Source organism: Canis aureus, chromosome 21, assembly GCF_053574225.1.
Source record: "Canis aureus isolate CA01 chromosome 21, VMU_Caureus_v.1.0, whole genome shotgun sequence".
NCBI lineage: Eukaryota > Metazoa > Chordata > Mammalia > Carnivora > Canidae > Canis > Canis aureus.
In genome coordinates this window covers 10,105,666-10,387,667 of record NC_135631.1, presented here as the reverse complement: position 1 = coordinate 10,387,667, position 282,002 = coordinate 10,105,666, and the positions used below count along the sequence as shown (strand labels likewise).

The 282,002-nt window shown below is 55.6% G+C and overlaps 3 protein-coding genes and 3 long non-coding RNA genes across 33 annotated transcripts; 2 read left to right on the top strand and 4 right to left on the bottom strand.

Moving 5' to 3' along the window:
* Nucleotides 1-31,390: 31,390 nt before the first annotated feature.
* LOC144293216 (uncharacterized) lies at nt 31,391-31,929 on the bottom strand. The gene is made up of 2 exons (XR_013360637.1): nt 31,761-31,929; nt 31,391-31,536 (listed from the first exon to the last, which is right to left on the bottom strand). It is a non-coding gene; the product is annotated as an uncharacterized LOC144293216 (long non-coding RNA).
* Nucleotides 31,930-42,676: 10,747 nt separating this feature from the next.
* Nucleotides 42,677-103,954, top strand: BRSK2 (BR serine/threonine kinase 2). Of its 19 annotated transcripts, none has more exons than XR_013359890.1 (22): nt 42,681-42,858; nt 78,983-79,077; nt 80,155-80,240; nt 82,767-82,907; nt 83,978-84,094; nt 84,706-84,740; nt 84,892-84,959; nt 85,038-85,184; nt 87,018-87,049; nt 87,378-87,542; nt 87,656-87,753; nt 87,839-87,989; nt 90,152-90,217; nt 92,089-92,149; nt 92,922-93,129; nt 93,761-93,809; nt 97,131-97,254; nt 97,889-98,069; nt 98,140-98,229; nt 98,418-98,512; nt 100,684-100,731; nt 102,248-103,954. XR_013359890.1 is itself a non-coding variant. In XM_077862907.1 (21 exons), exons 1-21 carry the CDS (start codon nt 42,765-42,767, stop codon nt 102,039-102,041), a joined length of 2,232 nt encoding a protein of 743 aa, XP_077719033.1. In that variant the 5' UTR covers nt 42,678-42,764; the 3' UTR covers nt 102,042-102,056. The 19 variants fall into 19 exon arrangements, 15 of the variants coding, with proteins under 15 accessions (XP_077719034.1, XP_077719033.1, XP_077719032.1 ...); XR_013359889.1 differs by lacking the exon at nt 102,248-103,954 and adding an exon at nt 101,866-101,956; XR_013359891.1 differs by lacking the exon at nt 102,248-103,954 and adding an exon at nt 101,818-101,907.
* On the bottom strand, nt 95,423-102,412 carry LOC144292516 (uncharacterized). 2 transcript variants are annotated; one of them, XR_013359893.1, is made up of 4 exons: nt 102,276-102,412; nt 97,870-98,001; nt 97,168-97,297; nt 95,423-95,823 (listed from the first exon to the last, which is right to left on the bottom strand). It is a non-coding gene; the product is annotated as an uncharacterized LOC144292516 (long non-coding RNA). The 2 variants fall into 2 exon arrangements; XR_013359894.1 differs by lacking the exon at nt 102,276-102,412 and adding an exon at nt 101,751-102,018.
* Nucleotides 103,955-111,033: 7,079 nt separating the features above from the next.
* Nucleotides 111,034-189,270, bottom strand: MOB2 (MOB kinase activator 2). Of its 4 annotated transcripts, XM_077862925.1 has the most exons (6): nt 189,140-189,213; nt 165,467-165,548; nt 121,043-121,203; nt 120,365-120,458; nt 112,853-112,977; nt 111,034-112,086 (listed from the first exon to the last, which is right to left on the bottom strand). In XM_077862925.1, exons 2-6 carry the CDS (start codon nt 165,541-165,543, stop codon nt 111,776-111,778), a joined length of 768 nt encoding a protein of 255 aa, XP_077719051.1. In that variant the 5' UTR covers nt 165,544-165,548; nt 189,140-189,213; the 3' UTR covers nt 111,034-111,775. The 4 variants fall into 4 exon arrangements, with proteins under 4 accessions (XP_077719051.1, XP_077719052.1, XP_077719050.1 ...); XM_077862926.1 differs by lacking the exon at nt 165,467-165,548 and having other exon boundaries at nt 189,140-189,270; XM_077862924.1 differs by lacking the exons at nt 165,467-165,548; nt 189,140-189,213 and adding an exon at nt 171,886-171,911.
* A 16,004-nt stretch (nt 189,271-205,274) lies between these two features.
* On the bottom strand, nt 205,275-223,376 carry DUSP8 (dual specificity phosphatase 8). 5 transcript variants are annotated; one of them, XM_077862903.1, is made up of 7 exons: nt 223,250-223,376; nt 216,682-216,979; nt 214,856-214,994; nt 210,043-210,209; nt 209,361-209,520; nt 209,014-209,137; nt 205,275-208,783 (listed from the first exon to the last, which is right to left on the bottom strand). In XM_077862903.1, the coding sequence occupies exons 2-7, from the start codon at nt 216,868-216,870 to the stop codon at nt 207,727-207,729; spliced, it is 1,836 nt and encodes a 611-aa protein (XP_077719029.1). In that variant the 5' UTR covers nt 216,871-216,979; nt 223,250-223,376; the 3' UTR covers nt 205,275-207,726. The 5 variants fall into 5 exon arrangements, with proteins under 5 accessions (XP_077719029.1, XP_077719026.1, XP_077719028.1 ...); XM_077862900.1 differs by having other exon boundaries at nt 216,640-216,979; nt 223,250-223,375; XM_077862902.1 differs by lacking the exon at nt 223,250-223,376 and adding an exon at nt 222,815-222,966 and having other exon boundaries at nt 216,640-216,979.
* Nucleotides 223,377-224,153: 777 nt separating this feature from the next.
* Nucleotides 224,154-268,315, top strand: LOC144292512 (uncharacterized). Of its 2 annotated transcripts, XR_013359888.1 has the most exons (4): nt 224,154-224,825; nt 225,493-225,581; nt 267,783-267,908; nt 268,071-268,315. It is a non-coding gene; the product is annotated as an uncharacterized LOC144292512 (long non-coding RNA). The 2 variants fall into 2 exon arrangements; XR_013359887.1 differs by lacking the exon at nt 224,154-224,825 and having other exon boundaries at nt 224,838-225,581; nt 268,071-268,313.
* The last annotated feature ends 13,687 nt before the right edge of the window (nt 268,316-282,002 follow it).

Below are 282,002 nucleotides of genomic sequence, written 5' to 3'. Positions count from 1 at the left end.
ATCGTTTGTGACCAAGATGCAAAATTCTTAACACAATCTTAACAAACCAAGCTCATCCGCATGTAGAAGGGATGATACATCATGACAACATGGCCTCCATCTCAGGAATGCAAGGGTAGTTTGACACCTGGACGTTGTCCTATAAGGTAAGGTACCGTAGTAATAGACTAGAGAAGAAAAGCCAGATGGTCACCTGAGGAGTCAGGAAAAGCATTTGACAAAACCCCAAATCCATCCTAAATGTTAACTTTCTGCAAGACAGGAGTAGAAAGGCACCCCCAATGGTGAAGGGCATCTGTAAGGTGCTCACAGCAGGCATCACACCAGACCGGGAGCCAGGCAAGAGCACCCACTCTCACTTCTATCCAACTTTGTGTGGAGGCTGAAGCCAGACCAGTCAAGGAAAAGAAACAAGGGGCATCCTAAATGAAAGAACCAGTGTTGACTCAGACAAAATGGGTGTCCCCTTGACGCATGAGTCGGTTGTCCCATGGTCCTTGGCCATTCTGTTGGGTTTGTTCGGTCTCTGAGAATGCAGACTGTCTGATTTGCCATTTGGTAGGTTTTTCTTCAGCTTCCCTTGGGCTCTGACATTCTTCCATCAACTGCGTCTACTCTACGGATGACCTCATCAAAGACATTCTTCATTTCCATCCCAGTGTCGTTGATCTTGGAGTCTCTTTGTTTTCTCAGGACTTCCTTCTCTCTGCTCACCTTGCCCCTCTGTTCTTGCTCTCGGTCGGCCTTATCCTTAGAGCCCCGAGCATGTTCATCCTGGTGGTTTTAAACCCCTGGGCTGGGAGCTGCAGGATCCTTCCCATACCTGTTTCTGCTGCTGCTCTGTGTCTTCCAGGAGGAGCTGTGACTGGGCCAGGGGGGAGACGGTGGCCCAGGGTGGTCACATTCTAAGTATAGCAAGTGGGGTCGGCTTCAAATGAAACATTACTGTCTGAATCCACCTGGGCCCCTGGGCCATAACCTTCACTGCTGCCTCTCAGTCTACCTCCACATCTGCTGGGCCGAGTTGGATGTGCACCTTCCTGCTGGTGGGTTAGGCTCTGGTTAACCAATTTCCCTGAGAGTGGCCTTGTGATCAGGCCCAGCAGGCCCTGGAGGATTCCCCACCCCTCATCCTCCACTTGCCCACCTGGAACAGGGCACTCTCCCCAGCATTCACTGTGAGAGCCTGGGAGTGGGGATCCCACAGCAGGGTGGCCTCCTCTGTGACCCTGGGACCTAGAGCCTCATTGGTCACCTGGCTGGCTGGCCTATCCTTTGACTGCACTGTGCCCTGTGACCTCACTCCAATTATGGACCAAAGGAGAGCTGCTGGTGTTTGTTGGTTCATCTTTTCCACGTTGTTGGATGCTTTGGGGACCCTAAGCTCCTTACATGCTCAACTAGAAATCAGAAGTTGGTTGAGGAGCCTGGGTGGCTCAGCGGTTGAGTGTTTGCCTTTGGCTCAGGTTGTGATCCCAGGGTCCTGGGATTGAGTCGTGCATCATATTCCCTGCAAGGACCCTGCTTCTCCCTCTGCCTATGTCTCTGCCTCTGTGTCTCTCATGAGTAAATAAATAAATAATTTTTTTAAAAAAAGAAGTTGGTTAATGAATTTTTAACAAAAATGCCAAGGCAATTCATTATAAAAAGGATAGTCTTTTCACAAATGTTGCTGGATATCCTCTACAGATATCCCTATGCAAAAAAAAAAAAAAAAAGAATAAATAAAAAATAAAATAAAAAAAAAACCTTGATCCATATCTGGCATCATTTAGAAAAGTTAACTCAAAATGAATCATAGATCAATGTGTAAATATAAATCCTCAAGGAAACAGAAGAAAATCTTTGTGATCTGAGCTAGGTAAAGATTTCCTACCTATAACAGCAAATCCCAATGCATCAGAGAAAAAAGTGATGAATTGTATGTCATCAAATTTAATGACTGTGCTCTCCAAAAGACACTGTCAAGAAAGTAAAAAGGCAAGTGATGGAGCAAGAGAGGATATTTACAAATTATATATGTGATCACAGATTTGTATGTGGCATATATCAAGAAATTTTTAACACAATAACAAGAAAATAGGCAGCCCAATTAAAAATGGGCAAAACATTTGAACAGACACTTCACACAAGAAGGTATATGGGTGGAAATAAGCATGTGAAAAGTTGTTCAGCATGTAAGAAACTGAAGAGATGCAAATTAAAACCACAGGTGATGTTGCCACACACCCATTGGGAAAAGACTGACCCTGCCGGTACCAGTGAGTGTGTGGAGGGGGTGCCGGGACTCCTGAGGTTGCCTGGTGGGGGCGCAAACAGTATGGTTTCAGGAAGGCGGTTTAGCAGCTTCTGGAAAAGCTAAGCAAACACTACTGTCTGATTCCACCTCTAGGTCTTTCCCTAAGAGGAACGAAAGCTTGTATCCATACAAAGAAAGCTTACACGGCATCTACAATGGGACTCAATCCAAATGTCCATCCACCAGTGAATAAACAGTGGTGCATCTGGCCCCCAAATTCTATGCTGGAGTTCTGACCCCTAGCACCTCCAATGTGACCATATCTGGAGTGGGGTCTTTACAGAGGTTATCAGAGCAACATGGGGTCACCGGGGTGGCCCTGATCCAGTGTGACCGGGATCCTTACAGGAAGAGGATATCAGGACACAGACATGCAAGAGAGTCGACCCTGTGAGGACTCAGGGAGATTACAGCCATCCACACACACACACAGAGGCCTCAGGAGGACCCCACCTGCCTGTGCCTGGACATTCACTCAGAACATGTTGGTGGGGCCTCCAGGACTGGCAGACAATGAATGTTGTGTAAGCCTCCCTGTCTTGGGGACTTTGTCACAGCCACCCCAGGCGGACACTTGCCCACCTGGTATCACTCCTGATCATTTCTATGCCCTGGTTGTTCTGGCCCTGATCCAGCCCAATGAAATAATGTGCCTCTGCCTTCTGCCCAGACTCTAGAGGATGTGGTCCTGTAAATCGGCAACACCATTGTTTGGGGTGCCTCTTCCCTACGTATCAGTGGGAAAGCCTGCGTGGAGCTCCTGCTTCTCTTCCCCACCAGGGAAGCAGCACTGTGGTGCCTTCTGCTCAGGATTTTTTTTTTCAGCTGTCGCTGCATGGACACTGCCCTCCAGGGTCTGTGCTCAGGTTGACAGATGGGTCTCCTTCCAGGGCTCCCAGAGCCAGGGCCTCCCCCAGAATCACAAGTCACAGATAGGGCCCCGCGCCAGAACCTGGATCTCCTTTATGGAAAGAATTGACCCACGTCATCCCAGGAAAAGGACCAAGGTCCGGCCATGCTCAAGTGAACACCCCCAGCTGGCTCGCAGGAGGCGGAGGCCCCACCAGCGTGTCCTGAGTGAATGATGCGGACACGGGTGAGTGGGGCCATGAGCAGCTATGTTACAGTGTGTGGAGCACAGCGTTGACAAAAGAAGCCAATTTGCTTGCCCTCAAACCGACGAGCTGCTGGAAGCACTGCTTTCAGGCATTAGTCTGGGGAGGTAGATGCATGCCTGGCCAAATTACAGGTGAGAAGTTACTGATACAAACTTTAAAACAAGCACAGGAAAGGTTTTCTGTGGCGAAAGCTGCCAGGCCCAGAGGAAGCACATCTTTGTGAGTGGCCCTGGTGGTCCCAGAATGTGGTAGGAGGTGGGCCGCCACCTCTGGGTCCAGGGCGACAGGTGTGAGAGGCAGAAGGTGGTGGCCACACACACCTTATTGTCCCCGTGGCCAGAACCTGCTCGTTGGTCTCCTGTCCTCTATGTGTGCACAGACCAGGGTCCAGGCTCCGCAGCAGGGGCCCCGGCAGCATCACACTTGACTGAGGCTTGGTGCTCCAAAGCCAACATGCACTGGTGGCCTGCGTCCCTGCAGCCTTTTCCTGCTTCTGCCTCCCTTCTGAGGACACGGGACGTGACCTACACATGGCGCAGGACCCATGGCGGGGAAGTGGGGTCCTAGCCAGGGAGCCTGTGGCCCAGGTGTCAGAAGGAGCCAAGGACAGATTCCAGGGTCTGTCAGCTGTCCCTCTGTTCAGCGCCTTCCACGTCCACCGCCCTCACTGCCCCGTCCTGCTCTGGGTCACCCCATCCCACTTGCTCCCAGGGGCCCTGCAGCTGTGCTGCTCCCCTGCCCCTACCCCAGTTCACACACCATACAATCCACCCTTTCAACCTGGTGACTCAATGGCGGTCAGGGTGTCCAGAGTTGTGCACCCATCAATGCACTAGGTTTCAAGCACTCCCATCCCCCCAAAAAGCCCTGCACCCTCTTCGACGTCACCGCTTCTCACCACCCCAGCCCTTTCTGTCTCTAGATTTGCTTCATCCGGACATTTTCTTCTTTCCCATGACACCATGTCCCCCAGGTCCACCCACGCAGTGGCAGGTGTCAGCGCGTCCCTCCTCGCTCAGGCTGAGTGACTGTCCAGTCTTGTTTATCCGTTTGCCCGCTGACAACTCTGGGCTGCTCCTCCCTCTCCCCCATGGTCAGTAATGCCGCCGCGAGCAGGGGAGTGTGTGGCCTCCGAGCTCCCGCTTTAGTTCCCGCCTCGTTTCTTGTGCGCCAAGCAGCATTCCACCGTGTGGAGACAGCATTTCGCTTACCCACTATGTCCACGCATTGCCTTTACAGATACCCCCACTACGGACGTTGCAAGTTTTTATGTGGACGTGTTTTCATTTTTCTTGGTTGTTACACTTGGTATTCCCCACAGCCCCAAGCAGGTCTCTGGCATTAGCTGGGGGTTCTACAGATTTAATCCACTTCTGACCCTGTGTATATGGAGACAGCGTCAGGCCCCACAGGTGAGGCTCAGGCTCACAACACGGCCCCCACTGCAGACACCAGTCCAGGCCATCTTGGTGCTTCTGACCCCCCAGGTACACATCAGAGGTTCCCACGACTGTCCTGGGACTCGATTAATTAACCCTGGAGGGGCTCACAGGACTCAGGAAACCAGCTTATGTACTAGGTTGCTGGTTGATAACAAAGGACATTAGAGGATAGAGATGACAGCCCGATGAGGAGATCCATGGGTGAGGTCTCTCAGGCTGAGTGTGCCACGTGGGTGAATCTCCCCGTGGTCATGCATCCAATGCCTCCGCCTATGTGTGCATCTCCACCACCTGCTGCACAGAAGACTCCCCTTCAGCCCTCAAGACCCATTCTGTGTCACCTCTCGTGTCAAAGATCCGCTCACACTCCTGGGCAGCTTTAACTGTTCCCTGGGACCTGTGCTCAGGCACACAGGTAGACCGAGATCAGGGAGGCTGAGCACCACGCCCAAGATCACACAAAGAGCAAGGGGTGAGCAGGTGAGTCTGTGCAGTTTCATGTCCTGCGTGATGAGACCATCGGGCCCCAGCTCTCTGTTCTCCGACAGCGGAGGGCAGGTGTGCCCAGGAGACACACGAAGTCAGCCATCCAGGAGGGAGAGTCAGGGGTGAAGAAGCTTCGTGAGAACCGCCTTTCCAGAGAATCTGCTAAATCCCAAATTCCTATAAGTGGCAGCTCTTGTGAAGCACCGGGTGTTAATTTTCTAGGTGTTAACTAATTCAGAGATGTTTGGAGGGGCAAGTTTCAGATAACACAATCTGGGAACAAAAAACTCTGTTGTAACAAAGCCCGGCTCTTCACTGTTTTGTGTTTTTATTTATTTATCTAAAGTAATCTCTGTGCCCAGCATCAATATGGGGCTCAAATGGAGGACCTGAGATCAGGAGTCACGTGCTCTGGGTCCACACTGAGCCAGCCGGGTGCCCCCATCATTTTCAATTCACTTTCTCACACATCGTCCAGCTGGAGCAGAACCTCTGGCCAGCTTTGTCCTGCAGGTCCCCGGTGTGTCCTCGCCTGGCTGGTGGAGCTCCCACAGGCGTGCAGAGCTGACCTCTAGCTGCCCAGGGACCAGCAAGCCCCCCAACTCAGCCACTGCTAAAAAGTAATGTATATAAACTTCTAATTGAATAAATTATAGCAAAGACAGGGCAGCAGATACTCCAAACTCACCACCTCCTAATCACTGGGCAGCATCTTTATGGGGACAAGGACGGCCTGGGTCCCAGGTGCACGTGGGGGGCCCGCACCAGATGCAGGAGTGAGCGTATCCTCCAGGTGCCTGCGTAGCACAGCCCAAGGGCCGGGCACGGTTCACACCCGCACAGGCTGCAGCTCTGCTGATTGGAGGGGCTGCAGAAAGACCTAGAGAAAGTGTTGATAACACGGATTAAAGGTGACATGGTGCCCTGTCTGCTGTGGTCACAGGAGGAGACTTCCTTCCACAACGTCCCTTCCCTCAGCCGGGGAGCGCCCAGGGAAGCAGGCAAGGCTTGGAGGAAGGGGTCTGCAGCAGGCGCAGGTCCAGCTGCACTGGGACCTCTGGCTCCCTTTCGAGGTCCCTGTGGACACCCTGCCTGCAGCTCCCCCGGCAGGGTCAGCAGGTTTGGGCACCTGTGCCCCGGAGCTCATCCTGCTCCCAAGCCCCCGCCTGCCCTGCTGCTCCCGCCTCTAGTGCAGCTTCTCTCCACCCCACCCTCAGGAGAGGTGCAGTTGAGAAGATAGTGGGTGGGGGTGTCTCCATACCGGCCTGCCCCTGGCCTATCCCTGGAGCTCAGCAGCACCCTCTGGTGGTGACCTGCAGGGACACGCGGCACCCATGCCAGGAGGTGCCATGTGCAGGACTCTCCAGGCTGCTCCAGAGGTGCCCCATCAGGGTCCACACCACTGCTGGCCCGGTCCACTGGGCAAACAAGGTGTCCCTGGGTTCCACGACCCAGCTCCGGGGGGGCCCCCTAGGGTGGCCTATCGCTGTCCGTGTGTCTCTCTCTCTGTCTCTGTATCTCACTCCCCCCAGGGTTCTCCTTGGTGTCCAAGTGCCCGTCCCCCTCTTGCTGTGGTCGATCATCCTCTGGGTCCTTCTGAGCCGGGCCCCCCCTCTGCCCTCCTTGCACCCGTTCCCTGTCCCTATCCTCCTACAGCTCCCCTTCCCCATGTTCAGAGTGTGCCCCGGGCTGGCCGCGGGGGCCGTCCCTGCCCTAAGGCCCCTCAGTGACCACAGGCCGTTGGCCACCACAGGAAGTTGGGTCCTGCCTGCACAGCCAAGCGACTCACCGTTCCTGCGAGGGCCACACCAAACCCACCTGCCCTCCACACTCACCAGCACAGCTTTGTGCCTCTCTGCCCGCCATGCCTGGGTGAGTCAACAGCCCCTGCCCTGGAGCCCCAGCCCTGCACCCATGGGGCCCACGTGACAGGGCATGCCTGTGAGTGTGCAAGTGACCATGGGCGTGTGGTGTATCTGCTCGTGTGCATGTATGTACGTGTAGGGGGTTTTATATGAGCCTCTCAAATCCATCGTAAGAGGGCTCCTCCTCTTCCAGGATGAGCAGAGAGCCCACAACGCCCACCAGGGGGAAGGCCACGCCAGCCCAGGGCCCCAGGGCTCAAATGCTGTGATGACCCGTAGGGCAAATGTCCATGCGTCCCCCAGAGTGCTCCGACCCTGTTCATCGGCGCCCGTGGCACGGCGGTGCTCCCCTGCACGAGGCTCCTCGGGACCTGCAACAGGAGGTGGAGTCCCGCCAAGCGCAGTCATGGGTCAGGGAAGGCAATGAAAGACCAGAGGGGCCTCCGCAAGGCCCTCCGTGAATGAGACACAAGAGAAAACATAGAGCACTCGTGGGCTTCAGCCCCAGCTCTGGGGCCGCAGCAGCAGCATGGGCGACAACACCCCCAGGACTGCGGGGAGAGGGCGCTCTCGGAGACAGGAGCGCACCATCGCGGCCCCAGGTGCACCATGGAGACAGTGCCGCACACATGTCCACCTCGGGGGCCTGAGATCGAAAGGAGGGATTTCTATACTGACCGAAGGGGTAATTGTCGGAAGAGATGCCACCCGGGGCCTCGAGACTCCGTGCTCGCCCCCCAGCACAGAAAGCAGACCTGGCGTGTGGAACGGTCTCACTGCCCCCCCACCTGCCCTGTTTACCTGGGACCCATTAGTAGCATTGCACTGAGATCTGGGATAAGACACGGGTGCAAAACTTGGTGGGGGGGGATGTGGGTACCTTATAAGACTGGCTCTTCCCATCCATTAGATATGGCATTTCCTTGCTTGCGGCGACAGTGAATCCCCCGCAGGTGCCATTATAGTGTGCTCTTACACGTTTTCTGTTAGATCCCTGGTTGTTTGATATTTTTGCTGCTTTTATAAATCTGATTTCCAAATCCTATTTCCAATGGTTTGCCACCAGCGTGAACAACTGATGTCTGTATACCGATTTTTCACTGTGGTAGAATAGAAATAACAAAAAGTGGCCATTTTAATCATTTTTAGTGAGCAGCGCAGTGGCGTTAAGCACATTCTCGTTTTGTGCGGCCATCCCCACCATCCACCTCCAGAACTGTTTCATCACCCAGAATAGGAACCCTCTCCCCACTGGGGCACCTGGGAGGCAAAGCCGATGAGCCTCAGACTCTCAATTTTGGCTCCGGTTGTGATCCCCAGGGTTGTGGGATCAAGTCCTGTGTGGGACTCTCTGCCCCACGGGGCATCTGCTTTTCTCTCTGTCTCTCCCTGCTCCCCAACCTATGTGCTGTCCCAAATAAACAAATAAAATATTTTTAAAAGAAACACTCTCTCCTGTATATTGATTTTGTATCAGTCAGTGAAGGTTGGCTCAGCCAGCGCCGTCCGCCACAGCACAGACCCACAGACGGGGCTCCCACAGCAGAGGCTGACGCCTGAGGTCCAGGCGCAGGCAGGAGGGGTCCTCCTGAGGCCTCTGTGTGTGTGTGTGTGTGTGTGTGTGTGGACGGCCGTGCTCTCCCTGGCTCCTCACTGGGTCAGCCCTCCGTGTGTGTTGGTGTCCTGACATCTTTAAAAAAAAAAGATTTTATTTATTTGTATGAGAGAGAAAAAAGGAGAGAGCACAAGCAGGGGGAGCAGCGGAGGGAGATGCAGACTCCCCACTGAACAGGGAGCCCGACGTGGGACTCAATCCCAGGAGCCCGGGATCACGACCTGAGCCGAAAGTAGACACTCACCCCTTAACCCCCCCAGGTGTTCCTTCTTACAAGGAAACAGGTCCTATTGGGTTAGGGCCCCAGCCCTGTGACCTTGTTGAACTTGTTTACCCCTAAAGGTACCTTGTCTCTAAACACAGCCACATTCTGAGATCCTGGGGGTCAGGACCCCAACACACGACTTTGCGGGGGACACAGCTCGTCCCACAACACAGCACATGTATGACACCACTTTGTTTCCTTGGATTTCTCTTGCTTACAACACCGTTAGGACGCCGGTGCCTAACACAGAGGGATCTCTCAGAGCTTCTGATCGCTCGCCGGGACTCAGCTGGTGGGAGTTCCATTCAGTTTGCTAGTTTTTTTCCTAAATCACCAGTGAGCACCAGGCTTTAGCAAAAACTTCCTCAGCATATGTTGGGACGACCATGGATTTTTCTCTGGTGATTTGTGGACAGAGTGAGCTGCACAGGTGGGGTTTCCAGCGAGCACAGGCTAGTTTGCTGGCCCCCAGGCTGCTGTGTGCCTTCGGCATCAGTCAAGTCAGCCTGAGCACCACAGAGCATGTGGTGGCCCAGGGAAGACCGTGGCACGGAGACATGTGGTCACCACCTGCACGTGGGAAACCCTAGGGACCCAGTGGGACAACTGCATCTGCTCTATGCGTGTCACACGAAAGCCACCGAAGGGCCACCTGGAAGGAGTAGGACCCGGACTGCTGTCTGAACACCCACTTTGCCCTTTACAGAAAGATTTTAAGCACCAGCATCCAGAGTTGCAAAATTGGTGGCAGCCACTTAGAAGGGTCCCGGGAGACGACAGGGGACCAGAGTTTCAAGGAGCGCCCAGCAAAGCCTAGGCGGGAGAGTCCGCACCTCCAGGGGGCCCATGGCTGCTCACACACAAGGGAGGTGCCCACCCTGTGCCCAGGACAGAGCTTGGACAGCTTTGGGCAGAGCTCCCAGTTTCCTGAACTAGCCCGCGGACATGAGGGGACGCCCGCAGAGACACGAAGGCATGGTTCTGCAAAGGCAGACAAGCTGGTGACTGAGTTCTCCCAGAAGAGGAAGCCCGGGAATGGGGATGGGACACAAGGGCATCCTGACAGCCCCCCAACACCCTCTGGACCCCGGTGCTGACTCTGCAGCAGGGGCAGACCCAGAAGGGCCGGGCACCACAGGAGGCGGCGTTGGGGGCCGTGGGGTTCTCAGTAAACGTCGCTAGAGGAAACCAGTGGCCCTGGGGACAGAGATGATCTTGGATCCGCTCCACACGAATCAGGCAGGAATGGTCAGAAGTGAAGCCCAGATGAAGCCTCTTCACCCTCCTTGTGGGGAAACCCTCCAGCCTGACACAAAATCCAGAGGCTGGAGGAAAAGACAGGTACATCTGACTATATTACAAAATGCTTTACCTGCTGGGAAAGACCCATAAAGAGAGCCAGCAGCCGGGGCTGAGGTCAGGGGGACAGAGGCTAACGTCCGCGGGCAGAAAAGACCCTTCCCAGTTGGGGAATGAGGTCAAACTGAGAAAACGGGGTGAGGGGGGAACGACCAATACACAAACAAGGTGTAAAAATGGCCCAAACCCATAAAAAGTATGTAAAGTCACTTATACTCAGAGAAATGCAAATTGAAGCAAGGCAACACCCCACTCCTCACCCATCGGGCTGGCAATAAAGGGAGTGGTTCGCGGGGTGAGTCCTCTGGCAGGGGACGGCGGGCAGCACAGTGTCCACCCCAGGCCATAGGGCAGCCCGCAGCAGCCTCCTCGGGCACCATGGGAGGGAAGCCCCAGGGCTTTCAGGCCAGACCCCAAGGGAGGAGCATTTCCCCAACTTCAGGGAAGGGGTTTTCTGCTAGGTCCGGGGCGGGCTGGCAGCCCAGGCTGCAGAGTGAGGCGATCAAGGAGCGTCTCCGCCCAGGCAGCCCTCTGGGCACCCCTGCGCTCCCTCAATGGGACCAGGAGCCCCCATGCAGGCAGGGACGGTGCATCAGGGGTGGCTCCCTGGGGCGGGTAATCTAGGGGGTGGTGGCCGGCAGCAGGTGGCTGTGGGGTGCACTACCCAGGGAGGCTCCCTTCTTGAGAGGGCACTGCACACACCCCTTGGGAGCCGCCCTGCAGACCACAAGGCCAGCAAGAGCCAGAGCCCCGCTGTCTCCTTTCACCCTCATCAGAGAAGCAAGCATCCTGGCTGAGGAGGGAAAGATGGGGACAGCCAAAGAGACTCCCTTCTCTCCCTCCCTGAGGCTCCAGCCCTGGTCCTGGTGGGGAAGAGAGGAACCCCTCTGACCTGGGGGGCTGAAGGTGTCCCTGGGACTGTTGTTCACCTGTTGTACCCACGCGGCCAAAAAGGACCAGCTGTATCTTCTCAGAAACAGGCCTTCACCACTTTCACAGGGAGCTCCGTGGCAAGTACCTGTGCCAAATCCTGGGAAAAACATTTTTTAAGAATTTATTTATTTATTTGAGAAATAGAGAGAGCACAAGCAGCAGGCGGGGTGGGGTGGGGGACAAAGAGAGAAGAAGGCTCCCTGCTGACCAGGGAGCCCAACTTGAGGCTCGATCCTAGGACCCTGATACCATGACCTGAGCTGAAGGCAGATGCTTCACCAATGGAGCCACTCAGGTGCCCCTGGAAAACAAACAAACAAACAAACAAAAAAACAACAAAAAAAAAACCTTTTTAACAAGCAACTCTCCTTCGAAGTGGATTGAAGGGGCCACAGAACACCAAGCCTTCCCCAAACACAGAATGTCCCACTGGGGTCTCACCTGGTTCCCCACCCCACCTGGGGAGGCCACTCTAGGACAGAGCACTTGCTGGTTGGAGGCTGACTGGATGCACCCCATCGGGAGCCACTGGGCAGGGGGCCCTTGGGGCAGGGTTCCAGGTGAGTGTGGAGTGATGAGGGGCACCAGGATCATCGTGGGGGGCTGATGCCCCACCTGTGTACAGTGGGCAGGGCCCTCGGAGCCTCTGATGCAGGTGAGCTGTGAGAGAGCCTACCTGTTTCCCGCCAGCACCACAGGTGCCTATGCCCCATGCAACTGCACCCCATGCACCCCACACACACACACCTGTCCCAGGGCTTCCACTGCCCTTCTTCCTCCCTCCATTTGTCTGTCCTCGTCAGTTATTCCCAGGACACCCAGTGCTGCCAGGACGCCGGGGACGCCAGCACGTCCATCTAGGAGACAGGACTTGGTGCTCACTGCCCAGTGGCCGCTGGTGGCTGACGGACAGCAGGATGTGAAAGGCAAGACGCCATGTGGGGTCTGTCCGGCCTGAGCATCTACACATTTCCTCACACATCTGTTCATAAGGCGCATTTCCCCAACTTCAGGGAAGGGGTTTTCTGCTAGGTCTGAACACAGGCTGTCATTGAATGGGTTGCTTTCAATTACTCTGATTTGGACAAGTGACATCCCTGCTGCGTGGGACCCAAATGAGCCCCAGATGCTGGCTGAGGACAGGGGGGTGGCAGGTGAGGCAACTCCCTGGAGGTGGGCCTCCGCCAGGGTCCTCATGGATGCATGAGCTGGAGTCCGGGAGGTCTAGCCCTTGCCGACCACACGGCACCCGCTGTTGGGGGGAGGGATGCTGCCCCCTAGGGTCGCCACAGCCTGGCCTGCCATGCTGAGCAAGACCCCGGGCAGCTCCCCCATGGCTTAACAAGGTGCTGCCTCTGGGACCCATGGGTGGCACATGCAGGCACCCTGAAACCATGCAACCTTGCCAACAGGCTCTGGGGCGACCAAAACACATGTGCGATCTGGGCCAGACTCTCCTGGGAGAAAGGTGAACATGTTGCACAAAGAGGCGTGTAAGCAAACGATCCACGGTCGTACTCGGACGTTTGTCCACTCTATCCCGTCTCTGAAGGAACCTCCAAGTCGACCAAACTGAAGCCTTGGTGTCGAGATGATGGGGGTCACCTTACTTGCTCTACGTGACCCTTAATCTCTGAGTTTCTATTCCTTTATCTCTAGAATGTGGACGGGAATAGTTCCTCCATCGCAACGTCACTATCAGGATTCATCAGAATCACATTTAAAGGCAGAGAGGAATACCCGGTGCGCTCCGACACCCGGCCGGGGCCTTAATGGTTCTGTTACAGCTGCTCATCTATGTCAGTAACTCCCGAGCTGGCGTCTGCAGCCCTGCCCTCTCCCAGGCCCTGGACTCAGCATCCCTGTAATGGAAGCAAGCCGTCCAGCCGTGTCGGCAGAAAGAAAGCTAATAGTCGCCTCCCACGTTCCCATCACTCTCACGCCCATTTCCAGTTCATGGCGAGGGTTCGGCAGGAAGGTGACGTGATCTCAATTACAGATTTATGGCTACCAATTAGCTGGGTATTCCTTTGGAATAAAATTCCGAGCCTTTGCCCTGCCCGCCGGAACCCGCTCTGCACACCCCTCCTCCTCTGTCCACGCCACCTTCCCCAGCGCGTGAGGCAGCCTTGGGGCCCCTCCTCGCTCATCGGACAGGCTGGAGGGGAGGGGGTTGCTGGCACCCCCTCCACTGCCCACATTCTGGACCAAATGGAAACAAAGATGTGAGGCTAAGCTGGAGGTCCAGAGTGGCTGCCCTGGTTGCCAGTGCACACAGTCGCACCCCAGCGTGGCATGCTAAAGGGTGACCTGCGTCCCACCACCAGGGGAATGGGCATTTGTAACTCATGCAAACAAGATGCCAGCTGGATTGACAGTGTCTCCAGAAATCCAGCCACTCATGGGACACCCGTCTGCCCATGACAGAGCGCTCAGCCTCAGAGTCCCACCCCGTGTCAAGGGAGGAGCAGTTCTGCAAGCAGACTGGGTCAGTTTCTGGCTCTTCTATGGCAGGTGACATGATCCAAGTGGGACCTGGGAAAGCCACCAAAAGCACATGTCCAGAGTTTCCCAGAGGAGAGCCCCTCTTTCTGTGTGTGGGGGGCCTTGCAACCCTGATGTGGGCAGCTCTGAGCTTGCTTGGGCGGTCAGCGGGGGAAGGCAGTCCGGGGGAAGCCCCCTGCCTCCTGGCCCCTTTCCTATTAGAATTTAAATGAGGGTCCTTCAGTTTGATGGATGGTTTGTGGCTGTCAGCTGACCGAGAGTACAAAGGCCCTGAGTCCCCAAGGCCCCAGCTGCTCCATCTGGCCTGACTCTGGGGGAGGTGAGGCTGGCTGTGTAGGGACAGGCCGGTGCTCCAGCTGCTGTCTTTGTTGCCTTGGACCCTCCTCCAAGACCCAGGCTCTGGGCCCCAACCCCACAGGCCTGACAGTGACTGTGGGGACCGGCCAGGTGCTGGGCTGGATGGCCTTTCAGGAAGAGAAGCCCCTGCCCAGAGTGCCCATGGCCTGCTGTTGAGGAACCTCAGAGTCTCTCAGGCATGAGCCTAAAGGGCTGCAGGCCACCCAGGCTCAGACCCACACACAAGCTGCTGTCCCTGAGGCAAGTCTCCACGTGTCCTGCTGGCCTTCCAGAATCTTCTGGTGGACTCTGTTCCTACCATATTGGTGCTTTACCCTGGGTTGTTTTGGCTGACTCCCCTGCCCCTCACGACATCCAGCCTCCTCCTACCCACAAGCCATCTGTAGTACCCATCCCATCAGATTTGCTTCCTGCCCTGGAGCTGAGCCTGACTCTGTTAGTGCAGGTGTCGCTCCATCACTGTTCCTAGGTGGCCCCTCAGCCACACCTCACTGTACTTGCTGTCCCTCTGTCCAGCCAGCCCTTGCTTATATTCTCTCGCTTTCTAGATTCCCCCTCTTCCCTCCCTAGGAATGCATAGCCCCCTGTTTCCATGTTCAGCTGGAAGCTGGGCTTCTCCAGAGCACCTCTGGCTGCTGGTCTCATGCACACAAACATTAGTCTCGGAGCAGTTACTTGTCTCAGGGCCTGTTGTCTGCTGGAGCAGAATGGTGAGGAAGCCAGATGGTCCTGCACTCTAGGGAGGGAGTGGACCAGAGAGATACATCTCTGGTGCAGCAGGTTCTGGTCATGTGCATTTGTCCTTAGTGTCATATAACTGCCGGGGGCCACCTGCTGCTGTCACACCCCCTCCCAGGTGGACAGAAGCCCCCTAATACTCTTCTTCATGGACACTCAGTCCCCGGCCTGGCCTGTGGTCATGGGAGGGCTTCTACAACCTGTTTCAACTGGACACACAGAGATGCTACTAGCACTTCCATTGGTCCTCGTGTCGCTCAAGTTGTTCACCACTTAATTTGTGACAATTTAGTATAGCCACAATAGGAAAGTATTATGATACGGTAGAATGATTGAAAATAATTAAAGACAAAAGGATAACAATCAATGCAAGTAGAATATGCAGCAATGATAAACTCCAGGAAAAACAGAAAGTTGTACACGGAAGGAAATATACACTATCTGTTCACTAGGACGGATGATATTTGGCCATGATGGCATAAATATTAACTATTGATTCAAATAAGAGTCTTATTTATATTGAGTGTGTGGGAAAGGATAGGTGAGGGGTTATAGCAGAGATAATCTGCATCTGGCATAATGGAAATTAGTAAATAACATCTTAGTGACATTAAATTAAGCAGTAGTAAAGGATAGCAGATAGTTTCACAGCATATGTAAATGTACTTAATGCCACTGAATTGCCCACTTAAAAGTGATTAAAATGGTACATTATATGTTATGTATATTTTACCACAAGTTAAAATTTTCGGAGAAATAAATAGCAAACAAAATTATGTGCATCGAAAAAGTATTAGTGAAACCTCTGTGCACAAGGCAGATGAGACCCCAGCCTTGAGGAGACTGCTTGGAGATGCAGAAATAAATGTCAAGTTGCATGCGATCCTGCCGGGGATGGATGGTGAGGAGGGAGGGGCTGGTAGTACTGGTGCGTGTAGGGAGAGTGATGGTGTGAACAGGGAGGAGAGTGAGGTCTTCCTGCCAGGGTGCCCTGAGACAGGGACAGACATGTGCATATTCAAGAGAGGAGGATTGTAGGGAGTGAGAACACATGCAGTGGTCCTAGGGCACAGCCGGCTCAGAGTGTGCAGCCTGCAAGTAGGCCAACAAGGCCAGACTTAGGGGGTGGGCAGGAGAGTAGACAGAGGTAAGGTCGGTTTGGTGGCGGTGGGGGGGAGCTCAAGTGATGGGGGGTCATTTACTCACTGGAAGGATTGAACAGAAGGTGATGGTATTGGGGTGCAGCCACTCTGGCTGCTGGAACATCTACCCAGGGTTGGGGCAAAGGAGACAAATGAGTGAGAGGGAAGCTCCTTGAATAGCCAAGGGAGAAACACTTGGGGTCAGGATGTGTGTTGAGGGTGGGGCTGGCACTGTGGGGTCAAGGGTGCCTCCAGCTTGGCTCTGGGGTGGCCTTGCCACTCTGTGGTGGAGATTCTGCAGGAAGTCACTTTGGGGAGGGACCAGGAGTGCAGTTCTGGACATGGTGGCTTTGATGTGCCTGCTGGAGGCCGAAGCAGACATGTCAGGGTGCCAGTGGTGGACGGCCTGGACTTCGGGGGACAGTCTGGGAGGCAGAGATGACTACGAGTAAGAGACGTGGATGAGGCAGGAAGGCCAGAGAGGGAGAGGGATGGAGTAGGGCCCCAGGCGAGGGGCGTGAGGAGGAAACCAGGGGAGCATCAGGCAGGGGACATGTGCTGCCCACAGAGAAGAAAGACAGCTGGACGTGTAACCTTCAGTTTGGCAACAGAGGCCACAGCCAGCATGGAGGGGGTCCTTGGGGAGAGGAGGGTGGCTCTAGGAGGATTGGGCTGTGCAAAGGAGCAGAGAGCTGGGGGTGGTGTCCTTCCCAAGGCATGTGGATGGAGTGTTGCAGCCGCGCACCAGGACCCAGGTGGAGGGTTGGGTGGGGGGGTCCTGAGCTTGTGCTGCCTGGATAGCTGTGACATGATTTTAGAAGAGTGTGGATCCTTCCCAGACACAGAGACACAGAGAACAGAGGAGGCCCTGTGAACCCCATGCCAGCTCCTCTTCCAAGTTCTGGGTAGGAGGAGGGACTTTGCACCTGGACAATCCTGACGGCTCCAGGCCCATCCAAGGAGGGGTCCAGTGAAGCCAACCTGTCCCCACTGGGGACTGGCCTGTCCCTCTGGAGAAGGGTCTACTCTGGGAACTTGGCTTTGGCCCCTGGTGTTGGTGAGCTGGGCCATCAGCAGTGGTGGGGACCTCACAGCCTTGGTGAGGGAGGTCCACATGTGAGGCCGTGCTAGCCTCCTGGCCGCTGCTGTGACCACTCTGCTCCCAAGTCCAGCGAGCCAGCCCCAGCTGGTGATTCACGACATCCTCAGGCAGGTCCTGTCAACCACCCAAGTGAAGAGCCTCCCTCTCACACTGTGCCCACTTGGGGAGGTCCACTCACACATTCCGTCCCTGACCTCTCTGCCAGCAGCGCTCCAGACCAACCGCCTCCAAGCCCTGGGTGCTCACGACAAACTGCCAGCTACTCCCCGTGAACAGGTGTAGGCTCAGCCACTTCCTCTCCGGGCTCTACCCACTGGAAGGAGGTCCTTCTCTGCTATCCTTTGGGGCCACTGCAGTGGCCACAAGTCCTCTCCTGTCCCTGCTGGCACAGTATGTGGAACCATCTGAACACCTGGCTGAGGGTTTACTCCTGGGTCATCTCCTGGACGTGAGGGTGCCCTGGTAGGCCTTAGGTGCACATTGATGGGGAGACGGGGTCTGAGCTGGGGTGGCTCTTACAGGTACGTCACGGGGTGGGGGCTTAAACAACACACATTTATTTCCAGCGGTTCTGGAGGCTGGAAGTCTGAGACGGATGTGCCAGCAGATATGATGTCCGGTGAGGACCTGCATCCTGGTTTGCAGATGGCCGTCTTCTCTTGCATCTTCACGTGGCTGAGAGCAGGGAGAGAGGGAAGCAAACTGTGTCCACTCCCTTCCGACAGGGGCACTGACTGCACTCGTGAGGGAAGCACTCTCCTACCTGGTCACCCCCAAAGGCCCCACCTCCTCAAGCCATCACACTGGGGGTTATGGCTTCGACACCCCCATGGAGGGGGGCACAGACATTCTGTCCTTGTGGGTGGCAGTGCGGCTGGAGTGTGGCATGTGTTCCCAGGACATTGGGGAAGGTCATTTAAAAGACATGATCACCAGTTGACCTGTGACCCGGACCCCAGCACTGGGAGGCTCCTCACCTTGGAATGTGGGCCTCCTTGTCTTTCCCGTTGCAGAAGCTGTTCCAAGGACGCGGCCGTGAGACGGTGGTGCGGTGTGGTGTTAAGGATGCTGCTCTGTGGATGGGTCTGAGCCTGGTTACCGCCTCTTTATAAATTTTTAGGATTTGGAGGTGAGTGTGGGGCCCAGTCATCCTGCTGCCATCCTGACCAGCCTCGGATGCCAGTTCCCTTCCTGATGAAAACTGACACTTGTGAACCTGGAGTGGCCACCTCTTCGGTCACTCCCTGCCCTCCATGCACGGGAGCACCCGTGAGCTCCCAAGAGCACTGCGAGCCACTAGGAGATCTTCTAGCACCCAAGGTCACGTGTTCCCCTTCTGTGGAATAGCAGTAGGCTGTGAGGACCCCAGACTCCAGGGTTGCATCCGTCTGATGGGTCACACGGTCATGGAGCATCCAGCCTTCACCATCTCCCAAGGCCCTGTGGAGAGGCAGGGGCTGAATCTCCAGGACGGTGGGCATCTTCCCCAAATGTGGGGTACTCACCGTGGCCCTTCTGCTCAGCTTGCCAGAAGCTCCGTATGGCATCCCTGGCTGACATGGACCCGTTAGACACCTTCTGTCTGCCAGGTCGCCATTCAGAGGCCTGGAAGGCAGCCCAGACCTGCCACAGACCCGTTTCTGGGAGCACATTTGAAACGGGAACCCTAAACACTGTGCATTATCCCTCTGGAGCCTACAGGCCTAACGAACGTCGTGGTGCCTTCCTCGTGGTGAGCCAGCTGCCCTAAGGAACCCCAGACCACGGGGTGTCTGTACACCGCACTGAGAGGGCAGTGTTCTTGATTTTGTGGGTTTGTCTCCCACCATCCGACACACATGTATCCTCTCAAGAGGGTTGGGGCATTTATTACTGCCTGTCCCCAGATCCATCACCTTTGCACCATCAGCAGGATTAACTGGACTTTTGTTCAATGGGAGGACCGGGGTCCTGAGATCTGTATTTTGACCAACACAGGCCATAGCATCCTGCTGTCCCTGCACCCCCCGCCCCGCAGTCGGCTCCCGTGCACCGAGGAGAACAGCGTTTGTCAGACAAGAGGTTCCTGTCTTGCAAGACATAGACCACGTCTGGCAGACTGGTCTGATTGTGTTGACAATAATCCACTGTCATTCCCCAAAATCCGTCTGTTTCCTACACAGGCCAAGTAGACGGGGAAGAAGGAAACATGACAGAAATCTGAGGTATTGGTGCACATGCGCACTGAAATGCTCCTCTTGGACGCCGGGGCGGCCACTTGTGTGTTCAGCCCTAGGGACACCTTGAGCTAGTAGCCGCTGCCCACGGTCCTGCAGGGGAACTGCTGGCCCTCCTCCGGCCATTGCTCGCTGAGGCATGATGGCCACCTTGCGTGCCACCTGGCTTCTGACACTTAGGGTCACATCACGGCATGGAGGCAGGGAGCCGGCCACGGTGGGAGCATCTCCCACCATCATCCTCCTTCCTCGTCCTCCTCCGTCAATGTCTTTCCTGATGCCAGCTTCCTGCAGAGCCACCGCCACGGCAGATGAGCAGGTCCCTGTAACAACCCTCCCCAGGAGCACTGTGTCTGTGCTTTCCCTCCCCTTCCCGTCACACTGAGGCCACCCTGATGTCTCCCTTTGTCTATGTCTGAGCTTCAGTCAGCCAACAAGACTAAAGCCACCACCAGCTATTCTGGAACAAATCACTGAATCCAGGGTGTCTGGCAAGGGAGCCCATAACAATCTGTCTAACCTGACCCAGGGCTACGCTGCCCCCTCAGCGGTCACCCCCGCAGAGCCCATCACTGCACGTGTCCCCAGGTTCCCACTGTCATATGTTGGCAAAAACTTGCATTCAGTGATGGTCTCCTCCTTGTCCACATGACTGTGAGCTCATTGTCTGCACCTGCCTCTAGTCGTGGATCTGGAGATAATGAGAGTTGGTGGAGGGGAGGCTTGAGATTGGTCACCTCCTCCCTTGGTTGTCCCCCCTGGGCGAGGTCCTCACGGGGTCCTGGGGCACAGGCACACCTTCTCAGGTGGTGGTAAAGGGCTGCTGCTGCTGGCGAGGGAGGTTCAGGGGATTTGGTGCTTACGTTCGATAAAATCCACTCTAATTCTCATGGTCTCACTCTTTCCAAACAAACGCCCTTCTACCAAAGGGACTAGGAAAACATGGACTTCTGCTTTGGTTGTAGCTCTTTGGCCTGCCTGCAAGATCAAATTTGAGGTCCTTTATCAATTAATTAATTAATTTGTAAATTAATTTTTATCATACTTGCTAACGTTTAAGAAGTATTTATTTATTTTTGAATTTTTCTTATACCTGCTAATTTTATTTATTAATTTTTCTTTTGGCAAAGTTTGAGAAGTGCTGTTGTTGTTTTTTTTTTTTATTTAAATTCTAGTTACTTAGCATACGGTGCAATACTAGTTTCTGGAGCAGAATTCAGTGATCCGTCACCTGCACACCACACCCAGTGCTCAGCACTACACATGCCCTCCCTAACTGCCATCTCCCATCCCATCCCTCCCCCAGCTCCCTCCACCCACCCTGTCTGTTCTCTATCCTTCGGAGCCTTTCATGGTTTTCATGGTTTCCTTCTCTTTTTTGCCTTCCCCTATGTTTCACCTGTTTTATTTCTTACATTCCGTATATGAGTGAGATTACCTAGTATTTGTCTTTCTCTGACTGACGTATTTCACTTACCAAAATACCCTCTAGTTCTATCTATGTCATTGCAAATGGCAAGATTTCATTTTTTCTGATGGCTGCATAATATTCCATTCTATATACATATACCACATCTTCTTTATCCATTTGAAGGTCTCTTTGAAAAAAAATATTGCCCTGAGAGCTACAAGAGATAATTTTTTTTCCCAAAAGAGGCATAGAAACCCTCTTGTTCTCTGGCCATTCCCTGAGCTGAGAACTTAAGGCCACCTCTCATCATTTCCTTGCTGTCAACACCCTAGTGTGCTCAGCAGTATCTCCTCGCTTCCCTCATAGCGTGGTGTCTGGAGGGTCCCTTTGTCCCTGAAAGACGTGCTTTGAACATGCCCTTCATCATAAACGGTTAGAAGTGATTATTTTATTAGTGCCTATATTCGTGGACTACCTATATCCTGCTTTTTAAAAAAGATTATTCATTTGAGGTGGGGAGGGGCAGAGGCAGAGGGAGACGGAGAATCTCTAGCAGGATCCCTGCTGAGCAGAGCCTGACATGGAGTTTGATCCCATGACCCCGAGATCATGACCTGAGCCGAAACCAAGAGTTGATGCCCAACCAACTGTATCCTGCTTTATAATGGCCACAGGTTATCACTGACATCAAACCTAACCTGACCTGGTAACTAATCCCAGATTCTTATTTTTAAGGTTCTGCATTTCTGGAAATACTGCTGGTACCTGGGAAAGTCAGAAGAGGGTCATTGGTCAGAAAAACTGAAGTCATTTTAGATATTTTGGGTAGAAAGAGATTTATTGTGGGGAATTCTACAGTTACACAAACACTGAAAAATTTGGAAATTCCGGGGAGGAAGGTGACTTTCGGAGATCTAGGAGTTTAGGAAGAGCAGGGGGCTGTATCAGGGACCGCAGGTGACTGCGGCCCTGAAGTAGCTAGCGGCTTCCCAGTGCCCTCAGCCACCTGCAGCTCCTACGGAGAATCTCGGGCTGACTCTGGACACAAATGGGAAACTACTACCACCGCCAACCACGATGGCCCCCTGCAGCTGCCATGGGAGGGAACGGCTGTTCCTTCCTTCTGCCTTCTGAATCTTGCTCAAGTGTCTCTCACTGTCAGAGTGTACACTTAAGGGACCCTGGAAGCCTTGCTACTAGCTTTCTCTCCCAGAACACAGAAGAGAATGCAGAGGGAAGAGGGATTACGCTGAATTAATGACAATCTGGCACTAAGTGCTTGTCTTCATTTTTAAATATTTTCTGCTTATCTGTATTTCCTGCTTATCTTTTCTCTATTAGATTTCAGTGTAATTCCACTGTGGTCAGAGACCAGACCCTATACACTTGCAATCCTTAACAATTTTTTAAAGACTTGCTTTGTGGGCCAGGATAGGATTAGTTTTTGTAAATGATCCATGTGCTTTAAAAAAAAAAAAATGCTGTACTGTTATTAGGTGTAGTGTTCTCTCCACACACATTAGTCAAGATTATCATTTGCTTTGTTCGTATAATCTATGTGCTTACTGACATCTTCTCTACTTGTATCAATTACTGAGTTTTACGTAAAAAAAATATAATTTTACACTATAACTGGAGATTATCCACCTCTCTTTGAAGTATTGTGAATTTCTGTTTTACCTATTTTGAGGTCATGTTATTAGATGCATAAAAATTTAGAATTTAGGGACGCCTGGGTGGCTCAGCGGTTGAGCGTCTGCCTTTAGTTCAGGGCCTGATCCCAAGATCCGGGATCGAGTCTCACATTGGGCTCCTGTGGGGAGCCTACTTCTCCCTCTGCCTGTGTCTCTGCTTCCCTCTCTCTGTGTTTCTCATGAATAAATGAATAAATCTTTTTAAAAAATTTATAATTTATACCTTCCTCGTGAAATAAGCCTGTTTTTATTATGAAGGGACTTCCTTCTCTCTGGTAATGCTTTTTCTTTAAAGTTTACTTCCTTCTGATATCACTGTAGCTATTCCTTCTTTCTTTCGCTTGATGTTTACATGGTATTTGCTTTCTCATCATTTATTTTCAGTCTTCTACATCTTTATGATTTATATATGTTTCCTGTATATATCACGGAGTTGAGTTTCATTGATTTTATCAGTCTGACCATCCTTGCCTTTCAGGTGGAACTTTTAGCCAACTTCTATCTAATACAGATACTGGGGACTAAATCACCACCTTATTACGAGTTCTAGTTATCCTGACTGTTCCATGTTTCTTTTTCTATCCAATATTGCTTTCTATTGAATTGTTTGAATCTTTCCTGTTATTCTATGGTTTCCCTTCTGTTAGTCTGTAACATATGTAGAATGTCGGATAGCTTATCAAAGATTCAGTCATGGTACTAGATTGGAAGGAAAGACTTTGCAAGGCTGGGCACTGTCCCAGAATGCCACCTGCCCAGCATTGAGATAGGATGCTGTTCCTAGTGGTGGCAGCTTCCTAGTCGGAGCAGAGGCAGAAGTCCCTTTGACGGCCAGGACTCTACCAGCATTGGGGACTTTTTTCTAAAACAGTGATTCCCGAGGAATTTTTGTGAGATTTTTAACAAGTCCTCTCTGCTTACATTACCCAGAGTGGATTCTGTTGTCTGTGATTAAGAACTCTGATCAACATAGGCATCAATCCTTCATTTATGCTTTTGACCATCCTAAGTACTCTTTGTCAGAGTACTCTACAAAGTAATTTTATATGATCATATAACTGATAAGTAATTAATATCCAGAATATATAAATAACTCTTACCATTCAACAAAAAACAAACAATACTATTTTTAATTGGGTATAGAACTTCAATAGATGTTTCTCCAAAGATATATGAATGACTCATAAGCACATGGAAAAATGCCAACATCACTGTACACCAATTATGACACCTATCAGATGACTGTTACTAAAAAACAAATACAAAAAAAAAAAAACATAAAAACTAACAAGTGATGGTGAGAATGTGGAAAAATTGGAATGCCCATGCACTGTCAGTGGGAATGGAAGTTGGTGCAGCTGCTACAGATAACACTATAGGGGTTTCAGAACTACCATATGATCTGAGTCCCACCACTGGGTATTTATGCCAAATAATCGAAAGCAGGGACTGGAGTGGAAGCTCCACACCCACGTTCACAGCAACCGACACCTGGGAACCGCCCAGGCATCCATCGATAGATGAGGGGATAAACATGGGCCATCCACACACCAGACCGGTCACTCAGCCTGAACAAGGAGGGACGCGCTGACACCTGCCACAACGTGGGTGGGCCTGGGGGACGCGTGATGCTGAGTGACACAGACCAGATACCAAAGGACACATCCTGTATGATTCCACCCACACGAGGTTCCTAGAGTCTCCGGATTCACAGGGACAGAGAGTGGTTGGTGGTCACAGGGCTGGGGGAGGGATGGGCTCAGTGTCTCCTGGGGACAGAGAGTAGACAGTGGTCACAGGACCAACTTAGAGACAGTGAAGATGTTAAATGTTATACTATATATATTTTGCCACATTTTTAAAGAATTAATTTACCTGGAGTGAATTAAGACTGTGACCACTGGCTCTGTTTCCATCACTTGTATTTTGGTTATACCTCCATCAAGCTGTGAAATCCTTTTAAAAATAAAGAATTTTCAAGCATTATTATGTGAAAAAGAGGCCAGACAAAAAGATCGCATCCAGTTGGATTTCATCTATGTGCCACTCAAGAGCAGATAAGCTCATGCGGGGTGCCGGAAGCAGAGCGGGGCTGGCCAGCAGTGTGCTGTGTGCGGGTCTTCAGGAGGGGCTCGCGGGAGCGTGCCTGATTGCCACCAGGGTGGAGTGTTGGTCCTACATGTGTACGCTCATCAACACTCACGAAATTATGCTTGCTGAAAATCTTGGAATTTCAGAAATATGTTTTTTCTCTCTATTTAAGAAATATAGGTAATCTAAATGGAGAAGTAGACAAATCCATACCTGTTATTGGAAATCGTAGCCCACTCCCCTTGGGAAACAATAATACAAGGGAAAAGATCAGTCATTCTACAGGAGATTTGAATCCCATGATAAAACACACTAGTTCGCAGAAACAACTCCGTTGGGACACCCCCTTTCCAGGGGTAGATAGAACATCCAGGAGAATACACGGCGTGCCGGTCCACAAAGCCAATGTCAACAAGCTGGGAACCGTCGGCACCGTGCACAGTGTGTTCTCCAGAAGGTAACTAGGAAACACCACGTCTTTGGAAATCAAGAAATGGGCTCAGCCCCGGTTGCCTGGGGGTGGGGGCAGCTCCTCCCACCCCTCTGCCTTGCCTTGGGGCCCCATCAGTCTGTGGTCACCTGCCCGCTAGACTTGGACTCTGCCCTGGTCCCATCTTCCTGTGATCCCTGTGCCCTCATCCTTCCATGGCATGCCTTCCAGTCTAACTGCACAGGACTGCCTACAGTGACCTCCCTCCCTCCCTGTAGGGGGGTCTTGGCATCCCCCAGGTCCTTTTGCAGCCACTCACCTCCTCAGGTCTCTCCTTGAGCTGCGATGGGCTCCCTCTTGCTGGGGACAACCCTGCCCACCTCACAGGGCTACTGGAAGAGTGAAATGATGTGGGCAAGTATGTTTTATGAAATTCAGAGATCAGCTCACATATGAGTCATTGTTCTTAGACCCTGGAAAGGGCACGATAAGGAGGTGATGTGACCTCAGTGTCTCAAGGTTTGCACCCAAGTTGGAAAAGCAGCCGGGACCGACCTAAAGTCAATTCAATGGAAGGACAGACAGAGTCACCAGCAAATGACAGCTTCACACATCCCCCTCACCTTCCTGCATCCACGTCCTCTGGTCCCATTGGCTGGGACCCCAGCACCCACTTGGGCCCAGCTGTGCCCAGGTGGCAGGGCTGGTCCTCCTGGTGGGAGGTGGGGGCTGGCAGCTAGGGGCCCCTGGCCACAGTGCAATGACCTGGCCTCGCATCAACCTGGCTGCTGACCCCAGCACCGCACTGCATACACACTGCAGACCAGGAAGCACGTGGCAGACACATGGCACGGCAGGAGTGTCTGGGAGGGCTTCCAGGAAGACAGGAGCTGACACTTCCTTACCAGCCCAGTGACAGTCTTGGAGTGAGGCCCAGGGTAGAGGGTCAGCAGCAGGCACAGCAAAGGGGCTGCTGCATCAGGAAGCTTGGAGGCTGGACCCCCTCTGGGCCTAGAGGGAAGCAGGCAGGGTGAAGTGGGGCCACGGCTTTGGGGTGCTGTGTGCCTGGGGCCTGCAAGCTCTCCAGCTGGGACTGAGTCCAGCTCCCACATGACCACGGTGATGGGAGACAAGGCAGCGCTGCCACTTATATCTGCCCCGAGGGCGAGGGCACTGTGACCCCACAGGGAAAGGCATTTCTAGGGACAGAGAGGCCCGTCGTCCCCCAGAATCCCCAAGACTCGAGCAGAAGTCAGGGTCCCAAAAGCAGACAAGAGGGGCTCCTGATGGTCTCCTGCTGTAGATTGAATTCCCTCCCAAAATTCATGGGACAAGGCTCCCAGGCCTGCGTGACCGTATTTGGAAGGGGGGCTTCAGAGGTGATTCCAGTTAAATGACGTCACGAGGGTGGGGGCCCAGTCCCAGGGGACCCCGGTCCTACAGTGGGAAGGCCCAGATCCCCTGCACCTTGTGCCTCAGCCTGCAGGACTGGCTACTGTGTGTACCCCATCTATGGGGCTGTGTCACCTGCTGCCTCCCATGGGGCCCACGTCCTGGGCACACGTCCCTGCTTCTGCCCCACTCCTGCCCCTCGCAGGAGCCCAGGAAACACTGCTGCACGGAGCAAAATGCCTGTGGCCCACTTCCAGAGATGCTGTGGTGACCCAGGGGAGAGACGTGAGGCACAGATGGGGCCGGCATCCACGCTGCGCTGCTCGGACCCCAGGCCCCACCGGCACCTCACAGCCTGCACACACCTCAGCCCCCGACTCTGTTCTTGCTCCACCCCCACCTTCTGGGGGCAGCAGTGAGCACAGATGCCCCAGCAGCCCACAGATCCCTCCCTGACACGGGGAAAGGCAGAGATGCCAGCCCAGCAAAGCCCGGGGCCTGTGAGGGACCCAGAGTCTGCCCAGGAGGCTGCTGCACAGGGTCCAGCCAAGGGTCCTGGACTAGCTCTGCTGACTTCCTCCTGTGTGTCCAGGTAGCCCCCCTGTCCCCTCAGGGGTGCCAGACCGCTGGGCACTGTCCATGGAACAGGCCCAAGAAGGGGGCACCGCCAGGACCCCAATGCCATCCTGCCTGGGTACCTTCCCCAACTGTCCCTGTGACCCTGTAGGCCAGGGCCACCACCACCACCATCTCTCACGAACAGGCAAGGCCATGAGAGGGAGGGGCCTGCCGCCCCTGTGTGCAGAGGCAGGACTGGAACCGAGTGGGGAATCCCTGACCCCAACCGTCCTGCCTACACCATCACACGGAGCTTCGGTGAAGCTGGGAGCCAGTGGTGTGCCCCGCGGTGTCAGGAGCCCCCGGGAGCTCAGAGCCTCCCCCACGGAGGGATTGCATGCCACGGGCAGCCTGGTCTCTCCTCGCTTCTAATCCGCTCAGAGGGACTTGGAAGCTCAGCTCAGCTCACCCCCAGCCGCTTCCCGTCCTTATCAGTGGCTGGTTTTCTCCTCATTTACAACCAAGTGGGGCTCAGGCGGCCTCATCTCAGCCTGTGGCCCAGTTGCCGGGCACCTTGGGCGGTGGGGGTTCAGCCGCCTGTCTTGCTCCTGCAGCGGTGCTGCTCTGTCCTGAGTCCCTGGACCAGGCTCCTGATGGGGTGCCTCTTGCCCTGGAGGCCAAGGAGGCTGAGCCACTGGAGGCAGTTTCTGCATGTGAACTCTGGCCCATGCTGCCTCCAATCTTGGGGGGACCGCGGCTGCAGGGAGCCATGGGCGTCTGGGGGACCCCAGCAGAAGTGGGGGGATGGCTCTTCTGGCTGGGCCTTGCCTGTCCACTGGACCTGAGGAGGGGGAGCAGGGGCATCTCTGGAGCTCTGCCCCTCCCTCTGCCTGCCTCAGTGTCCCTCCAGGCACCAGGGCCTGGGGACCCACTCTGAAGGACCACAAGGCTCCTGCCCTCATCCTGTGTGCTCCCCCCACTCAGTCCGCCTACCTGGCCCCACCTGCACACACTTCTTGCTGGTGGGAGCTCGCCCACCTGCTCACGGAGCTGCTGGGCAGATTGCAGGACACATTTGAATTTCAGATAAACAATGAATATTTTTTTCCACATACGTATGCCCTAAATATTACATAGGACACGCTTATACTAAAAAAAAATTATTCATTCCTTATCTGAAATTCAAATTTAACTGTGCAGTCCGTGTTTCTAGTCCCTAAATCCAGCTACCTTGCTTACGACACCAATGCTGGTAAAGGGCAAACTTGCCCCACATGCCACCCTCTCTGCCCACAGCCTCCTCGGGGACATGGTGAGGCCAGCACTGAGTGTTGAGCCCCTGTCCTAGGGTGGCCACCCCTGCCAGCCTCCACCCCTGCTTCGAGGCCCTGGGTGCCATCCTGACACGCATCTGGACAGATCCCAGGGCTCATCCTGGCCCTGCAGAGGCCAAGGCCAGTGTACTAGCCCAGGATGCATCTACACAATGTAACTGTCCCACCTGACCACCCCGTGGTCAGCCTTCAGACTGTGGCCTCAGTCTCTTCCCTTCCAGCTGGGCAGGTCCATCCCTGTATCCTCCTGGGGCCCAGGTAGAGAGAATAGAAGACCTTCTAGAAACAAGCAGAAAGCTCCAACCCAACTTAAAAAGAAGGGACAAGCTCCTCTGAGGACAGAAGGCTTCCGCACCACTGCAGAGGGACGTGGTGGTGGCAAGAGTGGGGGTGACATGGGTCCCAGGGCTGGCCCAGCAAGAGGCACATACGGGTGGGTGTGGCCCCCCGGCACTCTTCTGGGGCATCTGGAAGAGCAGGAAAGGCCGCAGGAGCTTACACCCCTGTATTAGTTGTTGCTGCAAAGCACTGCATAACAAAGAAGCCCAAACTCCAGTCTGCAGAGTGCACATGCAGGACCACACCAGGCTCTCTGGGGTCAGTGGCCATGGCTACAGGCTGTGGCTTGGGGTCGGCATGCTCCCCACGTCCCCTCTGGTGAAGCCCCTCAGAGACAGGCAGGGACCCATATGCCACCACTTGTGCCCACACCTCACTGGCAAAAGCCAGTTACATGGCCATGTGGCATGGGCACCAGCACCAGCAGAAGGCACTTGCCTAAGGAGAGGGTGTCCTGCTCTGTGACAGAGCGGAGGGAAGGCCTGAGGTCAGGAACCCATCCCCCACACACTGGGCCCAGGCCTCATACGGTGGACCGGCCACAGCCTGTCCGAGAGGTTGGGTGCTCTCTGACCCATCTAACCTCAGTTCAGATCAGGGGTCGTGTGAGAAAGGGCAGTGTGGGGAGTGTGAGTGGAGGCAGGCATAATAAGTCACCAGGGTCCAGGGGCTTGTACAACAGATGCTCACTGTCCCCCCATCCTGGAGGCCAATGCCTGAGGTCCAGGCCTGGGCAGGCGGGATCCTCCGGAGGCCTCTCTGCGTGTGTGTGAACGGTCATGCTCTCCCTTGTCCTCATGGGGTCAGCCCTCCATGTGTATCTCTGTCCTGATCCTTCCTCCTGTAGGGACCGCAGTCACACTGGATTAGGCCCGACCCAGTGACCCCATGTGACCTCAATCACCTCTGTAAAGGCCCAGCTTCAGATACAGTCACATCTGAGGTGCTGGGGTTTGCCTTCAACATATAAATTTGGGGCACACAATCCAGGCCACAGCAGGGAGGTGGTCAGCGACACAACGGGGCTCTGTTTCCATCCCCCAGGTGTGATCAGCTTGTGATCTGGGTATGACTAGACCAAGAGGACCACCCTGAGTGCCCTCGAAGCCAGGTGCTTTGGCAGAGGCTGCAACCCTGTCCAGGGTGGGCACTGGCCCCACTCTGGCCAGCCCCCCTCCTGGAGACATGGGGGTCAGCAGGCACCCCAGGCCAGCCTCCAGACCACCCTTGTCACCTGGACTCTTCGTTCATTCAGAGAGAGCCAAGCAGGGAGAAGAGAAAGGCCAGGTTCGCCCCAGGAGCCAGTGGCTGGAGAAGGAGATGAATCAGTAGGGCAGACACAGAGACCACGTGCTGATGGTCCAGTTGGCAGAGGGAGCAGGGAGCCTGAATAGGGTCTGGCTCAGCTCTTCCCCAAGAGGTGCTGCAGACTGAGGACCAGTACAGGAAAGGCCAGGAGACTGGGAGACAGAGACCCCACAACACCCATGTGAGTGGGCAAGTGGCAAAAGGGGAGCCCCAGAGCTGGGGGGCCCAGAGCCACAGAAGCCACAAAGCCACAGGAGCAGGGAAGCTCCAAGCATGGAGAGCCTTGATGGGATCAAGCCTGCTCAGAGGGGCAGCAGGTACGGGGAGAGCTCAGTTGGCAATAAGCAGCTCCCTGGGGTCTGCTTTCGAGGTCAGGCAGGAGGGATGATCCAGGAGGTAGGTCTTCAGCTGCCCTGCTGAGGCTGCCACACCTGGCCCACCCAGAGCTGAGGAACAGGGAATTCTTGGGGAGAAAGCAGGCCCTGCAGAGGTATCTTTCCTGCACCAGGGTGCCTGCACCACACTCTTCCCCTTTGGGATGGGTCCCTCCCAGGAGCAGCCGCTGGCAGCCCTCTGCCTTGACCAGCTGTGCCCAAGGCACAGAACTCCTGACACTTGGTGTGGCGGCATGGCACAGCGGCACATACCCAAGAAAGTGGTCTCTGGGACTTTACACAGGTCTCCTACTATAAGGGTCACCCAACCATAAAGTGACCAAAAGAATTTTCAAATTTTAACCCACAGTCCTAGCTACCCCATGGGGCTCCTACTACAGGGGTCTGCTCCCCGATAGCACCTGGCCCTCCAGCTGCTCCAGCTTGGAGCTCAAGCCCTCTTCCTGGGCCTTGGGGAAGGCACAGGAGGACTAGGCCATCAGGAGGGGGTGTCTGGCGAACCACAGGTCACGGATCTCCAGGATGGTGGGATGTGATTGATGGTGAGCACATGTGAATGTGTGTGAGTGTGTGTGATCACAAGTGTGCATATGTGAGCACGTGGGCATGCATGTGAGTGTGAGCTTGCGGGCATGCATGAGCACCTGTGAATGTGTGTGGATAGGTGTGTGGGCATGTGTGAGTGCATGTGAGCATGAGCTTGTGGGCACCTGTGAAAGTGTGCAGATAGGTGTGCGCACATGTGAGCACATGGTGGAGCGAACAACAGCATCAGCTAACCCAGACGGCCAGCACAGACAGCCAGGAACCGGGTGGGGGTCCAGCCACCCAGGCTGGTGTGGAAGGGGTCCTGAGAGACACAGGGACAGAAACCCCTTATTACACACCATTTCCCAGGAAGCACGGACAGAGGTGCTCCCGTGAGCGGGGTGGGGGGGGGTGCCAGGCTTGCCCTGCGAGGGAGCGGGCACATTTCAGGAAATACGGACTATCCGCTGAGTTATAGGAAGTTTAATTATTAACATCCACCATAATTACGAGATATTTTTCTTCTGCTCATATCTGAGGAGGGCTCTCTGCCCGCCCTTTGGAGGCCTAGTACCGCTTCTGGGGACGAGAGAATGTCAGATGGACTTCTAATTCTGAAAAACAAATAATAGTAATGATGATCATAATAAAAACAAATTGAAGCCATAAATAACCGGCCGGGTCACCGGGCGCCCGAGGCGGGGCGGGCGCGGCGTGTCCTCTCCAGGACGCGGCCCGGTCCCCTTGGGGCCTGGAGCGCCGTTTGCATCCGGCAGTAAATGTCCAGGCAGCCGTCCCGAGACGCCCGAGATGCCCGGAGTACGAGGCCACAATTCACCTGCGTGCTCAGCTCCTGACCCGGCTGCTGTCATCAGATGCGCAGACCCCGCGGCGCGCTCGGTGCTCCGCGCTCGGTGCTCGGTGCTCGGTGCTCGGTGCTCCGTGCCCCGGGCGCGGTTCCTCTCCGCGCGGGCTCGCGGGGCAGGTGCGGCAGGAAACACGCAGCCCGTCCCCCTCCCCTTCCCCTCCCCGCGCAGGTGCAGCCCTCCCCCCCCCACCGCCCCCCGCAAGTGAAATTGCCCGCGGGGCCTGGCTTCCTCCTTGCTCCTCCTCCTCCGCGGCGGGAGGAGGGGGCGCGGGGCTGGGCTGTCCCCGGAGGAACCGGATTAATGCTCCAAAAATATCCGGCCAGAGCCAAGAGCCGGCTGGGAAACAATGAGCTCCTTCCACCCCTGCCCCCAGCGCCACAGGCTGCCTGCCCGCGCGGTCCCCGCCCCCAGCCCTGGGAAGTCCGCGGAAAGGGGAGGAACCAAACCCCCGCTTTTAAAGAATGTGGCCTCCATCTTCTTTCCAGCCAATTAAAAAAATTTTTAATTACGGCTAAAAATATGAGTAAGATTTACCGCCTTAAGCTTTCGGTGCTGCTCTGCTGCTCGGTAGCATTGGGTGCCTTCACATTGTCCTGCAGCCCCGCAGCTTTCAACTCCCTGGTTCTCGTTCAGATGCGGTGGGAACACCCGTCCCTTCCCACTCAGGACCCCTCGTCCGGGCCTGGCCCTCCATCTCCACCTGGAGGGTAAGAGGTCCCTACACCTGCAAGGCTCCCCCACCCCACTTGCTGATGTGCAGACTCCCCACCTGCTGGGCAAATGCTGTGAGACCTTCTGTACCCGGAGACAGGATCCCGGGCTCCAGAACTGAACCCGTCTGTGCCTCTTGGTTCTGGGCTCACCACCTTTCCCCAGGACGGCCCTTGCTGATCAGAGGCGGGCACAGACTCCTGAACTCCTCTCGCTTCACTGTTTCCCTCTCCAGCTCTTTCTCTGGTACCCAAAGAGGGGGAAGGAGCCACAGCCTCAGCGTCTGTGTGTGTGTGGGGGGGAGGGTGCTGGAAAGGGGGCCCCCATCCAGGAGCTGCCATCCTTGGCTGCAGGGGCTTGGTCTCTCCCCCAGCAGGTAGAAGTAACAGGTCATTGCCATTGGGACCCTTGGGCCAACCAGTTTGAGAGCCAGTCACACTTTCTGCATAGCCACAGGCAACCGGCAAATCTCAGCAGGGCACACAGTCTGGGAGGGCACCTGGGGCTGGCTCTGAGGGACCGTGGGGTGACCTCTGTCCCTGCACCTACTCCAAGCCCCTTTGACACCATTCCTTCCACTATCCTGAGCTAAATGGGTGGAGTGGTGCACCCCAAGCAGTGGTGACCAGCCCAGAAGGAAAAAAGTAGAGCTCTCTTGGGTTTGCCCCCAGGATGAGGTGGGGGTGCAGTGACCCAGCTGGGCAGGACTTGGCAGCTCTCAAAGGGTTTTATTTCCGTGATGACAATAAGGTAGTCAGGCTGCCAGACCCGCCCACCCCAACCCTTGTGTATGTGTGGATGGGCTTGGTCAAGGATCTCTTGTGGCAAATGACCTGCCTAACTAAAAATCAGCTAATGTTGGGGCACCTGAGTGGCTTGGTTAAGCATCTGACTCTTGATTTCAGCTCAAGTCATGATCTTGGGATCCTGGGATGGAGCCTGCATCAGGCTCCCTGCTCAGTGAGGAATCTGCTTCTCACTCTCCCTCTGTCCCCACCCACTCATACACACCCGTATGCTCTCTCTCTTTCTCAAATAAATAAATCTTAAAAAATAAAAAAAAAAGAAAAGCAAAATTGACTAATGTAAGATGCCATATCAAAGCTCAAAAAAAAGTATCTCAATAGATGTGGAAAAATCATGTGACAAAATCCAACATCCTTTTATGACTAAAAAAAAAAACCATTTAACAAACTTGGAATATAAGTGAAGTTCTTCCATCTGATAAAGGGCATTTACAAAAATCCTACAGGTAACATCATCTTTAATAATGGAATACTGGATGCATTCTTTGTAAACAAGAACATTCTTTGGGAAAAGGAAAGGATGTGTGGCCTTGCTGGCTTTATCCAACATTATACTGGAGGTTCTGGGCAGGATAATAAGGCAAGAAAACGAAATAAAGAATCCAGACTGGGGAAAAAAAAAAGAAGTGACACTATATTTGCAGATGGCATGAGCTTGAATACAGAGAACCTGTGGACTGTACTAAAATCTGTCAGAACAAATAAGTCTGGCAAACGTGCAGGATGCAATGCAAACATTATTTTGGTTTCTCTATACCAACAAGAATAACCTAAAAATGAAATTAAGGAAGTAATTACATCTATAACAGCATCAAGAAGAATAAAAACTTAGGAATAAATTAACAAAAGAAGTGTCCAGTCCATCTTCTGGAAGCTGCAAAACATTGCAGACCGTGTGACATGGAGACGGACCATGTTCATGAACAGGAGGCTTGACATCACCACCATGCAGAAAAACTCCTCTTCTGTTCTCTTGTCCTGACGACTCTCAGCCAGGAGATCATGAATCATCGCACTTAGTGGAAGCTGGGAGAAAAGTCCTGGCAGGACACATATGCCCAGTTAATCACATACCACAGCGGTCTTCTCTGGGTCATGGGAACAAAGGTGATTTTTTTTTTTTTTTTTTTTTTGCTTCTTGTTTATATTTTTCAAATGTCTTAAATGAACATGCATTCCTCTGGTAATTGAGAGACACACAAGTATCCTTTTCTCAACAGAGACTTTTCAGACCCATCTGTCCACCCTCCCACTAAACCTTGGCAGGTTGGCTCCTACTGCTAACTGCTATCCTGGGTCCTCTGTCTTCTTCACAGTCCATCACAGGCCATGCCATCCCTCCTGGTCTCCCGGCCTGGCCCTATGGCCTGTCTTGTTCTTAGGGCACCTGCCTCCTTGGGGGCTTGCTTGTCCCCAGGCCCCACTCCCACTTACCTCTGTGTGTGTGGCCCGATGACACAAAGCCCCAGAGAGCAGGCCACCTGACACCGAGGCTGGGGGACATGCTGCTCTGTGACACGGGGGGGCCAGGGCTTAGCATCCCCAGCCCCCACTCCCTTATACACCATGGGCATGATTGCAGGTCTGGGAGGCGTCAGTGGGGCCATGCGTGAGGAGCACGTGGCCCTGGCATGTGGCAGGCAGTTCATCTGTGGTGGCTGTTCTGAGCATCTGATGCCTGAAAGGTCCTCCCAGGGCTTCTCGGCCATCCCTGCCCAGGGCGCAGTCGCCACCAACACCAGTGCCCAGTGGGGATTCACAGCTCCCTTCCCACCCTGGCCCCCTGCTCCCTCGGTGGCATATCAAAGAGCCACCAGGAAAGGATCCTCCAGTCTCTGACCTGACCCTTTCCCGGCTCCCCTCTGGCTTGGGCCTTGCTGACATCCCAGACCAGCCCTCGGTCACCGGCTCCCAGCTCTGCCCCTCCAGTCTTCACCTGCAGCCCCAGCGCAGTCCCCTTGTAGGCCTGTCCTGTGCCCCTCCACAGCTCCCACTGCCCCAAGAAGCAGGACCAAGGCTATCCTAGAACCAGCCTCCTGACCACCAGGCTCCCCATTTGCTCCCTGTCTGCAAGGTGAGCTCCAGAGGCCTCTCTCTGCCCCGTCCCCCACCCCCTCAGTAACTAATATCGCTCATTCTGCAGACAGGAACCCAGCCTCCTCCAGCAGGTGCCTCCCTGGGCCTCTCTCCCAGTGCTTACCTCTGGGGCGCTGACTCACCACCTACCACATGGGGCTTTCCTTTCTCCTCTTGTCGTTATTATAAACCATTTGCCACAGATAAACAGTTTCAAGCCGCTCAGCGTGTGCTGTAACACACCGGCAGATATGGCTATGGCTCCACCTCCTCCCCCAGAGGCCCATCCTCCCCAGCTTCCCAGCAGCGTGCCACCTGAGGACCTGCAGGGGACGGGGGCAGACAGCACTGGACAGCAGTGCCTCTGCGTGGGGGAGGGGACACACTGTGGTGTTAGCGGCACAGCCGGCAGGCCAGGACTGGTGGGTCCTGGGGTCAGGGATGTGGGCACCGAGGGTTACTGGCAGGATGAGGGTCTTGGTGGGCCCAGTAGGAAGCCATCAGGCAGGGTGCAAGCGAGGTGCTGGGCACAGGAGGTCCTGGCCATTGTCCCTTTCTTGGTAGAGCTCGGGGATGGATGGCCCTGCCTAGCTCCAGATGGCGGGGGAGAGAGGAGGACCCGGAGTGGCCCTCAGGGCTGAGGTACAAGAGATCCTTCACTCACACAGTGATCGGCCCTGGGTGGACAAGAGAGGGAGTACATAGGACCCCTGTAGGTGGGCAGAGCCCGTCATGTCTAGGACAGCACCACTCCATTTGAGTGGCATTTGTGGGCCAGAGTGGCTATCATCCAAGATAAGTCACTGTGGGATGGGGTGGGGGGGCAGGAAGGGGAAGGCAGTGGAGGGACCAGGGGGCTGGCAGGAGGACCCTGGGCCACCCTCCTCTGAGATGTGAAGAAGGAGGAGGGGGCAGAGGAGGGGCAGAGGCCAAAGCTCCCCCTTCCACCCCCGGGTCAGGGCAGGGGGTGACATCAGAGACTCTGACCAGAGCCACCCTGGTCCAGCTATCAGGCCACAGCCGACCCCAAGGTGAGGTCGAGGGACAGGTAGACCCGGCCGGATAAGGGCCAAGTGGCCTAGTGCACCCCTGAGGGAACCAGGGGTCTGTGCACAGGAAGGAGGGATGCAGGGAAGGGCAGGCTGACTGGGGTGGCTGTGAGCAAGGAAGGAAGCCCAGGAGGCAGCCGGGGTCAGAAGGGTCCAGTCCTTAAATGATGCTGGAAGCAGGAAGAAGGTGGCCGTCCTTCCCTTCTGGGCACATAGCCCTGCAACAGGGCCTGGGAAGCCCATTCCCCTGGGAGTGATGGGGTAGGGAGAGGGCCAGGAGGCCCCTTTGCTTTCTCCTGGCCCTGGGAATGCAAACAATAGCCAGGTATGGTCTACCTGTACTTTGTCCCCGGAGGACGCTCCTGTGCTGGCCTCAGGGCCCCGTCCCAGCCTCCTGGGCTATGAGCCCCCAGGACTCGTCCTATTTGTATGGTGGAGAGTCAGCAGCTGGGGTGGGAGCACCTCACATCTTTAATGCCCAGTGTCCATGAGCCTCAGGCAGTGAGTCCATCAGCCTTAGGCCTCAGGAAACCCATGTGGAACCAGGCAGGAGCTGTCGTCCCTGGGCCAGGGCTGGGACTGTGGGGTAGGACTAGGACAGACAGGCAGCTGCCCACTGACCGCAAACCTGGAGCAGCCACACAGGGGGACACTGGCCCATCTTGACAGGGATGTAGGCTGCATCTGGAGCCCACCTGGGCTGAGCCCGTGCCCCCACGCCAGCCTCTGGCCATGACTGCGCTGCTGCCAGCGTCTCCCACGGAGGCCGAGTACAAACCTTCTTGGGCTAGCACATCCTCCCGAGGGCTGGTGCTTGGGGTGGCCAGCACTGGGATAGACAGCATCGGCCCTGGCTGAACGAACTGTCAGGCTGCAGAGGGGACATCCCCCTGACATCCAGTGCACCCCCAACCCCAAGGAGGAGCACTGTCCAACTGCTCTGCGCTCACGTCCTCCTGCAGCCCCAGCCCGCTTCCCCCAGGAAGCCTCCTCTCACTCACCTGCCTGCAGCCATTGGCTGTAGGACATGCACAGGGATATGGGCTTTCTCTCCCCACCTGGGCCCTCGGCTCCTCCATGTGGAACTCTGTCCCGTCGGCTTTGTTGAGGTAAAACCGACCCATCTCGCACGCACAATTCAGTGAGCATGACAAATGCACAGCTGTACAGCTGCTGCAATCATGCTTCGGAGCATTTGCAGCACCCAAATGCCCCTCTGCCAGCCACTTCCTCCCTGGCCCCACAGCTGGCCACCACCATCTGCTTGCTATCATGACGGTCTTGCCTTTGCTGTGATGTCATGTACACGACATCCTAGGGTACGTTTCCAGGGTCTTTCCTCTGCGAGATGTCTCTGAGATCCATCCACACAGCGCCCCCCGTGTGACCAGAGCATAGCCCATCCGTCGGTTCCCCACTGAAGGACATTTGGGTCTCCTCCAATTCTGACAGTTACAAATAAAGCTGCTATACACACTGGGGTCCAACTCTCAGGTGGACAGAAGTTTTCATTTTTTTTCTTGGGAAAACATCTGTGAGTGGGATTGTCAGATTGAGTGCTAAGCGTGTGTGCAATGATATGAGAAATTGCCAGGCTCGTTTCCAAAGTGGCCAGACCATTTTGCCTTCCCCTCGGCACAGCCAAGGGTTCCAGGTTCTGAGTTCTCACAAGTGTTCGAAGTCTAGGTGCTCTGAATGTCAGCCAGCCTCATGGTCGTACAGGGGACCTCGTTGTGGGTTCACCTTTCCTGCATCAGGTGATGAGTCGCATTTTCACGTGCTTATTTGCCATCCGTACCTCTTCTTGGATGAAGTGTTTTGTCCAATCTTCCGATCCAGTTTTCTTTTCATTGAGTTGTTTATGTATTCTAGATACAAATCTTTTACCAGAGGGACGTTTTGAAAATATTTCCTCCCGATCTGTGGCTTTTCATTTTCTTTACGGTGCCTTCTGAAGCACAAACGTTTTAATTTTGTTGAGGTCCAGCTATTATTTTTAAATTTTTCTGCAATGTGCTTTTTGCATCTTATGTAAGAAATCCATGGTTAACCCAAAGACGCAGAGATTTTCTCCTGTGTTCTCTTCTATAATTTTTATAGTTTTAGCTCTTACATTTAGATCTGTTGACAGTTAATATTTGTTAATATTCGCTAGTTAGGGATGTCTGGGTGCCTCAGTGGTTGAGCGTCTGCCTTTGGCTCAGGGCGTGATCCTGGGGTCCTGGGGTCAAGTCCTCCATCGGGCTCCCTGCAGGGAGCCTGCTTGTCCCTCTGCCTATGTCTCTGCTTCTCTTTGTGTGTCTTTCATGAATAAATAAATAAAATCTTTAAAAACATATATCCACTAATCTAGTCGATATGAGTACATAGTGTGAAGAAAGGTTTGAGGCTCTTTATTTGCAAACAGATGTCTGTTTCAACACCTTTTGTTGAAATGACTCATTTCTCTAGTGGGTTACCTGGCTTCTTTGTTGAAAACCCACTGCCATAAACACAATTATTGATTTCTGGACTCTAGTGTCATACCGTGATTTATATGTCTATCTTTAAGCCAACAACATTCCGTCCTGACTGATGCAGCTTTATAGTGAGACTTGAAATCGAGGAGGAAGAATGCCCGATGTCATTGGTCTTCAACAGTGGGCTTTCCTTGTCCTTTGTGATTCTTTTTATTTTTTAAAAAGATTTTATTTATTTATTAATTCATGAGAGACGGAGAGAGAGAGAGAGAGAGAGAGAGAGGCAGAATCACAGGCAGAGGGAGAAGCAGGCTCCACGCAGGGAGCTCAACATGAGACTCAATCCCGGGTCTCTAGGATCAGGCCCTAGGCTAAAGGCAGCGCTAAACCGCTGAGCCACCTGGGCTGCCCTGTGATTCTTTTTAAATATTAGGATCAGCTTGCTGATTCTAAAAACAAAAGTGAACTATCTGTGGTTTTGTGTGCAATTGCATTGAAAAGATAGATCAATCTGAGGAGAATCGATAACAACATTGAGTCTTGGAATCCACAAACAAGGCACAACTCCATTTATTTAGGTCTTTTTAAGCATCTCACTGGCATCTTCTAGTTTTCTGTGAACAGATTTCATACAGATTTTGTTAAATTTACCTCTAAATATCTCAGGATTTCTGATTCTATTTGTGAGTGCTCTTGTCTTCATAACTTCAGTTTCCGATCATCCATTGTCAGGATACAGAAGCAGGATTTTTATACACTGGTCTTGTATCCTGTGACTTTGCCAAACTCACTTGTTAGTTCTGGTAGCATTTTGCAGCTCAGCATTTTCTACAGACAGTCGCGTCACCTGCAAATTGAGATGGCTTTAATTTTTCCTTTCCAATCATGTAAAAGTATAAACAGAAGGGGTTTGGGGTTTGTTTTCCTGGCCGTTACATTGGTGAGGCCCTGTTGGCTGGAATGAAGTGGTGCTGGGGTGCGTTCTCGCCTCACTCCGACCAGATCCTTCATCACCCTGGTGTCAGGTGCTGGATGATGGGGTGGACTTCTGCTAGTTCCCTTTCTTTGTCCAACTGAAGGAGCCTGGTTTTCCCAGATTTGTTTGCTTGTTTAATCACTAATGGGTGTTAATAACATGATGAGCTGTGTGGATCCATCCTGAAATGTCAAACTAAACTTACATTCCTGGAATAAGCCCCGCCTGGTCCTGCACTTTACTCTTTCCTAGTTATTGAAATCGGTTTGCTAATATTCCGTTAAGGAGTTCTGTGTCTGGGCTCTCGCGGGGGCTCTTGGACTTCTCTTGCCTTATCTTTGTCTGGCTCTGGTGCCAGGGTTATGATGGTCTCATTCAAGGGGTTGGAAGCATCCCCCTGCTCTGTGCACTGCGAGCATGATGCGGCATCCATGTTATTTCTTCAAGGCCCCACCAGGCCTCCCACCTGTAGAGTCCAGCACTGGACAGGGCACACAGAAGCCTGACCATGAGGGGCCATGCTCTTGACTCCCACAAAGATGGGGAGATGGGGTGTTCTGCTGTGAACACGTTGAGTTGGAGAATGTGTGCAACAGCCCAAGGAGGTGTGGCAGGGAGACAGCGCCCTGGCCCTGGAGCTGGAGCTGGGCTGGTGATGGGCTGAGGCAGGGGCCTGGAGGACATGAGGGGGGAAGGTGGAGGGGACCCACACAGAGCCCTGGGAGATGGAGACAGGTGGGGTGAGGCTCCACAGAGAAGACTGGCCCCCGAGGGAAGAGCCCAGGAGCCCAAGGGTGGGGAGGGGATGGGAAATGGGAGTCTTGAAAGCTGGGAGTGTCCAGATGAGAGTGGTCAGCAAGGCCAGAATGCTGTGAGGCTACTAGGAATCCTGACAAATCCTGCAGGCAGGGCGCCCACGTGACCCTGGCAGCACTGCTCCAGCACAGGGAGGTGTGCCCCACCCCATCCATACCACACCTGGGCTGGCCCCTACCTCTGCCTACAGAGGGCCCTCCGCATCCTGCATCCTTGACTGGTCTGCCTCCAGGGAGACGTGGCCACTGGATAATTTTAGTCCAAGGTCCCAAACGCTCCTTAAATCCAGCTCAGCCCGCAGCATCCAGGCCTGGAGCTGAGCCTCTGGTGCGGGTTTTTAATGCCGCGAGGCCTCCCACCCCCACCATCCAGGGCAGGGCACTGACTAGGGCTGCACACCTTTGGAGGCTCCAGCACTTAGCACAGAGCCTGGCCAGCGAGGGGCCCAGCGGGCCAGAGAGACGTTCTGAGGTTTGTCTCCCGTCGCAGGGCTGAGTCAGGGGAGAGAGCCAGGCGAATACACCCCCCCGCCCCCCCGCCCCTCCGGGCGCGGCGCGGGGGAGAGCTGGGAGTCTGCAGAGTTCACGCCGCCCGCCCCCAGGGTGGGCAGGGGTGGGGGCTGGTCCCGATGGAAGGGAGGGCAGCTGGCGGCAGACCGCGGGGCGCGCAGCCCAAAACCTGCAGGTGCGCCCTGGGCAGACTCGCGCCGCGGCCGAATCCCGCGCCCCCGCCCCCGCCCCCGCCCCCGCGCCCGCTGGGCTCTGGGCGCCCTGCCCCCGGCCCTCGCCTCCCCCGCCCCCGCCCCCGCCCCCACCCGCTGCTGCGCCAGCGTCTTTCCGCGAGAAACCGGGGCCCTGCCCGTCTGGCGGCCTCTGCAGACGCCTCTCCGGAGCCGTCGGGGCCGGTGCGCCCCTCAGCCGCCGAGCCCACGGAGCACGGTTCGCGCAGAGGCCCGGGAGCCGCCTGCTCTGGGAGGCCGCTGCTGTGTGACCTCGGGTGAGTGCCTTGACCCCGCTGTGCCGGTCACCGTGGACACCCCGGCCGCCGGAGCGGAGGCCAGCGCCCCGGGCACGGCCTCGCGAGGTGCAAGGTCACGGCTCGTCCACCCGCCCCCAGCGGCGCCGCCCCCGGAGCGGGGGAGGGGGCGACGGACTCGTTCAGACCGCGGTAGTCGCGGCCAGCAGGGAGGGCGCGGGAGCGGGGGAACCGGGGGAACCACGCCGCAGCATCCGCCCGGGAGGCGACTCCGCGGCGGCTCGCTCGGCTGCGGGAGCTCGGCGGCCGGGGTCCGGGCGGGGCGAGGGCCGGGGGTGGAGGGGCTGGAGACGCCCAGGCCCCGCCCCGGCCCCGCCCGGCCCCGCCCTCGCCCCGCCCCGCCCGACCCCGCCCGGCCCCGCCCGGCCCCGCCCGGCCCCGCCCGGCCTCGCCTTGCAGAGTCCCGCTCCTACGAGAGCTCCCCTCGGCGGGGCGGGCCGGAAGGCGGGGCTACGAGCCGGGGCACCGCTGATTGGCTGGTGCCGCTGATCGGCGGGCGCGGGAGCCACTCGCCGCCCCCGCTGCAGGCGGCTGCGCTCGTTCGGGCTCGGCTCGGCTCGGCCGCTAAGCTCGGCTCGGCTCGGCTCGGCCCGGCCGTTCGGCTCGGCTCGGCTCGGCTCGGCCGCTCGGCTCGGCTCGGCTCCGCTCGGCGGCTCGACTCGGCCCGGCGGCTCGGCTCGGCTGGGCTGCGCGGCCGCGGACTGACGGACGGGCGTGCGCCGGGGGCGCGGGGCGCGGGGCGCGGGCCTCGGCGGCGGCGGCGGCGGCGGCGGCGGAAGCCTGGTGCCCCCGCCCGCCCGGTCCTCTCCGAGAGCCGAGGCAGAGCCGCGGGCCGGGCCGCAGCGGAGCCGGGCGCGGGGGGCGGCGGCGCGGGGAGGCGCGGGGGGCGCGGAGCGAGCGCGGCCCGCCCGGGCGCCGCCGACCCGGCCCAGCGCACGGACGCGCGGACGGACGGACGGACGGACGCGGACGGACGCGGCCCCTCCCTGCCGCCGCCGCCCGCCCGCCCGGGGCTCCCACCTCGCCGGCGCCGGGCCCGGGAGCGATGACATCGACGGGGAAGGACGGCGGCGGGGCGCAGCACGCGCAGTATGTGGGGCCGTACCGGCTGGAGAAGACGCTGGGCAAGGGGCAGACAGGTGCGTGCGCGCCGGGGGGCGCGGGGGGCTGGGGGCCGGGGGAGCGGGGGCTCGGGGGGCGCCGAGGCGACACGGGGCACGGGGGGGCACCGAGGGGGCCGGGGACGCCGAGGAGAACGGGGGCCGGAGAGACCAGGGCTCCGGGGGGACGGGGGGTTTCTGGGAGACCCGGGGTCCATGGGGCCCGGGGACACGAGGGCGGGGGCGACCGGGGCCCGGGGACACCGAGGGGACTGGGGACAGGGATGGGGACCGGGCGCCGCGGAGGCGCAGGGGCGCAGGGGCGCAGGGGCGCGCAGGCCCGCCGCCGGGGAGGCCGTGCTGACTGCGCGCCGGGGGCGGGGGCGGGGGCGGGGGGAGGCCCGGAAGGAGGTCGTCCCGAGCGGGGAGCTGTAGGCCCGGCCCGCGGCTCCGGCCGGCGGTCGCGAACAATGGGCGGCTGGGCGCCGGGTCCCGCGGAGGAGCCCGCAGGCCGCGCGGCTGCGGTCGGCCGGGCGCGGCCCAAGGACACGCGGCGCGGACGGGGGCGCACGGGCCGGGCCGGGCCGGGCCAGCGCCCCTCGGCTCCGGTTGCAGGTGCGCGGCCGCGGCCGCATTGTGCGCCCGAGCGACCGGGCCCATTGTGCCGCGGGAGGAGGGGGCCGGGCGGGCGCCCATCTGCCGTCTGCCGCGGCCGCGCTAATAGGCGTGCTGCCCGAGCAGCTGCGCCCCGGGCCGCGCGCCCCCGGCCGCGACCCCCAACTCCCGGCGGCGGCCGGCCAGCGGGCAGGCGGGCAGGGAGGCGGCCCGCGCGTCTAGCGGACGATCAGGCCCCTTGGCCCGACTGGGACCTTCCCGCACGGTGGGAGTGGAGAGTCCCCAGGCGGCTCGCTGGGCTGGACAGCGCCTGGCACTCCTCTTAGCCTCTGTGCGCGCTGCCTGCGACACTGCACTGCCCCAGGGGAGGGACCGGGAGGCTGGTCCTGGCCGATCCCGGATCTCCGGCCCTGGATCCCCAAACCCCAGCCTGTGGGAGGAGGGGGCTCCCCGGCTGGTCCCGGCTGTCTTTCTGGTAATCAGGCTAGGTCCCCGCATCCAGCTGGCCAGGCGTTCACAGAGTGGCTTTGTGGGAGGCTGGGCTCAGCCATTTTCTTTCTTCTCCCAGGATGGGCCTCTCCTAGCAGCCCAGAGGTCCGCTGGGCCTGACTGCTTCCCCCTGTCTCTTTGGGAAGTTCCTCAGACCCCAGGCCAGCAGGGGAGGGACGAGGGGAGGAGGAGGGTGCAGCCCTGCTGATCCCACCCCACCGGTGCAGGGTGGGGGCCCAGGGGGGAGCTGCTCTGGCTGGGAGGCTGCAGGCCCTGCCCAAGCCCCCTGGGCGGCACAGAGGTGGAGCTAGAGGTGGTGTGAGGGAGGCAGGTGGTCCAGACCCTGAGGCAGTGGCTGTGACGGGACTTGGGGGGGTGGGGAGCTGTCCCTCTTGCACTCTGAGTGGACAGCCTCTGTGCCTACTGCTCAGGCCCCGAGGGGCCTCTGCTGGTAGGGCAGCGCCGTTGGGAGTGGGGTGCAGTGGCCCGGGTTCAAGGAGGAGGTGGCAGACAGCCGGTGTTCATCTGAGTTCAAAATATGCATGTTTCCTGCGAGGAATGACTGTAGTTGGTGAAATCCTCAGTGGGGGAGGGACCTGGGGCAGCAGAATGTGGGAAGCAGTGAAATAATCTAATTATCGTACCAATAAAATGTGATTATAAGGAAACGTCGTCGTGTGAGTGGTGACAGCAATGAATTATACGTGCGCCGTGCTCGCCGGCCTCCGTGCGCAGGGGCTGGTCTCCGTACTCTTCATCGAGTTATACTGTTGTACAGTTAATTACAGGAGGTTTCCACTGTAATTAACAGTAATGAATACAAAAGGATATGCCGCGCGTGTGTGTCAACAACACGTTGCCATGTGATGTTTAGGAGTAGCTCCAAGTGGCACATGGAACCAGCAGCCTTCCTCCTCGGGTCCCTCTGCCCTTTGAGGGGAGTCTGCTTTGGTCTAGCTGAGGCCCCCTCCCCGGGGGGGGGCGGTTCTGTCCATCCCACATTCCTTCTGGCTTCATCGGGTGCTGGCTTCCCAGGAGGACTGGGGGGGGGGTGCTGTGCCCCTGTCTCTGTCCCCTCGGTTGGAGGGCCAGCTGGAGTCTGGTGGATGTGGGGCCTTGAGGCGTGGGGGTACCTGGCCTGGCCACCCGGCTTGCTGACTGGTCTTTGGCATCAGATGCCAAGAGAGTTGCAGTTTCCCAGGCCTGTCCTTTTGCTCCGGAGATAAACGTCTGACCTTATCTGGGGCTAGGCTCTCTGCCAGGAGACCTCAGCGGAAGAATGCACTTCCCAGTGCTGCCTCCCTCTCTGGATGACAGCGTGCCTGGGCCCTCCCTGTTCTTCACTTGCGCTCTGCCCAGGTCCTGGAACAGGGAAGCTGCGGCGGGCAGGGAGTCCTGGGCGGCCATTGGGTCTCTCAACCCATGTGCTCCGGGCACCCCGGCTGGCGTGTCCTGAGCCACAGCCTGCTGGGAGGTGGGCTCTGCCCCCAAGATGCCAGATGCGGGGATGGGGGGCTGCTGCCCAGTGTGGAGTGCAGGTGTGGCCGGAGCATCCCCCTCCACCCAGCCCGATGCCCCTCTGGTGGCCGTAGGGTCCTGCTTGCCTTTTTTATTGAGTTTTTTCAGTGGCGGGTGCTTCTTTCTTGCATGTGTGGTGTTGGGCTCAGCAAGCGGGTTGTCACTCGGTGTTAGGCTGCTTCTTCCGGGACTGCTGTGGCTGTGGCTTCAAGGTCATCTTCCTTCTGGCTGGGCATTTCTGCACGGCAGCCCTCAGCGTCCTAGGGTCACCTGTGTAGGCAGCCCTGGGGAGGCCTGGGTCCCAGCCACTGTCATGTTTTCAGGTAGGGGGAGAGGTCTTCAGGACCTGCAGGGGGCCAGGCGACCCTGCATGGGGTAGAGTCCACTGCCAAGGCTCTGTCCTATCCCTGATGCGGGAAAGGCCTCTTCAGCTGGGGGGCAGCAGGCAGCTCCAGTGGGTATGGGGGAGGCCTGAGCAGTTCTAGGAGGACGTGTGGCGTACCCTGGGTGGCCTTCCAGCCTGTGTCCCTCTAGCCCTGTCAGGACATGGAGCCGGGAGGACCTGCCCCTACCAGAACTCAGCACGTGTGGATGAGGCTCAGCTCCTATGAGCCCAGAGGACCCCATGGGAGGAGGAGGTGGAGGGCAGCAGGCCCTGTGTGCTGTTTTCGGGGGGGGGGGGGGGCGGTGCGCAGCAAGGTGTGCAGCAAGGTGTGGAGCTCAGAAGCCCTTTGTCTATGGGTGGGATTGAGGAGGAGGGAGCTGGGGCAGGGCATTCAGATGAAGAGTCAGGCCAGCCCATGAGAGAAGGTGGGGCTGAGGGGCTCCTGGGCAGCTCACCTGGGGTGGAGCCTGGCTGTGTACCTGTGAGTCCTCCAGGGATCTTAGGAGAGTCCGTGTGGGGTGCTGGTGTCAGGCAGGCTGGAGGGGAGTCCTGAGGTAGGGGAAGCCAGCAAAGATGGGACAGGTGAGGGAGGGGGAGACAGGCCAACCCATAGTGATCCACGGTCCAGAGCTGGAGCAGATGGGGGCCCAGAGCCAGACGCAGGAGTAGGAGGGGAGGCTCCTGGGGCATCGAGCGCGTATTTGGTTTTAGAAAGTTGGGCAGAAGGCAGCTTGAGAGCCAGCGAGAGGCTGCAGGGCATGGGCCCTGGAGGAGGGGGTGGGAGGGCTGTTTGGGGTCTGACCTGGGGGGCTACTGGGGGCCTGAGGCCCAGAGAAGGGGTGTGGCCACAGCAGAGGGAAGGGAAGCCAAGTGGGGAGTGGGGTGGGCCTCCTCCGGCCACATGTGCTGACTACTGTGTCTGAGGGCCGTCCGCTCCCACCCCCGGGAGCCTCCGCCCTCAGTGCAGCAGGCTTGCCTCTGCTGTCTAGCCCGACTTCGAGCCAGGAAGCAGGCTCAGAGCCCAGTGCTCTGGTCAAGGGCAGCAGCTCCTTGGGGGTGGGAAGTAAAGCCCATCTGCTCACGACACAGACCCTGTTTAAAAGTTCAGAGTAACAGGACCCTATTCTCAAGTAGTTGTGGGCAGAGCTCTAGGGGCCTGTGGGGAGCCCCCACCTGGCCTCCCCCAGCTCCCCCTGGAGCTGTCAGAAGGGCTTATGTGTCATCAGCTGGTGTCCCAGCAGCGACCCACTGGGACAGACACCCCCCACCCCTACCCCAGTCAGGCTCTGCTCTGGGAAGCCCCCTGCTTGGGCCAAGAACTGTCCCTGGGGGCCTGTCCCCGCTGATGGAGCTCAGTGTGGAGGTTTCTGGGGTCATGGGCTGTTTCCCATAGGTAAAGATGGCAGGGTGCTGGGGGCGGCCAGAGGCCTAGGACCCTGGTCTCAGAGCGTCCCCTGCCCACTATGGTCAGCCGACGCTCTGAGCACCTCTGAGTTTTCACGGGTCCCGCCTGTCTCCCCACGGCAGCAGTGACGGCTCTGCAGGGACTGGGGAGCCCAGTGTAGCAGGAAGGACATGCCAGGCAGAGGGCACAGATGGGCAGGAGCGCGAAGGGGAAAGCAGGCATTGCCAGGCCAGCTCCTGCTGTTTCCCGCAAGAAGCGTTGAGGCCAGCACCCGCCCCTCCCAGGCCCCAGTGTGCCCAGGTGCCAGGTTGTCTCTAGAGCCACCTGGGTGTGGGGTGCTCCCAGCTGCAAGTGCAGAGGCAAGGCCAGAGCAGATCCTTGCGGAAGGCTGTGGGGTGACAGCCACCCAGGATGGTGTTTGGGGTAGAGGAGCAGCGAGGTGAGGGGCTCGGGTCCTGCCCCATTCCCAGCCTGCCTGACAGTGGCCAGGAGCATCCTGATCCCCTCTGGTGAAGCGTGTGGGCCCAGGGCCGGCTCCCTATGCTCCCCTGTCCGCCCCGCCCGGAGCAGCCCCCTTAAGGACTTTGTAGGGCTGCAAGCGGGTTGTGCCAGAAAGCCAGCCTGGCCTGGGCCCTGCCAGGAGGCCTGCTTCTCTGGTTTTCACAGGTGTTTGTGGAGTGACCCCAGGGCCTGAATACGCACTGTCTGTGCCCTCTGTGCCTGAGCATCGGCCCTGCCCCGTGCCTGGCACCTTCAGTATGCCCGAAGCCCTCCCAGGTCAGAGGCCAGATGCTGAGCTGTGCTGCCTGCAGATGCGGCTCTGTGACTGGTGCTGCCCGGGAGCAGTCAGGGCACCTTTCTGGTTACCTGGTGCTTCGGTTTGGAGAACACCTGTGCCTTCAAGGCCATGGGACTCAGAGCTGGCTTTTTTGGGGATCTTGGGAGGAGGTGGCTGCTCAGAAATCAAGTGGCTGTGCTGGGGGAGGAGGCAGTGACCGCTGTGGCCACCCTGGTGTGTGGCTGTGCCTGGAGCTCCCCAGGCCCCAGAACCCCCACCCGCCCATGCCCGCCTCCGGTGGACAGCATCCTTGTGCCCGGGGGGTGCTGGCACTTTCTGGTGGCCTGTTGCTGTGCAGTGAGTGTCTCAGGGCACTTGTGCCATCAGAGGAGGCTTGCTGCCTGCCTGTGGCTCCATGGGCTCCCATCTTGGCTGATCTCTCCAGGTATGCAGGGGGTGCCCAGAGGGTTTTGTGGCCACCTTGGAACTGCATGGGGTGGCTCTGGGCCTGGACCCCAGGCCAGGGACAGTCTGGAGTCTAGAGCTCAGTGGCTGATGGACTTGGAGCCTCAGCCCCCAGCCTCCAGGGCAGGGTTTCCTACAGCTTCTGAGGTCACTGGGAGGGGCTCATCTCTTGTGGCCACTCTCTGGCAGGAGGACAGCAGGTCCACATCCGTTAGGTCCCATCTGGGGTCTCTGGACAGCAGGGACCCCCAGGGCTCATCAGGACTCTACAGAAAGTCCTCTCAGATATGGGAAGGGCTGGTGTCTCCTGACAGCTGCTCTGATGGGCCCTTCCCTGGTGCCAGGTCGGCTCAGCCCCAGGCCCAGTGGGGGGAGGGCCCGTGAGCCAGGCCAGGGATGGCCAAGCTGTCCGCGCCCTCCCCGAGGCCTTGCCCTGGGGGTGCCGGCCAGCTAGTCAGGGCTGCCCCGGGCCAGCTGCCTCGGATGCTGGACAAGATGGAGGCTGGGCTGGGACAGAGGCCGCAGGGACAAAGCAGGGATTGTGCTGGGCCCCAGCCGAGAGGTGGCCCAGGCCTTGTTCTGCAGCCTCTGAGGGACCAGTGTTCTGGAGCCAGCAGTGCTCCCCACGGCCCCACGGCTGTCCTTCCGGCGGTTTCCTCATTGTGCCCCGGGACAGCAGTGCCTCCGGGTGGATCTCAAGGGTCCTGAAGCTGTGGAGCAGCACGTGACATCCCGGGGGTGCCAGCCTGGTGAGAACAGAGCTACTTCCCCAGGTGGTCACCACATCCCTGTCCACACAGGGGCCTGAGGCCGACCCCCACCCTGGCCTCCTGCAGGCCCTCCCAGTGAGCCTGACCATGGGGGACAGGAGATGCCCGGGGCCTGCTGGTCCTGGGCTGGGGGCTGGTGGACTGAGGGTCCCTGGGATTCGGGCTACCCCACCGTTGCCGCCCACGCTGGCCTCCTTGGTCCCAGGGTGGAGGTGGGAGGGCAGCCCACACAGCGCCTGTGTGGCCTGAGTGACGCAGCAGGAGCCGGGACACGTCAGGCTGCGGCTCCGTGTCACCGCCGCGGGCGGTCTGCGGGGGTGGCAGGAGGCTGCCTGGCCAGGAATGTGGCATCTGTGAGGGGTGGTTTGGCTCAGGGACCTACTGGGTAGCTACGGGCTTGGGCCAAGGGTCAGGACGGAAGGGGGTTGGGGAGGCCACACGTGGTGGCCCTGGGTGCTGGGGGTGGCCGCCTGGGAACCTCATGGGTCCCTCCCCGTGGCCAGTGTCAGCCTGGACTGCAGGCCCGGAGACCAGAGCGGAGGGGCCGGCCTGGGCCAGCCTGGCGTGGTTGAGAGCTCACCTGAGCCCTGGTAGCTGTCTCCCTGGGTAGGAGGCCTCCCACGGGGGCCGAGCCAGGTGGGACAGTGATAGAGGTGGCCGCTGGGTGAGGCAGGGTTGGGGTGAGGAGGCAGCCCTGAGGTGGGACCCTCGCTGTCTGGGAGCTGGGGGCCAGCAGCAGACAGGGCTGTCCTTTCCAGCTTCCGTGGGTGGTGACAGTGACCTCAAGCTAGAGCCCAGGGCACAGGTGGTGGGGGGCGGTCGGGAGCCAGGTCTGCAGAGGCCGGACAAAGCCCCCCCCCCCCCACTGTCTGGCCAGGGGCCTGGGTGTAGCCTGGGGGCCTCACTGAGCAGCACCATGGGCAGTACCCCAGAACTTTCTAGCCTCTTTGCCCTTCAGGGTGTGAGGAGCCCCGGGTGCCTTGGGACTGCTGAGATGTGTGCTGTTGGTGTGACCCCGAGGCCCTCCCTTGTCCCTCCCTCCTGCATCCACTCCTGGCATGGTGTGTGAGAGCCTGGAAGGGTCAGGGCCTGCCTGCCTGCAGGAGCCAGAAGGTGTGGGGTGTTGTGACTGTCCGGGGTCCCCGGGGTCAGCAGGGTTCCCACCGGGTGTTCAGTGAAGAGCTCACATTGTGGGGCCAGTGTGACTGCATGGGTTGTCTGTCGTCTGTGTCCTTAGGTCCTCGGTGCTCCTCGTGTGTGACACTGGGTGGGGGTTGCAGCCAGCTTGGGGTTCGGCAGGGGGCCTGGTTTGGCCACTGTGCCCAGTGTCCCCCTCCAGCCACGTGCTGGCCATGGTGCCAGAGGGGGCCCCTGGCCCGGGCAGGGGACTGTGGGGAGAAATGAGGACAGAGGCGTTGCTGCGTTTACTCATCCCCTTGGCAGGTGCGATGTTCGCGGAGCTCTTCTAGGGGAGAGAGGATGGGGACTGTGGCAAGCCTGGGCTGGGCAGCTGTGCCACGCTGTGGGGTGCAGGGAGCAAGGGCACTGTCTTGGGGCCTCGGAGTGCTGGCTGCCCCAGCCTGGAAGCTCTGGACTGCGGGGGGCTGATCCGTCCCTTCCCAGGGCCCTGCAGGACCAGCATGCCCTGTCCTGCTGCCTCTGCCCTGGGGCCTGCCTGCAATGGGGCCCCGCGCCGGCTCCCAGGACTGCAGCTGGGGCTTCCACACACGGACATTCTTAGATGCAGAAGTCAGGGCAAGGGCCCCCGACCCCGAGAGCCCACCCCAGCCTCAGCGACACGAGGCCCATTTCACCCCACACCCACCCCTTATCCCACATTATTTGGAGGCAAGCCCCAGACACAGTTTAAATATTTTGTGTGTGTGTCTGACAGAGACTCTAAAAGCGCAGCACCAAATCAGCCTCTGAAGTTAGCACCGATTCCCCAAACCGGCAGAGATCCAGCCAGATGCGAGATTTTTAACTTGAAGTGGCTGTTTCTCGGAGGCTGAGCCTCCACTGCCAGCCAGGTCTCTGCAGTGGGCGTGTGGAGGCCAACGGGGCCCTGGGCCCAGAGCCGTGAGGGTCTGCACTCCTGAGCCCCCATAGTGCTGCTGATGCTGGAGGGGACCAGAGGTGAGGAGAGCCGCATGCAGCTGTCCTGTCCGTGCGTGGCAGCAGCTTGGGCTGCATTCTCCGGCCCCCGAACCCTCCAGGGTTGGTGCTGGTGGTGGGGCAGCGAAACACGGCTCAGCCCTGCCTGGGGCCATGGATCTGCCCCGGCCGGAAGCCTCCCCGCATGCCGTGGGCACAGAGGGACAGGCCCAGTGGGGCTAAGGCATCTGGAGGAGCGCAGGTCATGCGGGGTCATGCAGTGTCCTCCCTGGTCCTGCCTCCCAGGCCCCTGGCAGCCACAGGAGTGTGGGCGAGAGAGATGCCCTCCCTGTGTGGGCTGCGCCTTCTGCCCCCCCTTGTGTCTCGCTGGGCCCCAGCTCCACACCAGCACCCCACCCCGGCCGTGTGGCCCTCTCCTTGCATGCCGGCTTGAGCACTCCCTGCTGGCCTTGGGCACGCTGGAAGGGCGGATGGACAGCAGTGTGTGCAGTGGTCAGAGCTCGGGCGGGGTGGCCACGGCCTTGCCCACCGCAGGCCCACGTGCCAGCTCTGTCCTCACTGAGCTGCTCTGCTAGCATGCCTGGCCTGTGCCTTCCACATGTGACCCACTAGGAGCTGCTGACGCCTGCCACCCCCGCCTGGTGCTAGGGCTGCTCGGGGCAGTCGTGCCCCTCCTGCCCCGTAGTCAGGGCTCACGTTGTATGCACTGCTGTATTCCCCAAATGTGCGTGCCCGTGCTGCTGGGCCATCGGACCCGGGTCGAGGTAACCCACCACCTCCGTGCACAGCATGGGCCGCCTGGAGTCCCTGTGAGCCCCGTCCCCGGAGCATGGCCTGACCCCCGCAGGACCACTGGGACCCAAAGGGGGGTGGGGTGCATGTGGGCAGACTGGTCCACGCCTGCAGCCTGCAGTTCCCCCACCACGCCCCCCCTTCCTGAATCTCCAGGGGGAGCAGCCACAAGCCCTCAGTCGTGCCCCCGGCCTGGGTGGGGGGCTTGCTGGCCGCACCCTGACCCTGGGGTCTTGGGACTGGGAGAAGGCGCCCTGGGCCCGTCCTGCAGGGCCGGCGGCGGGCGGGGAGCTGTCCAGCGGGGCTGTGCTGAAGTCTGCAGCTTCCGCCCGCCGAGGGAGGCTGCGGGGCCGCTTGTCCTCAGACCTCTGCGGCGGTGGGAAGGGTCCAGGTGTCTGGCAGGCTCCTGCACCTGCCTCCCAGCCTCAGCACCGCTCTGTGCTGACAAGCGCTGGGGGGTGGAAGCCTCCTGGGTGCTAGACCTGCTCAGTGGAGGCTCCCAGGGGAGACCCCAGCCCCCGGTCCCACCAACCCCTGTCCCTGCAGAAGGAGCTGGTGGCCAGGTCTCCCGGAGCTGCCACTGACTCTCTAGGGGCAAGGGGAGGGCCGAGGCCTCACAGGGTCACGACCGTCATTGCCACCGGTCCTCCCAGGCTGTGGGCACGATGGAGCCTTCCCTGGCTCTGGAGCTGATTCCTGGTGACTTCCCGGAGCAGCCCCTGGCCCCCCTCTGATATTTGCCTTGTATCTCCAGTGGCAGATTCCCTTGGAGGTGTGTGGGGGTGGCAGTGCTGCGAGGATACAGAGCAACCCAGCGGACCTTGACCAGTCCCCTGGCCCGGTGCTCTGGAGTGTGTGGACGCCCCACACCGTCGAGGCTCCTCGGGAAGGAAGGCTGGTCTCCATCGGCCAGTTATTACCCCTGCCACCCTCCGGAGTCCCCTTGTTACAGGGGGTCTTGTGGCCTGACAGTGGGTGAAGTGCTGGAGTTTCTGCGAGACGCTGAACCATTGGTGGACGGCCTTGGGTTGGCCAGAGGCGCTGGGCTGGGGTCAGGGCTGTGCCTGCTTGAGCCCTTCACCTGGGGTCACAGATGTGGGGGTGTGAAGGCGTCAGGTTATCAGCCTCCCATGTCCCGGTCTTCCTGGCCCATGGTGCACCCTGCCCAGCTCCCCACCCAGTCAGCTCCTGCAGCCCCCTCCTCGGGGCTGGCCCCTGGAAGGAAGCCAGGGTCTCAGTCCCAAGATCACCACCCTGGGCTAGCCGGGGTGGGGGGTAAGGCGTGGGCATCTCCCAGCAGAGGCTGAGAATGAGGCAGAGGAGGGAGTGTTTCCGGTTGTTGGAGGGATGCTGGGCTTGGCGGATGGCGAGGGGTTGATGCTGGCTTATCTCTAAAGAGGCGGAGGGCTTGTCTCAGATTGGAGGTTTGCTGACTCTAAACCCCAAATCCCAAGGGATTTATAACTAATCATAAAGTGGCACAGATAGAACATCCTCCAGCAGATGCCACGGAGTGACCGAGGGCACCTGCACACGTGGGCTGTGCTGTCCTGGCTGGCGGAACACATGTATCGGGGGTGTGGTGGGGGCTGGAGGGGACCCCAGGTGGCACCAGTGGCCCAGGGTCTTCAGGGGAGTATCCCATCAGATTCATTTCCAGCTTTGCTTTTGGCCCGGGAGGGGTGGGGCATGCATCGTCCTCAGTGTCCACAGAGAGCTGCTGTCCTGGATGCTGCCCTGTGGAGGTGGGGACAGGCCACATCCAGGCGTCCCCCTCCTGGGTCCCTCTGCCCGTGGGGTGCTCAGCTGTTCCACAGCTTGCCTTTGGGGTCAGCTAGCCATGGGCCCTCTGACCTTGGGGCTCTGCATCACCATGTACTGCCCTGGTGTCTGCAGGGGTGGTATGTGGAGCCCAGAGGGGTCGTTTGGGGGTCAGTCACTGTTGTCCCTGTTCAGAGGCCCAGAAGGGTGGCCAGTCCCCACCCCAGGCCACGCCAGCCTCAGTCTACAGATCACTACCGGGATCACCTCCTTGTCAGGCTGATGGTGCTGACGCCCCCTGTTGGGAGCCAGGCTTGGGGCAGGGGTGGGGGTGGCAATGCCCAGCAGGGGGATTGGACGCAGGGGCACATCCAGCTGAGAGCTGGGAGAACAAGCCAGAGCCAGCTGGCCATGCGGGTCTCACTCACTGCTCCTTGTGTCCAGGCATGTGCAGTATCCTGAGTCAGCCCAGCTGGTGGCCTCCAGGTGACAGTCCTGGGTGACAGCCCTGCCACAGCCCCAGGGGCTCAAGCAGGGTCCTGCCCATCTGGCTCTGCAGCGGGACCTCAGTGGGGTGGCGGTGGGTCTCTCTACATGTCCTTGTCCTTGGCCTCTGTGTGGCTGGCCCTTCAGCAGCCTCATAAGAGCCCCCGGGGGAAGCCAGGGCCCCTGCCCTCGAAGGCTGGCAGCTGTGGGTAGGCCCTCCCCAGGCCCCGACTGGCCAGCTCCACAGTTCCATGCTGGGCCTCAGGGGCTTGCTGCTGTGGAAAGTCCTGGCACACTAGAGGGCTGCAGGCCAGCCGACCCCTCCCGTGGAGGCACTTCTCTTGGTGCCCCCAGAGTAGAGGCCAGCAGCCCCCCGAAACAGCATGGGTGTGCAGGGGAGGTCGTCAGCTCCAAGCAGGCACAGGGCGGGTGTGGACCAGGTGTTTGGGGAGCAAGATGCCCTGTGCCTCTCCTCCTCTGTCTGCTCAGGAGCCCAGGGCAGCGGGGGCAGGCCTGGCTGTGGGTCGGGAGAGACAGAGCCTGGAAGCCCCGTGCCGCAGGGTGAGGTCGGGTTCTCTGCCGTGTGTGGCCTCAGGACAGGTGGCCTGCGTGTGGGGACGGCCCTTCACAAACCAGGCCGGTGCCCAGGGGTCCTGCATGGAGACTGACTGGCAGGTTTCCAAGTGCACAGAATACATGGGTATGTGTACGTGTGTGTGTGTGTGTGTGTGTTTACGTGTGTTGAGTGCCTTGCCTGCCCCCGGGCCCTGGGCAGTGGGTGCTGGTGGGGGTGGGTGAGGCGCGTAGGACAGGGCCTGGCTCGGGCGGGGCTCAGGAGGTCAGGGTGCTGGCCCGGGGGTGCCGAGCAGGGGTCCTGGGGCCAGGGGGCCACAGGTTGTGTCGGCGGCACGTCAGGGGAGGGGCTGCTCTTTTCCTGGGACCCCGTGCCCCTTCTTGCCATCTGGGCGGCAGATCCCATCACCCCAGGGCCAGCCCCGAGAGGAGAGGTGGCAGGGTGGCCTCCCCGCCACCCCCGCTCTGTGACCGGGGAGAACTCTGGGCAGGTGGGCCTGTTGGGCGTGTTCCGGGGCCTCGGGGAGGGTGACGCGTGGGCAGGCGGGTCTTTGCCTCTCCTTTCTCTCTCCTAAGGAGCAAGCTGCCCACTGCCTGCTAAGCAGATTCTATTATTACCCCACGCCGGAGATTACATCCTTGCGGAGCCCGTCCGGGGATGGGCAGGCTCTCCGGGTTCCCTACCCCGGCTGGCCGGGGGGCAGGGCAGAGGGCCGCGGGTCTGCTCCCCGACCTCTGCAGGAACTGAAGGCAGGGTGCGCGGCTGGCTGTCCGTCTGTCTGGGGAGCACATCCCCCAGGGCACCCGAGCACGTCTGGGTTTGCCCCCATGGAGGTCGCCTCCTGGCAGAGGGGCCTGGGGGGAATCCCGGTCCTCTGTGCTCACCCAAGCCCAGCCCCAGGTTCCCTGGCCAGCCTTGGCCACGTGGGGGTGGCCCGTTTGTCCCCATCCCGGCCCTAGTGCCCTGGCATCTGTGTCACGTGGGGGCACAGGCCACCAGCACCTGCATCCGCCCCCAGCTCCTCTGGGGTATCTGTGCCTTGGTCCAGTGGAGTGAGGCCAGCACCCAGTGGGTTCTGGGTGGTAGGCTTCCGTCCTGGCCTCCTTTTCTAGGTAGAGCTGCCGGGTCCGGCCCAGGACCCCTGAGCCAGGACTGGTCTCCCAGGGAGAGTCTGGAAGAGAATGTGACCCACCCCATGAGCAGGGAGGGGGCACAAGCTTGTTGGCCCTGGAGAGTGGGACACGACACCATCCTAGTTTGGGGAAACCATGTCAGGTACCTTTTAAAGTGCAGATCAGGTTTTTTTTTTTCTTTTTAATGCTAAACCCCAAATTGACCACGTGCAGAACGGCTCCGTGGACTCTGCTCCCTTGCACATACTGACTCAATTTCTTGTGACGTCCCCACAGACTGGTCCCACTTGGGGGACAGGAGGCCCCACTGCCCCTTGGGGGTCCATCTGCCCTCTCGTTCCTTCTGCTCCAGCCTGCTGGGCTGCGGGACCCCTGTGTCTCCAAGGCCACGCTGGGCAGCCCTCCCGGGCCAGGCGGGTGGGCCGTGCCTTCACCTGCCTGACCACAGGCACGCGGCTTCTCTGTGTTCTGTGTCATGGAGGCTGGGGACACAGCCAGGGTGCTCATGGGAGCCGGGACACAGGCAGGTGGAGGGTGCCCGGCCTCTGGTGCCGGCTCCCCTGCAGCTCCTGCTTTATCGGGGAGGTCCTGTGGCTTCTAGGAAGTATTTGCAGCCCCGGCGCAGCCTGTGGGCGCCCCTGGGCCTGGCCCTGTGCCCGAGGGTCCCCCAGCCCTAGCAGGTGTGTGTGGAGTTGGACGGAGCTGTGGCTGGCCACCAGAGGCAGTGGGGGTGTGTGTGCACAGTGACAGGTGGTGGCTGCCTTGGGCTCCCCAGGGTGGGCGGGCCCCTGGGCCTGGCGGGAGGGCGGCTGGCCCCTGTGGAGAAGGCACGGAGGGAGGGCCTCTGAGCCTCAGTGGCGGGTCGGCTGAGGTCTGTGCGTGCTGCTGGGCCCCCTCCCCAGAGCCTGGGCTGCCGGCTGCCCACCTCTCCTGGCGCCCCCTCCTCCTGGCACTCAAGGACTGACTCAGGTGCTCTGCCCACCGCACCCCTGTCCCTCTGCTGCCTGCCCCACCCCACTTCCGCAGTTCCTGGAGTGGACTAGGTGCTGCTGGCTGCCAACAGGGCTTCCTCCTGCCATGCCCTGGTGTCCACATGGCGGGTGTGACCCTGGCACGCAGGGTCTCTTGTGCGCCAGCCCCAGGCCCCAGCCCTTGCCCTCTGCCGCCTGGTCCCCGCCAGCCTACCCTCTTTCCGAGGCCCTCCGCACCCCACCTGCCTCTAGCCTGAGGCACTGGCAGGTGACCCCCATCATTAGTCCCTAGTCCTGAGGCTTCCAAAACTAGGACAGTAGCTTAAAAAAAAAAACACGATTTGCCAGATTGAATTTCTGAATAGTTACTGGGCTTAATCAAAATATTTCACTGGGCTAATTTTACAGTATTGAGTTGAAAAACCAGTTAGTAAAAATCTCCTGTGGTCGGTCGTCTGCCACCGTTGGAACGGGAGACGCAGATCCTGCTCACTTGCCCCTTCGAAGGCTTGTTCTGCCCGGATTTCCCAGGATGGAGAGGGCGCAGGTTCTGGGCAGGGGGGCAAAGGAGGGGCAGCAGGGGAGGGGCCAGCTATCTGCTTTCGCTTCACCCAGTGTAGCCCCGGGACTGATGGTTTCACAGCCTTCTGCCCCCCAGATAAGGCTGGGGGTCCCCTGGGGCATCCTGCCCCCACCTGTCCACAGGGCTGTGGGCAGAGGGGCATCAGGGCCCAGCTGGGTCGCAGGTGGTGGGCACCCCCTCACTTCCCCTGGACTTCCCACCAGGCAGGGGGCCCCGTGGTTCTCAGTTGGGTCTTCAGGTCTCTGAGTGCCTGGGGCTCATGCCCATGGGGTCCAGAGCTGAGTGCGTAGTAGGTGGACACCCTTTGGGGATGCTGGTGGCGGGTGGGCACTCTGGGGGAGCCCCGGCCTGGAGGTAGGGACAGTGATGCTCCACTCCAGATGTCAGCCTGGGGCATGTGGCTAAGGAAGGAGAGGCCCTCGTGTCTGGCTCCCGGGTGAGTGGCCATCTGGGGGTGGCTCGTCGTGGGGGGGTTGTCTTGGGGGGGCATGGGGAGGCAGGGGTGTCTCATCGCATCACATACCCTGTTAATCTAGCTGCCTCTGTGGTCGCCGTGGCAACCGCCCAGCACCAAGCCAGTGACTCTGAAGAGGGGATCCCCACTCTCTTCCCACCAGCCATGTGCCTGGGTCCTTCAGCTCAGGGGGGAGGCTGCAGGCTCCCTGCCCTTCCCAGCACCCTGGGCATCTGGGGCAACCCCGAGCCCCCTCTGGCCTTACGCTCCGGGGAACTCACAGTGCCCTGCCCAGGCATCCCTCGGTTTCCCCCGTGGCCCGGGCGGGGGTGGGTCCCCTGGTCCACTATGACCCGGCTCCTTCTGTGGCCCCACGCAGGTCCCTGCTTGTGTGGGATGGAGTCAAGTGTCCCTGACACATCCTGGTGGACCGGTCCCAGGCCAGCAGCCCTTGGAGGTGGATGCGGTATCATGGGGGCCACACCCCAGAGCCCCGGGCCAGAGGGGCTCTAGAGCCTGCCCCCATCTAGGAGGTGGCCGGCAAATTGTGGGGGGCGCTGGGCAGAAGGGGCAGGACAGAGCTGGGGGTGCTGGCATCTTGCTCCTCTGGCCCTGTGACTCTGCCTTGAGCCTGGCGGGCTCCCCCACTCCCAGGCCCCGTGCCCCAGCCAGGCTGGGGATGGTCCTCCAGGAGGTCCTCTGGAGCTCTCAGGAGGGTCCTCATGTCCTCCTGCTCAGGCCGGCCGGCAGCCCCCACGTGGGGGTGTCATGTGGAGATCACTCATCTCACCTCTGGGTCTTTTGAACAATGTGGCATAGGTGTGTTTCTCAAGGAGCCAGTCAGAGGACCGACTCCGACTCCCCCCAGCTCGCCTGGCCTTTCCTTGGGGTCTGGGGAGCCTGCGCACTCTGAGTCACTCGGGAGGCCAACCCATGGTTTTCCGCGTGGTGCTCTCCTGCACACCTGCTGATCCCGCAGACCCGGAGGCCCAACAAGGCAGGCGGGGCAGGCCCCTGGCTGCTGCAGAGGCGGAGCACGCAGGCGCCTGAGGACCATTGGGGGAGGCGTCCCGGCTGTCTGTTGGTGTCGGCGGCTCTCAGGTGTGCACCTGCTAGAAACGAACTATAGCATTTTTGAGTCTGTGTTGGATACACCTTCACGATGCCTCGAGAGCCGCTGCCAAGGGCACACGGCCGGAGAAGCAGATTTTAAGATGTAAACCAAGGTTCAAAAAAGAAAGAGCGTGGGCTTAGTCTCTGTCCCAGGCTGTGCGTGGTCACGGAGTCTGCTGCTCGCCTGCTGGGCGCCTCCAGGCAAGTCACCTAGCCTGTCTGAGCCTGGGCCTCGTGGAGAAAGGGGCCCTTGTGGTGTCTGCCTCCCAGAGGCTTAGGAACTCACCGTGGTCGCGGCGCTGTGCTTGGACCCACCTGGTAGCCTGCTGCTGCTCTGTGCCTTTTTGTCACTGTACCCGCCCCGTGACCTCTGGGTGCCCATAAGCAGCCCCAGACAGTAGAGCATGATGCTTATGTTATTCTGGGTGGTCTCCTTGGCCATCTGGAGTGTATTTGAGGCAGCACGTGTAGGCGGAGCTGGGCCGTGTCTCTGTGGCTTGGTCGCCTGCGGGGAACCCCCGTGCAGCCACCAGGACTGCCCTGACCCTCTCCACCAAGCCTACATTGCGCCTCAGGCTGGGCCTGGGTGGGTGGCTGGCCTCCTGTGGATGCTCCTGGGGTTGGGCTTTCCTAGGTAGGGGCCCTGAGGGGCAGGTGGTTCAGGGACCAGACCGGCCACCAGCCATTCCCTGGTGCGGGACAGGTCCTGCCCTGGGCCGGCTGGCTCTGTGGTGGGGGTTGTGGGGTGGGGGGCTGGAGTGGTTGGGGGGCCTTCACCTGCCCTTTTGTGCAGGAGGAGGCAGGTGTTAGCAGGCTGAGGCCAGGTCTGCCTGCTGGGGGCAGAGAGGCCCAGAGACCAGTGGGGGGCCGCAACCCCAGGAGCCTGCCCAGCAGACTGAGCCAGGAAGCAGGGGTGGGGGGAGAGCGCTTAGTCCCGCCTGCCTTTTCTGCTCTCGTTGCCATGGCAACAGATGGCGGTTTGGCAGGAGAGCGGAGGGGGAGGGCTTTGTATGAGGCTGAAGCTGCACGTAGTTTGTAGACCAGCTGGGGGTCCTTTGGGGTGGGGTAGGAGCTCTGGCCCCCTGGCTGAGCAGCCTCCTCCACCCTGGCCCCCTGGGTGCCCGGCTGCACCCAGAGCATAGGGCAAACCCACTGGAGGCTTACTTTCACTGGAGCTCCAGCCTCACCCCTGCTCCCAGCGGGCCCTCTCTCCCCCACCTCTCCCTCTTTCCTCCTTGCTCCTGGGCCACAGCCCCTGCCTGGACACCTGAGAGCCTGGGTCAGTGGGTAGAGTCCGGGAGTGCTGCAGCTGAGCAGTAGGCATGGCTCAGCGGCCCTGGGCTGGCTTCTGACCACTGGGGCACCTGCCACCCCAGGATGGCCGAGTCCCAGCCAGCCTGGGGGACACACCCTTCCCTCCCCCCCCTCCCCCCCCCCCCCCCCCCCCCCGTGCTCCTCTGCCGCTGGGGGGTCGGCGGGGAAGCCCTCTGGGGTGGTCACCTGGGCCCGTGGAGCCAAGCCGGCTCCTACTGCAGAGGCAACTTCCTGCCCGGTGGGCTCAGCCCAGACCACCTGGTTATTTCCCGGCATGACTGTGAGTCTGTGTGCACACAAGAGTGCAGGAGAGAGCCTCCCCTGGGAAGGACTCTGTGCACTTCTACCAGCACCAGGTGAGGCCCAGCTGCCAGGTTCCCAGGTGGGAACATACGCACCTGAGCTGAGTCCTTGGGTCTGCCACCACCCACCCTGTGGCTGGGGAGGCTTGGGGACCCTCAGCCAGGTCACTTCAGGGGCAGGCTCTCCAACCCAGTGAGGCCCTGTCATCGCCCCCGCGTGCTACTCCCCCAAACAAGCAATACTCATAGGGCAGGGATATGGGTAGGGCCTGGGCAGGAGGGCCGAGGGACACCCAGGGGGCTGGGGCTGTCCTCCTGCCCCACCCAGAGGCCCCCACCACTCTCCAGCTGGTGGTAGGAGCCCATGTGCTGTCTGTTCAGCTGGCCTTGTTGAGAAGGACCAGGGGCCTGGGGCCGGCTTCTCTGGCATCTCACAGCTCTCAGGGCTGGGGCATGAGCCAGGGTCAGATGGAGCAGGCTGACCTCCCAGGGCCTGTCCTGGAGTTGCTGTGCTGCTGGCCCCAGTGCCCTGTGAGCACCCTCGGGGGCACCTGACCCGTCACCGGGGCCCTGGCAGTGCCTCTCCCGGCAGCCCACAGCCTGCCACCTCCCAGGGGCTTCCTTGGGACCCCCGAGAGCTGACCCACTCATCTGGGCCTATGCCTCAGCCCCACCACCCTCTGTCAGCAGCCTGGGGGGTGGGGTGCTCCTCAGCCCACCTTCTACCTCCCCGGCAGCCCCTGGCAGGGCTCAGGAAAGACCTGGGATCAGCCAAGGGAGCAGCTTCCTGTCCCTTTCCTGAGGAGTCATTTCAGGAGTTCGGGGTGTACCTGCCGTGCTCCCTTGGAGATGGTGATTAGCAGCAAAGGGGTGGCTGCCGCTCCTGGTGGTGGAGGAGCCAACAGATTTCATAGCTGGTAAAATGCTCATTTTTTTTTTTTTTTGCTTGGACTTAATTTGACTGTTTTCAGGCTAAGAAAAGTATTCCTAGAGGGCGGGGGAGGGGCAGCCAGAGCCAGCAGGACTGGGGGGTGCAGCCACTGAGCCAGGCAACCTGTGGGGCAGCCAGGCTGGGCTGGGGCCTGGCAGGTGCCTGGGACCACAGGATGCTGAGGCTGTGCTCCTCCCACCAGCCAACCCTGCCCTCCAGGCACCCCGGGCCCCAGCTCCCCAGGAGCCCCCCTACCCAGTGTAGGGGAGGGGCAGGTCAGGAGGGGCATGGACATGGAGCATGGCCTGTGGAGTGGGGGCTGAGCCCTGTCTGGGGGACTTCCCACACTGTCCCATCACTGCTGTCCCCTGACCCCACAAATCCAAGAGCTGATGGGGGTCAAGAGGAGGGGTCCTGACCTCAGCCCCGCAGGTGGCAGCACCTACTACCCACCCTCACTGCACCAGCTCCTCATGCTGTCTTTAGCACCCTTGGAGGCCGAGGGGCAGGTGAGCTTGGCAGCAGCTGTGACCCTCCTGGGAAAGTGCAGGGATGCTCTGCCCCATGTGCTGACTCCTGGGCCTCGGCTGTGTGCAGAGAAGGACGTGGCCTGAGGGGCGGGCTCAAGGCCAACAGCAGCCCCAACCAGGGAGCCAGCAGCCAGGCATGGGACCGGGGCCACCCCCGGGGTCAAGGCTCATCCACAGAGCCTGGCATGGGAGCGGGGCTGCCCGCGATCGTGTGCCTGGATGCCTGTGGGGACACATGGTGACCCTGCCTCCACCCCGCTGCACCCCTTGGAGAAGCCTCCCCCCCCCCCCCCCGGACTGGTACCGGTGTCACACCCTGGTGCCCAGAGCGGTCTTTCTTTCTATAACAAATTGTTTGGTATTTGTCATGTGCTAATCAGCAATAACTGCTTTCTCTTGATCTGTGTTTTAGCTCGAAAACAATTATCATCAATTAATTTAAAAAGAAGAGTTTACTTTCATTTTCAAAGTGAAATATTTCACATAGGAACTAAGATTGGCACTTACCCAAAAAGTCACACCTGAAGTTCCCCCTGGGTTAGTCAGTGTTTTAGCCTTCAAACGGGAACAGGGCTCCTGGGGGCAGGGGTGTGGCCGCGCCCCCCCCCCCACATCCTGCCATTCGCCAGCCCCTCCTACAGCCGCTCAGAGGGCGCCCTGTGCCCTGCAGTTGGCCTGCTCTGAGGAAAGGGGGACTCGCTGGCTTCCATGAGTAGCTCGCAGGTACTCCCACTGGGGCTCTGTGGGCCCCCTTCCCTGTTGGCCTGAGGCCACTGCCCTGGGAGGGCAGCTGTGGGAAGCCCCGGAACACCTGGCTTGGAGCCACCTGTGCTCAGTACTTAGATCTTACAGATTTGTGCAGCTCAAGAGTTTCCAAGTCCACGGCCAGCCGCACCCAGAGCAGGATGGACGGAGTTCATTACTGGCTCCTGTGGCAACCCCAGGCCTCCTCTGGCATACGGGCTGCCTCCCCCTGCCCAGGGCAGTGTGGGCGGGGGGAGGGGGGCGGCCTGGGGCGAGGGAGCAGCTGGGAGGCTAGGCTGCAGGTGGGGGAGTGGCCGTACCCCGTTGGAGGCCAGGGTGGCCCCGAGTTGTGTCTCGGCGTGTCTGGGGCAGCCACCTGCGCAGAGGTGCTGGCCAGGCTTTCTGCAAGGTCCAGGAGGCCGGCCAGCTGCCCCGAGGGGTTGCCCGCTGGTCCCTGCAGCAGTGTAGGCCCTGCCTGTCGGGTTGTCTTTATGTTGAATCGAGGTGGTGCATGTGTAGCAAATCACACGTGGTCCCGAACGGGGCTCCGCGGGCCCCCCGGGGGGCCGACTTGGTGTAATTCTCAGCCCAGTACATTAGCGTGACGCGACAGAGTGAAGTGGCAGGAAAGATGCCCAGAGTCTGTGCATACAAGCCGCGTCTTACCTGCTTCTCTCCTGCGGCAGCCGCGTGGCCACGAGCACTCACCGGGGCAAGTCCTGGGCTCCAGGCTGTGCTCTGAGCGGTCTGGGTGTGGGAGATTCCCTGAGTGCAGCCCCCAAGGCCACTTCTTTGAACCCTTCTCAGTTCTAGTGCTCCTGGCGGGGAGCCCACCCCCGAGTCTGGAGTGGCACTCCAGGTGGTGCCTAGTGGCCCCTGCACCTCCCTCTCCCCAGTGCCAGACAGTGCAGCTCTTCCTAGCGCTCCTGTGTTTGATTTTTTTTTTAAACAATTTTATTTATTTATTCATGAGAGACACAGAGAGAGAGAGGCAGAGACACAGGCAGAGGGAGAAGCAGGCTCCATGCAGGGAGTCCGACGTGGGACTCAATCCCTGGTCTCCAGGATCACGCCCTGGGCTGAAGGCGGCGCTAAACCGCTGGGCCACCGGGGCTACCCTCCTATGTTCGATTTGTTTTTTATTTTTTATTTAAAAAAAATTTTTTTTTTTTAATTTATGATAGTCACAGAGAGAGAGAGAGAAAGGCAGAGACACAGGGAGAAGCAGGCTCCATGCACCGGGAGCCTGATGTGGGACTCGATCCCGGGTCTACAGGATCGCGCCCTGGGCCAAAGGCAGGCGCTAAACCACTGCGCCACCCAGGGATCCCCCTATGTTCGATTTGTAACACATTAATCTGGCTCCGTTGACTTGTGGCAGCGTCTCCTCTCCTCCCTCCCATCCTCCTAAAAGCTACGTCTACTCTCCCCCCAACCAAAATAACATGTGTCTGTGCTTTAGCCACACCATGCCTTCTGGGGACTGTTGGTTGACTCTCAAAAGTGAAATCACAAAGAGGGTTTGTGTAATTGTCAATGTGGAAATGTCATTCAGTGCTGGGCTAGATCGTGTGTACCAGGATGACCTGCCCTTGTCCATGAGGCTGGAGTGATGTGACCCACTAGAAGGAAGATGTGTCTGTGTGCCTGCTTGGTGGTTCTGCTCTGAGACCTGGTTGTTATGGATTTGGGAAAATCAGAGATTTCAAAGTCCGTTGAGTGGAGTCTCTTTTCTAACATCCCATGGATGTTTACATTTGTGACACATTCCTTTTGCATTACATGACTTTCTTGGAGTCCTTTGATTTTTCTGGAGTTCCCAGTTGCCTTTTTTTCCCCCATTGCACTATTTATCATAAGCTCATTCAAATGTGTGTGTATGTATTTGTATAGAGGGAGAGAGAAAGAGAAATGGGGGAAGTAGAAGAGGGGGGACAGGGGTTGGTAAGGAGAGAGAGAGAGAGAGAGAGCATCTGTTTTATCCAGTTCTCATTTGTTCATGGTAGCCTGCTTCTGAGAGCCCTTTGTCCTTATCAAACTGCTGTGTTTCTCTAAAAAAGCTACCTTCAGGGGTGCCTGGGTGGCTCAGTCAGTTAAGCCTCCAAGACTTGGATTTCAGCTCAGGTCGTGATCTCAGGGTTGTGAGATTGGGCCCCGTGTCGGGCTCAGCGCTGGGCATGGAGTCTGCTTAAGATTCTCTCTCTCCCTCTGTCCCTTTGTCCTTCTCCCCCTTCTCTCTCTCACTCTCTCTCTCTCTCTCTCTCTCAAAAAAATAAAAGGTCACCTTCAGGGGGTTTCCCAGGACCCCCTTCTGGATGGGATCCATTGTTTCCTTCTGGTCTACCACTTCATTTTGTCGGGTGACTTCTAGGAACAGTTACTTGGAAAAGAAGCAGTCTAAGTCTCAGAACTGAAGTTCCCTCCTCTGTGCACTCAGCCCCCGTGGGGAGTCCTTTGTCCTCAGCACTTCGAGGGACTTTTGCTCCATTAGCTCCTGACCTCAGGCAGATGGAGGGAAGATGCCAGTCTGATTTACCTTCCTTTTCCTTGCCTCCATTTACATTAAAGCTCCTGAAAAGTGTTATTCTTGTTGAACCCACATCTTTTCTCTTTATCTCTTGACTCTGCCACCCTAACAAAGTGACCTACATGGTGCCAAACCCATGGTCCCTTCTCAGTCCTCACTCAACGAGCGTTTGATACAGTTGAACATTCTCCTCTATTCCTCTCTTCACTTAGCTTAGGAAATTCCATGTTTGTCCTTTTTTTCCCCTTCTGATTCTACTACCCATTTTCTCCCAGTTTTCTTCGCTGCCTCCTCTTTACCTGGGAGCACCCCAAGGTCAGCTTGGGTGTTGTCTGTTGATAGTCAGCCTGGGTGATCCCATCCATTCCCATGTGCAAAGGGTTTGCATGGCCTGTTTTTATGATCCTTTACTTACAACCTATGTACATCCTTGGATTTAAAGTGTGTCTCTTGTAAACAGCATACAGTAGGGTCTTGGGCTCCCCCACCCAACAGTCTTTCTTTGTTGGAGTGTTTATTTGTCCCATCTGTTCTTTGTACACTTGTTCCTCTTTTTGTGTCTTATTTTATGTCAACCAGGTGTCTTTTTTAAAGTTATTTTGCTTTCCATTCTCATTAATATTTTTCCTATACCTCTTTCCCCTTAGTTTCTCATTAGGGGTTACTCTAGAGCAGTTGTCCTCAGAGTCTCAGGCCAGGGACCTCTTGGGGAGAACCTTACAAAGGTTTTTTATGTCGCCTTATTTTTGACGGCTATTTTTGCTGGATATAGAATTCCGGGTTTTCTTTTAGCACTGGGGAGGTGTTAAGCCACTGCCTCCTGGCCATACTCTTTGTGGTGAGAAGTCACGCACTTCTGACACTCCCCCTGATGTGATAAGCATCCTTTTCTCTGGCTAGTTTTAAGATTTTCTCTTTTTCTTCCAGTTCTGTTGGGTTAGCAGTAATGTGCCTTGGTGTGGGTATTCATGTTCTCTCCTGATTTTGCCTCTGTGAGCTTCATAGATTTGTGGGCTGACGTGTGTAATAGCTTTCGGGGAAAATCATGGCTGTTATCTCTTAAAATATATCTTATGCTCTGTTCTCTCTTTTTCTAGAAAGAGACTCCTATTATAATTATGTCAGACTTTCTGGAGTTGTTCTACAGGTCTCTGATGTGCTGTTTGTTTTTTTATTCTTTTGCTTTCTGTATTTCAGTTTGGACAATTTCTATTGACTTGTCTTAGAGTTCACTAATCCTTTCTTTTGTGTCCAGTCTGCTGTTAAGCCCATCCAATTAATTCTTTTGGGCCTTTATTGTAATTAAAAAATATATTTGTGAGGAAAGAAGAGGGAGAGAAAAGATAAAAATATATATGAATATATTTTTATAATATTATCTTAAAGTTCTTTTCTGAAAATTCTAATAAATATTTCTGTTAGCTCTGGCCTGCTTCTATTGGTGATTTTTTCTCTTGAGTATAAGTCACATTTCTCTACTTCTTTGTATATGGCATCATTTTTATTGTATGCTGGACATTGTTTATTTAGGAAGATAGTTCAGCTGCAGTAGGGAAAGTTTTTGGCTTTTCCAGAATGGGCTTACCCTTCCATCTCAGGCATTTAGGGTGGGTCTGGTCAGTTTGATCTGTGCAGGACTTTAGCTGGATCAGGACTGAGTAGCCACTTCAGTGAGTTTCTGTTTAGGTCTAAGTATAGCAAAAGTGTAAGACCCACAATGTGGACATTTCTTCCTTTATCCCCCCTTGTTTTGAATGCCTATCACTAGGAAAAGCCCCATAAATCCTAAGTGAAGGAGACCCTAAGCTCCCGGGATCTCAGTGTCCAGAAGCTGTGCCTGGATGTAGGTCTGCATGCATTCCATGGCCGGGCAGGCTCTGGGGCCTTTTACTGTGACATGTCCATGCCCACTGGGCCTTGGGTCTCAGGAACATCTTCTGTACACTCCCAGCTCCTTCCTCTCATCAGATACCAGCTTCCTGGGTTGTCGTCACTTCTTGGTTCCCCTTTTCTCTTCATCTCTGTGCTCAGCCTCATGGGCATTTCTCTGTGTTTTGGTCCTTTCAGCTGCTGCTTTTTCTAGCAGTTAGTCTTTACTTTCCTAGAGCTCTTTTTTGTTTTCTCATCCTTTTTATAGATTTCTTGTTTTATAGATGTAGCAACTTATTAAATCTGAGTGAGTCAATGCAATAATCAGATCTTTCTAGATGTTTCTACCAGGTCAGTTCTGATTCTCTGTCCTGGACTCCCTCTGGTAGCATGTAGTTGGCTGTTGACCTACATGAGGGGACCTAGGTGGGTGGCGTGGCTCCTTCTGTGTAAGAAGTAGGAATGTTTTCTTGCCTGGGTCTCTCTGGAAGGGGACTCCTGCTCACAGCTCAGAGCGTGGTAGGTCTGGTGGGGGTGTGTTCACGGGCAGGGACTGGGCATTAGACCTGTCAGAACAAGGAAGACTTGCTTAGGGCAGCCTCCTGGGCCCTAAAATACTGCATTTTGTCTCAGGTTGTGTCCCATTCTTGGCATGGACAGGGGGATATCAACCTGGGTTGTCCTCACGTTGACACCTTCGTAAGTGTCACATCTGTCTTGCAGCCCTACTCTCCGGCCTACCCTGTACTCCCTGCTGACATTGGCATCTGGAGCTTCTCTTGGGTCCCCCAGAGACTGGTGTACCCAGTCCTTGTCCTGTCCCTCATCACCTGCCCCCTGCTTTCTGTTTCCAGAATGTTTTGAGATCTCCTCTCCACCATTAGGCTCCTTCATTTTTTAATCCAGAGGGTGGCATTGACAGGAGACAAACACAAGGGCACCTGCCCACAGCCTGGATCTCTTCCCAAAGTCCCCCCACCCCAAGCATCTGTCCCTGCCCTCCCTTTTTCTCCCCGAACTCCACCCAACTATGCCTCCTCTTCCACCACCTGGCCAGCAAAGTCCCCTTGGGGCCCATCTTCCTCCTCCCAGCTTCCTTCTTGGATTTGTCATATGTCCACAGTGGAGACACCTTCTGAAGGATACCTCATAGCCTACTTAGGAGACGCCTCTGGTAACTCCTGAATATGCCAGCCTCTGGTGGGGGTAGAGACTGCCTCGTCACTGAGCCTGGAGACCTTGGTGCTCAACACCCCCTTGGGGGCCAGCAGGCACCCAGCATCTCCACCTTTCTCAGCTTTGACTTCAAGAGGCTGTTCTGAGTGTCTCACAGGGAAGGAGGGTCTGTGTCCCCAGGAGGGCCATGACCCCTCAACCCTCTACCTGGCTCCTGGCAAGAAAGTTCTTAGCCCTGAGGCTCTGGTGGGCGGTTCTTACCAGCATCTTCCAGTTGGGTGCAGAACCAAGATGGGGCTTTTTTGGAGGAGGGGGCATGTGCGACTGTCTTCTCATTTTCAGCTGGCTCTGGGTCTGAATCCATGCCAAGACTCTGAAGGCTGACTCTGGGCTGTGGAGAGAGGGTGGACTGGACCGACCCCACGGTGGAGACCCTGTGGCTCTGCTTGAACCCCTGGCTACACAGCTGGGCCTCTTGATGAGTGCAATTCCAGACTGCCTCTGGGAGGGGGAGGGATCAAATATAGGATGCTTAGGACTGCACTGGGTGTGGGGGTCCTCATGCCATCTTTACCATAGGCAGGAGAAGGTTTTGGATACCCCCCAAGGCTGAAGGAGCCACTGAAGCCCCCACCCTGGGAGGGGACTAGGCTTTGATGACTGCAGCCCTCCTTGCCTACTGCAGGGCTGCAGAGATGGCCAGCTCCCCCTGGGAAGGGCTTTTGGGCACCAGAAGAGCTGCACTGTTACGCAAGGAGCTCTGGAATAGCCAGGGAGGCGGGAAGCCACAGATGGGGGTGGGTAGGGAGCTGGCCTCTCCGCCTACCGCCCTCCCCCCCCCCCACCTCTCTTCCCATGGGTCGAGGGCAGCAGGAGGAGGGGCTCCAGCCCATCTTGCAGAGGGGTGGCCGGCCCCCACGTGGTGTTTGGGTGCTGTGGGTGGGGAGGGCGGGGAGCTTGGCAGAGGCAGCCCAGCGGCTGCAGCGGGTGTGAAATATTTCAGGCCTTAATTAATTTAATTTGAGAGGTTCCTTTTCAGAGCGTGAACAGTTGTCTCCCAAGAGACGCGCGCCACCGCCTCCCCCCTGGCGCCTGGTGGGCGAAGGAAACAGCGGCATCTATATTGAGATTGAGCTGCTGGGGGCCAGTGTTCCATCCCTCCCTGTCCCCTTCCCGGGTACCCCCCCCACCCGGTCGGGGCCTCCTTCCCAGCCCAGGAGGAGCGTGCGTGGGTGCGAACCTGGAGCTGGCCGCGTGATGGTGGGGTGTGGGGGTGTTGGTGGACCCGGCCGGCGAGGCTTCCACGGAGCTCGGAAACGTGGGCCTCATGGCGGATGGATAGGGCCCCTGCAGGTTGGGGGTGGGGCACGGAATCCGGGCACCCCCCCCCAAATAGAGGAGGAGGAGGAAGGGTTTGGGGGAAGAAGCAGGGCTGAAGCCCAACACTGCCCACTTCCCAGAGCTGGGGCAAGGGGCCCAGGGGCACCACCGGAGGAGGTCAGTGGGGGCAGGAAGAAGGGGGAGGATGGGGAGAAGGCAGGCCCACGCTCGGTGCTGTGAGAACAGGGGCGCTTTGATGTCTGGGCAACTTCAAAGGGGCGGCGGGCGGCGGGGATGCAGCCGGGAGGCTGCGGAGGTGCATTTGAAGCCAGTCCGCTGGGTCCCCGCACCCCTGGGCTGGGACCTGGGGCATCCAGGGCAGCAGGGCAGGGGTGCTCCTGGAACCTGGGAACAAAACAGGGGGCTGGAGCACCCCCACCCCACACCCCCACCCCTGTAGGTGCCCCCGCCATCCCCACAGGTGCCCCCACCCCCGCAGTCACAGGAGCTGCCCTCTGCCTGCAGAGGAGTGGCCTTGGAAGCCAGACGGAGCTCGGGGCCCTGCACCAGGGCCTGGGAGAGAAGAGAGAGCGATGGCGGGCCCTGTGGGTATGTGGGGGGTGAGGAGCCCCCAAACCCTCTTCCTGGGCACAGGTCTTGCATCTGGGTGCCCTCTCAGAGTGCGGGGGAACTGCTGGGAGGACACTGGGGCCTGTAGCCATTTATTCAGTGGAGCTGACACCCCGCGTATAGCCTACAGCTGGGCCTCCATTCCCGAATGTCCCCAGCCCGGCCACTACCAGGAGGGTAAGGCTGGTGGGGGTGGGAGTCAAGCAGCTGGAGAGGGCACAGACAGCGGGGTGCCTGGTCTACTGTCTGTTCATGGGAGGCAGCCGGGGTGGGGGAGGCAAGGCCTCAGCACGGCCCACACCCCCATCTTTCACACGCCTGCAGTGGAATAACCAGGACTGGCTCCCAGCACAGCCTTCTGCTGTTAAGAGGTGCTGCCTAGGACCACCCAGGACTGGGATGGGGGGGCTTCCTGCCCGGGGACCCCCAGGGGGACCTGGGCAGTGATGTCATCCCACTGGAGGTCTGAGGGACCTTGCAGTCTCCCCGAGCCGGGGTCTCAGACCCTCTGGAGACCAGAGCAGGCAGCCATCCCTCTGCGAGGCTCCACCCGTCACACCTCACCCCGGGGGCACCCCTGTCACACCTCACCCCAGGGGCGTTTGGCGCTGTGAGTGCAGTGAGCCCCCCCCCCCCGCAGGTCCTGGCCTCCTGGACACTCCCCACTACAGGCTGCCACAAGTAGGATGCCCTTCCAGGAGGAATGGGGGCTCCTGCAGCACCTCCCCCCACCCAGAGGGAGGTGTTCCAGCCTCCCAGGGCTGGTCCCTTGGCCTTACCTGCACCCAGTGCCCGGGTGCCAGAGCTCTGGGGCCAGAAGGGCCGTCAGGGAGGTGTGCGCTCCACTGATATCCTGGGTTTACTGGTTGCCAGCATGCCACGCCCCCCAGAATGTGGTGCCGGCAGGCCTTGGTGCCAGGCTCAGGAAAGAGCAGGGGTGTGGCTCCAGGAGGTGCCCTGGGTGCACTGACAGATGCTTCCCAGGGTGCCATGTAGCCCCTAGCACGTCGCCTGCTGTCCCGGGACCCCCAAGGCAGAGGCTACGCCAGTCTCTGTCCGTGGTGCTGAAAGGACACCTTTCCCCCCACCCCCCACCAGGTCAGGAGCAGGGGCTGGGGACCTGAACTCATTCCCTTCTGTACCTTTAGGCTTCCTGCCCCGCCCCGCCCCCCCACCCCTGAAATCTTTGCTCAGCACCCCGCTGACACCCTAAGCCTGTGCTGGGGGTGCTGGGGGGTGGGACTTGTGCCTGCACCAGCAGGGGAAGCACTGCCCCCAGGCCCAGGCATGGGCAGGTTTATCCTAATGCCTTGGGCAGTGGTAGAAGAATGGGCTCTAGGGTCAGGCAGGCCCAGCCTCAGTTTCCTCTTCTGAGAAAGGAAGTGGGTGGTTGTAAGGATCAAGGTTCAAGTGGAAGATCCTGAGGAACGTCCTTTTAGGCCAGTGGCATGGATGGAACAGGCGGCCACATCCAGGCCTGACCACAACCCCCCTCCCAGAGCCCACCCTGCCCCAGGGCCTTAGCATGGCCCCAGATGACTGAGTGCAGCTCACCCCCCTGGAGGGGAGGATTGTGCCTGGTGCAGGCAGGGCAGTAGTGAGAGCCTCTTACCAATGAAGCAGAACCCGAACCTCCTGCAAACCCTGTCCTCAAAGTCCCCAGACTCCTGCTGGGTCAACAGCCCGTGCGTGTGTGTGTGTGTGTGTGTGTGTGTGTGTGTATGCGTGTGCTTGAATGCTGTTGGGAGCTGCTCACTGTGGCTGGGCATAGCAGTTTGCCAAGTGTGTGTCGGGGGGAGAGAAGGTCCCGCTATGGAGAGGGGTCTGGAGACATGTGCTTAGCTGGGGTTGTCGAAGGAGAAACAGAGACCCTTAGATGCATCAGGTTCCAGACAAAAGAAAACTCAAGATAAATATCACGGGCGTGGAACTGCCCATGTGACAAACTGCCACAGCCCCGGCTGCCAGAACACGAGCGTCTCGTTTGCTCACCTGTAGGGACTGGTCCAGGCCTCCCCCCCACACCCCCCATGCCCGGGCGTGTTGTCCATCTGGCCCATAGAGCCGTGTCCCGCGTTTGCCTTCATGTGTGTGTGGCACGCTCTCTGTGCCTCTCATAGAATCCCTGTCCTGAGTTTAGGGCCACCCTAAGTGCTGAGACACTCACACTGACATCTACAAATCTACCTCTGCAAAGTCTTTTTTTTCCCCCTAATAAGACCACATTCATGGGGTCCAGGCATTAGGACGTCTTGAGGCCACCGTCCACTCCACCTCCTACCTGATCTATCTGTGGTCTGGGGCCCCAGGCAGATCCCACGGTGTCCCCAGTTCTGCACCACAGCTTCCTGCCCGTGGGCTCAGGAGTGGCTCAGCTGGCTGCCAGGAGCCCTTGGTGGTCACCTGGAGCGTGGGCATCACCAGGGCCTCCTGCAGCCTCCATGGGTGCCCCAGCCCTAGACGAGGCAGAGTGTGGGGGTGAGGAAGGGGTAGGGGAGAGCCAGGAGGCGCAAAGAACACCCTAACCTTGTCCTGGTGGGGTGGCCTCCAGTCCAGCCCCACAGTGGAGGGGGCTCTGTGTCAGGTGAAGGGGTGGGGTCGGTGCAGGAAATGGGGCAGGGTGAGGTTCGCTTTTCTCAGCAGACTCCCAGTGGCAGGAACTGCCCTGGTGTTGAAGGGAGAAGGATACAGACACCCCGGGACCGGGCTGCACTGTGCCCCAGCAGGAACCAGATGGCCGGCACCATCAGCTCCTCCGCACCACCAGCATCCATGCAACTGACTGTCCCCTCCCAGCCACACACCAACCCCTGCCCTGGCCCGGGGGGTGTTAGTCCTCAGACCCAGGCTGGAGGGCTGCCCAGCAAGCTGGGGGTTGAGACATGATGGCAGAGAGGCTCTCGCCCTGGGACACAGCCAGGTGGGTGCCTGGGGCTGTCTGTGGCGGACAGGAGGTCCCAGAGTGTCAGGAACAGAGCCCGTGCTGTGCACAAGGGCCTGTGTGGGGCGGGCTGTTTTCCCTACTTGCACAGATGAGGTGAGGACACTCAGGCTGGGGCACTAGTCTCGGGGCACCTGCCTGGGCCACCAGGCCATCCACTGCCGGGCGGTGCAGCTGGCCTGGGCATTCAGCTGGAGCCCGGTGCTTGGAGGGCAGAGCATCTTCACTACCTGTTACCCAACAAGGTCCCCCCAGAACGTGAACCTTGTCTCATGGTTCCTGAGGGTCAGGGGAATCCAGGGATAGCTGAGCTGGGCTGAGGCTGTACTGGCTGGAAGCCTGTTATTGGCCACAGGGCGTCACCTCAGGACGAGGCCACGGGCTCCTCAGAGCAGGGATCCCAGGGAACAGACCCTGAAAGGAAGCTGGTTCCCCGAAAGCAGCCACCTGCCCTGAAGGATGAGGGCTTCTTTCTGCCACATCTCATTGTCCACACAGGCCAGGGTGGTGCAGTGCAGGAGCGGCCACGTGGCCAGAAGGTGGGCTTCCAGGATGTGGGGTCCCTAGGGGTCCTCTGGGAGGCTGCTGCTGCCGTCTGGGGAGGCAGGGTGACAAGGTGGCAGGAAGAGCCACAACCAGGCCAGAGGTTGCAGGGCAGGTGCAGCTGGGAGCATTGCACACATCCGCACCCCTATGGGCACGGTCTGTGCTCATGGCCTGTGCCCATGAGCTGCTCCTGGGAGTTGGGAGTGGGGCCTCTGCAGCCCCCCAAATCCACTTTCCTCCGGGCTCAGCTCTATGCTCAGCTTCTCTGGGAAGCTCCCCTGGGCCAGATGGTTCTGTGGCCCACGGCCTCTGGCTGCCCCCCCTCCCACCCACAGGCATCCACTTCCCATCAGAGGCATTTGGCCCGTGGGGAACACCATGCCTGGTCCCTCCCTTTTGATTCTGCGTCCAGATCCAGGCCTGTGGATCCTGGCCTCGGCATGGGGCAGTTGTGCATGTGGGGACAGTGGCCAGGGCAGGACCACAAGGTTGCTAAGGACCAGCTGAGACCACCTGCTGTGTCTGGAGCTTCCCCTGTGGGGCTGCCTGGCACCTGGGAGCAGAGCCTGGGCAGCTCAGGTCCCATGATGGTCAAGGGCAGCCTGTGGGCTCTGAGCATGGCCCCAGGCTGCTCCCGTGAGGATACTGTGCCCTGATGCTGGGTGGGGGGAGTATTGCTCAGTCCCTCCCCTACTCACAGTCCCACCCTGCCCCTGCCTGCCCTCTCGGCTTCTCCCGCTGCCCTGCCTGCTGTGGGCAGCCCAGCCTGGGGGACATGGGGCTGGCTCTGGGCCGCCAGCCCTGCTGACTTATTTTTCCAACAGCTGGTGTGGAGAGCCCAGGCAGGAGGGGTCACTGGGCCCGTCCACCCCAGCCAGACAGGCATGTGTGCTGCGCAGGCCACAGGGACTGTGCCCTCACATGCCCATGAGGGGAGCCCCACAGTGCGGCAGAGAATGGGTCACTCTCAGCTGTGCTTGTGGTCCTGGGAGCCGGCTGCAGGCTCCCAGAGGTGACGGAGGCCACTCGTGCTGGAGGAGGGATGGCCTCCTGTCCCAGGTGGTAGTGACCCTCGGAGTGGCCCTGTGAGCGCTGGTGGCTGGATGCTGGTTTCTCCCAACTCATGGACGGAGCCCCATGAGGTTGGGTCCGTGCTGCCCTGCTCCTTTGTCCCCCCCATCATGAGTCTCCCTCCCCAGAACCCGCAGTGGGAGCTGCTGTCGCCTGTCCCCCACACCCAAGGACCAGCTGACACCGCGGGGGTGGTCCCCCGTGTGATTTCCGGGGCTGTGGGCTCCGTCAGCACCTCGGACAGTGGCCTCAGTTCTCAGGCGGGTTCCAGTTTCCAGGGAGCCTCCCTCCTCCCTGGAAACTCCTGTGTCTGGACGGCTCGCCGCATGGGAGCCTGCAACCCACTCCTGCCCTGGGTCCCATGTCCACTGCTCTCAGCCTCCTCTGGAGGGGCAGGGGGATCGCCAGCCGCCGCAGGTGGGGAGCCACGGGAGGACCTTCTGGCAGACACTCCTCCCCTGAGGGCCAGATGATGCGGCCCCTGTGGACATTGGGGGGGGCGGGGTAGCCCCTGCGGACAGTGCAGGGGTGGGGGGCAGGGTAGCCCTGCAGACGGTGCAGGGGGTCGAGGGCCAGTCGAATCTTGAGGGTACCTGAGTCAGCAATGGGAGGGGCTTCCCCAGGTCTCCATCGATCTAGATATTTGGTGATTTGATTGAGAAGAGCCATCATTTCTCCCTTGCGCTCCATTCCCCCGGTGCAGGAGCCCTGTGTGCATCGTTTCCTGGGACTCTGCAGGCAGGGCCGGTGGTGTTCCCAGGTCCCCACAGAGGCTGTGGGGTTCACGTGCCCTGGTCCGTGGCAGTTGGCAGGGCAGCGGGCACAGGCGTGGCTGACCACATCACGGGGCCCGTGTGCGGCATATGTTCGTTCATCCCTCCAGGTCCCAGGTTCCTCTCTCTGGAGGACCCTAACACCGGGCACATAGTAGACACTCAGAGAAGGTGGCCAGGGCATGCGTGCTCATGGTGTGGGCGGGTAATGACCTAAAGTGGCCCTGTGGGGAAGGTTCATGGTCACTCCGCTGTGTGGTCACCTTGCTTTCAGCTTCCCCCACAGTAGACCAGACACGGTTCAGCCGAGGCGGGCGGGGGCGGAGAGTGATGGGGGGCTTCCCCCCAGAAGCTGTCTTCCCACCATCTCGAGCCTGCGTAGGGGGCTCCTGAGGGCACACAGTCACTTCCTGCCTCCAGGGAAGTGGCAGCACTGCCAGGAACCCAAACACCCCACCCCAGGGGACACAGCCCAGGCTGGCAGGACACCTCACTAAGGAGGAGCACCTCTACGCTGGGTTTTGAGGGGTGTGTAGGAGTCTGTGGGGACTGAACACATCCTTGGCAGAGGCAGCAAGGGGAATAAGATGAAGTCAGGGAAGGGGCTGCCCCAGTTCCAGGACCGTGCCCAGGGCAGCCCCCCCGCACCTGGCCATGGCTCCCGGTGGTCAGGCCGACAGCCCCGTGAGCAGCTCTGGGGGGCAGGCCAGTGGGGCTTGTTTGGCACAACTCGTCTGCTGGGCCGTTTGGCCTCTGGCCTCTGGGCAGCCGTGTACCAGCTGCACAGCTCTGCTTCCAGAGAGCTGGCCAGCGCAGCGTCAGCGCCCTGTCCCTTTGACACCCATTTATTTTCCTGGAAGCAGGACATTTCTCCCCACACGTCTGGGATTCCTGCCTTGTGAGGACGAGTGTGCGCTGCTGTGTGAGGTGTGCGTGTAGGTGTGTCCTCGGCCACCTGCACCCGGCGAGCCCCTGCCCGCCCGTGTGCCCGAGCGCACCGTCCCATCTGCGTGATACCCTCTGCCTGGGCCCTGATTACGGGGCTCCTTCTTGTCTGGGGACATCACGACCCCCCGCCCGTTTTCGCCCCAGGAGCTGGCCTGCAGAGCCGGCCCAAGGCCGTGCCCACCTGTCTCCGCGCATGCCCAGGGATGGAGCTCTGCCCTGTGGGGTCCTCGGGCTCACGCTCCAGGCGTTTCTGGGCCATTGCTGTCTCCTTCCAGGTGTCTGGCCACCCATCTGGCATCTGTCCTGGGCCTTCGGGCCTTGGACGAGCTTGTCCCCCTTGGGATAGCAGCTTCTGTTGCCTGTTGCTCCGGCTCCTCCTGGCCTGTCAGCCTTGTTCTGGGGACTGGCCACGCAGAGGTTCTGCTGCTGACTCTGGCTCTGGAGGCAGGGCTGGTGCCGGCCTGTGGGCAGTGAGTCCCTGGGCCTCCAGCCTGAATCACAGACGGAGGCCAACAGCACACCTGCTGGCACCCCCCACCCCCCTCCTGCTCTGTCCTCTGTGCTCTTCCTGCTGACCGGGAATCACAGGGCTCGGGGCCGGATCAAAGGCGGCCACCAGAGGCCCAGGAGTCTGCAGGCCTCCCTGGGGTGGGAGCTGGGGCGGCGTGGGGGGCTCAGCGGGCACACCCTGCCGGGGTGCAGGAGCCCATCTGTCCTTCCCTGAGCACGCTCATAAGCTTCCGGCCCGTGGGCACTGCCCACGAAGGCCTGTGTGGCCCACCAGCTCCTTGCACCTGCCTGGCACTGCTCTGGGCTCTGGGCAGCCCCACGCTCTCTGGGCCGCGCTCACACGCACAGGGAGAGGCTGGCCTGTAGGCCCGTCCGTCCCAACAGCAGGGGAGGGCCTGAGCTGAGCTGGGAAGGACGGCCGTGACCGTGCTCCGTGGAAGGACGCAGAGGCCACATAAAGTTATGGACGTGTGGTCCGTTAAGGGATCGTGTTTTCTACACACATGACAAGGGATTCATTTCCCATAAACATCAAAGGGCTTTTGCAAACTCGTAAGAACCCTCCCCTGGCCCCACGTAAAAGTGGGTAGAGTGATCCCAGGGAGGTAGTGAGCCTGACAGGGAGCTCAAGGTCATGGTTAAAGCAGCAAGAGCTGGACGGGGCAGTGGGGGGTGGGGCGCAGGTCACCCCAGAACCACGGGGTGGCGTGCCGTCAGTCCCGGCTTTGGTCAAGTCTGGATAATGCTGTGTGGGCGTCCCTCAGTGTTCACAGAAAAGGCATCCCCAAGCCAGGCTGCAATGCCAGGTGCACGGGTCCCCTGTCCCCCGTGGCCCCACACGCTGGAGGTGGGGCCGACCATTGTGATAACCTTCACATGCCTGCCTGGGAGTGGGAGTCACCTTGGAGAATGTTGGGGTTGGGGCCCGGGCTCAGCACCAGAGGGGGTGTCCTGGGCCCAAGGCCACAGTGCAGTCCAGCCAGAGGTTCTCAGGATGCTGGCGGGGGCCAGGCTGCCGTGGGGAGGTGGGAAGGAGGGAGAGAGGGATGTGGGTGCCTGGCTGTGGTCACGGGACAAGGGGGTGGCAACCAGGACTCAGGTCCTTGAAGTGTGAGCATGAGGACAAGTGAGGGGGTCCAGGGGTGGGGGTACGGGGCATGGCAGGCCAGGTGGTGCCATCCAGGGAGTGGCCTTAGGCCCATCCTGCTGTCCTGGGCACACCAGTGAGCTGGATGCCAGTGTCTGGGCACCTCTGTCCGGAGGTCTGCGGACCCAAGGGAGGTTGACAGGTCTGGGCTGCAGGGTGGCAGAGGCCAAGCATCCAGCAGGAGGGGACCCTAAGGGACCAGGCAGGGGGAGACCCTGAACCTGAGAGCACCCTGGCTTCCCTGCTGGGGGAGATGGGCGGTGCTGAAGGCCTGGGGTGGGGGCTCCAGGAGGCCAGAGGGCTGGTGCCATGGGAGGCGATGTGGTGTGTTCTGGGCAGTGACCGAGGAGTGTGAGAGGCCCACGGCAGCTGTGGGGGTCCCGCTGGGGTGCACTGGGCAGGGCCTGGGCCCTAGGGGGTGCGGGGGGCAGGTGGGACCCTGCTGGCCTGGGTCTGAGGGGGCTTCTCTACCCGCAGGCCTTGTGAAGCTGGGGATTCACTGTGTCACGTGCCAGAAGGTGGCTATTAAAATTGTCAACCGGGAGAAGCTCAGCGAGTCCGTCCTGATGAAGGTGAGCTCAGGTGGGCGGCCCTGTGGTGAGGAGCCCGCAGGACGGTCCCACTCGCTCCGTCCGTCTGTTGCCCGTGCCCGCCACCCTGCGACTGGCTGTCCCCCATTCCTGCCTGCTCTCTCCTGGCCTCAGCCGGGGGCCTGGGAGGGACAGGGACAGGCCGCATCCTGGGCACAGTCCTGGTGCTGTGCCAACCCGCTGAGATAGCCAACTGGGCCTCAGTTTCCCTAGTCAGATTAGGGAGGAGGCCCCTGCCTCTGAGGAGGGAAAGAGGAAGTGACAGTTCCTGGGAGACTGCACAGCCCCTCCTGCTTGCCGCCCCTTCCCTCCCCGGTCCTGGGAGCCCCTTGTCACCTTTGGGACAGGATGCCGGGCGGAAGGGGTTGCTCCAGCCTCGGTCCCCCATCTTCCTGCTTAGCCATGGGTGTAGAGTGCTCAGACCTTTGGGGTGGGGGGGCACGCTGGGGTTCCTATCAGCATGGCTGCCCTCCCCCCGGGGACGGCGCCTCCCTTGCTCCCCAAGACGGCTCCCAAGGGGCACATGAGGGGCCAGCACACCAGGAGGGCAGTGACAGGCTGCCTGGGGGTGGAGGCTTGTGGGGGGACCCCAGGGACCGAAGCTGGGGGAGTTTTAAGGAGATGCTTGCTTGGAGGGGTGAGGGGGGAGCTGCTGGGGGGCGGGCAGACCCTGACCTTGCCTTGGACTCACCGGGACTCACGTGTTCACTTGGGGGCAGTGAGTGCAAGACGTGCAAGACGCCCATAAACTCTGCGAGCAGAGAGACAGGAGCTCAGCGGCAGGGCCAGGGTGGAAGGGCCGGAGGCAGCCCCCTTCTTTACAGGGGTACAGACCCCATCGTGAGGCTGGACCTGCTCCAAGCCTCCTGCTGCCCCCGCGAACCTAGCGAGGGTGTCCAAGGGGGCATGGCCCCCGCAATCCCCCCATATCCCCACCAGCCAGGGACCGAGGGCAGGCACGGCCTGGCCTGGGGCTGCGAGTAGGAGGGGACGGGGTGGGTGGAAGCAGGGGGCAGGGGAATGAGCCTGCCCCCAGCTGGACCTCTCCCCCCAATGCAGGTGGAGCGGGAGATCGCCATCCTGAAGCTCATCGAGCACCCTCACGTTCTAAAGCTGCACGATGTTTATGAAAACAAAAAATATTTGTAGGTATTGCCGGGTCTGGAGAGCCGGGGTGGGGGCAGAGGTGAGGCCGTGGGGCCTCGGGGAGGGCACAGGCAGCCCCTTGGGCAGGGGGCCCCGGCGGCAGAGCTCGCAGGAGGGCTCTGAAGGGCGAGCCAGGCTGGCAGCCGGGGTCAAGCAGCAGGTGCCCTGGATCCCAGTGAGCACCCCCAGCCCTGCCACTGCCAGGGCTCCCAGGGACCCTCCGTATTCCCACTGAGCCCCACCAGCTCTCTCACGGGACTGGACCCCAGGGCCGGTTGGCGCCCCTCACCGGTCTGCTGTCCCACCCTCCCTGGGACGTCCGGTTCCCATGGTGCTGAGAGGCTGACCTCCGAGGCCAGCGGGAATCCCACATCTCGGGCACCCCTGGGTTGGAAAGTGGGCCCCGTCACCCCCCAGCCAAGTCAGCAGCTGTGTGGCCTCCATGAGCTCACCTGGGGTGTGGGTGACGGTCACTCCCAGGGTCACGGCAAGGGGGCGTCCAGCCGTGTCACTGCTGCCTGTGTGACTGCAGGAGGGCCTCGGCCTGTGATGCATGCACAGGCCCTCGGGGAGGGGCTCCAGTGGCACTTCCTTGGGGACGTTGGGATTGAGGGAATGTGAGCAGGGGGCTGGCCCAGGGGACCCTAGAGGGTGTCTGATGGATGGGACCAGCTGGCCCCAGGTGGCCATCCCCAGCCTGCCCAGTTTTCCGGGCAGCGGGAGTTGGGGCACGAAGCTGGCTGCCAGGGGCTGCCCCGGGGGGAGCAGGAAGGCTCGGGCCTACAGATGGAGGACGGGCCCCCAGTCCAAAGCCCAGACCCTCCCACAAGTTACTCCCTCTTTGAGCCTGTTCCTCATCGCTGTGGTGTCCCCGCTGTGTGCCAGCCAGAGGCCCAGTGGCATGAGCGGCCAACTCCAAGTGTTTGAGGGTCAGGGTACAGGAGCTGCCCGGTCAGTACAGGTGTGGGGGTGCCGGGTGGCAGGTCGTGGTCCTGGGGCCCCTGACCGTGGTGAGCAGGACCTCTGCCCCGAGACACACACCTGCATGACCCTCACCATCAGCCTGATGGGGGCCCCCTTGCAGCATCCAGCAATGTCCCGTGAGCTTGGGGCAGGTGTTGGCTGCCTCCACATACAACAAGCAGGAAACCCATCAGCCCTCATTTTTGCTGAGATCCTGGGGAGGACAGACTCAGGGGTGGGGACGAAGGGCAGAGCCTTCGGCCCAAGGAGGCCACCTCAGCGGGAGTCAGGAAGCAAGGGGGGGGCGCCTGGGACAGCAGGAGGGGCGGGGGGGGGGCACAGCCCAGGTGAAGGCCCAATGACAGGGACGCCGTGCCCAGCACGAGGATGATCAGGGCTCCCCAGGACTCAGCCCCAAAGCAGCCCAGGGAGCCTGCAGGGACCTCTGCCAGCGAGGGCAGGCTGTGGCCTGTGCTGTGCTTGGATCCTCCTGTTCAGGAGCAGGGCAGGACCCCCAGGATGGCGCCCCTGCCTGAACCCCACTAGGGCTCCCTCCCCATCTCCAGCTCCACCCCCTCACCCCACTCCCACCTAAGGCTCCCTGTGCTTCCACCCCCACTGACCCTTCCATTTCTGCAAGACCAGCAGCTCCTGGGAGGTCCTGCAGGCATCATTGTCCACACGTCCTGGGGGCCATCCTGCACCTCCCCACCTGCCTTGGGGAGGCTCCCCCCGCAGCCACCATCACTAGGCCAGAGACATCAGCAGCCAGAGACAGCCTGCCCTGCCCCTCCCGCTCTCCCCATCCTGCCCTGCCCCGCCCCACCGTGGCCCTGCACAGTAGCCCAGAGGGTCTCAGTCCCTGGGCCTGGCCAGTGACATGATGCAGCAGAGGGGAGTGCCACCCTTGAGGCCACTGCCCCAGGGCAAGTGCCCTGCCCCAGTGTGTGGGCATTGAGGCACTGGCCCACAGAGCCAGGAAACCCAAGGCCCTGTCAGAATCTTCCTGGTGGCCAGTCCTCACCCCCTGCACCTGTCCAGGCCACCAGGCCATGCTGAGCCAAGGCGGGGGACAGTTACCACCTGCCAGCTGCCCCCCCCCACTCAGGCCCTCCTTCCACACTTTTTCTTCCATCTTCCAAGAACCAGTTTGAGGGCCACCCCTGGGGGCCCCCAGCCATGCCTTGCTCCAGCCCCTTGCCCACCCTTGGGTCTGCCTTGGTGGCCAGGGCTCCCCGAGGGCCTGAGTGTCTGCTCTGGGAGCCCAAGTGGGGCTAGCCAGGGGAGCCTAGAATAGTCATGACCCCAGCTTGCATGGGGGTCAGTGGCCACAGTGTCCCTCAGCCAGGGGGACAGGTGTGGCCCTCCTCCCAGACTCCCCGCATCAGGCCACCCCCCGCCCCGCCCATGGCTGCACTGGAGGGCCCCTCATGCTGAGGGTGCTGGACGCTGGGACGGGCTGGTGGCCTGCAGCCTGCGGCCGGTGCTGCTGTGGCCGGGTGGCCCCGAGGCGGGCTGGTCATACCGCGTGCAGCCACCCGACGCCCACCTGTCCCTGGCAGATACCTGGTGCTAGAACACGTGTCTGGTGGGGAGCTCTTCGACTACCTGGTCAAGAAGGGGAGGCTGACCCCCAAAGAGGCCCGGAAGTTCTTCCGGCAGATCATCTCTGCGCTAGACTTCTGCCACAGTCACTCCATATGGTGTGTGCCCCAATACCACTAGGTGCCCCCAGCCCCACCAGCTGACCCCTCCCGTGCTAGGGCGCCTCCATCCCCCCAGGCAGGCCCTCACCCCTGCCAGGGGCCCATTCCCCACCAGGTGGCCCCTACCATCCCCATCAGGTGCTCCCATCCCCCGTCAGATGCCCCCACCCTCTACCAGGTGCCTCCCATCCTACCAGGTGCCCCTTCCACTGTCTCCCATCAGGTAACCCCCCATTTCCCATCACATACCCCCTACCCCACATCAGGTACCCTGCCACCTCCCATCAGGTACCCCTCTACCTCCCATCAGGTGCTCCCATCCCCCATCAGGTACCCCTCCACCTCCCATCAGGTGCTCCCATCCCCCTTCAAGTACCTCCCATTCCCCAAGGTACCCTCCACCCCATCCTCCATAAGGTACTCCCCATCCCCCATGAGGTATCACCCATCCCCTATCCAGTGCTCTCCGTCCTCCATCAGGTGCTTCCCACCTCCCATCAGGTACCCCCGCCCCCCATCAGGTACCCCCATACCCTATTAGGTAACCTCCCACACCCCATCAGGTGCTCCCTATCCCCCATCAGGGACTCCCCATACCCCATCAGGTACCCCCCAACCTCCCTATCAGGCACCACCCACGCCACTGGGGCAGACAGTACTCTTTCTATTGACCCCTTCAGGAGCATCAGGAAGCTTATGTCAGGTGTGCACCCCCAGGCTCCAGGAGCCCCTCCTCAGGTTTCTTAAGAGGTCCTGGGGCCAGGCCACCAGGCCATTGGGGCCATTGGGGATCCCAGGTTGGCCTCAGCTCAGAGCACTTATGGTGGGTGGGGGGCCCAGAGAGTAAAGCAAAGCTTGCCCCAGGGTGGGTGGGAGCATGTGGTATGACCCCAGAGGGTCCCTGTTTCTCTGTCCCCAAGACCACAGCTGCCAGGCAGGCGACTTCCCATTGGCTGCCTGTGACATCACCAGGCTGGGTTGCCATTGGCCCATGCAGCGTGGATGGGCTTTTGGGGAGGGGGAGGCAGCTAGGGGCTGGTCAGCCTCAACCCCGCCTTCCTTCCCAGCCACAGGGATCTGAAGCCGGAAAACCTCCTACTGGATGAGAAAAACAACATCCGGATCGCCGACTTCGGCATGGCGTCGCTGCAGGTTGGCGACAGTCTGCTGGAGACCAGCTGCGGGTGAGCGGGGCTGCCGGGCCAGGAGAGGGCCAGGCTGCTGCCCCCGAAGGCCCTGCCCTGCCCCCAGATGCCACCAGTGGTCTCGGCTGCGCAGCCCGGGGGACCTGGAGCCCCAGGACCTCTGGCTCTGCTCCCAGCCTGTGCTGCAAAGTGCGCTGCAGTGAAGGGGCCCTGCCTGGTGACCAGTGAGGCCCAGGCCTTCCCTCGGCTCTCCGGCAGACCCTGGAAGGGCTAGTCTGGTCCCGGTGGCTGCCTGCTTCCCAGAGCTCACCGTGGCCATCTTCCTGCTGTGTGCACTCAGCCCCATGGCCCTTCCCGGGACCAGGATGGCAGCAGACACCCTGAATGTGGCTGGGTCCGCAGGCTCCCGTGCCTCCGTGTCCCCCAGAAGCACGCAGTAGGGATTAGGTTGTGGGGAGGGTTGGCATCAAAGCCCCTTGAGCCTCCTCGTGGGTCTGGGGGCCCCCCAGAGGGGCAGTACTGCAGGCGGAACGTGCCTCCAGGTGTCTCCATTGCTGTGGTCCGGGGGCAGCCCGGAGTCCAGGCGGGGTGGGACAGCAGGGTAGACAGCAGGTCCCGAACCTCTGCCTGACTGCCACTTTTGCCTCCAGATCTCCCCACTACGCCTGCCCCGAGGTGATCCGGGTAAGTGGCCTCAGCCCCCCACGCCCTGCCCTTGTCGCCACCCGAGCCTTGCAGATCCCCAGGCCCTGGCCAGCTCCCACACCCTGAGCCTGGGCGCCCCCATTCCTGCGGAGACCAGCCATTCACCCTGGCAACCCCACTGCTGCCCACAGGGGAGAAGTACGATGGCCGCAAGGCAGACGTGTGGAGCTGCGGTGTGATCCTGTTCGCCCTGCTGGTGGTAAGGCCCCCCGCCCCTCCCCCGCGGTGCTGCCTCTGGGCGCCCCTCCCGAGGTGACCCGAGTGCCCCTGCCGGCAGGGGGCTCTGCCCTTCGATGATGACAACCTGAGGCAGCTGCTGGAGAAGGTGAAGCGGGGCGTGTTCCACATGCCGCACTTCATCCCGCCCGACTGCCAGAGCCTGCTGCGCGGCATGATCGAGGTGGATGCGGCCCGGCGCCTCACGGTGGGTCCCAGCGCGCAGAGGGGCCAGAGGGCCTCCCCTCTCCCCCTTATGCAGCCCACCCACTCCTGGACCCGCAAGGTCCCTGCCTGGGGCCACCATGTTAGGGCCTGGGTTCTGTCTCCAGCGTCGCCTGTGCAAGGGATCCCCACCTGTGCTAGTGAGTGTGGTACAGGGGGGCCCTGGGTGTGCACGGGTGTGTGTACATGTATACAGGCGTGTACTTGCATGTGCGTGGGTATGCACATGGCTCTGTGGGCACACACTTGGGTGTGTGTGTGTGTGTGTGCCTGGGTGTGTGGCCATGCACAGCTACATGGGCGTGTGTGCACATACACAGTGTGTACTTGGATGTGCGTGGCTGTGGGTATGCGCATGGCTGTGTGGGCACACACAGCTGTGTGCACATGCTTGGGTGTGTGGCCATGTATGACTGTGTGTGCCCAGGTGCACGTGTGTGTGTGTGTGCACATAGGCGTGTAGTTGTGGGTATGTGCATGGCTATGTGGGCACACATGAGTGTGTGCACGTGTGCTTGGGTGTGTGGCCACGCAGAACTCCGTATGCACAAGTGCATGGGTGTGTGTGCACATACACAAGCGTGTACATGTGTGTGTATGGGTGTGGGTATATGCAGGGCTGTGTGGGCACATACATGGTATACACACGTGTGCCTAGATGTGTGGCCATGCACAGCTGAGTGTGCATAGGTGCATGGGCATGTGTGCACATACACAGGCGTGTACTTGTGTAGGTGTGGGTATACACAGGGCTCTGTGGGCATATACATAGTGTGTGCACGTGTGCCGCCTTGCTTAGCTGTGTGTGCACAGGTGCATGGACATGTGTGCACATACGCAGGTGTGTACTGTATGTGTGGCTATGTACGTGGCTGTGTGGGCACATACAGGGTATGTGCATGTGTGCATGGGTGTGTGGCCATGCACAGCTGAGTGTGCACAGGTGCATGGATATGTGTGCACATACACAGGCGTGTGTGTGTGTGTGTGTGGCTATGCACATGGCTGTGTGGGCACATACAGGGTATGTGCATATGTGCCTGGGTGTGTGACCATGCACAGCTGTGTGTGCACAGTTACACTGGTGTGTGTGCACATACACAGGCGTGTACTTGCGTGTGCGTGGGTGTATGTGCACAGGTGTGGTTTGGGAGTGCTGGTGTACTTGGAAGGCAGGCGCCCACTGATGCTGGCCCTCGTGTCCCGGGCTTCCCAGGGCCTGGTCAGCGTGCATAGTTGCTCACGAGCACTCCTCATGGCAGCTGGGGGCCGGGGAAGGTCTGAGGGAAGCTCCTACTTCTGAGAGAAGCCCCCCTTGGCCACCTCCGGCCTCCCTAGGGCTCAGCTAGTGCCAGGAGGACTGGTCCCAGAGCAAGGGCAGCAGGACTCCCCTGGCCAGACAGAGGTGGCCCAGTGGCCAAGAGGCCACCCTCGCTCACCCTCCCAACCAGGCTGTCCCGAGTGCAGTTGAGGGGAGAGCAGGGCTGGCCCCCAAGCCTCCTGCTCATACCTGCACCCAGCCCCTCCCTGTGCACAGGAGGCCGCTCTGCTTCCGTGCTCACGCCCTCTGCTACCCGGCCCCCAGCCCTGCCCCACTTCCTTCTCTTCCACTGGGGGTGAGCAGGGTCAGGGCTGCCTGCCTGGAGCCTCCAGGAACGCAGCCCCTCCCCACGCTCTCCCCCCTCCAGCCCCTTCCTCCCCCCTCCTGTCCTGCTCTCTGCACACTCCCGCGCTCCCCCTCCCGCCCCCTCTGGCCTCCTAACGTGGGCTCCTCCGTCCCTCCTCGTACTAACTCCCTGTTTCTCTTTCCTTGTAGCTAGAGCACATTCAGAAACACATATGGTATATGTAAGTAGCTTCTCCTCCCACATCGCCTGCTTTGCCTGTCACCTGTCACCGTGGCCTGGAGGGCCTGCTAGGGAAGGCGGGGGGTGACCCGGCCCAGCGCAGGCCTGCCCCCAGCCTCAGCCGCTCCTGGCTCAAGGCCCCCGGGCCGGCCTGCGCTGGGCACAGGCAGGACGCAGGAGGTGTGCAAGGGCTGGGCGCAGGCAGAGTAGCAAGACTCGGGGCCCCAGGAAGGGGTGGGCCCCGCCCTCCCGGCACCTCAGGGTGGGGGCGGAGGAGCCCCAGGCCTCGGAGGGGCGGCGCGTGACCCTGCCGTGCCTGTCGTCCACAGAGGAGGCAAGAACGAGCCGGAGCCAGAGCAGCCCATCCCCCGCAAGGTGCAGATCCGCTCGCTGCCCAGCCTGGAGGACATCGACCCCGACGTGCTGGACAGCATGCACTCGCTGGGCTGCTTCCGAGATCGCAACAAGCTGCTGCAGGACCTGCTGTCCGAGGAGTACGTGGCCAGCCTGGGGCCCCTGCGGCCCCTCCCAGGCAGGCGGCCGTGGGGTGGGACCCCCTCCGGGAATGGACCTGCCCACCTTTCTTGGTGCCTCTCACCCACTGCAGGGAAAACCAGGAGAAGATGATTTATTTCCTTCTCCTGGACCGGAAAGAAAGGTACCCGAGTCACGAGGACGAAGACCTGCCCCCCAGAAATGAAATAGGTATAAGGTGGCAGGGTGGCCTGGCCCCATGCTGCCCCTCCCACGCCCGGCGGGCTGCCTGGCCCTGACCCCTGTCTGCACACAGACCCTCCCCGGAAGCGTGTGGACTCCCCGATGCTGAACCGGCACGGCAAGCGGCGGCCCGAACGCAAGTCCATGGAGGTGCTCAGCGTGACAGATGGCGGCTCCCCGGTGCCCGCGCGGAGGGCCATCGAGATGGCCCAGCATGGCCAGAGGTGCGTGCCTTCTGGGAGGACACGGCACTCCGCCTCCTGGTGGCCTGGCCTGGTCGGCACTGGCACTCCTCACTGGCTGCGTGGGGCCTGGCATGGCTCATCTCTGCCCACCCCCTCCCCGGCCCTGGGGCTGGGCCAAGGCCACTGGGCTGTGCTGGACCACGCTGTGCTGGACCACGCTGTGCTAGGGGCTGGGCCGGGCTGCTCGGGCTGCTTGGGCTAGACTGGGCTGGGCTGAACTTGGCTGGACTGGGCTGAGCTGGGCTGCGCTGAGCTGGACCAGGGTGGACTGGGCTGGGCTGGACTGGACTAATAGCTGGACTAGGCTGGACTGGACTGTTGGTTGGGCTGGACTAGGCTGGGCTGGGCTGGGCTAGGCTGGTCTGGACTGGACTGGACTGCTAGCTGGACTGGGCTGGACTGAACTGGGCTTCTAGCTGGGTGGACTGGGCTGGGCTGCTAGCTGGGCTGGATGGAACTGGGCTGGACTGCTACTTGGGTGGTCTGGGCTCGGTTGGACTAGGCTTTGCTTTGTTGTCCTGGCTTGGAGTAGGCTGGTCAGGCCATCCAGAACAGGGTTGGGCTAGACTGGAGTGAACTGGAGTGCTAGCTGGACTGGGCTAGACTGGACTGCTAGCTGGGCTGGACTGGGCTAGGGTGAGCCGGCTGGACTGGACTGCTAGCTGGGCTGGGCTGGGCTGGACTGGGCTGGCGTGGACCAGGCTGTACTGGACTGCTAGCTGGGCCGGGCTGGGGTGGACCAGGCTGGACTGGACTGTTAGCTGAGCTGAGCTGGGCTGGGCTGGACTGGGCTGGACTGGGCTTTGCTCTGTTGTCCTGGCTTGAAGTGGGCCGGTCAGACCATCCAGAACAGGATTGGGCTAAACTGGAGTGGACCAGACTTAGCTACACTAGGGTCAAGCCTTGTTCAGAGCCGCCCAGCAGGCCTGTCCCCACTTGATGCTGGCCCCAGGTTTGGGTCACCTGTGGTAGTGTGGGGGTCAAGGACGTGGATGGAATTCTAGGTAGCGTCCAGGAGCTGGTCAGGGCTGTACCAGCAGCGCCTCCTGGAGGAAGGAAGGGTGTCCTGGTCCTGTAGGGCCTGGCAGGGCCCTTGGCCAATCCTCACCCCAGCTCTGGGCAGGGCCCGCTTGGGGAGACGCCCCATGTTCCTGCCAAGGCAGGGGCCTTTGCCATAGCTCTGGGGCCTGGAGACCACCAGGGCTTGGGGTCCCAGCCCTGGCGCTTCCCCTGGTCAGCTGGGGGTTGAGTGCTGGGGACAGCCTGGCCTTTCCTGGTTTTTGCCAGGAAGCAGCCACGGTTAGCATTAAAATAGGCTGGTGGTCCACAGCTCCCCTGGTGGTCCCAGGCCTTCCTCGGGGAAGTGGGCTGGCTGCACACAGCCCTGGCCCACTGCCCCCGGGCTCCGGCACTGGGGGGCTGCTGAGGGTGGTGGGAAGAAAGTTCTCTGCTGGCTGAGCTCCTGCCCTGACTGTGCCTCGCGTCCTGCTTGTTGGGGGCTCCCCATCTCCCCAGCAGGCCTCCAGGGTGAGAGGCCACCTCTCCCCAGCCCACCCTTCCTGAGCTTCACCCCTGCCTCCCGTTGGACCTGCCCAGAGCAGGCGAGTGCAGATGGGGGGCACACGTCATCCCAGCCACCTTGCGTCCCTCCCTCCTCACCCGCCTGGAGTAGGGGCTGGGCACGGGAGGCCACCCTGAGTCAAGTGACCTGCTCTACCTTCCAGGTCGGGCTGCCTCGGGGCGGGAGGAGCTGGGACGGGAGCTGGGACGGGGTCAGCTATGGACCACCCGGGCAGTCCCTGGAGAGCCCCTTCCTCCTGGCACCTCGCATCCTGCCACCGCTGCTGCAGGCTGCGCTTCTCCTTCTGGCTTGGCCACCCGGCGCTGGGCCACAGTGGGCGCCGGCTGGGGTTGGAAGGGTCCTAGGGCTGGCCAGGCCCCCCTGCTCAGCAGGCCACCAGGGTGGGGTGCGCTGTGGCCCTGGCGCTCTCCTGCCTGACCTCCCCTCCTGCCCGTGTGCCCGGCCTGGCTCCAGGTGGGCCCTGCCCAGCTTGCGTGGAGCTGTGTGGAGGTCCGGCCTCCCGGGCCGCCTGGTGGGGCTGCGTCAGTAACTCTGTTTTCTCGCTTTGTTCCTGCTGTAGTAAAGCAATGTTCAGTAAAAGCCTGGATATCGCTGAAGCCCACCCCCAATTCAGCAAAGAAGACAGGTATACACCCTGCCCACCCATCCCCCGCCCCCCAGCCCCAAGGACAACGCTGGGCCTGGTGGCAGGGCTGGGCCTGAGGTGCATCTGGCCCTCGCAGCTGTGGCGAGGGAGCCCTCCAGCGAGCTGGGGAAGGGCCTGGGCCAGGCGGGCCCGTGGCCCTGAGGAGGCGTGGGCTGCGGGGGCGAGGCCGGTGGCCAGCCTGACCAGGGTGGGGAGACCCACTGTGCTCTCCCTGCCTGGGGACCCCTGAGGGTCTACAGGCTGTGAGGCCCCTTCTGCGTGGCCCCAGTGAGCCTCCCCTCCCCTGTTCTGTGCTGCCCCAGGGCCCTGGGGTCATGCCCTGCTGTCCACAGGGGCCAGAGTGGAAGTGGCACCCCAGGGCAGTGGTAGGAGGCATGACAGTCGCAGGGGTCTCTGCATGGGGCCCGGCGGTCCTGAACCCCCAGCCCTGCCCCTGCAGGGCCCGCTGCCCATGGGCAACAGTGGTCGGGCCTCACCCCTGTTACCCTCCCCACTGCTCCCGTACCTTCCTGTGCTCCTGCCTGCTCACCGCTGGCCTCTTGCTGCCCACCTGTCACCCCGCCCTGGCTGCTCTGCGTGCCGGCCCCATCCTTTCTGTCTCGGGCGGGTGCCGCCTGGTTAGACCGGCCGGCATGGAGGCAGCCCCCACCCCTCTTCCTTCCGCTGCTTCTTTTCTGGTTTCCTTGTGCCAAGGGACGAGTGCATGGCTGGCTCAGTGGCAGGCAGGCCCCGGGCGCTGGGCCTCACTCTCAGCTGCTGCCCTGCTGGCCTGTGGCCGCTGGGGGTGGGCACCAGCCAGAACCAACGGCCCCCACTCGCTTCCCAACTTCCGAAAGCTTTGGACCAAGGCCTGGCACTGGCACCGTCCTGGCCGTGGGCCAGCTGGGCTGTAGGGGGCTGGGGGAAGGTCAGCGTCGCCCCCTGGCTCTGTGGCTGTGAGGTGGAAGAGTCGTAGGGTCATTGCCATGGGGCCCCCGCCCACAAATGCCGGGGTCCTGGGCAGAGTGGGCTCAGCTCCTCCCTGAGGCCCAGGGGCTGGGCTGAGGTGCGGGCGGGTGGGCTGACTGGTGGGGGCGGGCCTTCACTCTTCTCCTCTTCTCTCCTGTGGCTACCTCACCCGACCTCCACCCCCGTTTCCTTCCTCGAAGGGCAGCAGGTGCCAATGCCCAGGGCTGAGCAAGCACGGCGGGCCTTCCCTGAGGCTGTGTGGTGTGGTGGAGTGAGGCCCCTGCCCGCAGGGTGCCAGGTCTGCGGGCCAAGTGAGGCCACTGGTGGACAAGGCTCGTGGTCCCAGCCAGGGCTCACCCCAGCCTTGCGTTGCCCAGGCCCTCGTGGTGCCAGCGAGGAGGGCTCTGGGCTGGCGTGCTGTGGGCTGGTCTGGGCCGGGCAGGTGGGCCGTGGGCAGGGCAGGGCTGGGCTAGTGCCCACTCAGTAGCCCACATGCTAGGATCAAGCACAGGGGCCTGTGACACTTCAGCCTTGGGGTTCCTGGCTGGGCTCAGGGCACCGGGGCCTGGGGAGAGGACCTGGCACGGGGCTGGATTCAGCTCCCAGGAAGTGCCTGTCTCCTCATCCCTCTGTCCATCCAAGCCCCTGACAGATCCTTGCTGAGGGCTCCCGGGTGCCAGCCTGGGCCTTGGATTCGGGGCAGCTCCCGCTTACAGGAGAGGAGCCCCGAGGCAGGCAGCCAGCCACCCCACAGGGGCCTTGGGGCATGGCCAGGCTTGCAGAGGCCGGGGCTGCCTCAGGCTTGAGGCCAGGGCTCCCGGCCTTTTGGAGGGCCCGCCTGGGGGAGAGAAGCCGAGAGCCGCGGCCCCCCCAGCTGACCCGCTCCACACCTGTGTCTGCAGGTCCAGGTCCATCAGTGGCGCCTCCTCCGGCCTGTCCACCAGCCCGCTGAGCAGCCCCCGGGTGAGCCCCCGCCCCGCCCCCAGCTCCGAGAGGCCTGCGTGTACGGGGGGGTAGGGGAGGCTCCCAGAGCCCGGGAAGCAGGCCCCCCCGGCCCCGGGGCTGGGCCCGTGCCCCCACCCCCGCTGCTGGGGCCGCCCGCGTGGGTGCTGCTGCTCTGGCTAACTGCACGTTCTTTTTGTTTTGTTTTTTGTTTCGTTTCGTTTGTTTTCTCCTGTGTTATTTGTTTTCTTTTCTGGCGAACGCTCCCACCCCCACGCCTGCCTGTCCCCGCTGGTCCTGCCTTGGGGTCCTGCTTGAACGTGTCTTTCTGGTCCTGGTGGCGCTGTGTGTGCATGCGGGGGGGGGGGGGGGCGCTCGCATGGCTGCTCTCGGGACCCCTCGCACTCTGCTGCCTGCCCTGTAGCCTGTTAGAAAGTTTGCCCTGCCCCCCCCGCCCTCTGAGACCCCCTTCGTGGCCTGCCCCCTGGCCACCTCCGTGGAGCTGGAACCTTGTCGGAGCGCTCCTCGGCCCGGACACATCCTCCCTCCACAGGCCGCCTCGCGGCCCAACCCCAAGACCCAGACCTTGCCGAGCAAGGCCAAGCTGACCGACAAGCCGCTGCAGGGCACCAAGTCTAACCCACTCCCGGCCGGCACCCAGGCCCGACCCCCTGTCCCGGGGGGCCTAGGCCCCCAGCTGGCCCTGCCCCCAGGCCCGCCGACCATGCCGGCCCCCACCCGGCTCCCGGCCGCCGGGACTGAACCCAACACCAAATCTGTCCCCACCATACAGGTGACCCCTCACCCCTCTCCAAGGGGTAGTCCCCTCCCCACCCCTAAGGGGACGCCCGTGCACACGCCCAAGGAGAGCCCGGCAGGCACGCCCAACCCCACGCCACCATCCAGCCCCAGCGTCGGAGGGGTGCCCTGGAGGACGCGGCTGAACTCCATCAAGAACAGTTTCCTGGGGTCACCCCGCTTCCACCGCCGGAAACTACAGGGTAAGTGGAAGCAGAGGGGCTGTAGTTTAAGACTGCCAGCCTGGGCGCAGGGGTGGCGGGTGACAGGGGCCACCCCCTCTCCACTGGGCTGGTTCACCTCCCACCAGCACCTCTAGGCCAGCACAGGCTCAGGGAGTACCTCCAGATGTCCGCTCACCCCCAGGTATGCCCACTTGGGCAGGTGTGGCCTCGGGACCCCTCCCAGCTCCTGTGCTTCTCTTTAGCCCAGAGGCCACTTGAGACCTGCGCCCCAGGAGGACAGCCAGCTGATGGGCGGGTGCGAGTCATCAGGAAGCCCACGGGACAGGGGAGCGGTGGGCAGCCCGCTGCTGTGGGCTGGGTGCCTAGGGCCCGTGGGCACAGCCAGGCTGTCCAAGCCTACAGCCCAGCCGATGGGTGGGCAGAAGGGGCCAGTGCCATCTGTCAGGGGCCAGCAGGGCCAGCTGGAGGCCAGAAGGCATCGCCTGACTACAGCACTGGAGGCTGGGATGGCCTCGGGGCCCTACGCTCCAGCGGGGGCCAGGAGCACGTGGGGCAGCTCCGTAGGCCCCAGGCCACGGCGTAGGGGGACTCTGGTGAGCGCAGGGCAGAGGGGTCACACCTTCTCTCCCTGTCCTTCCTGTGTGCACAGTTCCAACACCCGAGGAGATGTCCAACTTGACTCCGGAGTCGTCTCCAGAGTAAGTGACTGCTGCCCACGGTTGAGTGTGAGCCCAGCTCTGCCCCGCTGCCCAGGTCCAAATGTATAGGGGAAGCTCGTGCTGGACCCTCCCCATGGCTGGCCAGGGTGCCAAGGGCTTCTGGGTGAAGCACCCGCATGCCTCCAGGTCCTCCTCCTCTTCTCCCTGGGACTCTGTGCTTGCCCCAGGCCCCCCTCCACCTGCTGCCTAGGACACCTCCTCTTTAGCACCAGGCTGGGGAGCAGGGCCTGCGGTGCCAAGAGACCTGACCTGTCCCGGCTTCCCTCAGAAGCCACAGCCTGGGGCCAGCTGGAGGCAAGGGACGACCCCCCTGCGCCTTGAAGGGACTGATATAGCTGCTGAAAGCCCCGGCCCCCAGGCTGGGGAAGCTGGCGGACCCGAGCCCAAGCACTTGTGGTCAGATGGGCTCACGCTTCTCTGGACATGGGCTCAGCCCAGGCCGTGTTGGCACAGGGAGTCTGCAAAGGACTAGCCTACAGGTGGCATCCACCAAGGAGGGGCGCACTGGGTGGAGCTGACCGGGGCTGCCCAAGGGCAGAACAGAGCCTGCATGCAGCCAGAAATGTGGGGGCTCATAGGGATGGAGGGTCTCAAGGCGAAACATGTCCCCGCTGGCCGAGGAGGATGGAAAGCCATAGAATAGCCTGCTGGGAACTGTGTCCAGGGGAGGGTGGCATCATTCAAGGCCAGGAGCAGACTGAGTTCTCAGCTGACCGCCGCCAAGAGGAAGGAGCAGAACCCATGGGAGGTGATGGGCAAGCAGAGCTACACCCCAGCCCACAGCGGGTCTGGACTAGGGTGGAGACCCTGGAGCCATCCCACCCCCACTCTCCTGGCAGAGGATGATGCAGGAACAAGAAATGCACTGCAGCCACGGGGCGGGGCCGGCGAGGGGCACAGGAAGTCTACTCAAAGGCCTCTGTCTCCGCAACTGAGCAGGAGCTACCACGTGGTGTGCTTTGTGCGAGGCCTGGGGACGTGCACGTGCGGGTTAGGGACTCCCATCCCAGGGTTAGTGCCCCTCAGCCGAAACGTCCTGCTGCTGTCACAGCACTCACAGCCCTGCAGGTGGTCTGCAGCCTCCCCTCCTCTGGAGGCTTAGCCCCCAACTGGGGGTCCAGCCACATCCATCACCTGGCAGGTGTGACCAGTGGGGACGGAGCAGGTGCGCAGTAGCCCAGGAGGCCCGGTGTGGTTAGTGCCCCAGTACCACCTGCTGCAGAGGACATGCTTATCCACAGTGTGACCATCAGGGTTCTCAGGGAAGCACTCGGTGGGGTGCATGTGTACGAGTGTGCCCGCATGGGGCTGGTATTTATAGGAACTGGCTCATGTGATTGTGGGGGCTGGCAGGTCTGGGACCATAGGTTCGGCAGGTGGAGATCTGGTTTGGGTGAAATCACAGCCCTGAGTGTGAAGCTTGGGGAAGCGGCAGCCTTTGCCCCTGAGGCTTTCACCTGCTTGGACAAGGCCGACCACAGCAGGGAGCATGGTCTGCTTTCCTCGGAGACACCTGGCTACCACATTTAAGAAGTGGCAGCCAGCCACTGACTGGATGGCCCAGATGACACAAGACACCAGCCAGCACTGCCTCTCTGGCTCCGTCAGGCTTCTTCCAGGCACAGGACTGTTAATGATGCCAGATGCCAAGCCGGTGGCTCCCAGACTACAAACAAGTCACATTTCAGTGTTATTCTAGTCTCTTCGTCAAGGGAGGAGAAGAAGCCCCAGATGCAGGTTCTGGATTTGCCTCTCCATGTACTTGCTGGGCTGCTGGGCTGCAGGGCCAGGGTGGGCCTGGGACATGGCAGGACACAGCCAGGGCAGGAGCCCACCCTCGAGAGTGCCAGACCCACAGTGGATGGATGGCAGGATGGCACGATGTGGAAAAGGAGGCAGAAGAGGCTGGTGACTGAGGGGACAGGGGGGCCAGCTGGATGTGCCTCCCTATCTTCACTTCTGTGCTGCTGTTCGGGCAGGATCCCAGGCCGCTCTGGAAATGGGTAGGACAAGGGGAGATCACGTGGTCAGGAAAACCACTGAAAAGTGCCTGAGAATCAGCCCCTACTGCTTGCCCTGCAGCGCTGATGCCAGAGTGAGATGCAGGGCCAGGGCCCTGCCTGTGCCTCACAGTCTCAGTGGGTGCCTCCCATCCTCGGGGCTACCAGGTGGCCATCGGGCCCGTTCGCACTGCCACGTGGCGAACTGCTCCAAGCCCAGCGGCTTAAGCACCACATGCTCCTTGTCTCAGGTGCTGTGGGTCAGGCCCCAATTGGCCAGCTGGGCCCTCCACTTTAGGCTGTCGGGGGGCCATGGTTCCCTCCAGGCTCAGCTGGGGCAGGACCTGCGGCCACACTCCCACGGTCATGGACGTGATTCAGGTTCTGTGGGCTGCTGGACTGAGGGCCTCTCCACCACATCAGCTGGCTTCGTCACCATGCAGTGGAGACTTGCTAGCAAGCAGGAGACCCAGCCTTGAGTCACACATTCTTAGAGGGGACATCTGTCGCTCAGTTCCGCCTAGAAACAAGTCCTGGCCCTGTCCACAACCCACAGAGGGACCTGCGCAGGCGCAAATGCCGGAGGCAGGATCATGGGGCCAGCAGAAGGGCGGGTGCCGACCCTGGGGTGCGCTGCGGGGGCAGGGGGGATGCAGACGCTGGACAGAGAATCAAGGGCAGACGGTCGACAGGATGGGAAGGGAAGCCCCCAACGCAAGCAGGAGGATGTGCCCCATCCCACCCTGCACAACACCTGGCTTTGAAGCAGCCTTCCTGTCCCAGGGTGACCGGGCTGGGCAGCAGGTGGCCGGGCAACCCCTGGTCCTTGAGGACAGAGGGTGGGGGCAGGGGGAGCCAAGCTGACCTACCGGGTGGTAGGGGACACGTAGCATTCTGGCCCCCAGGCCCTACTGTCCACATAGTGTCTCCTGCCCATTCGTCCATGTGGATGCAGAGTTTGCCTGCCAGCCCTGACCCCCGCTCCCCATGCAGCCCCAGGGCAGGGGGTACCTTCTCCAGGCTGCTACAGGATGGCTACAGAGCAAATTCCCCCAAAACTTGGTGGCTGGAACAGGCTGGAGTCAGGCTGGGGTCAGGGTGTGCCCTGGTTTCCTTTCTGGTGGGTTGTGGTGGGCACTGCCCAGACCCAGGCAGGCATGGGAGGAGGAGCCAGGTAAGACTGTGGGGTTATTAGCATTAAGGCTGGGGGGTCAGGTGGGGGGTGAGGAGCCAGGAGGGGAAGCAGACAGTGAGAAGACCCTGATGCGAGCTGCCCTCTGCCCCCACCGCCCGCCCCCAGGCTTGCCAAGAAGTCCTGGTTTGGGAACTTCATCAACCTGGAGAAGGAGGAGCAGATCTTCGTGGTGATCAAGGACAAGCCCCTGAGCTCCATCAAAGCCGACATCGTTCACGCCTTCCTGTCGGTGAGCCTCCCACCCGTCCGGGGACGCACATCACATGCGGACCCTGGGGAGGGAGGCCAGCTCCGTTCTGGGCAGCCCCTCTGGCTGTGGGAGCTGGCGTGTCCAGGGCGGGGACAGGTGTGCACAAGCAAGCGGGGCTGGGCCACGGGGGACGGGAGCACCAGGGATGGGGATGAACTTGGGGCATGGTGGGGTGGGCGGTGAGAGCTCACTAAGGCACGGGCAGCTCACAGGGGAGGGGGAATGGGGCTTACCCTCATCCCTCATGAGGTTCTGACCCCAAGGCCAGCAGTGCACCCCTGTGCCACCAAGCCCTGCCCTAGGCTGACCCCTCTAGGGCAACACTGCCTCCTGTCTCCGGGACATTTTCCCTTGCTGCCGGCACTGGGAGAGGTGCCCTTCTAAGCCCACAGAGCAGTGGGGGGATGCCCTCATCGGTGGCCGTGTGGCCCCAGCCTTGGGGGGAGAGGAGGGGCTGTCACCCGGGTCCCAGCTGCTGCACCTTGGGACCTCCTCGTGCCTGCCTCTCATGTCCCAACCTGCGCGCTAGCTGAGGGGCAGAGGCGTCTGGCTGGCAGGGGGGTGTGGGGGCCGGCCGGTGCCCAGCACACTCACGCCATCCATCACTCCACAGATCCCCAGCCTCAGCCACAGCGTCATCTCCCAGACAAGCTTCCGGGCGGAGTACAAGGCGACGGGGGGCCCGGCAGTGTTCCAGAAGCCTGTGAAGTTCCAGGTGGACATCACCTACACCGAGGGCGGAGCGGCACAGAAGGAGAATGGCATCTATTCCGTCACGTTCACGCTCCTGTCAGGTGAGGCACAGGCCCAGGGCGTGGGCTCCGGGCTAGCTCCGTCCCAGGCATGACCCCTTGTCTCCCCCAGGCCCCAGCCGCCGCTTCAAGAGGGTCGTGGAGACCATTCAGACCCAGCTACTGAGCACACACGACCAGCCCTCCGCCCAGCATTTGTCAGGTGAGGCGGGGGCTCAGCTCAGGCCGCCCCGCGGGCTGGTGAGCAGGGGTGTGGCCCCTCCGACGTGCCCACCTCCCTGCCCCCAGGGGGGCAGGGCCCTCCTGGCGCAGTGGGCCAGCCCATCTCTGCACACCCAGGGAGGTAGGGCCCAGCACACCACACTGAAAGGCGCCTCTTGTCCACCGTAGAACCCCCCCCACCAGCGCCAGGACTGAGCTGGGGTGCTGGGCTTAAGGGCCAGAAGGTGGCCACCAGCTACGAGAGTAGCCTCTGACGCTGGCAGGTAAGGTATCCGGCCCCGCCGCAGGGGCAGGGAGGGGGCTTCGGGCAGGGCCTCTGGCAAGTGCCGGACCGGCCCCCCACTCAAACGTGCGGCGGCCAGCTCCCGGCCCTGGACAGGCCGCACAGGCCCAGCACCCAGGCCGAGCAGCCAGACATGGGCAGCCTGGCCTCAGGCCGGCGAGAGCAGGCTCCGGGAGGGCAGTGGCCCAGGCCCTGCCTGGGAGCCCACCTCCCTCGGGGCTCCCCCAGCAGCACCCCACGAGGCCCACAGCCTCGTGTCCACACCAGCCAACACGTGGCAGGGCTATGGGCCGCCTGCCTTCCCCATAACAGGCCTGAGTCCTCAGTCAGAGGAGGGGCTCCCCAGCCGGGCCTACGGGGGGGGTCACACAGGACTGGGACTGCCCAGGCCTAGAGAGGCCGGGAGTCCAAGAGCTCAGCATCTGGTGGGGAGTGGGCTCCGTGCCCACTGTGGGGGCGGGTCAGCCTGTGTCCAGGCAGGACGGGCATGTGCACACACCACCGTCCCTTAGCGAGGGTGTGTGACTGCTGTCAGGATGGCGGTAAGGCACGGCTTGCCCTGAGGTCCGTGTCAGGATTTGGGGTCCGGGGAGCACGTCATCCAGCCCAAGCCCTGGCTCTCTGAATAACCCCTGTCAGTTGGCTGGAGTCTTGGGGCCCTTCCTCCAGCCTGGTGGGGTCCAAGAGGCCAGACCTGTCCCCCACCTGTCCCCCCACCCCTGCCATCCTCATTCCATTGTGTGTGTCACCCTTTCCTACCCCAACATGTGCCTTGTCACCTCCTGGGCAGGTCAGGACTGGGCTGACCCCAGCATCCTGGCCCTGGGAGCCAGGCTGGCATTGCAGGTGGGGAGTTGGGCGTGAGCAGGGGTGGGGCTCGGGTGCCTCTGGCTCCCTGAGCCTTCAAGGCCTCTGTCTTCGAGCAGAGCAGTGCTGACAGAGGGAAACTGAGGCCAGGGAAGGACAGAGCTTGTCCAGGGAGGTGAGCAAAGGCCAGGGCCTGCTGTGCTGCCCAGAGGATGCCCAGGCCTGCAGCCACTGTCCAGGGGCCACAGTCCCTCAGCTCCCGGCTGGGCTGTGGACAGTAATCTAGGAGGGGTCATTCTGCCCGTTAGTAGGTGGCCCTCGTGCCAAGTCCCAGGCACAGCACTGAGCAAGGTGGACTCCACCCATTCCCCCGGGTTCCATCCCCAGTCCTGTCCCCGTCCCAAAGCTGGGGTCTCTTTTAGCCCTGTGCGCAAACCCCTGTCCCTGGAAATTCTTGGGTACCCACTCTGGGGCCCAAGCCCATTCCCCTGCCCTTGTTCAGGGGGCCTTGGACCTGGAGAGCCTAAGCCAGGACCCCAGTCCATGCCCTGGCCTCCAGGCCTTCTGATGGGTCTCCCTGAGCCCCAGCCTTTCCCAGCACCCTCCCTCCCGCTCCCAAACTCTTGGCTGGCGAGCTCAGTCCTAGAGCCACCGTGAGCAAGGGGGCAGATGCCGGGGCCCCTCAGCTACCAGGGTGAGAGACCTGGTGGTCACTCCAACAGGGACGGGAGGCCGAGAGGTCACATCCCACCCAGAGTGGGTCCCGCCCAGCACCAACACTCCCAGGCCCAGCAGAAGGTGGGAGAGGGTCAGGGAAGGCGGTGCCAACATAAGTGGAGGGGCAGATGGGACCACGCAGCTGCCTGAGCTGCAGAGTGGCAGTGAGGATGTGTAGGTGGCTAGAACAGACCCTAGCCAGAGCCCTGGGCTTCTCAGCTCTGGAGCCGGCATCCTGGGCCCAGGGCAGGACAGAGGGGACGGAGGGCCAGGCAGGCCCAGGGCACCAAGGGGCAAGCCACATCCTGTCCTCAGGCTCTGGTTACAGCAGAAGAGGCCCCCACTCGGGCACCCCAGGATCCACCCCCTAGCTCCACCCCGCGTGGGCCCCACCTGGGGCCTACCCTGTTCTGGGCTCCACCCCTCCCCACCTTGTCCTTTCCCTCTGTTCTACTGGCCCCAGCAAACCCCCTACTTGGCTATGGCCACGCCCCCCGCCTGGCTCTGCCCCCCACCCCCCACCCCAGGGCCTGGCCAGAGGCTGAGGGCAGCGCCTGGCCAGGGATCCACATGGGAAGACTTGTTCACACGTCTCCCTCTCCCTCCTTTCTCCATTCTGTGCTCCAGACACCACTAACTGTATGGAAATGATGACGGGGAGGCTTTCCAAATGTGGTAAGAACCCCTCACGCTCACCTGGGACCCCTAGCCTGTCACCCCCACCTGCAGCCTGCTCCTGGCTGGGTGCCGCCCCCGCCACCCTTAGGGCTATCCTGGGGTCCCTGTGTACACGCGGGGCCCAGATGTGGGCACTCGGGCCCATCTAGTCCCTCACCTCTGCCAGGAGCAGCCTCGGTCACCCACCCCTAGGGCAGCCACAGGCCTGGCCCTAGGGTCCAGGCAGGCCAGGAAGGGACCCCAAGGCTCAGAGCAGTAAAGGGCCCCCGTGCCCCGAGGCCAGCAAGGGTCCCATGTGTGGGCTCTGGCCTGGGGTCTGGGTGGACTCCAGGTCTTGCACAGGAGGCTGGTGGAAGGCTTTCTGTCCACTGGAGGGGGTGCGGGGTGCTGTGCATGCACTCCCCTGCCCGCTGCTCTGGGCTGGGGAGTCAGGTTTCAGAAATAAAGCAGAGCACAGGCCTCAGGACAGTGAGAATAGGCCCACCTAGGTGGGGGTGGTCTTGCCATTTCCGCCCCCTTCCTGTCGCCCTCAGGACGTTCCCTCTGGGGTCAGGGCTCCCACGCTGGCTGCCTGCCTCCAGCCCTCCCACACCCAAGCCCTCCATGCCTGTCCACCCATCCGTCCATCTGTCTGTCTGCTGCTGACCTGTGTGTCCATGCGGTGCTGCCCGGGCTGGCCAGGGGCCGGGCTCCAAGCCTTCCCAGCCCAGAGAGGGCTCCCTGGCCCCACGGGCACGCAGGGCGCCAGCCCGGGGCCCCAGGGTCCCGCTCAGCCCTAGGGTTTGTGGCGGTGGTGGACTCGCTGCCTCGGGGTCCAGAGTGGGGCCGGCCAGCTGGCCAGGCCCCGGGCGGATGAGGGGGGCCAGGATGGTGAGGGAGGAGGGGTCCTCCACCCGCCTGCCCGCTTGCTGCCCCCTGCCCCCCTGCCACGCCCGCTCTGACCTCATCCCACCGGGTGTCCTTCCTGGCGTGGACACCCTTTCGTTCATTCGTTTGTTCTCTTTCTCTCTCCTTACCCCCTTCCTCTTTCTCTTCTTTTCTTTTTTCTTGTTTTCTCTTTTGTCTTCTGTTCTGTGTACCCAGGCAGCCCATTGAGTAACTTCTTTGACGTAATTAAACAACTTTTTTCAGACGAGAAGAACGGGCAGGCGGCCCAGGCCCCCAGCACGCCCGCCAAGCGGAGCGCCCCCGGCCCCCTCGGTGACTCCGCGGCCGCTGGCCCCGGCCCTGGAGGGGACGCCGAGCGCCCGACGGCCCAGGACGCGGCCAGGACGGGGCCGCCCGCCGCCCGCCGCGAGCAGCCTTAGCCCCCGCCCCGCCCCGGCCCGGCCCGGCCCCGCCCCGGCCCCGGCCCCGGCCCCGGCCCCGGCCGCCCGCCCGCGTGGACCGACCGCGGCGCCGCCGGGGAGGAAAGGAAGGGGGGCACCGGGGGCAGCGCCCGGGCCGCTCTTTCTCCTGCTGTCTCTCTCTCTGCCTGTCTCTGACAACGTCACTGTTTCCGCTCTGATACCAGGAATTATCCCGAAAAGTTAACATGTCACCTCCACGAGGCCATCCTCGGTGCTCCGCGCCGGACTCCGGCTGACCGAAGGCAGCTGCCGCGGACCCGCCCTCCCTCGTCTCCTGCCGCCGCTGCCACCGCCGCTGCCCACGGCCAGGCCCCGCCCATCCACGCCGCGCCCCGCCCCGCCCCGCGCAGGCCACGCCCCCCGCAGGCCACGCCCCCGCGCCAGGCCCCGCCCCCCGGCCCGCGGGCGGCCCCGACGCGCGGGGACCCCCTGGGCAGGGCCGCGGAGCGCGGAGCAGCCGAGGTCGCCGCCCCGGCGCGGCTCCTCCCCTCCCGCCGCTCGCTAGCGTCCGCCCTCCCCCGCCCTCCCCCTCCCCCGCCCCCTCGGCCCCACGGTCGCTCCCAGGTCCCGTCCCCTCCGCTGCTCTCGCGCTTGGCGGCCCTTCCCGGCCGGGCGGACGCTGTCCCTGGAGGCCCGGAGCCGCCTGCCTGCGCCAGGGCTGGCCGAGACCAGTATTATTTATTTGCTGTTTTAACTTATTGAGTTTCTTCACTTCTCTGTTCAGGGAAGGGGCAGCAGCAGCGCCGTCCTGCCGTCTGTCTGTGTGTCCGTGTGTCTGGGGCAGGGTGGGGTCAGGGCCGAGGCGCCCGGAGGACGGAGCCGTCGGAGCGCCGGGGCAGCGGGGGCAGCGGGGGCACCGGCAAGCTACTGTAAACTTTAAAGAATTCCTGCAAGATATTTTTATAAACTTTTTTTTCTTGGTTGTTTTTGGAACAGGGTGTGGGGGTGGGGGGGCCGCTGGGGCAGGGCTAGGTTTTGTGTTCAGTTCTTTGCTCTTGGTTCTTTCTATATACATACACATATATATATTTAAAGAACGGCGCGGTTGGCTCTGTCCCGTCGCTGTGTAGAAGCGACTCCAGCCCCGGGGGGTGGGGGCAGGCAGGGCGCTGTCCCTGGGCTCGATGGCACCGCCCGGGCCCCCTGCAGGCCCAGGCTGGGGACCATCCCAGGTCTGTGTCTGAGCGCCGGGGCAGGAGGAGGGCCCTGAGCTGGCTCCCACGCACAGGACAGCAGAGGCACCGCAGGGTTTTTTACTAAAATGACAAAAAGGAAAAAAAAAAAAAATGGGGGGATAAAAGGAAAAAAGAAAGTTGGCGGCATCCTCCGCCGTGTGTGTTCTCTGTACGCAGCGAGGTCGTGGGCCGTGGCCGCCTCCCTTCGTCCCTGTCCCCAGCCTCTGCTTGTTGGTGTTGGTGGGCCCGGCCCCTCCAGGCTGGCCCAGACCCGTGCTGTGGCGAGCGCCTTCAGGAGGCGCCGGGCGGCGGCGGGCCAGGACGGCAGGTTTTGATTGCATGCCTTCGCTGTAACGAGTCCACTTTGCTTTAGGTGTCTCTTCCCCCGCCCCCCTGCCTCCCTCCCGTCGTGGACAGCTTTTACTGCTTCTGTTACATTGACCCCCCCCACCACAGGCTGGGATTTCAACACATAAACAGTTAAACACCTATAACAGCATAAGCCACGCGGTACAAGCGGGAGGGTTCTCCAGAGGCAGAAGACACCGAGAGCAATACCTCTTGTCAGCCTTCCTCTTTTGTACTTGGGACACACGCAGACGTCACGGAAACAAACAAGCCCCACCCAGTGTATCCCTTGTCAAATAACTGTGAGCAACCTTAGTTCTCGAACAATAAATTCCTTCAGTAAAAATACCCGACGCCAGTCTCCGTCCAGGTGGGTGGGGCCGGGATGCGGGACATCGGGGACCAGCTCTCGTCCCCAACATGCACTCTTCTGGGCTCTGCCAGAGGTGGATGACACCTGACATTACCTTCTGCCCTGAGGAAGAGGACAGACCCCTGTGCGGGGTTGGGGCTCTGCTCCCAGACTGAGCGGGGATCACAGGCTGGGCTGGGGGCGAGGGAGGCCCCGGGGGGGCGGGGAAGAGGGAGCTGCCACCTGGGGCTGACATGGAGCACTGCCCTGCCTGGCTGCTGCAGCTCTGCTGCCACCACCAGATCATGGGGTCACCCTAGCATCTGGACAATGAAACTTCTTTCTGCTCCTTGGTAAGAGGTGGTTGGGGCGCCATGACCCAGCCCTGGAAGTGATGGGCGAGGCTGGCGGGCAGCCCCTGGAGAATCTGGGCTGGCCTCTTCCACATAGGGGAATGGTCCCAGCCATGCCCACCACACCTGCCAGCCACGTAGGCATCACAACCATGCACTGGCCAGCCACTCCCTCTGCTGGAGCAGCATGAGGAGGAGTCCAAACCCCCACGAGCCCCAGGGCTGCCCAGCCCCACGCCACACAGGAGCACCTGGGAGTCTGTCCACCCACCACACAGCGTTGAGGATGGGCAAGGAGCAAACCATGCTGCTGTCCATGGACCCCCCCCCAGGCGTGTCCCACACAGGCACTCCCCCCATATGTGAAGGAAATCAGGCATCACAGCATGGCCACTGCAGCCAGCTGTCTCTCCAGAGCAGGGTCCTGCCACCACAGCACCGACATGTGGGGCTGGATGGTTCTCTGTGGCGCGGGGTGACCTGCACTCTGTAGAATGCCAGCATGGTCCCTGGTCTCCCCCAGCTAAATGCCCATAGCCATCCTCCACCACCCCGCCCCAGGCAAAACTATTTCCGACGCTGGCAGACAGGATCAGCCCTAGATCCATGCTCTTACTGCCTGTACCATCTTGCCGGAAGAGAGTGCTGCTCTGACTTTTGGAGCTCCGGCGCTCTGTGGGAATGGCAGCTGCCTCCAGCTCTGCTCAAGGCCCAGGACGTGAGAAGGAATCTGGTGATGTGGAACTGGGTGGGCTCTTTCTGGGCCAGCTGTAGGACAGCACTGTGCTTTTGAGGGAGGTGGGCACCCAGAAGGTACTTGAGGGGGTGGAGGAGACAGGCCCCACTGCAGTCGCTGAACTATATGGCATCCCATGAGCTTCAGCTGTAAAACAGGCTGAAAGAGGGATTCAGTTAGGCATGGTCACAGGGCCCAGGGGTCCTTGGGGTGCTGGCCACGGGAGAAGCCTCCTGGAGCTGTGGTCCTGCATCTGCTGTCCTGAGACAGCAGCTGACACATGCAAACCATCTCCCTTGACTTGGCCCTCTGTAAATGCCAGCAGTGTCAGCCTTAAGGGACCAGTGATGGGGAGCCCCACAAGGTATCAGTATACCCAACAGACCCACCAGCCTTGCACTTGCCCACCATCAAACCCATTTAGCAGGAAGGCCACACCCTTCAATCCTACTTCTGACACCAAGCTCTCTCTGGGTTGTAAGAAATGGAAACCAAGGGAAGTGAAGCCAAAAACTGTTGGTATGAATGTCTACTAACACGACACTCTCCTGAGCACTTTACGCTGAACATTAAGCCAAATGGTCCTCGTGCTTTTCTGGGAGGTAGAGATGGGAACAGGTACTTAAACCAAAGGAGGATACGGTGGAGGGTCTAGCGCCTGCTCAGAGGATGGCCTCTTAGGACTGACACAGGTCTCAGGTACTGGCAAGTTTTCGGTGCCGGCCACTCCTGGCACAAATCAACGGCTGTGCATCCACCAGAGTCACGGCGGGAGGGTGCTAGATGAAGGCAGTGAGACCCGGGCCCCTCAGGGGCTCTGAGGTCCAGCGGGTGGCAGGGGCAGGATGGAGACACACACCAGGGGCTTGTGCTCTGCTGGGCTTAGAGCCTGCCCCAGACCCTGCCCATGCTCTCTGCTGACCGTGGAGGCAGAGGGTCCCAGAGGCTCCTAAGCTGCGAGGTGGGGCGACTGCTGGTGTCACGGGGGCAGCTTCCTTCTTGCTCAACATCTCTGACACCAGGGAGCTCAGCACACAAGTTGCCTGGCGGTTCTGCCCTCCCCTCCCCCTGTGGCTCAGAGCCCTCACCCCAGGTCACCAAGGGTGGAATCACCAAGTCCGGTGCCCCGTCTCTGCTGGCTTCTCCCCTTCATACTTCCCCCTCCTTCATCCAGACCACTCCCCACCATCAACCCGAATCTCTTCTGTGATTCATCCAGGGGAGAGGTTAGCGGGTAGTAGAGGAGATGGTGATGACGGCTGGAGAAAGGCAGCTGGGATGGATGGAGGCAGAAGTGTGTGCCAGCTTTGGGGCTCCAGTGGGATGGCACAGACTGTGCTGCTGGCTGCAAGCCCAAGGGCTGTGCTGCCCCACTCCTTGGTGTCAGGCCCTGGGCTCAGTGCTTCCATAGGTCATGTCCTCATGCCCCTAATGACCCTATGAGAGTTCCATGGCTCATATTCAAGATGTATTAGTTTCTTGTTACTGCTCTAACATATTGACAGACTTAAAACACATGATCATCTGAAGTTTTGGGGGTCAAGCACGGGGTCTCATGGGGCTAAAGCCATGGTGCTGGCAGCATGGGTTCCTTCTGGAGGTTCTGTGGGAGAATTCGTGTCCCAGCCCCTCCCAGCTTCCAGAGACACCTACGTCCTTGGAGTGGGGCTCTCCTCCACCCTCATGGCTAGGAACACCAGGCTGTGTCCTCTGGCTGCCTGCCAGCTCTCCGTTCCTTCTTCCACCCCCAGTTTTAAGAAATCTCATTATTATACTGGCCTAGGTAATCTCTGCATCTCCTGCTAAGCTGACCTGCAACTTAAACTCCCCTCTGCCGTGTAAGGTGCCATGCTCACGGATTCCAGGGACTAGGGTGTGGACGTCTGAAGGGAGCATTTGTCAGGCCCACAAAGACTGCCCTCGAGCAAGTTCCACATCCATCCCCCATGGAAGATACCCTCACCCCAACCAGGGTCCCCCAAACTCTCAGCAGCAATGCATCAAGCCCCACATGTCGCCTACATCACCTGAATTGGTATAGCTGAGACTTGGATCCATCGAGTGCAAAATCCTTGCCATGTGCTACCACTGAAACCAGAAGTGCTATGGTGGTACAGGTCCTGGATGCCAGTTACAGAATCCCCATCCCAGAAGGGAGACAAGAGAAGAGGGAGGGAATCACAGGTCCCAGGAGATTCCAAACTCCAGCCAAGCAACTCTGTGAGGTACTGTCAAGGCCTGGGAAGAAGTGTGTGGCTCAAGGCTCCCAGCGGTGGGCCATGCTCTCGTCTGCAGAGAGGCCACACAAGGCTGAAGCTGACGGTTCACCAGCATCCCTGCCCACAGGGCCCGGGTGTCCCACAGCCCTGCACTTTGTCCTCCCTCTGCACCCTGCAGTCCAAGCTGGCAGGGTTTCTGGCGGCATAGGACTCTTGAAGATGGTGCGGGTCTCCTGTGTGCATCATGGGCATTTGCTCCACTAGACAAGACACACCTCCAGATCCTTCCAAGAAAATCTTTTCTCTTTTGCCATTTGCAGAGATGAATGTGGGGTCTACTAGTCACATGCACAATCTCTTCATAGTGCCCCCTGCATGGCTGAACACTATGAGCTTGGTCATCTTTCTGAGGTATTAGCAAAAGGCTGTCCAGCTACAGCCTCGACTTGTTCTCCAGAGCACATTTCTCCTGACAGTGAACCCCCTTGTTTTAGTGGCTCTTGCCACTTGGCTGGGCGGAGAAGCTCCGGCTCACCACATGTAGGGGCCCCCGTGTTCAAGAGCTCTGCCTTCCAGTGGGCTTCCCTCTCCCACGCCACTACGAGCAACAAGAAACCAGGCTGCACCTTCCACCATGCTTGGCAGTCTTCTCAGCTGAATACCCAGGTGGATGGCTCCCGAGTCCCGCCCTCCGACAACCGTGGGGGCAGAACTTGGTGGGGCCTTCCACCACGTGACACTGCAGGTTGACGGTCCCCTATCCTCCATGCCTACGGACACGGTCCTCACTTCTCTGTGCCCTCCCCAGCAGTGCCTGACACATTCCTGCTTCTACAGATGGACGCTCGTGGTGGTTTCAGGCACACCTCAAGGCAATTTGCCAGTTCTCCTCTGCGCAGCTCCTCCTTACATGTGAGTTTTTGGTAGGGGCATCCTCAACACCCATAATTCCTACCGATCACCTGCTTCAGAAAACTTGGGTTTTTTCTTTTCTTTTCAATTTTATTTATTCATGAGAGACACAGAGGGAGGCAGAGACATAGGCAGAAAGAGAAGCAGGCTCCATGCAGGGAGCTCAATGTGGGACTTGATCACGGGACTCCAGGAACACACTCTGGACCAAAGGCAGACGCCTAACCACTGTGCCATCCAGCGTCCCACCTGGGCTTTTTCTGCTGTGCCCTGCAAAACTCTCCCAGCCTCCGCCCATGGCCACTGGTCCATCCACAGGTATTTGCTGCAGGGCACCCTACCCCTGGGAACACAGTCTGCATTCATTCCCAGTCACCGTTGTGGCAGGGCCCCACAAACGTGGCTTATTTCACAGTTCTGGAAGTCAGATATCTGAAGTGGATCTCACGGGGCAACCATCCAGGTGTCAGCAGGGCTGGTTCTTTTTTTTTTTTAGGGCTGGTTCTTCTTGAGGCTCAAGAAGGAAAAAGCATTTCCTTCCTCTTCCACAGCCCAAGATGGCCATGATGCTCTGGCTCTTGCAGCAAAGAGCTAGCCAGCTGGTGGAGAGCACAGGGCATCGCCCTCACCCTCAGAGGTGTGCAGGCTGGCCCCCATCCTGGCTACCTGCCCCTTCCTGGGAGACCTTTTGAGGCCCGGTGACCAGTGCCGTACCCAGAACCCCATGTGCTCAGGGATTCCACAACTCCTTCCTCAGTTAAAGAAATATGACCATGTGTCCTGGACACCTTTCTGCAGATATAGAGGTCATTCACATGTGCACGTGCGCACACACACATACACACAATCTCAGACTCCATACAGCAGCTTGAGCTGGAAATCCCCATGTCCTCCTGGCACGGGCAGTGCCACCCTGGCCAGTGACAAGGACCCGGACTGCTCTCAGGCCCAGCCTTGCCACCTTCCCACTTCAGGCCTACGCCCAGTAGCCAGGCCCCACTCCCAGACAAGCACTGGACACAGGGCCTATTCCTTACCCCCAGCCTGGGATTCTGGGCAGAAGAGCAGGTGGAGCCAGGCCCTGCTCTGCCTTCTGCCTTCCCCCAGGAGGTGTTCCTGGGGCCCAGGTCGAGGAAGAGCCCTACCTCTGGCTCCCACACCCAGGCTGTGGTCAAGTTCTTGAGGCCTCTACTTAGGGCACGCATGCCTAGAGAAGCAGAAAGACCTGGGGGTGATGCAGTGGGAGGGGCCAGGGCACAGCCCAATAGGCTGAGGTCATAATGAGACCCAGGCCTTGCTCAGGAGGGGCTATGATCTCCTGCTGGCCCCAGAGGCAGCCGCAGGGTTTTGGGAAGCAGTAGGGGGGTAGTGGGGCTATGCCCAGTCAGAGAAGCCCAACCCTTTGGTAGTTAACATCTGCTAGCCTCAGTGGGAGAGGTCAGGCCTCAAAGGATGGCAAGGTCTGGATGCTATGGGGTGTGTCCAGTGACTGAGGGACAGAGCGGAGCATGCTTCCCCACTAACCTGGGCTCCTGACCAGACAGGGACAAAGGCATGGGCTCCGGTGGGACAGCAGCAGGCCCTGAGGGGTACAGCAGGGCCCAGGAGACTTCTTGCAGGGCAGGCAAAATTTCCCAGTGGTTCAGAGCATGCGTGAATTCAGCAGACAATACAGGTGGAACTTTCTAGAATGGTGCAAGTTAAAGCCATGTTAAAACAATTCTGATGTCTGCCCTCCGTGTCCAGGGACTGAGTCAATGGGGTGGAGATTGGTTCAAGCACCAAAGAATTTTAAAGTTGCCCCCAGCTGACCAGTGTGCAGCCAGCAGGGGAGGTACTCTGGTGCAGGGAGGAGTCGGGAAGAGAGTGCAGGACCCTGGAGAAGAAACAGGGGCCGGAATGTGAAGACAAGGTACCCCCAGGTGCATCTGCATTTGCAGTAAGCTCCAGGACTGTCAGATGGGGGGGGGGGGGGGCATTCTCAGGGACAGGAGGAGAAAGAGTCATCACCAGGAGTGGAGAGAAGGTGGGCAGGCCTGGTGGCGGCCACCAGCTGGCAAGACCCCAAGGGTCCCACGGGTCATGGGAAGCAGAGCTGAGGGTGGTGGCACTCGTCTTTAGCTAGGCCCTGGGGCTGCTGATGGATCCAAAAGCAGAGGAAGGTCACAAGCACGTTTTGCAATAGCTGAACTTACAGGCAGGAGGGCAGAAACTGATGACCTTTCTGGTGGGGTGAAGGCTGGGGTAGGAAGGGTATAGGAGCGGAGTCAGGAGTCAAAGACCCCCACACTTAGGGGTGGGGTGGGGTGAGCATGACAGCCAGAGAAGGCCATCCCCTGGCAAGATGTCGGGTAGGAGGGTGGAGTGCCCCTGGAGCCCACTCTTCTCTTCTCTGCCTGCACAGGGCCTATACCAGCTCCAGGGTTACATTAGGTGCCGTCCTGCCCGGCCCCTGCACTGACCGCACTCCCGAGCTCTCCTCTGGGCTCACCACCCAGACACCACAGTGCCCAGGCCAGGGCTGACCCTTACAGCAGAGCCCCCAGGGCTGGGCTGGCCAGGAACCCCCAGCCTGCTCCAGCACACACTCCAGGGTCCCTGCCACCTGCACAGGAGGGTGTGGGACGAGCAGAGTGATCATGACTCCCTGAAGATGCAGGAAACAGGCATGTCCCTCCCCATCCCACTCCCAGCTCCCCAAGGTCCTGCAGGGGAGCCTGTGGTCAACCCTGGCAGCAAGGGCCTAGCCTGGGGTGGGCAGGGGCCACTGGAGTAGGCAGGAGATGGGGCACCCTCAGTCTCGTGGCAAGCATGGAGGTCACCGGTGACGCCGAGGATACACACAGGCGCTGACCTGAGAGAATTATTTTTATTACGACCAAACAGGTGAGCCGAGCGGGGACACCCAGCCTTCCGGCAACAGCTGCGTCTCCACACAGGCTGCCCGCCCAGGCACCTCGGTCCTAGGCCCAGCTAGTCCAGGGGCCCTTGTGGGCGGCAGGGGAGTGGGGGACATGGCCACAGGGTCAAGGCCCCTGTGGACATCCAGATGGGACACTCCCATCCCACCCACTCTGAGCCGCCAACAGCGGCGATCCAAGCCAGGCCAGGAGAGGGAGGTCTGCGGGGCGGTGGGGAGGAATCTCTAAAACAGCCCCACCCTGGAAACCAACCAACGAGAGCCCATGTCCCTCCTGGGAAGGAGCCCCAGCTCTCACTGGTATATTTCTCTCCACACAGCAGAGCCCCCAGGGGAGGCAGAGGCCACGCGGAAGCCCAAAGAAAGGAAAGCCCCACAGGAGAAGGAAACTCAGACTGGCAGGCCCATAAACGTTTGTTGAGCGAATGAATGAAATCCAAAGGTCCTTCTTGACAAGCGGCACTCATCCATCCAAGAGGAAAAGCCCGGCGGGGAGCCAGTCCGACGCACGGCCTGCCAGCGTCTGGAGAGCCCACACTTAGCGCGCCCGGGCCAGGTGGGGGGGCAGCGGCGACCTCTCAGACCTCCCGCCGCGCGTGCCCGGTACGTGTGCGCACACACACAGGCACACGGACCACCGTCTCTCTGCACATGTGCACGCCTGTCCAGCCTGGGGCTCACCTCTCCTTCACGTGGTTCTGTGCCCCCGTGCCCCCGCCGCTGGCCCCATCGCCCCCACCCCCGCCACGGCCCCCAGCGCTGCACAGCACCTCCGTGAGGTCGTCCATGACGGCGGTCTCTTTGGGGTCGAGCAAGTTGAACTCCCTGGCGAAGAGGATGAAGTGGACATAGAGTGTGTTCAAGTGTCCATGGAGCTCAAGGGCCAGGGTCTCCTTGAAGTGGGACCAGTAGATGTGTGCCAGCACGTGGAACAGGTACTTGCAGATCTTCTTCACCAGAGACTCAAAGGAGCTGGGGAATTCTCTGCCTAGGGAAAGAGTCCACAGCGTCACCCTGTGCTCTGCTTCACCTACCACACTCCTCCAACTTCTCTAAGCCCTGATGCAGCACGCCCATGCCCCACCACCCCCAATCCCAAGCTCCCATCGTCAGGAAGGAGAGGGCCAGACCGGCTCTGCAGGCTCTTGGTGCTTTCTGCAGGACCAGCCTGGAGGGTTCCCACCTGCCACACCCTCCCCACAGAGCAGCCCACTGGCAGGCACCTGAGTGACCAGTCACCCTAGGCCTGGCCCCAAGAGCTGCACCAGTAATGATCAGCTTGACTGTACTGGCTGCTCTGCCACAGGTCACTCAAAGTCTGGACTCAGCCCTGGGGTCACGTGGGCTTCCCTGGTGGATGCTCTTGCGCTCTCTACATGGCCAGGGTCACAGAAGAGGACAGGAACCAAGGTGCACGAGTACCTCTGCTGGCCAAGAGTAGCTCTGTATTGGCCTAGAGCCCCTACCAGGACCTGCCCAGGCCAGGACAACACAGCTACTGCTTGCTGGTTGTGAAGCCCCCAGTTAGGTGGACTATAACAGCCCCACTATACAGGGTGTGTGTGGGGGCAGGGGCCACAGATCCCAGAGCCTGGGGTGGGTGGGGTCTTGACCCAGGCTGACCCCTACCAGAGCACATCTTGCTGGCTTTACAGCCCAGGTCACACAGCTAACCCTGCCCCACAAGCCTGGCCCCTTCCCATCGGCAGCCATGCCTGCCCAGCAAGAAGGAGCGCGCTATAGCAGAGATGTACCATATTTCGTGGGGAACACATCCTCGTCGGTCACCAGCTTCTGCACGGAGCTCATGACAAAATCGACGTACTGGGGAGCAGTGCACTTGACCTTCTTTCCCCGCTCATCGTACCAGTAGTACTGTCTGTGGGGACAGAAAAGGCCGGTCACTATGCCCCTGCAGACACCCAGGCCCCAGCCTCAGGCTGGCCACCAGGGATGGAGGTGTGGCAGCTGTCCAGGCTTCCCCTCATAGGGCCTCCAGGGGCAGACACACTGTTTCCCACCACCTCGGGCCCCTCAGCTGTGTCCCACTAGTGATCTGCCTGCACCAAAAATTCAGAACAACATCCAGGACAGAGCATGCCATGTAAACCCAGGTACAAAAATCAACAGAAGGCACGTTCATTTTCTATATCTCGTGGCTGCAAGTTTCATTCCTTTAGGGGATGCGTGTTCTGTATGATCTGAAGGAGCACGGACAGCACGGTCTTCGCTACTGGCCCACCTCTTCCAGAGGCACTGCTGTGACTTGTCAGCCGGGCCTCGACCCCTGGGAACACCCCTGCTCCCCCCACTAGAAGCCACATGCCCTTCATTGGTCCAGTGGGGTGGGAGGCCCAGTCTTCAGTGCGAGCAGCAGGGACACCCGGGATTTCTCACTCTGCAAGTCTAAGCAATGGGACCGAGCAAGTCCCATGTGAGCCTGGACTGCCCTCCTGCCCCAGCACTTCTCTCCCCAGCAGAACACACATAGTGCCTGGTGGGCACCCACCTGGCAGCCACCCTGCCCTCCCCACTCTCTGCTCCCGCCTTCCCAGAGGGCAGCTCTGCAGGCTGGCTCACCAAGGACAGGACTCTGGAGCCAGAAGAGGGCAGAGGGCAAAGGGTGGTGGAGGGTGAAGGAGGATGAGGCAGGGGGAGGGTGGTCTATAGTCTGCTCAGGGATGTGGCGCTGCACCTGTGAGTGATCGCATGGCCCGGACTCTGGCCCTCTCATCCCCTGGGTCCAGCCAGGTGATGGGCAGCCTTTGGGCCCCAGGTTTCAAATGGACTTCTCCCCTGCGCGGCACTCCCTGCACTGCACACCCCTCATTTTGCAGACTTAATTGGTCTCAGAATCAGCTTAGACTAAGTTCCCCAACCTCAACATCCCACCTTGCTCAGGGGCCCTAGGCTGGCTAGGAGTACACTGCTTGATTTCTTGAGTTCACCAAGTACCCCTGGGTGACAGCCACAAGGTCTAACCCACTCCTACCACCTCTCAGGACAGTGGGGATCCCCATTTCCCATGACCATCCTGACCCTGGCCAAGTGACCTCAGGACAGCTCCACTGCCACTGCCTCTGCTCCAGCAAACCCACCTCTACCTAGTAGGAACCAAGTGCTCTGCTCCACCCTGGGCATCCACTAGCATATTTGTGCCACAGGCAGGGAGTGGGGTCAGCTGGCAAGACTAGGAGAGCATGGCCTCCACATTAACGGGCGGGCCGTAACAGGAGGCCAGCCCCAAGTGAATAAGGGGACACGGCTCAACTGTCCCTCAGCATGAGACCTGCCCACTTGGAGGTGGAAGGTCTGGGGTGTGGCTGGAGCATGGGGTGGGTCTGCAGAAGGCAGATCTTCCTGCTCCTGGGCTGCTCCTAGGCACTGCCACGCACCCACAGGGACAACAGGCTGCACAAGCCCAGTGCCATGTGCCCCACAAGGCCCAAGAATGCGATCAGGCAAGGGAGCTAGTGAAGACAAAGTCCTGAAGAATTTGCAAAACTCTCTGCTTGCCCTCAGGAAGTAAAAATCCAGCAAGGCGCTCGCGTCCAAACACCTGCCCTAACAGCCTCCCCACACACACGATGGCTTTGCCTGACCCTCCTTCCACCACACAGACGTCACAGGGTGTGTCAGGTCACCTGAGGACACGTTCTGGGTCACTCTGGACAGCCTGTGGAGTCCCCATGCTGGAAGTGGAGCCCGGCTTCTGGGGGCCAGGCTGAGGCCCTCGTCTGCTGTGACATCCAGGGAACAAGGCCCAGTGGCCGGGCAGGTGTCACAGACCCCTGCTCCGACTCCCCTGCCTGGCATGATGTTAGATGCACCTGCCACAGGTGCCCAAGAGTCAGAAAGCACAACTGTTGACTAGAAACCGGGAGACATGTCTCCACAATGTGTAGCCCGGAGAGACCAGCTCCTGAGAGACGGGGAGGACTGCCCCAGCTGTTTGGAAGATGAGACGCTCTGCTTTCAACATTCCTCTTGTTGGTTTTCATTTCTAAATTATCTCGCAGTAAAGAGGACACATTCTGGCATGCAGTCCCACGCATTTCACCCATCCAGATGGCCGGGTACCTCCCACAGCCAAGCACAGCTCACACTGCCCTTCTCAGCCACGGCCTCCCACCCCGGCCCTCAGTCCGTTCACCGCACAGCAGGGATAGCCCCTGGAGAATGCCATGTGATCCAGCCCATCTCGGGGTGCATGCCCGTGGTCCCTGCCTCCTTACTGCTGAGGTGAGCTCCAGCACCCAGGTGCCAGTGTGTCCAGCTGTTTGCCTGCTGGAAGACACCTAGGTCATTTCCAGTCTGGGACAATAATGGCTTAGGCTGTTATAAATGCTCCTGGGCAGGTTTCTCTGTGAGCACAAGCTCTCAATTCTCTAAGGTGGGCACTCCGGACTGCTGGGCCTACCCTCCTGGACTGGAGTGCATCCCTCCATCTGCATCCCTCTACTGCTCTGTCACCCACATCCTCGCCAGCACCAGGCATTTGAAGCAGGTGCTGTCACAGAAAAGTCTGAATCCCTATCCCCCACCTGCTGCTCAATGGTCATCTGCTCTCCTATGTCCTATCTGCTCACCTGTGTGTCCAGGCCCTGGCCCACTGATGATGCGTTCGGGGTCTCACACAGGAGTGGCAAGGGTTCCCCACACACCCTGGACACTGGTCCCTTCTCGGTTATATGATTAGCCCATGGTTTCTCACAGCGAAAGTTAGAAATCTTGATTATGCCTGATTTACTGACTCCTTCACATCAACGAGCCAGGAGCTCTTCACCTAGCGCTAGGTTATGAAAATGTGTCTTCTTCCAATAAAAGTTTTAGTAAATTTTGGCATAAAGTGTGGGGTTTCTGTCAAGATTCACTTTTTTTTTCTTTTCTTGCACACAGACGACTGGTTTTTCCAGCAGCGTTAGTTAAAAAGATTATCCTTTCTGCATTGAATTTTTTTCGCATCTTTGTCACAAAGCAAAGGGCCACATTTGTGTGGGTCTTAGGCCTATTTCTGGACTCTGTATTGTTACCTTGATGTGTGTGTCCATTTGCCAGCACCACGCTGTCCAGATTACTGCAGCTGGACAGTGATTACAACTGGGCAGTGGATTCTTCCAGCCTCACTGCTCTTTCTTCAACACTGTCGTCACCGTATCTGTGACTGTGCCTTACCATGCCCAGGCCAGAGTGGGCTTGACTTTTCTCACCGAGACGGTAGGAAATGAGCAGATGAACCTGGGAGCACCGCCCTCCAGTGGAGCATGCCTCCATGCGTGTGTGCGTGCGTGCCTCTCAGCTCCACTGTCCAGCATCTCAGGTTCCCAAGTTCATCCTGAGCATCTCGTCATCCGTGGGGCTGTTGTACATGGTGCGGTTCTCTTAGTTTGGGGCTCCAAGCAGACACTGCTCAGGGTTTTCTACACAGATGACCATGCTATATACAACAACAGAGGCACTCCTAGTTCTTCCTGTCCACGTGATACCTTCTGCTTCTGGTTTCTTGCTGTACTGCGCTGCCCACCTCCAGTGAAGTTTGGTATTTTGCTCTTACCATGGGATTGGGCCATTTGAACTGTTCAATTTACATACATAGGGATTTTAGGTATGTTTCCTTAATATCTCCTTAGTATTTGGTGAGTTTATAGAGACACCCCTTTCATTCCTGATACAGATACTCTGTACCTTTTCTGTTTGTCAATCTTGCTAAAGGCTTACCAATTTTATTGATCTTTTCAAGAAACCAGCTTCTGGTTTCACTGATTTTCTGGTTTTCAGAAATCCATTTGTATGATATCTACTCTATTATTTCTTTCCTTCCATTCAATTTGGGCTTATTTTCTTCTTCTTTTTCCAGTTTCTTCAGGTGGCAGCTTAGATCCCTGACCTGAGATTCTTCTCCTGCAACAAACATGTAACCCTATAAATTCCCCTTGAACCTCTGCTGTAGCCTGCATCTCACCACGGCAGGTAGGCTGCATTTTCATTTGTGCTCATTTTCAAACATTTCTCATTCTTCTCTAACCCATGGATTATTTAGAAATGTGCTCATTTCCAAGTGTTTGGAGATTTTCCTGTTTTCTTTCTGTTACTGATTCTAGTCTAATTCCAGATGGTCAGATGATGAATGCAATACGGTTCTGATTCTTCTGAGTTTTGAAGGGCTGTTTTGTGAGGTGGGATACGACCGACTTTAGTGACTGACCCATGTGCACTTGAGAGAGGGTCCCTTGCTGCAGAGGGTGACATGCATCGAGCCCCGTTGGCTGGTGTCCTTGCTGACTTGCTGCCCACCAGCACCATCTGCCTCCAAGAAGGGACCTGAAATCTCCCACTCTGACGTGATCTGTGTCTGTTCTCTCAGTTCTGTCCACTTACTTTGTGTAAACACTGCTGCTTAGTGCACACATGTGCAAGATCAATACTTCTGGACTGACTCTTCTGTAAATATGCCATCTTCCTTATCCCTTGTCCTCTACTTTACTCGGAGGTCTACCATGTTTGGGGTTAATAGAGCCACTGTAGTTTTCCTCTGATTGATGCTTTATTGGTATATCTCCTCCATCCTTTTCGTTTTAACCTACAGATGTCACTGTGACTGTGGTGCAGCTGGCTCAGTTTGAAAACCCTCTCCTGCAAAGCGGAGGCCTGTCATGTGTGGTCTCACAATCCCTGGTCTCAGGTCCTCATGGTCAGCTGCCTCCTCCTGACACGGTATCAGAAAGCTGAGAAGGACTAAACAGCACATCCTACTGCCTGCATCCATCCCCGTCCTCCAGCATACCACGTGGGCATTTGATCATCACATGTTATCACATGAAGAAAGTGGTGCAGTGCAGTAAGAGCTCTCTCTCTCTCTCTCTCTCTCTCGAGAGATTACATTCACCTCTTATTCAATTGTCCCATTTTACAACTAGTTATTAGTGTTCATCTCTGTTTCTAATTTATCAATGAAATTTTACTACAAGGCACAAATGCATAGGAAAAACAGCACATGTAGGGGTCAGTCTGGCTGGTGGCAGACCCTGTATCTCAGCTGTGCCATCAGCACATCTACACCTCTGACATTTATGGATATTTTGGGTGTGTCTGAATTTAAGTTTACCATCTTTCATTTACTACCTGTCCCCTTTGGTTCTTGTCCCCCACAACTCCTCTTTCCTGCCTGCTTTTGAGCTATGTTTTAGTGTTTCCTTTTAGTTTGCCAATCATGACTTCAACTACATCATTTACATAACTATTTAGAAGTTGACAACAGGAGTATAAAATACACACACTGCTGTTTTCAGCACCAACCTCCCGCCACTCCAGCAGGAGCACCCAGAGCCCAGCCTGCCACAGTCCCCTCTACTGTGATCCATCAGATGGGCAGGGCTCAAAGTGCCCAACAGGACGGCTCCTCTGGGGCAGGTCTACCAGCTGTGGATGCTCTGGGTCTTCCTCCATCTGAGAAAGGTCCGTATCTCACCTACAACCCTGACTGATATGTTTGCTGGAAGGACGACTTCAGGGTGACTGCTCTTTCCTTCCCAAGTTTTAAAAACATGGCAGAGCTTCCTTGTGGCCCAAGGCTTCTGATGAGCGCTGTGGCCACCTGCCTGTGTCCTGGGGGGACGCGGTGCTGCTGGCTTTGCTCTAGGAAGGATTTCTCCTGGCACAGTTTTGTTATATGTCTGTGTGTGGGCTCATCACTTGGCCTACTTGGAGTTCTTTCAGCTTCTTGAATATGTAGGTTTGTGTCTGCCAAGCTTGGAAAGCTTCCAGCCATTACCTCTTTAAACATATTCTCCATGTGGCTCTTTCTCATCACCCTCTGGGACTCCAACATGACCCCCTGGTTTCCATGTCTGGGCCCTAAGCAGACACGCTGATCCTGGGGCAGCATGCAGCTCTGGCAAACCCACCTTTTTCTCTTCCACTGACTAGATGTCCAACAACTGCTAGGAAAGCAGTAAAGCAGGCCAGGCCCTGGGAAGCCTAAACACTCTGGGGAAGGCAGCTGCAGTTGAGATGAATGAGAAGATTCCCAGTCTCATACCCAGCTCTACGCTCTTTCACAGAGTCTCTTCTCAAACACAGTGATACGGAAGGGCACATGGGAGCAGAAGAAACCAGCTTCCCAACCTGCCCACCTACCAGGCCACCTCTGACACCACTGGGTCAGACATAGCCAGCAAGTGTCCTCTGGAGCATGCCACACACACGGCAGCTCTACAATACTGTCCTGCCCACCTCCAGCATCTGCTGCTGGGTGGTTTCCTTTACTGAGGGTACTTCCCTCACACATCAGTGTCCTCCCCCCAACTTGCCTGCCCCACCCTTCCCTGGGTGATAGAGTGGAGAGCCAGCTGCGGTCTACATTTGCTCCCATGGGACAAGACCCTAAGCTGTGATATACCAGGGCCACAAGAGTGGGGTCTGGCCAGGCTGAGAGTTAGGACCTCAGTGGGCCCTCAGTGATGGCAGAGCTCCATTTGCCTACGTCTTAGCTGGGTCTGTGCCCAGGAGCCTGGCCAACAGCATCTGTGGGCAGGCAGTGAACTCAGTATAGTATGCATTTGTGCATTCACCAGCAGGGGCCAGCGGCTCATGCGCACCTGCATCAGCTCCTGACCTAGAGCCCCAACGATAAATAGGTGTGAGAAAGGAGCTTCCGTGCCTCCTTGTCAGTCACAACTGCCCCAGGTTGAGGTCCAACTCACTCGGCCTCCTATTTGTAGCCGCCTTCCACTCCATCTGCTATGAGGGGCCAGTGGCAAGCCTGTGCTGTGTGGTGGCTCTCCTACCTGCACCCCAATCAGGAGATGCAGGGTGCCCCAAAGCCCCTTAGGGGTGCCTGCCTACTGAGGACACAAACGTGCACAAGCTTCCGGAAGAGAGTGGCCAGCACCCAGGCCCCAGCCAATGAAGAAGGCAGCCAGTGCCTTTCTCCACCCAGTCCCTCCCTATCCCCTTCCTTACTCCCTCCACACAGAGCAGGAGCTCTCGGGGAAAAGCCATCCTTCAACTGGACAACTAAGTGAAGTAGAGAAGAACCTGCAGCTTCATGACGCTCTGCTATCTAGGAAACCAACCTAGGCATATACTGTGGAAACAGCCTAGCCCCGAGAACTCACCCCGTGCCCCAGCAGGACCCACACCACTGAGCGCCTCCCCTGACGGGGCTCAGCCTCTGGTGTCCCTGCCCCACAGGACACTGTTGAGGAGGACCCCATGCCACCAGGAGACCCTGCAAGGGTGCCAGGCTGCAGCCAGGCAGTACTCACGTGTTGCACACGGCCATCGTCTGGCATGCCTCCCCCGTGCAGAACTCTGAGATGGTGCTGTACTGCAGGTTGACGTGGTGGAAAAATGTGGTGGCTGTGAGAGAAGAGAAGAACCAGGTGTGAAAACCACCACTGCAGAATCGTTCCACGTCCCCAGTGCCCTGAAGGCTCAGGAGGTGCAGCGCTTCTTCCCTTGGACCCCAGGGCAGCCAGCACATGCCACAGACCAGAAAGACACATCCCAGTGCAGAGCACCAGCCCTGGAAGCTGGCCGTGTGCCACTGTCGTGCAGGCTTGGCATGTGTTTGGACAGCGCCAAACTGGGCAGAGAGCCACTGGCCATCTAGATGGAGTCCCCTCTGCAAGGGGCGGGGCAGGCAGACATGCTGTGAGCCCCAGGTCTGCCCGGCGGCTGGAGGTGAGATCCACCCTCCCCTCCCACAGGCCATGGCCTTCCCATGACCTTGGCACTGCCAGCCTTGCAGCCACACACCCGCACCACAGAGACTCCCAGCACTGGTAGCCCATCCCTGGTTCAGCCAGGACCTATGCCAGGTCTTGGTGTTGTGGGAGACCCTAAGTGCACGGCAGGGCCAGCCACCAGCTCTGGGAAATCCTCGAGGAAGTGACCAACGGCAGCAGCTGTGGTGTCCTTCCCCACCCCGTGCCCACACGCACTGTTGCTTGCCAGCCACTCGTTCAGGTCGATCTCCCGGGGCAGTACCACCAGCTCCTTAAAGCCGACGTCAGTGATTCTGGACTTGGTGTACTCTGGTTCCAGGTACATCTTCTTCTCCTCTGTAGCAGGCTTCTTTCCATTGGGCTTTGCTTTAGACTTCCTGCCAGAGAGAAGGGAGCAGAGGGTCACTGCATGACAAGCACAGGAATGGGGGCCACGAGCTAGGTCCTAGGACAGGAGTGGGGCTGTCCCCGCCAGGGGGACACCCCAGGAGATTCTGCTCCCACTGGGCGCCAGGAGTGGAAGGAAGCTGCCCCATGTCTGTGCCCTCCTCTGCCGTTATCAGAGGCCTATGGCCTGACTAGCCAAGCCATCCTGTCACCACAAGGGGAGAGTGGGATGCAGAGACACAGGCCAGAGTCCTGATGCCATAGGGCCAAACCCGGAACCAACTACAGGCAGGTGGCTCTGAGCCCACTGAAGGGGAGGGGTTGTGGCCACACTTGTCAGGCTCTACCCCCCCCCCCCCCCACGCATGACTTGGCAGCTGCCTTGGCCCACAGGGTGGCCAGGTGGAACACAGAGATGAGCTTCCCTGGCCCAGCTCCTGATCCTTCGTGCAGACAATTCAGCCAATCGAGTCACCTGCCCTCACAGAGCACCCCCATGCATGACAGCTGGGGCTCCCGTGCACAACCCTGTCCTGCTCCCCTGGGCTCCATCCCAAGCACATGGTATAGGTTCTGGGCAGGGGCAGAGAGGTTAGCATGAACCAGGCATTACAGAGATCTGCTCACGTGACCACTTTGCACCAAAAGTTTTTTTGCTGAGAAAAATAGTTATTTTCCATAAAAATATACTGTCATACAGAATGATCTTGTTATAGCTATTTTTATGGGACTAAATACAGATTTTTGAAATGTCTGTTTTCATTCAAATCTAGTGAGCATCGGTAGCTAATAAGCCCCATAAATCAAAGTTCTTGGTGCTGAGAGGGCCCTCTCCTTGGTGGGGGAGCCCTGGGCCCCAAACCAGCCTCCCACCAGCCTCCCAGAAGCCAGAGCCACGGCCATGGTGTGTGCAACCTAGGTAAAGAAACCAGATGGAATGTTCCCTAAGAGGGAAGGGTGACCAACACAGTGGCCCAGAGCCTACAGCTGGGAACACGGCCCAGGCTGGGTCTGTCATAAGTCATCGAATGTCCCACTGGAGCACACCCTGGGCAAATGCGCCTTGGAGCAGAGGACGTCATGGAGGGTCACGTGCAGACACAGCCCCTCCCGGCAGCGACTGCCCAATGTGGAGGTACAAGGGGACCTCCTGCCGTTTGGGTAGCTGCTCAGAGCACTGCTGTAATCCTTCTGTGCCTGCAGAGACCCCCCAACGTTTTAAGGTTCAGAATTGGGTTCCCAGGGGAAAGTCTGGGAAACTAAAGAAAATACCTAATGGCATGAATGACCCTCTTGGTTCTTAGTTGGACAAGTGAAATCTTCAGTGGCACACACTGACTCGTGGAAACAAACTGAAAATCAACACTATTGGGAAGTCTTACTGACCAGAAAAGGCCACCTTTGGCTATAAACTCTCAAAGAAGGGCCCTCCCCGCCCTAGGCACAGAGCCTCAGGGGAAGTGTGTGCATCTGCCCTGGGGACAGAACAAGATAGCTAGAGGCCTCGGAGTTCCAGGAGACACCTGCTGAGAGCCCCCCATCCTGCTCTGTAGTGGTGAGGGGAGGGAGTGAGCATGCCCCTGCCATGGCAAACCAGCGGGCCCTACTGTCAGGAGAGCCACAGCCCATGGTACCAGGGGCCACCTTCCCCCATTTGGCCCCCTGCAAACTTGGAGGGCTGTGGTTAGGGTGCTGGCAGGGCCAGAGGGCTGGGGGGCAGGCAGGCTGAGGACCTGGACTTGGGACCGGCATACTTGGCCAGGCCCCACCTGCTCATGTCCTCAAGGTCTGCAACACCTACAGAAGAAGAAGCAAACCAGCTCACTCCTGGCCTCTGTCTCTGGCCCAGCTGCCCAACTGGGAATGTACCGTGGGTCTTGGCTGGGGCACAGCCTAGTGGTGGCTGAGCTGGACGCTGCCATCCTAAGGACTCAGGGCACCCAGATCCCTGTGCACCCCTCCCACCCCTCCAGCCCCAGTCCAGTAAGGGCAAAAGGTCTCTGCAGCTCCCTGACCCTGTACTTTTCTTCTGTTTTGAAAAGTTGCTAGCGGTTTATTTAAGAGAAACAGGAAGGAAAAATGCTCCCTGAATGCCAGGGAGATGTTTTTCCTCAGCTTCTCAGCAAATCTTCTCCTTAAAAGGCGATGTGTGCTCAGCCTCCTGGAGCACCACTGGGAGTGGCCAATGCCACGCAGGGCCACAGTGTCCTGGGGACAGGGTGGGACGGACACCCCTGACCTAGAGCTGCCAGCGCTGCCTGGGTGGCTGGAACAACCTCTGTTACATACACATCTGCAGTGAGCACTTCAGGGGTCCCTCAGCCAAGGGGCTAAGTTCACTGGAGACAAATGTGGACACATGCTTCTCAGGGCCCTGTGGTCCCCTGGCCCAGGTTCCCACCCTTCCCAAGAGCATGCACAGGAAACATTGGCCCTGGGAGGGCTCTGCTCACTCCCTCAGATATTCCCTCAGGAAACGGTGGGCAGGCCGCTTGGCTCCCTGCCCCCTGCTCTTCTCCTGACTCTGGTCTCCACTACTGAGTCACATGTCACCCTATCAGAAAGCTTTAAGTTGCCTGTGAGAGCTCCTGTGCCCATAGCCCCTGGCACGAGGGACCAGCACACAGGATGCACCTTCCACCTGTGCCAGTTCTGCTCTGCCCATGCCCCACCAAACATCCATCTGCTGGGCAGACTCGCTGCTCTGCATCCAGCCCAATCTGACCCCCACCCACTCCCTGGTGCTCTATGTACACACCTGCCCACACCTCACTCTGACTCACACCTGGCTAGGACCACATGCTGGGCCTCGACCTCTGGGTCTAGGGGGTCCTATGATCACACGTGTAGGGAGGGCATCCACGGGGGCCTGAGCTGCAAAGCTGGCTGTCTGACCACCTCCTTGCCCTGCCATTCAGGAACCATGGTACCAAGTGATGCGAGGACGAGGCATCAAAACCAGCCTCGGGGCAGCTGTTACTGGAACAGCCACAGGCAGAGCAGCAGCAGGAACCACCTTGGCACAAAACGTCACTGGAGTCTCACACAGACCCGCTTGGGGATGCTGCCTCAGGAAGGCTGTGACACTCTCCTGCTAGGGAGTCCATTACCAGGGGACACTGCAAGCCCCCTTAGGCCAACTCTCCAAGGGTCAGACGGGCAGCCTCGGGAGGATATGGGCTGTGATGTGTATGGTCAGAAGGCCTCAGCCTCCTCACCCTTCTCCCCTGCTGCTGTCCGCATCTGTTCTCCTGTAACAGGCTGAGTGGACAGGTGCATACCAGGCCCGCCAAGCTTGACTTCTCCAAGCTGGTTCCCCTGTTCCCGTCATCCAGGGCTGGCCTGGGACCCCTGGACATTGGTGCAGTTTGGGACAACTCTTCTGCCAAGCCTGCCAGCCCAGACTTCCGTGGAGCCTGGGCATGGAGTCAGTTTCCTTTCCTTCAGTCCCACAGGCAGGCAGCAGATGATGGGTACTGACCCACAGGTGGCAGGACAAGGTACAAACCAGGGCCCCTGTGCCAGAGTGGTCCCACAAGCCCAGCCACACTGGGTCCTTCCCACCCCAAGTTCTGTCCCATCCCCTGCCAAGCCATTTGGCCCCCCTGGGTGGCAAAATTGGCCCTGGCCCTGGCCCAGCCCCATTCCTCTGCTGCCAGCAGCAGTGGACCTGAGATTTCAGAAAACACCTTGTGGCTTCAAGGTGAACAGGCTATGTGACACCTGTCCCTGTGGCCACACAGGTGGAGAAAACAAGACCCTGTGTCCCCCGCTCCACAGGCACTGAGCTCTGGAGTAGACTCTACTCAGGCAAGGCCTAGAGGTCTGCAGGGGAGCCACACAGCTGGGTTCCTCCTCTCTGGCTCTCCCCCTTACTGCTCACTGGAACCCCCACGGTAGCAGCGATAGGCTGAATCCCAGGCATGGAGTTGCTCTGAAGGGACCCGAAGGTGGACACAAGGCTTTGGCGTGCCACAGGGCCTGCTGGCACTTCAGGGAGGAGTATGGCCACAGACACATGCAGAGAACCCCAAAAGTTCCTATATACTGCTCCTGGTCTACCAGGTGGGCTTCAAGGCTGGGCCATTCATTTGGGAGGGGCCCAGGCTCCACCGATAGCACTTTTGTACTATCTCTCACATTGGTGGGTGCCCACCCAGTAGCCTCACCCCTTGCTTGCCCCACCCCCACCCCCACACCTTACCACCACCGCAGGAGTAGCCATACTCTGCGCATAGGCCCAGCAGGGTCCCTCTGCCCACGGCTTGGCCTGACACACTTCCCATCCAACGTTACACCACAGTCCCACCAAGAAGGCCCCTCAGTGTGAGCTGGCATGGACACGTAATATATCCACACTGAGCAAGGTGATCCAAGTGTGTAGGAGTGATGTCCGCCCGACAGACTGGGAAGGGTCTGTCGGCCACAGGAGAGGTGTCTCCCCTAAGGATGCAGACACACTGCAAGGGATCCATTGCCCAGGAGCACCTGCGGATGGGCTGCAGCTGAGGGAGCACTGCCCATGCTGATGTGGTGAGCAGTCAGCTCAACCCCAAGGGCTGGCCCCCATGGGCAGATGCAGTAACGCCCCCGCTGGCACAGCCCCACCATCTAGGAGCTGTAAGTACATGTCAGGTTTGGAACATGGGATGCCTCCTTACAGCCTAAGCCATGCTGGGGCAAGGGGACGCTGGCTCCCAGGCACAGAGTGAGGCCAGGTGTACGCAGCAAGCAGGTGCTGAGCCAGGAGAAGAGATGGGCAGGACAGGTGGAGACCCCGGTCTTTCCTCAGAGCCCTGCTCAGTCTGCTGTCCCCCAACCTGACTCCGGCGGTGCTCCCTGGATGCTGGCATCCCAGAACAGCTGAGGTTCTGGCTGGAATGGAGGCCGAGCAGATGGAAGAAGGCCCCCGTGGGAAGTCGACAGAAGCGTGAGACCCTGACCCTGCAGGAGGTAGCTCTATGAGATGGAGAGCAAAATGCCAGGTTACGAGGACCCTATGGATGGATGCATGGACGGCAGACCCACGGGCATAGAGGCCCCACAGAAAGTGCGTCACAGAAACAGAGCCTGTGCTGGTGGTGGTGGTCTGAGAAGGGAAGGACCTGTGGGGAGGGCATCTGAGGACTGAGAAAGCAGGAGCAGGGTGCCCACCTTCCTGGGTGCAGCCCATCACTCCCTACTAACAGGGAACTCCCAAGCCCAGGCTTGCCAAGAGCAGCTCTTTGGGGATCAAGAGCAGCCTCTAGGTTACGCACACAGGACTCCCTACTCCCCAGGGGGCAACAGGGCCCCAAGTCCAGGCTCCTCCTGACCTTCCCAGGACAGTGATGAGGGCACGGGTTCCACAGGGATGGCACTGACAGCACTGTCACCCCAGATGGCCCACCAGCAGGGTCAGACATCTACCTCAACCCCAGAGTGAAAACCCTAGGGCTTAGCACCACTCCCAACCCCAAGTTTCTGATGCGGCGGGTCTGAAAACCACTTCTGACATGTGAGGTGCCCTGCATATATTGCGTTCTTGCCGCTCCTGGTGCCCTGGTGTCACTATACTCCTTCCTGTCACAGAGCTTTGGAAACCAAACGCTGGGAAGATCCCCCCGGGGACTCCCATCAAATCCCCATGGGCTACAACTGGCCAGGTACTGTGGAGAGGGACGCACAGGTTATTTTCCTTCTTGGTTTAACTGCCTGGCAGTTAACACCCCCAAACAATGCACGCTTTCACAAACCTTTGTGTCCCCTACAAAACGAGAGCCACCAAGATGGAAAAAGCCACAGAAGACTGAGAAAGGTACACAGACATCACTGACTGAACGTCCACGTGAGTCAGGTGCTGCTGCATGCGGTCTGACCAAGAACCCAAGCCACAGTGTTTGCTCAGAGTACAAATTTTACGTTCACTTTTCCATCGGCAGAGTAAGTACTCTTCCTGTGACCTGGGCTGCAAAGTCACCTCCACCGTGAAGTCCTCTCAGATCTCCCCAGTAAGAAGGGCCTGGGCCTCTAGTCTCCCACAGCAGCATGCTGCTGCCCGGCCAGGGCAGGCTAGCCTCTGTCTTCTGCAGAGCCCCCTCCCACCATGCACATGCACACAGGCGTGCACATGCCCATGCAGGCACCCACCATGCCCTCCACATTGCCAGTGATGGTCTTGTCCCTGATGTGAACCAAAGACCTGGAGGGGAGCACCCTCAGCTTGTCCACATTTCCAGATCTCACACCTTAGCATTATAAAAGGCCAGCTTGGGCCAGCTAACAGCTTGGCTCTCTGCTCGGAATTCCCCGTGTGGCACACAGGTGGCCGGATGTGGGGAAGGGCCCTGTGGGAGAGAGGGGCAGAAACCAGAGGTGCCCACAGGTGGTGGGTGGCACAGACATGCACTCGGTCCCTCCATGCCAGCCACCACCAGCTGGGCTGGGCTACCTGTCAGACCCCCGGCAAGAGGCCTGCTCAGCTCGGTTACACTTAAACACAGAATTGGAAAAGCAAGAGACATTTACTCTCATTTTTAAAATGATGACCTACTAAAGTCTCAGGTGAATGTGAGATATCATATCAATCTAGCTGGGACACTCGGGATGCTGACTCTGGCCGCACTTCTAAGCCCTGCACAGCCCCACAGCTCTGAGCAGGCCTGCCCACCTCTAACGGCCAGCTCGGCCCACTGCTGCCGCCAGCTGATCCCACGCCTGCACCCTCCCACCACTAGGCCACACGCTCTGCCCAGCACCTGACATGGCTTCTCCTCAGACACAGAAATGGCCCCGGAGTGAGTTTCTCTAGACCCCTCTGCAGGTCAGAAAAAGAAACTTAAAAAGCTGTCAGAAATGACTTTCCTGGCAACCCGCACCTCCTTGAGCAGACAGCTGCAGCCCACGTCAGGTCTCTGGACAAGGCTACTCACGGAGAGCTTCCGGTTGTCCAGCCGGGGACAACGGGACAGACACCCTGCCAGTCTGGCAGGCACGGGAGAGGGCAAGGCAGGACCGCCATGGGAGATGGGTCACTGCTGGGCCGCCTTTTCAACCAGACCCTCCAGGGGCGAGCTTCCTCCCATAAGCAACAGGAAGTACCGGCATTTAGGGAAAACCTGACTCCAAAGTTCCTGACCGAATCAAGCCCCCCCTCCCCCGGCCCCCGCCCTGCCAGCAGCTGCATACAGCCAGGACCTTTGTTGGGAGAGTAGCAATCACAGCACTCCTCCCCAAGCTGACCCCTGGGCAGGGCTAGGGACAGTGAGACAGTCCCCACCACCCCCTGCCCCATTCACCTGAGCACTTTGCCAACAGCCTGAAGCACCATTTTGCAGCTGAGTCCAGTTTTGGGGGGCTGGGTGAGCAGAGCTCGGTCTGTGGGGAGGCTGCTGTGATCTCCAAGCATGGTGGGGCAGCGCAGAAACGGGGAGGGAAAGTGGGAGCCACGGCACTGGACTGCCGCTCCCTCCTCCCTCCCTCCCTCTCTCCTCCCCCCAAGGAGACCAGCCAATGAGGACAGGCAGGGAGTGAAAGAAGGGCTCTGGCCTGGCAGAAAAAAACAGCTGCTCCTTTTACAGGCGAAGGCTGGCCAAGTCTGGTTAAATGAGGGAGTGTCTCAATCGCCTTTTCAAAGTGGCGCCTCAGGGGCGCTGTGTGGGGTAAGGCCACTGCTGAGGAGACAACCCTTGGGCAGGACCCATCAGCGAGGCCCCAGGGTGGTACCACGTGGCCCCTCTGACACAGAAGGCAGCAGCTCTGCCCCCAGGAGCTCCGGGGTCAATGCCCCCCCCAACCCCGCCTGAGCCCAGCCCAGCTGACACAAGAGACCAGCAGGGGCAGGGGCGGGGGTGGGGTGGGGGGCTACCTGGGCTGGCCACACACCTGCAGGGCATGGGCATGGGCTTGCAGCACACCTACACTCGTACAGCCTTGGAAAGAGAAGGCTGGCTGGCTCCCAGGACGTCCAGAGCAGGCAACGAGTTGGCACGGGGCAGAGACTGCTCCTGGAAGGCAGACCTCGATAGAAATATCCAGAACTCCCAGTGGGGGTGCAAGAAGCTGAGTGCCCAAGCCTTCTTTGCAGCTGTTCTAAGACACAGGAGGCCACAAAGTACTGAGAAATCAAAGGTCTGAAAGAGGATGGTGCTCTGCTCAGTCCTGGTTTTAGTTCTGGCCACAGGGACAGTGACAGCCTGTCCCCACGCTCACTGAGAAGCCCCACCCAGCCCAGAGCACAGCCAGAGGTCTGCCAGGCCGCTGCACCCAGATGCCCAGGCTCAGCTCTGGCCTCCACTCTCCAAGGCCACATCCCACAAAGCACCCTGCTGACCTTCTCATCTGGCCAAGTTCAACCCAACTCTGCAGGGGCAACCCCAAAGACACTGAAAGGACAGATTAACATGCAACAGCAAAGGGCAGCCTCTGCCCAGCACAGCTGGTGACACTTCCAGCCACCTGTGAGGCAGCGCAAAAAGGGCCCCTCCTCCCTGGCAGAACAGTGCTCCCGTGGCCACCCTGGAGTCAGCATGACCTGAGGCACTCCACTCGCTTGCTGCCTGCCCAGGGTAGAGCCACTAACCAGAAGGCCACACCCGGGCAGGTGGGTGTGGAGGCTCCAGGAGGGGAGGACACAATGTGTGGGGGCTGCAGTGGAGCACTAGAAGAATACTCCAGGCTCACCTTGTTCCACTGCCTTCCCTGGCATCAGAACCAGCCACTTCTCCAGAAGCCCTGGTCCCTTGTATTGGAGAAGACAAAAACCTGACACCCAGCTGCTGGGTGGTACTTTCTTAGGTCCTCTTTGCTGACAGAGCAGGGAGACGTGCGTGCGCTCACCTACATACCTAAATCACCATCTCTGCGCGCCATCTGCATAATGTTGTGCACATGTTCGTCCCAATGCCCCAGACAGATCCGTCACCCATGGATCACCCCAGCCTCCTCCCCTGGCTTATCTATAACCTCCTGCTCCAACAAGGAGACACCTCTGAGGAGCCACAAGGTTCTGTATCACTTAGTCAAAATCACGGCAGCCCGGGTGGCCCAGTGGTTTAGCGCCACCTTCAGCCCAGGGCCTGATCCCGCAGCCCCGGGATCGAGTTACGGAGCCTGCTTCCCTCTCTGCCTCTCTCTCTGTGTCTCTCATGAATAAATAAATAAAATCTTTAAAACAAAACCACGGCAGAGGGAGCTCTGCCCTGTAAAGGCAGCAAAACCAAGGGGCCCAGTATTCTTATTAGTGGTACAGGAAAGTGCAAGCTTCATTTAAAAGCAAATGGGAAAAGCTTTGTGGCCGAGTCCAATGAGATAGAAGAGAGTAAGACAGAATGAGCACCCCACTAACAACCAAACACCCCAGAAAGATACACACACAAAACAGATGAAACCTGTAACCCAACAAATTAGGCAATCTAAGGAATAAAGTGACTTAAAAGAGGATTTGGAGAGGCAAAAGAACTCAAAATAGGAATGAGAAACGAGAGCCCCTGAAATGCAGGCTAACCCAGAAGGAGCACAAGGCCAACTGGCAGGAAATAAGGATGGAAAAAGTGTTTTTAAATAAAAAAAAAGAACAAAGAGACATTCACTTGCATGACAGTGGGGTGACAAGTCCCAGGCTGACCTCCACCACCAGCCGCTACAAACTGGGTGAAATATACAAAACAGCAGGTTTCAGGTACTAACTAGACAACTTGCTGGCGGCCCAGGACAGTGCCTGAGAGTAGGGGGCCCAAGGGTGAGCAGCGATCAGTGCCGGCTGGAGGCTGGGGTACAGGCAGGTGAAGCCCACAAAGGCCTTGAAGTCTCAGATGGAGGCAAGGATTGAAACTGGGGCTGCTGTCACGTGCAGGGCAGGGTGCCAGATGGGCTGCGCTGCCTAGAGAAGGGACTCCAGGAAGAAGGGACTGAAAACCAGTTAAGCCTCTGGCTGGCCACTCGGCAGAAGACTCACAGAGCCCCTCCATGGGGCCTGGCAAAGGGCAGTTATGGGGAACCATAAGCTCATGGGGTGCTCTGGAGGTCGTGAGGGGAGAAGACAGACATCCCCACTCCCACAGGAGACCCTGCGTGCACTCCGTTGAGGCTCCCCAGGGCCTCGGCTGGCTACGGCAGCCCCACAGGAAGGTTTCTCTAGACCTGCCCTCATCAAGCTCCAGCAAGCCTCAAAGGGTTTCTGCTGAACCAACAGCCAATGAACTGCATCCTCAAATAACCACAGCACTCTTTCAGGAAGGACAAAGAAACCCAGGGCTTTAAAAGCACTTGCCACCACACTACCTAATGTGCGCATGCGCACAGGTATGTGAAGGAACAAAAAATGTTACCCATAACCAGGAAAAGTAAGAGTCAACAGAAATAGACCCAGACACAATAAAGACGCTGGAAGTCACAAAGACTTTGAAACTACAACAATAAATACATTAAACAATTCAAGGATTTACAGGAAAGAATGAACATAATGAGCAAAAGGACTGGAATTCTCAAAAGAGACACAGACATACCAAAAAACAGAAATTTCTAGAATTGAAAAATAGAATATCTAGAATGAAATTATATGGGATATACTTAGCCGATTAAAGAGTGAAATAGAGAAGTTTGTAATAAAAATTTAACATTAAAGTTTATAGAACACAGCTAAAAAGCAGGGCTTGGGGAAAATTTAGAACTATAAACACTTATGTTACAAGAAAAGGCTTAGGGACCCCTGAGTGGCTCAGTGGTTGAGCATCTGCCTTTGGCTCAGGGTACAATCCCCAGGTCTTGGGATGGAATCCCACATAGGGCTCCCTGTAGGGAACCTGCTTCTCCCTCTACCTATGTCTCTGCCTCTCTCTGTATGTCTCATGAATAAATAAAAAACCATTAAAAAAAAGGCTTAAAATCAATGACCTACACAGCCACCTTGAGAAGCTAGAAAAAAGGCATATTAAACCCAAAGGAAACAGAAAGGACATCATAATAGAAATCTATTAAACAAAACAGACAAATAATGAAAAATTAACTAAACACAAAGGTAACTTCAGAAGCTTAAGAGAACTGATAAATTTCTCAGCCAGACTGATGTAAAAAGGGGAGGGTGTGGGGGTGCAGATGGCCCATGGCAGCCACGGAACAGGACGTGCTGACGAGCCGAGAGATGCTGGAAGGATATGAGGGAATGCTGTTGAGTCCCACACCACTGGGACTGCTGTGAACCACCGAATGCCAGCAGAAATGAGACAGTTTCCTTTTTTTTTTTAAAGATTTTATTTATTCATGAGAGACACAGAAAGAAAGGCAGAGACAGAAGCAGGCCCCATGTAGGGAGCCTGATGTGGAACTCAATCCCAGGGCTCCAAGATCACACTCTGGGCCAAAGGCAGGTGCCAAACCACTGAGCAACCCAGGTGTCTCTGAGACAATTTCTTTTATAAACATAAGTTACCAAAACTGACACAAGAATAGAAAATTTGGATTTGTAATAAAAAAAAAAACTTTCTATAAGGAAATGCCAAATGCAGGTGACTTTATGAGTGAACTCTGCCAAATATACAGATGAAATAATAGCAGGGCGTTTGGGTGGCTCAATGGTAGGGCATCCGACTCTTCCTTTCAGTTCAGGTCACCATCTGGTGGTTGTGGGATCGAGCTCCATGTCCGCCTCTGTGCTCAGTGCAGAGTTGCCTTCAGATTCTCTCTCCCCTCCCTCCCTCCCTCCCTCTCTCTCTCAAATAAATAAATAATATCTTTTCTAAAGAAAATCTAAAGTTAATATCCAATGTTCAGCTGAAAGCCTATACATCCTTCCCTTAAGATCAGGGATCAGGCAGGGATGTTTGCTCTCAGTATTTCTATTCAGCACTGCACTGAGAGTCTCAGCTGGGGTAATGAGGCAAAGTAAGAAATAAAACGTATAAATATCAGGAAGGAAAAGGATATCTTGTTTGGGAAATAATATGGCTATATATACCAAAAGGTCTAGAAATGCACAAAAAGTCTGCTATAGCTGATAAGTAAATTTAGCAACATCACAGGATGCAAGGTCAATATACAAAAATTCATTTTATTCCTATATACTAGCAACAAACAAATAGAAAACACAAGTTATAAAACTTTTATTTAGTCAGGGAGCCTGGGTGGCTCAGTCAGTCAAGCACCTGCCTTCGGCTCAGATCATGATCCCCTACATCCGACTCCCTGCTCAGCAAGGAGTCTGCTTTTCCCTCTCCTTCCACCACTTCCCCCTACTCCCGGCCCCGCTCATGCTCTCTAATAAATAAAATCTTTAAAAATAAACTGTTATTTACAACAGAACTTTTAAAGTTGAGGAACAGATTTCATCAAAAGCATATGGAGCCTCTCACTGGAAAAAGCACAAAGCGTTAATGAGAAAAATTAAAGACAGAAATAAATAAAGATATCTACCCTCAGCCTAGATTAGAAACCTCGATGCTGTTGGGAACGTCAATTTTCCCAACCGGACAAAGATAAAGCACAAGCCTATCACAATCCCAGCAGAATGTGCACGTAGAAATTGACAGGGTAATCCTGAAATGTATATGAGAATGCAAAATGCCTCATAATAATTAAATGATCCTTACAAAAGAAGAACCACATTGCAAGACTTGCTAATTTCAAGACTTACTTTAAACCTATAGTATTCAAGAAATTGTGTTACTAACAATAAGAACAGCTATATCCATGTAAGTAAAACAGTAAGTTCAGGAATAGTTCCACACTTACATGGTCAATTGGACCTCAACACAGATGGTAAGTCAATTCCATGGAAAGGGAAAGTCTCTTGAATAAACACTGCTACTAAATTGGAGAACAAAGAAAAACAACAACAAAACTCAACCCCTACCTCACAGCACAGACAACAGGTAATTCAGGATGGACAAGAGACCTCAAGGTGAAAGCAGAATCACGATGCTTCTAACAGCAGAGAAGACGTGTGCTGCCCTCAAGGTAGGCAAAAATGTCTTAGGACACATGAAGCACTAACCATAAAAGAAGAGTTGATAACATTTCATTAAAATTTAACACCCACCCTCCCACACTCCTATTCAAAATACTATTGAGAAAAATGAACAGGCAAGCTACAGACTGGGAGAAAATATTCATAATACATATACCTGGCAAAAGCCAGATATGTGGACTCTATAAAGCAGTATAACAATTCAGTAATAAGACAACCCAATTTTTAAAAAGGACAAAAGACCAAGGCCCCCAGGTGGCTCAGTCAGTTAAGCATCCAAGTCTTGATCTCAACCTCAGGGTCCTTTGTTAAAGCCCCATGGGGCAAAAGACCAGCACACAGCACACTCTACCAAGGAAGCTACTGGTATAGCAGATAAATACAAGAGAAAGTGCTCAGCATCACTGGTCAGTAGGGAAATGCAGCACAGGTCCATCACTGATGAGACTCCACTACGCTGGCTAAAATTAAACACAGAAAGAACCCAAGCGTCAATAAGAAGGCAGAGCAAGAAAACTGACACACCACTGATGAGATAGAGAACAGCACAACTACTCAAGAGAATGGCTGGCAGCTTGTCATAAAGTGAATGTGTCATGTATGCTCTAAACCAGTAAGTCCATGCCTAAGTGTTTGCCTATGAGAAACGAAACACGCATCCTCACAAAGGACACAAGAATGCTCACAGCAGCATTACTACAATAGCCAAATACTGCCAACAACCCCAAGGTCCATCGACAGAAGGACAGACTGGTTATGGGCTATTCCTATGACAAATACCACTCAGCGGTCCAATGCCTAACATCACTAATAAGACTCGTCGTATGCTCCACCTCACAGACAGCAGGATGAGAAACAAAATGCCAGAAAGAAAATAGCAGGTCCGCACAGTTCCATTTACATGAAGTTCTAGAAAAGGTGAGGTTAATCTTCGACAAAAAAATCTTCTTGGGAGGGGAGGCAGCAGGGAAACGGAGAGGACGGAACTTTCTGGGCTTGGGGTGGTAAAGCACAGGGTGTTCACATATGTCAAGACTCAGCGACCTGGACACTTGAGATACGGGCATTAGACAGTCTGTAAACTATACACCAATTTAAAAAACACTGAAAGTTTTTATAAAGGAAGAAAGAGCATTTTAGGGAAAGCAGTAGGGAAACCGGAGAAAGACTGGACACCACGCACTGAACCAGTGCGTGTTGGAGCAGAACCACCCACATGGAAGTACAATCAAATCACTGGACCAAAGATACTAAAAACCCTTCCACAAAAAGACTAGCTTGAGAGGGAAACTGATTTTCATCAGACTCTCAATGACTCTTTCTGCTGGAAAGCTGCTGTTACCAACAGCATGTGTGCCCATTCCCAGTCCTTCCAGAGGTCCTACCTGCCAGGGGGAGGGTGTCTGAACATGTGGCCTCTGGGAGGTGATTAGGGGCAGATGAGGTCACAAGGGTGGACCCACGATGGGATCAGGGACCCTAAAAGGGGAGAAAGGGATCTCCATCCCCAGCCCACCAACATCCCAGTTAGCCAGGACCCTGACATCAGATTGCAGAACCGTGAGAATAAAGGCGTGCTGAGGCGCCTGTCTGTGCTCTTCTGTTCTGGCGGTCTGAGCTGACATAGCCATGTGTGGTCAATGAGGCACAAGGACAGAAAACGTGAGCCAAAGACTCCATATTTACCCAAAGTGTCTTTCAAGTGTAAGTTCTCAACTAGGGATGATACTGCCCTGGGGAATGTTTGGTAATATCTGGAGACATGGGCAGAGGCCAGGGCTGCGCCCCCCGCCCACCCCCCCATCCCCCGCCAAGAATCACCTGGCTGCACACAGCGCAGAGGTGAACAAGCCTGCGAGTAGGTGCAGATAAGGAGCTCAGGCCCCATGGTGACCACCAGGCCTCTTTGCATTTACATCACTGCTTCTCAAGCTGTTTCCAGCATAGCAGTAACAGCAACTGGGAGCCCACCCAAAATGGCTGCTCTCGCGTCCTCCCAGCCCTACTGGCCTGGATGCGCTACAGTGAAGCAGGCATGTAGGTAAAGCAGCTCCCCAGGCACTTCCGACACAGCCAAAGTGCTAAGAACATCCGTGGATGACCTGTGAGCACCAAGGATATTCTACCTTGAGAAGCAACATTGAACAGGAACAACAAATATCATTCCAAATCAAGTGTAGGAGGAAGGGGAGCAATATTCAAGACTTCTCACAGGAGGAAACCAAAGGGCAACAGCCAGAAGACCATGGGACTGGGGACTTTGCAAAGGTAACTGCAGAAAAACCTCAACATTTAAAAAAATTTTTATTTTTTTCTTCCAAATTTTTATTTAAATTCTAGTTAGCATACAGTGCAATACTGGTTTCTGGAGCAGAATTCAGTGATCCGTGGTCACCTGCACACCACACCCAGTGCTCAGCACTACACATGCCCTCCCTAACCGCCATCTCCCATCCCATCCCTCCCCCAGCTCCCTCCACCCTCCCTGTCTGTTCTCTATCCTTTGGAGCCTTTCATGGTTTTCATGGTTTCCTTCTCTTTTTTGCTTCCCCTATGTTCATCTGTTTTGTTTCTTACATTCTGTATATGAGTGAGATCACCTAGCATTTTTCTCTGACTGATGTACTTCACTTAGCATAATACCCTCTAGTTCCATCCACGTTGTTGTAAATGGCAAGATTTCATTCTTTCTCATGGCTGAGTAATATTCCATTCTATATACATATACCACAACTTCTATATCCATTCATCAGTCAGTAGTCACCTGGGCTGTTTCTAGAGTTTAGCTATTGTTGATAATGCTGCTATAAACACTGGGGTGCAGGTGCCCCTTCAAACTTTCATTTTTGTATCATTTGGGTAAACTCACTAGTGCAACTGCTGGGTCCTAGGGCAGCTCTATTTTTAACTTTTTTTTTTAAGATTTTATTTATTTATTCATGAGAGACACATAGAAAGGCAGAGACACAGGCAGAGGGATAGGCAGGCTCCCTGTGGGGAGTCTAATGCCAGACTTGATCCCAGAACCCCAGGATTACATCCTGAGCTGAAGGCAGACACTCAACCACTGAACTACCCAGGAGCTCCAACCTTTTTTTTTTATTTTTTTTTTAAGATTTTTTGTTTATTCATTTGACACAGAGAACAAATGAGCACACAAGCAGGGGGAGCAGCAGGCAGAGGGAGAGGGAGAAGCAGACTCCCCGCAGAGCAGGGAGACCAACGTCAGGCTTGATCTCAGGACCCTGATGAGATCATGACTTGAGCCTAGAGCAGATGCTTAACCGAATGAGTCACCCAGGTGCTGCATTTTAACTTTTTGAGGACCCTCCATACTGTTTTCCAAAGTGGCTGCACCAGCTTGCATTCCCACCAGAGTCAGGGGATTCCCCTTTCTCTGCATCCTCGCCAACATCTGTTGTTTCCTGACTTGTTCATTTTAGCCATTCTGACTGTTGTGAGGTGGGATCTCACTGTGGTTTTGATTTGTATTTCCCTGATGCCAAGTGATGTGGAGCATTTTTTCACGTTTGTTGGCCACCTGGATGTCGTTTTTGGGAAAGTGTCTGTTCATGTCTTCTGCCCATTTATTTGCGAGATTATTTGTGTTTTGGGTGTTTGGTAAGTTATAGATTCTACATACTAACCCTTTATCAGGTATATCATTTGCAAATATCTTCTCCCATCCCGTAGACTTCTAGCTTTGTTGATTGTTTCCTTTACTATGCAGAAGCTTTAATCTTGATGAAATCCCAGTAGTTCATTTTTGCTTTTGTTTCCCTTGCCGCCAGGGACGTGTCTGGTAAGAAGCTGCTACAAGGTCAAGGAGGCTGCTTGTGCTTTCCTCTAGGATTGTGGTAGATTCTTGTCTCACATTTATATCTTTCATCCATTTTGAATTTATTTAAAACATCAACATTTCTTAATAATCTTCTTTTTTATTGTGGCAAAATAGACATAAATGTACCATCTTCACCGTCTCTAAGCCACAGTTCAGGGCCACTATACACATTCACACTATTGGTGCAGCCGTCCCCACCATCCGTCTCCAGGACTGTCCATTGTCTCAAATGGAGACTCTGTCCTCCTGAGACACTGACTTCATCTCTCCCCTGGCCCTGTGACCACTGTCCATTCTCTGTCCCCAGGAGACACTAACCCCTATCCCTCCCCTGGCCCTGTGACCACCTTCCACGCTCTGTCCCTGTGAATCTGAAGACTCTAGGAACCTCAGGTGGGTAGAATCCTGCAGGATGTGTCCCTTGGTGTCTGGCCCGTGTCACTCAGCATCACGTCCCCCAGGTCCACCCATGCTGTGGCAGGTGTCAGCACGTCCCTCCTTGTTCAGGCTGAGTGACCGTCCAGCGTGTGGATGGCCCACATTTATCCCCTTGTCTGTCGATGGACACTTGGGTGGGTCCCATGTATCAGCTGCTGTGAACATGGGTGTGGAGCTTCCACTCCCGGCCCTGCTCTCGAATCTGGGTAAACACCTACAAGGGGAATTCCTGGATCATACAGTCATTCCATTCTCAATTTTTTGAGGAACCACCACACTGTTTTCCAGAGCAGCTGCACCAGCTTCCATCCCCTCTAAATGGATGGTGCACGAGGGTCCACCCTCCACAACCTTCCACACGTAAGGTTTCTACTTTCTGTGTTTGTCTTGTTGGTATGGTTGTCAAGGTCTAGGCACAGGGGGTTGGTATGGCTGAGAACACGCTTCATGGTTTGGAGACATAGATGAAGGGGAGGTTCTGGACCTGTACGTGAAGTACCTGTAAGGACACATGCGTCCTCTACATTCCCACCTTTTCTACCTCTGTCCACTGAGATAGCCAAGAAAGAAGACTGGCTCAGAAGTAGAGAGCATGCCTGGTGTCCAGACTATAGCCTCTACACGTAGCTGTCCCTATAGCAGCCAGGCAGACTCCTAAATACCCATTCCAGGTGTGTATCTTGCAGTCATGGGTGGGAAAGGATGGCAGTGCTGCCTGAGGCCAGGAAGGTCACTGTCACCATGACTCAGAACCAGCCTGAAGACATTCCCTGGCCACGTGTGGAGCAGTGGAAGCATAAATATAAGGACAACGACCCAATGGGTCGAAACACAGAGGTGTTCAAACCTTAACCAAATGATATGTTTTACAGAAACACTTCATTGTTGCTCTCTGGAGGATGGCAAATCACCAAATCTGTATGAAATGAAAGGAAAGAAGTAGCGCTTGTCCCACTCGTTGAGGTGCCCAGTCAGTGGAAGAGGGGAAGGTTTTCTTTCTGGAAGTATTCCATCTGAGCAGTGAAGAGAGGTTGGGATGTGGCCTCTGTAACATCTAACAAAGGAGTGATCCTGGGCAGTGGTCAGGAGTGTGCAAGCCAGTCACAGATAGCCTGAGAGTCCAAGCCTCCAACTAGAGGTACACACACACACACACACACACACACCCACGAGGAGTCTTACCCCCAAATAAGAATTCAATCCAATTAGTGTCTTGGGATAGCTGACAACTTACAGGACACGGGGAGGAATTGTGCTAACCTGTGTCCTACGGAAATACCATAAGAGAAGTGGCCTGGTCTCCTCAATGTGACCATAGGGAGGAAACAGAAGGAGCAGAGCCTGCAGACTGAGAGACTAACTTTGCTGAGTAAAAGGGAACAGCGCTGTGACAACATCACCCTCTTACACTCAAGCTGTGTGGGGTGCCACCACTTAGGGCCTGGTTGAACAGGACATTGGATTCTCTGTACTGTTTGTTCTTGCAATTTCTTGTAAATTTATAATTATCTCAAAACATACAGATAAAGAGAGGGGTGTCTGGGTGGCTCAGCGGTTGAGCGTCTGTCTGCCTTTGCCTCAGGGCATGATCCAGGGTCCCAGGATCGAGCTCTGCAGCTTCTCCCTCTGTGTATATCTCTGACTCTCTCTGTGTCTCTCATGAATAAATAAACAATCTTTTTCAAAAATGAACAAAAGGATAAAAAGAAAATTATAAAACGTGTCAACAAACCACAACATACAGATTCTACTTTAATTCAAACACTAAAAAAAGTTGTAAGAACCTAGAGAAATATGAACATGGATTGGATATTTAATGTTATAAAGGACTTCTCCTTTGATATGATAGCAAAATGCCCTCTGTTTAAGGAAAAGCAGCCCTCTCCTGTCACAATGTCCAGAGTTTGCTTCAGAGTAGCTCAGGGGATGGGGTAAAGGTCAGAGAACAGGGAGATTAGGGTCATACAAGGTGTGAGTTCGGAAACAGGGCTTAGGGCCACGTGCCACGAAAACCTCACTTTGAACTACACACTCATTTAAAATCTGGACATGAATCCAGCCTCCAGCCGAGAGACAGGCCTGCCCAGGAACACCTGGGCTTAAGTGGTCCAACTTAGTGGCACCCTTCATCAGTGTGCTGGGGCATGCTGGGGCATACTTTTTTTTTTTTTTTTTTAAGATTTTGTTTATTTATTTACTCATGAGAGACACACAGAGAGGCAGAGACACAGGCAGAGGGAGAAGCAAGCTCCCTGTGGGGAGCCCAATGTGGGACTTGATCCCAGGACTCCAGGATCATGACCTAAGCTGAAGGGAGACGCTCAACCACTGAGCCACCCAGGCATCCCAGCTGGGGCGTACTCTTAAAGCAAGGTCTAAGAACAACTACTGGTGACTGCTGTGACTTCTCCAAGACTGCCAGGCAGGGAGGGAGGGAGTGTTCCACTACCGAGGCCGTGTCCTGTTTCCTCACACCCAGGCCCACGTCTGATTGGCCTGGGTAGGGACGTCTATTCCTCCGGAGAAGGCACAAAGGAGATAAGTACTCTCGGGAGTTGTTCCTCTGACCTGGGTGGGGAACAATCCAAGTCTTGCTCTTTGTGTGGGCCACCAGGAGCTTCTGGAAACTCACCGGTCCTGACTTGTGCAGGTGCTCCTGTGCTGTGGCAGGGTGGGAGTCTGGCTGTCCTGCCAGGCTTGGCACTGTGATCACTGGGTGGCCGGGGGTGGGGGTAGGGATGTGGCCGGAAGCTCAGAGGGACCACAGGAGCAGCCAGTGTGCACCCCGCCCCTTAAACACACACTGCACTGGGCTGGCCACCGAAGGAACACATGAAAACAGGGCTCTCCCAAATCTAAGGGCCACCTTTCTCTGCCACCAAAGTGCCCATGGCTTTTACACACTGAAGAAAGCAAGTCTGCAGGAATAAAAGCAGTTTCAAAGCTCACTCAGTTTTGCTAACTATGCACACCTTTTAAACCAGAGGGTCCTCAAAAACAGAACTTCCAATCGGGGCCATCTGCCCTGGTCAAGGTGGAGTAACAGGGACAGGATTCTACCTCCTGCTTGAAACAACAGGACACTGGATCAGAGGAGTGATAGCTTTCAAGATCCTAGACGTGGGACAACAAAGCACAAGTGACTATGGGGACAGGAGCAGACAAGGTAAGTCTGCACCACAGGGAGGGGCCCAGTGGGACCCTGAGTTGAGGAGTCTCCACTGGGCATCTGAGGAGGCCAGAGAAGCCAGAGGTTGGGGGGGGCAGGGCACCCAAGAGGAGAGAGCTGTGTGGATGTGCTGAGGGCCCCATGGTGTCCTTGGCTGAGTACCAGCCAGAGTGTGTGTTCAAGGGAACTACAATGGGTGGGATGAGCCACCTGGGAGGGGTAGAGGGACAGTCATCGAGGCTCATGAAGGGCTGAAAGGAGTCCCTTTGCCACGAGCCAGAGTGGAAAAACTTAACCTACAGTATCAGGAGTAATAAGAAGTTTTGCATCAGCAGTGAGGAGAATTTGCTCTGCATGAAATAGCGCCCATAATTCCAGCAAACAAAGAACATGGACAAGAACTGAAGAGGATCAATCATTTCCAAAGGTAGTCCAAGAAACACAGCTCAAGAATAGGTATAAACATACAAAAACACGTGGCATCAAAAAAGGCGTAGCTCACATGGTCTTGCAGCTAGTCAGGAATGGCAAGCCTTCAAGGAAGAAGGAAGATGTACTCCATTGCTAAGAGTCAAGCAATTGACTGAAAAAGACCCCCAAAATGGCCAGATAACAGAATGAGAACACAACGTGAAGTCAGCACAACCTCATCCCCCATCTGTTCCAGAAGCTGGAGGAAATACTGAGCACATTCGAGAGAGACAGAGAACGTTTGTTTTAAGATCCAAACTGAATTTCTGGACATAGAAACTACAACATTGTGAATGAAAAGTACTCTGGGTAGGATTAACAGCCAAGTGAATGCAGCCAGAAAAAGGATGAATGAACCTGAAGACGTGGCAAGAGAGGCTATCCAAAATGGAACCTGGGGACTCTGAAGCCAGAAGCAGGCCCCCTGGGAGCCCACAGCACCCAGCTAGCTGCCTGGGGACAAGCCACAGGCCATGGGACCCCCTCTGAAAGCATGTGCCTGACATAGGACTTGCATTTAGAATGTTCCATGCCTCCTATGACTCAACAAGACAAATCCCAGTAGAAAATGGGCAAAAGGTCTGAGCAGATCTTCCTCACCACAAAGCAAAATCTGCCCTATTAAAATAGATGCCGGAGGTCATTAGGTCCCAAGGAAAGGCGGACTACATCTGCTGAAGCCGATGCTTTACTGCCTTCGATGGGCTCCAACCGCAGAACTGCACCCGGAGCTGACAAGGAGCAGGCTCCGGGGCTCTCACACACGGCTGGCACCATCACTGTGCAACTTGGTTCAGCAGTTTCTTAAAATGTTAAACATAACGCCTGTCGTACCACCCAGGCAATCCACTGAAGAGAAAGTGCGAGTCTGTACACAGACCTGCACACGTATGTTCAGAGCAGCTTTGCCTGTGACAGCCAGCATGAGAAACAGCCCCATGGCCACCAGCAGGCGGACAGATGGGCCAGCCGAGGCCTGACCATGCCATGGAGGAACGCCCTCCTGACACACACAACCACATGGGCGATTGCAGACTCATGCCAAGGGGACTGCGAGTCTATACTTATAAGTGAGTTTCACTTATAAATGGCTGGAAAATGTCACTAATCCATGATGAGAGGGGCACACCAGGGTCGCCTGCAAGGGGGTGATGGGTGGGGTCACTTCGTTGGCTGTGGAGAGGGATCCGTGGCTGTGCATGTGCACACACACACGAATACTTCAAGATTGGACCCCTCCAGTGCGTCACGTACAGCACAGCAGCGGATGACAAATCCCACCACACCTCCTCGCTCCACCTGTCCTGACAGGCACCCTGAACTCGCCTGTCCTTCCTACATGGTCCCTCCTGTGTCCTCAGGAGACATCCACCTACCTGTAGGTCCTCAAGGCTATCTATAGAGTGCATCAATGGGTAGGTCTGCCCTGGCTGAAGCCCCCTGGGCTCTCACTGTAGGACCGCTGTGGCCCCTCCAGTCTGCTCTTTCTGTCCCAGGATGCTGCTTGGTGCTCCCTCACTCACACAAGGGCTGGATGATGACGCTAAACACATGGACCTGCCTGGAAGGGAGCCCCATCCATAAGACACCATGTTGCCCCGGGGAGGGCTAATGCAGCAGAAGGGCACCCATGGCATCTGCCCGGGGGCTAGAGTCCTCTGGGCACAGGTGGATGGTCCATCCAAGGTAACCAGTCTCCAACAGGCCCAGTGCCGGGCAGTATAAGTGCTTGTGACACCTGCTCTGGGTCAGGCACTATGACATGGACCACACAGCTATGTGCTGCTCCTGCCTCCTCCAGGTGCTCCACCAGGAGACTGTCTCCTCTCCTGGCTCCTGCAGGTTGCCTCCAACACCAGTACCCTAGCAGGACTGGAGTGACAGGGCCCAGGTGCCCCAAGTACACCACCATAGTGAGCCAGCATCACACAGATGCCTCCTGCCGCAGCAGTCAGACCCCGGCCAGTTACTGTGCACACTCACTGCTCCCCCCACAATGGGAGACACAGGGCAGCCACAACAGAACAGGGATTCTGTCTGCAAATGCAGTGGGCGCCAGGAGGGAGCGAGTGTGCTGGGTGGGCACCACCCTTCCGCCACCTCTCCCATAAGCATGGACGGAGCGCCAGTCAGTGCCGGGCTGGGCTGAGCTGCACAGGAGTGAATTGATGGCTCTCCCCACTCCCAGGAAAGGCCAGCTCAGGGGGCTTGGGTTCGTACTGCTTCCTTGGTGCTACATTCCACACTTGGAGAGCATGCCTGGCACAATGAAGGCACACAAAGAATATGTGCTGAGACAGGCAGACCAGCTAGGAGTTAAATAAAGAAGAGAGGACAGAAAAAAATGTCTTTCTGATGTGGTCACTCTGGAGAAGACCTGTACCCCATCAGTACTTTGTTGCCTGCCACTGAAAACCCCAATCCTCCCATTGCACACAGGCACAAGTACATTCTGCTTGCCACCGAGCTGAGGCCTTGCAGGCCACCAAGAATGCTTGTCCTCCCCTGGAGGCCAGGAGCCCTGGGTGATGGCCACAGGGAGGAAGGCCTGACACTCAGCCTCGGGAGAGTCCAGGAGTAAGCAGCAGCCTCCCAGCAGTCCGCACACCCCTTAAATGGCAGAACAACCTGAACAGGAAAGCACGTGTGCTGCTTCCCAATGTAGGGGAGATGGCTTCACCCACCTACCCTCCAATGTGAATTGCAGGCTCCTGGGGACATCTGACTTTGAAATGTGAACACTGTAATTCTGACTTTCTGGCACTCTCTCCATGAGCCAACACCTACTACAGGCAGTAGACATGCAGCCAGGCTGAAGGTGCCCCACACGTAGAGCAGAGTTTAACCACATTTTGGCACTGGGCTTGTTGCGGGTCCGCCTGGCTTCCCCACACTGCTACGCAGCCTCAGGTAGAGTACTGCTCCCTGGTAAATGAGACCACCTCCTCAGGAAGCCTGTCCAAGGAGCATGCATGGTTTACATGTGGTATGTGTGTTGGGGGGAGGGCGCTCTGCCCACACTCACTGCTTTGTGCATTCATGCCCTTCACTCACTCAACAAAGGTGCACTTGCACCTCGTGGAGTTCTGAGTGGGGCAGTGAGCAGGCTCACCCAGCCCCAAACACAAATGTGTATCCGACCCCAAAATGCTGTGGGGAAGGGTCCAGATGGGAGAGGGCTGATGGCTGAGGAGTCGGGAGGGCAAGGAAAAGAAAGGTCTGTGCAGGGAACAGCACACACAGATGCCTGGAAAGGAGAGTGTGCAGAGGAGAGATCCTACCCCTAAGAGAGCCATGTGGAGAGAGCTAAAGACACAGGAGGCAGTGAGGTTGAGATTTGCACTGTGCCTGAGGACTGAGGGAACCTCCAAAGGCTGTGAGTGAGGGAGAGCCATGCCCAGAAGCCTGACTTGTATAGAGAAGGTAGTAGGGCCAGTCTGGTCTGGGCTGGCAGGATGAGAGAGGCAGAGGGCAGGAGCAGGTGTGAGCATGGGGCTCAGCTAACAGGGCCACACCCAGGCTGCCACAGAGCTGCCCAGATGCCCTGGGTGACCACCTGTGCTGGCACTGTCACCTCAGGTCCTCAGCCTAGCCCAATGACCCTGAGTACCAAGGCCCTGCCCTGAAGACAAGGATGCAGGACCCTCCCGTCCCTCCTACGCCATCCAGGTGCTGCCCAGCTCGGCCATGCCCCCAGAGCTCAATGATGCGCTCAGCCAACACCGCACGGTTCCAACGGCGGGTGAGCCTCCCCACAGATGGCCTGACATCCCAACGTCCCCAGAGCACAGGTGTCCCACGCACCTCCTCACGCTCAGACATATGTACCACCATGGGGACAAGCATACAACTAGCTCGACTTCCCTGCCAGGCCACCTGGGGGAAGGTGGGCATCAGAGCTGCCTCCCTGCCATCCTGCTGCTCCAGGTTTCCAAGGTGGTGCTGCCCCCAGGAGGGGCAAGGGCAGCGCCGGCCAAGGTTGGCCAGGACCTGGACAGGGTGTCAGAGCCATTCCCCACAGGCCTCATGCCTGGACGGAGCACTCTCAGAAAGAAACCCAGCACGGCTACTGCTGACTTCAGCAAGTACCCGCTTACCAGACCTGCCGGAGAGGCTGCTCTCCCTCCCTCCTTCTTCTCAGAGAGCCCACAGGAACGGAGGCACCTCCAGGACAAAGAGAAGAGCTGGGTATCTCAGAAAACAAACATTCTGCCTCAGACCTTGGCTCTACAGACTGCAGGGCAGATCCCACCGTCAGCCAGAGGCACAGACACCACTGCACAGTCGAGTGCCTAGAGCAGGTAAACAGCAGGGTCCCCAGTGTCTCGGGAGGCTGTCGGAAGGAAGGAGCCGGGTTGTGGGAAGAGATGGCCCCTGAGAGCGGCTCCTCTGGCAGGATATCCTCTCCAGTGCTCCAGGCCTCTGACCCTGCCCACCTCATTGGGAAACAAAGGAAGACACGGTATTCAGTTCAGGGCACAATGGCATCCCAGGTGGACTTTCTGAAGAAAAGAGAAAGCCTTCACATCACTGAGACGTCAAGGTGGAGAGCCCCAAATCTCCTCAGATGTCTGAAAGGCCAGAGACAAGAATTAATCTTATTTTTAAATCCAGAACAGCTGGCTTAATGCTGGCTACCAGAAGGAGCACAGTCAAAGCAGCAGAACATCTCCACACCAGAACTCCCTGGATGGTGTCCTACGTACACGATCTCAACAGGTCCTCCTAACCCAGCAAGGTGACCAGAGCAAATAGTTTCATACCCATTTTATACCCCAAAAACCAGTGATGAAGAAGATCCCCACAAACTCCTTAATGACATTACAATAGGCAGATGCCACATGCACCTATGGAAAAATGTTATCCACAAACCTCCAATTGAGTGGGCAAAGAAAGCTTTCCGGCAGTTAACCCACCTGCGTTTCCTGCTTTTCTTAAGAGTCTGGACTGTCCAGCCCACACATGGACATCTCCAAAGAGGCAAAGCACAGTGTGCAAAGCACAGTGTGTGTGTATATTCGCATATGTGTGTGCACAAGTGTATGTATATGTATGAGTTGTATGAGTGCATCGGAGTTGTTCATACGTGCATAAATGTGAGCATATGAGGGTGTGCCTATGAGTACATGTGAGTTGTGTGAGCATGGAGGCGTGTGTATGTGGGTAGCTGTGTGTACAGGATGTGTAAGTTGTGTGTGCACACATGTAGCTAGCCACTGGCTCCTGCCCTCGCCTCCCCAGCCAGTGACCCTTGCACTGCTGGGCCACGCCAGCCCCTAACCACACTGTAAGCACAGGAGCTCATGCCCACCTCGGGGCTGCAGTGTCCTGCTCTCCCTGGACTCCTTCTCCTGACCTGTGGGGTTCTGCTCACTCGTTACCTCCTGGAGACACTCCCCCATGCCACCACAGTCAACCCTCACCATTCCCCTCACTCTCTGCTAGCACACAGCATCTGGCACATGGTTTACTCATCACTCCCCCTGGGACCACACCAGGACCAACATCAGGAAACCAGGGTGTCACCAGATTTGTTAATGACCATAACAAGCCCAGGACCCAAGTACTCTCTCTCCCATGAACTGCTTCTTATCTTCCCAGGGAGCTTATAACACAACTTTCAGATAGAGTTTGATGACATGCCTCTGGCACCAGGACGTGCTCCTGACAGCCTTCCAGCTGAGGTGAAGGGTCACGACAATGCTAACTTCACCCTAACCTTTGTCTACTTTCCTGGCATTTCTGTCAAACTGGTACAAGAAGCAATACTACTTTCAAAAAACTGGATGAGCTCTGATGTCTGGGCAAAGATAAGGGACCTGGTAACCAGGCTCCTGGCTGGCTCAAGTGTTTCCTCTGGTGACATATCCATGTCCCAAGAGGGTGCAAAGGACAGTTTTGGAGAATGGATCCTTAAAGCCCAAAAGCAACCCTAGTGAAACAGCTGGCATCAGAACTCCTCTCTCCTTGCCTCCCAGCTTCATCACGTGCACACCTGCTAGCTCCAGAGAAGGACACAGAAAGGTGCTCAGCCCAACCTGCGTGCCTGACCCTGGCCCCCCAGGAGCTCGCATGGCAGACAGAAAGGGGCATGTGCCAGACTGGACAGTCTTCCAGGAAGCAGCAGGAGCAAGACCTCAGTGTCACATGTAGAAAAGCCAGTTGAGGAGAGGGCAGTCCATAGAAGACAACAACGGAACGGACGAGCTAGATGTCATCAAAAGTAAGGATGTCTGTGCCTTAGAAGACTCCAGTAAATAATGGAAAGTCAAGCCACAGACTGGAAGGGAGGATGAGCAAATCGCAGAGCAACACAGGACCTTCATCCACAACAGATAAAGCACTCTTAAAACTCAACAGTAAATTTGAGAAGACACCTCCCCAAAGAAGGAAAGAAGGGTGAGAAGCATGTGGGCAGCTGCTCAGTATCAGTCAGCAGGGAAAACACAAGGCAGCGCCACTCCCACGGGGTGGGGGGCCCGTGTACTAACAAGGGCTGAAGAGGTTGCAGAGAAGCCCAGTACTGATGGCAGGAGCAGGAGGGGCTGGTGCCTCAGGAGCAGCACAGTCCTCCCAGGTCATGCGTGCACCCCCTGGGTGACCCAGAAAGTCTACCGCCTGTGTGGGGTGACGAAGATGGGACTGGGACAGTTGACAGCAGCACTGCTTATGATCACCAACCACGGGAAGCAACCTGAATGTCCAACAATGGCGGGTGGCTAAGCAAACTGCCTTATCTGCAGAAGGAGCTACAGCTCAGCCACGACAAGGAACAAGTACAGATACACACAACAACCTGGATGATCTGACTGGCCCCCATCACACTGATCTGAGGTGTGCACACACAAACATCATCACATGCCAGCAAGGAAGCAGGAGCTCCTGCCTGGAACACCAACCACAATTCCCACACAGTGGAGACTGCAGGAACTCATGCACCAAAGTGGAGCGCTACAGGGTTACAGTCACCTTGTGCACGATCTTGGATCAGGAGGGGTGGACAGGAAGGACCGTGAGGGCTTGTGTGCTGCCCTTCCAGGTTCTGGCAATGTGGTCTGGTAATCTGAAAGCCACACGCAGGCACACTTGGAACTGTGCTCTCCCCATGTGGGATGTGGTAATGAACTTTTCACACGGAGTGTCTGTGATCCCGTCTGTATAGGGGCAGCAGCTACCTCTTCTCAGCCCCTTTTTCTGCACAACTACTATATAAGCACGAGTGGCTCTGCTCACATTAGGGGAGGGTCCGACCTACTCAGCTACCTGTAAGGCCCAAAGAGAAGCCACCAGAGAACCAGCCAGCCTGCAGTGTCAGCTCCGCAACCCCTCCAGCCCTAGTGAGCCCCCCATTCCCAGGGCCGCATCCAGGGGCCCAGCAGCCTGACAGCAGGCACACCCACATCAGGCTCCCCCCTGGAATGTAAGCAAACTTTCCACAGAAGTGAAGTTGCTACTGCTGTTAGTGGAACCGACTAGGGAGGGACCTGAAGAAGACTTCTGTTCTCTCGGAGAGCCAATGTCAGGTGGTCACCACCCATGCAGGGTCAGAAAGAGGGAAAGCTGGAGTTGCCACACAACTGAAATTCGGCTGGAACCAAGCAGACAGCACTCAGGGAACCCTCATCATGATGGCCATCAAAGGCTTGAGACAGGAGAGGAAGTGGACTTGGGGCTGGGAGGCAGCAGTGGCTTCGGGGCAGGTTTTCTGTGAGAGCCACTGGAGCACAGGCTGACACGGTCCCTTGCAGCCAGTGGTCCCCACTGCACACAGTCCAGGACACAGAGGACAGAGGCACAATCCCACCCATAGCAGCCAGGTGCCCCTGCACACCAGGACTTGTGACGTGGCTCAGCATGAGCCAGGCCAATGGGCCCTCACTTGGCGCACCCTGAGCTGGGCAGAAAGGGCCTCCATGTGCTTCCCTGAGACCTCACTGGGCCAGGAGCCCCATGCACACAGGAGGGGAAGGAAGGAAAAGAACAAGCCATTGGAGTCCTGGGGCTCAGCGACCCCACCCCATTCCTGTTCCCTCTGGCACCAGAGGTGACATTGTCTAGGGGTGACGCCAGCAGTCAAGTCCACAGCACAAGCAGCCCCCCTCAGCACACTGCAATTGCCCTCCAGGTGTCTAGACATCCCCGTTCTACAGAGACAGAAAGCAAATCCAGACCTGACACAGGAAGCCTGCTCCAGAGCCTTTGCTCTTAGCTACACCCCCTACCCCTCAAGAGAGGACAGGCATATCTGGAAAGGAGAGAAGCTTATTTCCACACTGGCCTAGAGGGGACTTGTCACAAGTGGCCCTGAAGCTGGCTCAGAGGCAAGTCAGCTGCAACTTCCAAGGGCAAGCGTCTCTGCCTCCCTCCTAGCCCCAGCAGCAGAGGGAGGACCCAAAGAGAGAGAAAGCCCCGAACCCACCACTGCCCCACCACTGCTGCCCCACTACCTGACACCACAGAAGAGAAACGCCCAACACATAATACCTGCGTCCTTCACATGGAAAAGAGGACAGCCTGACCCCCTTCCGACGCTCACCCTGATACTAGCACCTGAGTGGGCACCAAATCCACCATGACAAGGCAAAGATGTAAACACAGGGGTTGGAGCAGGGCTAGGGCCAGGCTTGGGCCCATGACCCAGTAGGGCTCACCTTGCATTCCTCACACACTTGCCCAATACCCCTGTAAACCAGCCTGAGGTGGTCAGGGAAGAAGCCGTGGGTGGCAGGCGAGGAAGACATGTAGGGGTCAGGCTGGAGGTCAAGTGCTCTCCTGGAAGCCAGCACCAGGGTAGCCCTGGATTACTAGGTCACCGGGAAGCAGGTCTGAGGCCAGGCAGAAAGAGCTGCCTGGACAGGAGGAGGAGGTGGGCTGAGGACCACACAGGGCTGGGCGCCAGGGTATTAGCACACATCCAGAGAGCAGAGAAATACACCACCACACCACCAAAATCCTGTTCCAAGTTCAAGTCAAGCCAAACTCCAAACAATGAAAGTGGCTGTTGAAGCCTGCCTAGTCATCCCGCCTGGCCCCCAGCCACCGCTGACCACAGAGGGCAGGGGCGTCCAGGCCGCGTGGCAGCCACCTCTGGCAAGTCTTCCCTCCTGACCCCCACACTGGCATCTGCCAAGACAAGCTCCCGCTGGCCTGGGCATAAGCAAGGTGGCCTGCTCGTGGCAGGCTGGCTGGGACCCACAGATTCAACAGCACCCCTGTGTTTAGTGCAGCAAAGTCGATGTGCCCCAGCCCTCCCGGCCCACGTCAGGGGCCCAGGCGAGTGCCAGACATGACAGTTCAAAACCAGCACTAACTCCCCCAGGAGAGTACATGGGCTCAGGAAGGCCAGTCTGCTCAAGGCAGACATAGGTGACCGCCTCTCTTTACCTCCCTGCCTCCACAAGCCCAGCAGGCACGCAGCCCAGGCTGCCTAAGAATAGGGCAGTGTGGGTCCCACCATGTCGCCCCGCCCTCCCTACTGCTATAAAAGCCTGGGCTGCAAGATTTAGCCCGGGCTCAGTCCAGGAAGGAGGCTCAGAGGCCACAGGGGAGGGGAGCAGAGCAGTGAGATCCTGCCTGTGCCTGGTCCCTTCCAGTGCCCTGCATGCCTGTTCCCCTGCAGGTACTTCAGTACAAACACGGGGAAGCTTGCCCCTCTCCCCAAACACTGAAATACAAGCAAAAACAGCCTTGTATTAGAAAAGTGCCAGAGGGAACCAGAGGGGCACTTCTACATCACGGGAGACAGATGGAAGCTTCCAGAGAAGAGGGTATCCCAAGACAGGCACAGGCCACAGAGCTGGAGGGGGGACAGGGGACAGGGACAAGCTCTCCCCCACAGCACCCCAGGCCCACAGGTCGCCCCAGTGAGGGCACAACCCTGCACAACACAGCTTAGAAGTACTGTGGGTCTAGGGAGGACACAGGGTCCCACCGAGCTGCCCCAGAGCTTCACAGCAAAGCCAGTGGCACCTGGGTTATCCCGTTAATAAGGCAGGAGAGTCAGAATCCCCCAGAACTCTGTCCACACGAGAGCACTGCCGGCAGCCACCCTGTGGCCGGGCACCATCCAAGTCCCAGCCCTGACTGCTGCAGAGGGGATGACTGAGGCTGTGCTAGGGAAAAGGAACCCCTCTCTCTCCCCTTTCCCCTCCCCCTTCCCGCTGCTGTTTTCTCCTCGGAGATGAGGACAAAGGCATCAGGCATGGGAGTTCCAGAAATCAAGAGGAAAGCCAGAGTCTGACATGCCAAGGCCCATACTTCAGATTCCTCAGGGCAAGGCTCAGAGAAGCCATGGGGAGGAGACATTGAGCATAGCGCACTGGCCTGGAGACACTGGCCTCCTGCCCTGGCACCTCCTGGGCATGGAAGTGGCTTGAGGCCCCCATGGCTACCCTGCTGGCCCCCAGCCCCAGTCCTCAGAGGGCTTGCCTGTTCACCTCCCTTCTTAACCAGAAGCCCCCCAGAACTCCCATCTGCTGTGAAAGCTCATGGACACCCCATGTGATGTGTGCCCCCACCAGTGCCCATGATGCCAGCCTGGCCCTGGGGACACACAGACGGCCACCTCATAGCCCTTGTCTGGCTGTGTCCTCAGCCTCAAAAAGCCTTGGAACAGACCCTCACTCGTTCCTACAAGCCTTGGCCCAAATGTCACCCAAGATCCTCATCCTCCAAAACTCAAAAGGCACCCACCCTGCAGTCTTCCCCCTGGTTCCACTGGGTCTACAGGAGCTCAATGGAGTGGGAAACGGGCCTGTCCTTTCCTGCGACCACCTCAGTCAAGAGAACTTGGTCCAGCATCAGCAGTGATGTTAACACATGCTCCCAAATGAATTAATTCCTAATATGCAAATCAGAACACTTGCAAATCAGCAAGAAAAACATGACAACCCCCCCACCACAAAAGAGCAATAATGGGCAAAGACAAAAAAATAGGCAAAGAGAATTTTAAAAAACTATAAATGGTCAATAAACATAAGATCAATTTCCCTAACCCAGAAGCAACCCCACAGAAGACAAGAGGACTTTTTTCTGCTTCTGATCAAGGACGAGGACAGCCGATGCTGGGGAGGCTCCCCCGCACCTCCCACCTCCCCCCACCCTCCCACCCCCACCCCCGTGCAAAGACTGCCTCACAAAATGTTCCGGAATGCACGATGCGAAGACCCTGTGACCAGAAAGTCTACTTCTAGGAATTTATCACCAATACTCAAACTCAGAACAACTTACAAATAAGGAAGCAGAATGAAGCCCTGCTTGAAAACTGAGATGCTGGGAACTGCCTAAATAAGCCTGTGCCCACAGGGGCCTGGTTAGTAAGCCGTGGTACGTGTCTACAGGGCATGTGCCAGAACGGATGGACCATGGCACAGGGACGCTGGAAGGTGATGGAAGGTGTCACCTGGAATATCTCCTGAGAAATCTCATGTGGATTTCATTTCATTTATAATTTTATGAATTATTGGCATTTCCCATATAATCAGAAGGGGGGAAAACTGTAATTTTAGAGAAAATCATACATGAAAATGCCAAGAAAAAAGATGCTAATAAAAGGTGATTTTTCTTTCCATGTCCCCAAATGTCCAGTTATCTTGCTTTTAGAATTCAAAAAAAAAGTCATTACCTAGAACCCAATAAAGACTTTAAAAAATGAGGCACAGCTAAACATTTAGCAGTTTCCCCAAAAGGGAAACACACACTGGGTACCCCACGACAATGCCCCTCCTAACTAACCCCAAGGGGCAGAAAGACACAGCCACGGCCACACGAGGACTTCCAGAGGCGCTGAAAGGAGCTCTAGCCACAATGGGAAGACGACCCCCCCAGCAGCCACCAGCTGCAGAATGGAGTCACCCTGTCGTGGCGGCCACACTGCAGACTGTGCTCCGCACTCCAGAGGAACCAATTCCTGCTCCACACACAGCAGGTGACCTCGAGGCCCAAGGAGAGACCCAGACAGTACCCAGGACAGGCTCTCTGGGCACAACATGACAGCAGCATGGCAAGGAGGGTAGTATCTAAAAGGAGAGACATGCCAGCAGGAGCCTAGCCCCCATGACCCTGAGAAGGGTCAGGTATGGGTGCTGTCCCCTGACCACTGACTACACACACTCAGCTGTGCCAGGCCGACCTGACCCACTGGTGGGATCCCTGGCCGAGAAGACAGGGCGGCCACCAGGGTTGAGGGGACTTCCATTACAAGCAGCTCACGGTGACCTCCGGGGTTGTCGGTGTACCTCCTCTGCTGTTCCTATCTCTTCCCAAAAACATGTCTTCAGAAGCCAGCAGTATGCACAGTGAGGAAGAAGGGACAGGACGGAAGGAGCAATAGCCAATGCCACTCACCCAGATGCAGGTAAGGGGGCTTTCAGAAAGCCTGCAGCCAGGAATTATTAATTGGGAAGATTAGGAACAGGAGGCCAGGATCCAACCCCACAGGAACCTGAAGTGCCCTCACAACCTACCCCATGATCTCCTGTGGCCACCCTGGCAGGAAAGCGTCAGCCCTGCTCTTCAGCCCTGGGAGGCGCCCGACTCTGACCACACCTGCTCCCCCTCAGCACCAGGTCTTCTCAGAAACTTCCAAAAAGGGGGTAGATGGAATTAATCCTTTTTTTTTTTTTTTTCAGAACCTGGGAGTGAGAAAAGACTTTTATCCTAAACCTTGAGTGTGACAGATGGTTGTCTGATGTGAAACCCACGTTGGAAATCCTTTTCCGACAGTATCTTGAAGACTATTTTATTTCTGGGTTGGAATTTGTGTTTGGATTCCTGGTGTTTTGTTTTGTCTTGTTCCTCTCTCTGGAAGTTCCAAAATGTTGTGGGAACAGGGGACCTCCCTGTGCAGGGCACTGGACGAGCCTACCGTATGTGAACTCACGGCCCGCAGCTCTGGAAATATGCCAAACTGCGTTGATAAAGCCTGCTTCCTGCTCTTGCCGCAGCTCCTCTGCTTGGGTGCAGACATCCTCATGCTTATTCTCCTGGGGTCCATCCCTGACTTTCTGTTCTACTTGCAGGCAACGCACCCAACTGTACCTCTTATCCCTTGGCCTTTTAATTTGCTCTTGCATTCCTAATTTCCAAGCATTCTTTTTAATTCTTGAGTTGTTCCTTTTCTGTGCATCTACTCTTTTGGGGGCACACAGTCTTTAGCCTCTGAGGAGCTGAGTGGTGTTCTGCTCAGAGTGTGAAGTCTGACAGGAAGAAGTCTCTTCCTTCTGGGTCTGATCCCTCTCTTGTTCAGGCATCCCTCAAGGTGCCTCAAGTGGACCCCTGGCTGTCCACTCTCTTTGTCCACCAAAGAGCGCATTGATGGTCCCATGTGCTTTGCTGGGGGCCATCAGACTCCCTGGAGGGAGCATGGGGACGCCCCCATGTTAGTGTCTGCAGGCCTTCTCTTTGGGGCTGCTCAGATTCCCATTCTTCTACCTGGAGGGTGGGGTCCTGGAGACAGACAGGAGAATGGGGTGGGGGATCTCAACACCATGGCTGCAGGATATTCTCAAGGCTCTCCTTGCCTGATGGTGGCCCCAGTGCACAGTCCTGTGACTCAGGCCCTTAGGAGGGACAAGGATGTCCAGCTGCTTCTGAAAGACCCCTTGGGAGGCTCCTAGACTCCACCGATCAGGAGCCATTCTGAGCTTCATCAGGATGACTGGCAGCTCGCTGAGTCTGCACCCATTCTAAAGGCAGCCGTCCCAGTTTCCAAAACCAGAATCAGTCATCCCATTCCCCCATCTTTGTTCCTGAGGGCTTCTGCCCTTCCACACTTCCCTTGCCTCTCACTTCAGTGGAGCTGGGGAGGGAGCAGGTCCATGCAGAAGTCCAATGCATTCTATTTAGGCACTAGGGCCAAGTGCAACCCAGAACCCGGGATGCTGGCAGGTGGCCTCCGGCTCCCCTTCCTAAAGACCCTCACGGGCACCTACCAAGTGAGACCATGGCCACTTCTCCATGTGTACGAGAGGGGCTAGTGAGGTGTCTGAGCCATGCTAAGGAGCAGCCTGGCTGCTACTGGCCTCACACCGTTTCCTTGTCCTGTGCCCAGGGTCTCTAGCACTGTCAGTTCTACTCATGTGTTGGCAGGATTTTCCACCCAGCTCAGGTGGATTCATAGAGGCGGTCTTTACTGTACCTGGACGCAACTATACTCAGCAGTAGGGCTGACCAGCCTCAGAGGGAATGCGCCCTGATAGCCTCTCCCAGGTAGCCCAACCCTAGCCCTACTTCCCAGCCTGCACCTCAGGATAACTCTTCCCTTTGCCCCTATCCCCAAATAATCAGAAAGCCTTGACTCAACCTTGATGGTCAATGTGTTGTTCCCTGTCCAAGGCCATGAGTTGTATACTCTAGCTTTGGCCCAAGGCTTCCAGAGATACCACTGTCCCCATAGCAGTGTGTTCAGAGGCCAAGGGCAAAGCACTAATCTGTCAAACCAGTGGGGACTCTCAACCCTGAGCCTGGCTGAGGCTGCTAACTCAGTCTCCCATCTGCACAGCAAGGGTATGGCTCACACATGGCTGTTCAGAAAATGGGGTCTCTCTGACTAGCTTCAACTGCCACTACCCATACCCTATACCTACATGGAGTTTCGAAAGCACCTGGGGAAGGCTTGTGTGGCTCAGAGAGGTCCCTACCCCACCTCCCTGATGCAGCCACAGGCCGAGTTCCTGATCTGGCAGTCACCTGGCCACTGGCCCCAGGCCCTCATGGGACAGTGGGCTCAAGTGTACAGTAAGCTCAATAGGGTTACTACCTTCATGAGGAACTTAACTCAAGGTCAACCCAGTGGCAAAATGCAGACCTCTCCTCTTGGTGCCCCCTGAGAAAGATACTCAAACACTGGCACCTATTATGAGCCAGACACGGCTAGTCATGTGCATGCAGCCAGGCCAGGGATGCACACACACACCTGCTCACCAGAGCTCAGAGCCCAGCAGGGAACCCAACACAGGCACAGAAGGGATATGCTCCCCTGAGGACCACCACCCTGCCAGGTGCTCTGAGGCAGGGTGCAGCCATAGGCTGCCTAGAATCTCCTAAACAAAATCGGGGGGGGGGGGGAGGGGGGAAGGGCGGGGAGGCCAATACAAACAAGGCCACAAGTGAACCAGTGATGACAATAAAAGATCTTATGCACCTAGCATGCAGTCCTGAAACACTGATGCCACCCAGCAGTGGCAGACTTGAGAGTACATGGCATTCCCGTGGCTGCGGGGGAGGAGCAGTTGGAGCACGTAAGCCAAGCCAGCCTCTCAGGGTGCCTTGCTGGTGGCAGCACGCCGAGGCCTCCCGTCCTCAGGACAGGTGTGCACTCCGGAGGCAAGCTGGCCATTCCGCCACGCACTCTCCACCACGCGTTTGGTCAGTTCCAGGCTCACCGGAAGGGACACTGCGCCAGCGGGCACCCAGCAGGCCCCTCTGGCAGCCCAGACCAGAGCGGCACGTGGGCCAGCAGAGCAAGAGCACTAACACAGGTACACAGCGGCTCTCCCCAGCTCTGGGATCCTGCTCACCCCAGAAGCCCACCTGCGTGCTCACCTGCGCCCTCTGGTGGACATGGGCTCCAGCTCACAGCAGCTCCTCCAAACCCTGGTCCTGCTCCAAGTCCCAGTAAGTCCCCACTAAATCCCACTGCAGGCTGCACGGTCTGGACCCATCCTGTCCACTGCACAGCTCAAAACGTGGCAGGTGTGCAGTTCAAGCCTGTGTCAAGAGATTTAGAAGGCAGTAGCTGAGGTGGAATCAGCTTGCTTCTTGAGGGGCATGTAAGTGCACCCCAGAGACCTGGGCGAGTGGGCTCAGTGGGCTCCAAAGCAGAGAGTGGGCACATCAACCCCCAGCAGCACAACCCCCAGCCTCAGGAGCTCAGCAGTTACTCGACCTTTCTGGGTCTCCTTTTCCAGTCTGTAAAGTGGGAATGTCGGCCTCCCAAGTCCAGCATGTCCCAAGTGAGCAGACACAGCACTCATGTGGGCACCTGATCGGGCACGAGAAGGCTGGCTGCCAGAGAGGAGGGTGCCAGGGCCTCTGAACACACCATGGGAGGGGTGCTCTTTCTAATTAACACGATGGGAGGGGACAAGGGAGCCGCCTCTGGCAAGCATGGCTATGAGCAGGGAACAAGTCTCCCTTCGGTACAGTGGCCAGAGCTGTGCAAACAGAGGGCGCCAAGCATGGGCTGCTTCCACGGTCTCACAGGGTCTCACCATGGCTGTGACACTCCCTCCAGTCACCCAGAGGGGAGTACCTCCACACAGTGACCATGGCTAAAGAAATGAATAAGAAAAATCTCTTCTTGGCAGAGACCACACCTCCCAACACAGCACTTTGGAGACCACAGTGAGCAATGCAGAAGAAAACTTATAAAGGTATCAAAGACATAAACATAGGGGCGCCTGGGTGGCTCAATGGTTGAACGTCTGCCTTCAGCTCAGAGCATGATCCCGGGGTCCTGAGATCAAGTCCAGCACTGGGCTCCCCGCAGGGAGCCTGCTTCTCCCTCTGTTTGTGTCTCTGCCTCTCTCTGTGTCTTTCATGAATAAATACATAAAATCTTTAAATTACAAAAAAAAAGAAAACATAAAAATAGGCTCAGCCCCACTAACAAAGAAACAGGCAACACTGGAATCATGTGCCAGCAGACTGGCACCCCCAACCAGAGCAGGCCTCTGGCCACTGAGTAGGCAGGAGTGAACAGAGTGCATGTGACAGGATGTGTCACCAAGGGAGAGGACAGCAGTGACTCCTCTGGTTAAAAAAAAAAAAAAAAAAAAAGCAGCAAAGACAATGAACTGAGCTGGTCCCTAGGACACTGCTCACAACTACCACCTGACCATCACCCACAGTGGGGACAATGGTGACCTGTGGGGTGGCTGGGGGTGGGAGGGGTGCGGGCTTGTGGCACCACAAGCCAGGTCCAGAGTCCAGTCGCCCCATTTTTCTTTCAAACAAACAAAACCAGGAGAGTGCACTCTGTGCATCCAGATCTAGGGGTTCGTGTGCCTGAGAAGGAAGTGGGCACGGGAGGGGTGGGATGCTGTCGAGTCCCCCTCTGCTGCTGCAGGGGGCACATATGAGACTTGACTCTCAGTCTCTACAACGAAGGAAAGCACTACATGAGACAAGCGAGCACCAGAGCACCCGATGGCCCCATGAGACAGGCACGATGCAAACACCGCTGGTGGCTTACTTCCAGCGCAGTCCTCCACGCCACAAGGAAAGATGTCAAGAATGCAAGGAAGACCAAGGAGCCAGGGAGGAGAGCCTGGCAGGGAAGCCCACCCAACTAGCCCACTTCTGCCCTTCATGCCAAGCTTTTGAAAATCATGTCTTCACACCCTGGCTCCACCTCCAGACCTTTCTGGAGTTTCATATGCGCCCGTCCCCATCCCCCAACACACCCAAAACAGCTCTTGCTAAGGTTCCCCTGAGCACCATACCCTTCGCTGTAGTCCAGGGAGTGAAGGACACCTGTCATAGCTGCCCGTGCAACCCCCGTGGACCAATGCTCCCCGTAGCTCCTTCCTGCTTCCCGCAGCTCCTCTCAACCGGAGCCCAGCCTTGCACCTGCCCCTCCCCGTCCATTCTCCGCCCCCTCCATGCCCAGGTCTGCCCAGGCCCGGCTGCACACTCAGCCAACCTCGTACCTCTGCTCCACCACACGGACATACCACAGCACCTCAAATTCACCATGCCCCAAAGGACAGCCAGGACAGGCACGCCTGTGCCTCAGGAACAAAGCCGCCCCCTGCCCACTCCTGGCCATGCGATGCGCCGCCACCATCTCTCCCCTCACCTGAATCCCATGGCAATTCCCTCAATTTGCTCTCAAACACAAGCAGAGCTTGGCGCAGGCTCTGGCACGGCTGTGCCAGGCTGAACTCCAGCACCCAGACTTCCCAGTAACTCAGGCAGCTTCTTGCCCCATTTGTGCCTGCTTCATCGTCCATGAAATGGGGTCACTGTGAGAACCCCTAAAGGCATGCACTGAGGAAGATAGGAACAAATGTGCCCACCACACTGTCCTCTCCATCCCCACCTCAGTCACCCTAAGCAGGTCCTGCCATCTGCTGGGACTCTGAGAGGTGTCCTAACTGGCCTTCTTCATGAGATCCTGGCAACACAATCCTCTTCATGCTATACCCAGAGGGGTCATAGGAAAACACAACAGGGCCACACTAAGCCCCTCTGAAGGCTTCCTGATGTGCTTAAAACATGCCTCACCTCTGAGAAGCCACCTTGAAACCTGTCCCTCTGGCCTCACAAGAGGCACCCACTCATGCCCTCCTTGCTCTCCACACCCCATGCCTCCTGGATCCTCCAGAACTCGCCTCCCTGCAGTGCCTAAACTTCACTGCTTTAAGCATACTTCCTCGGGATCACCCCCAGCCCAAAGGACCCTCCAGCAGCCCGTGCCTCAATGGGCCCCGCTGTGGGGTTCCACATCATGGGGAGGCCCTGTCTACAACACGGTCCACACAGCTTCTCTGTGGCTTGCAGCTCTGCCTCAAGGTGGATGTTGTCACCATACCCAGCCACAGTGGGGATGGAGCCCTGGCCCCAAGGGCCCTGACAAGACCCCCCTCCCTGTTGGCTCACAGTGCACGAGAGCAACACCCACCTGCCCCCTGCTGCAGGAGTGCCCAGGACAGCTCAGCCAGCAAGACTCGCCACAGAGGCCTGGCCCTGGCACATAGACCAGTGGCCCTGGCAGTGGAGAGAGAACTTTGCTGGCCCAGCCACCCACAAGCTGATGCACAGCAGCATGAGGCCTGGGCAAGGCTGCAGGAGACCAGCAGGCCAGCTGCCGTCCACTCCACCTGCACTGTAATAAGCACTGGACACAGTGCCTGGCCTGCTCTGGTATCACAAACACAGCCAAGTCAGCTACGTGTTACCTTCCACTGCACCAGGTGGCCCATGTCCTTGCCTGTTCCCTGGACACTGATGTTTCTAAGGATGGAGACAACATGGAAAACTCTAGTACTCTCTGGTTAGTAAGTGCTATGGAGAAGACAACAGTGCAGAAAGGGGCAACGACAACTGGGGCAGGGAGGGAGAGTTTACTTGAAGCAAGAGGTCAGGGACAACGTCCCTGCTCAGGGGACATCACCACTGACAGCTGAGTGATGTAAAGGGACAAGCCGAAGAAAGGTATGGAGGAAACAGTAGGTGCCAAGACCCAAGTGCATGGGAGCTGGCCATGCAGACAGGCAGGAAGTCAGTAGGCTGCGGCCAGGCCCGTGGGGGCAGAGTGGAGCAGGGGGTGAGGGCCTGATGGGTTCAGAATCACCAGCTGCCACTGGAGTCCAGTGCAGTGGAACCCCAGGGGACCCTGGAGGCCATGACACAACCAATGTTCTGCCACAGAAGTCCCTCTAGTGTTGAGGCAGCGAAGCAGCAGGCTGCCAGCCAAGGTGCTGTGGATGTGGCCCGGGAGCAAGACGCCAGCATGCACAAGGCTCATGTGCGTGGCCGGGACCCAGAGGACTTGGGGTGCACCTTCGTGGGGGAGCAGACCTCACGGGGCTGGGAGGAGATGCATCATGGTTGTGGTGGAGCAGGCCAATGAACGGTATTTGCTGAAAGAAGGCCTGCAGTGAAACAGGGAGCTCCCCTGTAGACACAGAGAGGCAGCGAGCCTAGTCCAGCCAGGACACGGGCAGAGCCAGCTAAGAGGCCGAGGCTCACAGTTGTGCAAAAGGAAGAGGCCTGTGAAAGTCCTCCAGAGTCCTCTCAAGAGCCCAAAATGACACTTCTTGAGATACCCCTCAGGGACTCACTCCTGAGTGCCCAGCAGAAGCTCCTCTGTTCTCTCACAGCTTTGAGAATAAAGCGACTGCTCCCTGGGAAGATCTCCCACCAAAGCAGAAATGGGAGCAATTCCACCTAAGCCTTCCTGCTGCTCTCATCTCCCTTCACACTGCACCCGAGCAGAGGCCTGGGACTGCCCTGCTCCCCAGATGCCCTCCTAGTGATGCCTCTGCATCCTCAGCCCACCCACAGCAAGAGCTGCCACCACTGCAGAAAAAGATGTGGCTCTGTTGCTGCGGCCACCTGCTGCTGCCTGCAGGGACTTCTCTGCCCTGAGGGCCAGATCCTGGGGCTCCTCTGCTTCCAGGCAGGCAGCGCACATGCTCAGGGGAAAGGCATGGCCCAAGGATGGATGCCAGGCAAGGCTGTTCTGCTTGGGAAAATCCTTTGCTCATTCACTGACACCTGATGTTCATGACGAAATCACACCTGCATAAACAATGTGAGGGCCTCATCTTCTCAAAGGACTCTTAATTCTGATCAGGACCACACCCTCATCGCTCAGTCCCTGGAAGCAGAGGAAATGACAGGCAGAAGGTGCTGGGCCTTCCCAGGCTCCAGGGTGAGCTGTGGGTATGGGAACCCACAGCCTGCCCTTTGCAGTCCAGCAGCACTCGGGGGACTACAGTGAAAAGCTCAGGTCCTGGCACCTCAAGAGCAAAGGACCCCAAACCAGGGGTGAGGCTGTGCCTTGTGCATTCCCTTCCCTATAACACCGGCTTTAGGACACCCCACTCAGTGGCAGTGGGGAGGCTTGACCCACCCTAATCAGCTGCATAGCATGATCACTAACTTGGCACCCCTCCCAAGAGGGGGTGCCCCCATGCATGGCAGGTGCACAGCCTACACACATGCGCATACACGCTCACACTCTCACACACAGATGGTGCACACTGTCCATGCTGTGACACAAGGGTCTGTGCAGGAACTCCAGCGACTGCTCAGCACCCTCCACTCATAGGATCATCCCCACTGGTCTCCTCCTTTAAAGTAAAATGTCCTTTTTTGTTAGGAAACAATTCTGCGTTAGTAAGCCTGGATTGTCTCATTTTATTTTTTTTTTATTTTTTTTTTTTTTATGATAGTCACATAGAGGAGAGAGAGGCAGGGACATAGGCAGAGGGAGAAGCAGGCTCCATGCACCGGGAGCCTGACGTGGGATTCGATCCCGGGTCTCCGGGATCGCGCCCTGGGCCAAAGGCAGGCGCCAAACCGCTGCGCCACCCAGGGATCCCGGATTGTCTCATTTTAAATGGATCTCCTTGCATGTGTGATTTTAATATCACTTTCTTTTTATTCCAAAATAGAAGGTACTCTGAAACTTTCTCAAACTACAAGCTGAACCCACTAATATGGGTTGTAAAACTGGCTTGGTGGGTCAGATCCTAAAAAAAAAAAAAAAACTAGCACAAAACAGAAATGATCACTGGCATGTGCAGCAGACTAGTCTGTTTCAGTTACACACATACATACACTCCCCATTGGTACACACACACAGTGCATTCTAAGTCACATTACAAAATAAACTTCACGATCACAAAGTTTCAAAAGTCTGTTCTGGAACACACTGTAGCTGTGCCTGGCTATCTTCCGGGAAATCTGAGTGGGACCCAGGGCCTTGCCAAGCCAGCGTGTTGAGATCCATCTACTGGAAGGTCCTACCTGCCAATAGGGCACAAATTCACACATTTCGTATTTTAGGAACACCTGAAACACCCTCCTGCTCAAGAGGCTAGTCCCGGTGGAAGGAGCTGCAAGCACACACAGCTCTGCAACAGTCCTGAGAAGCCAATGTAGGATCGACAAAAACAAAACCATGTTTACAAACAGAACCATTGGAAAATGCTCTCCAAATACAATGCAGTCAAGTGTGTTACTGAATCGGTGTTTTTTACAAGTTAGTCATAAACTTTCAATGAGGTTTGCTTTCTTTAGAGCTGCTTTTTCAATTCTGCTCCAGACAGTTACTCAAAACTTCACTTGATAGTTGTTCTTCCAAAACATGTCTTACGGAATGGATACCCCAACACCCCCAGTCTCCCAGTCAGTCTGCAGTCGAGATGCTGTGGGTTTCCTTCCTGCTCCTATGGTGGCCCTCAAGCATCATGCTGTGATTGCATTCCCCATCCCTGGAACTCTCCGGATCCAACGGGTGGTGGCACTTAAGAGAGAAACTGAATCAGTGGGGAATCTCACAGCTCCAGCACCACAAGCTTAGGGAAGGGATGCTACCCAAGGCCCCCGCACCTTTCTCCCATGGCCCCCAACCCAGCCCAATCTGGCCCCCAACCCAGGCGATCCTGCTGGGGTCTCTCCCCAACACAGACAATCAGAAATTGTGATGTTGCTGACCCAGAGCCCCCCATCAGGTGAGGAAGCTTTGCTGCCAACGGCTGCCCCGAGAGAGCAAGAGGGAGGGAAGCTAGACCATTGTTCATGCAGAGAAAGGCGGAGGAGCTGAGACATGAGGGGCCAGCCAAAACCCAACAGCAGGGCAGCAAGAGGACACCCACCCAGCGCTCCACAAGGGCAAGTGGCCCCCCTGCAAGGCCGCCACGAGACAGAGGAGGACACTGCTTTCTGCTGCTGTCCTCAGAGCACTTATGCAGAAACATACGAGGACTATCGTAGAGCAAACACACAACGGTTTGTTCTGTACATTTTATTGTATAATGCAATAAATACCCAGCCAGGGAGGTTATGACCCACAGCTACCCTGCCACATCCAGGAGACAGCCACTCAGAGTCCACTCTTCACTCCTAAGTACAATAGCCCCGGGATTCTCCTTCCCAGAGTCCAGCCTGGGCCTGGGTGCTGGTGATGAGGCCATGCACACACCCCTGGACTGGAGTGGAGGGCAGAGTAGTCCTCTTGACCTTGCTGAGGAGATGCGGTAAGAACTACTGACCTGTCATGCACAGGCTGCTGCCAGGCACAGTCACCAGGCCAGCCATCCATACGACAGGCGCACAGAGGGGCAGCACCAGGCTGTGGGGGTCAATGTCCGGTGGACAGCAGTTGCCCTGGGAAGCCAGGCAGGCCAATCTGGGAGAGGAGCCTAACCTGGGAGGCAGTGGGCAGCCCCCAGGCCCTGGGGGCATGGACAAGCCCCAATGCAGCAAGGTCTAACAGCACAGAGCCTCTAACAGACGCTAAGCACAGCTCCTGTCCATGCTGGAGCCTGGAGAGAGGAGAGAAGACATGGCACAGACAGGCTAACCCAGCCCTGCTTCTGTCTTTTTTTTTTTTTTTTTTTTAAATTTATGATAGTTACAGAGAGAGAGAGAGGCAGAGACACAGGCAGAGAGAGGGAGAAGCAGGCTCCATGCACCGGGAGCCCGATGTGGGATTCGATCCCGGGTCTCCGGGATCACACCCTGGGCCAAAGGCAGATCCCGAACCGCTGCGGCACCCAGGGATCCCTGCTTCTGTCTCTTAAGATAAGAGCGGGGAAGCCTCTAGAGCATGAAACTAAAAAAATAAAAAATAAAAAAAAAAAAAAACATTTTAAGTGCTCCCCCCACATCACCAAAACTAAAAAAGCCCAACCAAACAAGAAAACTTGTTTTACTTACTTAGAGGTCCAGAGGAAAGGGTGGTGGGTGAACCCAACTTGGCCACTGAGAGGCGGCAGCAACAGCCACGGCACCATGGCATCTGCCCCTCAAGATAAAAACAGTAACCCCAATTTCAAAACTGTTTTAACAATGAGGAAAATACAAGAAGCCATGAGACAACTGTGCTGACACATCAGAACTAGAAAGATTCCACGCCCACGAAGCAGAGAAAATCGACCATTGCACCAGTCGCTAATGTCCCCTCCAGAAAGGCACAGGAGCTGCGGGCTGCCTGGCGGGATGCAGATTAGGAGGGGCACACTCACGGGCCCGGGATCGCCCACCCTGACGTCAGCACTGCACCGCTGGGGGCGGGGCTCGTCCCGCCAGCATGTGCCTCACGTCCCAGTTACAGACAGCAGATAAACTAAACAGGAAATTCTGCTGCTAACCCAGGTTGAGAACCTTGATTTCTAGACAGTGAGAGCTGGCTAGGAAATGGATTGGATTATGTGAAAGCCCCAGGCCACTCGGAATGGGAAGGGTGAGCGGGACTCCACAGCACCTTGTCTTTCCACGTATGGTCTGTTCACCAAAAAAGCCTAAAAACAGCGCCCAACCCAAAGCAACGGGGCCAACCCTTGCACCTGGAATGTGGTCTCTGAAAGCCATCTCCCACTACAAGAAACCAGGGGTCCTTTGAGAATAAGGCAGATTCCAGGTCTGGACCTTGTTGTCACTGACCGCAGAGAGCAGTGACACTACCCAAGGCCACAAGGTTCCTAGCCATCAAAAATCACAACCAGCCTGCAGGAGCTCACAGGGGTAGGAGACGGGACAATGTGGCTGCTGGTGAGGGGGATGGTTGCAATGGACTAAAAGGGAAAGACCGTTTTAATTCATGAATTCTTCTTGAAACATGTATATTGTAAACCCTCCCGGCCACTTTGAGCAGATGCTAGGGAACCAGCTCCTTAATTCTGAGAGGGAAAAATCAAGCATTTATCCTGCATTCCTACACTGATTTGAGATATCTTGGGATAACCAAGCCACTGACAGGAGGTCTCTGGTCAGAGTGCTGCGCTCCAGGCTGCCTGGACACTGGGATGTGACCTTCAGCAATGAGTCTATACCACCTGCTCTCTCCCTCTCACCCAATGAGGAGAAATGAGACACCAAGTAAACAACAGCCTGTACCCAGCTCCAACCTCAGTGGCACGTGGGAACCACGTGAAGGCTGAGCTCTGCAAAGGGAGGTTTTCTGGCCAGCACAAAGAGAGACTCATGATGCCAGATGTGTTGTGAATTGCACTCCCTCCCTGCCCATGGTCCCTGCCAAAACAGTCACCTCTTGTGAAGAGACCTGACCCCATGCAAGGATGGCCTAGAAGGACGTCCCTTCTGCTGGGCCCACTACCCTCCTGGAATGTGGGAGAAGCTGGTCAATGGCCAGACAGGGCCTTATCCATCCATCTGTCCATTTGCTCCAACGGGGAGCAGGACTTGTTTCCCTCTCCCTGGCAACATGACCTCAGGGCAGTTGCCTTAGTCACCTGTGGTAGGTGAGCAAGCCAGAGGCAGCAAGGCCAGTGTCCTAAGCTGCCACAGTGCCCACTACAAACCACAGCTCCCTTCACCAAGTGGCCACTTTACTGCCCCAAACCCCAGCCTCTCAGATGCCTCTGCAGGGGACTGGATGACTCACTTCCACACATGGTGCACAAAGAAAGCAGTCTCAGGACTCTTCTCACTAACCCCAGACCCAGGAGCCTTGTGCCCTTGTGGGGGCCCCTCCAAAACAGATGTGGTCAGGCAGGCCTGTCTCCCATGGGGTGTTAATGAGAGGCTAGGTGAAAGCAGCAGAGGCGACTGAGATGGCTCCTATGCACGGGGCTCTTTGCACCCACTGGACACACACCGCCAGGCACCTGCTCCAGACTGCCCCAGAGACCCTGGGACTTGACACCCAAGAATTCACTGCCCTGTCTCCAAAGGGGATGGCAAGCAAGTGAAGCCGACAGAAAGGAACAGAGGCTTGAGGGAACCCAGCACACTGTGGGACCAGAGCAAGAGACTAGGGCTGGAGCCTGGGACCTTTCTGTTCTGGGTACCCTCAGCCACCGTGGTGGGGAAACAGAAGACAGGCCATGGCATTGACTGGGATGCTGCCCTGGGAGAAGGAGTGAGGTTGCTGGTGGGGCCCGGCAAGAGTTCCAGAATCTGTGGGGGGAATACTGCAGAGCTTCGTGTGGGCCTCAGGACAAAAGAACAGATTTGTTTCAGGAAGGGATGCCAGAGCCCAGGTTCACCTAAGGTCACAGTGCAGAAGGAAGCTCACTGGAGCAAAGACAGGCTCTAGAAAGTCCCAACCAACTCCTTCCAGTCTGTGCACTCCCCAGAGTTGGACACTCCCAACCTCACAACCAGGGGAGGGGCTGTGAGTAGTACAAAGAGGGAGTGCAGGCTGCAGATGAGCAGCAAAGATCCCATGCTCTTTCTCAACAGCTTGAAACACAATACTACTGAGTAGCAGAGACAAGAAAAGCAAGGATCCTAGTGACTTTCATTAATAAAAGTGGCTTTAAAAATCTCTCAGAGGAAATCGAGGCTGTGACAACTACACAACAAATATATTTATTTGAGAATACCTACTACTTTGTATGTTGTTACTCTGCCTCTGACCCCAGTCAGCCAAGAGGCCAAACTTCTCTTACAAGTCCCATCCATTCTCTTTTCCCTGCCACTGGGGCGGGGTCTGGTCTCCATGGCCTCCATGTGAGTGGGGCTTTTGGAGGGCACACCGGCTCGGTGACCCCCAGAGACCCAGCCTTCCAGGCCTCCCATCCCCGCCCAGCCCCTGCTCTGTAGGCCTCAGAGGCTGGCAAGCCCTTATACTGTTTCTTACCCTGATACCACATGGCCCTCACCTCTGCCTTCTTCCTCCTCTGTGGCTCTTATCCAGTGACTTTCGATCCTATTTCTAAGCTATACTAAGTACGGCAGAGGCAGCAGGCTCCTCCTAGTGCAGCCTGTCTTATTTGAGGTTCAAGGGGTAAATCATTATCAAACGGTTAAGAAAAATATATATGTGGTGGGAGGGGAGAGAGATGCGGAGCAGAGGTAGGGAATGAGAGAGCAAACCTAAGGGTGATGCTAGGAATCTGGGTGGGATATATAGGTATACAGGAAGTACCGAAACTATTTTTGCAACTCCTCTAACTTTGAAATTGCTGTAAATAAAAACAAAACAACAGCAGGTGGGGTGGGAGAATGGATCACTTCCAAAGGAGCAAGAGTTTACCTGACAGCCGGCTTCTCAAAGCAACACCAGAAGCCAGAAGCCAGTGGATGGACATCTAAAACGGGCTGTAAGAAAGCCAAGCAAAACTGCTCCAAGCAGTGAAAACATCTGTCAAGAAGGAAGGCAAACTGGAGATGGTTTTGGACTGACACAGATGGGGAGCTCCCCACCAGTGCCGGGCACTGAAGAAAGAAAATGGAGAGGACGTCCTTCAGGAGGGAGAAACCGGCTATGGAAGGGAGCAACGAAAGCAGCAAATCTACAAAAATTGGATATCAGAGAAATGCACAAATCTAAATAAATACCAAGTATATGAACAGAGACAATACTTGGGAGGTTACAACATACTGAGTGAATGAGCACGTCCTCGAAAGATCATGAGTCCTAGGGCAGGTGACTGCAGGAGGGTCTGAGATCTGGGTGATGCAGAGAGGAACAGAGCAGCTCATTAGCATCATATGTCAAGTTTAGGGTCTGTGCCCTACATAACCTCTAAGAGAAAGGAACAATGAGTGCATAGCTTCCAAAGCAGGGCAGGTAGGAAGAGGTAGGATTTAAAAGAATAAGAGGCGCCTGGGTGGCACAGTGGATTAAATGTCCAATTCTTGATTTCAGCTCAGGTCATGATCTCGGAGTCGTAAGATCAAGTCCTACATTGGGCTCCACCTGGGTGCAGAGCCTGTTTGAGGTTCTCTCTCCCTCTCTCTCAGCCCCAGCCCCCTTAAAAATTAAAGAATCATAATATATTCAAACAAAAGGCAGATGAGCAGCACTGCAGGAAGGGCCTGGCCAGGTGGGCCCTACACGCCCTGGCCTCCACCATACACATTAAGGGGAAGTGGGCTAAAAGAAAAGCCAATTCATGTGCCACCTGCTTATGTGACCATTACCAGACCTACAAGGTCTATTGTGTGTGGTGCAGAGCCTTGGGGTGGCCCACTCTGGGGGCCACATGCGATCCCCCACTCTGGGAGTCTCCCGCCTGTTTCTTGATCTTCAGCGAGGTCTGGCTGCATCCCTTTCATCAGTGTTACATGCACATGCCACACATCTACCTGGGGCACTGGCCTTTCTACTACTCTTCAAGGGCTTTTTTTTTTTTTTTTTTTTAAGATTTTATTTATTTATTCAGAAGGAGAGAGGCAGAAACTCAGGCAAAGGGAAAAGCAGGCTCCATGCAGGGAGCCCGATGCAGGACCCGATCCCAGAACTCCAGGATCACACCCTGAGCCAAAGGCAGTTGCTCAATGGCTGAGCCACCTAGGTGTCCCCCAAGGGCTATCTTTTGATGAACTTCTTAGTCTTAATGTAAACCAAATTCTCTTTCCCTTTATGATCAGCACTTCTGGCCCTGTTTAGGAAAACCATTCTTAAACCAAACTCCAAGAATAGTATCTTCTGTGTTATCTTCTAGAACAGTGCTGTCCAATAGAAATATCACAAGCCACAAATGCCGTCATGTATATAATTTCAGATTTTCTAATAGCCACATTAAAGCATTAAAGGAAACAGGTGAAACTAATTTTAATAACTGTTTAGCCCAAAGTACTGTCATTTCAACATGTAATAGAAATAAAGACATTTTTTGTTGTTTTTTTCAGAATCTAGGTGTTGTTCACTTCCACACATCTGAAGTGCTCGATGAGCATGCACAAGCTCTAGAACTTCTATATCTACACTCTCCCCGGCTCAGTTATTCTTTGTATGGTGTGTAGTATGTACCACGGGTTTTTTGTTTTCTTTTAAATATATAGATATCCACTTGACCCAGCATGCTTTATTACAAGGACTCTCTGGACCTTCTCTCTTCTCTCTCAAGCAGTCTTGCCAGAGATGTTCACTCTATCCCTATTGTTCAAAGCATCAAACTCTGGCCTTGATGACTCTGCTGAAGATCCAGTTTCTGTTGTACCAGCTGCCACTCCCATGCTCTCCGCACCCCCTGCCCTTCCCGCCCTCCACATCCTCTGGCTTGCACTGCTCCACAGGTGACTCCTTCCTTTCTGATCTGTGATTCCGAAGCTCTGAACTGCTCTCTGGTCTACTTGCAGCCCACAAGTCCCAACAGGTAGTGTTTTTGTTATCTTTCAGCTAAAAATATTTTCCCCTTCCATTACAAATAATTTTTTGTTCACCTGGTTACTTAGAAATGTGTCTCCTAATGTCTAAATATAGGGAGTTGGCTTCTCTTTGTCGTTGATTTCTGGTTTGATTCCACTTTGGCCAAGAACACACTCTGCATGGCCGCTATTGGCTGAAGCCTATTGAGATTTCAGTTTGTGAATGTTCTAGGAGCCTTAAAGAGGGTATGGAGCCCACTGCCATTGGGCTCCCTATTCTCTATATTGGTTCAAATGTGGAAATCATGATTTTCAAATATTTACGCTGGCTGGCATGTATGGCTGGCAAGGGTACAGTGAAGCTGAGCTGTCATGAGTGCAGGGCAGGTCGGTGGACTCAGCTTCCCCACACCTTCTTCCTAAGGCCCCATGCCAGCAGGGCCACTCTACATCCTGCTCAGGGGCTGTCCAGGGACCCGGGACAGTAAGAACAAGAGGAGAGCCAAAGCCAGGATAAGCGTTTTTTCCAACCTCCCCCTATTTTACCCAGCCCCTGGCACTACTCTAGCCCTCTGTTCCTGAGTTTGATTTTTTCTTTTTTGAGAATCCACAGTAAGTGATACCAGGCGGTATTTATCTTTCTCCATCTGGCTTATTTCACTTAGCACAATGCCCTTCAAGGTCATGCATGTTGTCACAAATGACAGGATTTCCTTCTTTTTAAGGCTGAATGGCATTCCATTGTGTATAGATATGTTTCTGTCAACCCACACAAGTTGCTTCCATACCTTGACCATCAGGAATAACACTGGAATGATGGTGGGAGTACAGATGTGTCTTCAGGATCATGATTTCGTTTAGATAAATACCAAGAAGAGAAACTGCTGGATCATATGGTAGCTCTGGTTTTAATTTCATGAAGAACCTCTACACTGTTTCCATAGTGGCTGCACCAACTGACATTCCCACCAAAGGTGCAGTTTTGACCCATTCTCACCAACACTGTCAGGTGTGAGGTGACAGCTCAGTGTGGTTTTGATTTGTATTTCCCTGATGATGAATATCTTTGCACGTACCTGCTGGCCATCTGTAGGTCTTCTTCGGAAGACAGGCAGATGGGAGACTTCCTAGGCCAGGGTCTCAGCTGGAGAGGGCACATCAGAGGGCTGACCAGGCTGTAATGCAACAGGTACCCCTGGGGCGGGAACCGGGTGGGGCTAGAGGGGGATGGGAAATTTGGACAAAGGGTCTTTTAAGCAAGTGTGACATGATAGGCTCTCCGGTGATTTGTGGAATACTGGATTCAAAGATGAGGATGTATGGCCCCCAATCCCACATCTAGGTGCCTGCTTGCATCTGGGAGAGCCCATGGCCCCAGGGCCTGCCTGGAGGGAGCCCAACAAAGCCATGGCCCTGACGAGGTCCTACAGTCTAGACTGGCCCCTGGACCAGGCCTGCAGCCAGCACCATGGGGTACGGAAGCAGCCAGGACATGGCCTGCCCCAGCACAGGCTCTCAGTCCAGGCATATAGGCTGAAGAGTGCAGTCTTCACCCTAGACTCCTGCAAATGTCATTTTAGTGGACATTTTATTATTTGTGTTACAAATCAAAGGACCCAGATTTCTGGGAAAGAAATGACATATAGAAAATAGTAGTGGTCCAAAGAACTGCTCCCACAGGGACACCTGACTCTGGAGGGCAGTGTGGCCCCACAATTACTGTTCTCCCAGCTGCTGTGTTATCAGGAGCACCCTGTGACCCCAGCTGCAGCAGAATTGGCATAAAGCACTAACAGGACTACTGGGGACATCTGCAGGTACCACATCTTGATCCTACATCTGAGTCAGTGTTCTAAAAACAAATAAACCATGAGAACAGACTCAAAGGCCACAGCCCCATAGGCCCTGGCCCTGGCCCTGGCCCCTATACTACATACAGTCCACTTCTACTGCCTGGTCCTATCGTGGCTTCCCCAGGGGATAGCCAGCCCAAGCCCACCTTCATCACCTATAGCACTGGAGGTGCCAACTGCCAGAGGCCGAGAAAGTACAGCCAATGTCCCCACCTTGCCAGATCAGCACAAGGCCAGGACACTGTGGAGACCCCAGCCACCAAGTCCTATACAGCTGCGCCTGCTCCTCCAATGCTGTCCTAACTGCAGATACAACAGGAACAGGAGCCACCGGGAGCCAGATGCCAGAACGTCACACCCTGGCCAGCAAGGTACCACGGTCCTCACACATGGGTCTAGCTGTAGCTTAGGACCTGACACGACGGCACCCAGGCACGCTGCTGGCGGCTGCAGCTAGTCTACAGAACAGCAAAGGCTGAGCCTCTGACCACACTGAGCCTGCCACCAACGCTGACCCATGTGTCTCTGCTATGCTGACAGGAGCAGGGAGCATGCTGCACACAACAGGAGGCAGATGCGGGACAGCAGGGGACATGGGCAAGTGGGACCCCTCAGGCCCCTTGGCCCGTGTACAGCTCCAACAATGCCTCCGGGGCTTGGCCAGATGCCAGGTACAGGACCACAAGCATACAGCAGAGCTGCTCCACCCTGAAAAAGCATGGCAACACCCCTGAGGTCTCTATCTGAGGGTTCCCCTAGACCTGAGGGGGCAATCTGGGCCCTAGCACTGGCTGGGACAGACCCACCTGCTGAGGCCTCCTGCCCACCCCCCTCCATCTCAGGCCCTAGGGTGGAAGTCTGAGTCGGGCTGGGCGGGCCCCTGGAGCCAGTCGCAAAGCGGATGTGAGCTCTGTCCACAAAGGCCACCTCTGGCACCAGCTCCACCAGCAGGGCGATGGGTTATGCTCTCACACAGAGCCTCAGGAGAGAGGGCACTCTTTGGGCAAAGAAAGGCACCTGCCACCTTCCTGTTGACAGCTCAGATCTCAGGGGCCAGCAAACCACAAACACTACTTAAAACTGCGAGTCCAGTGAGGAGACCACAGGTGAGGGGAAACGATGCAGACAGCGAAGCCCCCACCCCCCCCCACCCCCATCCCAGGAAGAAGCACAGCCCACCTGCAGCAGCCCTGCTCCTGCTGTAGCCCTGCTCACAGATCCCCGAAAGACAGAGTGAAACCCCTCGGGGCCGACTGTCCAGTCCCCATCACAGAACGACAGCCACATTCAGCTGGCCTGTGAGGAAGTATAGTAAAGCCAACGAGGTCACGGCAAGACAACACATTTATTTTCACATGAATTATAAATGTCAGGAACTCTCAACAGAACTCAGCTGAGCCCAGCACTTCTTCAGCCAAAAAGGTAGGAGGCCTTCCCAGCAGGAACAATAGAATGCACTTGAAAACAAGGATTGTAATTACAAAGCATTTCAAAGCCCTAGCAGGCGGAGGAGAGGCCTGGGTCTGCACTCTGACAGCCAGGAGCCAACATGCCTCCCAGGACCAAAGCCCAAGGCGGAAATGAGTCCCCTCAAGTCCCCTTGCCTGTCACCACACAGAGCTCAGCCCGGATGCCCTGCTTCCGGGAGGCTGCAGACACAGCCTGTGTGGTGACAGGGTGACCACAGGACACATGCCTGCACGCCCTTGGTGCTGCTGCACACTCTGTGCCTTGAGCACGTCTGTGTCTCTGAAACTAGGAAACTTGCTTACAGCAAGGCACAGGCATGCCACACTGAGCTACCAACTCTGTCCTGGCCAACACCATCCTGCAGGGCAGGGGCTGTGGACTTGGGTGCTGAGGTGCAGGGGGCAGTCATGACACCCAAGACCACCTGGCCTGCAGACAGCACAGGGCATGAGCACCCAGGCCTCCTGGCCGGTACCTCCTCCCGACAGCAGTGCCTATAGGACACATGACCCTGGCAGGGGCAGGGTGCCCTGGTGTGGCCTCCTCCCTGAGAGGACGGCACACTATGTATGGCAGAGGCTACCCAAGGGTCTGCGGAGAGAAGATGAAGCCCACCCTGAAGGGGAAGCATTCATAGTATATTTTATTCTGGGTGTGGGAAAGCCAGTGCAACACAAAATGCTCCTCTTATAGAAGGGAGGGAACACTATCCTGGGCAAACTCAGGTGGCGGCTCTGGTCTCCTGTTGAAGCCACAGTCCTTAGGTGCATAGCCATGTCAATGACTCTCAGGAAAGCTCAGGTAGCCTCAGGCCCTGCGCACTTTCTGCCCTGGGCCACTACCCGGTTCACCCAGCACAGGAGGGCACGTCACACAATCCATAGCAAGAAGTAAACACACTTTGGGAGCCCTGCTGAGAGGATACCAGGCCTCCTGGGAGGACTTCTTTCTGCAGCCCATCATCAGCTGCAGGGTGGCGGCGGGGGAGGGGGTGAGGACAGCATCAGTGGCCTAGATTCCTTCTCAGCCCTTCTTTGTTCATTCAACAAACAAGCCAAGAGGACATGGGCAGATGATCTGGGAAGAGGGCTAGGGGGCTGGAGGGGGGTGACTCTCCCACTGTGTGAACCATTCACATAATGATCTCACTGGGGATTGCTCAGAGCCAAAACTACTGCTGTCTACTGAGCTTCCAAGAAGACCCCAGACTTCAGCCAGGGTGTCCCAAACTCATCTAGCACCTCAGAGGATGAGTACTCCTTGAGGAGCATTTTGAGATACCCTGTTTTGGGTGCTCCACATTGCTCCCATGCCCTGCTGCCTTCCTAATAGTCTCTGTAGCCTCAGTGACCAAATGCAGCCCCAAAAAGGCACTCAGCAAGCAAGGGGCTCCAGAACAGCTCATGACACCAACGTGAACTGAATTTCTTCCTAAGAGAACAAACCAAATGGTACACACGCTTCCAGTAATGCACGCATGTGGGGGAGGGGGGGCGATGATAAAGGCTGTACAAGAATATATGGAATGCTGAGATCACCCCACAGACTAGCCAGGAGGATATGGGTAGGGCACAGGGTCAAGCTCTGGTCCTGGTCTACAGCCCTCCCAGGCTGCCAAGCCGAGGGCCTGAGGCCTGCTCTCTCGGCCCGAGCACCCTTACACCCCGCTGCATTCACTGTTTCACAGCTACCACTCTGGTCTCCTGGCACACCCTGGACTGTTCCGGGCTTCTCTGGGGAGTCCCCGTAGGGGGGCATGTGCACTCTCTCAGCTAGTGAACAACAGCCTCAGGAAACACAGCGGGGGGTGGGGAGGGAGGTAGTCCCACTTCGGCTGGTCCTAACACCTCCCCTACTTTGATCTTGCTCTTTTTCCTTTAAGAGCAAACTCTAAAATCTTAATACTTGGGATTAATACCCTTAAAGTATACAGAACTCAGGCCAGTCATAAGAAAGCTAGACCACTGCACACAAAGCGCAGACAGATGACTCACCAAGAACGCTGGGGCCCAACGCTCAAGAACATCAGCTTCAGCCCTCCTCGAGGATTCGAGCACTAACCACCCTTCTTTACTTAATACAGCAAAGATTCTTTTCATAAGAGTACCGCAGGCAGCTGGCCACAAAGTAGAGAGGCAAGCGGCATGCCTGCGCGATCAGGAACGCAAGCTGGCTGAGCCTCTCCAGGAAGACCCTCCCAGGCCCTGCTCTCAGAGACCACCGGTCCCCTTGCAGAATTCTACCCAAGGAAATGCCAATATCGGGTATGGCAAATGGTGATGTACAAGGATGGTCAGAAACCCCCCTCCGCCAGGAGGAGACACCCTAAACATCCTGCCACAGAGGACTATAGGAACTACAGCACATCCACAGGCAGCCACCCACATCTCCTGCCACGGACCTCGGATTGCTGGGCAGTCCACATCCAGTGTGACGTCACTTTTGAATGTAGAGTAACGGTCTCTGGGTAGTGGGATCACTCACTTTTTGTTTTCCGCATTTCCTGTGTTTTCATGTTTCTACAATGGACTTGTGAAACCGAGTTCCACAGGAGCCACAAAGGAACCCCCGGTAGTGCTCAAAAGGCAATGGGAGAGTACATGAGTGTTAGCACCTCAATACTCAGGAAACTCTTTAAGGGTGTTTTTAATTAAGATTTTGGGCTCCTTTAGACTCCCTGGACATCCAAATGGACCTTCACCTTCCTGTGCACTTCCCACATGCCGGCCCAGCACCCAAGTGCTCCTCTGCACTGGGCGCCCCACTGCTCTCTCTCCTCCCTGGGCCTCAAAGACCACTCTCCATAGAGATCACGGTACTGGCTCAAAAGGATACAGCCACTAGAAGCCACAAAGGCACAGGTGTCCACTCTAGTGGCTCTGGGCACAGCCCCCCAAGATGGCCCCCAGAGCACACAGAAATCTTTTACCCATCCCACATTTCCCCAGCGCATCCAAACCCAACCACTGGGGAAATACAACCACACAGCTGTGACAGGCCCCCTCTGGCCTGGCTCTGCAGGTATCTCTGCCAGCCAAGCCACACACACAAAGGACTGAGGCTCACCAGCCCCTGGGGACAGCAATCAGGGCCAGGGGCGGCCCTGCACCAGGGCCACAGCTGCTCCTGCCCTATAGCTCTATGGTGTTAGCCAGGCCCAGGCTGGCTCCACTGAACAACACTGACACCTGGGGCTGGCTCATTCCCACTGTGGGGCCATCTAGGCACTCCAGGATCCTGAGCAGCATCCCTGCCTCTACCCCCTAGGCATCAGAAGCCCCCACCAAACCCTCACAATGTCTCTAACCAAAACATCCCCAGCAGGTAAGATCACCCCAGGTTGAGACCCCCTGAGAGCCCAGTCCATGGAATGCTGCCGAGAATAACAAGAGGGTCCCTCACTTCACGCAGGGACCAGATCCTGAGTGTGCCAATGCACCAGGTTCTGGGGAACCAAAAGTGGGTGTTAGTCAGTCCCCTACCCTTCAGAGGTACAGCCCGGTGGGCATGGGCTAAGTTGGTGCTACTAGCTCATGTCTGTAGCACCATGCAGGGCTGCCACACATGGTTACCCCAAGAAGAGAAACTACATGGGCCGCCTGGGGGGCTCAGTCTGCTAAGCCTCTGACTCTTGGTTTCGCATGATCTCAGGGTCCTGGGACCGAGTCCTGCATCGGGCTCCCTGCAGGGAACCTCCTTCTCCCTCTGCCTATGTCTCTGCCTCTGTGTCTCTCATAAATAAATAAATAAAATGGAAAGGAGAGGGGAGGAGAGGGGAGGGGAGGGGAGGGGAGGGAAGGAAAGGAAGAGAGAGAAAAGAAAGGAAAACAGCTCACTCCCACTTCTACAGAAATCAAATAGGCCCAGGAGGACAAGGACCTCAGGAAGGCTGCACACTAGGGTCAGCACCAGGACCACCCCTCCTGTCTGCACCTTAATGTCCAGCCTGCAGCAGCAATTAAGAAGGCACCACCAAGATGAAGCTGCAGTCTGTCTCCCATCATTGGCCTGCAGCGCTCTCTGGGCTGCTGGACCTGGGGAAGGGAGGGGTGACTGACTATACATCACCTCCTGGGTACCTCCACCACCCTCCCCTACTGGGGAGTACTATGCTGATGCCCCCCTTCTTTGAACTGGAGACAGTCCTTGTGAACCTATCAAAGGGTTCTCTGCTTTAAGGAGCCAGGGTTAAGCAGACAGGGTGGCTGAAGGGGTGAAGTGACTCAAAGGAGAGGCCTGCCTGGGGCTGGTGGTGGCTGGGGCTCCTAAGGCCACTATGCAGCTGTCACAGGGGAAGGCTGTGTGCTCTGAAGCCTGTAGCCTGAGGGCTTTTTTTTTTAAGTTTTTACTGCAATCTCAGCCTACGGTGTACTGCTAGTTTCAGGTGCAATCTAGTGACCACACACTTCCATGCATCGCCCCATGCTCATCACAAATGCACTCCCTAATCCCTATCCCTGCTTCCCCTCCCCTCTGAGGACCAGCAGTCTGTTCTCCACGTTCTTCCCTTCCTTTTCATTCAGAAGCCTAGCTTCAGGCTGAGAAGCCAGCGCTGGTATTCACTTGCTGCTGAATGGGCTGGGGGCATCCCCAAGCCTCCCAGACAACCTGCCCCCCTCAAGGCATCCCTGGGTCAAAGCAGCCTACAAGTGGGAATACAATGGGCCAGTGCTCTGCCAAGCAGGTGCTACTGACATTGGAGAGTCTAGCTCTGTCTCTGGAGGGACACTGGGCCCTCCAGGTGTCCCTCAAGGACATGCGGCCGAGGGCAGTCTGTCTGCAGCGCAGGAAGCAACTCCCACTCAGCCCCACTCCCCACTCCACCCTGTCTCTCCCCAGCTGTCTCAGTACCTCAGGCTGACAGTAAGGGGGAAGCAGTCTCCCAGGTAGGGAGCAGCCTTGAAATACAAACAGCCACAGCCTGGAGGCATATTTGTTTTAGAAGCGCCTATTTAATGAGCAGCTGGGACTGGGTGATATGGCCCACCCTCCTCTGTCTTGGAGGGGTTATCCTCTATGCTCCTCTCCATGACCCCGCAGTTCCCAAGGAACCCACAGAACAGGCCAAAGGGACTATGTGGCGTGCAGAAGCCAGAGCCTACCAGGCAGGCTGGACCGAGCCAGTGGGCCCTTAGCATGGGGTCTGGGGGCCCACAAGGATGAGACCTACTGTTGGCTCCATGTCCTGCACCGACCGGCCACGTGTCTTCAACAAGGGAGCACAGTCTCCACTCCATGGAGTGTCAACGACAGGGCCCTGGTTCTCGCCAAATCACCTGCTCAACAGCAACTAAAGCATCCGGTTGAGGCCAGTGTCCTAAGACTCCTCAGAGGCCTGCCCAGGGAGGGGCAAACAGAGAGAACGGGACAGTCCTTTCTGGGTCAAGCACCAAGAAAGCCCCTGCCTTCTCATAAACGGCCTGGGATCCTCACAGGTCAGGGCCTGCATCTTCATTCAGCAGGTGGAGAAGCGGCTGGGAGAAATGGTCACCCAGGTTCATAGGCAAGTCTAACCTCAGCTCCTCAACTCGTATATATGGCTCGCTGCTGCCTTAGCAAGCTGAAGCGGGAAATAAAACCAAAGTGAAAAGTGATGCTGGCATCCTGAAGTAGGGCTCGGGGCAACTGCTCCCCCAGCCAGAGGGCCAAGCTGATGGAGAACAGGGCACCGGGGCACTGCTCCCTCAGGATTGGATAGCTCCATGTGCACATGAGGTTCATGCCAAAGCAGTTGTCTCGGACAGGCAGGGGGCACCAGGCACCACCTCTGCCTCTGAACCTGCTGCCTTGCCCTGACACTGCCTGGCCCACCCAGGCCCAGATGCAGGGGAAAAGAGAAGAACGGCGGGAAGTGCTGAGGGAAGGAAACGAAAGGCAGTGGGGTAGAGACAAGTGAGGGCAAGGAGGCAGGGTCTCGGCTGTGGGACAGTACAGGAGCAGTGGGGAGCAGCAGCTGGCCCAGGCCAGGTGCCTGAGCCCAAGAAGGTACGTGGGGTAAGAAAGCAGGTCTGTGTGCTGAGGGCCCTGAGTGTAGTTGCTCCCAGCACAGAGGCAATAGAAGGAAAGACGGAGCTTTGCTACAGGAAAAATATTTCAGCAAAACAGTTGTGAGGGAGGGACAGGAAGGAGAGGCAAGATGACTGAGGTGGGTGCAGGCTCTAGGAGAAGCTAATGGGAGCTGATAAAGAGCCAGTCTCAGCAAGGCCAGGGCAGGGCCAGCTGTGCCCCCCACAGGCCAGCACCCTCTCAGCCTCCCCTTTCAGCACCCAGAACACCCTCAAACTTAAGAAGGCGGCAGACCACAGGAAATAAGTAGCCACAGCCCTACATCTTCCACGACAAGGGCAGCAGCGCCTTTGCCACTTGGTGCTGCAGCCTCCCATGCGGGCGTCTTGCAACGGCATCAGGACACACACAGGGCACGAAACACAAGGCCTGCAACCTCCCAGCACAAAGGTGGAGGCGGGAGAGCCAACGGTGTGCACCAGTGCCTTCCGACCACACTGGGGTTGTCTCTACAGAGGTGCTGACATCTGGCTGGGGAAGGCAAGCCTGGCATGATGACATGCTACCAGCTCGGGCCCCACAGCTCTGGGAATGGGCAGGCCCAGATGGAAGGCACTGTCTACCTGGGGATGGGGTCAAGCAGCCTCTAGAGAGCACCAAGCCTCAGAACACCTGCCTCTGCCCACAGTCACCCTCAGAGCCAGATCTGACACAAAAGCCCTGGGCTAGGCTCTGGGTGCCAACCTTGCTACCCAGGATGGTGTGGCCGTCAGACTGGGTTCTCCTTAGGGACCAGGACAGCAGGGCTACCTACCTGCACATAAAAGCAGCTCTTCGAGAACAAGCAGAGCTGACAGTGACCAGGTGGCATGTAGGGCGGCAGGTGCTGGGAGGTTCTCAGTGAGGACATGTGAGGGAAGGCAGTAGGATGACAAGAGGGATGTATCTTGCACACACCTGGCCCTGCCTGGAGCTGGCTGCTACTGCAGGTGCTATGCACACAGGCCACACACCACAGCGAGCCCTTGGTGGGGGGCGGGCAGGAGAGAGAGGACTCCCACCCCACCCCCGGCTTCCAAGAAGGAATTTCCAAATTTCCAGCACAGAAAGAAGTTCTCAGACCAGGCTGGTGATAAGGCCTGTCTCAGAAGGGGGGGTGGGGGGGGTTCTCCACAACACCCCTCCAGGGCACACCCACACTACCTGTGGACACCTCACAAAATCCCCCAACCACTGCTAGGAAGGGGACTACTGGGGCTGTGTTGCCTTGCCGATAAGAAAATTGAGGCTCAGGGAGCCCTAATGAAGCTGCAGAGTCAGGATTCACCCCTGAAGCCGTCTGTCCCTGAGCCATGTTGTCCTAATCACTTCTGTGCAGAGGAGTCCACCTGCACACCTTTTCCTGACAGACTTCACCTGCCACCTGAAGGAAAGGCTCTGAGCTGTTATGGACACCTGGGTTCCCAGTAATAACAGACCCCATGTTCCCACCCACATCCCTTGGTCTGCAGATGGGGATGCCAGACACCGCCCCTTCCCTACATGGGAGACCCCTCCTTTGAGAGGGAGAGTCTGTTCCTTCCCACCATATCTGGGTGGCTCTGTGACTTGTCCGACCAACACAGCATATCAGAGGTGACACTCATCTTCCAACAGCTTCCGCGGTGGTTCTGCTCCTGGAGCAAGGCCACAGAGAGCCCTTGTCATGGCGCCTGAAATGTGGCCTGGGGGCCAAGGTTAACGCTCTTCTCCTAACAGCTCTTCTCCTAACAACATGAAGATGGTACTCGCCTCTCCCATTCTCTCACCCAAGCGCAGCAGAGCTTTCCAGAAGTTACATGACTTGTAAGATCACAACACAATGAACCCAGAAGCAGATATAAAGATCCAGCTCACAAGATTTGTAAAAAAGACCAATATTGTCACATTTTTTATTCCATAAAATATAATTATTTTCATCGAAAAAATGTTATGCTAACATATGCTGGGTTTATTATTCTTTTTAAATGAATTAACGAATATTTTTACAAATTTCTTGATTTTAATTTCTAATATGATAAACATTGATAGCTGTAACACATATAAACCCAATAATTTTTAAGCATATAAGGGGGGGTTTGAGACCACAAAGTTTAAGAACCCTGCTCCAGAGTCCACGTGCAGAGAGGCCATATTGGGAAACTGAGGCTCCCACCCATCCACTCAGTTGTGAGAGGTGGTGGTCCTTGTTTGGACCCACTAAGTTCTGGGGTTCATGTCACAGCAACAGACACCACCCAAAGCCCAAGCTGAGAAACTGCTAAGACAGGCCCTAGAAGAGAAACACATTTATCTGGCACAGTAGGGCCAAATACAGTGGACCCCAGGACTGGATGTGGGGCACACACCTACAACCTGGCTAAACCGCCCACAGTACTGCTGGGAGTCGAATCAGCAAGCCTTTGGGGGGTGGGGGGGGGCTCTCTCTCACAGCCAATGAAGTAGGAGCTGACCACTCTGCCAGGTGTGGGCAATGCAGCCCAAGCCCTGACACAGTGGACTCCAGAGGTGTCATGCTCTCAGAGAGAATAATCGGCTAGCCCAGGGCCAGCCTGGTACAAAGGCTGGAGGGGAAAGGTTTCTTACACCTAAGGGGAAAGACGCCATACATCCCTGCTTTCCAATGTCAGCCTGCTGTTTCGAAGAGAAGGTGCATGCCCCTGTGGGAGCAGCTCCCTCCCCTCACCCTATACAGAAATGCTCAATTAGGTGTGTCTGGGTGGCTCAGTGTGTAAAGCTCTGCCTTTAGCTCAAGTCATGATCCCAGGGTCCTGGGATCAAATCCCACCTCAGGCTCCCTGCTCAGCGGAGTCCGCTTCTCCTTCAACCCCTACCCCCTGCTTATGCATATGCCAGCACTCTCGCTCTCTCTTGCTCTCAAATAAATAAAAATCTTTTTTAAAAAATGCTCCATTAACACTAACCAAAAAATCGCTACAGAAATGCTCAATTAAAATAAAAAATTGCCACCATTACCCAATGTAGCAGCAACATTCCAAACAAACAGGTGTGATAAGTTTTACCTCATGTCTATACACCATGCTATACCTGAGACGTACCAAGGAAGAGCTACAGGAAGGAACAGAATGAATGTCCCACCCCAGCAACTGCATTATCAGCTCTTTCAAGCTAGCAAAGGAAACTATCTTCAGAGAGAAAGGAACCAGAATGTGAAATGTGACAATGTGAATGTGGCCACAACCCAAAGCCACACACGGTTCCATGCATGAACAGTACCCCAGCTTCCATGTGGCCTGGACACCCCACCCATCCCCACTTCCCCTCCTCTTCTAAGCTTCCACAGTTCACTCCTTGGTTTTGATTGCTCCTCCTTCCATGTTCCCAGGCACTGTTCTACAGAGCGACACACAATGCCGACGGGTGTGCCCCAGCCAGGAGAAATCCTGTACAGAAAGAAAAACAAACATGGGGAGACAAAGAATGGGAGGCAGTCCCGCCAAGTCGGACAGGAACAGCACCCACCACCTCCTGTTCCGGCCAGGCCAGCAGGAGGAAAGGCACACCCAGCCAGCAGCAGAGACCAAGGCCAGTGTCCTGACTCGCTCCCAGTGTCCAGGTGCCCCAAAAAATGCAGAGCGCGCCTCACTGAGTACCTCCCTTGCCCCATGAGCACGTTCATGACAAAAACAAGAGCGCGGGTTTGGCCATGTCTGAGTTTCCAGGACCATTTCAAGGGCAATGCAGGAAATGCCGGGACAATGGAAATGCTGTCAACAGGCATCCCCCACCAAGGCCTCCAACACCCATCATCCCAAACGCCATGGCCACAACAGAGGTCACAGCTCCCTCCTACAGGCTGCTTAGAGCCAACAATGGCCCAGCTGTACACAGAGAACCCCTCCCAAGCCATGGCTAGCTGCTGACAAGGTCTGGCACTCCCCGACACACACACCGGGATGTCTGGAGGCCAAAGGCAGGGCACAGACAAGGGCGGCCCTCAGGGGCTGTAGGTATCTCGGAAGCCCTGCCCAAGGCCAGCAACACCTCCCGCCCCACCTCCCACTTCCCGGCAAAGCATTTCTGCAACACCTCTCATGAATTCACATCCTATGTCTGACCAGACACACAACTTCCAGGACGCTCTGCGTGCACCAGGCTACCAGAGGACACCCCAAGCAGGGGGACAAATGAGAAATGAGGTGCTGCTGAGAGCTCCCAGGTGCACAGGGTTTGTCTCACAAAGGGGTCCATGTGGCCGCTGTTCTCTTTAAAGGGAATGTGAGTGCAGATCAGCCCCGGGCAAGCGCCTGGGCAGACCAGGCCCGCAGGTGTCCCTGGAAGTGTTCTGCAATCACAGCTTCTGAGGGGGTGCCAGCTGGAGGACGCTTTTGCCACATATGCCTCCACACCTTTGCTCAGGCCTGGGTCACAATCTTTCTTCTTTCTTACGTGGAAAATTCTATGCATCTTCCCATATGAGCTTCCTGAGCACCCCTGCTCTGAGCCACCCTGCCAGCCTGGGCTCCCCACTTCCAGCTCCCCCTCATTTACTCTGCTACGCTCCATCCCCCATGTCCGAGGCCCTTCTGCGCCAGCCTGAGAAAGCAGAAACTGTGTCTTCTCCATCTTGGAAGCACAGGGCCAGGCCCACAACAGACTGTGAAGGCAGTCAGGACCTGATGGTCCCCTCAGCTGAGAAAGTGGTCCAGCTCACTGTCCAAGAAGGCTGGGTCACAGCAGCATCACTCATGATTGGCAAAAAGAGGGAACAATCCAGACACCAACAGAGAAGCAAAGCATGCATATCTCTATACTGTGGAATATCATCTGGCAAGGAAAAGGGTTTAGGGTTGACACATGCACAGTCTGAACACATTTTTAAAACATTACACTAAATGAATTGGTCACAAATGACCCCATATTGGATTCCATGTGTATGAAATGCCCAGAATAGGTGAATGGAGACTGAGAGAAAGGCAACCAGTAACAACCCAGGGATGGGACAGGAAGTGACTACTGATGGTCACCAGGCTCCTTCAGGGTGACGGCAATATCCTCAAGTTAAACTGTGCTGATGGCTACAAAACTCTGCAATTTCACTAAGTCACCTAATTGTTATACTTAAAACAAGTAAACTTTATGGTATGTAAGTTACACCCCAACAAGGCTGTTAAAAAAAAAGTCTGGAGACTCAAGCAAGTTCATTCGGGGTGTCCTCCTGGTAGGGTTAGTCAGATGCAAAGTGCAAAGAAAAAGTCATCAACGCCCCCACAAAATCCCTGCACAGGTACATACGCACAGGATTCTATCTCCTTCGACTGAGCTCAAGATTCCTGAAGGCAAAGCCAGACAGGCCAGAAAGCCCTGTGGCCACTTAGAAAGATCTGCCTGCTGACCAAGAGTGCCAACTTCCATCACGCTCCACACTAAGCTGCCAACCCCAGGGGCGGGTCTCTGGCCAGAGCTGGGGAGCTCTCAGTTACACACCTCACCCAGCTCATCTCTGCTTCAAGAGCAGCAGGGCAACAGCAGCCCCAGGAAGGGGGCTGGTGTGTGCCTGCTCCTGCCCTGGCTGCAGGCCCAGGCTAGAGGGCGCAGGGAGGGCGTGGCCCTGCAAACTACCCCCTGTGGGCCCCACCCAGGACCAGTAGGAGGGCTGATCTGCACCCACCCCCAACCCCCTCCCTGACTCAGAAGTGGGAGGAGGTACATTTCCTCTTCTACATTCCCAGATGCTTGGAAACTTTAGGACTGAGCTGTCTGTTGGGTAAAAATGAAACTGCACTTTTATCGTCTGCTCACAAATGCCTGTCACCGTCAGTTAGGATAAGACAAAAGCTTCCCCCACACCACCACACACTGAGCCATGGGGCACCTCGCGCGGTCTCAGAGCACGGGGAAATCTGATGTTGCTCATGCAGCATCTCTTCTGGGGCTCACTTCCTTTCCAGCGACAAGGGCGCCATCCTGTCATCAGCTGTCCAGAATGAAGATGGCCAAGGACCAAAGAGATGGCCAAACAAATGGTGACCCTTTTTCAAGCTAGGAATTACTCTTTATAGGACGCCTGGGTGGCTCAGTGGTTGAGCATCTACCTTCGGCTCAGGTCATGATCCTGGGGTCCTGGGATCAAGTCCCACATCGGGTTCTCCACAGGGAGCCTGCTTAACCCCCTACCTATGTCTATGCCTCTCTCTGTGTTTCTCATGAATAAATAAAGTCTTTAAAAAAAACCTACTCTTTACAAAAAGAAAGAGAAATTACTGTACACCAATTTTCACCATGCCGAGCAAAAGAAACATACAATAAAACACATGGATACATGCTACACATCATAAAATTTTTCTCCAAATAAGTCCCAGCAAACTCCAACAGCAAGCTGTAACATGCTGGAGTTATTCTTGGCTTCCCCCGGCAGGTTTCCTGCAAGACCTCCCTTTCCTCAGATAAGGCCGCTTGTGTTACTCAGCAAAGCACTTTCCGTGACAGGGAAGTGCGTCCATTCGCTGCTCTGCTTGCGATAGCTGTCCGCAGAGGAGGCGGGAACCGCGTTTGCTACTACAGCCCGTCCATACTTTGTCACCTGAGATGAACCAATACAGAGAAACTCTTTCTTTAAAAAAAAAAAAAAAAAGGAAAAAAATAAGTTTAAAACATAAAAAGAGAACTGTATTCCAAACTACCTGGTTGATAATGAACAGTGTGAATTAATAAAAATATCAAGAAATAGTCAAGAATAACACTTCCTCAATTCTTCCAGGTTGAAAACCAGTTAAAGGGTTAATGGCTCACTAAAGCCCCGGCACAGAGCACACAAAAGGTGCCTGGCAGGAGGAGCTCCCTCTTCACCTGCCACTGGCTGGCTATCCTCAAGGAGGGCAGGACCAGAGGGAGGGCCAGCTGGGGTCACTGCTGTTGGCTCACTCTGCAGCTGGAAAGTCGAGGCCTCAGCGCCCCCCCCCCCCCACAGCAGATGCCCAGTAAACATGTGGGAGGAACAGAGCACACGGGCCCTCCCAGCTCTCATGTCCTATGGTAACACCTCGAAAACAAGCTCTGGAGGAACATCCCTATGTGACAACTGAAATCATATCACTTTTGTTTACAAAGGGCGGGGGATTCAGGATTAAGGAACTGTTAATTCATAATTCACAATGTCCAATGGGCAATGCACTAAATTCACAAATACGTACACAAGGATAACCAAACACTGTAATCCATCTTTTGAGATCTCTAGTGTCCTTAGAGCTGCCTATTTTACAGCCAGGCACAGTAAAGACTCCTTCCGTCTCTGGGGCTCACGGAAGCAGCAGTTCCAGGCGGTGTCCCTTTCAGAGCTGTCTTCCTCTAGCACCTGGACCAGCATCCTCAGCGTGGGACCCAGGAGGTGAGTGCTCCACCAACCTCACCCAGACGACTGCCTGCTTCCCAAAGTCTTGATGAAGGCCTCGACAACCAGTCCCTGGTCAGCCTAACTGTGGGGTTCATTTCTGAATACTCACAATGACAGGGAAGTCCACGAAGCACAGAACCCAGTCAGTTTAAAAGACTGCATGCTAGTCAGGTTTCAGCACAGAATACCTGCTTCTCGTGGACAGGAACACATGCTCATCACACACAGACAAAAATAACAATCGGCTGCCTTCTCAACAACCCCGGTCTTCTGGAACAAAGCAGCGTGAATTCAACCCACCCGATCAGTAGTTTACTTCCCTCAAACAGACTCCCTGGGAGGCCAGGTGGCCAGGTGGCCTGGCCTCCCAGGGAGTCCCTCCCAATAAATGCAGAAAGCCTCTGCCATTCAGAAATAAAGCAAACACAGCTGCCTGCCCTCAACGCTCGGTGCCTGTGGGTTACAAAGGCCTCCTCTAAAACCTACCTCCGCACCAACGGTGGCCAACGCTCACCAAATACCAAGCGCTGTTCAAGGTGCTTTCCGCGACTTACCTCGGTTTACCCTTCCAGAGTCCTACAGCACATGCACTACAAACTGCATCTCACAGAAGACTTTAAAGGAGCGGGTCTGGGGAGGGGCAGTGGTCCCCTCAAGTCACACAGCTAACACGGAGCTGGGCAGGCAGTCAGCCTCTCCCGGGAGGCAGCCCAGCTGGTGGTCCTCTGCGCCCCGGCTCCAGGCCGGCCCCTGCCACGCTCTGGATCCGCCCGGCCCTCGCGGGCTCATCTCCCCTGGTGTCCCTCTCACGGGCCTCCAGCCACCCCCACCCCCGCCGCCGCGGGCCAGGACGGGCCTCACCCATCTCCTCCGTGATCCTGACGGCACCCTCCTCCGCCCTGCCACCCGCAGCAGCCCCCGGACCCAGAAAGGAAACGCGGGAGACCCTGCCCCGGCCTTTCAGGACTTCCCCCAGCCCCGGGCCACGGGCGATGACCACGAGAGCTAAGCAGAGAGGGAGAAGCGCCTGCCCTCCCCGTTCCTCAAAATCAGAAAAGTTTCTTGCACAGGGCACTGCCGTCGGAGAACTTTCCGCGGCCGTGACGTTCACCTCGCCGCCCTCGTCTCCAGGGCGCCGCACGCACCGCGCAGCGCAGGGCCAGCCGGCCGAGGCGCCCTTCCTTCTCCACCTCCGGCCCGCCGCCCGCACCGCGGCCTCCCCGCGCCCGCCCCCGGGCCCCGCGCCGCGCCAGGACACCCGGCCGGCCGGCTTCTCCTCGCTCCGCGCAGCCGTTCCCGGCCGGCGGCAAAGTTCCCTCCCGCGGAGCCGCTTCCCCGCGGCGCCCGGCCACGGCGGCCGCCGTCCGCCGCGCCCCCCGCGGCCCCGACACCAGAGGCTCGGGCGGGGGCGCGTCCCGCACAGGCCGCCCGGCCCCGCTCCCGGCGGCTCCCGTCCGCGACCGCGACCGCGACCCCGGCCCCGAGGAGACGCCCCTCGCCCGCCCAGCCCGCTCCGCCCCGGCCCCACGCCCTGGACCCGTGCCGCCCGCAGCGCGCCCCGCGCCCCCCGCCGCCGCCCCGGCCCGCCCGCCAGGCCGCCCGACTCACCCCATGAGCCAGTCCATGGCTGCTCGGGGCCCGCCGCCCGACACGCTCGGCCCTCAGCCCGCGGCAGCGGCGGCGGCCGGAAGTAAACACTCACTCGCACACTCCCACACGCGCGCCACGGGCGCCGCCGGAAGTGACGCGGTAGCGCGCCACCCGCCGGGAAACGTAGTCCCCGAGGCCTCTGGGGCCCCACCGGCCCTGCAGGGATCCTTCGCCCCTCCTCCTTCCATCCCCCTCCCCTTCGCCCCTCCTCCTGGCTGTTCCCTCACACCCGGGATGTCCCCTCAACCCGGGATGGCCCCTCACACCCGGGCTGACCCCTCAACCCTGGATGGCTCCTCAACCCGGGATGGCCCCTCACACCCGGGATGTCCCCTCAACCCTGGATGGCTCCTCAACCCGGGATGGCCCCTCACACCCGGGCTGACCCCTCAACCCTGGATGGCCCCTCAACCCGGGATGGCTCCTCACACCGGGCTGACCCCTCACACGGGGCTGACCCCTCACACCCGAGCTGACCCCTCACACCGAGGCTGACCCCTCACACCCGGGCTGACCCCTCACATGGGGCTGACCCGTCACACCGGAGCTGACCCCTCACACGGGGCTGACCCCTCACACCCGAGCTGACCCCTCACACGGGGCTGACCCCTCACACCTGAGCTGACCCCTCACACCGAGCTGACCCCTCACACCCGAGCTGACCCCTCACACCCGGGCTGACCCCTCACACCCGGGCTGACCCCTCACACCCGAGCTGACCCCTCACACCGGGCTGACCCCTCACACCCAGGCTGACCCCTCACACCCGAGCTGACCCCTCACACCAGGCTGACCCCTCACACCCAGGCTGACCCCTCACACCCGAGCTGACCCCTCACACCGGGCTGACCCCTCACACCCGGGCTGACCCCTCACACCCAGGCTGACCCCTCACACCCGAGCTGACCCCTCACACGGGGCTGACCCCTCACACCCGAGCTCACCCCTCACACCCGGGCTGACCCCTCACACCCGAGTTGACCCCTCACACCAGGCTGACCCCTCACACCCGAGCTGACCCCTCACACGGGGCTGACCCCTCACACCCGGGCTGACCCCTCACACCCAGGCTGACCCCTCACACCCGAGCTGATCCCTCACACCAGGCTGACCCCTCACACCCAGGCTGACCCCTCACACCCGGGCTGACCCCTCACACCCGAGTTGACCCCTCACACCAGGCTGACCCCTCACACCCAAGCTGACCCCTCACACGGGGCTGACCCCTCACACTCGGGATGTCCCTTTACTGCAGGCTGACCTCTCACACCTGGGATGACCCCTCACACCCAGGATGTCCCCTCACACTTGTGATGTCCCCTCACGCCAAAGATGTCCCCACACACTCTGGGCTTGCCCCCTGCACCCTGTACTGTTTCCTGGCCTGGACTGTCCCCCTGCACCTGCCAGTGCCCCGCGCCCGCTATGTCCCCTCCTCACTCTTAGAGGAGCTCCCCCAGAACTCCTGTCCCCATCAAGTCTCCTGCTGCCATGTTGCCTCCTTTCCAGACTCAGGAGGACTCAGGAATCATGCCCTCAGGGGCATCAACAGAAAAAGCATGGACACTGTTTATGGGTGGACACAGGGCTGCTGGCAGCATGGCCTGGAGAGCTGGGGGGCCCCTGAGACCATGCTCTGACCATGACCTGCCCGCTGATGCTGAGCCCCCACCATCCCGCCATCCCCACAGCAGGAGCAGCTCATGGACCGTGTTACCCCTGCTGCCCTAGTAGCCATGGGGGGCTGGGGACACGGGTACAGCCAATGAGGCAAACCCGAACATGGGTGACTTCGAGGAGCAGCGGCCAGCACGGGCTGCCTTCCTTTAAAGTTCTTGAGGCAAGAAAGATGTGGCCCCGCTGGAAGTCCCACCTAACATAGCTCCCTCAGCCCACACTGCTAGCTGCGGGCTGCCGCCTCTGCTGGGCACCAGGGACCGACACCCCTCGGTGCTGATGCCGGAGAGGGGCAGGTGCTACCGGGCCCGGGAAGCCTAGGTCATTCCCCTGTGTGCGGTTGAACAGGAGGCCGTCTGTTCCTAGAGGAAGAGGCAGACCCCACCTGCCAAGGGGAGGACTCCTGCGGAGATTCCAGTGGAGGAGGCCAGGAGTGGAACCCACCACCAGGATCCACCCCATTGTGCCGCTTATACTAACTCCGTTCTCTCCACACCTATACTTCGAAGGGGGAGGGGGGCGTTCTGTGCACCATCATGCACCTGCCCGTCCTGTCCTTAAGCTCGACTCACACCTTTCTAATGGGCCTGAGTCTCATCGGCGATTGCCAGGATCCACAGAGATCTCTTTTCTCCCTCGACTGCCTTCATGATCGTGAAACTCGGGGGCGGGGGGGAGGGGAACCATTGCAAACTTTAGCACCAGCCACCACCTGAGATCAAGCAATGAGGCCAGATAAAGGAAAGAAGAAGGGAATTAACTTAATATGTAATGACTCTGAGGGGAAGAATGTGCACATCCGGCTGCCTCTCCACCCAGGGCAGTGACCCAAACCATGTTCCCGAGGAATATGAACTCCAGGTGGTCCCACCTGTTGTGACCATCCACTAACCAGTGCCCTTGCACATGGAGGTCCAGGGAAGTGCTGCAGTCTCCACCCATCTTTCTCCTGCCGCCACTGTGGGCCAGCAATCCTGCGTCCCCTCCAGAGCCTGGGGGTCAGATCCCTGCTCGTCCACTCACTGCCTGGGTGACTTGGACGAGTTGTTTGATGTCCCTGTGACTCAGTGTCTTTACTAATGTGATGGGGATAATAATGTTGCCAAATGTGTCATGAGAAACTTGGCGAGTTCACAGGTGTAGGCTGAAGGTGATGAGGCAGGCAGGTATGACTGGGTATATCGGGATTATGACCTAACTGCTCATGGCACTTTTCCTGAGCTCAAAGTCAGTGGCCTTTCCCTCGATGGTGGTGTATTGCTGGGCACACCCCACTTTACAGCTCTGTGTCACCCAGTTCATAATGGACAGTTCAGATCACACGGCATGTGATGCCCTTTCTCCTACTCTTTTTTCTCATCTTCTTCTTCCTTACCCTCCCCCCTTCCACTTTCTCCCAGCTTCCCATGTGGACAGAGTAGCCAGTGGAAGTGGTTGTGTGGCTTCTAGGAAGTCCTTCCTTTCTACCCCCAGCCCTGGTCCAATCTTCTGGTTCCTACTGAGAATAGGCGAGGGATGGCTAAAGATCTTGTAGCCATCTTGGACCATGAGGCATGTGGATGACAACGGAGCATAGAGATAGCACTGAGGTTCCAGAAACGACCACAGCAGTCCTGAACTTCCTGCCTCTGGACTTCTTTTAATTGAAAAAAATCCCAATTAAGTCACTGTTCTTTCCTGTCCCTGTTATGTGAAGCTAAAAGGCAACTGCTTCATTGATACACTCAGGACAATGTATGTCTTCTTCCTGGTGTCCAGGTGATTGAAATATAAAAGCTTGTCTTCTTTGCAGGGTATGTCATGACTTTGCAGGGTATGTCATGACTTTCCCAGACCACTAAACCCCTGAAATTTCACACAGCTGTGTCCGAGTTCCTAAAGTCAAGGGGAATAACCCTCTGGCAAGCACGTATGTTTTATCAGCATCCTGGGCTTCGTGGCCTACTGGCAGGACATCCTCCATACAGTGGAGTGGTGTGAAATCCCAAGGCATGCTGGGATAGCCAATGTCTGTGTGGACTGAGCTGTGTGGAAAACACAAGTGATGATCTGACCCTGTGGCATGAAGGTGGAGGCATACCAGCAGTCTCGCCAAAAGGACAGAGCTCTCGGCTTCCCAGTTTATGGGACAAGGCAGGGCGTGTCTGCATGAGCCACGGCTGAGTCATACATGTGCTGACTTGCTCCAGGAAGGGCATCACATCTGGAAGACAGCAGCCGTTGGAATCATCACGTCTCTAAACTTGCAGCAACACAGTGTCCATCTCCTGCACAGACGATGTAGAAGAGTGACGGGAGCCCTGTCCCTCTTGACTCTTAGGCTGGGACGGTGGGGCTCAGGACTGGCCTTCTCTGCAGGTGAAGTGTGTGCCGTCCCTTTGAGCTGGGAGGTGGAAATGTAGGATTTTCAATTAGCCCTCCCTTCTCGTCATGCCCTCATTCACTTGGCAAAGAAGTACCGAGTGCCGACTGCTTGCCAAGCCCTCATGAGGTGCGCAGAATACAGTGTAGACAAAGCAGACAAAATTCTGCCCCTGTGGAGCTTACAGGCGGCTGGGAGGAGATGGGATGAAAGAACAATAAGAAAGATACATACTAGGTCAGACACTAACACCAACGACAGGGACAAGGGATGCTGGCTGCTCCCCTGCCCCCATGACCTCAGAATGGGACCTTACTTGTAATGAGGGTAATTGTGGATTAAATCAGTCAGGAGGAGGACCTGGAGGCTAGGGTGGGTACCTAAGCCAGTATGATGGGTCTCCTTATAAAACAGGAGAAATCAGGAGTGCAGAGGGAAGGCTGTGAGATGAGACCCAGGGAGAAGACAGCCATCTTCAGGCCGGGGGAGGCCTGGGCCCCATCCTCACCCTCATCCACAGCCTTGGGAGGAACCAGCCCTGCCCCACCAAAGATTTCAGGGTTTCTGATCTCCAGAACTGCAAGACAATAAATTTCTGTTGTTTTAAGTCACCAAGTTTGTGTTGCTTTGTTACTACTGTAGGCACCAGTCCTCTACCTCCCCTCTCACCAGGCACCTGCCTCCTGCCAGGATCCCAAGGGGCTTGCCAGCCAGGAGTCCTTGGGCTGGGAAACAGGGCTTGGTTTTCCTAACTGTGCTTTGCCCTGGGCAGGGACCTGCAGGAATTCCCCCCAAAGGAATAGTCCTCTGTTGTGGGGTGGAGGGAGACACTTCCAGCATAAGGATGGATGCATGGCCAAGACTCCGGGGAGAGATGAGTCTCTGTTCAGCAGCTGACCTGGGACAGAAGCTGAGCCCTGTTGGGTCCTCCCTTCACTGACTCTCTCTGTCCCTCGGGCTTATTCCCCGCCACCAGCGGGCCCCTGCCCAAGAGTGGGTCAGTGCTGAGCATCCTTCCCTGGGCACAGGGCAGTCCTCGTGACACCTGTTCTGCACCCTGGAGGCTGGAGAACAAAGCCTGCCTGTCTCCTCTGAGCCAGTCCCTGTGCTGGGTACGGTCCCAGGTGAGGCTGAGGGTGAGCCAGGGCAGTGCTCAGACAGCCTGTTCCATCCCTACCCACCCCCACCCAGGGTCAGCGTGTCATTGTCGGAGAAGCCTGGCAGTGTGCTGTGGGAAGCCTGTCCCAGGGGAGCTTCAGGGTTGGCGGCCCCTCCATCCCTCCTGGAGCATTGGGTCTTCTGAGCCTTTGGCTAACACCATAGGTGCCCTCCCACAGACCTGTCGTGGGCCGGCTGCCTTGTGCACGCTCAGTGGCTCACACCTCACACCATTTGGGGAGTGACTGTCAGCAGGACCCTGAGGCTCTCAGAGGGTCAGAGACTGCCAAAAGTCCCTCAGCAAGCTGCAGGCGGTGGGATGCCAGAGCCCTCTGCTCCCAAGCCCACCATCTTCCCACTCTGTCCCACTTCCCAGTGGGGCGCTCCTCCCTGGGTCTTGAGAAACAGTGGACGGGGCCCCCCACGGGAACAACCTGCAGAGTGGCTCCTCCAAAGCACCAGCAGCTGAGCTGCCTCTGGAGACCTCCAGGCTTCGGCTCCTTTCCCTGTCAGAGAGCAGGAAGCCCCTCTGTGGTGCATTTGGCCTCAGTGCTGACTGGTGTCCATGGAGCAGCTAGGGCCAGGGCCCAGACATCCATACCACCTGGGGTCACTTCAGTCTCCTGCTGTATGTGCAGCCTGCAGGTAGGGGCCCTCAGCTCCCTGTCTTATAGGTGTGGCTCAGCAAGCTGGTGCAGGGCAAGTCCTGGAAGGCCCAGAAGGCAGGTGCATCAGCTCCTAGGTTGGTCACCACCCCCACTGTCTCCCACCCACGTCACACCTGGCATACCAGGTGCTCCTTCCTCCTCCAAGCCTCCCTCCCTGGAGCATGCGGATGACTACTCAAAGCTCTGGCCAATGGAGGTCCCCTGAGAACCAGGGACAAGCAATGCCTCTGCTCCAGAAACCCACCTTGCTTACTTACCTGACGGTGGCTGGTGTCTGAAGAAGAGTAGGACCTTTCACATTAATGACTTATCATGCTTCCTCCCATCTGAAGGCTCATTTTCACGCCAAAGTTCAGAGGCTGTGCCCCAAAACCCCCGGACCCAGGTGACCTGGCCGTCACCTCAGGCTGGTGTGTGCGCAGCCTTAACCTTTAGACAAACCAAACTGGGATTTGGGTGGGAGGCTGTCTCAGTCCCCTAGGGCTGCTGTGACAAATGACCAGAAACCAGGTGGCTGAAAACCACAGAAATGTCTTCCTCTGCAGTCCTGGGGGCCGGAAGTCTGCACTGAGGTGTCAGCAGATCCAGGGGAGGCTCTTATTTGCTTATCCGGGGACGGCTGGTGTTCCTTGGCTTGGAGGCACCTCACTCACTGTGGTCTCTGCTTCCCCCTTCACACTGCTTTCTCCGTGTATGGGTTCTGTGTCTGCATCCAAACTGTATAAGGACACCAGGATACCAGTTGTTGGATAAGGGCCCACCCTTATGACCCCCGCCTACCTTGGTTACTTCTGCAAAGACCCCATTTCCAAATAAGGTGACTTTCACAGTACTTTAGGACTCTCACATATCCTCTTGGGGCACACAATTCAACCCATGCCAGGGGTGGTTCCTTAGACATGACCCACAACACATATGACACACTTTCCCTGGGATATAGACAGGGCTCAGTAATTCCCCAAAGACTTACATTGATCTACGTGGGACTTGTCACTAAGGAAACACTGGCTTCCAAGGTGGTAGTCGAGCTTCTTTCTTAGGAATGAATCACCAATGCAGACCTTGGATTTTCCCTTCTGTTCTCAGCCTCTTGGGGTTCCACTCACTTGACTCTCTACTTGGGATTTTCAATGGCATTTCTAACCTCCATTACCTCTGGGCCTTCACTGCCCAGAGGAACACCCTCTCCCTGGACCCTTCGAAGCAGAAGAGAAATTGCGGGAAGTCCGTCCCATAACTCCATGGCCCTGAATGTCCGGCTAGCTTCTCTCCCACAGAAGAGGATGTTTTGCATTTTATTATTTGCTCTGCCATCCAGCCCACGTCAGTAAGAAATCACTTCATGGGGGCATCTGGGGTGTTCAGTCAGTGAAGCATTGGCCTTCAGCTCAGGTCATGATCCCAGAGTCTTGGGATTGAGGTCCACATCCAGCTGCCCATTCAGCAGGGGGCCTGCTTCTCCCCTTTCCACCGACTGACACCCCACCTGCCTGTACTCACTGTCAAATAAATAAATAAAATCTTAAAAAAAAAAAGAAAAAAGAAAAAAGAAATGACTTCATGAAGGTGTGTACTTCCATATAAGTTTTCACATGTCTCATTAGCAAAGGGCCTCCAAGACCAAGGTGATCTCCCTCTGACCATTGCTGCCTAGGACCCCAGGCCCTGCTCTCTCAATTTTTCGAAAAAAGATGAGCATGTGAGCGTTTGCTCAAGGTTTCCAGCTCCTCCCAGCGCTGGTCAATCCCAGCAGGAGTGTCAATGACTACATGCTAGTGAAAGGACACCCTGGCCCCCAGCTCGGGGCTGGAACCCCAGGGGATCCACAAGGGAGGCTCAGGCAGGGCCAAAAAGTGAGGAGGCGCTCACTCTCTGGGTCACAGTGACCGCCTAGCTGCCTCTCTTGCCTCACTCTAGCCTTGCCCTGGCCCTGGGACCCCCATTCTAGACCTGAGCACAGAAAGGGGAATCAGGAAGGTGGGAAGGTGTGAGCCTGCAGAGGGTGGTGGGGCGCACAAGGTGCCCTATCAGGCCCAGCTTCCTGCCTCTGCCCCGCCCCCGGGGTTCCTAGCCCCGCCCCACCTCCCAGGAGTGCTGGCTCCTGCCTGCCTTCCAGGGGTCTGGCCCTCGCCTGGCTTCCAGGGAGGGGGATCAGGGGGTCCCACCCACCTGCCTCTCCTCCTGGGGGAAATCCTGCCTCCCTGGGGGTCCTGCCTCCACCCTGCCTTCAGGGGATGGGGGTGCCCTGACCCCAGCAGGGTCCTCTCTCAGCAGCCAGAGCTGGCTTGGAGGGGTGGGACTGGAGAACCCGGTGCAGAGGAGCCCCAGCACAAGGAGGAAACAAGACTGGCGGGATTTCCCCCACCAACCCAGGACCCTGTGTCCCAGTGCCTGGTAGGCAGTACCAGCGCTCCTCCCCACCCCATCTAGCCCCTCATAGCCCTACCCACAACCCTCAGAACCATCCTTTCCGATGAAGGTGAGGCCTTCTGCTGCCCCCCCCACCCCCCCCCCACCCCCCCGTGTAGAAGGTGTAGAGAGTACCTGGCAGGCAGCAGGTGGAGACCCTGCAGGATGCTCCTTGAGGACCCAAGCCCCAGGGTCACCATATCTCGGGGCAGGAAGTCAATGACCAACTGGGTTAGGAATTGCCCCTTGGCATGTGCTCACCACCCCTCCCACCACCTCCACCCAGTAGGAGAACCATGAGTCTCCCCTCCCTCTACCCTCACACCCAGCAGCCAGCCCCCAGCAACCCTTTCTGAGGTGTTGGACCAGTCTGTTCTGTTTACCCTCAGGACAGAATACAATCCTCAGGGGCTACCCAGCCCCATCCTTCTTCCTACACTAACCCCACTCTGTACTCTAAAGAGCACGGGGGCCCAGGGTAGATGCCTGGTCAATAAATGAGTTATGTGGCCTGAACTAGTAGATTCTCTCACATTACAGGACTTGCATATGCTGTTCCTTCTATCTGCAATGCCCTTCCTTTTAGAGAACTCCTACTCATCCCTCAAGGCCTCTGTCAAAAGCCCCCTTCCTCCAGGCACTACTTCCTTCAAGTAGCAGCATTTCTTGCACATACCCTGTCACAGGAGCCACTGATGTCACCGTGGTGGCATGTCACATGGCCTCCACCACTCATCTTCCATTGTACTGGGGGGCCAGGGGAAACTTTGGGGATGAGGGATCTATCTTGTGTGGATCCCCAGCACCAGGGGTGCTACAGTAGTGAGTAAATTGAAAAAAATTCACAAAAGGTAGGAGCAGGAAAGTAAGCCAGGGATATTCTCTCCCAGCTGCACTGCCCCTTCACAGATGGCAGGGAGCTCCTGGGTGGAGCTGCTGGGGCCAGGAAGAGAAAAAGAGGGTGCTTTGTCGACAGGTCCTCCAGAATAGGGGGTGGGGGTGAAGCAGAGGAAGCATCCAGATGAGAGGGGAGGGGAGGGCTCCAGAACAGTAGCCAGTACTGCTTACTGGGGCTGCAGGGGTGAAAGGAGCAGGGAAAGGGGCAGTGAAGGTGCGGAGCTGAGATAACAGTGAGAGGTGTTGAGATCAGCTAGACTGTAGATGGCACCCAGCAGTATGGGATTTCCGGGTCTGAAGGTCAAGGATGCAGTCTGGAGATAGACCTGGGGCCAGTGTCTGCAGCGTCCCTGAAGCCCTGGGTGTGGCTGACCTTCCTGTGGGGCCTGGAGGCGGGTCTCGGGCAATTGAGGCCTCCTAAGGGCCAAGGGAGGGCCTCAGAGAGGGGCAGGTGGGAGCCATGGGGCTCAGGACCGCGGGAGACCCCAACGCGCCCCGCCAGGGGGGCCCGCCAGGGCTGGGGCTACTCCGCCTCGAACTGGCTGCCCCTCGGCGGGCGCGGGCAGCAGATGGCGCTGCCGGGCTGCTGTGGGCCTGGTGGCTCCCGGGGCTGGGGCGGGGTGGCCGACGGGGCCAGAGGGGAGCCCGAGGCGAGGCCCAAAGGAACGCGCCCCCCGCCCCCCGCCCAGGGCCGCCCCCGAGGGCCGCTCGGCCCGCCCTGCCCAGCGGCTCTGCGGCCCCCGGGGCCAGGACCGGGATGCGGGGCGCGGGCTACCGGCGCGATGGCCTCGGGCTCAGCCGCGGAGCCGGTGTCAGCGCTCCCGCCCTCCGCTCCGGGCCGGACGGGGGCGCGCGGCGGGGAGGGCGCCCGGGAGCGCGGGCGCGGCGCTCGGAGGATGAAGGGCGGCAGGCGGGCCGGCAGGCGGGCGTCCCGGGGCGGGCGCGGCCCTTCCCGGCGTGAGCTCATCGCGAGCCGCGGGCGCACCCACCGCGCCCGACCTCCCGACCCTTGGAGCCCGCGGCTGGCCTCTGGGATCGCAGCGCGGCGGGGGTGCTTCTTGGGAAGCGCAGAGGCCGGCGGCTCCCGCCCGGGCTCCGGGGCCCGGGGTGCCCCCGTACCTGCCCCGACGTCCCCGCCCCTCGCGGGGCCCCGCCCGCGCCCGCCGACCGCACCCCTGCCCCGCAGGCGGAGAGGCTGCCTCCAGCTCCAGCTGGGGCCTCGGCTCCGGGGAGGGCGGGGCAGCCAACCACCTGCGCGGAGAGGTGGGGGCCGAGCGACCCTCCCGCACTCCGCCCTCGGGCCGGGCCCCTGCCCTGCTGCGGTTCCCGTCAGGGCTGACTCGCGGGGAGGGGCTTAGCAGCTGCGTCCTCAACACCCCCTAAAGCCCGCCGCCAGGACGCCAGCCTGCCCATCTGTCCCCAAAGCTGACCACGGACAGATCAGGAGCAGAGAGGGGCGGGTGCCTGCGGGGAGTGTCCCCCGGTGGGAACCCAGAAGGAAATCATGGGGAGGGGCGAGGGGTGCAGGGAGGAGGCTCTGGGCTTGCACCTCTGCCACCCCCGCCCCTGCCTGTGGGGACTCAGCCCTGTCCAGCCTGGACTAAGCCCCCAGGCCCCCAGATAAATAGATGGAAGAGAGAAAAACTTCCCCCTCTGCTCAGGGCCATCCCATCAGCTGCAGCCTGCCTTTGGGAAATCCCAGGGCCTCTGAGCCCAGAGGACCGTCCTGTGGGGCTTTGCGGGGGGGGGGGAGCGGGGGGGGGGGGCTTTCTGCCCAGCCTGGGAGTTGTGTGTGAGGGATGTTGGAGGGGGCTCCTGTGCCAGGGGCTAAAGTCGGAAGGGGTGAGGAAGGAGAGGCACGGAATCTCATCCCTGCTGGGCACCAAGAGGTCCCCAGGTCCCTGCCACCTGGGACACAGGTGGGGAGCAAGGGCAGGCTCAAGTCCCCACCCTTCTCTGTCAGGAGACAGCCCCCTGGCTCGGTCACTCCGCCCACCCCAACCACCCGCACCAGGCCGGTAAGGTTCTGACTTCACCCTTCCTCTGCCGTTTCTGTGTGCAAACACTCCGTTAGCCGGGGGGCAGGGGTGGGGCGCTCTCTCCGGCCACCGCTCCAGGAGTCCAGCTCCTCCCCCTCCTCTGCTCCCACTTCTATTTCGAGCTCTCCTTGGCTATTTATAGGAAGGTCCGCCAATTGCGTCAGGCCGAGTCTGGCTTCTCGGGCCCTATGCCAAGGGTGCCAGCATCCCCGCTGGGTCAGCTACCTGGCCTTTTGGGTCCTGGGTGACCAGGTGTGTGTGCTGGCGATCGGCTGACTGTCCAGCAGATTGCCAATTGGCTGGGGCTCAGATGCAGCAGAGGAACCGAGAGCACAGGATGGGGGTCAGGGGAGGAAGCCCCCTAATTTAAGACTGGGGGGCCGGCTGGTGGGGGTGTGTATAGAAAGGAAGGGGCAGCTTTCCCTCTGCTCCCAGAAGTGTCCCTGCTGGGCTGCCCTGAGGAAGGGCCTTTGCTGCTCTGGTCTCCTCGTTGCTATTTGCAAAGAGCCAGGGAGAAGGCTTCCACCCGGCTAGGGAGGGCTGCACATGGTGGCCTCTGCCTCTTTTCCTCTGGAATGAAGGTCCCTCACCCAAATCCCAATCTGCTCTGGCTCCATCCATCTGACTTCAGGGAGCCCCTCTCCACCCACCCCTTACTCTCCTGAGACCACCCCACTCCCAGCCCCTCTCCTGGTGTTCCCCAGGAACCAGGAACTGGGTTGTTGGAAGGTTTGCTCAGCTTTGAAAGGCTGGAGGGGCTCCCCAGGCACCTGCCTGCTTGGCAAAGATCTACCCCTGGCATCACCCTGCCCTGTGGCCTGTGTGTATTTGGGAGAGGGAGCAGTTCTTCCCCCAGCCCACCAAGAACTCCTCAGAGGTCTGGGCACTGGCCCCCACATCTCAGCCTGGTGCCTTCCTGCCTGACCAACACTAGCTCTGGTTTTATCCTGGGGAGTGGAGGAGGAACCGCTCCCTTCCCCTCACCTTCATTAAGCTAACAGCACCATCTTCAGGGCCTGGCCACTCATTCAGAGATGACCCTATGTCTAGGGACCCCACAATGGCCAGGAACAGACCCCAGGGCAGCCTTGCCAGCCTAGACCCCTGCCCCCTGACAAAGGGATGAGACTACCCTGGGGGGTTGGCTCAAGGAGCCCTCTTCCCCGGGAGAGAAAGGTTCCTTTCCCGAGGGCTCATGCCATCTGCACAAGGCACCTCTGTGACACTCTGCTGGCAATCAGCCTGTATGCCCAGGACCCAGCCAACCCTGTGCCCCTTTCTGCAGAATGGGACACCGAACTGCCAGTTTGCGTTTTTTTCAGATCCTTGGAGGTTCCATGGCTCCTCAGGAAGGACTACTTTTTGGCAGAACAGAGGAACCCCTTGCCCCATCTCTGCCTTTCAGAGCTGTGCACTCCCCCTCTCACTGGACCTCACCTTGCAGAGGTCATCAGCTTCTGCCTGGCCCGGAGGTGTTCAGCCCCACCTCCACCCTTTCTCTGTGGCCCTGGTACAGTGTCCCCTCTCTACATATGTCCCAGTTCTCCAAATCCAACCTGGTTTTCAGAGGCCAACCCCCTCACCCCAAGCCTTCCTGAGAGCCAGCGGCTTCATGCTTCCCCTGCTAAGCCCCTTTAGGTTGGAGCTGGAAGGGGCCTGAGGGGCCACTCTGGCTGGCCCATTCCATGATACCTCCGCAGACTGCTCAGCTGGGATGAGCAGAGCCCAGAGTCAGGCATTGAGCCCACCCCAACTCTGCCCTGACTCTGAGGGATGTTGGAAAGTCAGTTCCTCTTGTTAAAAAACAAAATTCAACTGAAAAAATTTTGAAAATTTAATTGGCTTTATTTAAAGATTTGTGAATTGGGCAATATCCCACCTAGCAGGCAGAAAGAAGCTCTGGGGAGTGGTACAGAATGAAAGGTTTATATAGGCAGAAGTGGGGGAGGGGACAAGGAAGCTAAAAGAGTGGATTGTTTCAGGAAGGTCACCTTCCCTTAGGGAAGGCAGGGATCTTATCCAGCAGATGACCTCACTGGTGCTGACCAGGAAATTCCAGACTGAGTCCACCTCTGGGAGAGGCTGGAACTGCAGTTAGATTAGGTGATTAGTCTTGGATTGCTGGTGGGGGGCTTAGCACAGGTGACTCCATTTTGGGCCTGTTGTCACTCTTTTAGCACCTCCTTGGGTCCTGGAGAGGATTGAACTGGGTCTCTGCAGTGGTGCCCAGCTCTGAGCCTGTGCTTTATACATTGAACATTTACTGACCATCTTCTATAAGCAGGGACTAGGTGTCTGCATACAGACCAGTGGTAGAATGGAGGCAGGCACACAGCTTCAACGTAAGGTAGACCAGCAGAAGTGCACCCTGTAATATGTTACTACTTATCCATCTTCTTTCTCTCCCTCCCTCCCTGCCTTCCTCCCATTTACCCATCCATCAATCTCCTGTCCACCAATCTACCTACCCATCCGACCACTAACCACCCAGCCAGCCTCCCATTTACTCGTCTATCCACACATCTACACACTCAACCATCTCCCCATCCATCCACCCATCTCACCCACCCATCCATATACCACTATTCACACAGCCACTCCCTAATCCCCCATCTATCAACCCCTTATACCCACCCAGCCAGCCAGCCAGCCAGCCAGCCCTGGAGTATAAGTGCCTGAGGATTAGCTTTTTTGATTCTTAATGTAACTGCATGACATTAAGCTTTTGATTGCTGAGACATTCACTTCAAAGACATCCATCTCAAATAAACACATTGCCAGCTACTGGACTGGATAAAGAGCCAGGCTGCCCCACCCAGGCAGTTCTGTTCTAGAAAGTCCTCAGTGACTTGATAACGAACCACTCTAGAAAACCCAGCCCCCACCCCCAACCCCCAAAAGTCAGAGACCAAGGTCCATGCAGCCTCCCTCTCTATCTGCGACTTTGCTGTCTCCTCCAGGAGCCATGAGCAGTAAAGCTTCCTCCAAGTTCCCTGATGGCTGGTGCTAAAGTGTGTCCTGTAATGTAGGATGGACCACCAGCGCCGGTCCTGCCATGACACCGGCTCCCATGGGGAAATGCCTGTAGTGGCCACCAGCGGTGGTACAGGCCCTGGTGGGGGCTTCGGGCATCCCCAGTCGATAGCATCATTACCCACAGGCGAGACCAACACAGAGCAACCCTTTACCGACAATGCACTCACCCTTCCGAGACCTATCAAGACCCTAAAGCTTTTGACCAAGGAGGGCAGAGGAGTGAGAGGCAGAAGCAGGCAGGATGCCCAGTGTTTGCAGAAGACCCCTTGCGGCAGGCACCAGACCATGTGGTCCAGAGCAGGTGGAGGCCAGCCCACAGTGCCCAGGTGTGCCTGGCTACTTGCTCTGTTCAGCCCTTGGGCCAGTTGACCTCCAGGAGCCTGGTCGACTTGGTAGCTGGCATCTTTCCACCCCACTTGGGTCCTTTGTCCTTATGAGCCCCAGCGGGTCATCCTGGGAGAGGTGCCATCACCCTGCCTCCTTAGGGAGCAGGAGGCACTGTGGGCTGCTTGAGACAGCCATCAGCTTTCTTCCAGTCCCCAGTTTTATGGACTCCAAGGGGCTGCCAGAGTTATAAATAGATGTTCTTGAGCTAAAAATAGCCTTGCTTTAGCGACAGCCCTGTGCTTCTAGTTTTCGGCCTCTTGAGGGCTCCTAGGGATGCTGGATTCAAGGACCCTGCCTCCTCCCACAGCCCCCCCAGAGAGGGGCCAGCTGAGCCCTTCAGCTTTCCCCATCTCCTGCTTTCTCATCTCTTCCAGCCTCCTGAAACATGCACATCCTGCATGCTTGTGCGCAATCCGGTGTATATGTGCTCACATGCACACACACACATAGGTCTGGCCTGTGTTCCTGGTTTGGGCTACCAGCAGCTTGGAACTAGGGAAGTGTCCCTAGGAATAAGCAGGCCAAACCTCCAAGAAGGGTCAGACCCTCTTCGAGGGCTAGTGCTGTGTTAGCCAGAGGGCCATGGGGCTGAGGGCACAGACCTGTCCTTCAGTCCCGCCCCCCCCCTGCCCTGCCCCACCCCACCCCACCCCACCCCACCCCAACCCCACCCCTGAGCCTGGGAGATCTTTTCCTGGGAAATGCCAGGATGCCTGGAGTAGTGCCTAGCACATAGTGAGCCCAGTACACAGAAGCTGTCGTTATAGTAACAGCCAGGCAAGCGTTGGAGTGACCCAGAGGAGTCATGTCTGAAAATCTGTCCCAGGAGAGCATTATCTGAATGCTCAGAGCTGCGGCTGTAACTGCATTCCGGAGGACTAATCTAAGCCCCTGGGAGGGGGGGGGGGCGCTGGAGCCCATCACTTGCACTGACCCCAGGGAGAGGAACCCACAAAAACGGGTGAGTCACCCCAGTGCCTTCCACCAGATACTCTCGTGTGCCTGTGGTCCTTGTAGCACGCACGTGGATTCCTTCAACAAGTAATTTAAATAATTGAAAAGCTAGTTGCAAACACTCTGTAGCTAGACCCCAAATTCTGTTGGAAGGGAAGGCTGTCGTGGCACACACACACACACACAGGCACACACGTTCGTCTGCAGGACTTACACCCGGTAGTGGGATGGGGAAGGGTTGAGGGGCAAAACCAAGTTCTTACTGGGCATAGTTTTAAGTTTTTAAATTTTTCACTAGCAGGTAGCAACAAACAGGGCCCCTTCCTCAGCACTGCACCCCCATCCTGCCCACCCTGCTCTTGGGCTCTGAGGCAGCGAATCCTGGGGAAATTGGTCTTTTGGGCCCAATGCCCCAGTCTCCTGGCCTTAGGAACCTCCAGGACCACTGCCCCGCGCTCTCCACTCCAACCACTCAACCCGCCTGAAGAAAGACGCAGCCAGAGGCATGGAGAAAACATCCATCTCAGGATTTATTACAACACGTTGTTTCCAAATACAAAAGAAGGGGACAGGACAGGGAGCAGAGTGTGGCCGCACTGGGGGAAGGGTTCTGAGGTGGGGGCGGGCTGCCCAGTCCAGAGAGACTGGGAGCCATGCGGGGGACCTGCCACCTCTCCTCCGCTGGACTTTCCAGCAAATATTAGGAGGGGGCGGGGTCCATTCTGGGATGACCCCCAATGCCAGGGCCAGGGAGGGGGGAGGAGGACTGAGAGACTTGGAGAGGGCTAGGGCCTGGCCCCTGCCTCACCTCAGGCAGTGTGTGGAAGTGACCGGGGAGGGATGCGTGCCAGGGCCCAGTCCCCCCAGGACAAGAGAGGGGTGGCCAAGACAGGACCTCCCCACACATTGCAGCTGCTCACTTTGGGGTGACCAGTGCCTCAAGAGCAAGAGCCCCCCCACTCCAAGACCTAAGTTACAAGAGATGCTGGCGGCCCTAGAGAAAGGGCAGAGGGCAGAGAGAGGGGAAGAACGGGGGCTGTGGGACCTGCCTCCAGAGTTTTGGGCCCAACCAGTGGCCCCAGACCACTGTCTCCTGGACAGCACAGGGGTGGGGCGCGGAGGTGGGGACCAGTGCATCCTCCACACCCAGGGTCACCTCAGAAACCCAACGCGATAGACAGACAGAAGGCAAGTTTACATAATCAATCATAATAATAATTAACCAATAATAAATACTTAAACCTCTAATCCATAGATTGCAAACACAACAATGATAGCTTATTTTCTTGGGAAATGGGGTGGGGACAGAGGGAACAGGAAGAGGACTTTTGCTTAAAGGAGGGATGACAGGTGCATGGGGCTGCAGGTCAACAGAACAAACAGAAGAAACAGCCACAGGGCAGCTGCCTGAAGACTCAGTTCGCCCAGCTGCCCCTCCTGCCAAGCCCCTGGCCTCTTCCCGAGGCGACCAGTCACCCCCCCCTCCACTAGACACTAGGACATCTGAGGGTTGGGGGACATCTCCTGCCTCCAAAAGCCATGGGTCCCAGTGACCCAAGAGGGTGTGGGGCAGGTGCAGCTGTGGCTTTTCCCTGCTTTAGTGCCAGGCCAGCCCACCCGGGCCAACAGGCCACCTGGCATATCACTTGAAGATACTAGGGAGGCTTCAGAGGCGAGAGCTCCCCAGGGGAGTATAGGAGTGCTCTTCTTCAAGGACCCCGTGGGGCTGGGGCAGGTGGGGGGGACACCTGCACCTGCCCATATCAGGGGTCTTTGTTTGGAGACGGCTCTCCCAAAGCTAAGGACCCCCATCCCCTGGAAGCATAAGGGTCTGACAGGTGCTTAACTACCTCCTCAGTCGGCAAGGCAGCCAGCTCCTGGTGGAGGCCCTCCACCTGTAGGAACATACCTGAATTCCAAGTTTGGCCTGGGGCCAGTGGGGGAAGAGCCCAGAACCAGACTCTAAATGCATCTGCCCTCTGACCAGTGGAGACAGCACTGGCTACCCCAGCTCCTCCTGCCTCATACCCACTGGGGCCTGGTGCCTCTCCTCTTTCCCTCACCTGGTAGGTGGTGCGGAGCAGCACCCCCGAGTAGAGGAGGAGGAGCAGCCTCCACGGAACAGCCTCGCTGAACCCAAGAAACTGGCCCTGGTCTCAGGCAGGAGTGGGAGGCATTTCGCCTCCATCCCTGCCCTGGGGACCCACGGCAGCTGACACTCAAGAGCCCCCTCATGGAGCCCCTATCCTGTCCTATCCCCAGCCTGCTCCGAATAATCTAGCCTCTCCAGGCCCAAAGCCAGTCTATACCAACCGGGTAATGGGGCGGGGTGGGGGGCGGGGGAGGCAGAGGGCAGGGGTTGGGGGTGCCTCCAGCTGGCAGAGCCGCCTCGGCTACACCCCAGCTCCTGGGACATGTCCCCCACCTAGACTTTGGTGCAGAGCCCAAGAAAGGAGCAGAGGAGGAGGAATGGAGAGGAGGGGGCAGGGAGGGGCAGGGAGGGGCAGGGAGGTTCTGCGGCTCAGTTTGTGGCAAAGTTTTTTTCTCCTTTTTTCCCCTTTTTCTTATGTAAAAAGTGCACGAAAGCTCGGCAGCCTCTTTGCAACGGTCAGCAGTGTTTCCTGGGGGGGGGGGGAGGAGGGAGGGGACCCCAGGCCTGGCACCCCAGCTTGGGGCTGAAGGTGGCCTCATATTGCTTAGAAACGTGTGTTTCAGTTTAAATACCAGACAGTAAAAATAGAGCTCCGAGGACCGCCCGCACTGTTGCCAAATCATTGCCAGAATGAACAGCTTAAATAAATAAAAAATTGAAATATTTACTTCTCGATAAAAATCGCAGTAAAACCATTTACCTTTCTTTGCATTATATATAATATATATTTATAGCGGGCCGGCTGCTGGCGACCCAGGCCAGGAGCCGAGGGCAGCGGAGCGCCGGGCGCCGGTCCCTGGCCGCCGTCAGGACACCTCGATGACCTCCACGCTGCCCGAGAAGCTGGCCTGCTTGCCCAGGGCGGCCAGCTCCTCACCCCGCGCGCGCCCCTCCACCATGCCCTCCTCGAACTCCATCTGGCAGCTTCGGCGCTTGAACTGCGTCTCCGGGGCCGGCTCGTCGGGCCAGCCGGTCCGCGCGTCCCGGGCCTCGGCCCTCGCCGCCTCCCGCCGCCGCAGGTCGCCGCCCCCCGCGCCCTGAGCGCCCGCCCGGCCGAAGGGCGCAAACCGCGCGCCGCCCGCGCCCTGCGCCCCCTCGGGGCTGAAGCACCAGGGCCCGTCGGGCGACGGCGTGCCGGGGGAGTCGAGCGGCGGCGCCCAGCTCCCGGGGCCGACGGGCTGGCCGGGGCCAGGCAGCCCAGGGGCCGACAGGGCCGAGAGGCCGAGCCGCGGAGTCTGCCGGGCGGCGTCACCGAAGTTCAGGCCGAGCCCGTGCGCCGGGGAGCGCGCCGGGGAGCCGGCAGGAGGCCGGGGCCGCCGGCGGAGGCGCGGGCGCGTCTCCGGCACCGCGTCCGGGCTGTCGGGGCCCGGCGAGGGCAGGCCCAGCGCGCCCCCCGACGGGCTGTCCAGCTTGCAGAGCTTGGGGGCCTCGCCGGGGTCGGGGGGCCCCGGGTCGTCGGGCCGCCGGCTGGGGGCATAGGCCGACTTGATGTCCAGGGAAAAAGAGCGCTTCAGGCGGTTGGTGTCCTGGAGGCGGTCGGAGGACAGATGCAGGCCACGCAGGCCCTGCTGCAGCGCGCTGGTGGCCGGGGCCGGGGCAGGCGCGGGCAGCTCCCCGCCGGTGCCAGGCGCGCCCTCCCTGGCCGCACTGGCCGCCGCGCTCCCGGTGGCAGCGCTCTCTGAGGTAGGTGGTGGCGGCGGCGGCAGCGGGGCGGCGGGGCCCGGGAGGGGCTCGGGGGTCCCCGGGTGGGACGCCCCGTCCCCCTGCAGGGCAGCCAGCAGCTTCAGGCTGCGCTCATACTCCAGCAGCTGGCCCAGGAAGTTGAAGTTGGGAGAGATGGATGGGCGCCGGTCCTTCACAAACCTGGGGGAAGGCGGCTGCGTTGGACAGGCTCCCTGCCTGTCTCCCCCTCTCCCCAGCTCCCCCTGCGGTGCTGGGGCACACAGCGGGTGTGCACACCGGAGAGTGCTGGAGCCAGCGCCTGCCTCCCCCTCCCGGCCAGGTCCATTCTGCTGCTCTCGTGGGTGGAGAGGGGACGGCAAGGGCTGCTTCCAGCCTTCCACTTCTGAGCCCAGGAAGAAGGGAGAGGCTACCTGTAGGCATCGTCAGAGGACATGCCCATGGTCTTCATGATGTACGCGATGGCGATGGTGGCAGAGCGGGAGATGCCAGCCAGACAGTGGACGATGACTTGGCAGCTGGACAGCTTAGCTTTATCTGGAGGCAGGAGCCATGGGGCCAGATGAGCGCTCCGGTTGCGCAGCCCTTCCCTAACCCAGGTAGGGGACCTTCCTGCCCTCCCGCCCACCATCCCAGCTCTGTCTGAGGCCCAAGCGCCGATGGTCACAGTGCTTCTCCCCTGCCTCCTGCACACCCTCCTCCACGAGACCCCCCCACCCCCCCACCCCCGAGGACACGGGCAGGAGGGCGCCCCCCTCACCGATGAACTCAATGGACTTGTCCAGCCAGGGCAGCAGCTTTTCGCAGTAGTTGTCGTTGATGGGAATGCGCATGAAGCGGCTCTCACAGATGAAGTCCGGCTTGGGGCAGGAGTTGCTGGCATTGAGGACATAGCTTATTCCATTCTGGGTCATCAGGTCCTGGAGAGACGGGGGAGGGGACAGGTTGGACAGGGGTGCCCTGGAGGTGGAAGCCTGGCTCCAGGAGCCCCTCCCACTTCCACCTGGGAGCTCAGAGCCTCTGGAGCCTCCAGAGCGGGGTCTGGATGCTGGTCTCCGCTGGCGCTGCCCACAGCCTGAGGTAGGCTCCCAGGAATTTTATGGCTGCCTGGGCGGTGGCTTTACCCTCTTCCCTCATCACAATTTTAAAACACGGGATTCTTTCTGCGCTGGCCAGGGGCCCAGTGACATCAGCAGTTTGGCATGTGGGCTCCACCGCCTAAGGGGCTGGGAGCTGCTTCTCCACCCAGCCCTACTCTGGTCCTACCCAGCCCCCTTGTGATCTCCTGCCCTCAACCTAGTCTTCTCCCACACCATGCTCACTCATCCCCTCATTGGCTTTCAGCTCCTTTCTGCGCCCTGCCCCCGCACCCCCCGCCCCCCCCAACCAGCCCAGGAGCTGCACCTGCGCTCCTGCCACCTTTCCCGGCCAAGCCCACACACCTTGTTCAGGACATCTTTCTGAGAGCCCAGGTAGAGGTGAGGCAGGATGCGGGTCAGGCCCACACTGGGCACAGGCAGGCAGGGCTGGGAGAGGCTCATGGGCAGCAGGGCAGCAGGCTTGCCCTCACAGAGGCCAGGGAAGCAGGAGGAGAAGGTGGCAAAGCCCCCTGCAGAAGGAGGAGCAGAGGAGACGTGGGTCAGGCGGTCAGCCGGCTGGGGTACGAGAAAGAGCCCAGGGCACCCGACCACCCCTACATCTCAGCCACACCCAGCCTGGACTCCCAGCCCAAAGTGATGCCAGCAGGTGAGCCTCTGGCCTGGGCACCTGGTGTCAGTGCTAGGTGCTGGAGGGCTGCTCTCACTAAGTCGAGGCGTGTGCTGTGCCCATATACGGCCTGCCCTTACGCCCACATTCCTCCCCAGGCTAATTAGGAGCTGGCCCCCCTGGGGACGCTGCTGTGATGCCCATAAATGTGGGGTCAAGGTGGCAGGCCAGCCTAGCACGTGCAGGACCCAGGCAAGGGTGAGTTCAGACGCTATTGCAGGCTCCTGTTGACGGTGTGGATCTTCCGTGCCCATGGCTGGAAGCCAGCCTGGGCCTTCCTGCCTCTCCCCCTGGGCTGATGCAATCCCTCCCTGACTCTACTTGGCTGGAGGCCCCAGGCCAAGCTTGGGTGCCAGGACCAGCAGGCAAGGGCTTCCAAGGGGCCCTCCTCCCCCCTGGGCATGACATCACCTACTGGAATTGGCGTGGCCCGCGGGGGCACCTGTGCCCTAGTTAGGGCTCCATTCTGCCCAGAAGACAGCACCAGAGGATGGACTAAGAGCTGGGAACCCCCGGGACTGTGAGCAAGCAGGGCACGCAGCGGGCGCACGTCCTACACGTGCCTGGCATGTGCGCTGCCTTCCTACCACATTCACATCCTGGGCCATAGGTCAGTGGAGGGAGCATCTCCACTGGCCCTGAAAGACCCAGGTGGGAATCCCTAGTTTCTCCCTGACTCAGTGAGTGGCCATGGGCAGAGCTCATCACACCCTGGCCTGTTTCTGCATCCTGCCTGCCACATAGCACAGTTGTGAGTCTCAAGGGAAATGATGCCCATGCAGACACACTGGGAGCTGACCTGCCCACACCCACAGCTGGATGATCGCCAGCTCCTGGGGTAAGGGGTGAGATGAGACTACCTGGTCGCCACCCTGGAGTTAACCACACTTTCGGCGACACAACCCCATGGACATTCCCTGCTCTCAGTGGACTGATCCATTACAGAGTACAGATGGACGGGGGCCTCGTCTGACGTGCCACAGAAGGAGAGTGAGGGCACGGGTCCCAGTCCACGAGACCCCCAGTGCTCTTTCCTGGGCTGCAGAAACAGCTGGTGCCAGACCCTGGCTGGTTTCCCAGGACAGAGATACCTGGTGCCCTCAGCCTTCACCCCTGGCCCAGCTCAATGGCCAGTTTGTATAAACTGCCAATCGGAGTGCCTGCCATGTGTGCTCTGTGGCTCCCAATGGAGGCTTGACTTTGGCAGGGGGCATGGTGATGTGGAACCTCCAGCTGAGGGAGGGGAGGCACCAGCAGTGAAGGAGAAGCTTTCCCTATCTTGGCAACCTGCTGGCTGGATAGGGAGACGTGGGTGATTGTCGGCATCACTGACAACCCAGTTCACAGGAGAAAGCTGACCGGGGTGCTGGGGCAGGGCTCCTGTTTACCAGTCAGAGCCAGGGGTTCCCTGGATGTTCCTCCTGAAGGAGAGCCCCCCCTACCCCAGGAGGGGCAAGGTCGGCAGGACCTCTCCAAAGACTCATCTCTACCCTATGCCTCCCTTGCTCTCTGGGTGGCCTAAGGTGAAGGGTGGGGGGCTGCATTCCACCAGGAACCTCCCCCACAAAGGGGGATCTCTGGACAGGTGCAGACACACCAGATTTGACCGCAACTCCTCAGGTAAAGCCCCACAGGAGTGCCCCCAACCTGATAACTGCCCCATGGATGCCAAGGGCAGCAGAGCCCGAGGCCCTGCCCCTCCCGTGATTTCAGGACCCTCCCAGGTTCTGGGGCGCAGGAGACGGCCACCCTTGGCTGGGTCAGTGGCAGCAGGCCTGGACCCTCCCAGGTGCTGGCACTACTGGCAGCACGGGCGCCCCCACCCCGAGGCCTCCCCAAGGGCAGGAGGGATGCCCACCTCCCTCTGCCTCACCGCTTCCCGGCTCTGCGCCACACAATGGAATCCCGGATTCGCACAAAAGCCCATGCCCAGGACGCAGCGCGTCCACCGTCCCCCGACTCCGCGGGCCCCGGGCCCCGCCAGTGCCCCCGCCCGCGGCTCCCCCGCGCGCTCTCCTGCCCCTGGTTGGGCGGCGCGCCTCGCAGCCCCGGTACCGCCGCGGCCCGCCCCCGCGCCCGCGCCCCCCGCAGGGTCCGCACCTGCGCACGCCCCCCCCCCCCACCCCGCGCGCCCTCCGCGCGCCCTCCGCGCACCCTCCGCGCACGGGGCGCTCCCGCCGCGGTCTCCGGCCAGGGTCCGAGGGCGGCGCGTGCGGGGTCGGGCCGCGGGGACCCACCGACCCGGCGCGGCGACACCACCAGCCCGCATTCCGCAGCAACGCGCACCCGGGCGAGGGCCGCCCGCCGCTTAAAGGGCCAGGCTCCCTTTCCGTCCCCGCCCCGCCGGACGTCACCGCCGAGCCGCTGTGGGGGGCGGGGGGGGGGGCAGCGGTCCCGGCAGCGGGTTCCGGACCCCAGCGCGCCTGCCCCGCGGCCCTCTCCTGCCTCTCCCCTGCCTCCGCAAGCCGCCGCGGTCTCCCCGAGAGGGATCGCCCCGCCATCCTCCTGCGCCCCACCCACCGAGGGGGATGCCCCCTTTCTGGCCTCTGCTGAGCCCCATCCCCCTGGACAGTCACTTCCCCTTGTGGCTGGGCAGCGGCCCTCTGACCGCCTCGCCCCAGCCTTGCCTTCCCATTCCCACCGGTCCCGCAGCTGTGCTTGCCTCTGGTGGGAGCTGTGGGCCAGGCTCTGATGCTGCCCCCCAGCCCGGGGCCTGCTTGGTGCCACCAGGAGCCCGTCTCACTCACACCACGGTGGGTCAGGACTTGGGCCTCACCTGGCCCCCAGGAAAGCAGGGGCAGGCAGGGGAGAAAGAGCAGGTGGCCGCCCCAAGGGTTCAGCCAGCCAAGTAGGGCACAGCCAGGTCCCTGGTGAGCCCTCGTGGCACATCCCAGCCTCGGCGTCCGCCCTGCCTGCTGGGTGAGGGGCCCCCCCGCTTCAGAGGAGACTGACATGAGAGGTTGGAGGCTTTCCTGGGAGGCCTGATAGTAAGGGAGGGAGGGCACTGCCCTGGACCTGCTTCTCAAGACTCCCAGGAGGCCTGGGGACTCCCACTCCTGACTACAGAGCACGCGCATGCACACGCACGCATGCACGCACGCACAGGCACATTGACATGCGCAGGTGTGAACATACACGCTGGGTTCCCAGCTGGGCTCCTGTTCTGCCCAGGACACCTGCCAAAAAGCCCAGACCTCTGTGCCCTCTCTGTCTTCTCCCTACCCACTCAGCCCCCAAACAGCTCAGGGGGCAGTCTGCAATTCTGTGGCTTCTGGTCCCAGAGTTCACACACATGCACATAAACCCACATCCTACCCACACAAATTGGGGGTCGCCGAGGTGGGACACATACGCACAAGCACGGATCACCAGCATCCCAGAGCCACACACAGATGCAGATGCCCTCGGACTGTGTAGACCCAGACACAGGTGTAGATGGCAGCGCGCACACCTGCATACACTGCAGACCCACCAAGAAGCCCTTGGGGTGAGCTCAAGGGGTGCTTCCTCCTAGAGGTCAGCCCAGAACAGCCCAACTAAAGCCTTGGGTAGGTTCTCCCCAAAACTTCCCCTGGGCAGTGGTGAAGGTCTGTGCTCCCACTGGACACCAGTGCCAGGGGGCCAACCCAGTGCCCACGGACTACCCCACAGGGTGCCCACACACAGGGGCTGCTCAGGGCACATGTGCTGAATGCACAGAAGAGTCCTATCAGCTGTGTGAGGGTAGAGATGGCACCCTCATCAGCCCTCTCCATCCTCTGCTCACCTGCAGTGGCCCCTGGCACCCAGAGGCCCCAGACCTGGGCAGGGAGGGTGCACCTCCCTGGGACAGGCCAGCTCAACCCAGCCCTGGGTCCTGGGCTGCCTGGGGGAGGTGGATTCTACAGAGGTGCCCAGCCCCTGCCTACAGGAGGACGGAATCATCCAGAACCACTGTGGAGCCTGTGTGTGTGTGTGTGTGTGTCAGGCACTCATATGCGTATGGCGGGGGGGTGGGGGGGGGTGGGTTTCCCAGCCTCCAGGATGGCTGGGCTGTTTTCGGGGAACAGCCAGCCCTATAGGAGCCTCTGCTGGCCCCCAATCAGGGGTCAGGCACTCTGCCAGCTGCAGCGTTCAGAGGCACCCTGTCCTGGACCAGTTCTGCTCAGATTGGGACTGTGACTCCCCTTCCCAACAGCTGGAGGGGCAGAGACACATCCTTGCCTAGACCCGTCCCTCCTCCCCTGCCAGTGGAGGGGCGGGCCCATGTTGGGGGGGGGTTCTGAACTGTGGGGGCCCAGGGAGGGGACGATGGGGCTGCAAAGAGCTCTGGTTACTGAGATGGCACCCCTAGCTCCAGACACTGCCCTAGTACCTGCTGGTCTCTGGGCTCAGAGAAGAGAGCAGAGGTGGGTCCAGAGCCCTGACTCCCCAGGTGCCCCCGCAGCTAGGCTTACAGCGAGGAGAGGACACCCCAGAGCCTCTGCCCGAGGTGTGTCTGGAGCTCACCCGTGAGGATGGCCACGCTGTCGAAGCAGCCGTCCAGCTTGCTGAGCAGGATGGAGAGGAAACTGTCCGCGGCCAGCACGCTGGCGTCCCGTGTGCTCTGGTCATACACTACCACGTCCTGTGGCTCTGCGGCCTCCACCTGGGGGCCGTGAGGGCAGAGGTCAGGGCACTGCTGGGCATCTGCTGGATGCCCCCTGCCCCCTCCTGCCACCCTCTGCTACTGGGCAGGCTCTGGCGGGGAGGGGTTATCCCTGCCTTGCTGCCTCACAGGGAGGGCAGACTTTCACCTATCCACCTCCTGGCTCACACCTGGATGGGGCTAAGTACCCACAGACACACAGGGAGGCTCTCAGAGCAGGAGGAAACAGGGGGAGGTGCTCATCTCCATGCTGCACCCTTGTGTGCAGTCACCCCAGCTAAGGGAACAGACGGGGTGGGCATCCAGGGTGGGCCAGGCTCATGTGAAGGATGTGCAGGTGAATGTGACAGTGTTCTCGGGGACAGGTGCAGGTGGCCACAGTGACAGGAATGTACAGACTCTGTCAGGGCGTCTGGAGGCAAAGGGAAAACTGTCCCCAGGGTCACGGGGAGGCGTGTTTAGAGGCTCCTGAGGGTGGGGTGCCTTTGGGTCTGGGCAATCCCCTAGCCAGTGATGGGCAAAGTGGGGGCTGCGGCAAGAGCCCCTATAATTCAGGAGGCAGCTAGAGGTTGGGGTTCCACTGCCCTCCTCCCAGCCTTGGGACCAGATGCTGAGCAGCTTTTGCTCGGAGTGGTTAATGCCCTGCCCCCCAAGCACACTCGGCCCCTAAGCCAGCTGAGCCGCCAGCCCTGGGCTGGATGATGTCACCAGCAGCCAATGGGATTGCACTCTGGCAGGGAGTCCTCGCTGGGGGTGATTAATCACCGGATTCCCCTCATCAAGGCTGCAGGGAGCTGGTTCTGGCCTTGGGAGGGGGGGGACTCCCCACAAGCGGCTGTACCACCTGGGTCCTCACACCCAGCTCTGCTGGCCCAAGGCCTGTGACCAACACCCTCTCATAGCTCTGAGCTGCTGGGCATGCCACCCCCCCCGCCCCCTGACCCGTGCCAGAGGTACCCTGCCTCCCCAGGTCACCAGGCCAGTGGTCCCTCCCAGTGCTCCTGGCTCCATTGCAGGTGACCTGGGATGATCTGGGGCGGTGGAGGGGGGAGGCATAGAGAGAATTCTGGGTCACTCCGAACTCTAGGGGAAAGAACTGGAGGGGGGGGCTGGGCACACGCGGCTCAGCATAAGCCTCTTGGCCCCCCTCCTGTGTTCCTCTGGGTTCTCGCAGCCATCAGTGTGCGCCTGACCAGCTGCCACCATGGCTGCCACCATGGTTCGCTGCCCTGCTGCACCCCTCTCTGAGTCCTGATCTGGACCCCAGGGACATGGCCCCATCTTAGGTGGCAAGGACCCACATAGGGTCAGCAGCCTCTGGGGGGGAGGGGTGATGGATTGTATCTGGGGAGAGGGTATCAGCCCGGGGGGGGGGGGGGTCTCCCTGGGGAGGGGCATCTGTCCACCCTAAGATGAAGCTCAGGGAGAGGGGTGGGGGCTGCCTACAAGGCCCGAGGAATGGAACGGCTTAGAACATTCTGACCCAAAGAGCTCAGTTTGGGTTTGAGGGCAGAGGAGGCGGAGGCTGCCCCAGCTGAGAGCCCCCGTCTGTGTACCTGGCCGAGGAACTCTGCCCTCGCCCCTGGAAGTGATGGGTGTCTGGGTGGGGACAGGGGACAGGGCGTGGGTGGCAGGGGCCAGGTACCTGGCCGCGCACGGCTGGCTGGATGAGCTCGGCGATGGTCACCTTGCCCTGCTGCAGCCGCCGCTTCACCAGCTTGGAGCAGCAGATGTTGACAGAGCTGAGCACGTGCCAGCTGTTGTACTCCACAAAAGAGCGGCTGTCGATGACCAATGGTCCCCCAGGTCCGCCCCGCAGGAGGCTGGCCAGCTTCTTGGCATCCATCACCTTCCGAGGGAGCCGGTCCCCAGCCATGGTGGGGCAGTGGGCAGTGGGGAGGGGGTGAGCCCTGCAGTGCACAGGGGCTGCTCCGAAGGCCAGGGATGTGGCCTACAGTTTGGAGGGACCGGGCATGGTGCCAGACCTGCAGGGAGAGGCAGATGGTCAGCAGTGGTGCAGGCCCCCAAGGTGGGCACCCGGCCAGCTCCCCGGCAGGCCAACCTCAGAAGGACTCATGCTGGGACCTGAGGGCAACAGAATGTTTGAGCCTGACATGCACCCATGGGGGCCCTTCCTCCCTTGGGGTAAGTCGGCAGCCCCTCTGGCCCTGTGAAAGTAAAGTCCCCTAGCATCTGAGGCAAGCAGGGTGGGCTCTGTGGCCCTTGGACCAGGAGAATGATCTGGAATGGTCCCATTCAGCTCTGGACTGTGCAGGTCATGGTGACAGCCTCTCAGTGGGACACAGCAAGGGTCTCAGGGCTTGGACTGGGCTGGATGTGCAGGACAGGCCTGAGAACCCCTCCCCTGGGCCCTTGGGTTCACGGGCCCTCACTCAATCCAGAACATTCATCCTGCCCCCAAGGCTTCTGTCATCCCATTGCCGGGATGCAAACTTCTCCCTCTCTGGCCTGCACATCTTCTTAATCTCCAGAACTCTGGGCAAGGCAGGGATCCAGAGCCTGCCCCCTGCCCCAACACAACCCCCTCTCCAGCCCTGCCCAGTACCAGTGCTCCAGAAGCAGATAACTGGACCCATAGGAAGGGGCAGGTGCCCAGGCAGGGTGCTGGAGGGGTCTTGGGAGTGGAGGCTGGGCTCCTACGCTCCTGCCATTGTCCCAGTAATGCCAGCTGCAAAAAGGGTCTGGGGCCAGCACCAGTCTCCCTGCAGGAGCGTGTCACACGCTCACAGAACAGAGGTGGCAGTGTGGCAGGGTGTTTCAGGCACAGTGAAAGCCCAAGGTCTAGGGGAAGCCTTCTAAGGACTTGTAGGTCCCAGGACGGGGTGGTATGGGTGGCATCTGAGGATGAAAGTCTAAGTAGGTAACCCATTTATAGGACTCTTCCTCTTGGAGGAAGTAGGAGATAGATGGGGATGTGGGGACCCCAGATCCCGGCGCAGAGACCCCCTCCTGCAGATTTGGTGCCAAGCCTCTGCCACATACCTCGCACTCCCACCCCACCTGCCAGGACCCACCTGCCCTGCCACCTACCAGGACTAGCCATTCTTTTCTTTCTTTTTTTTTTCTTTATTTTATTTTTATTTTTTAAAATATTTTATTTATTTATTCATAGAGACACACACAGAGAGAGAGAGAGAAAGAGAGAGAGGCAGAAACACAGGCAGAGGGAGAAGCAGGCTCCCTGCAGAGAGCCCGATGTGGGACTCGATCCAGGGTCTCCAGGATCACGCCCTGGGCTGAAGGCGGCGCTAAACCGCTGGGCCACCGGGGCTGCCCTCTTCCTTTTTTTTTTTTTTTCTTAATTATTTATTTACTCATGAGAGACACAGAGAGGCAGAGACATAGGCAGAGGGAGAAGCAGGCTCTCCACAGAGAATCCGATGCAGTACTCGCTCCCAGGACTCAGGACCATGACCTGACCAAAGGCAGATGCTCAACCACTAAGCCACTCAGGTGCCCCAGGACTGGCCTTTCTTAGGCTCACCTAGCCTCACAGCCCACCATGAGGCACACAGTATGAGGGCAAGTTTACTTTAAAGATGGGGAGACTGAGGCTTGCGGTAGGAGTGGGATCAGCCTCAGGTGACACCACAAAGACTGGACAGGCCCCAAGGCCTCTACCACTGCCACTCATTTGGGGTCTTCCCTCCACCACACCCCCACCTAGCTCAGACACGGGAGAGGCTGGTGGTCAGATGGCGGAGGGGGAGCCCTGCAGCAAGCCCCCAAGCTGCAGCTGCAGATGGTGTTGGGGGAGCCCCTCCCACCCCAGGACACTGTCCCATTTCAGTGATGTTGGTGCTCATTCCTCAGGTGAGCTCCCAGGCTGGTGGAAGGGATGGCGGAGTTCACAGAGAACTAGGCGCAAGGCAGGTGTAGACCAAGTCCAAGGGCAGCCTTGGGCTGAGCCACGGGAGTTGGCCCAAAGGGAAGTGCTTGGGATGGCCCTCGTCAGTGGGCAGGGCCCGAGGATCCCATCCACAGACACCCTGCTCCCTGGGCTCCTCCACTGTGGGGGTAAGGCCTGGGAGTGCAGCTGGAGCAGCTGTCCCTCATCCTCAAAAGGGATACCCCACAAGCTGAGGGGGAGTCTTCACCAGCTGGGGAGGTCCTGCCTGTTGGTGGAGGAGAGTCCCACCTGCCAGAGGGTGCTCATCTGCTGAGGGGTCCCTGATTCAATTCCTGAATGAACTGTTCTGAGTTCTAACCCGTGTCTGTGGTGTGGCAGACAGGCCACAGCTAGCAGAACCCTCTCCACATCCCCCACAAGCCTCTTGGATGTGTGACTAGGAGCCCAGCTCCAAGGCCGGTCCCTGAGACAGCTACCTGCAGCGGGGCAGAGGGGCACTCAGTGTCCTCATCCTTCAGGTGAGGGCAGATCGTTTCCACCTGAAGCAACAAATGCCAGAGGCAGGGACAAGGGAAGGGGCTAGGAGAGATCCTCTGCCCTCCCTGCAGCCACTGGGCGCAAACACTGCCCTCAGGTCCTTAACTGGACAGGAGAGGAGTTGGGGTGGGGAGGGGTGCACCCTCCACAGATGGGAATCCAGGCTGTAGGACAGGCAGGGAGGCAGGCTCAAGAGGGGAGGAGGGTGGGGATGAGCCCAGCCAGGCTGCAGGGCTCCAGGACAGGGGCAGGGGGCTGGAAGGGTGGGCAGCGAGGTTCCAGGGCCCGGTACCTGGTCTCAGCCCCACCTCCCCCAAGGAACTCTGCAGCTCAGCCATATTAACCGCTATAGTATTGTTATTTGCAGCCGAGGGGGACTCATTAGCAAGTTAGCACCTCCGTCGTTGCCATGGCAACCACAGAGGTGCCAGGCAACCACCGCTCCTGCGGCACAGCCACAGAGCCGGCTGGCTCTGCAGGACGGCAGGGCCCACCCCTTGCTTCCTGCAGGTGCCCAGTAGCTGGGACCTGGCATAACCCTGGGCCAAGTCCACATAAGCCCCAAAGCCCAGGTGTGACATTCCTTCAGTACCCCCACCAACCCCACCCCTGCTCAGCCTGGTCCTAACCTTCCTTGCCTTGGGCACCTGTGCGCACAGCCCCCCTCACTCCCACCTCCGGGGAAGCCTTCTCCAAGTGGCCAAGGTCTGGCCGAAGTGCACTTCCTGCACGAGACCTCTTGCCCTGAGCGGGCATCCTGGGAGTGCATCCTCACCCACGGGGACTCCAGGAGCCTAAAGCTCCTGGGATAGGCCCTTGCCTGCAGTGGGATGGATCTGGGCCCAGAGCTCCAGTAGCGCTAGGGAAGCTTAGGACAGTCTTGAGCAGATGAGTGGGGCTAGAACAGGCCTGGTGGGCACAGAGAAAACAGATATTGTCTCAGGCCTCTCTGACTTCAGGGACCCTCTCCAGGCTCAATCCAGAACCCATTCTTGGGAACTGAGGGGAAACGGTATCCATCACCTGCTATTCTAGAGTCTCGGTGCCGGTGGGATGGAGGCACAACTACAGACACCCCCATCAAAGGGTTCGTGGCTAGGGAGACTTGGCAGTTCCGAAGACTGGAGGCCCCTCCCCACCAGGCTGGGCACCACCCAGCAGGCGGCAAGCAGCTCCCCTTGCCCTGCAAGGCCACATACACAGGGCAGCCTGTGCTGTGACATGCCCTTCTGCACCCTGTCTGAACCCTGTCTGCTCACCTCTTTCCCACAAGCCACCCCATCCCCTCATGCAACTACTCACAAGGCAGACATGTGTGCTGGTACATGTGGCCACTGGGTGCACTCATCCTCACCCTCTGGGGGCCAAATCCCCTCAAATCCCAGGACACTCAAACCCCAGGGGCCAGCCCCACGATCTCTCTACATTGTTGGCTCTCAGGGCCTCCATGGGGCACATCTTTGTCCCTGAGCAAGGGACATGCGTGGCCTAAAAACTCCCAATGGATAGCATCTTCACCAAGGCCTTCTGCTCAGCACCTACTGACGGGGAACTCACTACCTCCAGAGACAACGGTCAGGACTGTCAGCCATGGGTGGGCCTTGGTGTCTCCAGCCCGAGTGGTGCCTGGCACTCATAGGTAGACCCTCGAGAAGAGCTGGCAGGAGGCCCCCACTATGCTGCGATGTCCAGCTCACTGTGACCCAGGGGTACCTCTGGAGTCAAAAACTGCTGCACAATGAAGCCAGGAGATAGGCTGGTAGATAGCTCTCACCCACTCAGCTCATTTTTCCCCTCCTCTGCTTTCATCAGGGACCCCTAGATGCTCTCACTCCTGCCCCCTCATCTCCCTGGGCTGCAGGGAACAGGACCCAAGTTGGCCTTTACCTGGTCCCAGAGGGACTGATAGCAAGGCCAAGTAGGGCTGACTTGGTGTGGAGGCCATGGGCCTGGGAGACAATGGGGTGGGGCCCTGCCCCCTCAGTTCACAGGGGTCTGGGTAGAGCTTGCAGTAGGTCTCAGCGTGTGGGTCCCTCAGGACCCTACAGATCTAGGCTTCCTCTGTTCCTGCCTGGCTTGTGCTAGCCCTACTGACCTGCAGGACTCTGGTCACTGTCCCCCCATGCTACACATGTGGGCCATTCCGGGATATCTATGGTCATTGCCTGGAGCGGTCCAGGCAGAAGTGGACTCAGCCTGTGCAGTTCTGGTGGTCAGAGTCTGACCCATGTCCCTCTTGCCATGGTTTGGCTCCTTCATCTGCTTTCCCTCTGAGCTGCACCCTCTGGAGATGCAGCCAGGATACCCCCTGGCTTCCAAGGCCCCTTGGGCCCTCTGTCCGTGCAGCAGAAACATCTGGGCTCCAAGGTCAGCCTCAGCTGGAGAGGAGAGGATGCTGGGTAGGTTTCTGGAGCAGAGGATGCCTTCAAGCATCCTTCTGCATCCATTGCATGGAAGCCTTCGTTCCTGGAGGCAGCCTCGGGGGCACAGGAGCCCTCCCAAGGGCTGAGGGCAGCAGGGGGGGAACGGGGTGGGGGTTGTTGGGAACTAGAACCTGCCCAGCAGCTCTCCCGGAGCCCTTGGCTGACTGCAGCAGGAGGTATTCAGGATGAACTCCCAGCTCCTAGTCACATGATCTGTCCTACCGGGCAGGTGCTTATTAAGCATCTGAGGAGTGAATTCCTGGGACATCTGTCCTCCCTGAGCAGGAGGTGGGGGGGGGGGTGTACTGGATGCTACACTCATTTCCTGAGCTGCCCTCCCAGCAAGAAGGTCTGAGGGAGGCAGAGGGCAGTGTCTGGACCCACAGACCTCCGCTCAGACTCCCAGGGGCAGGGGGCACAGCAGAATGCTGCTCCCCTGATCTGCAGCACCCCCACCTCCACCCCAGGCTGCACCATGACACTTTGGGCATCACCGTAGACCCTGCCACTTCTCTCCTCTGCCGCATGGACTGCCCCTTGCACCCCGCAATCACTGAAGCACCCAGGCCCCCAACTCCCCCCTGCAGAAGCCAGTCCATTTTTGCAGTGGGAAGTCAGGAGGCAAATTCTCCCAGTCGCGGTGACCTGATGGGAGCTGGGCCCATTGTGGCCCCCTCCCTTCAAGGCCAGACACTGGGGTACCCCTCCCCACCAAGGTGGGCAGATAGGCTGAGGCAGGCTGCTTGCACTCAGCCTGGCAGTGCCAGCCCCTCCCCCAGCACCCGCTGCTGCCTCTGCAGCAGGCTGGCGGATGGTCTTTATTCTGCAGAGGCCAGCTGAGCACCCTGAGGTGGGGGTACCGGTGGCGGCCTGACCACACAGGGGACAGGGGTCTGCAGCTCCTCCCCACCGAGCTCGGAATGGGCCCTTTCCTAAGCCTCCCACAGGCCCAAACCCTCCGCTCCTTTGGTCAGGGCCTGCATCCCTACCCTGCGGGGGCAGGAACGACCGTCCGATCTGGGGCCTCCCTGGTGCGGTGGGGGGCAGCCTGGGAAGTCTGGGGCTCTAGCTGAGGTCCGTACAGGTCTGCGCAGAGGGCCCAGGTCCGGGGTGCTTACTGCATGCCCTTCCCCCCACAAAATAAGAAAGAATTTCGAGGAGAAAGGCGGCGAAGCGGGGGTTGGCGGGGGCAGCGCGGACCGGGCCGGGGGTCCGCTGGGCGCCGTGGGAGGCGGGGGAAGGGCTTCCCGGGCCGGCCCGCCGCGTCCCCCTGAACCGGGCCTCTTCCCTCCGGCCCGCCGCCGCCTCTTCCCGGGCGCCCGCCGGGTGCAGCCGCCCCAGCGCTCCCGCCGTTGCGCCCACCGGACCGGCTCCCCGCCCGCGCCCCGCGTGTCCCCGCGCCCCCGCTCGGCGCCCCCGCTCACCTCGCCGCTGCTCGCGTCCGGGGCGCACGGGGACCGGCGCCGCCCATGGGCCCGGCGGGGGCCCGCGCAGCCGGGGCAGGGGCCGGGGGAGCGCGCGGGCCTCGTCGCCGTCGCCGCCGTCGCCGCCGCCGCCGCGGGGAGCGCTCGCTCGGGCCGGGGCGCGCGCACTGCGGGCGGGCACGCGCGCTCGCGGCGCGCATCCCACCCCGGGCTCGGCGGGCGCGGCCGGTGCGGCTCCGGCGCGGCTCGGGCTCCGGCGTCCGGGCGGGGGGCGCGGAGCCGGCTGGGCCGCCGCGCTCGGCCGCGAGTGACAGGCCCGGGGCGGAGGGCGGGGCTGCCGGCGGGGATGAGGTCATGCCGAGCGAAAAAGGCCCTGACGTCACCTGCAGCCAATCAGCGCGCGCAGCTCCAGGGCAGGTGACGTCAGCCGGAGCCCGGCCGCGGGTGCAGATCAGAGGCGGCGGCCGCGGGGGGCAGGAGCGGGGCGGGGGGAGGGGGGGCGAGCGGGCCTCCGCCCTCCGCCCTCTGCCCTCCGCCCCTCGCCCGGGCACCGGCTCTTAAAGGCGCCGCACAGCGTCCCTCCCGCGCCGCCGGGGCCCCCGCCTCCGGGAAGCCTTCCCAGCCCCGGCGCCGAGCCCACAGCCGGGGACGCCGGGCGTCGCGGCACTCACGCCCGAGGAGGGGCCGGCCGAACGGGTCCTGGCGCGAGGGTCCCTCCCCCCTCTCCCGCCGCGGCCGGAGCTGGCGCCGCCTCCCCCGGCCCACAGCCTTTGTTTGCGCGGGGCCTGCGGGCCGGGGACCCCGCGGCGAGCTGGGCCCGGCGAGCACCTCACCTGCGGCACCTACGCCGGCGCCTCCACGACCCCGGGGCTGGGAACCTGGGTTTCCACTGCGCTGGGCAGCAGATGGGGAGCTCGGAGGCGGGATGGCTCGTGTGGGGTCACACACCTCCTGGAGTCCGGCGAGGGGGTCCCCAGTGCAGCGCTGACCCCTGGCCCCACCGGGTCACCTCTGGCCCCTGGTGCTTCCAGGGAGAACAGCGCTCATGGGGTGCACCCTGACTGCGTGTTCTCCTCCCCTCCCCACACAAAGAAGGCTGTTGAGGGTCTGTCCCCGCCCCCCCCCCCCCCACGGTGGGGAAAGTCGCGCTGGAGGCCAGGGTGCAGGGAGTCCAGAGGGCGCGTTGGGGGTGGGGGGACCTAGGTAATTACCCCTTGAGCAGGGTTGGGCCGGAAACAAGGTGGTGGGCCGTCTGGAGGCCACCCCAGGAGGTGGCATGCAAGCAATGGCTGGAGGCTGTGGAGGCACCCCGGGTGCAGGAGGGACCCCCCTCACTCCCCCCACCCCCATCCCCCAACCCCGCCCTAAGCAGGAAAGACCTGAACCCTCCCTAGACCTGGGGGCAGTCAGGGAGCTAGGACCAGGAGACCCAGGAGGATACACATCTCCAGGTTCATCCAGTCCTTACTGAGCACCTTCTGGGGCCAGGCCCTGTGCTGGGCACTGGGGAGTTAGTTCTGAGATGGAGGACAAAGATCCTTGCCAGGGAGTTGACAGTTGATGGGAGCCTTCAAAGGTAATTATTTTTGAGGAAGGGGGAAGGTGTGACCAGACACCACAGCTGTTTCTAACCAGTCCCCCCCCCCCCCAAGGCTGCCTGCTGGAGAGTGAGGGCCATCTTTCCTCCAGCCTGGAGCCCCCTAGCCTTGGCAAGTCTCCCAGGGCCACCCTGGGGCTCTGAAAGGCGCTTTGGCCTTCAGGAAGTGCAGCTCCTTCCCACAAAGGGAGGGAGCCTGGGACCACTTTTGGCATCCCTGGTTGAATGAAGGGTCACAGAAAATGAAGCAGGTGCAACTGGCTTGGGCCAAGATGAGCCCTCAGGACCCAGAGCACTGTGTGGGCGTGCAGGAGGGCATCACTGCAGGAGGGCGCTGGGGGTGGGTGTCTGGAGGGCCCCTTTGCTGATCCTCATTCCTGTTCCTGAGAGAGCAGGCTGGGCCTCTTGCAGCCTCAGAGCTTTACAGAGTAGGTGTTTAGCAAGGACCTGAGGCCTCCTTCCTGGCTGGCCTGAGGAATGTGGGGGTAGCTGTGTGTGTAGGGGGAGAGCGTGTTCCTGGCAAAGAGCCAGCACCAGGGACAAACAATCACCTGGGCCTGACCTGGAAGGACGCACTGGTAACCCAGGGGCTATTTGGGGCTGGAGCTGGGGTGGCTTCAGGTCCTTCCCCTTTCTCTGCCCTTAGCCAGAATCCTCTGGAATCTGCTGAGAAGAGAGGTCTTCCAGAGGCCGATCCTGAGCTGTGGGGAATGTCCAACCCAGATGCATGGCCAGGTCAGTGCTGCGTGGGGGATGCAGTGGGGCCTTGCTGTGTTTGGGCTCACTCCAAGTCTGAAAAGTGCTGGGCCCTGGGAGGGGACAGGAGGACTCAGGCTGAGCCTCAGATGGGGCCAGATGGCTGGAGGGGACACATGAGGCCCCTGGAGAGCATGGAAAGGTCCAGAAGGTCTGGGACTGGCAGGACATGGGAGGTTGTCAGTCTTGAGATTGATGAGCTGGGCTTGCTCCGAGGCTAGACCCAGGATGAGCCCAGTTGAGGAGGAAGGCAGAAGGTGTCCAAGGGGGCTCCTCTTCTGCCCGGCCCAGATGTGGTCAGGCGAGTGCCAATGGCTCCAAAGAACTCCGGTTGTGCCCTGGGCAGCTCCTAGCTAGGCCTGAGCAGGTGGCAGTAAACTGAGGAGCAGGCGATGGTGTCCTCTCTTCCTTCTGGAAACTCTAGTAGGTGAGTGGATGGGGGTGGCCTCTAGCTTTCCGGGACTGTTGCTGGCGAGGGAAGTATGTTTGGGCCACGATTACTTTACAATCTTGTCATTTCTCGTGCAAAGGAGCATTTAAAACCTGGACTTTTGCAACAGTGGGGCAGTGGGTAGGGAGATACTGTGACTCTCCAAAGCCGCTAGCCCTGCCCTAGGTTCTTTCCAGGCCCCGGGGCTGAATTCTGGCCCCTCCCGCTGGGCTCCCCCAGAGGGCCGGCCTCCTGGGCGCTGAGACGCCGGCGTCTAGGAGACGTGGAGCGGCAGGGACGGCTTGGGGAAGCCTGCGCGGGGTCCACAGTGGCCGCCGTGTCAGGCGGGGCCAGGTCCAAGCCCGGCGGCCCTCTGGGCCCTGGCTCCCCGCGGGAGATCGCCGCCCCGGGGCCCGCGCCCCCAGCTATGGAGCAGGATCTGCAGGCGCCGGGCAGCGTCCGGGGCGACCGCGCTCGGGGCCCAGCAGGTGCAGGTGCGGGCGCAGCCGGACGGTCCGTGCGCGCCCTCTGCCGCCCGCCTGCGCCCGACCCGCCGCGGGGAAGACGCTCGGGGTGGACTTTCCTTCACGCAGCCTCCTCTCGGCGCAAAAAGAAAAGCAAGGTCCGCTTCTTCTCGACGGTTTGCAACTCCGCGTCTCAGCCAATGACTCACAGTAAACGTGTGTCCGTGACATTACTCTTCCCACAACCCGACTTTCTCTGAGTCCTCATTGTTAACAATATTGGTAACAGTGCACGTCTCAGCGGGTGGGCTCTGCAGGCACCTGTCATCGCTATCCGCCCAAGGCCTAGAGCATTCCCCTCACCCCAGGAAGGTCCCTCACCCTCTCCAGCCAGTTGTCCCCTCACCTCCTGACCCGGCACCAGTTCACAGAGATGGAAGCCAGCGGTGTTAATTATTTTTTGTTGGCTGCTCCCACTCCAGGAAGTGCTTTTGAGATTTCATCCAGGGTCCTGCTCTCCCACAACCAGGTGATGAATGCCTGTGCAGTGTTGCATCTTATGGATGTATGGTGAGACTCGAATGGATTTTCTCTATTTATATGGCCGATGATTTCCATATTTTGGCTACTACAACGCAGTGAGCAGCATCCTTCTTTATGTTTTTCACAATACATTAAACATTATTTTATTCCCTGGGTTTTAATCATGATATTTGAAGAAAACTGACAAACACAGAGGATGGTATAACAAACGCCTAGCTCCTAGACCCAACCGTGTTGGCAGTTTCCTGGGTTTGCTTCAGATTAGAAAAAAACAACAGTCCCCTTGCTGGTGGCTCCCTGGGTCTCTCCTGTCCTGTGTCCACGTCCAGAGGCAGCTGTTGCTCAGACTGGTGGATGTCTTCCTGCTTCTGTCTTTATCACTGAACCCTGTGTATAGGTCTTGGGTACAGCACCTGATCTTCTCGTGTGCTTTTAAATATTTATGTATATTAAGTATCATGGCACAACATTTCTCCCTCAATTTGCTTTTTTTTTCATATTCCAGCCTGTTTATCCTTGCCAATGCGGGTGAGCCTACCCCATCCATTTTAGCTGCTGAATGGCTCTGCATTGAATGAACAGACCCATTACTTAGCCATTCCTCTACTGACGGACATTTCATTTGCAAGTTTTTCTACATGTGGCAGAGTAGCGGTGAGCATTCTGGTGGACGTCTCCTAGCACTGTGTAACTCATGGTCCTCCCCACCAGCTGTGTCAGCACCACCTGGGGCTGTGTTAGAAATGCAGGCTCTCAGCAGCTCCCCCCACCCCCCCAAAAAAAGCCTGCTAAGCCAGAATCTGTGTTTTAACAAGTTCAGGAGATTTGTATGCACATTCAATATTTGATTTTTGTTTTTGCATTTTATTTAATTTCTAAAATTATCACATAGTAACATTGACTCTTTGACTTCTTTACTGTGGTACAATATGTACAATATAAAAATGGCTATTTTAGCCATTTATAAATGTACAGTTCAGTGGCATTATGTACATATACATTGTGCAGCCATCACCACCATCCATTTGCAGAACTTATTCATCTTTCCAAACTGAAACTCTGTTCCCCACTAACCGCTAGACTCCATTGTCCCTCCCCCAGCCTCTGGCCCCCACCATTCTGTTTTCCATCTCTATGAATTTGGCTCCTCGAGGATTCGTGGATGGAATCCTGCAATATTTGTCCTTCATGTCTGGCTTCTGTCACTGAGCATCATGTCATTGGGTTTCATCCATGTTATAGCATTTGTTAGAATCTCCTTCCTGTTTAAAGCTGAATAAGGTTCCATCGTGTGGACGGATCACATTTTGTTTAACCATTCGTTGTTCGGCGGACACTTGGGTTATTTCTACCTTTTGTCTATTGTGAATAACGCTGCTGTGAACGATAGTGTACGAGTATGTATATGAGGCTCTGTTTTCCACTCTCTTGGGGGATATACCCAGACACGGAATTACCAGATCATGTGACATATATGTGTAACTTCTGAGAAACCACTGAACTGTTCCCACAGCAGCCATACTGTTTTATATTTCCACCAATAATGTGCAAGGGTTCCAATTTCCCAATGTCGCAAGAAAATTGGATCTTGAGGGTTTCTTGAATCTACCTGTGTAGACTCAAGTACCATCACCATAATCAGGATACAGAATGGCTCTGTCATCCTAAGAGTATCCCTCATACTGTTCCTTTATGGTGACATCCTCCTCCCGCTCCTACCCCTTGGCAACCACAGGTCTGTCCCCATCAGCATAGTTTAGTCTTTTGGAAGCAAGAGAGGAATGGAATCATGCAGTATATAAGCTTTGAGACTCCTATTGCCTTTGAGTTTGATCAGGTTGTTGGGTGTATCAATAGCTCATTCCTTTTTACTGCTGGGAAGTATTTTTTTTTAAATATTTTATTTATTTATTCATGAGAGACACAGAGAGAGAGGCAGAGACACAGGCAGAGGGAGAAGCAGGTTCCCTAAGGGGAACCTGATGCAGGACCGGATCCTAGGGCCTAGGGATCCAGGCAGATACTCAACCACTGAGCCACCCAGGTGCCTCTGCTAGTATGTATTTGATGGCAAATTTAAAACACAGTGTACCTAGTCACTTGCTGAAGAAAATTTGAGTTGTTTATAGTTTTTGAAGATAATGAATGTTATAAACATTCACATGCAGATTTTTGTGTTAATATAAGTTTTCATGTGTCTAGAGTAAATGCCCCGGGAATATGACCCCTGGGTCACTCAGTGGGTGTAGGTTTGACTTAAAGAAACTGCCATTTGCTTTTGAGTGATACTGCCCCAGTGCTCTTGGGCCAGATTTCTCTGAGGTGTGTGCCCAGATGTGGGTTATAGGATCATCAGGTTATAGGATATATCTGCCTTTAGCTTTCTGGACATTGCTAAATTGCTTTCAAAGTGGGGATATAATAATCACCCACCAGCAGGTTATGAAAGCTCAATTTTTTATAATTCTTGTCAACATTTGGTATTCTGATAGCAGCTGCATTGAATTGATAGGTTACCTGGAGAACACCATAGGCTCTTCTCATCCATGCTCTTTGTTTAGCTTTTAAATGTTCTTCCATATTGCTTTACAACTTTCTCCAGACGTCTTATCCATGCCTGTAACATGTATTCCTACTTACCTTATAATTCCTGTTGCTGTTGGGAAGGGCCCTTTGTAAAAATTGTAGTTTCTGATTTGTTTTCACTTGTCTGTATGCATGTTTTTTTAAATAAAGATTTTATTTATTTATTCATGACAGAGAGAGAGAGAGAGACGCAGAGGGAGAAACAGGCTCCATGCAGGGAGCCCGATATGGGGGCTCCATGCAGGAAGCCCGATATGGGACTTGATCCCGGGACCCCAGGATCACAGCCTGGGCCGAAGGCAGGCGCCAAACCTCTGAGCCACTCAGGGATCCCCCTGTATGCATGTTTTGATTTAGCCTTTCTGAATTCCCTCATTAGTTCCACCAGATTCCCTATCAACTATATGGACTTTCTAGGTAGACTGTCGTACTGCTGTGGATCACCACATTCATTTTTTTCCAAACCTGACATGGCCCATTTCTTTTCCTTGTCGTATTGCATTGGCTGGGATCCCCCATCATAATGTCAAATGTACACGGTGATGGTAAGAATCTTAGCCTGAGTTGCATAGAAAGCAGCTAGAGGCAAAGCTTAATGCAAGTGTGCTGTTGAAAGGTTGATCCAAGGAGGCCTCAGTGAGGGGGGGAAGAAGTTGCAGCTGGTTGCTTGTCTATGAAAGTCATCTCCAGGGAGGCGTTATGGAGACAATGCATCTCACAGCAGTCTTCACAGAGGAAGAAAGGAGAACACTTAATCCTTCTGTCTTCTGTTCCCACAAAAGTTCAAGTTCACTTCACGGGGAACTTACTTCCCTGAACTTTTCTGCTGTGTGTTAAATTAGCTCTTCTAGGAGGCCACTGGAGGAGCCAGAGCTTCTGTGGGTTCGGCGAAGTTGGAGCGGCATGCAGAACCTCCTGGGGCTCGTGTTGCTAAAGGCATGATGAAAGTCAAACATAAGACTGGCCCTCTCTGGAAGCAAGGCCAGGGTCCAGGGCTGGAGAAGAGGCCAGCAGATATGGGAGGGTAGCAAGCTGAGTCCCGTACAGAGGATATCCATTCTGTTGACCAACTTTAGGGAGACTATTTTATAGTTTTCCAGTCTGAATTACCTGTTCTCAGTGCCTGGCCACAAAGCTATCCTCCTGGCATCTCCCTGAACTACCGTTGGGTGGCTCACCTAAGTATTATATTTGAAACAGCTATAAAGATTTGCAGCCCCTGGCCTCATTCTACACTTGGCTGGACCATGAGACCTTGGTCCTCCTTGCAGCAGAGAGAGCTTAACCCCATACTAATCCCCCTTCCCCTGAAAGCCATCAATCAGGATACAGGGGTATGGGTCAGGTAGTAGGGGTGCCAAAAGAGGGGTTTGTTCTCAGGCAAATACTGGCTCTCAGTTCCTCTGGCAGAGAGCACTCGACCTCCATGGGGATCTTGCTTTGTGGCAGCCCTTTTGTTTCAGAGGTGCCTTAGTACCCCCTTGGGGCTTCCCATAGCTCTATATATGGCCCAAATTTCTGGGTGCTTTTCTCATTTATTTTATCTTGGGAGGTCTGCTGTTTTAATAACCTCTACCATGTAGTGTGGCCAGGTCACTTTGGGGAGCATTTGTTACTCCTGTCTATGGTTTTTGTAACACTAAGGAGACTCACTGGGTTTTTTTTTGGAGGGGGGGATATCTATCTTTATCCAGGGCATTTTAGATCCCAGAGCCTGCCAGCTTCCAGGAGCACAGGACCTCTAGGTGCAAACAAGGTGAAAGGTTCCTTAACAGCTCATTGATCGCTGTCAGATGAGGAGTCTGCCCTTGGGCTGCCAGGCTGTTCCTGATATGGCCAGTCCAGAGCAGCCTCAGCCCTCAGGCTTGGAATAGCTCCTTCTGTGGTATCTGTGGGATTTTATCAGCCTTGGAGATGTCTCTCCGGGTTGGCCGTACCATGGTCATTAAACAGAAATCCCAATAACAAGTCTGCAGAGTGGATTGCGGGAGATGCCTGCTTGTGGCCAACACCTGTGAAAGCATGACCTTTGTCAGCCTCTGAGCACCCAGACCACCACCATTGCTCAGTCTGTTGACCAAGAGGGCTGGCTGGTTCCTCTCCTCTCCCTCTCTGTAGATCTGTCTCAGGACTTCGTGTGAGGTGGTCATTGCCCTCAGGGATGGTCCTGGCTGTGGCTGTCAGGAAAGGGTGCAGTTCTGCTTTTTCCATGGGGATCTGGAGCTCTTCTGGACCCCTGTCATGTAGGGGCCCTGGCAGCAATCATGGCACTACTAGGGTGGCTTGTTTCAGCCCTCCATCCTGCTGCCACACTGCCTCTAACCATGGACTCCACTCATGTTTATTAACAGATATTTTAGTTTCTATTTCTTCCACCTGTTCTGTTTCCTCTTTTTTTCTTGTCTTTTTTTTTTTTAATTATTTATTCATGAGAGACCCAGAGAGAGGGGCAGAGACAGACAGAGGGAGAAGCAGGCTCTCTGCAGGGAGCCCAATGCAGAACTTGGTCCCAAGACCCCAGGATCACCACCTGAACCGAAGGTGGATGTTCAACCACTGAACCACCCAGGTGCCCCTCTTGCTTTCTTTTGTATTCAACTACTCTTTTTTATTCAATTTCTCTCTTCTATTAGGTGTTGAGTTATATATTCATGTATTATTCTTTTGTGGTTATCTCAGATATTACATTTTATATTCTTGACTTTTTATAATATACTATCGATTAATACTCTTGTGACTTCCTGAACAAGGCAAGAACCTTACAACTGTTTAATTCCATTTGTTCCCCTGCATTTTACTTCCAAAAATGGTAAAAATCTTACAGGACATTAATATAATCTTTTTTTTTTAAATTTATTTTTTATGATAATCACAGAGAGAGAGAGAGAGAGAGGCAGAGACATAGGCAGAGGGAGAAACAGGCTCCATGCATGGGGAGCCTGACGTGGGATTCGATCCTGGGTCTCCAGGATTGCGCCCTGGGCCAAAGGCAGGCGCCAAACTGCTGCACCACCCAGGGATCCCCTATAATCTTTAACACTTACCAACATATTTACAATTTCCAATGCTTGCTATTCTTTCTGAAGTTCTGTTTCCTCATGGGGCTCTTTTCCTTCACCCTGAAGAACTTTCTTTCATATTTCTTGTCCTATAGGTCTTTTGGTGATAATGTCTCTCATCTGAAAGCAACTCTATTTCAGTTGCATTTTATTAGATGTAAAATCCCAGATACGTGGATGTTTTTATTTTTCCTTTCTGCACTGTAAGATGCCATTCCATGTCTTCTGTCTTCTATCATATTTATTTATTTATTTATTTATTTATTTATTTATTTATTTATTCATTCATTCATTCATTCGAGACACAGAGGGAGAGAGAGGCTGAGACACAGGCAGAGGGAGAAGCAGGCTCCATGCAGGGAGCCTGACATGGGACTCAATCCTGGGACTCCTGGATCACACCCTGGGCTGAAGGCAGGCGTTAAACCACTGAGCCACGCAGGGATCCCTATCACTTCCATTTAAAAATCAACTGTCACTCTTATAGTTGTTCCTTCAAAGATAATGTTTTCTTTTTCTCCTGTGGCTTTTAAATTTTTCTGTTGGTCTTTGGTGTTTGGAAATATTACTATGTTATGCCTCTGTGTGGTTTCCTATTTATTCATTCTGCTGTTAGTTTCCTGAGCTTCTTGAATCTGTAGATTCATGGTTTTCAACAATTCTGGAAAAATATTATATCATTTTCTTGTATGACCATTATTTGTATAAAAGGGCAATGGAGGGTCTAGTTGATATCTTTCAATGGGGCACTTGGCCTTTCCTGTCTTATCCAGGTAGGGCAAGAAATTGAACACTCCAGTCCAGTGGAGACTGGTCTGGGTTTGGGCTCATTGCGCTTTTGTGAGTCTTCTGGGTGTGGCTTTCTTGGTGTTTGATTAAGAGCCTCTATCTCCTTAGTGCTACAAGGCTGTGGAGAACTCTGTTCTTTTCCTCAAATGTTTTGAGCTTAGCTCTTTAGTTTTCTACTCAGTCAGCTTCAGAATTTGGAAAATGTCTTAGAAGACGTTTGTCTTGTGTCTGAGGCAGAAACCTTTTTCTCTAGAAGGACATCATGTGCTAAGGACCATAAGGAGATTTCACTTTGTCTTTAGAATCCTTGGGTCTCGTTTTGTGCCTCTCATAGTCCTGGAACTTAGCAAATGTCCCAATTTTCTACACCAGCCCTGGTGTGATTGCAACAGTTCTGTGGGTTTTCTTTCTCCCAGGAGCATCCCTCCTTCTGGGTCACACCTGATGATCAGCCCACACACAGAAGTGGCTAATTCCCCAAAGGAAGAAAACATGGTGGTTGATCCTGTGTTCCTTTCAGAGAGCTTTCCCTTCTGAGACTTGTTTTCTCTGGTCCTCATTGATGCCACAGTGCCCTAATATTATATATGTATTCCACTTTCTCCAAATTGCAGTAAAATACACACAACATACAATTTACTGTGTCTTTTACTCTATGGGTTTTGAAACTAATTTAGCCTTTTCTAGTTGCTGCAGTGGGATCATTGACCTTCCATAAATATGGCAATCCCTTTGGAAGCACAGAGTTTGCTCTCTTGACTTTAACACATCATCAAAAACCTTCATGGTTCAGGGGTTGGGAGGGTGGCTTGGAACTGGACTGCACGGTTTTCATCCTGGCTCTGTCGCTCTCTACAGTGGAACTGTGGACAATGTATTCCTATCTTGTGGCTGCCTCATGGGGGTCAGGATCAATTCTCTGCCCCAAATTGGCACAGATACCAGACTGATGACACTAGATACACCAAGAGTATAGGAAAGGGTTTATTATTGTCAGAATGAGCCGCCAGGTGAGCAGGGTACCAAGCTGGTTTGGAATGACTTGAGTGAAGAGAGGGAATGTGCTTTGGTTTTTTACCATGGTTAGGGGTAGCTCTAGGCTTTGGGTTCCTATACAAGCTGGACCTGGAATGGTTTGAACTTCCCTGCCAGTGGCAATGGGCTTTCTTATTGGCTGCTCATCTGTGGGGTAAAAAGAAGGTGGGGAGCCCCTGAAAACTGTCAGTGGTTCAACATCAAAGACCAGTGCTGCTTTGAGCATTTGGTGCAGTGATACATACAAAGTGCTTAGCACAGCACCAGATCCACACAGGGAATGGTTAGAGGTGATTTCATTTTGGTCAGATTGCTTCAGGAAAGACAACAGGGCATGCCCACGTCAGCTTAGCATGGAGCCAGGAGGTATGTGCCAGAACTTACCCAGCTGGCCACCATAATGAGTCCATCTCCTATGGCTGCTTTACTGTGCATTTCCTATAAGAAAAGTACTATATCAGTAGCCCATTTTACAGGTGTGGACCTAGGTTTTGGGAGGAAAAATTATATGCTCAAGGTTCCTCAGCTAGTTGGCTGTGGGAAACACTCCAAGTGTTTGCAGATGCGGAGCAGATCAGCATTTGCCAAAGGTGCTCTGGGAGTCTAGGACAAGTGGCCTGCTAGCAGGTCCGGGAAGCATGGGCGCAGGTGTTAGCCTCAGTGCACATCCCCTCCCTCCCAGCAGAGAGATGGAAACAGAGATTCATCAGCACACAGCTACAGGGTTCTGGGCAATGGCTTTATTAGATCCTTCAAGGACAGATATCTGAGAAATTAGTGACCGTAGAGTGAGCAGAGCTGAGGAATGCTTGTGTGGCCCCTGCTCGGATGTTCTCACTGGAGAAGAGGCCAGGCAGGCAGGGCTTGGGATGGGCCTTTTCTGCAGGTGGCTGGGGAGGGTCTCCAGGTGATGGGAGGTGGGGTTTTGAAAGTCATTGTTGGACACAAGTGCCCGCTGTATGCTCTGGCAGGAGATCAAAGGGAAATGCTCACAGTGGGCAGGGGAGGAGGGCAGAAGACAGGGTGTTGGGCTGGAGGAGAGTCTGGATCAGGGATGCAGGGAACAGGCAGATGATAGTCGTGCCGGAACCCATGGGTCCTGATCAGGGATGGCTCTGGCTTTGGTAGGAGTCCCTGAGAAAATGGAAAATCAGATCTTGCACTGGCAGCAAACAGGGACAGAGCAGCAGGACTCACAGCAGCTGGCTTTGCAGCAGCAGGACTGGGAGCAGCAGGGTTTGCAGCAGCTGGACTCACAGCAGCAGGGTTTGCAGCAGCTGGACTGGCAGCAAGATGACCCACAGCCCCCCTTGGAGCCCCCACAGGACCCACAGCCCCCCTTGGAGCCCCCCGCAGGACCCACAGCTAGAGCAGGGACAGGCTGGCACACAGCAGCACACGGGCTTGCAGCAGCAGACAGGCACACAGCAGCTGGAGCCAAGCCCCCAGAGCAGCCAGAGCAGGTCATGGTTCTGGTGGGTGGAGGGTGGAGCAGGTCAGAGGAGCAGGTGCAGAGGGGAGGGGTTCAGGTTTGGAGCTTCCTGGGCCAAGGCCCCTTATATACCTGCCCGGGACAGGTGAGATGCTGGGCACACACCACTTCCTGCTTCCTGTTTGTACCTCTTCGTCCCTAGATACCAGCCCCTAGCATAAAGTCCGTTAGCTGCTATTGGCTACTCATTTGGGCTCAGCCCCTCATGGAATCCATGTCTAGACTTGAGGGAGATCCACCCCCAAGAGTTCAGCCCATTCCCATTAACTAGGGATGTTAACGGGATGATTAACATGATTAAAAATTGTTTAACTGTACAAAGCATATATACAATAATATATCAAAAAACATGTAAAATGCCCAGATTATGAAGATATTAGAAAAATAGATGAAGCCCTCTCCATGCATCTTCCCATCTTGTTTCCCTCCCACCCTAGGTAAATTCCTGAATTTGGAATGTATTAACCCTTGTAGTCTGCAGGGAGCCCGATGCGGGACTTGATCCCAGGACCCCAGGATCATGACCTGAGCCGAAGGCAGGTGCTTCACTGACTGAGCCACCCAGGCATCCTTATGCGTATTCTTTAAACATTATTTTGCATGCTTTAAACTTAGTGTAGTAATTGGTAATGCACTACTTTTTTCCTTCTGGAAACTGCCTTTGCAAAATGCAGTGGTTACGTGAGATTTCTCTAGGCAACTGGTAAGGCCCTAATTTACACGTTTTCTTTCTGAAGGTACAGTCATTGACTTATCCCCTTACCTGTTAGTGGACACTGTCTCCAGCACCCTGCAACTGTCTTTTCTAAAGCTGCTGGTGCATTTTGGAGTGGTGGGCCTGGGACTGGGCTGCTCTACACCCTGAGCACTTCCAGCAGTGCTGGGGAGACCGTAGTCCTCACCCCCACTTGTCACTGCCAAGTTCAATGGTGCCAGATGAAACAGGGTATTATTGTGGTTTAATCTTGCATTCCTATTCACCATAAATGATTAGAAAATCTAGTAGGAAAAAAGTTGCTTAAAATGTCAACAAAATCTTATGTATCTAAGAATGAAACAATAAAGAATGCTTGAAACCTCTATGGGGGAAAATATAAAAATTTCTTTTCTTTCTTTCTTTCTTTCTTTCTTTCTTTCTTTCTTTCTTTCTTTGTTTCTTTCTTTCTTTCTTTGTTTCTTTCTTTCTTTGTTTCTTTTCTTTCTTTCTTCCTTCCTTTTTTTCAGAAAAGAGCCCTAAACAAATTGGATAAATGGAGAAATAAACCATGTTCGTGGATAGAAAGACGGCATTATAAAATATTAGTTTTCTCCATATCAGTCCATGTAGTCTATGCAATTCCAGTTGGGATCCCAGAGGATTAAATTTGGGAATTTCTTCCACAGATCTAAAATGTATGTGCAGGGCAGCCCGGGTGGCTCAGCGGTTTAGTGCCACCTTCATCCCAGGGCATGATCCTGGAGACCCGGGATCCAGTCCCACATCAGCCTCCCTGCACGGAGCCTGCTTCTCCCTCTGCCTGTGTCTCTGTCTCTGTCTCTCTCTCTCTCTCTCCCTCTCTTTCTCTCTCTCTGTATCTCTCATAAATAAATAAATAAAATCTTTGAAAAAATAAAAGTAAAATATATGTGCAAAGCTCATGAATAACTGATATTATAAATAATAAGCAAAAAGGGTTTGTCTGCTAGATATTATTAAATACATGATAAGCATATAATAAAGTCTTATCTGTTAAAAGTTTGGTACCAGCACAGGACCAGATAAATAGATGAAAATACAGAACAGGGACCCATAAGAGGCCCATGTTTTGGGAAGTCTACTTTTTAAGAAGATGAATGGGAAAGGTGGCTCATTCTATACAGAAAATTAAAATTATATGCTTATTTTACACCCCCTAAAATGGATTTAAGGTCTAAAAGTATATGTAAAAGTGAAGGGAAAAATAGAAAGTGTAGGAGACAGTGCTGGAGGTTATGGTTATTATGCTAGGGGTAGGAAAGGAATTTTTTTTTTTGGAAAGGAATTCTTAAATATGATTCCAGAGCATAAATAATACTTAGGAAAATGCTGAATTTGACTGCATCAGAATTGCATATGTATGTGCTCAGTCAGGTTGCTATAGAGCAAAAGGAAAAGGTCGTTGGACTTTTGGGGGAGATATTTGCTGTTTGCAGTCACTAAGGGGTTAATATCCAGACTGTACAAGGAACTGCAAAACAACAGGGAATGGACAGAGACAGTGAATAGAGCACTCACACTTGGCCAGTAAGAACACAGAGATCTTCACCCTGATTTTGATCAGAGGAAAGCAAATTAAAACAACACATCATTGTATCATTGAGGAGAAGGAAACTAGCAGCATTTAGTGAGATGGTGTATACCCATCCCTTATGACAAGTGGATTGCCCCCATATGTAACCCCAGAGGAATGCTCATACAACCTGGTGACACTTAGTGAGGTGGAACGTACGTGCACCTCTGACATGCAGATTCCACCCAGAGAAACACTCGTACAGATGCTAAGGAAGAAGGATGTTAGTCATGGCTTTTCTGTCATGACTCCCCAAAGGGCAACGAACTCCTGCAATGTGGGGTTTGCATGGAATACACTTTAGTGTCCAGAAATAACATACTGGGGGATCCTTGGGTGGCTCAGTGGTTTAGTGTCTGTCTTCGGCCCACGGCGCAATCCTGGAGACCTGGGATCGAGTCCTGCGTCGGGCTCCTGGCATGGAGCCTGCTTCTCTCTCTCTCTCTCTCTCTGTCTGTCTGTCTATCATGAATAAATTTTAAAAAAAGAAGTAACATACTGGATTTTTATGTAGCAAAACAAATCAATCTCAAATTTGCTAAAAAAAAAGTGAGAAACAGAACAAGCTTTATAACCCTCATGAATACAAATAAACATATATGCTGGAAAAATACTACCTATTTGTCGTGACTGTATGCACACATATGGGAACAAAGTTATAGGAGGTGAAAGAGAAGAATGCAGGGGGACAGGTGTCTTTGGGTGTGGAGGGTGGTGAGGTTGGGCTGAGGATGAAGGAGAAAATTTAAGTAATAAAGCTGGGAGGACCCGTTAACTGATGACTATGATCTATAAAATTCTCTGTGCGCGTTGAGGCTTCATGGCCAGCCATGGTTAATTTTTGTGACTGCTCTGTGTGCACTTGGAGGAGCACACATTCTATAGTTAGTGGCACAACACTTGACATGAGTCACACTGGGTCAGTTTGTTAATTGAGGGGCTCAGATCCTCCACATCTGCCCCATATTTCTTGTTGTTTGAGTATAAAGTACAGAGAAGAAACCTCAGAGCCTTCCACTCTGATTATGGTTTGGTTCACTTCACCCCCTAGTTTGTGCAGGTCTGCTTTCCTTTCTTTCTTGAGGCTGTTTCATTATGTACACACAAATTTTAAATTGGTGAGAACTCTTAGTGTATGGAGATGATACTCATTTTCTCTGGTAACTCTTTTGGGCTTTTGGTTCTACTTTTCCTGCTATTGATACAGCTTTGTTTGCATGCATGTCTTTCTCCATCCTTTGATTTTTTTTTTTTTTACCCCTCTCTTTCTGGTTAAATATGGCTTTTGAATTGGCATGTAGTTAGATTTCAAAAAAAATCTAGTCAAGCAATCTTTATATTTATATTTAAGGTAGCATATTTTTGCCCATTTCTATTTAGTGTAATTCCGGACACACTTGGGTTTATTTTTTTATTTTTTATTTTTTAAAAGATTTTATTTATTTATTCATGAGAAACACAGAGAGGAGAGAGAGAGAGGCAGAGACACAGGCAGAGGGAGAAGCAGGCTCCATGCAGGGAGCCCGACGTGGGACTCGATCCCAGGTCTCCAGGATCATGCCCTGGGCTGAAGGCGGCCCTAAACCCTTGAGCCACCTGGGCTGCCGCACATTTGGGTTTAAATATACACCTTACTTTATATTTAATATAGGATAAACCTGTCTTTCTTTCCTCTTCTTCCTCACATCTTTTTGGATTGATTTGTGCTTTCTCATCCCATCATCGTGTGACTGGACCTCCCCATCTTCCGCTTTCTCTCCACGGACCTCTGCTTACACGTGGGATCTTCTTTGCCTATCTTTAGTATTCATAATTTTGTCTCTAATCCTTTTTATCTCATTCACTTTTTTTGGCCTTAAAATGTGTTGTTCTTCTCTGCTTTGTGTTTCCTTCATTTTACTCTTTATTTCTGGAGTGATTTTCTTTCTATCTCTTATTTTCCCATGAGGGGTGTCACCTCATTCAAGCATTCTGTTCTAACTTATGTTGTTCCTTCACCTTGTATAAATTTCTATGATTGTTTATTAGCTCATTTTGAAATAGTAGGCTACTTGTCGGTCTGTCGGGTAGCATTTCTTTCTCTTGCCCTAAGGACTCACCAAGGGCCCCTGCGCCCACTCACCACAGCAGGGGGGAAGGCCTACCACGTTCAGGTGCTGAGCTCAGGCATGTGCCACGCTTTCTGACAAATACCCATGGCCCTTCTGAGGCTGCCCTGTCCTCAGGTCTGTCACACATCCCTTTGCCTCCATTGGCTTTCTCACGCAGAGATGCTGATACCACAGAGGACTTGTGACTTTTGTGAGTTTGTACTTTGTGGTTCAGCTGATTTTGTTAAAAATTTCAACCATGGAGTTTTAGTTTTCCTGTCTAGCTGCCTGGTCTGTTTTTATGTGAAGATGTAAGAATATACAGACGAGCCCCCTGTGCTTCCAGTTTTCTAAAATTCCTCTTTTGAAAATTTAGCCCAAATACCTGAAACCATATTCTCTTGACATCACAAAACAAACAATAATCCTGTTCCCTGGTGACACGAGATGTCTGGTATACCCTTCTATCCTCACTTCGCCTCCCAAATGTAGTTGAAAAAAAAATCTGATATTTTATTTCTGGATTAATTTATCGTTTTCTCTTACATCATGTCTTTTTTTTTTTTTTTTTTTTTTTTATCACAAGGATCCTTTCTTCCAGGGCATGCCGGATTTCTCCAACCCATTATCAACAGTCATTTAGATTTTGCTGTATGTTTTATTGGAATTTACTGCTCACCAGTGATTCTGGCCTCTGTGTTTTCTTTTTTTTTTTTTTTTTTTTTTTAATTTTTATTTATTTATGATAGTCACACAGAGAGAGAGAGGCAGAGACACAGGCAGAGGGAGAAGCAGGCTCCATGCACCGGGAGCCTGACGTGGGATTCGATCCTGGGTCTTCAGGATCGTGCCCTGGGCCAAAGGCAGGCGCCAAACCGCTGCGCCACCCAGGGATCCCGCCTCTGTGTTTTCATGTAGCGTTTAATTGGCTGGAGAACATCCTCCCTAGAAATGGCATAGTTTCTAAAACATGTGTATGTTATAGGTTCTGAGAATAGTCTCAACATGTATGTCAATGTGAAAGAGCTTCAGACTCTCCCAAATGTGTCAGGCTGATCTCACCTCTCCTGGGGGAGACTGCTCTCTCTCAGCACTGTGAGCAGTGCTATAGCTTTCTGGTGACTTTGGTTTAAATTCTAAAATCCTAATTTTGTATTTGTATCAAAGGTGGACAGTAGCCCAAGGGGAAAGGGCATTCTGATGCTTTATGCTTCCTCTCCCTGACCTTGGTCTGCTCCAGGGTCCTCCCAGGGACCAGTGATCTGTAAGGTACCTGGGAGGAGAGAGGAGAGGGGAGGTTGCCCATCTCTTACTGACCTGGACACACACACCTAGTCCCTGCTCAGATGGTTGTCAGCACCCAGCACCTGCTATGCATCTGGACCTCCTGTGGCAGATATCCACACCCACTCCTCCAAGTCTGAGCCCTCTTATCCTGGGAGCAGAGAGGGTGAAGATATTTGGTAGCCACTGGGGTCAGAGACGTCAATGGGTGGTTCTTTGTGAATGTACCAGCATAGTTAGCACATCCAAAAGCCCATTGACGAGGAAATTGCTAACTTGTCACTATACAGGAAAAAGGTTGAAAAGAAAAAACTGCACTAAGCATACCATTGGCTTACAGAGACAAAATAAATTTTATTAAAGGGATATTCAATTGTTATTATTTTAAACAGGTGAAGTTAGAGGCACAGGAAGGAAGGAAACCCTTGTAGGGAGAAGAGAGTCACAGGGGAGTAGGAAGTGGCCCTGTAAGATCCAGCCTCCTGCTGGCTGAGAAGCCAGATTAAAACAGTCTTGGTTTTCACTCAGAAACCTGGACTTGGCCTTGCATCTCAGCCAACTCCCACACAAGTCCGAAGGGCTGATTCCAACAGTCAGCGGACAACTGCTTCTAAGCAGAGGCATCTACAGGAAATGCACTTCTGAGTGAGGAGGTTAAAGACAGGTCCTAGAGGTAGAGATGAACCAAAGAAGGAGGTATGTGTATGAATGAAAGGTTGGAGAAAGTTGAGGATACCTCAGGAGAGGATGTGTGAAAGGTGCTGATTCAGGGAAACCATAAAAATACAAGTTTCACCAAACATTGAGAAAGAAACCAAGGTCGGGGATCAAAGCTTTAGACCTTGCACTGGCAGCAAACAGGGACACAGCAGCTGGACTGGGAGCAGCAGGGTTTGCAGCAACAGGACTCACAGCAGCAGGGTTTGCAGCAGCAGGACTGGGAGCAGCAGGATTTGCAGCAGCTGGACTGGGAGCAGCAGGGTTTGCAGCAACAGGACTCACAGCAGCAGGGTTTGCAGCAGCTGGACTGGGAACAGCAGGGTTTGCAGCAGCAGGACTGGGAGCAGCAGGGCTTGCAGCAGCAGGACTGGGAGCAGCAGGGTTTGCAGCAGCTGGACTCACAGCAGCAGGGTTTGCAGCAGCAGGACTGGGAGCAGCCACAGGACCCACAACCCCCCTTGGAGCCCCCACAGGACCCACAGCTGGAGCAGGGACAGGCCGGCACACAACAGCACACAGGCTTGCAGCAGCAGGACTGGGAGCCCCCACAGGACCCACAGCCCCCCTTGGAGCCCCCACAGGACCCACAGCCCCCCTTGGAGCCCCCACAGGACCCACAGCCCCCCTTGGAGCCCCCACAGGACCCACAGCCCCCCTTGGAGCCCCCACAGGACCCACAGCTAGAGCAAGGACAGGCCGGCACACAGCAGCACACGGGCTTGCAGCAGCAGACAGGCACACAGCAGCTGGAGCCACAGCCCCCAGAGCAGCCAGAGCAGGTCATGGTTCTGGTGGGTGGAGGGTGGAGCAGGTCAGAGGAGCAGGTGCAAGGGGAGGTGTTCAGGTGTGGAGCTTCCTGGGCCAGGGCCCCTTATATACCTGCCCGGGACAGGTGAGATGCTGGGCACATGGTCACTTCCTTATGACTGATTATATTGTTTTTCCAAGCCCTATTTTTCCTCTTTGCCGGTGCCTTCCTACTGTCTCAGGTGACCATCTACTTTCTGTGGCCTAAATTTGTCCTCTTCCACTTTTGTATTGGGCTCTATAATTAGAACCTCAGCTCCAGAATGCCTGTGTTTCCCCAGGAGCCCCAGGCACTAGTCACCTGCCCTCTGCTGGCCTCAAGTGACCTATGGACCTGTGCCTGACCTCTCTCAACATTGGTCTTACATGTTGAGATTTGAAAAATCATCCATGCTCTTTATTGGAAATAGTAAAAATTTAAAGAAGAAAATAATTCCCATAGACTTGTCATCTGGAGATGACATTTTGGTTGGTTTCTGTAAGTATGAATAAGTGTATGTATGTTTGCCTGTTGTATGTATGTATGTATGTTGCCTCAGTTTACCCAGGCCTTTGTCAGCCTTCTGGGAACACACTTTCCTTTACTATCAAAATAAGAATAATCTAGCCCCCATCTTGGTATTCGCCAAGGAATCCCTTCTCCACTTGGTTATTTCTGAAAACCTCACAAATGTCTCTGGTTCCTGTTTGTCCTGTCTCCACCCAGACCATCCGTTTGTCATGAACTACTTTGTCCAGCTTCCAAGTCTGCTCCCCTCCTCAGCTTCGCTCCACAGGAGAAGGGGTGGTTTCTCTGCAGTTACCAAACCATTGCTAATGCAAGGTTACTTTGTTGAAGGGATGGTTATAAAGCTTGAGGTGAGCATAAGAGGATTATTGTGCTGAAAAGGAGAATTTAAATCTGTATCAGATGTCACTGCTCCTCAATTCTCTTGGCCATGCCCTTGGGCATCGGCCTCCTGCTGATGGCCTCTTTCCTCTGGCCTCCAACCATCTACCTTTGCCTGGACTGCTCTCCTTGGTATGAAAATCTCCGACCTTTTCTTCCACTGTTCATAGTCTCTACCTCTGATTCTGATCCTGACAAGGGATCTTCCAAATCAGCAAGTTTGTGATAATTTCTGTAGAGATACACCTTGTTCCTCATGAAACTAGCCTTTTCCTTGATTAAATAGTGATTAAGTAGTGAACCCAACAATTCAGTGTGCAGCATCTGTGTCTGGTTTCTGCTCTCATCTCAGGACTTGCTGGTCAATGGGAAGGTGGCTATCTCTGCATCTGCAGCTTTGCCTGGAGTTCCTGATATTGAACTATCCGTGCATGCTTGGGGATGCAACCCAGCTTGGTCATTCTGTATTTTTATTTTGATACACTGTTGGATTCTGTTGATTACTATTTAGGCATTTTTGCATCTATATCCAGAAGTAAGATTGCATCTATATCCAGAAGTAAGATTCAGAGGGCATCCTTGAATATGTAACATCTCTTCTCTCCTGCCAACATTGACTCCCAGCCACATGCCTTTCAAGAGCAGCAGGCAGAGAGGTCATGGATGGGGTGATAGATGAGGTTTAGGCTTTCCTTGACCCTTTGGGCTTGATGAGAGGTTGGGAACAGAGTCAAAACCCTGGCCTGGACAAGGACTGACCACAGAGAGTCACCGAGCACAGTGCAAAGCAGTTTCTGTCCCCCTCCTGAGGGTTCTCTGCCTCTATCCTCACACAACTGAGGAAAAGTGGGATGAGTCCTCTGTACCTCTGGAAGGACATGGGGACACTGGGGAGCAGAGTGGATCCCACTACTGCCTCACTGAGGGTATGACCTTCCATATCTTGTGGGAATATAGCCATTACCGATGCCCTAGCAGGCAAAGTGGGCCCCACAGGGAAGTAGGACACATGCCTCACACCAGAGGATGATCGAATTGGAGGGACAAGAAGCCTTGGCACCAGATCCCAGTAAAATGAAGTTTCCAGTGGGATGAATGGCAGGTGAACAAGAGAAGACTAGTTCAGGCGAGTCAAGTGCACACACGTGACGATTTAAAAAAAATAACAGGCAATTTTTTTTAGGAGTTTTATGTTTACAGAAAATATTGAGTGACAAGTACAGAGGATTTCCATATACCACCTTTACCCACCACCCCCTCAGTTTTCCATATTTCTAACACATCACGTTACTATGGGACAGTTGTTATAATTGTTGAACCAATATTGATACATTATTATTAACCAAAGTTCATAGTTTACATTAGGGTCACTCTTGTTGCACATTCCATGGTTTTTGAAAAATCATAATGACATGGATTCATCATTATGGTATCATACAGAATAATAGTTTCACTGCCTTAAAAATCTTCTGTGCTCTCCCTCTTCATCTTCCTTCCTCTCCTTCCTCCAACCCCTGGCAACCACTGGTCTTGTTACCAGCTCTTTCATTTTGCCTTTTCCAGAACATCATAGCATTGGGATCATGCAGTATATGGACATTTCAGATTGTTTTTTTTTCCACTTGGGAAAATGCATTTAAGATGACTCCATGACTTTTCATGGCTTGATAGCTCATTTCTCACTACTACTGAATGATATTTCATTGTCTGGATATCCCACAGTTTATCCATCACCTACTGAAGGGCATCTTGGTTGCTTCCAAGTTTTGACAATTATGAATAAAGCTGCTATAAACATCCACATGCAGGTTATTGTGTGGATGTAAATTTTTACCTCCCCTGGGTAAATACCAAGGAATGTGACTGCTGAATCATAAGGTAAGATCATATTTACTTTTGTAAGAAATTGCCCAAAGTGGATGCACTGTTTTGCATTCCCACCAGGTGGTGTGTGGTGGTATCTCATTGTTGTTTTAATTTGCATTTCCGGGGATCCCTGGGTGGTGCAGCGGTTTGGCACCTGCCTTTGGCCCAGGGCATGATCCTGGAAACCCGGGATCGAATCCCACATCAGGCTCCCGGTACATGGAGCCTGCTTCTCCCTCTGCTGTGTCTCTGCCTCTCTCTCTCTCTCTCTCTCTCTCTCTCTGTGACTATCATAAATAAATAAAAATTAAAAAAAATTAATTTGCATTTCCGAATGACATAGGATACAGAGCATCATTTCATTTGCTTATGTGCCATCTGTGTATCTTCTTTGGTGAGCTATATGTTCAGATCTTTTGCCCATTTTTAAATTGAGTTGTTTGCTTATTGTTGAATTTCAAAAGTTCTTTATATATTTTGATGCCAGTCCTGTATCCGACATGTGTTTTGTGTTTTGTGTTTTCCCCCTCAGGCTGTATCTTGTGTTTTCATTTTATCAGTGGCTTTCATAGAGCAGATGTCTTTAACATAAAGTTCATAAAGTATAACTTACCAAATTTTTCTTCCAAGGACGTCCTAAGTCATCACCAAACCCAAGATCACCTAGATTTTTTTCTCTTATTTTCAAGACTTTAATAGTTTTCTGTCTTATGTGGTCCATTTTGAGTTTTTTTTTTGTGTGTGTGTGAAAAGTGTGAAGTCTGGATATAGATTTTTTTTTCTTTTCTTGCATGTAGACATCCAAGAGTTCCAGCACCATTTGTTGAAAAGTCTATCCTTTCTCCAGTGAATTGCCTTTGCTCCCTTGTCACATCAGTTGACTACATTTGTGTGGATCTGTTTCTGGGATCTCTACTCTGTGGCTCCATCTGTTTGTCTCTCTTCTCACCAATGCCATGCTGCCCTGACTGCTATGGCTTGTGGTGGGTCTTGAAGGTGGGTAGTGTTAGTCTTCAGACTTTGTTTTCCTTTGTTAGTGTTGGCTGTTCTGGGTCTTTAGCTTTTTGCCATGGTTTCTAGCATCAGTTTGTTGACATTTGTGGCATAATAAGCTGAGATCTTTATTGGGATCACACTTAAATCTGCTGATCAATTTGGGGCAATCTCTTCCATCAGAGTTTTGTAGTTTCCTTGGATATATATATCTTGTATATGTTTTATTAGGTTTTTACCGAAATATTTCATTTTTTTGGTGCTAATGTAAACAATACTGAGATTTTTCATGTCAAATTCCAATTGCTCATTGCTGGTATGTAAAAAGCAATTGACATTTCATATTAATCTTGTATCCTGCAACTTTGCTACAGTGGGATTTTCTATATAAGCAGTCATGTCATATCACTGAAATCTAAAAAACCATGATTTAAAAAAATTAAGCAACATCAAGTGCTGGCAAGGATGAGGAGCAGCAGGAACATTCTCTCACCACTGGCAGGAATGTGGAATGGCTGCAGACAGTTGGGACTAACATACTCCTACCATATGATCTAGCAATTGTGCTCCTTGATATCTATCCAAAGGAGCTGAAAACTCATGTCCACACAAAAACTGGCACATGAACATTTATAGCAGGCTTATTTTATTTTTTTAAAGATTTTGATTTATTTATTCATGAAAGACACAGAGAGAAGGCAGAGACACAGGCAGAGGGAGAAGCAGGCTCCCTGCAGGGAGCCCCATGTGGGACACAATCCTGGAACTCCAGGATCATGCCCTGAGCCAAACCCATGAGCCACCCAGGTGTCCCAGCAGCTTTACTTGTAATTGTTAAAACTTGGAAGCAACCAAGATGCCCTTCAGTAGGTGATAGATAAATAAACTGTGGCACATCCAGACACTGGACTATTATTTAGTGCTAAAAAAAAAAAAAGCTATCAAGCCATGAAAGGTCATGGAGACACCTTAAATGCCTCTTACTAAGTGAAAGGAGACAATCACAGGTTGTGGGACATCCTGGCAAAGGCAGAACTAGGGACACAGGACAGAGATCAGGGGTCATCAGGGTTTGTGGGGGGGGGGACGAACAGGAGGAGCTTGGATGGCTTTAGGACAGGGACCCCAGTCCGTGTGACACTGTGGTGCTGGACACATACCATTATATGTGTGTTAAAACCCATTGAACATACGACACCATGAGTGAGCTATAGTGTAGACAAAGGGCTTCACACCCAATGCTGTCAGATTCATCAACTTCAACAAAGCTGAGTGTGGTGGGATGCTGGCGGTGGCCGAGGCCACGCATGCAGGGAGGCAGGGGGGTCTGTGGGAGACCTCTGTATCTTTTTCTCAGTTTTGTCATGAACCTAAGACTGCCCTAAAAGAAGTACAATTTAGAAAAGACTGTTGTAGATGCCTCAAAGGACAGTCATGGGGCTGAAATTATTGCCCTGGAAGATTAAGTGAAAGGAAAATCTCCCATCGCAGAGCAGGAACATAAAGCAAAGCTATGAGAGGAAGAGATGAGAACTATTTCTAGGCAACAGTTAACAGAGCAATGGAGAAGTGCTGCAAACGAAGCAAGTGATACAGAGACGACAGCAGAAGAGAAGAAGGGACCAGCCTGGAGCAGCAAGTGCACAAGGTGACATTTAGGGTGAAAAGCATCAGATAGGGCCAAGAAGCTGATGCTAGAAGGTGCACTTTATGGAAAAGCAGAAATGACCTTTGACCTGTGTGTATCGAGCAGCAGAGTCGGTACCTGGAAAAACAAAAATGACTAGAAGTGTAAGGGGAGATTGACAAAAACGGAATTATGGAAAATTTCAATATTTCACTTCTGGAATTGGGCTTACCTTTGGACAAAAAAAAAAAAAAAAAGGATCTAGAGGGGCCGAATAATGCAAATGACAAGCCCCAGTGCCAGGTTTGGGAACTGGCTGTGTACCTAGAATGCCGTGGTCTGGGCCGCCCCTCGTGTCCTGCAGAACCCCGCAGCTTTGCCACAGTTGATCGGTCGTGATGACCAGTCACCAGCCGCCCCCCACCCCCACCCCCGTCTTGACTGCTCAGCGAGTTTGGCTGCTGGCTCAAGGCCACGCTCTCCAACAGTTTCTGGTTTGATTCTTGGTGATTTCTGCATGCAAGCAGATCATCGTTCCTAACCCTGTCTTCTCAGCTTGTTGACCTGCTCTCCCCTTGCTTGGTCATCTCCTTAGCTTTGCTCTTAACAAGTGCAACCCCGCTTAGTGCTCAGCTTGTGCACCCCTCCTCCACCACTACCCCCACTCCCACCCTTATTCCAGCTCATACTCTCCTGTGCCCCGAACTCACCAGGACCCTCTTTGCTGACCCTCAACCTCTCTGATGACCTCTGCCATAATGACTGGTTGGTATAAAATTCACACACGATACAATTTACCCAATGAAGGTGCGTAACTGAGTGGCTTCCAGCTCACAACTGCGCCCATCGTCAATCATAGAGCGGGCTCATCACCTCAGGAAAACCCCCATAGCCTTTAGCTACCACCTCCAATTCTCCTTCCCCAGCCTCAGCCTTACACGACCAACAGTAAGGCTGTGTTTGTGTTTTTGTCTATTTTGGAAATTACATAAAAATGAAATGCTACAGTACGCAGTCCTTCGTGACTGTCTTCTTCCACTTAGCATGATGTTTGGAGTTTCATCCACGCTGTAGTGTGTGTCAGTACTTCATTCCTATTTATTGGATATTATTTATCAATAATATTCTGTTTTACAGATGAACTACATTATTCTATCCGTCCATCCCTTGGTGGACACTTGGCTGTTGAGTGCAGCTTCCCTGTAGATGTATGTTTTCATTTCTCTTGGGAGGACTGGGTCGTGTAATGACTCTCTGTTTCACTTTTGGAGGAGCTGCTAGGCTGCTTTCTGCAGTGGCTGCACCATCACACTCCCACCAGTAGTTATGCGGGTTCCAAGTTTTCTGTGTCCTCTCCAATGCTTGCCATTGTTTCACCTTTTCTATTCTAGCCGTCCTGGTGGGCGTGAAGTGGTACTCTCTCTGGTTTGGATTTGCACTTGCCTGATGCTAACGATGTTGGAAACATTTTCATGTGCTTGTTGGCCATCTGTGTGTTTTCTTCAGGGAAATATCTAGTAAGTTGCTTTGCTTACTTTTTAATTGTGTTATCGGTCTTTATATATTCTGGACACCAGCCCCTTATCAGACCTGTGATCTGTAGATATTTTCTCCCGTCTGGAGGCTGTCTTTTTACTATCTTGACTGTGTCCTTTGAGGCACAAAATCTTAAAATTTTGATATGTCCAATTTATCTATTTTTTCTTTTGTTGTCTATGCTTTTTACATCACATCCAAGAAACCACTGCCAGACCAAAATTTGTGAAGATTTACCCCGTGTTATAGTTTTGACTCTTAAATTTGGACCTTTTTTGTAAAAAAAAGATTTTATTTATTTATTCACGAGAGACACAGACACAGAGGCAGAGACATAGGCAGAGGGAGAAGCAAGCTCTTCGCAGGGAGCCCGCTGTGGGACTCAATCCCAGGACTCTGGAACCATGCCCTGAGCTGAAGTCAGACACTCAACTGCTGAGCCACCCAGGCATCCCAAATTTGAGCCTTTTGATCCATGTTGAGTTAACTTTTGTACATGGCGTAAATTAAGGCTCCGACTTATCCCTGCGTATGTGGCTGTGTGGTTTCCCCAGAACCATATGCTGAAGAGACTGTTCTTTCTCCATCAGTCTTGACTCCCTTGTCAAAAATTGGCCGTGTATGTGAGGCTATTCTATTCCATTGGTCTGTGTGTCTGTCCTCAAACCAGGGCCACACTGTCTTCATCACCGTGGCTTCGTAGCAGGTTTTGAAACCAGGAAATGTGAATTCCCAACTTTGTTCTCCTTTTTTAGAGATTGTTTTGGCTGCTCAGGATCCCTTGAGTTTCCATATGAACTTTATTCGAGTCAGCTTGTCAGTTTCCACCAAGAAGACAGCTGGGATTCTGATAGGGAGCACACTGAATCTGTAGACCAATCTGGGAAGTATTGCTGTCTTACCACATTAAGTCTCCAGGTCTGTGGACTCTGTATTAGTCAGCTCAGGCTGCCACGACAAAATACCAGACACGGTGGCTTAAACAGCAGAAATTAACCCTCTCACAGTTCTGGAGGTCAGAGCCCAAAAGCAAGGTGCCTGGTGCTTGCACATTCAGTGTCTGGTGAAAACTCTCCCTTTGGGTTGCAGATGGCTATGTTATCACTGTGCGGACACATGGCCTTTTCCTAGCTAATGAGAGAGAGAAAGATGGAGAGAGAGAGATGGAGAAGGGAGAGACAGAGGGAGAGATGGGGAAGAAATGGAGGGAGAGAGAGAGATGGAGGGCTGGAGAGAGAGATGGAGGGAGAAAGAGATGGAGAATTAGAGTGAGAGATGAAGAGATGGGGAGACAGATGGAGGGAGAGATGGAGGGAGAAATAGAGGGAGAGAGATGGAGAAAGAGATGGGGAGAGAGAGAGGTGGAGAGATGGAGGGAGAGATGGAGAGAGAGATGGAGAGATGAAGAGAGAGATGGAGGGAGAGATGAAGAGAGAGATGAAGATATGGGGAGAGAGGTGGAGAGAGAGCTCTGGGTGTCTCTTCCTGCCAGGACACCAGTCCTCTGGGATCGGTCCACACTTCCAACCTCATACAACCACAATCACCTCCTTGGAGGCTCCATGTCCACACCCAGCTCCCTGGAGGTCAGGGCTTTTGTGAGTTTGGTGGGACCAACATTCAGTCTTCCCATGTACTTATATCCCCTTTATTTATTTTAACAGTGTTCTATCACTTCCGGTGTATTTGTTTTGTACCTCTCTTGTTAAATTCATCCCCGAGTATTTTATTCTTTTATTCTCTTTATATTGCACATGGAATTTTTTTTTTAATTCCATGATCAGATTGTTCATGGCAAGTGAACAGACATACAACCAGCTTTCCTGTATTGATCTTGTGTCCTGAAACCTTGCAGAACCTGTCCCCTGGTTCTGGTCCCCTATAGCACAACGGCTCCTACACACTGACATAGGTCAGACTCGCTGGTAGTCAGACAAAAGCAAGTTAAATAATAACATGTTATGTCCACCTATCTGGCAAAAATTAACAAGAATTACGGCTGTTGCTCATGAACTTGGGGAAAAGGTATTCTTATACATTGTTCTTGGGATGATAAGTTGGTATAGTTTTTTTTTTTGAAAGCATCATTTGATAAAATTAGGTGATATCAACACAATTTGCCTTGAAATTACTAAAAGTAAAAGCAAATAGAAACACACATATAATATACATATGTTAGCATTAGTAAAACCCCCACTGAATTGGAAATGAGTAATGATACCTGTTGGAAACATTAAATTAGGGACACCTGGGGGGCTCAGTAGTTGAGTGCCTTTGGCTTAGGGTATGATCCCAGGGTCCTGGGATCGAGTTCCCCATTGGGCTCCCTACAGGGAGCCTGCTTCTCCCTCTGCCTGTGTCTCTGTCTCTCTCTTTCTGTGTGTCTCATGAATAAATAAATAAAGTCTTTTTTAAAAATTAAAAAAAAAAAGAAACATTAGATTAGCCATACCAGTTGGAGAAATTTCTCCAAGGCATTTGTTTGTGAGGAAAGTGGATGTAGGGAAACAAGCATAATGGGATCTCATTTTCATAACAAATAGTACGAAGTATTTATTTTTATTTATTTATTCCCTTTTCATCAAAGCATAGTTAACATACAATGTAATATTAGTTTCAGGTGTATAGTATAGTGATTCAGCTCTTCCAAAAAACACTCAGTGCTCCTCAAGACAGGTGCTCTTGGGGATCCCTGGGTGGCGCAGCGGTTTGGCGCCTGCCTTTGGCCCAGGGCGCGATCCTGGAGACCCGGGATCGAATCCCACATCGGGCTCCCGGTGCATGGAGCCTGCTTCTCCCTCTGCCTGTGTCTCTGCGCCTCTCTCTCTCTCTCTGTGACTATCATAAATAAATAAAAATTAAAAAAAAAAAAAGACAGGTGCTCTCCTTCATCCCTGTCACCTATTTCCCCATCCCCACCTTCCCACTTACCTCTGGTCCCATCAGTGTGTTCTCTATGGTTATGAGTCTGTTTCTTGGTTTGTCTCTTTTTCTCCCACGTTGCTCATTTGTTTACACAAAACAAATTCCAAATATGACTGAAAGAGTATGGTATTTGTCTTTCTCTGATTGACTTATTTTACTCAGCATAATACTCTCTAGTTTTACCCATGTCATTGCAAATGGTAAGATTTCTTTCTTTTTTTTAAAGATTTTATTTATTTGTTTATTTGAGATAAAGCATGAGCAGGGGGTAGAGGGTGAAGCAGACTCTGCTCAGCAGAGAGCTGATGTGGGACTTGATCCCAGGACTCTGGAATCATGACCCAAGCCAAAGTCAGACGCTTAACCGACTGAACCACCCAGGCACCCCAAGATTTCATTCTTTTTATGGATGAATAATATTCTGTCCTCTCTGTACCACAGTCTTTGTTTCCCTCAGACCTAGGATTGGGGGTCAGGTCAGGACCAGGACAACGGTTGAGGTTAGGGTTAGGACCTGGATGAGGCTATGTTCCTACTAGTGGTAGTACAAAGACCTCCCCAGAAGGATAAACTGAGGACCAGGGTGGGCATGAGGCCCAGGTTCAGGGTTCGAGTTCAGGCGCTAGGCTGGGGTTGTAGGTTAGGGCTAGGTTTTCTTGCAGAATCGTGCTCTCCAGCTCCATCCGAGTCATTGCAAATGGTAAGATTTCATTGTGTTTTTATGGCTGAGTAATATTTCACTGTATATGCACCACCCCTTCTTTATCCATTCATCCACGGACAGACACTTGGGCTGCTTCCATATTTTGGCTATGGTCAGTAATGCCATCATGAATGTGAGGGTGCAGATATCTTTTTAAATTAGTGTTTTTGTTTTCTTTGGATAAATACTCAGTAGTGGAATTACTGTATCACGTGGTAGCTCTATTTTTAATTTTCTGAGGACCCTCCATGCCATTTCCCAGAGTGGCTGCACCCATTGTCATTCCTGCCAACAGTGCAGAAGGGTTCCTGGAACAGTACCAAATATCTCTCATGTATATTTTATATGTCATGAGGGGGCAGTAGGATAGTGCTGGGGCATGATGAGGTGGGCCGGAGGGGCCAGGTAAAAAGGCAGGTGAGAATATAAAAATGAATCGGGTATGTTGCATAATCTACTTATGTCAAAGTTATGTGCATGCCTACATGAGGAAGCCCAAAAGTTACACCTGTGTCCGCTTCCTAGGAGGGATAACCATGGCATATGGGTTGTATTTTTTTTAAGGTGGCTCTACACCCAGCATGGAACCCAATGTGGGGCTTGAACTCACAGCCCTGAGATCCAGAGAGCTGAGATCAAGAGAGCTGAGATCAAGAGTTGATGCTCAACCGACTGAGCCACCCAGGTGCCCCTCCATGATGTGTGTTTTATGAAAAAAATCAGGTTGCTTACAAAGAAATGTGGGCAGCGTAATTCTTATCTGTATAGACATAGGGCAGTTACAGCCAGCCATCTGGAGTGTTTGGGTGGCTGTGTGCTTTCCTGTGAATATCCACAGAGAACTTTCCTTTGTCAAAGTGGACGTACCAGGAAAGCAAGAAAACCGCCGTTTTACTTAGACACCTTTGCTTCAGAGGAGAATGAATGTCTTATTAGGCCTGAGAATGGCTCAAATCTGAGGATTTTGAATTTCTTGGATCGAAAAAATTAAGAAAAATAGGGCCAGGGACTTATTGCTGACAGCTCTTAATTTTGCCAAATAAGGATGTGAAAACGCCTCTCTCACGAAACCAGTATTGGTTGAGATTTTAGTGCCAAGACTTAGCAGACATAGAATCTCAGCATGAGGCTAGCTCTTTACATTGAATATTTTTACCTTCAGGAGAAACATACTCTCCCTTTGTTTCGTGGGTGGGCCTTAGCCTTGGCAGGCACTGTGCTCTAGACTAACATAGCAGGAGGGCTGTCCCCCCTGGCATCCCTCAGCTGCTTAGATGTCTTTTTGTGTGGTGTCTTCTCGAGTCACTGTCAGGGCTGGGTCCTGCCTCTGGGGCTGGTCCTGCAGGCCCTCTGCCACCAGCCTCTTGACCCCATCCTCAGCAGCTTCTCAGAGCTCTGCATCCCTGGCAGGCAGCCTCTATCCCCTGGAAGATCAGACCTCAAGGGCAGGTCCTGCCTGCTGTTTGCTGTCATTTCCCCAAAGTCAGAACAAGGTGGACACCCAGCAGGTGCTCAGTAAGTGCTTGGGGTGTTAGGGAAGGGTTGCAGCCATGGGTGAGCCTCCAAGATGTTTCTCCCTAAGGGGCCAAGAGTCCCAATGCCCACAATATCTGTCTTTAGGAACGATTTAGAGGATGGCTAACTTTTTTAAAAAGATTTTATTTATTTATTTATTTATTTATTTATTTATTTATTTATTTAAGAGAGAGAGAGAGAGAGAGGCTGAGACACAGGCAGAGGGAGAAGCAGTCTCCATGCAGGCAGCCTGATGTGGGACTTGATCCCAGGTCTCCAGGATCAGGCCCTGGGCTGAAGGCAGCACTAAACCGCTGAGCCACCTGGCTGCCCTAAGGATGACTAACTTAAAATTAAATGGTCTGGATCATTTTAGAATTTATAGTGTTATTTTATTTTATTTTATTTGAGATTTATTCACTTATTTGAAAGAGAGAGAGAGAGAGAGAGAGAGCGTTCACAAGCCCAGGAGGAGCAGAGGGAGAGGGAGAGAGAATCCCAAGCAGACTCCAAGCAGACTATGGAGCCTGATGTGGGGCTCGATCTCATAACCCTGAGATCACGACCCGAGCTGCAACCACCCAGGCACCCCTTATATGTTACTTTAAATATATTTTAAAATCAATATCACAAACACGTAGTTTAAAAAGGCAAATGGTACCTGAAACATGTACCAAAAGTCAGGTATTCACACTCCGTCCTGCCGCCTGCATCTCCCTCTACAGGTGAACGTCTTCTAGTGTTTATCCTCCTATTTTAGCACAAGATACCATCCCCTGTTGTTTCATTGATCCTACGTGCATTATCTGTCGACTTCTCCCAGAGGACAAAGGCTTCCTCTGTAATTCTAGACAAAACACCTCGGCAAGCAAGCAGAGGGCTAGTGCATTCAGCACAAGGTGAAGGATGCCCAGACCCCCGCAGGACACTGATCCCTAGATGTGCGGCCCAGAGGCAGCATCCCGCAGGGCAGTGGGACTGCAGCTCATTGTGTCACTCAGGTCCAGAGCTCTCAGATGCCAAAGGGACAGAGCCCGGCGCGAGCCTTCCTGCTGACAAGGTCATCTTTTCACACTGTGAAGACTGTGGTCTGCCCCTGCCTGGAGTCCTCCTGTGGATGCAAAGCTTTCTTAGGTCACCAAGTCACCTGCTGTAGCTCTAGGAAGTCCCTCCTCTTATAATGTTCTCACAAACAGCCTCATTCATGGTTTTCTGGGGAAATCCAGCATTGGTTCCCTCAGGACATATTCTGAGAATGTGCATGTCTCAAAAAGGCATTACTGATGAAACACTTGTAAACGTCGTGACACTTCACTGGTTTTCCCAGCGTCTTTGGCAGTTTGCTCACCTACAGGGGAAGGAAGAAAGGAAACACAGGGAGCCTGAGGCTTGTGGTTGGACAATGTGTTTATTCAGGGGCTTTTCAGGGTCAGACCCTGGTAGACAGAGAACACAGTGAGTGGGTGTTGGGAAGAAGGCTCGAGGAGTGGAGGGGGGAATGGTGAAGGGGTCCCAGGCAGCTCCAGAGCTGGGGTGTCAGCTGCCTCCTGGGAGTCCCATACCAGCCTCACCTCAGGTGTTAAGATGGAGAAGACAGGTAATAGGAATGGGAGATAGGTCTCTGCTGGGAATAGCACCAACCTAGTCCTAACCAAATTCAGTGGGGGGAGGGGAGAGTATTTAGAGGCTCAGATCCCAAGGAGCTGAGATCCAAGTGCAGCAGACAAGGAAGGGCCTTCTGGAAGGTGAGTGGGGAGGGGGCTCCAGGATGGATAAAAGAATAGGATCTGTGAGCTGGAACTCTGCCCCCAAATCTCAAATCACTCCTTTTCTGATGAAGATGGACAAGGATTTGGGCTCCAGAGATATGGAATGTGTCGTTGGTCATGGCCAGGGGAACTCAGATTGGAGCTACCTGGGGTCTGTGGACAGAGCCTCAGATCTTGCACTGGCAGCAAACAGGGACACAGCAGCTAGACTGGGAGCAGCAGGGTTTGCAGCAGCTGGACTGGGAGCAGCAGGGCTTGCAGCAGCTGGACTCACAGCAGCAGGGTTTGCAGCAGCTGGACTGGGAGCAGCCACAAGACCCACAGGACCCACAGCCTCCTTTGGATCCCCCGCAGGACCCACAGCTGGAGCAGGGACAGACCGGCACACAGCAGCACACAGGCTTGCAGCAGCAAGACTGGGAGCCCCCACAGGACCCACAGCCCCCCTTGGAGCCCCCACAGGACCCACAGCCCCCCTTGGAGCCCCCACAGGACCCACAGCCCCCCTTGGAACCCCCGCAGGACCCACAGCTCCCCTTGGAGCCCCCGCAGGACCCACAGCTGGAACAAGGACAGGCTGGCACACAGCAGCACACAGGCTTGCAGCAGCAGGACTGGGAGCCCCCACAGGACCCACAGCCCCCCTTGGAGCCCCCACAGGACCCACAGCCCCCCTTAGAGCCCCCGCAGGACCCACAGCCTCCCTTAGAGCCCCCGCAGGACCCACAGCTAGAGCAGGGACAGGCCGGCACACAGCAGCACACGGGCTTGCAGCAGCAGACAGGCACACAGCAGCTGGAGCCACAGCCCCCAGAGCAGCCAGAGCAGGTCATGGTTCTGGTGGGTGGAGGGTGGAGCAGGTCAGAGGAGCAGGTGCAGAGGAGAGGGGTTCAGGTGTGGAGCCTCCTGGGCCGGGGGCCCTTATATATCTGCCCGGGGTCAGGTGAGATGCTGGACACAGGGTCACTTCCTGGTTCCTGTTTGTGCCTTTTTTCCAGGGCACATTCAGTGTGTGTGTGTGTGTGTGTGTGTGTGTACACACATGCTCCCATCCCTGACCTCCCATTGGCTTTGACATCCTCCTTTCCATGTTTCTAAATTTAACTTCTTCTCATTTTGTTTGGTGGTTATTAATAGAAACTCATTTCCAGGATTTGTAGCTTTTCTTGAATTTTCAGAGAATGGCATAGCTGCAGGTGTATGTGCTTCTCTCTGCTGGACCCCACACTGGGGCCAGGGTCTCACTTACCTGCAGGTTCACTGGCCCCCACCCTCCCAGCATGTAGCACAGAGTGGAGGGGTGCTGGCCCCTGCTCACTACAATTCCCAGCACCGCCTCCTGTAAGCATGACTTTGGAGAATCCCAATTTCTTTTTTTTTATTTTTTTATTTTTATTTAAATTCTAGTTAGCATACAGTGCAATACTGGTTTCTGGAGTAGAATTCAGTGATCCGTCACCTGCACACCACACCCAGTGCTCAGCACAACAAGTGCCCTTCCTAACTCCATCTCCCATCCTACCCCTTCCCCAGCTCCCTCCACCCACCCTGTCTGTTCTCTATCCTTAGGAGCCTCTCATGGTTTGCTTCCTTTTCTTTTTTTTCCTTCCCCTATGTTCATCTGTTTGGTTTCTTACAGTCCACATATGAGTGAGATCACCTGGTATTTGTCTATTCTTTTAAAAATTTTATTATTTTATTTTATCATTTTATTATTTTTATTTTATTTTATTTTATTTTGGTATTTGTCTTTTCTGACTTATTTCGTTTAGCATAATACACTATAGTTCCATCCACATCACTACAAATGGGAAGATTTCACTTTTTTTGATGGCTGAGTAATATTCCATTATGTATGTATATATACACACCACATCTTCTTTATCCATTCATTAGTTGATGGACATCTGGGCTCTTTTCAGAGTTTGGCTATTGTAGATGGTGCTGCTATAAACATTGGGGTGCAGGTGCCCCCTTTGAATCTGTATCTTTGTATCCTTTGGGTAATTACCTAGTACTACAGTTGCTGAGTCATAGAGTGTCTCTATTTTTAACTTTTTTTTAAAAGATTTTATTTATTTATTCATAGAGACACAGCTAGAGAGAGAGAGGCAGAGACACAGGCAGAGGGAGGAGCAGGCTCCATGCAGGGAGCCCAACGTGGGACTCGATCCAGGGTCTCCAGGATCACGCCCTGAGCTGCAGGTGGCGCTAAACTGCTGTGCCACCGGGGCTGCCCTATTTTTAACTTTTTGAGGAACCTCCATACTGTTTTCCAGAGTGGCTGCACCACCCTGCATTCCCACCAGCAGAACGAGAGGGTTCCTTTTTCTCTGCATCCTCACCAATATCTGCTATTTCCCATCTTGTTTATTTTAGCCATCCTGACTGGTGTGGGGTGGGTGATTTTAATTTGTATTTCCCTGATGCCAACTGCTGTGGGGCATTTTTTTATGTGTCTGTTCACCACGTGTAGGTCTTCTTTAGAGAAATGTCTGTTTGCGTCTTCTGCCATTTCTTGACTGTATTTTTTGTGTTTTGGGTGTTGAGTTTGATAAGTTTTTTATAGATCTTGGATACTAGCCTTTTATCTGATAAGACGCTTGCAGGTACCTTCTCCCATTCTGTAGGTTGCTTTTTAGTTTTGTTGATTGTTTCCTGCACTGTGCAGAAGTTTTTTTATCTTGATGGAGTCCTACTAGTTCATTTTTGCTTTTGTTTCCCTTTCCTTTGGAGACGTGTCTAGCAAGAAGTTTCCATGGCCAAGATCACAGAGGTTGCTGCCTGTGTTCTTCTCTAGGGTTTTGATGGATTCCTGTCTCACATTTAGCTCTTACATCCACTTTGAGTTTATTTTTGTTTGTGGCATAAGAAGATGGTCCAGTTTCATCCTTCCACATGTGGCTATCCAGTTTTCTCATCACCATTAGTTGAAGAGACTTTTTCCCATTGAATATTCTTTCCTGCTTTGTCAGAGATGAGTTGACCATACAGTGGAAGGTCCATTCCTGGGTTCTCCAATCTGTTCCATTGATCTGTGTGTCTGTTTTTGTGCCAGTACCATACTGTCTTGCTGATGATAGCTTTTTTTTATTGGTGTTCAATTTGCCAACATATAGCATAACACCCAGTGCTCATCCCATCAAGTGCCCCCCTCAGTGCCCATCACCCAGTCACCCCAACCCCCCGTCCACCTCCCCTTCCACTAACCCTTGTTCATTTCCCAGAGTTAGGTGTCTCTCATGTTTTGTTCACCCTCACTGATATTTTCACTCATTTTCTCTCCTTTCCCTTTACTCCCTTTCACTAATTTTTATATTCCCCAAATGAATGAGACCATATAATGTTTGTCCTTTTCCGATTGACTTATTTCACTCAGCACAATACCCTCCAGGTCCCTTCACGTGGAAGCAAATCATGGGTATTTGTCGTTTCTAATGGCTGAGTAATATTCCATTGTATACATAGACCACATCTTCTTTATCCATTAATAGAGCCTGAAGGCCAGCATTGTGATGCCACCAGGTTTTTTTTTTTTTCCCCCAACATTTCTTTGGCTATTTGGGGTCTTTTCTGGTTCCAAACAAATTTTAGGATTGTTTGTTCCAGCTCTGTGAGAAATGCTGTTGGTATATTGATAGGGATTGTTAAATGTCTACACTACCCAAAGCAATCTACACATTTAATGCAATCCCTATCAAACTACCAGGAGAATCCTAATTTCTATATAAGATATCTGGTTGACTTACTGTTTTTTCTTTTTAAATATTTTATCTATTTATTGAGAGAGAATCAGAGAGAAAGGGAGAGAGAGAGAGAGAGAATGAGCAGGGGAAGGGGGCAGAGGGACAAGCAGACTCCCCACTGAGCAGGGAGCCTGATGTAAGACTTGATCACAGGACCCTGGGATCATGACCTGAGCATAAGGCAGATGCTTAACCGACTGAGCCACCCAGGGGCTCAACTTAATGTTGTTAAGTAATTTTTTGCTATTTTACCTGTACAATTTAGTGGCATTAAGTACATTAATGATGTTTTATAATAATCATCACCCTCATCTATTTCTGGATGTCTTTCATCACCCCACACAGAAATTCTGTTCCCATTAAGCAGTAATTCCCCATTTCCCACTCTCCCCAGCCATAGTAGCTTATAATCTTACTTTCTGCCTCTAGGAATTTTCATTCTAGGTGTTTCATACTTGTGAAATAATACAATGTTTGTCGTTTTGTGACCGGCTTATTTTACTCAGCATGTTGTGTTCAGGGCTCATCCACACTGCAGCAGGTGTCAGAGCCCTGTTCCTTTTCATGGCTGAATAACATTCCACGTGTGGATAGACCACATTTTTTACCTGTTATCTGTTGATGGTGGTTTCCACATTTAGCTGTTGTGCACCTTGTTGCTGTAACTGTGAATGTACAAGTGTCTGCGCCTGGCCCTTGCTTGCATTGGGTAAATACCTAGGAGCAGAATTGCTGAGTTATGTGGTAATTCTATGTTTAACAGTTAGAGGAACTGCCCAACTGTTTCCACAGCATCTGCCCCATTTTATGCATGAGGGTTCCCATCAGCCATGCATGAGGGTTCCAAATCCTCCTCTCCAACACTTGTTCTTTTTCTTTCTTTTTTATTGGAACTGTTCTAGCAGGTGTGAGGTGGGATCTCATTGTGGTTTTGATTTGCATTTCCCGATGGCTAAGGATATTGAGCATCTTTTCATGCATTTTCATTAGTGGCCAGCAGTGCATCTTCTTTGGAGACTTATCTATTCAAATATTTCACCTATTTTTTGACTGGGTTGTTTTTTTTAATTAATTAATTAATTAATTAATTAATTTATTTATGATAGTCACAGAGAGAGAGAGAGAGGCAGAGACATAGGCAGAGGGAGAAGCAGGCTCCATGCACCGGGAGCCCCACGTGGGATTCGATCCCGGGTCTCCAGGATCGCGCCCTGGGCCAAAGGCAGGTGCCAAACCACTGCGCCACCCAGGGATCCCTGGGTTGTTTTTTTTTGTCTAGTTGTAGGAGTTCTTTATATATTTTGGATATTAAACCCTTATCCAATATATGATATACAAATATTTTCTTCCTTTGTGGTGGGTTATCTTTTCACTTTCTTGGTGCTGTCCTTTGACTACACAAATGTTTTCTTCTGAGTTTTACAGTGTTAGCTCTTACATTTAGATCTTTGATCCATTCCAAGCTAATTTTTGTATATGGTGTGAGGTGGGGGTTTAACTTCACTGTCGTGCCTGTGGACATCCAGTTGTCCAAGCACCATTTGCTGAGACTATCATTTCCCCACTGAGTGGTCTTGGCACCCTTGCTGAAGACCAGCTGGTTGTATGTATGAGGAGAGGGTTTATTTCTGGGCTGTGTTGTGTTTTTTCTTCCTCTGGTCTATAAACCCGTTCTGTACCAGCACCACACTGTTATGATTACCGTAGTTCACAGTAAGTTTTTAACTTTTTATTTTATTTATTTATTTATTTATTTATTTATTTATTTATTTATGAATGAGAGAGAGCACAGCTGGGGGAGGGACAGAAGGAGAAGCAGACTCCCCACTGAACAGGGAGCCCAATGTGGGACTCGATCTCAGGACCCCAAGATCATGTCCTGAGCCGAAAGCATGCTCAACCGACTGAGCCACCCAGGTACCCTGAGAGTTCACAGTAAGTTTTAAAATCAAGAAGTATAAGTCCTTGACCTTTATTCTTTTTCAAGATGGTTGGGCTATTTGGAGGTCTCTTGAAATTCCTTATATGTATTAGGATGTGTTTTCTATTTGACAAAAAAGGTGTGTGTTTTTTTTAATGAAACATATTTATTTTGTTATAATAAGAAGTTGACTCTTGTTTGCCAGAAGCAGCATGGCTCTAGCTGCTCTGGTCTGCAGTGCCCTCGATGGGACCACACCTCCTCAGATCTGGCAGTTGATGAGTAGGTGGCTGAGGGGTGAGTTCTCGGGGCTCGTGGGCATGGGATTCAGAAGTGTCATCAGTGGCTTCAGTTTAGAAACCTGTTGAAGGTGACTGTCCAGCTGGGACACAGGCAGGCAGGTGGGAAGTGCTCCCATGAGGCAGATTGTGAGGTCCCAAGTGATTCCATGATGAGGGGCAGGAGCACTGGAGCATGGGGTGGAATCATCTGCTCCCAGTAGAGCTCATAAGCCAGGACCCTAGGCAGAGCTGACATGTAGAGGAATCCTGAAAAAGGTACGAGGCTCAAAGTGGGAAGGGGAATTAAGAGATTCTGAATGGTCTGGGCAGAAAGTGATGCCACCTCATTAAGAGCCCCCCATGTGCGTGTTGCTGATGGGCTTCTCTTCTTTCTGTGTGACATCACCCGTGGTTCTTGACATAGTTTAAGTCCATTCATTTTCAATTGTGTGCAGTTTTACATCACACGACTACAGTGCTATTTATTCACTTGTCAGTTCTACTTTTGGTGGGTCCTTGGATGCTTTCCAGTTTGGGTCTGCGAGGAGAAGCTGCACTGTCCGTGCTCTTCATAAGCGTCAGGGTCTGCGCACCCACGCCTTCTGGTCCTGCCTGCGGCGGGACTGCGGGTCACGGGGCATGTGTGTGGAAACGTAGTGGACTGTGTTCGGAGCAGTGTTTCTGTCATGTTCTCGCCAGTTCCCCAAAGTTATTCTTGCTGCACACCCACTTGGCTCTGCTGGGGTCACCGTTTTGGCTGTCCCAGTGCTCCCACAGATCAGCAGTGTGGCATTAATGCGTATTTTCCTGATTACTAATGAGGCTAGCTTCCCTCTGACGTCTTCTTGCTGGTTGTCTTGAGGATGGATTTACCCGTGTTCCAGTCTTAACTTTTGACTCACACACCCCGTAAGGTGGAGGTCTCAGAGCCAGCGGGATGATGGAACCTCTGATCTCAGCCTGGCACCTGCTGGGCTAGAGTGACGGTGGTGCTCCTGGCCAGTGGCCGTGGGAAAGGCCACACTACAAACCACATGTCCTCACACTCACTTGGCTGATGGTGGTCGCCAGGGAATGATGCTGGCTCGGTACCCCCGCCCAGAGGGGTGTCCAGCCTTGCAGGGAGCACACGGGTCCTGTGTGCGCCCTCCCTGACGCCCACTGCCTCCTGGCATCTGCGTGTTTCCTGGCAGGGCTGTTGGCCAGAGCCGCTGTGGTCCCTGCAAAGATTTTCTTGACTTTGAGTGGAAGACAGATTCGGTCTCACAAAAGGCTTCAGGCTCCTCTTGAAAAGTATCCCGACTCTTCTTTGGGGCTGGCACTGCTAACAGGTGCTTGGAGGGACAGAGTCATCGTGAAACTGAACGTAGGGGTGCAGCCTCCACTGAGGACCACGGATGAGTGATTTTCCCTGTGGTGTCCAGCACTGGGCTCCGCACAAGCTATTTCTTCATGTGAGACTAACAGCACGTGTGTGTTTTATTTTTGTTTTGTGTTTTGCTTTGGATTTGAGGTGTGAAAATGTGCCTGTCTCAAAGGCTCACAGCTCCCCTAACTCTTGTGCCCACTTCACAGGAGCGCTCGTGGTATCCTGCCTCTGTGTACTTGTTAGAGTTTATTAATTTTTAATATTAAGCATAAGATAATATTATTAAAGAATGCCCACCTTATCCATCTGTGGGCACACGTGGTTGTGATCACATGCTGTGGAACATTTTGCGTCCTGGTTTTTTCCCATTACGCCATAACAAAGCCGCATTCCTGGGCTATAAGGAACCCACAGGCATTTGTAGCCACTGCCTAGAGTCCCTCGCCCCCGAGTATATCCAGTCTATTGTACATCACACAGACAAGAGTCAGCCTTTCAACTGTAGGTGGCTCCTAAGCCCACCCTCTTCTAGATAATTTTATGTTAGCCAGCCTTGTTCCCCAGATCTCTGAACATCCAGTGTCCTTCCTGGGTAAAGTCTGAGAAGTTCAGGCACTGAGTAAAAGGGTCTGCATGGGGGATCCCTGGGTGGCTCAGCGGCTTAGCGCTTGCCTTTGGCCCAGGGCGCGATCCTGGAGGCCCGGGATCGAGTCCCATGTCGGGCTCCTGGCATAGAGCCTGCTTCTCCCTCTGCTGTCTCTGCTGTGTCTGCTTCTCTCTCTCTGAATCTGTCATGAATGAATGAATAAATAAAATCTTAGGGAAAAAAAGGGTCTGCATGCACGGAACCAGTGCACCCTGGTTTCTACCACAGCTGTAAGAATGAGGCTTGTCCTTGGAGGATCTGTTTATTTAGAAGCTTCACAAAGCTCACAGTTGAATTTATCAGACCAAGAATCAGGATGAGCTGATGTCAGGGGAGATGCCCGGGGACGAGGGGCAGGGTGTGTAGTGGACCTGGGCAGCCCCAGCTCCGGGGATCAGTGTCAGCCCAAGGTTCTGTGGGGAACAGGGCTGAGCAGGTCTGAGCAGGAGAGGTTGGGAAGGATGGCTAGCACAGCCCTGGGACCCACTCAGTGCATGAGGGGTGGCTTTTCTGGGGCTTAGTCACTGAAGAGCCTGCAGATGGCAGGCTGCAAGTAGAGCTGGCAAGGAGGAAGTTTCTTTTTGGTTGTGAGTGTAGTGGAGAATCCGTGCCTGGCTCAGAGTATGAGGGTGACTCCCTTCTTCATCAGGAAATGCGGAACAGGATCTCTGGTCCTGAAGATTCAGTCTGCATTATTCCTGAAGGGGATGGACACAGAACTGTGTGTTGGGGGTATGGGATGTGTCACCACTCAAGGCTGGGAGTCTGGATTGGCTGGAGCCCCTGAGCCTCTGGTCACATCTCAGATCTTGCACTGGCAGCAAACGGGGACACAGCAGCAGGACGGAGGGCAGCAGAGTTGGCAGCAGCAGGACTGAAGGCAGCAGGGTTTGCAGCAGCTGGACTGACAGCAGGATGACCTATAGCCTCCCTTGGAGCCCCTGCAGGACCCACAGCCCCCCTTGGAGCCCCCGCAGGACCCACAGCCTCCCCTGGAGCCCCTGCAGGACCCACAGTCCCCCTTGGAGCTCCCGCAGGACAACAGCTGGAGCAGGGACACGCCGGCACACAGCAGCACACGGGCTTGCAGCAGCAGACAGGCACACAGCAGCTGGAGCCACAGCCCCCAGAGCAGCCAGAGCAGGTCATGGTTCTGGTGGGTGGAGGGTGGAGCAGGTCAGAGGAGCAGGTGCAGAGGGGAGGGGTTCAGGTGTGGAGCCTCCTGGGCCGGGGGCCCTTATATACCTGCCTGGGTTCAAGTCAGATGCTGGGCACACAGTCACTTCCCCGATGTTGGTACCTTCCCTGCCCTTTGTTCCTTGTGTCCTCCTCCTTCTCAGAAGCTGCTTATGCTTCACCTGCCGTATGTGTATTTTGGTCATTCTGTCTGATCTTGGGTAGAGGTTTCCTTTTGTGCCTGTGGGGCCTGGACGTTTCTCATGTGCTGTTGGGCAGTGTCCCAGGATCACAAGAATGTGCCCTACGCAGGCGCCCTCTTCTCTGTGGGTCCCAGGCTGCAACACCTCCCACACGCCCTCTGTCCCGGGTGGGTCTTAAGATAAGGCTGGGGACTCAGAGTGGAGTTCTTCCCCAAACTTGTGTTGCTCTCAGGAGAGCTGGCCTCATGAATCATGGGCAGAAGAGGAGGTGGCCTGAGTGTGAATGCCCTGGGCTTGCTGAGAGAAGGTGGGTGAGCTGCTTGTGAATGCCCAGGGCAGCTGGGCTGTGCGGCCCCTCCTGAGCCCGGGGAAGGTGGTGGTGGTTGTGCGTCCAGCCTCATCTCCCAGGGCCAGGATTGGGTTTCTGGGGTGGGAGGGTCCACCTGAGGAGGGTGGATGCTTCTCACCTAGTTAATGGGAATCGCCCATCAAATTGGGAAGATACCAGGTGACCGCATCAGAGCTTTCACCCCCCTGCCAATGCCATGCCAGGAAGGCTGGGAAGGTGTGGCTTTGTTCTTCCTGCACCAACCTGCTCCCCTGGCTCTGTCTGTAAGGCTGAGGAGGGGAGAGTGGATAGGGCTGCTTTGGGGAGGGCATGCCCGCATGGTGCGGCAGCATGTGTGTGTGCTTGCGGGGTTGGCCAACTTGTTGAGGTCGGTCCACAGAAAACTCTTTTGGAGGGGCCGGGAGGCAGTGTACCCGCATGTGAATGGGGGTGGGAGGGCCAGAGGCAGATCGAAAGAGAATCCCAAGCAGGCTCCATGCTCAGCACGGAGCCAGATCTGGGGCTCAATCCCCCAACCTGAGATCATGGCCTGAGCCCAAACTAAGAGTCAGATGCTCCACTGGCTGAGCTCCCCAGGCTCCCCTCAACAGAAAATTCTTTGAAGAGGTGACACTGATAAAAACAATATTTGGAAAGGCATCCCACATGGGGGGAAGAGTGAGTGCAAAGGCTGTGAGGCAGGGAAGGGGCTCGGTGAGCCTAGGGGCTCCTGGCCACCAAGGCAGGTGGTCTAGCACTTACCTACCTGAGGCTCCGTAGGTGGGAAGCGGACACCTTGTGGGCAGGAGCAGAGCAGGTGGTGGCGGTGGGGAGGTCTCTCTTCCCGTGAACCTCAGAATGAGATCTCCTGAAGGTTCTGTGCTGAGGGAGTGTCTCCTTCCTTCTGCTCTGCTGGGCTCATAATGTGCCAAATGGAGGCAGGAGGCGAAAGCACTGCACCTTCCAATATATGGAAAAATAGGGAAAAAAGGAAAACTGAATAAGGCTTTGGGTCTCATCTCTGAGAAACCCCTGTGGAGGGCCCGCTTTCCTTACTGTGGGGATTTGTTTTTATGCAGAAGAGCCTCCGTGAGGATTTGCACCTGTCCGGACTCCTGCCTGGTGCCGCCGAGGAGAACCCCTGTAAAGAAGCTGGGGAATGTGCCGTGTTGTTCTGTCCCGTGGAGCAGTTTACGTGCAGAAAGGTATTATATTCCTTGAATGTTTTGTAAAAGTTGTTTTGAAATGTCCAGGCCTGGGTATTTTTTGTTTGTTTTGTTTTGTTTCGTTTTGAGGGCACACAGCCTAGAGTGTCAGTATTTTACTTATTCAATTTTTATTTCTTTAATTGGATTTTTCAATAACAGTGATGAATCCTGGAGGATATGGGGATTCTGTGCCCAAAGGCTTCAGGGGATAGGTGCAGGTCTTGGTCCTCAGGCCAACCACCAGGGGGCGCTCTGTCGTGCAGAAGTGCTGCTCTTTCTTATGAAGAATTTGGCCTCATTTTAAGCATAAACTCTTGATTTTAAGAAGATCTGTGACGTGATGAACACTGATATTATACACAACTGATGAATTATTGAACACTACATCTGAAACTAATGATGTACTGTATGTTGGCCAGTTGAATTTAAATAAAAAAAGAAAGAGATCTGTGTGCTTCCTCTGATTTTGGAGGCCCAACTTGGGAAGGGTGTGTATTTATTCTAGTTAATAATCAGAACAAGAAAAGAAGTCACAATAGATTAGACATTTAAAGAAACTTTTGAAGACCACACACATGACCAAATAGGCAAATAACCTGATTTTATTGAATGGATGGCCCACATCCCCTCCAGACCCCACGCTACTTCCTTCCACTATGTTTTTTGGCCACATACTTTTTGGTCACTCTTCATATGGTAGCAGTTTTATAATTTTATTTTCTGAATTTTAATTTTAAATGCCTAGGAAGACATCTTAGTGTTTTCCTGTAGCTCAGATGCTTGCGATTTGTTTTTTTGATTGTTGGTTTTGAAGATTGGTACTGTCGTGTCAAATCTGGGAAGACTTCCGATGTTTTCACATTTGCACTGCACAACTTGGGGGCGCCAGCATTTCTTTTTTGTGAGGTGTTGTGTTTGATTTTACATTCTCTCTTGATTACATCCATCAGCCTGTTGTGTTTGCATCCTGTTCGAGGTGGCCTGGTGTGTGCTTTATAGCGTTTTTGGCTGCTCAGTATTTTCATGTCAAATCAGCAGGAGGCTGAAATCTTTTCTAAAATATTTATGATTTGCTATTGTACATTAATTGGATTATCAAATAATTCATGAGCCTTGATTACTTCTGTATGAAATGTATCGCCTCTTAATGGATTTTGCTGTTGTTGATGTGACATGAAAATTTTGCTGGAGTTTGTGTCTCTGGTCAGAATAATTTATGGCTTATTTTATCATGCTTACCTCCGTTCTATTAATTGTTATGGAGTCTCCTTTAGTTCTTTAATAAATACGTGTCAAGATGATAGAATAAAGTGCTTTCTGTTTAACCCAGGATCCTTTGCTTTCTCACTTTTTATTTATTTATTTTTTATTTTTTTAATTTTTATTTATTTATGATAGTCACACATACACAGAGAGAGAGAGAGAGAGGGGCAGAGACATAGGCAGAGGGAGAAGCAGGCTCCATGCACTGGGAGCCCAACGTGGGATTCGATCTTCGGTCTCCAGGATCGCGCCCTGGGTCAAAGGCAGGTGTCAAACCGCTGCGCCACCCAGGGATCCCTGCTTTCTCACTTTTTAATTGAGATGTTCAACAATATGTTTCCAAACTGCAGTTAAAGAGACAAATTTATACTTTATCAACCTTTGCGTACACTTTTTGTGTGTTGTTTGTGTTCACATTTCTCTTCTGAATTTTTGAGAATATATTTTACAGTTCTTAAAATTTTGACCCCATGTTGCAAGGCTGGAGCAGCCTCGTATTAGGCAGTTCATCTTGTTCTCTTTTGATTCTTTTTTTTTTTTAATTTATTTTTTATTGGTGTTCAATTTACTAACATACAGAATAACCCCCAGTGCCCGTCACCCATTCACTCCCACCCCCCGCCCTTCTCCCCTTCCACCACCACCCCTAGTTCGTTTCCCAGAGTTAGCAGCCTTTACGTTCTGTCTCCCTTTCTGATATTTCCCACACATTTCTTCTCCCTTCCCTTATATTCCCTTTCACTATTATTTATATTCCCCAAATGAATGAGAACATATAATGTTTGTCCTTCACCGACTGACTTACTTCACTCAGCATAATACCCTCCAGTTCCATCCACGTTGAAGCAAATGGTGGGTATTTGTCATTTCTAATAGCTGAGTAATATTCCATTGTATACATAAATCTTTTGATTCTTTACTGGAAAATGCCAATTGCCATGTGAGTTAAATATATTCCGGTTATCGATGGAAGACCCGTAGCAAGATGGGAAGGAATTGCCTTCAGGGTCTCTGGAGGCAGCTTTGTTCTGCTGTTCATTTTGTACAGATTCTTATTTATTTGGGTGGGATTTTTATAAACTGTTTTGGATAAATTAGTCACATTTGTTTTTGCATTTTGACATCTTTTTAAGGGCTCATGCAAAAATGGATCTAATTCAGTATTGTGGTTAATTTTTTTAAAAGTTCTATTTATTTATTCATGAGAGACACAGAGAGAGGTAGAGATATAGGCAGAGGGAGAAGCAGGCTCCTTTCAGGGAGCCTGATGGCGGGACTTGATCCCAGGACTCTGGGATCACAACTTGAGCTGAAGGTAGACGCTCAACCACTGACCTACCCAGGCTTCCAAACATGGTTAATTTTGATCAATGCTCCATGTGTCCTTGAGAGAAGAATATATGCTCTTTTTAGGGAACGGTGTTCTGTATATGTTCAGGAGGTAAATCTTTTTAATTAGACTATTTGAATTTTCTGTAATGGTACTAATATTTTATATTTTTATTCTCATAATTACTGAGAGAGGTTTGTTAAAAATCTCGCATTATGGGACACCTGGGTGGCTCAGCAGTTTGGCGCCTGCCTTTGACCCAGGGCATGATCCTGGGGTCCCGGGATTGGGTCCCTCATAGGGTTCCCTGCAGGGAGCCTGCTTCTCCCTCTGCCTGTGTCTCTGCCTCTCTCCCTGTGTGTCTCTCATGAATCGATAAATAAAATCTTTTAAAAAAACCTCTCATTATAACTGTAGGCTTATAAATTTCTCCTTGTAATCCTCCCATTTTTGTTTTCTATATTTTTGAGTCTGTATTGGTAGATGCACTCATGTTTGGAATGTTATCTGCCTAGTGAGTTTGTCCTTTGATCATGAATTGCTCTTAATATTTAAGGTAATGGCTAAAAGAATATTTTAACATCATGTGGCCTGCTTTGTGGCTATCTTCGTGTATTTGGGAAATCCCTCAGTAATAGTTCTCAGTAGAGGCCAAGCTGTCTCCTGGGGTAAAAGCTAGAATGCTCAATATTCTCTCTCCTGACCTGTTCATGATGGCAGAGACATATTGACTACGGCTTGTCCATTCGGAACAACTTATCACTAACTGTGGTTTCAGCAATGGCTTTTCTCACTTCTCAGGCTCCCATGTTCTAAGACTGTGTTCGGGAAGGCAATGCTGAGGGCACTCAACATCCTGTCAGTAATCACCCGTGCCAAGTTATTTTTTTTAATTAATTTATTTATTTATGATAGCAACAGAGGGAGAGAGAGAGGCAGAGACACAGGCAGAGAGAGAAGCAGGCTCCATGCACCGAGAGCCCGACGTGGGATTTGATCCTGGGTCTCCAGGATCGCGCCCTGGGCCAAAGGCAGGCGCCAAACTGCTGCGCCACCCAGGGATCCCCGTGCCAAGTTATTTTATGTATGATTAATGATGGAGTGTTTCTGTAGGTGATGCAGGTGAGCAGGGAAAAGTCTTGGAGAGATGCCCTTAGATGGATCAGAAGGGACATTTGGGCAGGGATTGGCCTTAGGTACGAGCATGGAATGTTCATCTGCTAACACAGGAGGGTCGGCCAGGTGGTGGGCACAGAAGCTATGGGAAGTAGATGTGGGGGCATGAAGCTGCAGCAATCCTCTTCTGAGAGTTCAATTTTCTTGGTAAAATAAGAAGCAAGGTAATCAATTGAGAGCAAGGATCGGGGAGAAGTCATAAATAATACTCAATTCCTACTCTAGGGCACCTGGGTGGCCCCGTGGTGGAGCGTCTGCCTTCAGCTCAGGTCATGATCCCAGGGTCCTGGGATAGAGCCTGCTTCTCTCTCTGCCCTCTGTAGTTCCTCCTGCTTGTGCTTGCTTGCGCTCACTCTTTCTCTGTCAAATATGTAAATAAAATCTCTCTCTCTCTCTCTCTTTTAAAAAGAAGCGATTTATTACATGGGCACTAGCTTTCTAAACAACCACAGGAAATCAGGATTCTAAAATCACAAACTGTACAACCCCAGATCTTTTCCCATTATGGGCCAATTTACCTTAGCAAGAATAAATAGAGGTTAAAGGTTTACTAAAGGAAAAGCAATTCTAATTCTTTTTTTTGAAATTTTTAAAAAGATTTTTTATTTATTCATTTATGATAGATAGAGAGAGAGAGATAGAGAGAGAGAGAGGCAGAGACACAGGCAGAGGGAGAATCAGGCTCCATGCCGGGAGCCCGACGCGGGACTCGATCCCAGGACTCCAGGATCGCGCCCTGGGCCACTGAGCCACCCAGGGATCCCCAGCAATTCTAATTCTGAATTAGAGTTTAAAGCTTATTGACCCTACTTACCAACTGAAGAATCTTCTTTTGTACACTTAAAAAATTTTTTCCAACAAATTTTATTTCTCACTTTAAAAAAATTAGTTTCAGAGCTAGAATTTAGTGATTCATCAGTTGCATATAACACCCAGTGCTCATCACATCACATGCCCTCCTTCATGCCAATCACCCACTTACTCTGTTCCCTCCCTTCCTTTCCACCAACCCTTAGTTTGTTTTCTAAAGTTAAGAGTCTCTTATAGTTTGTCTCCTTCCCAATTTTCATCTTATTTTTCCTTCTCTTCCCATATGTTAATTTGTTTTGTTTCTTAAATTCCACATGAGTGAAATCATATAGTATTTGTCTTTCTCTGACTTACTTTGCTTAGCATCATACCCTCTAGTTCCATCCACATTGTTGCAAATGGCAAGATTTCATTCTTTTTTTGGTGGCTGAGTAATATTCCAGTGTGTGTGTGTGTGTGTGTGTGTGTGTGTGTGTGTGTCACATCTTTATCCATTCATCTGTTGATGGACATTCAGACTCTTTCCATATTTTAGCTATTGTGGACATTGCTGGTATAAACATTGGGGTGCATGTGCCCCTTGGAATCACTGTTTGTATCTTTTGGATAAATATTGAATAGTGCAATTGCTGGGTCATAGAGTAGCTCTATTTTTAACTTTTTGAGGAACCTCCATATAGTTTTCCACAGTTGCTGCACCAGTTTGCAATCCCACCAACACTGTAGGAGGATTCCTCTCTGTCTGGATCCTCATCAACATCTGTTGTTTCCTGAGTTGTTAATTTTAGCCATTCTGACAGGTGTGAGGTAGTATCCCACTGTGGTTTTGATTTTTATTTCCCTGGCAGTTAGTGATGTGGAGCATTTTTTCATGTGTCTGTTGGCCATTTGTATGTCTTCTTTGGAGAAATGTCTGTTCATGTCTTCTGCCTGTTCCTTGACTGTATTTTTGTGTTTTGGGTGTTGAGTTTGATAAGTTCTTTATAGATACTAGCCCTTTATCTGATAAGACATTTGCAAATATCTTCTCCCATTCTGTAGGTTGCCTTTTACTTTTGTTGCCTGTTTCCTTCACTGTGCAAAAATTTTTTATCTCGATGAGGTCCCAAGAGTTCATTTTTGCTTAAAAAAAATAAAATGTCTATGCTACCCAAAGCAATCTACACATTCAATGCAATCCCTATCAAAATACTAACTACATTTCTCACAGAGCTGGAACAAACAATCCTAAAGTTTGTATGCACCCAGAGAAGACCCCAAATAGCCAGAGGAATACCCAAAAGGAAAAGCCAAAGCTGGTATCATCACAATTCCTGACTTCAAGTTATATTACAAAGCTGTAATCACAGAGACAGTATGGTACTGGCATGAAAACAGACACACCGATCAATGGAACAGGGTAGAGAACCCAGAAATGGACCCACTACTCTATGGTCAACTCATCTTCAACAAAGCAGGAAAGAATATCCAATGGAAAAAAGACAGTCTCTTCAACAAATGGTGTTGGGAAAATTAGATAGCTATATGTAGAAGAATGAAACTAGAGCACTTTATTACACCACACACAAAGATAAACTCAAAATGGATGAAGGACCTAAATGTGAGACAGGAATCCATCCAAATGCTAGAGGGGAATAGAGGCAGCAACCTCTGTGAACTCGGCTGCAGCAACTTCTTGCTAGACACGTCTCCAAAGTCAATTGAAGAATCTTGAATCATTTTAACTCTCATACTCTCAGGACAATGATTCCTCTGGAGGCCCTGCATGCTATATGGGCTGGTATTTTTTGCCACCTTGTTTATGATACTCCCCCAAATCAGTCATGATTTTTCTTGTTTGTTTTTGTTAGTCAACATGATTTATATTTACTCACATGATGATTGTCTTTAGTGACCTATTCCTTGCCTCTCAGTTTAATTTCCTTCTTCCTGGATTATATTCTGAATGAGTTACTACTGCAGAGGTCTGATGGTGGGTAAGCACTGTCAGTCTTAATTTAGTTGAAAGTGCCTTTATTTTATACTTAATTATTGAGTGATAATTTAGCTGGGTATTGAATTCCAAGTTGACAGAAATTTATGCTTAGTATTTGAATTTTTCCTTTTTTTTTTTTTTTACCTCCTAGCTCTTTCATTGAAAAGTTTGTTTTCAATAGAATTATTAATTTTTTTCTCTGATACCCTTTAAGATTTTCTATTTGCCATTGTGTTCTGAGGTTTTACTATGATGTGACTGGGTTTGGATTTACTTGTTTTTATTTATCATGCTTTAGATTTGTGATTATTCAATATGAGATGCATTCTTTTATTAATTTTAGATGATTATTGTTTCTAAATATTGAATTTTATCCACTGTTTCTGTACTCTTCTTCCAAGATTCACATAAACTATATATTGAATATTTTTGTTCTAGTCTTCATGTGTCTTAAGGGTCTTTACATATTTAAATTTTTTTCCATACTGCATTCCAATTAATTTCCTTTCATGTTTCTCCCCTGTTTAACAGTTCTCTCTGCATCTGTATCTACTTTTCTGTTTAGTGAGAACTTTGGATGTTTAATTTTAGTGACGTATTTCATATTGGTAATTCTCTATGAACATTCTTATAAATCTATTTTTTGGTTTATCATTCTTTCTTTTTTATTATTCTTTATTTATGGATTTAGTTCTTCTTTATGTTTTTAATAGTTTTAGGTATATGTATTTACAGTATTTTTGTATTGTTTTTCTTTTATTTTACAAGTTTAGGTTTGTAATCCTGTTTATTATAAATACTGACTCTTGCTAATGAAAGTTTATTTTTTAATTTTTGTATTATAAACTCATCTTTAGCAGTGCATATTCTTCTGTTCCTTTCTCTTCACTTCCAATCTATTTCCAGTGTAGATCCTATGTCCTGGGTGGTTTGGATTCTAGTCCCTTGAACCTATGATTATGTTATCATATGAGGTAACATATCTAATCCCTGGTATGTCTAATCCCTGGAACCTATGATTATGTTACCTCACATGACATGGTAAAAGAGACTGTGCAGGTGTGATTAGGTTAAGAGTCTTGAAATGGGAGATTATGCTGGATAATCCTTGTGTACCTAATGGAATCGCCAGGGTCCTTATAAGAGGGAAGCTTTATATGAAGGTCCTTTGAGAGCCACAGAAGGAGACATAGCCACAAAAGTGGAGACCAGAGTGATGTGCTTTAAATATGGAAAGGGGATGAGCCAAGGAATGTAGGCAATTTCTAGAAACTGGAAAAGACAAGGAAATGAATTCTTCCCTTGAGCCTCCAGAGGGAACACAGCTTTGCTGACTCCTTGATGTAAGACACTTGAGTCTTCTGATCTCCAGAACTGTAGGAGAATAAATTGATATTAAGACATTAAGTTTGTGGTAATTTGTGCAGCAGCAATACACTCTACTACATTTACAATGTGTGGTTACTACTTATCAAAAAACAAATCAATAATTCCAAATATGTATTTATCTGCACTTAATGTATATACCCATTTGCCTGGCAATTAGCCTTGAAGAAATATGTTCTAAGGGAAAAATTGCAAATGACAGTTTGATTATAATGTATCTCGGTGTGGATCTTTTTTTTTTTTTTTTTTAAAGATTCTATTTATTTGAGGGAGAGAGAGCATGGGGAGGGGGAGGGGCAGAGGGAGAAGCAGACTCCCCACTGAGCAGGGAACCTAATGCAGGGCTGTATCCCAGGACACCAGGATTATGACCTGAGCAGAAGGCAGATGCTTAACTGACTGAGCCACCCAGGTGCCCCTCAATGTGGATCTTTTTGGATATAATATGACTGTAGTTCTTTGAGCTTCTTGAATTTATATGTCCATTTATTTCCTTAGATTAGAAGTTTTTGTCCATTATTTATTAAACTCTCTGCCTCTTTCTCTTCTACTGCTGCTGGTGGGATGCCCACAATGCATATATCAATCTCTTTATTGGTGACCCATACATCACTTAGGCTCTCTTTACTTTTCTTCATGCTCCTCTGATGTGATTTCAACAACCTGTCTTCAAACTCACAAGTTTGTAATTGAACCCCTGTATTAAATGTTTAAGTTCTCTGGATTTTTCAGATCCAGAACTTCTGGGTTTTTTGAAAAAAAATTTGTTCTCTTTGTTAATATTCTCATTTTATGCATGCATTGTTTTCCTGATTTCATTCAGTTGTTGTTCTGTGCTCTCTTTTAGCATCTTTATGACATTTACTTTAAACTCTTTGTCAGGCAGCTCATAAATCTGTATTTCTTTAGAGTTGATTGGTTTCTAGAATTTTATTTTATTTTAGTTGGTCCATGTTTTTGCATGTGTGCTTCATATAGAAGGAGTCATATAATACATACCTTTTGACTGGCTTCTTTCACTCAACATTATGCCTGTAAGATTTTCATTGCCACATAGTATCCCACTGAGTGACTATGTCACAAATAAATGTTCTTTCCTGCTATCAGTGGACATCTGGACAGTTTCAGTTTTTAGTGCTAGAAGTGCCACCTTTTTGTATACACTTTTTTTTAAAAAAAGATTTTATTTATTTATTCATGAGAGACAGAGAGAGAGAGAGAGAGGCAGAGACACAGGCAGAGGAAGAAGCAGGCTCCATGCAGGGAGCCTGATGTGGGACTCGATCCTGTGTCTCCAGGATCATGCCCTGGGCTGAAGGCAGTGCTAAACCGCTGAGCCACTGGGGCTGCCCTATATACACTTTTAAAACTGTTTCTTATAAGGTTTATATTTAATAGATGGGGATCTTTTCTTTTTGTTATGTGTGAATAGAGAGATATTAATTTTACATGTTAATTATATATCTCACCCTCTATCTGAATGCTCTTACATTTTGAGTATTTTTCATTTGACTTGTTTTTGGTTTTTTTTCCGTTATACAATGGAACCATCTAAAAATAATAATGGTTTTGCTTTCTCTTTTCAATTGTTATATTTTGCATTTCATTCTCTTAAGTGATTATATTGAATAATGCCATCAAAGCAAGTAAAATAATACTGACAATGGTGAAATCAGAGTAAATATTACCATATTACTTTCAGAAAAAAATGGTTGCACCTGTTTTTACTCCCATCAGCAATGCACAGATGTTTTTAGAGTATTTATTAAAGAGGCATCATGGAGACAGAGGGTGCTTAAGTTAGAAATATCTTTATTTAGAGCTGTCACAAGGTCCAATCTGGACCTTGGTAGGTGAAAGAAGCACAGGTAAATTAGAAGGAAGTGCCAGAGTTGGGGCTGGTAATATGTGGGGGAAAGGGGAGAGTGGTGCACCCATCCCAGATCTGGACTCCAGCCATTGGTCTTGTAGTATATTCCCAGGCTCAGTTAAGTCCCATGTATGGGGTGGGGGTGGGGATGATGGCTCTGGGGATCAGGGTCCTAAAGGGACTGTAATTGTTAAGGGGGAAAGAAATTACTCTTCTCCAAGGCAAATGAAGCAGGGGATCTAGAGTAGGAGAGAAAGTATGGATAGATGCACTTATCCTTCATAATCTGGGGAGCAACCCCACTGGGACAGGAGATTTGGGCTGCCAATTCTGGAAAAGATGGGTTGAGATCTGCAATCAGTGACTCTGGTGTGGAGAACTGATCATTTCCTAGAGATTGTGGATCTTCAGGAGCCACTTGAGGTCCATGGACGTAGCCTCAGACCTTGCACTGGCAGCAAATGGGGACACAGCAGCTGGACTGGCAGCAGCAGGGCTTACAGCAGCTAGACTGGCAGCAGCAGGGTTTGCAGCAGCTGGACTCACAGCAGCAGGGTTTGCAACAGCAGGACTGGGAGCAGCAGGGTTTGCAGCAACAGGACTGGGAGCAGCAGGGTTTGCAGCAACAGGACTGGGAGCAGCAGGGTTTGCAGCAGCTGGATTCACAGCAGCAGGGTTTGCAACAACAGGACTGGGAGCAGCAGGGTTTGCAGCAGCTGGACTCACAGCAGCAGGGTTTGCAACAGCAGGACTGGGAGCAACAGGGTTTGCAGCAACAGGACTGGGAGCAGCAGGGTTTGCAGCAGCAGGACTGGGAGCAGCCACAGGAGCCACAACCCCCCTTGGAGCCCCCACAGGAGCCACAGCCCCCCTTGGAGCCCCCGCAGGACCCACAGCCCCCCTTGGAGCCCCCACAAGACCCACAGCCCCCCTTGGAGCCCCCACAGGACCCACAGCCCCCCTTGGAGCCCCCACAGGACCCACAGCCAGAGCAGGGACAGGCCGGCACACAGCAGCATACGGGCTTGCAGCAGCAGACAGGCACACAGCAGCTGGAGCCACAGCCCCCAGAGCAGCCACAGCAGGTCATGGTTCTGGTGGGTGGAGGGTGGAGCAGGTCAGAGAAGTAGGTGCAGAAGGGAAGTGTTCAGGTGTGGAGCCTCCTGGGCTGGGGCCCTTTATATACCTGCCACCGGTCAGGTGCAATGCTGGGCACATGATCACTTCCTGGTTTCTGCTTGTGTCATTTCTCTGGAGTGATGTCTTTTTTGTTCTTCTAGAATCCATGGCCTTTCTTTGACTTTCATCCAACAGATACCTTCCTAAGTTTCTAAATTTGTCTTCTTCCCCCATCTTGTTTATTTTCTGTAAAAAGGAACAGTTCCAGGATTCATGATGTTTCTAGTTATATCTTAACCACACATAGTTGATGGATTCAGGGATCTTCTCCACCTTCTCTGTATTTTTTGGTACCAAAATTGTCCCCACATTTAATTTTAATATTTCATTTTTAAAAATGAGATCTTTGCAAGGGCACCTGGTTGGCACAGTTAGTAGAGTGTGTGACTCTTGGTCTCGAGATTGTGAGTTTGATCCCCACATTGGGTGTAGATATTACTTTAAAAATAAAAAAATAAAAATGAAGTCTTTGCAAAGGCAACAGAAGCAAAAATAAACAAGTGGGACTACATCAAACCGAAAAGCTTCTGCACAGCTAAGGAAACTATCAACAAAATGAAAAGGCAGCCTACTCAATGGGAGAAAATATTTGCAAATTTTTTTATCTGATAAGGGGTTAATATCCAAAACATAGAAAGAACTTATATAACTCAATAAAAAACAATCTGGTTAAGAAATGGGCATTTTTTTCCGGAGAAGATATCCAGATGGGCAACAGACACATGAAGAGATGCTCAAAATCATTGACCCTCGGGGAGATACAAATAAAACCACAATGAGGTATTACCTCACACCTGTCGGAATAGCCTGACTCAAAAAAACAAGAAATGACAGATGTTGACGAAGAAGCAGAGAAAGAGGGACCCTCATGCATGGCTGGTGGGAATGCAAACGGGTGCAGCCACTGTGGAGAACAGTATGTAGGTTCCTCAACAAATTAAAAATATAACTACCATATGATCCAGTAATTCCACTACTAGGTCTTTATCCAAATACAATAAAAGCCCTACTTTGAAAAGATGCAGACACCTCATGTTCATTGCAGCATTGTTGACAACTGCCAAGATGTGGAAACAACCTGTGTCCAGTGAAGATGAGTACATAAAGAAGCAGTGGTGTACATACACAATGGAATATTACTCAGCCATAAAAAGAAGGAAATCTTGCCATTTTCAACAACAGAGATACGAGGCAGAGGAAGACAAACACCACCATGTGATCTCACATGTGGGATCTAAAAACAACAAAAACAACACCCCAAAACCAAGTCCATAGACACATAGACTGGTGAGGCTTGGAGATGGGCAAAATGGGTGAAGAGGCCAAAGTTACCAACTTCCAGTTATAAAATAGGTAAGTCCTGGGGATATGGTGGACAGCATGATGGCTAGAACCAGAGTCAACAATACTGTGTTGCATGTTTGGGCTTTTTTGTTTGTTTGTTTTAGAGAGAGAGAGAGAGAGAGAGAGTAGGAGGAGGGCCAGAGGGAGAGGGAGAAAGAGAATCTCCAGCAGACTCCTTGCTGAGTGGAGTTCAATGTGGAGTTTGATTCCATGATCCTGAGATCATGACCTGAGTTGAACCCAGAGTTGGACGCTCAACTGACTAAGCCACCCAGGCGCCCCAACAATACAGTGATGCATATTTGAAATTTGCTGAGAGTACTTCTTGAAAGTTCCCACCCCGAGAAACAGTTTTGTGACCATGTGTAGTGACGGGTGTTGATCACACTACGATCACGTCACAACAGGCGCAAACACTGAATCATCGTGCCGTACACCTGAAGCCAACATCATGTTACATGTCTCTTGTATCTGAATGAAAAACACAGTCTTAGTTAAATAAAAGTAGAAAATTAGAGAAGAAAACAAATCATCCATAACCCCATTCCCAAGACCACTAAGATCTTGGTTGATCTCATGGAATTTTTTTTAAAACACGGGTAGATCTCATGGTCTATCTGTCATCCCATCATTTGTGTTGTTGAGCTCTCTGAAGTACTAGTCAGATAAGAATTACCCGAGCCCTTGTCCTGATGGGTGTGAGCTGTCCCTCTTTAATACCAAGTGTACCCATGAATCCCAGGAAGTGTTTTCTGTCCTGCACACTGGCTTGGTGGCTACCCCCATGCTCCCTCTGACCCACACTGCAGACTTCTCCTGGGTCCCCTCTGCCATCTCTTTGGATTGCTCTGTACTCACGTGGGAGAAATCTCAAGATGACTGGCTTCTCCCCTCCCTGCTGGGCCTCACGCAGACTTCCTGGTGGCCGCTGTGGATGAAGAAACCTCATGGCCTGGTCCATGCCTGTCTCTGCACCAGACGTGGATGGCTGTGCCATGACAACCCACCGAGGGTTAGCCCTGCAAGGTGGTGGAGGGGCCGACTTCCAGGGGACAGAGTTTTCATGGTCTCCTAGGTTATTTTAGTTTTGGGAAAGGAGAGATGGCTTTAGGATTAATCAAAAGTGGTTAGCAGGTTGGCTGCCTGGTCTGAGTCTTGAAGAGAGCATGACTAGAAGCTCGGTGGCGTGGAATGAGCACAGAGTGTGAAGCTACCCATGTCCCATGTAAGTGCGCTGCAGAGGGCGTCCACTTCAGAGGGTCCACCTGTAGGCAGGGAGAGGAGGTGACCTGTTCTGTGGGTGACAGCCTTCCTGTTTGTACCATCATTCCTGTGCTTGCTCGTTGGTTCTTTTTTCAGGACTGCCATTGACGCAGAGATGGAAGTGACACGTGATTTCCTTTCCTGGGGGCTGACCCGCCATGCCACTGGGTGCTCAGCCCGCCCTGGTCAGAAGCCAGTGCTGAGCCCCTGTGGCATCACTCTGGGGTTTGAGGTGGGGTACAAGAGTTCAGGCTTGCTTCTGGCATTGGTGATTTGCTGACTGGGGCCTGCCGGAGGCTCCAGAAAGTGTCATCCGGGCACTTCGTGCACCAGTGGGTCTTCACGCTCATGTGGCTCAAACAGCAGGTTGGACCACGGCCTGGTTCTGCTGTAAAATTCTTCGGTTGGAGCCCTGCTCACAGCTGGTTGAGAGCGACAAGCCCAAATGCGGTATATGTGAAAATTCTCAAAGGCTCACCAAATGGTGAATTTTGG

Excerpts from the sequence above, each read along its gene's own strand:
- BRSK2 (XM_077862906.1), top strand. The coding sequence starts at position 42,765 with ATGACATCGACGGGGAAGGACGGCGGCGGGGCGCAGCACGCGCAGTAT. Across the intron at positions 87,754-87,838 it reads GCCCCCCAGAAATGAAATAG|ACCCTCCCCGGAAGCGTGTG; the intron begins GTATAAGGTGGC and ends GTCTGCACACAG. Across the intron at positions 92,150-92,921 it reads GCCCGCTGAGCAGCCCCCGG|GTGACCCCTCACCCCTCTCC; the intron begins GTGAGCCCCCGC and ends CCCACCATACAG.
- MOB2 (XM_077862923.1), bottom strand. The coding sequence starts at position 128,600 with ATGCTTGGAGATCACAGCAGCCTCCCCACAGACCGAGCTCTGCTCACC. Across the intron at positions 120,459-121,042 it reads CGAGTGGCTGGCAAGCAACA|CCACCACATTTTTCCACCAC; the intron begins GTGCGTGTGGGC and ends CTTCTCTCACAG. Across the intron at positions 112,087-112,852 it reads TGTGTTCCCCACGAAATATG|GCAGAGAATTCCCCAGCTCC; the intron begins GTACATCTCTGC and ends CTCTTTCCCTAG.
- DUSP8 (XM_077862900.1), bottom strand. The coding sequence starts at position 216,870 with ATGGCTGGGGACCGGCTCCCTCGGAAGGTGATGGATGCCAAGAAGCTG. Across the intron at positions 209,521-210,042 it reads AGAAAGATGTCCTGAACAAG|GACCTGATGACCCAGAATGG; the intron begins GTGTGTGGGCTT and ends CCGTCTCTCCAG. Across the intron at positions 209,138-209,360 it reads CAAGTCCATTGAGTTCATCG|ATAAAGCTAAGCTGTCCAGC; the intron begins GTGAGGGGGGCG and ends TCCTGCCTCCAG.